The following is a 288,358-nucleotide window of genomic DNA, read 5'->3' on the forward strand; positions in this document are numbered from 1 at the left end:
GGAAGCTATGTGGAGGATGGATTGGAAAGAGGAAAACTAGAACCAAGGTTAATCAGGAGGTTAGGTGACAATCCAGGTGAAACATAAGGAAGGACTGTGTATTTTAATTGCCTGTCTCTTAGTTAAAATATAAGTTCCATGAAGGCAAGGTCTTTGCTGTGTAGACTGCTGGATCCCCAGCACTCAGAACAGGGCCTGGCATATAGTTCATTAAGTATTAGTTGAATAAATGAATAAATAAACCAGCGAAAGAATAAATGAATGAATGAATGAATGAAATGAAACAATGCAAGTGCAGAGAAGAGGTCAGAAAAGATGTTTGCCTCCGAGATGAATTCTCTTTTCCTATTGATGCATGCCATAACCAGGTCCTTTTCGAGTGTTGGCAACAGATGCAGTTTGTTGGAAAACCTCCCAGATTTGCCTGTCTGTGCTCTTTCCAGCGTCTGTGGCATCTGCTCCCTCAGCGCCCACCATCTTCCTATCATCTAGAGCAGAGGATGGCAAACTATGGCTCTGGATCAAATGGGTCCTGCCACCTGTTTTTGTGGGGGCTTGTGAACAAATAATGGTTTTTTCCATTTTCAAATGGTTGAGGGGAAAGCAAAAGAAGAAAAATGTTTTGTAAAATCCACGAAAATTACATGAAATTACAATTTCAGTGTCCATAAATAAAGTTTTATTGGAACACAGCCATGCTATGTTTATATATGGTCAGTGGCTGCTTTGGCCCTTACAAGGGCAGTTAAGTAGTTGAGACAGAGACTGTATGGGTTGCAAAGCCAAAAATATTTACTCTCTGGTCCTTTACAGGAAAAGTTTGCCAATTTCTGTTCTAGAAGAGCTCTCAGGAAAGGACTTGAAGTTTACTCACAATAAGGAATAAATTGTTCATCAGTGAAATCTCCTAAAATACATATTTTAAAATGTATTAAAGGTAAGACAAGGCATCAAATTAAAACAAAAAACCAACAAAAAAGGGGAAAAGATACAACTAATAGTATCGGCTGTGTATCATGTGCCGGGTTGTGAAAACAAACACTTCTTTACATAAAATTGAGTCTCTCCTTTCCTTCCAACAAAGCTGCAAGTCAGGCACCACTTTTCTCATTGTATAGATGAGGGAGCTAAAATTCAGAGGCTGGATCATTTTTCCTTGGGTCACAAAACAACACAAGACAAAGCCAGCATTAGAACCCACAATAATTTAGCTGCAAAACCACATCCCTAACTGTATGTAACTTTAGAATTTCAGATACAAATGAGCAACTAATGTTAGGCGCGCACACAGGGCAGAGGGGAAGTGGGATCTACCTTCTGTCCTTGAAATTGCAGTTCTGGGGCAGGAAGATGGAGAACTGTGGAACCATGAAGCTGGGTGGCTGTTTTAAGGGAAGAGCATCTCCTTTCCCAGCATAATGCAGCTATCGTGGCAGGAGAGGAGTTAGGGCTGATTGAACAAGGCTGGGCTGCTCCATTTAAACATTACAGCTGCAAAGCATCCCACTAGATTTGGCCCTAGGACATGAATGAGAAGGCCAAAAAAGATGGGCAGGTGAGGCTTTTATGAATCCAGAAGGTACCAACTTCATTATTGGCAATGAAGGCTGGAGTTTTTGGGAAAAAGGTGAAAGGGCCAAGAAAAGATGCCATAGGATGAAAAACGAAAACCAAACAAAACTAGAAACACCCTAAGGGATGTAGCAACAATAGTTGAACAGAGACGATCATTAGTAAAGGAAATATAAAGAGACCACAGATTGGAAAGAAGTCGGAAGTTTTAACTGTTAAGCAGGGAATCAGATCCAGTATAGAGTTTGGGTCTCTGGAGGATGAGGTTTGGGAGAGGGAAAAATGGGTCATTTAAAGCCAAACACCTGTGACACATTTCTACGTGTTGCTGGTTGGGTAGTGATGTGTGAACCTTTTGGTCAGGTAACACTGGGCTGGCTACAGGAGGTCCGCCGTGAATGGGGCCCCCCTTAGACGATGGCATCCAGTGGCCTCTGCTTCACAGGCAAGTGCCTGAGTCAGCTGTGTGGCCTGCACAGGATCTTCCCAGAAATCTCCTCTGCGATGTGAATTGCATCACTCTACTTCTAAAGCAAGATGAGGAAATGGGGGTTTAGAAAAGTCCAGAGATTTGACGAAACCACGGAGAACACTGATTGGAGCCCCCCCCCCCCCCCCCCCGCCAACACACACACTTTTGTGTCTTTTCCACAACACTGTCTAAAACTCGGTGGTTTTTTTTTTGTTTTTTTTTTTAATTGGGGAATACTGGAGAACAGTGTGTTTTTCCAGGGCCCATCAGCTCCAAGTCAAGTTGTTGTCCTTCAATCTAGTTGTGGAGGGCACAGCTCAGCTCCAAGTCCAGGCGCTGTTTTCAATCTTAGTTGCAGGGGACGCAGCCCACCATCCCATATGGGAATAGAACCGGCAACCTTGTTGTTAAGAGCTCACGCTCTAACCAACTGAGCCACCTGGCCGCCCCCTAAAACTAGATGCTTTTCATTCATCTGTCAAGTGATGGCTCTCTTTAAAAATGTATTGCACTGAACAGAGTGGAATTACTAAGGTGGTGATGGTAAAATTTTAACCATAATGGAAAACATGACACACAGGATCAATATTTCCCCAAATCTGTTGGTGAGTGCAGGATTCGTATACGTGACCCCGTGACCCAGTGGGGAAAAATGTTCCATGTTTGAATAAGTTTGCCAGATGCTGGGTTACATAATTGTAAACAGGTTTATTTACCATGAGACTTCTCAGAACTTTTAATATGCTTTCTTTCATGTGCTGTATCTTAGTGTAGCAAGCAGTGTTCCCAAATGTATTTGACTAGGGAGCACCCCCCGCCCCACCCCCACCCCCATGTCTTCGTGGTGCACTCATGGGAGCAGCATTTAATGAAACATTTGGAAAAATATTGGCCTAAACATACACTGAAATTCCAGCAAGACTAACACAGTTTTTCTATATTTCATCTTGTTTAGAAGAGGTTGCAAAAATGTCCTTATGACAGGAGTTTTGTAGGTGAGACCTCAATACCTGTCAACTTGGGAGAGAAAACAGATTTTCATGCTCTGGTCATTCTATCCTTTCCCCAAATAGTTAAATACCTAAGTGAAAACTGGAAGCGCATAAAACTGAAGCCATAATGTATTCATCATGGGAAATTAGCCACAGTGAACACTCAACGCATCACGGGCAGCCATGACGATTAGGAAGCTATGAAAACATCTGCCAAAATCACGTGTCTGAAGGGCGATTTCTCATGTTTTCCACTTCCCTGGGAAGCTTAGATTACTTTTCCGAGCACAGACTTGTCGCCACATTCACCATTCCCTCAGAGTAGCTGGTCAAAGCACTTGCCTATCTGTGCTCTCTGCAAATACTGAGCTCCCTGATCCAAGAGCAAAATGAAAGGAGCTACAGGACCCAGAAGGGCCCCAGGGGACGTCGTGACCACAGGTGGTTTCTGCCTCCAAGGTCTCTGGTCAACTTTTGGTAACAGGAATAAAGTTTTTGTTTGAGTCCCAAATCTGTCCATACAATCCTGCACCCATTTTGATCCTGGGACTTCCGAATCTCTTCCTGGGCCAGCATCTCATTGTTTATTTTCAGTAAGTGCAATTCTTCCCCAAAATCTTAGCGCCCCTTTATATTAGGTTGGTGCAAAAGTAATTGCGGTTTTTGCAATTATTTTTAACCTTTGAAACTGCAATTAGTTTTGCACCAACCTAAAACTGTTACACCATCAACTTTCAATACCAAGTTTACTTCAGTAATCTTTACCCAGACCTCCTCTCAGTTTTGCGTGTTTCATCCACTTTCACAATCTATTGATTTCTTCTTGTTCATTGTCTTCCATTTAAAACACCAATATGTATTAACACGTTGCGTCGGGATCACGGGAATCTTCACGAGGGATTTAAACCCCACGTACGCAGCGTGTTAAATACCCACGCTTTTGGCATGATCTCTTGTAAGCTGTCCTTCTTACCTGACAGTTTTCTCCATTTCCCAATTGCTTCTGATACATTTGGAGAATTTTCTAATTCTCATTTCAGATTTTATCTATCTAGATAAAACACCCCAACATCTGAAGGCCCACATTCTGCAAATGTGGCATAAGTGAGGATTTTTAATGTATAAAACATGTCTGTATTAAGCTGATTATCAACAAAGCAGTTTAGTGGGGGAAATTAAAGGCCCAACCTGTGAGACAGGCTGTTGGGGGAATAAACAGCTTGCCAGCTGTGACCCTGGACAAGTAACCCATCTTTCTGTGCCTCATTTTTCCCCACCTGCAAACTGGGGAAGATACACTACCTTTCTCATTTGGTTATTATAAGGATTAATTGAATTAGCATATATAAATGGGTTATAACAGCAACCAGAACATAGTAAATGCCACATAATTATTACCTATTATTATTTCTACCACTAAAAATAACAAAAGCGTCTCAGAATAAAGTGTGGAGATTTTTAAAGTGTTTTTTAAATTTCTTTTTAAGGCCCTGATTATAAGAAGGACCACCTACCTAAACTTCACCAGCACACTTACTATATTGGAGAAAAGCGTCCAGCATTAGAAAAAACCGGAGATCTTGGATACTTATGGCGGCCTGCCTCAAACAGAAGCTTACCAGCAAAATACAAACACGAGTATGTGGGTGAAATTGGCTGGGGAATACCAGAGTATGATTTTATGAACAAAACAAGGCTGGAGAGCGGCCTCCACATTAAGGTATTGCTCTTAAATTTATGTTCTTCATAGCATACTGTTTTCCGATTTGAATTCTTTCCGAGGTTGCTTCCGTAGGAAACACCACGCTCTTAGTCTGTCATAGAGAAATAACATTGTGGGGATTTGAGTTTTGCAGAAAAGCAAATGTGTGAATAAATGTACTTGCTGCCATCCTTCCTGTGTAGTCCCCTTAATACATGCGAGGAGAGGTGTGAAAAAAACGAAGCCGTCGGTAATCCGAAAGCATTGGTGTTTGGCTTGCGGAGGAATTCGGATTCACATTTATGCTGCGCCATTCCCACACGTCCCCCTGCCAGCCCGGCCTTATGAGTGGGTGGTGTGATGGGAGAAGGCTGTGCTGGACGCATCCGCAAGCAAACACATGAGTGTCGGATCTCTCAGACCCTCTGTGTTGATGATGCCTTTGAATCAGGTAACCCAGAGGAGGTGTAGGGACCTGGTCTTCTTTCCCCTTGGTATGTGGGTGCCAGCAGGAGCCCAGACAATCTCTACTGAAACAGGAGATGGCACAGAGGATTTTAGAAGTAATATCTGAGAATCCAGACTTTTTCCCAAGCAGGCCTTTGCATTATCTGAAAATGGAACATGTACCAATTATGCCATAACTGGATTTCCTCAAATGCTCAAGGCAGTCTAGTAGTACAGCCTCATAAGGTAAAGATGAAAAAAGAAAGAGCCTTTTTCTGGCCCAACCTGCACAGTAGAACTGGAAAGTGGTTGGGGGCTCAGTCTTTGACCTCAGACAGACCTGGGTTCAAATCCTCACGCTGAGGTTGGTCTGGCTCTGTGACCTTGAGCTGGTGAGTTCACCATCACCGCTCTCCTTGTCTTCCCCATGAGTGTGTAGAGTGCCCACTTCATAGAACCGCTGGATTCCTATCTTCTTCTGCCACCTACTACCTGTGAGTCGCCTTAGGCAAGGACCTTCACCTCTGTGCGTCAGTTTCTTCATTATGAATCTTAGTGTTTACTTTACCCGACTGTTGTAAACATTTAAACAAGTTCATATTTGCAAAGTGCTGGGAACAGTGCCTGGCACATATCAAGCACTCATGCGTTTAATATGATTGTTGTTATGTTGTGAGGAGTAAGTGTGAGAATACGAGGCAGGCACCAAGCTGGATGTGTCGCATGTGGGCTGACATCCCAACTTCAGCTCTTAGCACCGTGGTGGTTGCTGTGCATGTTCTCCGTGCCCGTGAAACCAAGTGAATGCTCAGATTCTTAAACTGAGTCCTGTTCCACTTAGGCAATAAAGATGAAGATCTGAAATTTGGTTAACTATCAAAACTGGCTACCAGCAAAAAGAGTACAGACCCAGAACAAGGCAGCTGGTTGGAGAGCGTCCAGAGCTTTCCTTGCCTTGTTGCTTGTCTTTGGGCGATGTCCTACTTTGGTACACAGCCCTCAATCTGTGTGCCCATCTTGAGTGTGTATAGTTTCTCTTCCTTCTTCGTCTTTAACTTCAGAACACATTTGTCTGCTCGAATGAAGCGCATTCAAGCATTCCTTGAGCTTTGAAGCAAGCTGGAAATCCAAAAGAGACGTCAGCCACGACTTAGCATTCCGGGAAGGTATTTATTCCATTTCCTTCGTTCGTATTTCACCAGTGGTTTTAAGTCACCGCTCTCCTTGGCAGCGCTGTCTTAACCCCTGTGGGATCGAGTGTCAGCCATACAATGATTCTTTCCCCCAACGCGTGGCACACTCAGGAGTTGGGCTGGTTTGACACAAGCTGTACGGGCCATTGATTCTCATGTGTGCAGTTGCTCGGCCCTGGCATTTTGACAGTAATTGTTTTCAAGGATTTGCCTATCTCAGGTAACAATCTTGAACAATATCTGAAAGGATTCCTTGGACTTAGAACTTCATAATGAGAGCAGAAAGAGTCTCTGAGCGTGACTATACATATGAGCAAAGAATCAAATATAATTTTCCCATCAGTTAAGGCTGAGGCTTGGTCATCAAGGCTGCCAATCTTCCCCTCAGCACCCAAGGCAGATGGCAATGTTCGTTTCTGAGTTTCGCCTCAGACTTGGATTCCTTATCAACCCAGTGACTTCCGGTCAATAAGACTTGGTATGAATTGATGTTTGAGCTGACACATACACACACACTCTATGCATTAAAACAAGCCCCTAGGTACAAATAATACGTGAGAGTCTGTGGCATTAACTCACACCCCTCCTTACTAGAGAGCTGGTAAACTCCCTAGCGTGAGGTAACGTAGGGAAACGTCTAAATCCGCGTCCTGTTCTTTCTCTGGATCCCTGTCATTAGTGGACCTCTATCATATCCCTCTGCCATCCTTGTCCAGAATAGTTCCAGCCAAGATGGCACGTTGTTTCAGTCTAACTTCAGAGGCTCCTCAGTGTCTCTGTCATTCCTCAGAACTTTCACTTTAAACACAAACCTTCATCTAGTGGATTTTTATAGCCTGAACAGCTGCTTTTCCTAATGTATTGCTCCCGGGTTCTATAGGCTGGCAGCTAAGGAAGCTCAGGCACCTCCAGGAGACTTGGGAAAATGCCTGAGCTAGCTGCTTCCTACCTGGGAATGGTCTCTCCTGTTTGTGGGCAACGGGAAGGGTTCTGCAGATCATCTGGATTTTGGTAGAAAGATAATAACTTCCAGGCTGAGTGACATGTGAAAAACTTTCTCACATTGCAGAGGTCAATAAAAATCACAATATCGAGTTTCTCTTCTGGATCTTTTTTTGTGTTTAGCTATTTCCTACTCACTCGTATGTGGGTTACAATGCCATAATAATACATGTGGATATAAGCCAGTAAAGATCACTGCTTTTGTTATTATCTCAGATTTAAGAGCAGTACATTCCTTTTTTTTTTTTAAATGGATTTGGTCTCTGCCAAACTATATGTGTTGTTTCTGGAAGAATATGTGGAGACCATTGAAACAATTCCTTTGGTTTCAACGTCATGCTAACCTGAGGACAATTTTGACTGCTTCTTAGCTCAGCATGTCTCCTCTCCCCTGGCTTTTCTTTAATCCAAACCTCAACAGTATCTGCTGGCTTCCTGAGGTCCCTTTTCTGCTCCTCCACTCTGACCTCATGACCAAATTATTTAAGTCATTTGATTTCCCCCCAGAAACAATGTTATACTGGAATTGATGACTAACTTCATAGGTGTGGACCCAAAGACAATATTGCATCAATTAATCAGAAGATATATTACAACCAATATTCCATACAGTATAACAACTTGTAAAATCTATAGAAGGTAATAAAGAGAACTGTGGGAACCCATTAATATATTTATATGTGATATAGTGTAAGATATAGTATAAGATAATAAAAAGTAAACTCTCCAAGGCTTTAAAACTTCTGCCCCATTTTTAACTGCCGCAAATTCCAGCGTTATGAAATACAGAGGGCTTCTTTGTGACAGTTTTATGGACATTTGAACAGATTTCTGATGAGATGTTGAGTTTCTTGATGGTTGTTGAATAAACCGACCCCAAGTTGGTTGTTTCGTTAGACATTTTTCTCATCGTGATTTATTCAGAGAAAAATAAACATAAAAAGAGCTACACTTGACGTAGTATTTACTATGTGAGGAAGGTGCTGCAATCATTTCCATTTTACAAACAAGCAAATGGTGGTATTGACAGGAGAGGTTACTTGTCTGAGGCCCACAGCTAGGAAATGGTGGAGCTGGGATTACAACCCAGGCCATGAATTTAAGGACTTAGTGGGGAGTAGAGTGTATATGAGACGAAGTGACAGAAAAGGAAGTCAGAACATTAGACTGAAGCCACTGTGCAAAGGGTGTGTTTTTGTTATCATTTTTCTTGAATGCAAGGTCTGGCTGGGGTCAATTCCAATCGCCTTCTCTTATAAAGTAGGGACCCTTTCTTCGTGGCTCTCTCAATTTTCTCCCAGCGTCCCACTCTGTGTTATTTGCAGCGCAGCATACTTCATTTATACAATTAAAATGAATTACTAGTAGATATTGCCCACTTATTTGATATAATATGATGTAGCTTAGTAATAGTTATTTTTGAATTTTTATTTAATAAGCACTGTGTAGTGTTTCAAAACATACCAGCAAATAAGAAAAGATAGATAAGACAGGCAGGTCCTACTAAACCACACCGTTTCGTGTTCCCAGTGTGACCCCATGCATTCTTCCAAATTGTCCATCTTCACACAACAGTGCCCAGGAAAAATTTCAACTTCACTTGGAAAAAAGCATTGTCAGTGCGGAGCTGATCAGTATGTAGACCACCAATCACATATTTCAGAATTTCTGGGTGTCTTTCACCCAAATTTCTCATTTACTTTTGGGTTCCTTTGGGCGAGTCACAGTCACCAATGTTGGGTCTCACACTCTTAATTTCCAGATGTTGTAATCAGTATAGAAGATTTTTAAAAAGACAATAAAGCTTCCTTTTTCAACCACATTATAGAAGCAAAATAGAAAATAGCTTTTCTAAAATTAGGCACGTCTGTGGATTGCTGCTGTTCCTCCCCAGATGGGAAGTTCTCACTTTATACTTCTTACAGTTATTTGCATCCTAATTGTTTGTGGTTTAATATAAAAATAATGTCATTAGCACCTTTTATCCTGAAGTGTTATATAAGTGATGCATTTTCTGATACCACAGGAAGCTTTCAGTGAGGGAGTGCCACATGCTGACCATCTGTGAGGGAGGAGAAATATCAGCTAAAGAGGCCCTCCTTTTTCTTGAAAAAAATATATTAACTCCATTAACCTCCTTGTACACAGATGTTATATTTTCCCCATTTTACAAAACTTGGCTTCATAAGATTCCTCAGATAAATGGAAGGAAGTAATGTCCTTTAAAATTTTTACTTGTTTCTGAACTTATGGAAATACATTTTATGTTTGATGCATCCTTTTTCTAATAGACCATGAAAACAACAGGGAGGCATGTATCGCTCCCTGTACTGTGTCCACAGCAGCTGCATGAAAAATAATGTGTTTGAAATGGAAGCACCTCAGTCGCCAGGGACACGCCACCTCCACATTCTCCTGGGCACCCCAGCCCCAGTGGCCTTGCTCCTCAGCAAAACACAGGGCTTTCTCTCTCTTGTGGAGATGACTTTAAAGATACTTATTGGAGAACTGGAAAAAAATACATACTGTGTTTCCCCCAAAATAAGATCTACCCCAAAAATAAGCCCCAGTTAAGATCTCAGCCAGACGGATGCATTTAATACATTATGACGATGTTCCAGAAGAAGACGACATGACTGTAATTGAATAAATGTAGATTGTTGTACATGAAAAAAATAAGACATCCCCTGAAAATAAGCCCTAATGGAGCAAAAATGAATATAAGACCCGGTCTTATTTTCTGGGAAACACGGTACTAATTTTCACACCTTTTGTTAGGATGTGTAAAAGGAAAGAGAAGGAACTCAGTGTAATTTAGAGCCTAGTGGGTGATCTTATTCTTTAGTTAAGGAGCATTAAAAATATGCCATGGTGGTTAAAAACTTTTGAAGGGCTTGACATAACAAAATCCCTTTACAGCAGTGCCTTGATCAGTATTTGGTTGAATATCTGGGAGAAGGTGTGTAGACTAAGGGATGAGAATCTTGGGGGTCATCTCAAAATTCTGCTTACCACCAGGACCATAATAATACTTTGGAAGATTGTTAAATGGATTAAGTGAGATGTGTGTGCAAAGCACTTAGTATAGTCTCTAGTGTAATAAGTCAATGGGATCTAGTATTATTAATGTCTATATACACTGTATTTTCTTGCCTACATAGATTCTTGAATTGCATTTTTATAAGTACATTAGAAACATGATGGCATATGTTGTTCATTATTTGGATACTCCACAGAAAACAGAGATACTGGGGCATTAACTGGCAACAAACTCATAAAACCCAATGTTTAGTCTACTTGCTGAAAGTAGATGTACATTTTCAAATTATTTAAAACCACTGCAGCTAAAAAAAACAACAACAAAAGGACCAGGACATAATTCATACTGGTACTCCAGCCCATATACAATGTGGCATGAGAAGTATGGGTCTCTGCATTGTTCTTTTTTTTTTTTTTTTTTTGGCTTTTTAATAAGAAAATTGCATCACAGGACCCATGCCTTAAACACTGACATTTTTCAGAAAGAATTGTTTTGTTTCTACTCATGCTGTGAATATAAAATGAATACTTCAAATGCCTGAGTCACACAAAGCCCTTTATGCCCCTTGCTCCCTTCAATAGTTCCAGACTAGAATAGGCAACACTATGCAATTTGGTGATCCAGCTACAACAATGAGAACACTTCTCACTGGCTGTGGGAAGAAAGACACCCGAAGGGGTTAACAGTAATATTTTGCAAATTGAGGCAAGTAAAGAAAAAAATCCATTAGCATAAGAAAAGGCAGCCTTAGGGGATTTTCCACTCAAATGTGTGGTACTGAGGGCTCTGTGTTACCAAGGAGAGGATGGAGAAGAGAAACCCTAGTGTCTGTGCATTCTTAACGCACATCTCATTGTATTCATTCTACTGGAGAGAAAGACCTCATGGTAATAGGGGTGGAAAGGGGTTCTATCTAGTAAGGAAAGTCAAAATTGGATATGTTAAAAAAAGCATCTGGAGTCACGTACAGCAACAAAGCAAAAGGATTCCTTAGTAATCAATCCCCAGAAGATTTCCTAAGTGTGTCAGGACGAGACCAGAGGGGTTTTGAGATTTCAAGTGAAAGTATTAAGCAATGATTGTATTTGGGCACCAAAGGTCTGCAGTTGATTTCAGTCAAATTGAACAGTTTTTCAACTCATTCAGAAATTGTGTGTAATTCACAGTATTTGAATGTAGTTAGCAGATATTTCCCTTTTATTAATACCTACATTTTTTGAAAGTTTGCTTAATAGGAAATATCCAATTTTGAGTTATGATTATTTTGGGTAGATGAAAAAATTCAAAATAATTTTAAGAGATTTTCACTGATTTCCTTCATATAAAGAATATACTAATTAGTTGTTATCTGTTTCTATGAATAAGTTTTTGAATCAGTTTTTTTCTTTACTCTTATGAACAACTACCAGTGAAAAATGATATTTTTGATTCTGAATTTCACTAAATTTAACACGACAGTGAGCATGACTGTCCAAATAAATCATGATGGATTTCATTAATGAATTACAATAGAGAAGGGCCAGCTTATTTTAAATAACAAAATTTTTATGACTTTATACACGGATATCTATAGAAGCAATAGTGGGGAGGGAAGAATCTGTCATTTTGTTTCTAAGTCTTTCCAGAGTAAGAAAATGCAATTCTTGGTTATAGAAAATGGGAATGAATATAAAAGAAGATTGCCCATGTCCTGGAAAATGTGTCCAGAAGCTGATAATAAAATTATTTATAGGTCAATCGATAAGGTAAATTTTCAGTGAATCAATGTGTCAGAAATCAACTGAAGACACAAAGCTACACTGTGATGTTTCCATTATATACAGTTGACTATTTTTCAGATTATCTGTGGAATAATGGGGCAACCTTCCATTAACATCTTGTTTATCTTGTCACTTTCTTTGTTTATTGGTCTGAAGCACTTGGTCAGGAAAGTCATTCTAAACTAAAACTGGTGGGAAAAGAAAGAAAAAAGAGAAGTTTTTTTTCTTTTTAAAGTAGTAGGTAATTCCTCTAATGTTGAAATTAGCATAATATGATTTTGCTATTTTTTATGACCATAGCATCACATATCAACGTAAGCAAAAATGCATTTCAAAACAGAAGGGACATTCTTTTAGTAATCCACATCATTGTTTCCCAACCCTTGTATGGAAAACTGAGAAATGATCATAGACTGAAACCCTTGTCAGTATGAATCTGACAACCCTATCCTCCATACTTATTCACAAGATGTGGCATCCATTTACTATTTTCGGAAAAGGAGCCAGTATTTATATAGAGGTCACTTACCGAGTGATAACAGATCATTTCAGTGTACATGAGAGGATGTGGGGATGTTTCTTTTCTCAATGTGGGAACTGGTTCTGAGCTGCTAAATATTTTATCAATATCCTAAATTATACTTTCCGAAAGGAGTTATCAGACCTACACTTTACCGCAGCTATCTATAACCCAGCTCTTTCCTACGTTATAACCACCACATTTTCTAATTCTGTGAAGGTAAGGTGAAAAGACCTAAACTGTTTGAGGCTAAATGGTAAGACACAGTCTAAATGCCTCTTTATTTAGACATGGAATCATAAAGCCAGAAAGTAGCTCAGAGATTACAGACTACACTCTTCTTGCTCCCCAACACCTGTCCTTTCACAGAAAAAGGAAAGGACATAGGGTCCTATTTATTGCACTTCTTGTACTTTTTTTCCTCTCAGTTCGAGAATCAAAAGACCATCTTTTTTTGACTGACGGTAATATTTCCTGTTTGATTTCCCACCCTGACTTTATTTTGTCTAGAAACATAGACCCTTAGACAGGTTGGTGCCTATTTACCTTGGAAGGAGGGTACATTAATTTTCTTCCCTTTACAGTGTAAAGAAATAAATCAAGCTGCTATTGATGAATTAAGCCACAGATACCAAAACCCATGGTAAGCACATATGTATACATTTTTAATTAACTAATTAGTTTTCTTACTAAATTAGTAAAAGGATTAAGTAAAAAAACTTTTAAGTAAATTAGCACCTTATTTCCTTTTATTTCAGGTAGGTTTCTTTGTAAAATTATGAATTTTTATTCCTAATAAACACACAGCATTTTCACTATCTGTAAGAGGAAGAAAGCAAGCATAGAGTAAGCAACTGTTAGAACATAGTGGAGAAAAAGAGAACCAGCCTCTGGCAATTAAGAATAGCAACTGGATGAATAGGATAACTTTATATAAATAATTCTTTATGTGGAAAAACAACAATCTGATTGTTTTTGGTTTAAAAAAAAAGAAAGCTCATTTCATGCTGTTGGCCTTGAAACCATCATAATGGGTAATCTTGGTTAATAAATGTAATCCTGCTGAAGTCACTCACACAATAGCTTGAATTCATGAATTCATGCTATTTTAAGGCAGCCTTTAACTTAAATTAAACATGCCTAGCTCAAGGTATGTTAAATTACAGGAAAAGAACATATCTAGGCTTGTCATCTAGATGTAACATATAATTCAGATTCCTAAGAGGGGAAGGATCAATCAGCATTGCTCTTATAAGACTGCAGATTCAATAATGCCTTTGTTATCCTTAGACGTTTGGAGGTGAGGGTTTCTGGAGCCTATTTCACATCATTTTTCATTGTTGAAGGATACAGCATTTGCATATGCAAAATCAATGGATTTTAGCCTCTTTCTGCTAGTGCACAACTATATAAACTGCACCCAAAAGAGACGAACCCTCAATCCCTATGTCAAAAGTCTATTAGTTACTACAACACAATCCCAGGAGGAAAAAAGATCACACTGGGCAATTCCTATAACTTATATATAAAGCATACCTTATGCTTATAGCCATAGAAAAATAGTTATAATTTATTGCATGCAAAGCACACGTTTTCATTAAAATATACCACTTCATTTGTTCAGATAACATTGCAGACATCTATCTACAAACATCCTATCAAATATTTCCAAGCAAAAAATGAGACAAAAAACATTAAAGGCCATTGAAAATCAAAGAAACTTCAACAAGCATTGGTGACGTAATTGTGAGAATTTGCTGCCTTTATTTAAATGTAAAAAACTTATTAGAAAGTATCTGAGAAATACTGAAGCTTGGAACATTTCCCTTGGATGAGAGAATGTTGGCTACATTCATTTCTAGGGAATATGTTATGGATTGTACCAGGTCATGAAGATGCAGGAAAAAAAGACCTTGCACTTAGGGGGCTGTGGATTCAATTGGAAGATTGGATATATATGAGAAGAAAAATAAACCCAATTTGCATAGGTTGAGTGACAAATTAATAATGAAGACAACTATAAATAGAAAAATTAAATTTTTTTAGTATATTGGTGAGCCCTTGGCCTCATCTGTAGCCTCGCTAGTCAGAAGTCAATAACCTAAATGCAGCCTGCCTCTAGAGCAGGAGTGTCCAAACTGCGGCCCGCGGCCCAACTGCAGCCCGCAATCCACTGTTAATTGGCCCGCAGCAAATTCCAAAAATATATTTAGTTTACTTAAAAAAACCAGGTGAGGCAATACGTACTTCACCTCGAGTGAGTGGCCCAGCTGTTTGTGTATTTTACCGCATATGGCCCTTGGTGAAAAACGTTGAAAAAAGTTTGGACACCCTGCTCTAGAGGCTTGAAGCACATCCAACTGCCCAGAAGGCTTCCTGCCCATTCTTAGGCTGGGACGATGCCCTTGAATAGGATGAAGACTAGTTCAGGCCCAGGTGTGCTCACTCCCTTGCATTTTCTACCAGTAAGTGCGACTGAGGGCCCGCTCTTGCCTGGGCAAGGTTAGTGCTTAGCCTCCCAATTAATTTTCATGTTCTGTCCTTCTCGGTCAATAGCATTTACTCAATAAATGCAGCACTTCCTGAGGTGGGAAACAGTCTATCATATTAGGTACAGTGCAGCTGGACTGCAGAAAGCAACGGGAAGAGAGCAAGATGAGGGTTAGATTTTTGTAGAACCTGGTGGCTAGGTTAGAGCATTTGGAATTTAATCCAGGAACGAAGAGAATTCATTCAAAGATTTAAAATAGGATGCAACGTGATCCACATTTTTTTGTAAGCTCAGTCTGGAATGTTGGAGTGGTGTGTGGAGAATGGATTGAAAGGTGACAGGAATAGTGGTAGGGAGATCAGCTGGGAGACTATTTCATTTTTAACAATCCCATCTTGAGTTTTCAGTGCGCTTTGCAAATGAGCCAAAATAAATTGTGATTCTGGAGGGCTGTGGGAAGGAGGAAGGATTTGACTTAAACTTTCAAAGGAACGTAGGCTTTAAATAAATGGAAAAAAAGAGGAGACGATATTTGCTGTAATGATGAGAAGTAAGCATGTATTCAGTGATGCAGTGAAGCCGATTTTAACATTATCTAAATTTTACAGGTGAAGAAATTGAATTTCAGAGGTCAAGTTACATGACCAAGGGCACAGAGCTAACATTTCCGTCCGAGTTGACTGATTCCATTGACCTGGGTTGGGAGCTGGGCTTGGACATTTTTAAAGGGATCACTTTCCAAGTGATTCTGCTGTGCAGGCAGGGATGAGTACCACCAGTGAGGACTGGGAAAAGATGGGGGGCTTGTGCCCACATTAAGGACAAAAAGAATGAGAGCTTCTATAGGGGAAAAGGAGCCGGAAGTTAGGGCCCTTAAGACAACAGAAAGCTATTAAAAGTCATTGGCAACTTTCAAACAGGAGGGTGTAATACGAGGAAATGGAAATCCAAGAAAACAATAACAGACACATCTTGGAAGTTATGAGTGGCCTTAGAAAAAGCATTCTAGGAAGAGTAGGGCGATTTGAGTCAATACAACCAATGCTAAAGAACTTTTGTCTGTTGACATAGTGGAGGCAGGAGTCCGCTGTGTTTTTGAGATTAGAAATCCAGTAAAGAACAATGACAGGATTTCCTCCATTCTGAGGAATACCTTTTAAAATTTAACTCTCTTGAAATCAGGATATGTTTTATAATAGTTGTTTACAAATGTTGTGTACAAATGTGGTACCTCATTTTTTTTCTCCCATGTAAAGCTGTTATTAAGTCAGTGGTGTGTTATACAATTTATTGAATCGTAAAGACCAATCAAGATATACTTCAACAAACATTAAATGCAGACCCGCTGTATGCCAAGTGCTCAGAATCTTAAAAATTAATAAGCAGAGTCCTTATTGTCAACTAGCTCACAGATTTCCAGGACAGATAGGTATAACTAGAAGATTTCAATACAACGTCCATTGATAAAGAATGATTGCAGTAACCGGGTGTGGGTTAACTTTTTTTTCTTCTGAATTGAAACGTTCTCTTGTTTTAAATATCTTAAGTTTCTCTAGATATGTGTCCTGCTGATTAACTCCTTTTCATATAGTCTCCTCTGTTTGCAATTGTTTTCCAATATACACATACAGTATGTCTAATTTCAACAAGAAGAATAAAGAACACAAATAGGAAATGGAAGAACAGTTTATGGTCAAATTAAACAGTCATAGCAGAACACACTGCGAACAGTGAATCGACAAGCCTTTTTGTTTCGTTTTAAGGAGTGAATTCTCTAGAAGCTACACACCATTACTGAAAATGGTGGGGGGGGGAGGGCATGGAAGTATCTTGTTTTGTTTTTCTTTTCCTTACATTTAACACAGTGCTTGGCATATATGGGGCATTCAATACACATTAGCACTCAACACATATTTGCAACTCCTATTTCGTGTGGTCGTAACAACACAAACTGTTATCGTTCAGGCTGGAGAAGCTGGAGGAATTCAAGTCATGAGGACTTGCTGAGGAAGATGAAATTTCAGCTGGTATTAGAAAGAACATTTTAGGAAAATCTCTGGCTGACTACTTGAATGAATGTTTTATCCATGCAAGTGAAAGGGTTGTTGAGATTATAAAATCAACAGAATTATTCACAGGCGAACATCATTATGTAAAGGAGCTCCTGACACACTTCTGACCTGATGTCACGACAAAGCTGCCTCTTTGCCAACTGGGGGCTTGAGATATTTCCCAATGTATAGATTTGTCTTAAGAATAATACCCGATGGAACACTTCACGTTTCTGTCGTCTGTCGTTGTCAGTAGATGGGGGGAGGGGTTGTCCAGAAAGCTGTAAACTACGGGCAAGGACAATCACACTGGTTGTCAACCATGGAAAAGAAGAGCAATGTGAGTTTCAAAGGATCAGAATTCATACAAACTCCCCTGACTTTTCATTTACTCGAGAGTCACAGAAACACAGCTCTTTTCAGAGCATCGGGCTCTCCCAGTCTGCTCTCTGGTCTGCCTTTTCATAATCACAGGACTTGTTAGTCAGCACCCACCCTCAAGACATGCACTGCCTGGCACAGTTGGAAGAGTGCTGAATCAGGAAAGCTGGTTTCCCTGGGAATTTCTCTTTCCCAAGGAAATAATACACGAGATGCACAAAGGTTTAGCTAAAAGGAAGCCCAACAGTGTTCACAGTAATACAAAGTCAGAGATAACCGAAGAGTCCCCCAAATAGGGGATAGTAAGCAGTTATAAAGCAGTATGAGTACAGTGATTAAGAGCAGGGCTCTGAGGACAGACTTCCTGAGTTCAAGTCCCAGCTTCTCTACCTATTAACTGTCATACCTTGGGCAAGTTATTTATGCCTCAGTTTTCCAATCTATAACATGATCTACTCCACTAGGTTGTTGTATAGATGTGCTGTTACATATATAGCACTTAGAACAGCACGTGGTACATACTAAGTACTCAGTTGTAAATTGTATTACCATATAATATATGATGCAACACAGGGCACTTTTGAGAATGAAACAGGAAGATGATTGAAACGGTCACAAGGACAACAGACTAAACTTAAACTATCCTGAACAAATCAGGGCATCCTACTAATAAATGTTATCTATTAGTTAAATAAATGAGGTATATTGAAATAATATAGCAAAATGCATCTATTAAAAGTCATATCATTAGCTAAAAACAATCAGTATGGAGAGTCAATACAGGTTAGAAATTTCATACTATATAGCTGAATTAATCTCCCAAAAGTAGAACAAAAAGTTCAAGAGATAGAAAAGAATAATGAGAAAAAAAAAATGAAAATGATATCTAACTAGTAGGAGATCAGAGAAAACAGAAGAAAATCAGTAATACAAGAACGTTTTTCAGAAGGGAATAATATGAATTTCCATATTGAAAGTCTCCATCAAATTAAATTGGAAAAAAAAAAAAAAAAAAAACACATCAAGGCATGTCACTGTGAAACTTCATTTTACCGGCATAAAGAGACAATGCTAAAGCCTTCTAGAGAAAAACTGGGATATTTTTAAAGGATCAGGAATCAGTGAAGTACCATACTTCTTGACAACAATACTAGACTCTAAAAGACAATGGGGCAAGGAGTTCCATGTCCGACAGAAAGTGACTTTCAACCTAGAATTCTATACCCACACAAACAAACAAGTGGGACAGTAGAAATTTTTCAGACATGTATGTGTTCAAAAACATGCACCTCAAAGCATCATTTCCTGGGAAGCAATTGGAGAATATTATCTAGCAAGATAAGAGGGATAAACCAAAGAAAGAGAAAGGAATATGATCTAAGAAACAAGTGACCCAACAAAGGTGACAGGCACAGGGAATTCCCAAGATGGCATTAAAGAGAATGCCATGTGGCCATGCAGGGGCTTAGAGAACTATCGATTCAGACAGGAGCAGGACAAATGGGGGATCCAGAGGGAGCCTTTACTATATACCAATTTTGGTTAAGTTCCAGAAGAACCAAATAAGCTAAAAAGTGGCTGCGTTTGGAAAAAAGAAAGTCGAGGCAGGGAACAGGGAGAGGAGGAGCGTTCTTTTTTTTTTTCTTAAGTGCTTTAGCACTATTTACATGTATTATACACATGGACCTAAATTATTTCATTAAAATTGAAAAAATTAGTACATTATGTACTATGTACAAGGTTTTTTGTTTTGATAAACCTAATAAGTACATTATGTACTATGTACAAGCTTTCTTGTTTTGATAAACCTAATAAGTAATTATAAAACGGGACAAATAACAGTCAACTATAATTTTAGTAGTTAAGGGCTCTGAAGTTGAAAAACTTTCTGTTTAAAACCAAGACTCTTAGTACTAACGAATTATTCATTGACCTGAATAAACAGGGTTTTCTGTTGATGCAGAAAGGGATAAGGTGTGCCTGTATTTGGCATTGGGTAGGTGGCGTGTAGAAAACTGCCTGTTTCATTTCATAATGAAATACTACTGCCAAAACCAGTTGTCACATTCTCACAGACTTAATGACAGCCACTATTTAAAATATATTGGTATACAAATGCATGCTTTTTACTTGGAGTTGTTTTCCTCAAAACATCCACAAACCTTGACAGCTTTCTATTTTTAAGGTTGTAGTTCCTGGCACATTAGAGTGATTTCCGCAAACATTAAGCAGCAAAGGTCTGCAATGTTCGAGAGCATCAGACCCATTCCCACTTTGGGCCTTCAGGACTGTTACTTAAAAACTCACTTCACATTTGCTTTCCCCCAGGGCAGGAGGGGTCTCAGGAAGCTGCAGGTGTAGTCAGGTCAGCACAGGGCCCCCACGTCACTGCTGCAGAGCCACATGGAGAGCTGGTGCCCATTTATTGATTCAATAAATACCCAGCTGCCACCTATGTGCCAAGCACCATGCTAGGCCTGCGGTTTCAGGAGTGAACAAGACAGATACAAAGCCTGCTTCTTATATCCTATCAGGGAAGGCACGGCAGAAACGGCCTGATGCAGGATGGATAATTTCATTGCAGGAGGTACCATAAGGGAGAAACGCAGGGTGCGTGTAAATGTTTGTTGTTGAATGAATATTGCTCATCTCAGGATGGAACACTCACAGTGAAAGGGTAAGATGCAATTATTTTAGAAAAGCTATTGTTTTTGAGAGAAACACTAGCTAAGGAACAGACAGTGCTGGTACTAGGAAGAGAAAACTTACTGGGTAGGCTATCACTTGTTGCCCAGGTCGGGGAAAGTTCAGTTCATTTCAGAATGTGGCCCTTCACTGCAAATCACTCTCCGTGCGATTTATTAAATGAATGGATGTCTAAAGTGTGTTAGAAACAGGCACTGTCGATCCATTGGCCTATCACCTCTATAATTTCTCAGCATTTCAGACACCAGGACTGTAGCTATTGCAACCTGTTTCAGGAGACTAGGGTTACGGACAGAGCAGCTGGTGGACCCAACAAAATGGTTTATGGCAGTGAAATTCAAGCGTGGACTGCACACTGAAAATAAACAGATGAGCTAAAACTTGAGGCTCAGGCAAATAAGTAGAGTTCATGTACTGAAAAGAATACCAAAAACATAAAAGTATTTGGATTATTTTTATTTCACTATTGTCTATTCAATTTTATAAAGCCACAAACAGGTAATCATGGTAATTTCAAACATTATATTACCAACATTTATGTAAGTGGCTCACAAAAGATCAATAATATCAGTTAGCTTAGATCTGGGTTACCAGATGAAACAACAAAATAATAATCATCCATTCCATTTAATGTGTGTTACTTACTATCATTTCTGCTTTTCCTCACTTCTTTTTCTTTTTCTTTTTAAGACTGCTGGTAATTTCAGGTTTCCATAACTGGAAAATCCTATGAGCAAGACTTTGGAATTGGACAGAGTTGGGTTAATTCCTTTATCTTATGAAATGTAGATGCTTTCTGAACCTCAGTTTCAAGGGTACAAAGAGAAGCGATAACAGCCACCACATGGGGTTGTCTTGAGAATGAAAAGTCAATGTATGGAAAGTACCAAGCCTGGATCTGACACACAGAAGGTCGAGGGGACAGGGTTTAGACTGTAGCAGTGAGCCACAGCTGAGAGTAGGTCATTACTTACTTTATCTTTAAATGTTGTTTCATACTTATAATATGCTTCTCAAGAGCATCTTGTGTTTTTCCTCTCTAATTCTAAATCAGTTTTCAATGGTATCACTTCTGTTCTTTATTCCTTCCAAACTATGGACAAGTGTAGAACCAAGGCACGAATACACAGTTCCTGCCTCAAAGAGCTTATTATATAGTGGGGGGAAGGGAAGAAACAAATAGATACTTATACTGTCATGCATTAGGACACAATGATATACTTGGTCAGCCAATATTTATAGATTACCTATTTGTGCCTGGAACTATGCTTGGTGCTGAGTTTAGATACCTAACAAAGCATAACCACTAAATGCCTGTTACAATACGGAGTATTTTAGAGCGGGCAATGGAAACATATATGTGGGAATCTAAACACTGAAGGTGGATTAGGAAAGCTCCATAATGTCACCCAAGCTCGAAGGATGGGTAGGAGTTAGCTTCTAGAATTCTAAATTTAGATTCTGAGATGCTGTCATTTTAGAGACGGGACTTCATATGTTTGGACGAATTACCGTGGAGAACAATTACCACATACTTGACTTTTCATTTCTAGCCTCTACAGCAATGCATAAAGATGGCAGGGTTTCTACAGAGTGCTGCAGCTTATTTTCTGCCTAGCAGCGTAAAGGCTAACTCATTACAATTCAAAGATGAATTACATGGCGGGTGGCAGAACAAATGTTTTCTTCATTGAGCAGAGCTAAGGCCTTCAAGGCAGTTTCTCCCAGAATCAAAGTCACTCTTTGCTGCTGTTACAGGAAGACATGATTCAGGCATCACCTTCTTCAAATCTACCGGGACAACACCCAACCCTTTCTCTGGGCTAGACACACACGGTAATGACAGCAAGAAAAGAATAGGAATGCAATACTGGTTCCACACCAGGTTTGTCATATCTTACCTATAAGATATACCTATGTCTTACTTCTTATGTATAAAACAAATACAAAGTGAAAAAAAATACTAACTGTATATCCCATTGATGACTTAACCCATAGAGAAGAATTATTCCAAGGGACTTTAAAGCACAGAAATTTGAGGATAAATCTCTAGTAGGGGACATTCTAAGAACAAAAAGTACTGCAAAAACTTGGTGGGAGCGTCGGTCGTGTTACTGTGACTCTGCTGTGGGTATATTGTGGGGTAAAGCAAATGACCAATGAAACGATAACTCAGTCAGTCCTGGTTTGGCTTAGTACCCAGGATTCTTGGAGTAGGAGAAAGAAAATACAGAGGTTAAGATAAAAGAGCTGAAAAAACACATCCTTGATTGGAAGATATGTATGTACACATAGGTTTGATTGTGTGTGTGTTTACATATATTTTTGCATAGCTCTATTCTCTATAAAGGTCTAGACATAGGAAGCAACTCAGTAGCTGTGAGCTCCCCTACTCAGATTCTACTCTTCAAATACCTTTTCCGCTAAAAGGAGTCGAGGCTTCTTGGAGAAATGGTTGAGTCTGGATTTGGAAAAGGAAAATGGAAAACGTGAGCCCAGTACATCCTGCCATACCAGACAAGCCAGCTATCCAAGACTACTACCGTCCTGTCTCAGGGACTTGGGAGCCAGCCTTGAAGAGACTCGCACTGGCCAAAAATAGGGCAACTTGCAGAAGAGGGTGGTAACTACAATAGATTAATAGACATCTACCTAAATATACATATGCATAAACATTCCTGAGTTCATAATGTCACTTAAAAAAACCACAGCAAACTGGTTACGTTGGAGGATTCCAATGAACCAACTTATTATTTTGAAAATGAGTAAGTAAAAGGAAAGAATGAAATATTAATTGTGCCTTTCCAATACAATTAACTATACCACTGCAAACCAAGTCGATGATGAGGTGACTTAAAAAAAAAAAAATCAAAGTAATCCAGCTAATACAGACAGAAGGAATAAAGGAATTAGGATATCACCATCTTGCAAATTCTAATTAATTAAGGAATTGAGGCACTAATCATAAATGGCTGCCAAAATCAGAAAAAAAGAGAAACAATCGGATATTATGTACCTCTTGATAAAAGAGTACACCACCTCCTGGAAAATAGTTATGGACTGAATTTTTTCCTCCCCAAATTCCTATGTTGAAGTACTAACCCCAGTACCTCAGAAAGTGACTGTATTGAAAGATAGGGTCTTCAAAGCAGTAATTATTAGGTTGGTGCAAAAGTAATTGTGGTTTGAAAGGTTAAAAATAACTGCAAACACTGTAGTACTTTCGCACCAACCTAATACACTAAAATGAGGTCATCAGGGTGGGCGCTAATCCAATATGACTGGTGTCCTTTTAAAGAGAGCCGATTGGAACACAGACGCTCACAGCAGAAGGACCTTATGAAGACACAGGGAGAAGATGGCCATCTACAAGCCAAGGAGAGAGATCTGAGAAGAAAGCAACCCTGCTGACACCTTGATCTTGAACTCTGGCCTCCAGCATTGTGAGGAAGTGCCTTTCTGTTGTGTAAGTCTGTGGTACGCAGTTATGGCAGCCATAGCAAACTAACATAGCAGTCTTGTGCAAAAAACCCAACCCAACTTAGATCAAGCCTCTAACTCCAACTGACCATGTATAGGCCATAAGATGGCAACAGGAACTGTTTAATGACAACATGGAGATGTCAGGAAAATGTACCGTGGGAAATTTTATAGGACACATGGAAGCAAAATATTTATGAAACAAAATGTGTTTCTTCAACAAATCGTGAAAAAGAAAAGGATGAGGAGGAAAAAGAGGAGGAGGAGGAGCGGGGAAGAGAAGAAGAAAAGAGGTGAAAGGGAACCTATGAATTGAAAGACTTCAAAGACTTACAAACCAGTTGCGAGATGTGGAAACTTATTTGGATGCTGTTTCTACAACACCGCTAAACATCCGTAACATTTATGAGATAATTAGAATTTTGAAGGTTGAATATTAGGTGAAGTTATCACATTTTTAGGAGAAAAACATGGCATTGTGATTATGTTAAGGAAAAATAGTTTTTATATATTTTTAGAGTTTTATCAGAAAGATAGGAAGTCTTGGCAGGGAGAGGATTAGTAAGTAGGATAAAAATGAAATAAGATTGGCTATAAGTTGATAATGTTTGAAATCGGGTGATGAGTCCTTGGAGATATTTAAATTATTTTGTCCATTTTTGTGTATATAACATTTCCAAAGTAACAAAAAATAAATTGTATGAACTTTATCCTTAGTTACTGGAGGTCAAGATTTACCATCTGGATAGGTAAACTTGTCCCCACACTAAACTGAATTAATAGTGTTGATGTCTCCCAACTAACCTTCACCAGCACTGCTGCCAAGCAGCTGAAATACGTGTAGCTGTCCTGTCTTCCTTTTGTTGTTTTCTGATTCACAAATAAGCAAGTTTTGCCCAGGAAGTGCCTGCATGAACAGAAACCTCGGACTTGGTGTTTCAGGAGCTCTGAGCTGCTGCAATTGACACAACTTCTCGGATAGAACGACTTCTACAAAGTCTCCCCTATCTCTGGCAACATCAGGAATCCTATTCAACATTCCTAATAGGTGACCCTAGACAATCTAATACGCTGCCTTTCTGGTAAGATTTTGGACAGCTGCCCCTGAGCTTATGTGTACGACAATCACTTCATATAAATCATTTAATAATACCGAATGAAAGTAAGTGCCTCTGTGTATTTCCACATCGTGGATAAACTCTTGGCAACAAGAACTTTTTGGAGTATGTTATTCTGCACAGGAAGACATGTTTGATTTAGATTACATAGCCCCGGTGACTGGAAGCCCAGCTGGCGCCCATTAGGGCAACCGGCAACGTGCTGATGACCTCACTGTGGCAAGGACGACATTTTTCACGTTCTGGAGCCGCGGAAGACAACCTGGCCAAGTAACAAAGGAGTGTTCACTTAGGGTAATGTGAGCTCGCGCTTGCTTCAATTAATTCTTTACTTCAACGCTGTGGTAGAGTATTTAACGAGCCTTTCAAATAAAAGCAATAAGTCAAACCCCAAATAATCACAATCTGAGGTCTGAAGCATATGGTGTGTGTAATTTTACAGAACTGCACAAGCCTTCCATGCTCTCCTTCCTTCTAGAAGAAAGCCCAACAGAACAGGCAACGGGCTTTTTCTACTTAAAGGAAAAATAGTCTTACAGTTAGTTATCTCTTTCTGTCTTTTAAAAAGTACATTCAAGCAACGTTCTTATGTCTATCGTAGTTACACTGGCAATTTGGGAAGACTTCGCTTGTGTTTTCCCAAACACTTCTTTGGGAAGCGATTTCATCTTTATCCTTGAAATAGTAGTGTTTCCTACTAATGTAAATTTCAGTTTTCTTGATACATTTAAATAATCTTATCTACTTCTGCAAAATAGTTTGTGCCTACAGATAATCCAGACCCATTTAATATATTTTACTGAATTGTTAATGACAGAAAACTGATCATTTTTTGCTCTTTTGGGAAGAAGGGAACTACTGAACAAGAATGAAAGATTCAAGCAGATATAAAATTGTATCTTCCAGATTTTATCACGAATGATTAACCTGGGAGGTTTATTGCAATCAAACAACCTCTTAGTAGCCATGTTCCTCATATATATGTACATCAGTAATGGAGCAGTTGTTTATTCACATACGAATATCTTGGTCCTCTGCCCTGGGACTATCTTATAGACTGTTGGCTTTCTGTGTGGTCTCCCAGCAGACTTGAGACACACTGTTCGATCCACCCTGGCTAAGACGCTTGTTGTCGAAAGACGAGATGAACAATACAGATGCCTCCTGGACCGTTGAGGCCAACAATTACCTCAAATATTGTCCTAATCTTTCAGTTGAACATGACTTGGGACCTTTACCTTAAACAGGTTAAGTTACAACTCAGAGGCAGAACCTCAATTTTCCCAGCATCCTGAACACTGAAAATTAAACAAGCAAGCACAACACATGCCCTCTAGATAAATCCCTAGAAACTCCTTTGGATAGGAATTACGAAAAATTAGCTTCTTTTGTAAGCCTCTCTTTCCACTGACCAAGAATCTCCTGGGCAAAAACTAACCTAGAATAAATTCCATTAGCATTAAAATTTTTCTTTACTGATAATTGCTACATTTAGTCGTGTACTCATCTTGTTGGTCCGAATATGAACTATCAAGATAATTGCATGTTTTACACATCTCCAGGACAGCTGTTGATTCAGCATCAAATAAATGTTATCCTACAGGATTAAGATGAAATCTTTTGGAAACAAGACACATCATCATGACATAGATTCTATCAGGGCAGAGAGGGAAGGAAGATCAATGTGTGAGATGTAAAGTTGGATTTAACTACATGACGATATGGCTAAAACTGACCTGCAGCAACCCAATTTCCTCAGGTCTTCCTTTGTGGCACTAGCCCTTCAAGATATGTTCTGTACAGAAGGGCCAGGTAATAATGCTTTCTAGTACTTCTCCCTGTCTGTGGGCACTAGAAGCCTGGTCTCTGGTTGTAGAATAAAAGGTAGCAGCAAGGGAGGGTAGAAGGCAGTATTTTCTTGGGCAGCCAGTGTCTCTGAAGTCATACCACATTGTGGCAGCCTGTGTCAGAGAAACGCCCACTCCATCTATGTAGAAGTTCCATTTCGAAAACAAAAAGTTGATGAAATCATCTTTAAAGCCCTAACTGGGGTTTCAATTCCTTGGCAGGTTCTGATTTCAGGTGTAGACTTCACCATAAACCCAGAAAGATCTTTGAAAAACAGGGGACTTGTTTTCCTCCACATGTTCCAAAGAGAAAATAACAGGGAGAGAAGGGCTGTTCTTTCAGAAAGCACAGATCCTGCCAAATGGTTTCTAAATGTGTTTCTCAAAAATTTCCATGTGCCATCAATGGCTTTTGAGTACTTCCGGAAATGGAAGGAGCAGAACTCAACGACCCTGTGAGAAAGCAAACATTGAAAGGAACTGGCTCGCTGAGAAAACAGGTAGTCATGCTTTTAAGTCACATTGTAGATAAGGTGCCACTCGTTGTCAGAAGCTAGAAGTACACAGTTACCTCACTTCACGATGCTGCAAAGAAAATGCTGAAACTCTACAGAAATTCAAGTGAATAACTGTTTCTGGGGTATATATTAGGCAACCAGACTGACTCACTGGAACTTACACAGTTAGTAATTTGTTTTCTTTAACTTTGGAATCAAAAAAAAAGAAAGAAAGAAAAACACCCAGTAATTTTACCACTTATTAGAACTATTTTTAGTCAACCAGAGGGAACCCAGGAGACATCCAAACAGTAGAAAAAGGTTTGCTCGTGGGCGAGACTGATGCTGGGTGGTCAATCTCCAGAATACTTTGATCGATTTAAGTAAACACATTAATTCAAGCTGGCTGTTTCATCAATTTACCGAGAGTTCATTGAACTGTTTGGTCATAAATCCAAGTGGCTGCCCCAGAGTCTCCCGTGGGCCCAGCTCGAGTCACAAAAAGACGGGAACCCAGAAGACCAAGCAGAGCACCACCTCCAGCAGGGCCCCTCTTCAGCTGTCCAGAATATTTTCTCTGGCACAAGTGTCAAAATGAAAGTCAAGTTCATCCCATTGGTTTTAGACAGTTATATAAGCAAGGTCCAGCCAGTCATATCCTAACTCAGTGCTGAAGTCGGTTTTATCTTCTTACCCCATTTTTCTACTGTCCAGGCTGCTAGGAAAATTTTGGTCATTTCCCAAATAACCAACTGTTTTTAAGGAAACTTTAGACATGTTTTATTATAAAAACAATACATGCGCACCATTTTAAAGACTCAAATAGCAAAAGAGTGCAAGTTAAAAATCAATTCCACTTCACTGCAAACCTGCTACCTTATACAGTCACAATCTCTCACGCTGGCGATAACTACAAGACATTGTTTTATATCTTTACAGAAGCAAGCCAAATGGACTGACCATGTGTTCTATGTTCAGGAACTCTGCTAGATACTGGGAAAAGCAGGGAATGGATCCTTCCCTTTACTCACAGAATTACTGAGGGGAAGTGTCAGTATGACACTGCCACATGTAATAGGCATGAACAATGTACTATGGGGGACACCCGAGGTCATGATTGTGGCCCACTGTTGAAGGCTGGGTAGCCATTCAGGAACGCTTTGTAAGAGGAGTAACATGAGTTGCATTTTTTAAGTCTGAGTGGGGAAATTCAAAAGAGAGCTTGGAGGTGAAGCCAGGAAAGGAGTTCCTGCCATAAGGAATCGCATAAGCAAAGGCATGGAGAAGTGAACCTTCATGAGGTGCTGAGGAGATGAGTGGTTGTGTGATGTGGCTAAAGTATCGGATATTGGTTTGGGGAGTATGATGGGAACTGCAGTAACGGGGCCAGATTGTGTAATGCTTTAAATTCCATACTAAAGACTTTGTGCTTCATTCTATAGGCAATGAACATTTGTTTTTAAAAATTGTAAGGAAGTGATATAATCAAACCTGTGTATTAGATAGAATACTTGGCATGCAATGGGTGTAGAACACTGTTTGCTGAATGGATAGAACAGAGAAAGGAGACATTGAAGGAAGGAAGACAAGTTAACTGACGTTGCAATAACTGCAATGAAGGGAGACTAACTTAGAGAGGTGGGGATGATGAGACAGTTTAGAGAAAGACGCAGTGAGACCTGGCAAACCGCTCTATGTGGAGGGATGGGCGAGATGTAAAAGGCACTGGCAATTCTGATATGCTTCTTGAGTGGCGGGGTATATGGTTATGTCACCGGCTGAAATAGGGAATCCAGGAAGGAGAGGGTATTTGGGGGAAAGTGGGGGAGGAAGTGGGGAGATGGGCAGATGAGTGGAGAGGCAGCATCCTATAATGGTAATATAAATAGCCAACATTTATTACATTTTTACTATGGGCCAGACACTGTTTTAAGGGCTTCATAAGTATTACGTCATTTAATCCTCATGAAGAGTAGGTATTACAGTGTAATGTCCCCATTTTATAGATGAGGTCATTGCATAAGTTTAGAACCAGACAACTGAGTTCAAATCCCAGCTCTACTGTTTTTTAACTGACCTTGGATACATGACCTAATTGATTTAATCTCATGTGAAAAGTAGGAAATGATACCTATTATATAGCATTATTATGAAGATGAGAGATAATATGTGTGAAGCAACTAGCATAGTGTCTGGAACCTCATCTAGCTCAATAAATGCTAAAATTATTATTATTATTATTATTATTATTTATGAGATATTCTGGCACTATGTTCACTAAGAAGCTGGAAACTTATGTTTAGATTGTAGAGCTGAAAGTAAACATTTTAAACATTAGTATGTTGATACCGGTTGAATGCTTGAATATCAAAGCTCTCTCGGCCTGGTTTGGAGGTGGGTGGTAGTGCACTAAGAGCTGAGAACGAAGGGTGGAATTCTGGGGAATACCAATGGTAAAGATGCAAAAATAAAAACTGAAAAAGATCCTTAAAAAGAAATGTAGATGAAGCGATATGAGAAATAAGAGGGGGTGGTGGTAGCCATGGGAGACTGGTTATAGACAGGAAGACTGGTTATAGACAGGAAGACTGGTTAAATAGGTAAATACTTAAAGAGATGGGAGCCAGGCTTCCCACTGTAGAAAAGAGTTACTAATATGAAAAGAGAGAAAATGAAAATGGCCCCTCTGATGAATCCTGTGTAACGATGGCTGAGATGGCTGTGTGACAGTGACAGAAACAAGCCATAGCACCCAGGTCTCGGTTCTAACTACCATTTTCCACTAAAAAAACTAGAACTAGGGTTTCTTCAAGAAATGGATTATTCCAGGGCTGGGGAAGGGAAAGATGAACCTGGGACATCTTTTGTGCTAAAAAGTAAGGAAATGCTCAAAGGATGACAGAGACATGTCCAAAGGACACAGAAGCCAGGTTGAAAGGGCCCCCAACAGCCAAATTTGGGAGAACCTGAGCATGAAAATGAATGGTATACATGGATTACAACCCACAGAATAAAGTAGGAAATCACAAGTCCCTGCGGATATAAATGAATACATTGAGAGTTAGACGTGAGATGAGATTTTTACATAATTTCAAAGTATTTTCTCACAAAATACTAATAACAAAAGGGAAAAGTAATCTTACAAAGGAGAGGCCTGGCAGACAGCACCTTAATCAAGTGACCGAAGTGAACCTCACCAGAAATGGGACAAGTCACACCATTGCCATTCTGTGTTATTCTTGCTCAAAGATGCATAACCTGAATCTAATCAAAAGGAACAAAATAAACCCAAAATGAGGGGCATTGACAAATAAATGGTCCATGTTCTTCAAAAGTACCAAGGCTATATGAAGGTCACAGGAAGACTGAGCAATGGTTCCAAGAGTGAAGGAGACGGAAGAGATGACAAAACTAAATGCAATGTGGGACTCGGAACGGGATCTTTTTGCAGCACAGGCATTTCCGGGACGACTGGCAAAAACCTGAATGGTGTCTGAGGATTAGGTGATGGATATACAAATGTGCGTTTTCTGAGTATCTCTGCTTTTGATGGTTATATTGAGGTTTTGTCCTTGTTTGTAGGAATGCACGCTGCAGTATTTGGGGATGATGGACAGCACATCAAGAACGTACCTTGAAATGGTTCAGGGAAAAAATAGTTTTTCTACTGTGCTTCCACTTTTCTATAAGCTTGAGATGATCTCAGAAGGAGATCATCTCTTTATCTCCTACTATTAACTCTTCCTATTAACTAGTTAATAGTAAGAATGTTATACTAAGAATGTTTGCTTGCTGTATTTGTTCTGGGCTGTGTGCATGCATGTGTACATGTGTGTGCACATGTGTGCACGTGTGTGTGTGCATGCTTCCTGATGTGCATTTGTCACTAACAGGAACTATTACCGATGGCCCACATTCACCTCCAAATAGAGCCCAACCTTCTGCTTCTTGGTTTAGGAAATCTTCTGATTTTTGTGACTCATTTGTAAGTTCAATATAGTGTGTGAAATTCCCCATAGTTTACGTCGCTAATATTTCTATAAGATCCTTAAAATCATTGATTTACAACTAATTTTTAACTTTCCATTGCTCCTCCTGGTGAGTTAAGATTCACGGACATACGACATTCTGATTTGAAAACATGTTAGCACTTAAATGAAGACTACATGCAAGGGTATTTCTAAACTATTCACTTCTATAATTACTTCTGTAACACATTATTTAAAAAATTGTGCCACATTTGCCAGAAATGGTTTTCCTATGAACCATTTATCAAGCTAATATGAACAAAACAATGCCTGCCCCATCCATTCTAACCATTAGCTATCTTGCCCTTTATACCGTTTTGAAATTATTCCCAGCTATTACTCTGTGCTTATAAATAACAAAACTCAGACAATCCAGACTGTGGCGATCCATTGCTGTTCACCTGCCATTGGTGGGAGGGGCGAGGAGCCTGCAGAAGCAGGTGAGCAGAGGGGAGTGGGTGGGAAAGTAAATAACCTTTAAAGCAATTCAGTTCTGATATTCTCCCTCCCTTCCTCCTTCCTCCATCCATCCCAGATTAGTTGAGTGTCAACTAGGTGTCAGGCGGGGTAATGGGTTCTGGGGGAGCTAAGGATGAATGAGACACACTCTGGGCTGTAGAAGGGGGAGAGAGCCTGCTGCACTAGAACTATAAGTATATTCTAATAGTTCCAACAAAAGAATTCACATATAATGTGCTGTGTGTGGAAGGAGAAAATTTGCTGCTTGACAGGAACAAGGGGAGTCTTCACAGAAATGCTGACATTTAAAGCCTTGGCTGCAGTTTGTCAGGAAAGGAGGCGGGAGGGCGTTCCAAGCAGAAGGAAAAGTTGCAGCACAAGGCTGAATGTCTGAGAGTGTGGTTCCTTCAGAGCTCACGGAGGGAGGCTGAGTGCACCATGAAGCTGTGTGTGTGTGTGTGTGTGGTGTGTGGTGTGTGTGTGTGTGTGTGTGTCTGAGAGCAGCGACTGGCTGGAGAGCAGACCAGAAAGACCCATGTGGGCAGCCCATTTAAAAAAAGAAAACCGACAAAAAGCAAACAGCAGCAACAAACAACCCTGCGTGTTAAGCTAAGGAGTTTGAACTTTATTCTAAAGGCCACTGGGGTACCCGGGGCGGGTTTGCTGGAGAGTAATGTGGTCAGCTCCCTCCCCACGCGGGGATTCTGTGATTGCGGGAGTGGGAAGGGATGTCTGACCCTGTACTGCTCAAAGGTTACCTCCTCCTCTTCTGCCTCCCCTCACAAAAACAGCATGCCTGGCATTTTCTGTTCCTTATCTGGATTGGCTTTTCTTCATGGTACTTCCCATCCATTTGACTTGTTTATCTGTTTATTGTCTGTCTCTACTACTAGCATATAAACTGTGATAACTAGGAATTTGTCCCATTATTGCTGTCTCCTGGCCCCCGGTACTGTGTGGTACATAGTACGTGTATGTACATTCTTGAAAGAGTGAAGAGTGATACAGACCTGCCACAAATCTTGGTCCAGAGAGCTTGGGAACCCACAACACTCAGATACTAGGAAGGGAACTTTAAAGTGGCCAAAGGGCTCTGAGTCCCCAGCTGGACGATGGTGAGGTCAGAAGCCCCAAGAGTCTCTGTAGATCAACACCGGCCCTCCAAATCACACTGCAAACCCTTATCCTACGGTCCTTTTCGTCTTTGCCCCCGAGCTGGCCCTTTGCGATGGGAAGGCAGTACTCAGATAATATTCTAATTTAGGGGTGTTGAAACCCAGACAAGGATGTCACTGGGGAAAAGAGAATGAAGCCTAGTTTTTTCCTCTAAAACACAATGTGCAAAACCAGAGTCTGGAAGCTGGTGTTTCCTGAATTCCCGAGATCTTGAAGCGGGCAGGCCATGTCCTGCCATGTGTGGGTCTCACGGAGCCTCAGCCTGAACACCTCCCCAGCATCGTGCATGCTACGGCCTGTAGGACACGGGGGTGGGGGGCAGGCATGATATAGGGGTGAATTCATCGGCAGGGTTCCTAGATAAGTGTCCATCTGGGAAGGTAGGTAGTTCCCCATCTCCTGCAGGTCATGTTCAGGGAAGCGGAGCAGACAGTCTGAAAAGCTTTCAGAACACAGGCTGATGGCTCAGGTCATTAGCTTTCCCACGTCGGGGAAGCCACATGGATAGAAACCACCTCGAATCACAAGCGAAAAAGACAAATGTCAACCATCTAAAAACTGGTGGCCTTGCTTCTAGGTCCTTCTAATTTGAGAACCAACCAATTTGTTCCTATTTCAGGCAACCCAAGCCCTGTATTATGGACATGCTAGGAAGGTTCAGTCGTGGCTCCATTGCCTGGCATATGGGTGATTATGAGGACACGGATCGAAGAAATTCCAAAGTGGCCGCCCTCATTAGGCAGAATAAGGCCGCACTTCCGGGAGCTTCCAGGCCACCTAAGCTGCCACCGAAAAAGGAGGAGGTATGAACATTTGCTTTTCTGAATCATCATAGATAACATCAAGCTCTTTCAACACATAAATCAGTGACTGCTACGTAACAGTACTTCTACTACTACTGTTTGATGACTCTTTTTAACCCATCACCACATTTTCGTAATTTATATGGGCTTTCCACAGAAATGCCTAGGCTGTGGGTAGGGGGGCATTAGTCCCATTTTATAGCTAAAGAAAATGAGGGGTTGTGGCGTTCGGTCTTTACGACTGCTTATTGATCAGATGGTTTAACCTGGAGACAATGGCCATGCCCTTGATTTCCCAAACTCCGGCAAGCTCTCAGCCTGTAAAACGGAGGTCAATCTTTAACCCCTCTTAAAACCCTTCCAGACTGGCTGGCAGAGTGAGAATACGAGTATACCAGTTCAAATTCAAGTTTTTTCCCCATTACAATCTATGAAATCTTGAGCAAGTTGTATAATTTCCCTATATGGGGTTTTGATCAGTAGAATGGGGATATGAGTATCTGTCCTGAATACTCTGTCAAGTTATCATGAGAATCAAGTAAAGAATGTGTAAGTGTATATTGAAATCAATGACTACTTCCCGAGGTCTTCTTGCATAATCCCACAGCTAAATGCACTTTGCAGTCATCCAGTATTTCGAGTATGACACCAAATGTCCACGAGAGAAAAGGAAATAGAATAGCTGGAAATAGAATAGAGCCTCCTGGTCCTTACATGAAGACAGTCTCCTTGTTCCACTGAAGAATCTGGCCAACTTCCTAGAATATGGCTTTCCCTTTGTCGCCAGGAATCCGATTCTTTAGCAATTAATTCCATCTTCGGAAACATTCTGTGAGGGAGCTGCACAAGTCCTCCTTAGTAGGTCCTGACCCCAGGGGTACTTTGTATTGAAAAAGGCAGCAGTTCAGCGCTAACATTCCTATGTAGTCTGACTGTTGGGCTGGGTCCAAATGAGATGATTTACTGCAGTGTGTGGAGGAGGCTTGGATTAGTTACTTTCCATCCCTGAGCTAATTTTCTGTAGGATTAAAGCGATCATGGGTTTAAATGATCCTGAATGCCTCCTTCTATCATCCACTAGATCCAACTGAGATATATTTGTGCATTAAAAAAAAAAATCTGTTAAAAGACTTCATTTTGAAATGATTTCAAACATGCAGAAGAGTTGCAAGAACAGTAGAAGGTGAACTCCTGATACATTCTTCACTCCATGCAATCAGTTGTTAATTTGCTTTAATGCTTTCTTTCTCTATGTGTGTGTGTGTATTATACACACAGGCACACACACACTTTGTTTTTTTCCAAACCTTCTGAGGCTATGTTGCAGACATAATGCTCCTTTACCCCTAAATATTTCAGGGAGTATAACCTCAGAACAAGGAGTTCTCTCACATAGCCACAGTACAGTTGTAAGATTCAGGAAATTTACAACTGATACAGTATTATCATCGAATCTATAGCTCATAATCCAATATTATTAAATGACCCAATAATATCCTTCGTATTTTCTCTGATCCAAGATCGCATCTGGGGTAATATGCGTATATTACATTTAGTCCTCATGTCTCTTTAGCATCCTTCAATTTGGAACAGTTTCTCACTTGTGGACTTTTATAACACTGACACATTTTGAAGAGTATCCAGTTATGTAGAATACCTCTTAATCTGGGTTTACCTGATATATCCTCATGAGTAAATTCAGGTTATGAATTTTTGGCAGGAATCCCAGGTAAGTGACGTTATGGCATTCTCAGTGCCATCCATCAAAGAGGCATCTGACATTGGTTTCACTCACTGTTGGTGACGGTAATTGATCACTTGGACACACCTCCTCCCTTCCAGAGATAAACAAAATACTGTATCATTCAAAATCATCTTTTTTATCAACTAGGCTTTCTTCTAAATTTTCAGAGATGCTTTAGAAACTTGTTCCCCAAGTCCAGTTTTTGCACCACCTCACGTGGTTCTTGTGGATGATACCTCAATAAGTGCTCAAGCCCCCACCCCTTTAATATAAATCCTCTTCAGTTAAAATAACTTGAAACAAGTGTCCTTATCAATTCAAAAGCAAATAATGAATACAATGTGTGTAAAGCCTCCAACACAATGTCTCACACTAGCCACCAATGAGTGGCTACCATTACTATACGCATCAGGAATGCCAGTACATTTTCCATTCTTATGCTAGAAGACTGAGAACCATGCACACTGAAAGAAGCCTCCAAAAAAGGAAATATCTGTTAATAGTATTGGATGATTTGGGGGAAATCCTAAAAGCATAAACCTACACACAATATCACGTTTTCTCATCAAGACAGATGGTTGATGATGGGAATATTTTACATATTCAGGTGCCTGAGTTTGGATTTTTACTGATAAACGTAAGTTTGGAGCTTAACTGCAATATTTCTGAAATGCAATTTATGATATTTAACAGTATGTATTATTCTTGTATACATTTACTAATTGAGCAAATGTCTAAACTGCTTCTACTGTATTCCCCTAAATTTCTTTTTTATCACAAAATGTCTCCCAAGTTCTATCTTCCAGTACATTTGCTATTTTCCCTTCTCGATTTTTGGCTAATGTATTTTTATCCACTTAAATAATAGCCACTTAAGTGTTATCAAATTTATGTGTACGCAACAGATACTTTCAACAACATCATCCATTTCTATTTCATTTCTTTGTTTATAAATATTCTCATGGCCCCCGTTCATTCCATACATGGACATAAGCTCAGTAATTGATACATTCTTTTCCTCACATTGAGAGCAAAAGCAGTAATTCTCAAATTTTAATGTGCGTGTGAATCACCTAGGGATCATGTTTAGACGCAGATTCTGATCCGAAGGTTTGGGACGTGGCTTGAGATTCTGCATTTCTCTCAGCTCCCAAGCAATGCATCTGTTACTAGCCCAGGGACCTTGAGGAGCAAGGGCTAGAGGATGTGACACTGAATTGCATTTCAAGCTTGGACTAGGAAGGACATGCCGAGCAAGGTGGGGAGGGAGACTAGGAAGAACAGATTGTCAGGGCAAAGATAACCTAGCACTTTGGGGGAAGTGCGTGTGGTCCAATGTGCCTGGATAAGAGTGCAAAGAGGGGTGTCTGGCGATGAGGATGGGGCAGAGGGACCAGCAGTGCCATCTGAGTGCATGTTGCTAAGGAACTTGGATTTTACTGGACTAACTTTTAAACAGAAATGACAGGATTAAATTTTATTTTGGAGACATTATTTAGATACCACCTGGAAGAAGATTGATTAGAACTGTTTGATATGACAAGGAGGTGAGTTCGGAGGACATTTTGGTAACTCAATTGAGAAATGAGAAGGGACTGAAAGAAGGTGGAGAAAAGGAGAAAAGATGATGCATTTGAGACCCAAAGAAAGTACTAGACTCAACAGCTCTCTGGGTGCTGAGTGGATGTGGGGAAAGCCTTCAGTTACCATGCGGATGGAGAGTGTGGGGGCTGAAGCTCAGACCTTGTAATCGGGTGAGAGGTGGGGGGAGGCAGGTGGCAGTTCATAGAGAATGAACAGGAAGTGAAGAAGTGAATGCTAAGTAAACCTTTCTCAAATACGCTTAGCTGTCAAAGGAAGGAGAAATTTAGGATAAGGGGGCGGGGGAGAGGGACATATGAGAAAAGGTTAATATTGGTGAAAATTTTTTTTTATACATTGAGTAGAAAAAGTCAGTAGATAGAGAACTTGAAAACGAAAGGAAGGGATAACTGCTGACTTGAGATGCCAAGAAAGCAGAAGGAAGTGCACAGTGACAGCAATTAAGGTCACGAGTCACTTACAGGAAGGAGGCTTATTCCTTCCACTGTGGTTCCCTCCTTCCTTGCCATTTCAGGTAGTTGTTTATAACTTACATGTTTCTTGTTCTCCAGCTCCTCCTTTGCAGCACACATTCAGAGACTATGTGACTTGTATCTCAACCCTTAAGGGATATCTCTGAAGTCTGCACTGTTCACTGGGTTCAGTATCTTTGCTTTCCAGTCTACTTCCTGTAACTCCGTATGACGATAGTCTGACCACCCAACTCCACTTTCGAGTGATCATATATAGCATTGGATGATGATATCTGAAGTACCTGTATTAGTCAGGGTTCTCCAGAGAAATAGAACCACTAGGACGGACAGATACACAGAAAGATCAATTTATTTTAAGGAACTATGGCTCACGTGACTGTGGAGGGTGGCAAATCCAAAATCTGTGGACTAGGCCGGCAGGCTGGAGACCCAGGCAAAAATGATCTTCTCGCCCAAGTTCGAAGGCAGTCTAGAGGCAGAATTCCCTCTTCCTTGGGGACCTCAGTCTGTTTTCTCCTAAGTCCTTCAACTGACTGGATGAGGCTCACCTACATGGGGAAGGGCAAGCTGCTTAATTCAAAGTGTACTGACTTAAATGTTGATCTCATCTGAACAAATACAACAGCAGCAACATCCGCACAGGTGTTTGACCAAATATCTGGGTACCAGAGTCTAATCAAATTGACACATAAAATTAACTATCACGGTACCCATCTCATCCAGGATTAAATGAAGTAACATACATAAAACGTCTGACCGAACAGTCCAGACACCAGGGAACAAAAAAGCAACACGGTGTGTTATGTGTTTAAATTCTTATCAATAGCACACTTTTAAAGCTGCATGAGGGAATATGGGAAACACTTGAAATTTTCATTTAATCCAAAAAGGATTTTGAAATACCTAATGCGACTTCTCTCTATAGTCTTCAAACACCATAATGCAGTATGGCATCGTATTGCTTCCAAAGTTACACTTAACAGCATATTTTTTCCTGAGACCATGGGTATCAACGATCTCATCCGTTTCATAGTAAATATTTTATAACGCCCTTTACTTTCCTAAAATAAAATTCATAAATAATATAACCTACTTACACGCATAATTTATAACAAACCAATACATCGCACTAGACCTACTATTTAAAAAGTAAGTTATATTAATACATTTTTAATACACAGATGTTGGGGCACTAGTAGGTAAGAAAATATAATGAAGTAGGCAGGTGCTTACGTCTCCATGGTCTCCATGAATGCAACAGCTACAAATGGAGACCGATACAGACATACTGCCTCGATGACGCCAATCCCATTGAGGACCACAGCTGTTGTAGCAATGCCGTTTTCCAAACCATGTCAACTCTTGTTAGAATTCTGACCCTTACAAGGTAAAATCTTCCCTCAGTTTATACACAACAGTTTATATACAACAGTGGCATTCCTGGAAAGTTCAGTATATATTAAAATCATGTGAAAAATACATATGCGTTTATGTAAAGCAGAATTCAATTCTCAGCTTAGATAATTATAGTGTGTGTTTTTTAAACTCACACGAATGTCCAGCAGGATATTTCAAAGTGATGCAAGAGGTCACAATTCATCCTTCTATGGGGTGTCACACATACTGCAAGGCATTTCTCTGACCATCCACCACCTGCACCCACCACGGCCCAGGAGCCCTCACCCAGCATTATGCTAACCAAAAATGTCCCTACATTTCCAAAACACCTCTGTTGAAAATCACTGACATAATGAAATTGTTTCAGCGACATGAGTTAATAACGGAAATGAAACCTCTAAGTTCTTAAATCCTAAGGTTTAATGTAACAAACAAATGTTCAAGATAAATTCAAAAGGTTTATTGCACAAAATGCCACAGAAAAACGGATCAAAATAATACATGAACAAGTTTTAAGAAAAATTTTCCATACATTGATATTGACATCTCTTTTAACTGATCAAAAATAGAAAGTCCTATCAACTTATCTTAATGGAGCTTCAATTATAACGAATCTCAAAACTTTCTCTGTTTCTAAACACCACTTAAATGTCAGTATATTGCAATCTTTTTCCAAGATATATGGTTCACCAAATTTTGACATTAAAAAATTGACATTCAGAGGGGGCTGTTTGATTTAGGCAAATTATTATATTAAAATATTCCCTCCCTTGAAGCACAATAAAAAAACAAATGGTTCACATTTACCAAGAGAAGCTAAAGACTCTTTTTTAATGGTGAAAGTATGCATGAACAAAATACTTTCAAATGTGCATGTGAGTGGAAAAAACCCAGACATTTAAAAGGATTTTGGGGTCACTTTATATTCTTTATTTTTATGTACAATCAACTCTAGTGAAGAACCTAAAAAGCTACAGACTAAATTTTTATAAAATCTCAGAACCTAATTATAAGAGCCTACACCACAGTTTAGTATCATTTCGCAAGCGGGGATTTTCCTCCCTCCAAAAAAGTTACTTTTGAAAAATATGGTAAGTTTAAAAAGTTGCAATGTGTAAACGGCAGTTCCATGAGATGTGAAAAGATTATAGTTACTTTCATTAAAAAACAGCACACTTCAGAAAAATGGATTGAAGCCTGTACAAAAAGCTATTTAACACTGATAAAAATAAAATACTTTGGAATTATGCACAGGTATGGAAGCTACATTTTACATTTTCATTGTCACGTTTAAACGTACACGGTTATCTTTACATTCATATCACTCGTCAGTCTATGAAAAATAAAACTGCGACATGCTAGGAAGAGGTCCATCACAGTAACATTACACACTTCTGCTCTGTCATGCCTCACTAGCTTGCTTATTAAAAAAGCAAGATGCTACAAAAGCTACACTCAACAGGGAAGACTTAAAAGTTGAAGACACCCTACAGGTGGAATCCTGTCAACTGAGGTAGTTTTCTCCATTTATTTTTATTTTTATTTTTTTTTCTCGAGGTGGGCATGGAGCGGGCGGGACCCCTTTCTTGCCTCTTCGACTAAGACAGAATGAAGCCAGTGGGTGGTGTTCGGGGAGCAAGTGGATGGATGACAACACAATTCCATGAGATTTCTTTCTTTCCCACTTTTGGGAAGAGGTTGAATTTAAGACAAACAAAACTTGAATGCTATTTAGAGGAGGATTCTAGAAGAGCAGCAACGTTCGCCGTCTGTTTTTGCAGGCGACAGACGTGAGGATGAGGTCCTGGCTGCAATCCTGAGCGTCACTGAGACGATCCCCACGTGTGACCCACCTGGAGTTTCCCAAGACATTTTCCATGAGAGAGTTTTGGAACAGGAGAGCAAGAGGCAAATTACATTTTCTCAGGCTTTGAGGGGGTTGGACTAAATCTTTTCTGTATGAAGTTTAGAATCAACCTTTTAAAGCTCCATTTCCCCTGATATGGGTCTAATTTTCAACATGCCACTATGTCCACGTTAAAACGGAACTGATTTTGTATCTAGTTATTTTCTATGAAACCCTGGAAGGTGGTGAATGAGGGAAAGTGCCCAAAATGTGTAAACAAGGAAACGGGAACTAGAGATGAGGGAATGCTTTAAACTGGTACAGATGGAAATAATGTAACATCAGCTATTACAATTTATTTGCATGTAATGAAAACCAAATGATGAGTGAGCTGAGCCACAGGTAAGATTCATTCTCTTTGTGTAACACAACAAGCAATGATGTCATGGAACTAGAGAATTTAAAAGACTAAACTCAGATGTTAGGCAAAAGGAAATAGAAAAATCTGAAAAAGAATGGAAAGCTTCAATTCTATGAAAGAAAGACATACAATAAAAAGTAAAGATCTTCAGAGTTTTAACGCACCCATCTACATTTCACATCCTAAAGAGAGAGAGAGGAGTGAAGGTAGCAGTTCTAATAATAATTCCTAAGAATTATTCCTAAGAAGTAATTCACCTGTTTTTCTCCACTGGTACTGCTACCATAGTCTTTCAAACAAAGAATTAACTTGCACTTGGAAAAGAAGAGACAAACTGATGTAACTTGCTGTTTAGGGTTTTAACAAATAGAAAATCTGAAGTCATTCTCACCCCTAGCAGGGAAGTTACTTCATATTCTTAGGTACAAAGGATACATGGGAAGATTGGAATTAATTCATAAAAGAGTGAAAGGAAATTGGAGCAGGGTTATCACTGGCTGTACTCAAAATCTTCAAGGTGCTAACAACATTCTGCTTTACGAGATTAGCTCATCTTTTAATGATCCATTTTTCAAAGTCGTTTCCTTTACCCCAGATGTCGGTACATCATCTGACATGGTCAGAGTCCACGGTCAGTAAACTCAGGAAAGTTTCTTTTATATTAACAGAAAATTAAGCTTTTTGTTTTTTTTAATGGAACTCTGCTAACACATAAACAATTCCTCATTTTGGTTTTATACTGTGGGTGAGTTAATTTCTGGAAAGGTGTTTTGGAAAGTATGTAGGGATCAGAAGGCACAGAGATGATGTAAAAATTTGGACCGTATATGAATTGTTTATAAATGCTCAAACTAATTACTTCCCTTAGTCATCTTGAACTGTTGCAGGTTTCATTTCCGACTAGGACAGCTGTGCCTTTTAAAGTATAAATAGTCATTTGTATTAACTATTATAGGAAAAAGTGGCTTTGGCTGGAAGAATTTAGCAACAGAAACACTCGTGAGCTTACAGAAATCACTTTGGTAAATGGCCTCTCTTAAAGAGGCTGCAGAAAGCTCTGAAGTCTAAGGTTAAACATATGGTATCAGACTGTGTACTTTGCTGCTACAAATTCCATCTTGATGGGATTAAGATGCTACATTGATTCTTGGGTTTATTGCACCAACAATCCATCTCTAACCTACCTGTGGCTGCTTCTGAGACACGGTAAACTCCGAGAAGACGTGAAAACAGTGGGTCCCTACAGAACTCTCTTCTCAACAGTCAATCCTCAGACAGTGTAACTCCTACAGCCACCACAGCTGAGGATGGCACAGTGTGGCTTTCTTTACTTCACCTTTTGTACAAAGCAAACTCTGACCTGGAATCTGCAGTCCTTTTTCTGACTGTCTGTTTGGAATAGCAAAACATGCTTTCTCCAGTGTGGAGAGCTCATGCTTCAGCTGGGAAGCATTTGCCGTCTGGAATGGTACGCGTATCGCTTACTCTCTGCTCCAAAGTCACGCGTCCTAATTCGGCCCAAACACACAAGGCGACCTGTACCATCAGCTTAGTGTTCAGTGTAGTGCTTACGCTGCTTCCTGCCAAAAAGGTCGTTCTCTCGGTTGATTCATGGGTAACAAAAGGCCTAGAGCATTCATAAAAAACACAAACGCCGTTATGTCAAGTAAACCTAAGTTCCAAGAAAGCATCCACTTGAAAACAATAAAACAAAATAAAGCGTTGGAATGACTGTTTCTGTTTGCTTCTGACGTGACAGAGAGCTTATTCCTTTCTCCTTCAGTTGAGAATGTTTTGTTTTTGTTTTTTCTTCCAAGGAAGAACTGTCCTGAGCTTTAGCTTATAAGAGTATTTGAGCGACGTAAGGAGAATGCGTACTGGCGATAGCAGTCAACAGAGGCAGGTCATTCGATTCAATCCTGATATAGGAAAAAGAAAAGATTATTACTTTAAAGTGGCATGATTTTATAGTTAAGTATGACTGCTAAGTATTAAGCTTACTAGATCATTGCTTACAACTACTGAGAAAGAAGAAAGGGAAAGATGATGATAAACTTGTTCTTTTCATCTGATCTCCTGGGGGACTGTGCCCTGGGGGCGAGGCGAGACGCAGGTGTGCTGTGCAGACCTGTGGACCCAAAGCCCTTCTCACAGCAGGGAGCACCCGATTTTAAGTCCCTCACTTTTCCGTATGCCCTGTAATGCATTACACTTTTATGTTTTCTCCAGGATCTCCCTCTTCCTCCTGTCAGCATCCTGAATGCACATGATTCTGTACCTCGGTTCAAATTAGTCTGAGGAACATGATAAAGGTGGCAATGTCTTCAAAAACCTTGGGGGTTTGCTCAACAGGTTATATCACGTACCCTCACTAGGTACGTGAGCTACACGATTCTGAGAGCAAAGTGACACTAACCGATACAGAATCAAGAGACATCGTGGCATCCAATGGATGCGGCTTTGGCTGTCTCTCTTAAAGCAGAGGTGGATACAACATGGTCACATGCTAAATGCTGCCAAGTGTCCTGAGGGGAAAAAATGAGGACTGCTCCAGTCTATGAAATATGTCTTAATCTTTCACTTGAATTCCAAAAACGAAAAATTAAAAATAAAATTTAAAAAAGGTAGCTGGCATTCCTCCATGGAGTTTTTTCTATCTTTCTGCAGTAATGCTTCCTGCAGACCTTAATTTCAGTGAGGACAAGAAGCTCTCCTGCCCCTTCCGGGCTGGCCCTGACTACGGAGGAGGAGGCTAAGGACAGGCTGACTATGATCCCCACTAATAATGGACTAGGAAGGACTAGAGGGGAGAAGGTACAATAACCCTATGGTCCTTCTAACGGTGCTGATGAGGGACACCTGCCAGAGTCAGGGACCAGGCAGAAGTCCTAGAGATGGAAGGTACCCATCTGGCCATGGGAAACCTAATGTAGCAAGACGAAAGTCTGAGGCTGGTAAAGAGATCTAAACCCAAACTAACAAAAAACACAACAAAAAGATACTCTTGTAAGTTAACTGGAAAAGCAAATGCCTCAGAAGGGGAAACATTTTAAAAATGAAGTGTGTAAGGGCAACGTATGCCAGGAAATGTGAAGAACCAAACAGCACAGTAAGTCATATCCTGGGTGTGAAAGATGAAAAGTCTGACAACAACGCAAAGGCCTGAGTCTTGAAATAATGCTTTGCGTAGCAGGCTTCATTGAGAATTTCAAGGTCGACAACACACACACACACACAACATTTTCTTGCCCAAATTAGGGGATTCATCATCATAGATACAGGAGACAGTTCCCCATATACACAGTGCCTTTTTGTTCTCTGTTGCAAAATTAAGCAGAGAGTAAAATAAAAGTCAGAATTTCTCCAAGAGAAGTTATGGCGAGGACCCTCAGGAAGACGTTATGCATTAGTAACATCTCCTATACATTAGCACCTCTCCTCTTCTGGGGGGCTTATCACCCAAGGGAGGAAAGCACAGCGACCCCACACACATGCGGCCAGGCCCCTAAAAGCCCAGAATGACCTTTCTTGCCTCCTGCAGGAAGCGAAATATAGGCACAAGCTACTGCTGTGTCTGACTGCTTGTGACTTCGACATCTTACTGAAATGACTAGAAATGGGCAGAGTGGGATTAGGGTTTTTACTTTCAAGCATAAAATAATCCCGGGAGAAGACTAACAAAGTACTGCTAGCTGAACATTCTGCATTTGTTTGTGGGCGTGCAACGCCGGTATCAGACCAAGGGACATGCGGTCTCCGGGGAGCAGCAGACACTTCAGTGGGGCAGCAGGGCCTGCAGTGCACGAGGCACAGGTTACATGCATCAGTGGGCACAACGGCCCCATCACAGGGAGAAATGGTGGCACGTCGCGGAACTCACCCCAGTACGACACCTAATTCTTTCACATGGACTCGGGTGTGTCCACGGAGATATTCAGACAGCATCTTACTTTTAAGGTACATCTCCTGTAGTCTATCTTCAAGATGCATGATGCACTGTGAAGCCAAAAACACGCACAATGAGGCTAGAATTCCAATCTCTGCCAATAGACGCTAAGAGCTAGAATTCTCTTACTCCATTTTGAAGTACACAACTATAACTGCATCTCTTTCAAATACACTTAAAAAAATTACAATCCATTTTAAACCCTATCATGACGAGTAGGTATAAGAATAGGTTTTCGTAAAAAAAAAAAAAAAGTTTATTTTTTCCAATGACTATTAAGATTTTTATATATACTATATTCTAGTCTTTCTAAAAAGCATTTGTTTTATACATATTGAAATCATTCGAAATGCAATTATGTCCTGCTTAAAAAAAAATTTATATTAATCCTTTCCCCCATGTAGTTAAAAAGTTAAAAATTCTTTATTAATGTAATTTTATAGCTAAATAATTCTCGAGAATGTGAATTGACCATTATTTAGTTAACCACATAGTAATTTGCATTTTTGCTATTATAAATAATTTTACAAAGAACATCTATATTGTTGTTTTTTTTTCCCCTATATCTCAGATTATTTTGGCACAATGTATTCCCAGAAGGAGAATGATGGGAACAAGGTTATTTTCAAATTCATTTTTTTCCTTTTTCTCTCAAGAGTGTATTTTAACTAGGTCTTTAATAACAATGAAGAAAGGGCAATTGTTTTCAGGACATCTCTACTCTTGGAATTGTGTCCAAATTCATTTTTTAGAGAATAGCAACCATCTGTGTCTTTCACCAGAGGCGAATGCTTTTGCATTTGGCAGGCAGAGCTAGCCAAGCAACTTCAGTAAGATACCTGATGGCTCTGGCAAGGGAAATTCCATCCAACATAATTTTCTTCTAGACCATTACGCCTATTATTTTCAAGGTAAAAAGATTAACAGATGCATTTGAAAATGTTGATCTTGACCATCTGGGCTGATCAATGACATAGAAAAAGTATCCATTAGAGATGCAATCTTTTTAATTTTTCATTGGCTTAAAATCTTAAATGCACTGTGCTGGGTGGATGGAACACAACTGGTAAGTGATTAAGATTAACAATCAAAGCAAAGAGGATTTCACCAATTCTCATGAAAATGTTGCCCCAAATTAAAGAGTTTAGTGGTGAAAGAATCTCCTGCTAAGTTTCAGTTCCTTATAAATACAAACTTTTTAGTAAGAGTGTTATAAAATATTAAAAAGAAGTCACATTACATTGAATCCTTTATGTTTTAAAAAAGGTAATTTGCAGTGTTTTCACAGTCTCCATGAAAACTGTACATTGCACTGTCAACATAAAGAGAACATTGGTTTATATGGAATGTATACTGTTCTTAAAATTGAAGCATCTAGAAATTTTTTTTTAAAAGACTTGATTATCAAATAGAATTGTGTGGGTTCTTCCTTCCCTTTTCTGGGATTTTATTCCTGAGATAGATTTCTTCCATTTTTAACTTCTGAAATTTTAAATAGCTGCTTTTTCTTTTCATACTGAGGGCTCTAATAGTTATTTAACCATGTATTCCATTCAGCTGACTTTTAAGGAGAATTTTAAACTGCAGATGAAATTTCCTTTGATCTTGGTTTTGTCAGGTTACCTAAGTCATACATATTATTAAGTGGTTAAACATCTGTCCAAATGAAGTAAAAAGAATCAGCTATAGTAATTTATTGCTTGGAAAACTAGGTTGTCAAAAGTAACAAGAGCTATGTATTATAGAATAAAATATAAAAGTTTGGTAAATACTTATAACAGTAAGAAACTATAAAATTTAATATATCTTCTTTGACTTACAGAAAAAGAGATTTCGGCCTCTAAATCAGCATGATGCACCTTGCTACTAGAAAGAACAACTGCCTATGGATGTCGAACAAGAGTCAGGTTGTAGTAACCCTAAATGCTTCTCATGTTACCCCTTGGGATGTCCTGCAAGAGTATGCTTCAGTTTCAAGTCCAAATAAAGATTTTAGTGAAAAGGTGTTGTCAGTCTTTACAGCCATTAATACTGTTTTTTTGTTTGTTTGTTTTTTAAGATTTTTTTTTTATTATTGGGGAAGGGGAACAGGACTTTATTGGGGAACAGTGTGGACTTCCAGGCCTTTTTTTCCAAGTCAAGTTGTCCTTTCAGTCTCAGTTGTGGAGAGTGCTGTTCAGCTTCAAGTTGTTGTCCTTTCAGTCTTAGTTGTGGACCTCAGCTCCAGGTCCAGTTGCCGTTGCTAGTTGCAGGGGGCACAGCCCACCATCCCTTGCGGGAGTCGAACCGGCAACCTTGTGGTTGAGAGGACGCGCTCCAACCAACTGAGCCATCTGGGAGCTCAGCGGCAGCTCAGCTCAAGGTGCCATGTTCAATTTTAGTTGCAGGGGGCGCTGCCCACCATCCCTTGCGGGACTCGAGGAGTTGAACTGGCAACCTTGTGGTTGAGAGGACACTGGCCCATGTGGGAATCGAACTGGCAGCCTTCGGAGTTAGGAGCATGGAGCTCTAACCGCCTGAGCCACCGGGCCGGCCCTTAATACTGTTTTTTGAAATGAATGATTAACAATCATACTAGTGGTAGCAGCCTCCTGAATGCTTATAACATCTAACCCCATTCCAAGAGTTTTACATGAATTATCTAATTTTATCTTCGTAACCATATGAGCCAGGTTCTATTATTTGCCCCGCTTCACAGATAAGGAAATTGAGACTCTGAGCAGTCACACAATGAGGGAGCCGGAGAGCTTGGATCTGACTCCAGGCTACTGGGCCCTAAGGACCAGACGTTGGGCACTACTTCACACTGGCTGTTTAAATATTGCTTGGTTTAGAAAGCAGGGCCTTAGCCCTAATTTTCAGAGGATTCTTACAACATGCTTGTTGAAAAAGTACTGTCTTCATTTTACAAATGAGAAAGCGGAAGTTCAGACTCGCGGGTTTGCCCACCATCACACGACCAATCAATGGCAAAGCCTAGACTTTAACTCAGGTAGTTGGTCTCCTGGTCGTGCCACCACACAGAGGAAAACCAGACAGTATTTCAAAGTACCTCCTTCAAGGCCTTCAAAGTCTTGACGACTTCTGAGGAATGTGGTGCCACCGTAGATTCAGTCATAAGAACTCAGGAAAATTAGCACTGCATTGGCAATTAGTGTAGGTAATTAATATTCAGATTCCTACCATCTTGCTGTTCAATAGCTCTCTATCTTTGTGGAGGCCAGAAGGGAGACAGCCATGTTTTGGTTTGGGGTTAGAGTGCAGAGGGGACGAAGGAGCAGAGAAGGGGGAGCTCTTCCATCTAAGGGCACGTCCCCAAGGTCGCCTCATCCACGCTTTTCCTAGCTAGGCGCCCTTAAGCCTCGCTTCCACTTTTGAAACCTTTCTCCCTCCCTCTCTTAACATACTTTCTCTCAATTTCCCTCTGCACACACGCGCGTACACACATATGAAAAAGATTTGTTTTGTATATTATTTCAGTGACCGAGGGAGAGCTGTTGATAATTTTCTAGGCGTTTATAGGCTCTGTTATTTATATTTAGTACAATGTCATGAAAGTGATTTTAAAATCCCATTTAACAAGGAATAACTGGCAGCATCTTCTATGGGTATGGTACTTCAAAATTTCAAGTGTTTACACAAACAATATTCTATTTTGTCTATAACAACTTTGTGAAGGTAGTCCCTGAACAAAAAGAACTCTAATCCCTTCACAAACTGGCTTGCTTGATATCGATCTAATAAAAGGACAATTACTGAGTTCTCCAAAGGAGGATTTAAAATTGCCTTTTATGCTTGATTCCTACTCCCATACCTTACTTCCTTTAACAAGTACCTTGTTCAAAAAGATTTATGTCACTGTGTATTACTTGTTTCATGCAAGGGCTATTGTTACTGAAATCTATCCAGTTTGCTGGTTTTATGTTGAATATTACATTCTTACTTACGCTAACATCTAATTATCCTAAAAACAGTACATGTGAACTTGTGATTTTATAATCAAAGTACTGTTAAAAATGTTGTTGTTTTTTTAACTCTATTTCTTTGGTGAAATAAGAACAAATACTTACAAAATCAGCAGGGAGGTGAAGCTTGTAAAGTTGTAAAATGGACTGAAGTAAACTGGACACCTGACTAGACACCAAGACATCTTGGCCCAGTTTCATGTTGTCCATCACTTTCCTCTGACTTGTGGCCACCTGCACACTCCACTTATCCGTGTCTGCGATAATACAGACAGCTTCAGCTATGGGCTCATCAAGCACCGGATGCTGGAAGAGAAACACAATAGGTCAACTTTTCACACTGCCTCCAAATAATACTCGACACGTCTAGAATGCTTCTGTTTAGCATTAGACTAACAGTTCAGAAGGTGATGGTAAAATCTATAGAAATTTAGAGCTTTACAGGGACCAAAATAGGAGTGTCATTAAATCATCATTGAAAAATTAATTTGATAGAAACTGCATTTAATCATTATTTTTTTCTTATACCCAGAAGGTATGCTATAAATGTTGTTAAATGTTCATAGGTAAGTGAAAAGATACATGCCCTCCCTACATTCCAGGATATTAAAATTCGTTTCCTCTTAAAAGACTTCACTCTCCTTTTAAAATGGAGAGTACCAGAAAAAGTTGTGGGATTCTTTCGCCTTTTCTCCAATAACAAGGTGCAAGCAGGATAACTTCATATTCCCTTAAAGTTATATATAGCTTTAATTATTAAGCAATATTTATTTAGTAACTGTGCACTACATACATAAATCAACTTCAACAACCAAATAATAAACTCTCAGAATTTATTTTTCTAGAGAGTCTAAAAGGTAAAAGTATAGCTACTGGTGAACATACTTAAAATACAAAATTCTCAATTATTGAACAGTTAGGGAGAGAGCAGTTTAACTAGTAAACTGTGCCACAGGGCAAATGGTAAACACTGAAGGAGTACAGGAACAGGACCTTAAAAAATTAAATGTCTTGAAATTGATCCAAGTATGACTGCTGCACCACCAGCACCTCTGACGTATACATGTAGTATCCCACACGTGCACAAATCAACATCACAACACGACTGCCTTTCTAGGGCCCAAATTAAAAGAAAGAGAAAGAAGGGGGTGGAGGTAGGGAGGGTATACAGACGGACAGAAACAGACACACCTCATAGCCCCTGTACATGAGCACATTTTCTCAACCTTCCCAACCTGGCCATCTGTTGCTTTTGGCTGCTTAGCGTAACTTCCAATAAGTTGATCCTAATTTCCTTTTAGAAAATGACCTTTCTTGGCTGAGACCTGGAGGGCCCCACCCTCCCTCTATCGAGGTGTGGTAACGTGACCCAAGTTAGGCCAATTAGATTCTCCTTCCCCGCGATTTCCCTCTGAGCTGGGGGACAGGAAGTTGGTGCCACCATTTTCCTGCCCAGATAGCAACTACTACAAACACCTTTAGGTGGTTCTTGGTTCCTTGACTTTCAGTGACCTCGTTTCCTGTCTTTCTGAAGCCTAGTTCTTTGGCCTCATCAGTTCTATGAATCCCTAATATCTTTCCAATAAAGTTCCTTCTGCTTAAGTTAACGAGAATTGGTTCCTGCTGCTTGAGATAAAGAACCCAAGCAGATACACAACCTTGCTTCAGATGACTACCTGAGAATTTTAAGACTTAATACTAGTAGTGGGAAGGCTGCAATAGAAACCGAAGACGTACGCTGTTATACTGTCATTTTAACAGGTAATTTGGCTCCCTGTTTAATAAAGAGGTCCAAGGCTTCTAAGTCTTGGGCTTCTCTGGAAGTCTATGCAGCTTTATATTCTTTCTCACAGATGGGAAAGAAGTGACTGCGTGGTAGGTTAAATGAAACCTTAGTTTGGACCAACATTTTTTCCTATACTATATCCAAGAGGAAACTTTCAGGGTTTAGAATATTTTTCTCATTGAAAAGAATAGCAAATTAGGCAAAATCTAATATTCCAACATTTATTTAAGCTTGTGGTCAAATAATCTTAAACATGAGAAATAAAGAACTTGACAAAGCAGATTCTTGAATTAACAAAGCCCAGTTTCCAAGGGATAGTTCTCATTTTCTAGACTCATTAACCAAATAGTACAAAGGTTATCTCACACACACTAATGACCCCGTATTTCCTCTCTCATCCAAGAGCTTTTGTGACCCCTCACTCCTACGCTTCTGACACACACACATACACACTCTCCAAAATGCAAAGTTAAAACAGGGCCTCAATGAGTTCCCTTTACAAATTCCTGCACATTCTTGCTCAGTCAGTATGTGATTAATTCATAGCAAGATGACGATGACTCGCCAGCAATATACCTGGTCCTTATGAACAAAGGAAATGGAAATATAAAAACTAAAAAGATTTGTATTTTGAGCTCAAACCCCTTCAATGCTTTGCATTTATCAGAGATTCACAGTGTGCTGGGTATAGCACAGAATAATCTATACTATGAACCTTTCCTTCAAGGAACTTATAGTCCGAGAGTATATATAATCTCTACTGATCAGATGCCCTCATATATACAATGAGCTGAAGGTATGCCAATCAGCTTTCACTTAGATGTCAATCACCTCCCTCTACCAAGGTGTGGTAATAACATGACCCGAGCTAGGCCAATTAGATACTCCTTCCCCACTTGTTCCTGTGAGCTAGAGGATAGAAGTCTGAGAATGGTTGGTGTAAGATCTAGCTTTACAAAATATATATATATATATATATTTGGAGTAGATAATTTGGGCTCAGTTTCCAATTGAACTCAATTTCCTAAAGGATTTCCCCACCACACTGGTAGGGAAGGGAAGTGTGTGTCAATCCAAGGAAAGCACATGGGCTATACATTATATGGTACCACCACCACCAACGCAGAGATATTTGTTTTAAGCAATAAACTGCTGGAATAAGAGCAATGAGGCTTCCTGGGGAGGTGATGGATGGAAGAGTCTCCAAGCATGAGTTACTTTAGAAGGTTGTAGACTCATACACGATTAACAAAAAGGGACAGAGAAGTTGGCACAATTATTTTAAAAGGAGGAAGTAAATGGGCATGAGAATGTTAAAAAAAAAATGTGAAAAATGAGCACAAGTCATTTTTAAATCACTGGAGCAAAAAGGCAGATTCTAACGGGAAACCTGAGGTGAGACTAAAGACAAATGGGTCCAAGGGCTGGGACAAACTGACAGGAATTTGGGAGCCCATTCCTTAAATGCGGGCTGAATCTTTTCTCCCTGCACTTGTAGCCCCTAGCACAGGACCTGGCATTTGACAAATGTTCCTAAATTACGACGAAGCAGGTTAAGCACAAGCAAATGACACCCGATGCATTCCCAAACCAGCAGGTTGACTGACTTTCATGGATGCAGGCTCCAGAAACTGAAAAGAACCAGCTGAACGTTTTCAAAAGACTACCTTACAACAAACAAACAAACAGGAAAAAACTCAAAGAATTACACATTCTTGGGCCAATATCCAACACACAATTTCCTAACACACAATTAGGAAATACCTAACACAATTTCCTGCATTCGTCCACAGGGCAACCCAACTGTCTCCATCTTACTACAACCCTTTCGTAGCTACTCACTTATTTACTGAAACAGAAACATGTTTTAAAAGTAGATGGAAATAAGGGGAAATGTAAATAGTCAAGGAAAAAGAAATGAATGCTGGACAGACATAAAAATCTCATCAGCAACTACTTCAGCTACAATTTACGGGGCACCGGCTGACTGGCTGCCCATTCCTAATCTGTTCTGAACTTATACAGGGTCGGAGAGTAGAAGCTTAAGTTCTGGCAATTCTGGACATTTCTGATATATATCTTTCCAAAGGAAACACAGCTCCATTAAAAAGCTTATTAGTCAATCTCTAAGCTTTTAGAATTTAAAGAACTCTAAGATCCAGAAGGCTATGTTTGGATTTATCACAGAAACACACACCCACACACACCCTGCGCCCTGGTCTTCAATTTAAAATTCCTCTTAGGAAAGGCTCTACTTTTAAGGCATATACAGACTCACAATAAACAAAGGAAACACTGAATTATAGCACACGTCTTAATACTTTTTCTTATTAGCCATATCTTAACTGTAGAAACAATTAATAGTGAGATCTGTCAGGGAGATTTTTTAGGTTCACATTTTATCAAGTTCACATGCACACCAGGGTGTACACACACACACACACACACACACATACACACACACACACACACACACACACACACATCAGCAGTAACATACATAGAGCAGTACTTTTGAGAAACTAAGTACTTTGAGAAATGCTATAAAATATAAGACGGAATGACTGAAACACCTATTAAATGCCTGATCCATCCTTCTGCTATTCCTAAGAGTTTGGGCTTGGGGACTAGAAAAACAGAAATAGGCAGGTGAGGCTTGGCTGCCTCTGGAAACTGACACATGAATCAAAGGAGTCTGGCCTCCTATGGATCTTCAGGGATACAGAATAAATGACTATACATCTTGGCAAGTAAGATTACTAAGATCTTTCTTCCTAATATTAAATACCCCCCCCCCTTTTAACAAAAAAGGGCTTTGTTATTTTGATTAAATATCATTAGAAAAACAAATAAGCCCAGGGCACATATTTACTCTTTCAAAAGTTCTCCTCCCAACCATTATTGGTCTCAGATTAAACAGGACCTCTGACATTTGAGTTCTGAACAAAAATCTGAAGGAAATGTTAACATTACATTCATTTCAACTTAAAATGCTTTTATTTGGTTAGTTGAAAACTTCACAAACCTTACAGACACATATATCAGTTTTCCTTTTCTCTCTCAAGCTGAAGGGAATCAATTTTAAAAGCAAGTTTCTTGCCCACAGAGTTTGTTGAATTCTCTTATCAGAATGAGTCTGCAGTATGTTTCTACTTCCTTCATAATCCTAGACTTCCAATAGCGCTGCCTTATCGCCACCCTCCCGAGTGCCCACAGCCCGCTGAGCACTCACCCATCCATAACCCAGGCAGCACCTCAGAGTCACCAGCCCTCAACAGTCCCTAATGCCTTCCTGCCACCTCTTCTGGATGGCTGCCAGCAGTTTCCACACCTCCCTCAGAAACTTAATTGGGCAACTCAGTAACTTCGGACAGAGCCTGGAGATGAAAGAACAGTGGCGGTCAATAAAAAGCTGTAGGCAAGTGTTAGGCTTAATGGGAATCTCCATCCGAGGAATGAAGTAGTGGCAACACGCCATTATCGTTTTCCGCCTTGTTCTACTCTGAGAGTCAGAAACATCATTTATTTAGCTCTACAGTGTCAATATCCAATTTATCCAAACTACTTTCCTGTAAAGATTTCTCAAGACAAATTAACAAATGAAAATATTTGCATTATAGATCTTTAAAGGTTTCTCAAGTACTCTTTGGCTATTATGTCTTGTGGAATCAACAGAGTAAGTAGTTAATCTCTAGCCTGAGGATTTGTGGGTCTGTTTCCTGGGAGTGTCAGATATCTCGGTCATTCCAACTCCGAGGTTCTAGATCAGATCTGAGAATACCAAACATGCTGCTTTGACTTATACACACATGACTTCTGCTTAACTTAAACTCAGAACAAGAAATTTCTACAAGGTTTGGGTAATCAGAAGAGCTGCAGTTCTGATATTTCAGCAAAAGGCAATGATGAGACAACAAACGGCAAAGGCTCTGAAGTCGGACAGGATTGGGTGTGAATACTACCTCTGTCGCTTACTAGCTGTGGGACGTTAGCAACTCATTCATCTGGGCCTCGGTTTCTATACCTGTATAATGTAACGGTACTTCCTTCACAGAGTTTCTATGAGGTTTAATTCACAGAGGCTGTGAGGCACACAAATGGCACTATATGGTTCTTTAGTACGAGCCATATAGCATAATGCCTAACACTTACTGGGTACGTTCCATTTACTTTCTTACACCGCCCTCTCTGTATTAATCATGTTCACTAAACCTTCAAACTTCCTAAAATACTACATTATCGTTTTGCTCACCAACTCAAAAACCTACTCCAGCGCATATATGTCCAAACGTTTCTCTTCCCATACTTAAAGCTCTTCACAGTCTGGGCCCAACTTCAGCCACACACATTCACCTCCCAGGGCTCTCAAAGAAGCCCATCTGCCAAGCAGGGAGGACCCCTGCCTCTTAACTCAGGCTGAGTCTGGAATGTTTTCCCTGCCATCTTCTAAAATTTCCAATACATTTTGGTGTTTCATCACACTGTCTTAATTTGTTCTCGATTTCACATCTGTTTGTCTACTCAGTGATTTCGTAAGTAACTCAAGGAGAGAAATTACATTTTATTTTTCTTCTTTAGCCACGGAAGTGAGCATAATGAAATGCTAGGCATATGCTAAATATCTAATGCATGCTGGCTCCATTGCAAAAGGCTCTATTCAGATTTCTTTATTTTTGTTTTCAATTCAGTTCTATTAGGTCATCCACACAATTATTAATATACTTATTTTCCACATACCACATTTAAATGACTAACATTTCATGTAATTACCTATTTTTAACTTAAGAGCAGGAAAATGCCATTCTCACATACGTATGCGTATATGCTTCCTGTTAACTATCCTTTGGTTTATCATGCATTTCCTGTGGAGTGGCCAGGAACACAGCCCTGCTCTACAGATAGGAACACTGAGGACAAAACATTTTGGCACTTATTAAGTATCCTGGCATGTCACAAGCAGAAGCTAGGAACTCATTCAAGCTTTTAGCTGGGTAAGTCTGCCAAGACCTCTCCTTTGAAATCCTAACCTTGCCTTGGTATAAATTTAGATCAGAAGGTTAGATCACAAGAAGTGTGAATGATGGTCTCAACTTAATGTCAACAGGAGAAAACACAGTTATCTCTATTATGACTTTGCTAAGAAACTTCTCCATCCTTACGCTGCTGGCACTGCCCAATACACACTCTAACGTAACCCCCTGTCAGTCCTCAAAGATGACCAGCCCACTGGTGTGTTATGCACAACTCATGTGCAGACAGATGCCTGTACTTATAACCAGCTCTACAATCTGCACATTAGTTAGAATAGTGCAGATTTAACTATGAGGGACGAGCCACTGGGCAGCCTCTTTCAAACACAAAGCGAGCAGGTGATTAAGGATTCAGGTAATTCATTGGATGCAACTCCCTGTATTTTTTCTCCGAAATACTCTGGATAATAAAAAATAAAATTCTTTGGCATCATTTGAGCGTCAGTTTGTTAATCATTCTATGTGAGATAATGCTGATAAGCTTAATATCTTCTCATTCTGGCCTCTATGTCTCTTACTTGCTCTGCCATATTTTTTTTAATGTATTTTTGTCTCTGCGCTACATTCAAAGAGATAGTTTCAAATGTGGCCCCCATTTCACAAACTTTTAATTCTCTCCAGCTGTATTTAATCTGCTCTGCTCTTTAGCCAATCCCATGAGTTTTAGTTTCAATAACCACATTTTTCAATTTTAAAAGATCTTTTTAGTTCTTTTACAGATCTAATCGATCATTTATCACATTATTTCACCTTTTTTCTAATGTTCCAAATCCTTCTTTTTACCACTGTGACCCTTTTAAACAGTTACTTACTCATATTTCAGATTTTTCTAGTAGTGTTAATTCTCCTGTTTGCATTTGCTCACTCTACCTTATCATAAGTTTCCTTATAGGTGGTTTGTACTTTCTGAACATGAGACCCTCTTGTCGGAGTTGTTTGTTTCATGTGCTCTTGGAAACAGTCAATGCCAGTGACTAAAGGCTTAAGAACTGTAACTGGAGTAAGGTGGGGAAGAGGAAAAGCAGCTATATGTGACTTATAAGCCGGTGGCTGTGAAAGGGCCCACGGTGCTTCTTCTGCCAGAGTCCTAGAGGTTTTGATGCTTCTGGCTTTCCCATTTATTTCTCCGTGGGGATTCCCAAGTCACTCAGGTGGAATAAATCTGAACCCCAAACATAGTCATAACACAGGCCTGGGATTTTGACTTCTCATGGGTGACTTTATTTTTCCCCACTCAAGTTTCCAACTTGTTTCTCTGCTGCTTCACTGTTTCAGGCTGGGGTTTTCTAGTACCTTTATTCATGGAAGGATAACTCTTGGAAGCCCTAGGCTGTAGGTAAGGGGATCACTTCCAGGTCCCAAGCCTTATGCGTATGTGAGACCACATCTCTTATCCTGAGTGGACCTTAGGAACCCAGCACTGAATTCCTAGGACCTGCATCCAGACTGAAATGCCAGAGGGCCACAGTTGCATCAGCCCAAACTTACTGTTCTGGCTTTCATTTCTATGTTTCTGGCACGACAATATTTCCAATTTCTTTTCATACACGAGCATTAGAGCAAGGGGCTGAGGTGGGGATGGTAATATTTTATCCATATTTTTTACAGTTTTAGAGAAGAGGATACCATCTGCATCCATACATGTTGCTGGAATCATTCCACGTCGTATCTTCTTCACTGTGGCTGTAAATACAATCCCTAGCACATACAAGGTACTTAGTAAATAAATTTCTAAGGCATGACTGCTCCTCCTCCTGCCCAAAAGCCAGTTCCAGTCTCCCTGTCCCCGTTGGTCAAACAAGTTGGCCAGATCACCTGAAACGCCACCATGAGAAATTTCTAGTGTATCAAGCAGACTGTTAACATATGAAAATACCAGACAGTATTTATTGATGTTACAAAAACTCTGTAAGCATTTGTTTATCGTAAGTTTTTTTTCTTATTGGAAACAGGTTCAAAGTCAGTCACTAAAAGCTTAAAAGTTGTAAAAAAGTGGAGAAGAAAAATAGTCACTCATTTTGGACTACGAAACATTGCTGAGGAATCCTGGTAGATACATCAGTGTGGGGACCCTGGGAAGCCCAGAGACAGCATGAGGACACAGGGACCCGGGGGCAGAGGCAGGGAGGTGGTCTGGGGAGCTGGGGGCCCCAAGGAGACATCTGACCCCTGTGTGTTGGTGCCTGTGGCTGTGATCACCAGGCTCGCTGGTCTGACACCCGAGTTCAGCCTGTGGCCTTGGGGACACAGTGTGCAACCTTGGGGATAGCTTAGCTGTCAGGTGGTCACTTGCTGAGAAAAGAAACAGTTTCAAGTAGAAGAAAGGTGTTCAAGGTAAAAAAGGGTCATCAGAATAAAGTTACGTGAGGATGTGCATAACTCCAAAATAAAATTTGAGAAGGTTGATAGATTTTTTTGTAGAGAATGGCATAGATGTCCAAATACTTTGTACACAGCGGGAACAAAATGGGGAAAACATCAAAATTAGCCATGTGTCTAATAGTTACAAAATGCAAGAGAAATGAAGCCTGAGAGACCTGTAACAAGTTTTTTATTCTCCGTTAGGTAAAGAAAATTAATACAAAGAGCCACAGGCATCATGTCTAAAACACGTTACTCTTTCCCTTTATTTTTTAAAGAAAGACGATCTGCCATTTCTCTTTACCTCAGAAGACACACTGATCATCATAGTTTTCTCCACAGTAATACACACTTGTTCTCTGGGGAAGTGTCAACTAACATCACTGAGCACTTTGTATGTGCCAGGTACCAGCTGAGGTGCTGGGGAAATGAAAGAAAAGCAGTCCCCCCTGCTTTCAGGTGGTGGCAGCCCTAGTGGGAGAAAGACGTGCAAAACAGAAAGAGAACAACCGTCCAGTGCAACATGCTAAGGAGCCTGGAGGTGCGAGCAGCAGAGTTCTACTTGGGGGTGCCTGGGATGGTTTCAAAGGAGAGGCAACATTTGAACTGGATCTTCAAAAATGAACAGAGGTTTGTTCAACGTGCCTCAGTCAGCAAATGTGCACAGGGAAAGAGGTGCGAGGAAAGGTGGACAACTAAAGAGGGGCAAACAGTGCAACTGGTACATAAAAGGAGATGTATGCGCGTGCGTGTGCTTGAGTGTGTGTGTGTGTGTGTGTGTGTGTGTGTGTGTGTGTGTATTTGAAAGACGTAAATGGGGCAATTCCACCTAAGGAGTTTATATTATATTCTCTCTAAAGAAAGGGAAACTTTTTGAGCAGAAGAATAAATGACTGTATTTATGTTTTAGAAAAAGCCCTCCTGTGGCACTATGCAACATGACTGTGAGGGGTGGAAAACTGGACACAGGGATTATTAGTTGGGAAGATTACGGGGAATTTAAGATTGCAGCCACAGTGAGAAGGGGAGGGAATCACGATTTCAGACTGGAGTTGGCCACACCCGGAGATCAGTATTTTTTCCACATATTTTAAAATCACAATTCACAATAAGCAATACCATCATAATTCAGTATGTATGCTTCCACATGTCCATGAATACATGTGCTACACACACACACACACACACACACACACACACACGCACACAGAGGTTTCACTCAACAGTATGATAGTGCTACAGGCCCACAACTGGGTGGTCAGGCTCGGTACCCTACACAGGGAAATGAAAGCAACAAGAGGTGTTCTAAAAGAGCGGATTTGTCCTCACAGATGCTTCTTTCGCCACACTATTGATTTTAAGGTTGTTGTTGACCTGCGGCGCTGAATGCTCTCTGTGTTACTTAAGCGATGATTTATCACTCGATGTGCCTTACTGTTCTTTTGTGGTCTTCCTGGTTGATTACACTGCTTGGCTTAATTAGGCATTCATGAGCATATATCACAGCCAGGCTTTCAGCAAAGCTCTTTATCTGTGCTACTGATTTCCACATGGTATTTCTGGAGTCAATCTGCTGTTCCTCTTAAAATTAAATGAAAGAGGCTGCCATATCCAACTGTTACTTCATTTCATAAATTATTCTGCAAAACGCCTGAAGCCCTGGAACACAGTCTTTTTAAAAAAAACATTAAAAAGTGATGTTAATTTTGGGACTGATGACCGTACCCTGCAGAGTTAGAACTGCCCGGCCTGCCCCTTGTCATAAATACCACAGGCAAAGGGAAAGGGGACAATTTCAGCCCTGAACAGATATGTGCATGGGTTCTGTTCTGCCATCTCCAACAGGAGTTTCCCGGGAAACTCATCTACAAAGCACTTTATCATATATTATTTTAATAGCTAACAGTTGTTGGGCATTTAGTAATGTGCCAGGCACTGTGCTAAACACTTGATATGCATTATCTCACAGAGTCTTCAAACCAGACCTATAAATACTGTTCATTTTATACAAGATGAAACTGACACTCAGAAAATCAAAGGAACTTGCCTAAGGCCACGAAGCCACTAAGGGGTGAGCCATGATTCAAACTCAGGTTTGTCGGTCTTCAGAAGCCAAACTCTTAACCACTGGGTTATATTTCATCTGTTCCTCTAAGTACATTTCTCTGAGGCTTAGCGATGCCAATTGATTTACTTGAGTATCAGCAAATGAGTATCAGTGCTAAGCCAGTGCTCCGCCACCACCCTCCACTGACCCATAATTTCACACTCTTGACACTGCCCGGTCAGCAGTATTCACGGGCAAACACACAGAGGAAAAAAGAAGAGAGAAAAAGCTACTTGAGGTCACAGGTACACAGCGAAGCTGGCTCTCTCTCTTACTTTACCATTGAAAGTCAGAAGGAAAACAGAGGAAAGAATGCACATTTAGATGTGGCAGGAAAAAAATGAAACTAAATATTACTTTAGCCTAATTTAAGGCAGCTGTGTAATCTATATGTTAGGAGGCAGAGAAACAGTTCAAATGACAGAAAAGAGGGAGTATATGGATTAAACAAGAACACATGTTTAAACATTTAAAGACCACATCTTAACATGCGAAAGCCAGTAATAAAAATGGAAATACATGAAATGAAGTTAATACATGTTTCTTTCATAAGAGACTAGAATAAGGAAATGTATAAAGAGAAATCCTTAGTATGGAAGCTCCAGGAAGCAATCCCTCAGTGAGGGAAGAAGCCCCACAAACAGGTCCACTGTGGTTATGAAAGTGCCCGTTTACGTAAGACAGAGTGTATCATCTAGAAAATAGATCAATAACTTAAGTCAAATGCTTTTAAACAGTTATCAAAAATCCTCCTCTAAATACAATTAGGAATAACAAAGCCCAATGAAGCATGAACACTAAAAAGTATTATCATCCCCAAAATAAAGGTTTTTGAAAGCAAGTTATGATAAAGCAATTCATCCAAATCTTCTCTTCCTGAAAAAGCTATTATTTCTGCTCTAACTCTGGCCATCTACTTCTTCTTGGATCTTTGCTTCTTTCGCTGGCAACCTACTCAAGAATTTAAATAATTACTAGGCTTTATAGAGCAGTAAATTCAATGTAATGTTAAAAAAATTATTTTTCAACAAATATTTGTAGATGGCCTTTTAAAAAAAATTATTATTTATTTAAACACTCCCATAGACCAGAGTCCCAGTCTGAGAGGCAGTTGAAATGCAACACTACTTCAAAAGCAAAATTCATTACGATGAATGTGCCAAGTGAAATTAGAAATCCACTAATGTTAATTGGATACATTCTAAATGTATTCAAGTTCTGAAGATATTTTTATGAACCCTTCATAATTCCCTATTAACACCCATGCATGGCTGCACTTGGATGTACCCACAATTTGACACAATATAGGTTATTATGCTTAATACATGTCGGTCTCTCAGGGTGATTGCATAGTCTAAAGAGAAAAGCTACAGTATGAAAACACTCCTTTTAAAAGGAAAGGAAAAATCTTTAAGAGTATAAACAGAGGAAACATCATTTTGTTTTTTCAAGTATATAAGAATTACAGAGCTAGATGGTCACCATGAAAACCTCACCCACAAAATTCAGAACTTGTCAGCCTACGGGAAAATATAAAAAATGTCATGAATGGTTTGGCAGATAAATTCAAGGAGAGCTATTAGTCAATTGATTACATTTCCACAGTGGTCAGTGAGCAAGTCTGGGCCATTTAGACAACACCCCCAAGTCGGTAGGATTCATGGCACTGAAGACAACCCCGTTAGTTCACACGCGCTCTCCTGGAACCTCTGTCAGAAGCAGAACACCGGGCTTCACGGAAGAAGGCTCAACAAGCAATACCAATGATCTCACAAATCAAACCGCCAGCAGAGCAGAGAGAAAAACTCCCAGCTTTTGCATCTATGGATATAAACATGAGGTGCTGACAGAAAAGGAAAGGAGAGCCTGTAATTTCCTGTCTTAATGCTGCAGATGGCCACAGATGTATGCGAGTCTCTCAAGTCATGGAAGCTCCATACATGGTTTCAGACAACCTAGAAAGAGAGTATCATACAGCGAGGGCATTGTTCTTATTCGAAAGTCACTGATGGATAGACCTCCGAAATGATAAAGTGTGCAGTGTTCATGACAACTATGAAAATAAAATGTTACGACATTCCTTATAGAGACAAGAGCAATTTCACAGCTTCATTCCAGGAATACCTTGGTGAGGGCTGGTGTCCAACCACAAAGTAGGGCCGGGTGAGGAATGTTGGGGACTAACGCGGCCACTGGGCTGGCTTTCCAGCTTCAGAGCACCTTCCCTCGAGTCTTCTCCCTCCCCGTCCAGGGGGGCTATGAGGCCATCTGCATCACTACTGAGCTTTTCTTCCCATTTCAGACAAATCTTCAGCCTGTTTAGCCTGAGTCTGATATATGTTTAGTCTTCACAGAGGAGATGCTCAAGGCCAAAGATAACATGCAATGCCGGTTTCACCTCCCAGAAAAACACTTGATGGGTGAGGAGGTAGACAACAAACCCAGTTTCAATTGTCTTAATGCCATGAGGACTTTCCCTATTGCACCAGATGCAATATGTTTCCAAAGCACATCTGCCCAATAGCAGCTCAATTAAAAACAGGCCCATCAGACTGACAGAGTTGCCTTCACTGCTCAGTTCCTGTCACGCTGCAGATAGCAGAAAAGCACTTAGCGGCAGCCACAAGGCAATTTTCCAGTAAGACTTGTTAATCTTTATACAGTCATCCTCATGCAGCCATCAAAGTGAACATAATGACAAATCAGTTAGAATAAATTACTTTTAGGAACTTGTAAAAGATCAGATAAAAAGCGAACCACATGTGACATCTCTTGGATCGTCCCTGTGATGCCATCTAAGAGCCACCATCTGTGCTGTTTATTTGGTTTGCCCAGCCTACGTGCTCGCTCCCACCCCCCCACCCCCAAGACCCACTCTTTGCCCTTCTCGGTCCTGCGCAGGTCCCAGGAGGTTGACCTCTGTGGGCAGCAGCACTGCATGTGCATCAGCTAGGACCCTGCTCTCTGGCTTCCAGCTGGGCCCAGTGGTGGGGGACAGAGACATCAGGGGGCTAGCCCCCCCAGCCTCCTCAGTGCTCTGGCAGCTCTTCCAGCTGCGGCTCTGCACAGCTCTGCTGTCGTGCTCACAGCTTCCAGCCTCCGCTAATCCCTGGGTGCTTCACCAGCCCTTGTCGGTTCCTGCAATCCTGCCCACGTCTCTGTAAACAATCCCTTCACCGCACTCTCTTCAGTGTAAAACAGTCTAAACACCTGTCGCCAGCCAGGATCCTGGTGACACGCTGTCAGCAGCTGGAGGCTCCAAGCGGGGATCACTTACCCGGACTGTGTGGACCAGGTCAGCCGGCAGACACTGCTTCAGCCTCTCATCACTGCTGGTCCCATGAAGCACCAGGTCAGGCATATATGTGGGGCAGTAACCTGCCAGAAGGGAGCGGCCAAAGTTTCTGACATTCGGGTTGCTGATGATCTGAGACCTAAAACAATATCGATCTGTTAGAATACACAGTCAAAAATGGGCTTCCTTTCTGTGTCACCCTTGGAACAAAAACGCCAACGACACAGGTAAGAAAAAGAGATTCTGGGTGGTCCGTTTCACCAGAGCTCTGGTAAGCAGATCATTGGTGTGGGAAAAGGGAGGGAGTTGGAAGAGGGGCAGGAGCTGTTGTTTGAAATGGAAGGGGAGGAAAAAATAGTATTTTAATGGTTGGTTACAAGTTTGTTTTGTGTCTCATATGGAACATCCTCCAGGCAGTGTGTGAAGTGAAGAGTGAAGAAAGAAAAAGTCTGCTGGGGGGGGGGGGGGGGGCGCACTTGCCAAACCCTGGCTATAGGAACTGACACATCTGCATGGCTGGCGCCCACGCCAGTGCAACAGGACAGAAGACGTCTCTAGTTTCTGCTTCCAGTCATCACAGACCAGATAATCGACCTGATGGAGCGCTAAGGAAGGTGTTGCTTCCCAGCCACTTCCCGCTGCTCCGACCGCAGGAGAGGAGCCGCCCAGCCAGCATAACCCACCGCCTTCAAGGCGAGGCATCTGTGCCAGCCACCAGCTTCCATCCAGATGACAGAAAATTAAACTCCCTGCTCCCACTACCCCCCATAGCTTCCCCCCAAATGTCACAGAAGTTGCAAAGGCCCTCAGTCACCTCCCTGCTCAGAAAGCCCAGATGCACTCAGCCAGTGGTCGTCCTTGGAGAAAAGGCAGGCTGGAAACCGTTTGTATCGGTTTGATAACACTTCTAATACGCGAGGAGGAAAAAAACAAACAAAACTGTGTGTGTAAAATAGCCAGCAACAGCTGACATGATCATGCTGTGAGGTGAGGAAAACAGTATTTGAACCTGGTTAGTTCCCTCTGCTTCCCAGCCTGCTAGTATTACCTTGGCAGAGGCAGCTCCACTTCCAAGGACCCGTCAGGCAGGTCGCCGCTGTGACCTAGATTCAACGAGGCTGAGGCACATGCTTCGTCGTCACTGTCCCCAAGAGCGCTGTCAGAACTTTCATTTCTGGGAATGTCTCCTTCAGTCCTGAAGTCGTCCTTCCGTTCGGCGTCCCCACAGGGGACATCTGCAGAGACTGAGACACCTGAGTCCTGCTGTACACACCTGCCCGGGGCAGGTTCTAGCAAAGGTCCTTCCTCGGCCTCCAGCGCTCTCTGTCCAGTCCCTGCCGCACGGGCATCAGGTACAAGTGAGTCGGCAGCTTGGTCGAGCTGCCCTGCCGCTTCCTGGGTTCTGATGCCTCTGTCCTCAGCGTAACCCCTGTCAAATTCACCCTCAACCCCCTCACATGATGGATCCTGAGGATGGCAAACACTCTTGTGGAAGCCAGGTGGGAAGGAGCACCTAGAAACCTGCTGGTCCTGGGCCACGTCAGCAGCCACTCTGGGCTCAGCTGAGGGACAACCACCTAACTCTGGATATTGTCTGCAGGCCGTCAGCCGCTCCTCCATTTTCCGGCTGCGGCTTTCAAAGTCCGACTCTGGAGATGCGGAGCTTCCAATCTGGAAAGTGACCTTCTCCTGGGAACGTCTGTCAGGGCAAGGCCAGGCTGCTGACCGGTCAGGCAGCTTCCTAGGCACCTCCCCTTTCAGTTCCTCGCTGACCTTCAGTCCTGCCCCCAAACTGTCACAACTGGCGAGCCTGGAACAGCCACCTCGGGGTAGCTCTTTTCGACTTTCTTCCTCCCCACAAAATGCGTCTTGAGGTTTCCACGAGCTGTCCAGTGCTGGCTCCTGGTGTCCCAGGCTGCAGGCCACAGAACTCTTGCTTCCTTCATCAGGTTTGGAACACGGGTCTCTACTATCAGCGCCCTCTCGGGTCCCAGCCGACCCCTCGGGCCCGGGGCTCCTCTCCTCAGCCAGCATGGGTGGGAGGAGAGCAGGCTCACTTCTCACGGTGACCACCACGTACTCGGACTCCTCCACCTCTCCCCTCTCCAAGGCTGTCGTGATGCTGCTCCCATTCAACACCTGGTCACCTTCTCCGTGGTTCCCACTCCAGGTCAGCTGGTTCTCTTGCAGCTCAGAGCAACGGAGAAAGTAGGTCAGGACATACAGAATGCGCTGGACCAAATCCTTCTGCTTCCCCACAACCACGGTGCGAGTGAGCCTCACGGGAGAGCCAATGGCTCCATAGAGGTCGCCTACAGAGCAAAGTGGACACAAAGACAAGGTCGTCTGCGGTGAGCATGGCTTGGATACGTCAGCCTTCACAAGAGAAAAACAGGTGACTTATATTCCCAAACTAGAATCACTTCTTCACACACCTGATTGAAGCAAAGAAGTAATTCCTGGGAATAACTGTTTTAGTTTTGCCCGTATACCGTGTTTCCCCGAAAACAAGACCTAGCCAGACAATCAGCTCTAATGCGTCTTTTGGAGCAAAAATTAATACAAGACCCAGTCTTATTTTGCTATAAGACCGGGTATAAGATAAGGTAAGATAAGATAAGATAAGATAATAATATTTTACTATAATATAAGACCCAGTCTTATATACGACCGGGTCTTATATTAATTTTTGCTCCAAAAGATGCATTAGAGCTGATTGTCTGGCTAGGTCTTACTTTCAGGGAAACATCGTAGTGGAAAGTCTGCCTGGAAAGGCCTGACACAGGCTTTGGCGCGCTGCTCTTGGCGCAGGGGCCAGCACTGGTGTACACTCCCCTCGCTGTGCTGCTTAGGTCTCCCCACAAAGCTCACTAGCTGGCCAACTCCTCCCTCCCCACAAGGAAAGCTAAAGCCAGAGACCTGAATATGTGATCAAATCAAATATTGTATCTTGGCAACTAGAATGATGCGACTTTTTTAGAAGCACCCCTGGACAATAGGCCTTGGGGTGAGATCCACATTCAGGGATCTCTGAACCAAAGTACAGTGAATCAGTTCAAAATACTTAATGAAATGGCCTGCTCAGAATTATACACACACACACACACACACACAGTAGAACCAATTTGATTAACAAGAAGAAAATCACTTAGTCATGAATAATATGATTCTGAATATGAATAAATCTGAATAGTTTTACTACTTTACATGAAAATTCTACCGTAAAAAATACGTCACGTAAGTTATATTCTGACAAGTTGATTAAAAACTGGCTAATGAACCATGAACGTTTGGCTTAAAGGTGGAAGATGAAGGGCAAATGTGTCAACAAACCCATCAGTACAAGCTTTTCATGAAACGTATTGGTCAAGTGCCTAACTATTAAAATTATTGCATTTGATGACCTTACTATTACATTTGATCAGTTATATATTTGATATTTTATAATAATAATGACAATTACAACAAAAAGCCAACGTTTATAGATTGTACAGGCACAGTGCTAAGTGTTTTACATGGATTTATCTCGTTTACATCTCTGCATAACCAACCCTGAGTTAGAAACCATTACGGAAATAAGCAAAATGTTAGAATAAATCAAAACGTGAAAAGACACTAACTAAAAGAGATGCATGGTAACAGTTGTAAATAAGAGCTCAGGAAGTTAGAACCCGTCTGGGGAACGCAGCTAGAGAAAGAAGGGAAGGCACGAATAAGGGCATGTAGTGGGTAAAACTAATGAAACTGACAGATGAAGATTAAGGAAAAAGTTTTGGGAGCCCCCAGGAAGTCCCTCCTCTGGAGTGTCCCCCAGAGTGAGGCGACTGCACCTGAGAATGTTTAAAGCGCAGGACAGAGATGACAGCAAACAATCCTCTCTCTAAACAGACTGGATTACAAGCTAATAGGGCCTCATCTTCAAGGCTTTTGCAACTAAGAAATCATCCAAGAATTCAAAAGAATAAGTCAGAATTGTAGTCTGCTGCTAGGACAAGTAGTTCTGTTTGAGAAAACGTTCTTGACTGAGAACTTGTCATTGCTCCTTCCCTACATCTGCCCACTGCTGCAGGGTATTACAGTTATGTCAGGACTTCATGGGACACTTTCAAAGTTATTGGGTTGATGCAAGAGTAACTGCAGTTTACAAGGTTAAAAATAACTGCAGAAACCGCAATTACTTTTGCACCAGCCTAATAATAAAGAAGATAAGCAGGACATATCAGAACTCCAGCATAAAGAAACCAAAGAAGAAAGGGCCGGTCAGAATGACAATGTTATTTTTGAGCAATGCATTTTGGTATTGTACATTTTAATAACTAAGGCATACACGGAAAAAGTAAAACAAAGGGAGGCTATTAAAATACAATCTATAATAATTTAAACTATAAAGTAACGAGAGCAGTGTGTGTGGAAACAATGCCTTTACGGTCCAACTTCTTAAAATAATAATAATGCATCATTAAAATAATAGACCTGTAATATTAAAGATTTACTGGAACTGGAACTTGAAGGCAAACTTTTGAGTCCCAGATTGATAAAGTGACTAATTTTAGAGTAGATGCTTTTGTTCTCCTGAGTATAACTTCATAAAGTGAAGGCAGGTTGCACAACAATATGAACAGACTTAACCATGGCTGAACTGCACACTTAGAAATGGTTAAGGTGATAAATGTTATGTTATGTGCCTTTTTTAAACCACAATTTAAAATAAAATACAAACTTAAATGTAAGAAAAAGAGAAAAAATAGGAGACAGGAAAAACAAGGGTGGTGGTGGTGGTAAAAAGAGAAAGGCTGGAGACAGAGCACGTGGGAGCAGGAAGGGGTGAGGGGACGTCAGGGTGAGAGGAGAGCTCAGGGGAAGGAAACCAGCAGAGAGACACAGAACGGACACTAGAGACGGGGGACAAGAGTGCGCAGAGGAACAGAAAGAGGGGACCAGAGAAGGAAGAGGGGAAGAACAGACAGAAGGATTAAGAGAGGAACGAAGAAAGCGATGGGAGCAGAGGTGCAAAACTACGGTAGAGAATCAGCGAGAAGCAGAGTGGGGAGGAGAGGTGAGGAAAGCAGAGAGAGGAAAACAGGAAGCGGGAAAGAAAGAAGATACTGGGGAACAGTGAAAAGATGGAACAGAAACTAGAAAAAGGACAGCGTAAGAAAGGGGGGCTAGAGAGTGAGGTGAGAAGCTGAGAGAATTCAGGATCATTGTAAAGAGGGGATGGTAAAGTGAGAGAGTGAGAGAGGTGGGGGGCTGTGGAGATGGAGAAACAAAGGCAGACAGAGGGAGAAACAGAGAAAATTAATAAGGAGAGAAACTAAGTGTCTTAAAGGACCACTTATTCATTGATTACATTCTAATAAATGTGTGTACGCTGTGAAATCTCCTTTCAACACTGTAATCCTAATCCTACACATTGGAATTCATTGTATGTTTATTATCATTTAGTTCAAACTCCTTGTACTGTCTCTTGTGAAGTACTGTTTGGCTTGTGGGTTATTTAAATGTGGTTGTTTAATTTCTTAGCAGGTGGGAACTTTTTCCTTATCATGTAGTTTATTGATTTGTAGTCTAATTCCACTGCATTCTGAAAAACACAATTTAAACTTTTGGAGGAAAAAAATGAAGAAATTGCAGGCTCTTTTACTTGTATTAATTTAAACCGGTGATCCTAAACTTTTATTTTTTGAGGTGAAAAACTACTTTTCATATCCATAAATCCTTGAGGTCGTTAGGGTCAAAAAGAAACCCATATATAACTCCTTCAATCAGTGATGAAAGGGGCTTTCAAACTTCATATATCCATCCCAACCTCACACTCCCTCTGAAACAAACATTTTACAAAACGTGTATGTGTTACTTCGATATTGTCTATTCTATTGTACCTTCTAAATGCCTTTTTTGACCCACTAAACATGGTTTCTTGAACCCACTAATGTGTGGTTATCCACACTTTGGAAAACCCATATGTAGACAGCATGTGTTAGGCAGAGGTGGGGATGGCTCAACTCCTGAAAGCAAGCCCGGGAGAGTGTGAAAGGGCTTGCTGCTTGCAGCTTCTCTTCTTTCTCTGGGATGCCGAGAAATCACGCCGAAGTGGGCACGACGTGGTACCTGTCCTGGCAAGCTCTCGGATATGCCTTTGAGGTAATTAAAGATAGAATCTTTTCTATTACTCAGGAACCTGGATTAAAATGACAGCTGCATCAGGGCACATTCCTAGCAATTGATATTTTACTGTTTACTGTGACTTGGTAAATAGTTCATGAAAATAGTAACTGGAAAACTGTCTTCCCCTGTCAAATTATTGAAGCCCTTCAATCTCCTGTAATAGGGGGAACTCACCACTTACACTTGGCTTTACAAAGTTATCACAGCACTCTGTGCCAGGCCTCATCCCCTCCTCACACCACTCTTGTCAACAGCAGGCACTGCTGGGTTGTTTGGGGGAGGGAGGATGGGAGACTCAATGACACACGATCTCCTTTGAAAAGGGACTGTCAGCCCACAGGAAGGGACTTTGCCTTGTTATGCTCAACACAGGGAATTAATGGCTCTCAATTAGTTAAATTTCAATGAGAAGCATGCCTAATTATAAATACATTTATCTAATTAAATGCACAGTGCTCAACTAGCATTGTTTTTAAGTGAGTGACCTGGCAGCATGAAACACAACGTTTTCTTAATATCCAGCCCCCTTACCTTCACCACTCAATGATCTACCTTTGTTCGAGACTATTGTTCCATAACAAGAACAGTAATGCTCTGTCCTCTCCAGGAAGAAGCGATGACCCAGAGTGAGCCAGGTACTCTGAGCTTAGTACTGATGGATTGTACTAAGTCCATGTTAACAGCCCTAAATTCTTTATTAAGTCATTTAACTTGCACCTGTTATCCCCCTGACAGTGAGAGAGGTGTTCTCTTTCTTACACATCTCAAGACCCTGGGAACAAGGGCAAGACACCTTTATTATCTATAAAATAAGGGCAATTGTAAGAGGCTTTGGAATGAAAATCTAATTAATAACATGTAAAAGCACTTAAAACAGTGCTTGGCTCACAGTGACAGCTTCCACTACTGTTATTATAACATGCTGTTTTCTAAGATTGGCGTGCTTTTCCTCAGTTTGTGATTCTTTTTCTGGAAAATGCCATTTGAACACTTCCTCAAGTATGCCTTCCCTGAAAAGCTCCTCCATCACCCTCACTCTATCTCTCGGTGCCCTTCCAATGTTAATATTCTCATTAGCTGCATCCGTAACAAAGGTGCTTTATGCAGAACTAATTCAATTCCCACAGCAACCCTGAACTATTTTCACCCCATTGTACAGATGAAGAAACTGAGGCCCAGAGAGATTAAATCATGTGCCCATGGAGACTAGATCTGATCGAGGCTGCCTGGCTCTGCTGCCCATGCTCTTAGCCTCCACACTATACAGTCTCTCTCCTATGTCCTTTTTGCATGCCCCCGTCAAAGGAGTAATCAGGGTATCCTGACATTTGAATACAAATCTGCCTCCTCATGAAGCAGATAGCTTTCTGAGGCTAAAGAGCGCATGTTATTCAACTCCATATCCCTGGCATCTAACACAGGGTCTGGGACAAAGCGAGTGTGCAAATTTCCATCTGTCACTTTAAACGTTTCGTAAGTGAGAGGTCCTAGTGTATACCTCTCCTCCACGTGAACCCAAATACACAAAATCGATCTCTTCAGTTCCAAACTCTGTACTCAACTATGCCAGAGCACTAGAGGCCTATACTGACACCTACACAGCTTTGAGGAAATAAATGCCATCCAACTAACCGCAAGGAAGCAGTGTAGATAAAGATAAGGTTTCTGACTTAAGCTAAAATGAAAAAGGTTGTGAAATTCTAGTGTGTTCCTTTCTTTTTTGTTTGATTTTTCTCCAATCCAGTCCATCTTCTAGGGCCGTGGTTCTCAGCCAGGAGGGCTCGTCCCCCACTGGACACTCAGCAGTGCTTGGAGAAATTGTGTTCGTCACAACGTCAGAGGGGGGTTTTCACTGGCAGCCAGTGAACGGAGGTCAGGGAGGCTGCTAACCATCCTGCCATCACAGCACTGCTCCCTCCACCGACCCCCAACTAAGCGTGACCTGATCTGGAGTCGCAAATGTCGAGGCTAAGAACCCCTGCCCCAGGGTGAACTGCTGCATGGGGTGGGAAGACGGATTACCTCCACAGCGTTCAAAGGAGGAGGACAAAGCTGCTGGCAGGGGAAGAAGAGGAAGGTGGTGGTGGCCTTACAATTAGAATCCGTGGGCCAATCTCCTCTGCCTACATTACCGGGTTGGATAGCTAATATCAACTGGAAATTCCAGCCTTTTTCCTTTTCCATCCCATATAGTCTCTGACTAGTCAACGCAGGTACTCACCCAGCTGTGCCCAGAGAGGATTGTACGGATGGGTTTTGGCCAGCGTGTTCACTGACTGAGAGGTACGTTTCTCTGCGAAGGCTCTAATGGGAGGGTGATCGACAGGCATGACTGTTGGTACCCAGGCCAGGTGGTAGGTTAACACTGCAGTCAGTAAGGCAGCAAAAAACCTGAGAGAAATGGGAGAAAACACAACTAGGTAAGTCAACGCAGCAAGAGGCATGCTGTAGACAGAACATACACTGGCTGCAGAATTTGCGTACCAGGCTCTGCAGAGTCAAAACTTACTGGTTTTTGTTGATCTGTTCTATCAGAAGTGTAAATTCCTTGAGAAAGCGCTGGCAGAGCTGGGTTTTTTCCAAAGTGCTGGACATCATGGTGAGCCATACGGGTTCTGCTATCCTTGGAACAGAATATAAGTTCCAGATAGTCCCTCTACGGAAAAGAGGAGGGACACACCAAACTGTCACAAACACTGTTCTGGATAATCTTTATATAAAGGAGTAAGACGATAAAAATCCGGATCTATGTTGGGCTCAAGGGATTCAAGCAGAATATAAAACAGGGGCCAGCAAACTGACCCACAGGCCAAATCCAACTGCCACCTTTTTTGTAAATAAAGTTTTACTAGAACACAGCTACGCTCGTTTGCTTACATATTATCTGTTGCTGCTTTTTCACAATGGTATAATCGAGTAGCTAGGACAGAGACCCTTTACAGAAAAGGTATACCAATACTTGATACACAATATTCATTTCCGAAACAATTTTCACAATGCCTTCTGTCAGAATTTATGCCCACTTTTACGGTAAATAAATAAAGGAAGAGATGAAGTATACGCTATACTGAAAATGTGAAGGGGCATCACAATTCTCCCAATTTCTGGTCAGTCATTATTTATTCAAAGCACCCTAATTCATTTGAGATGAAAAAAATACATAAATGGCTCTTCTCCACTATATATATATATATATATATATATATATATATATATATATATATATATATATATAGAGAGAGAGAGAGAGAGAGAGAGAGAGAGAGAGAGAGAGAGAGAGAGAGAGAGTTTTTATATGGACTAACAGAATCAAATTCGTAATATTGTAAGCTATTACAGAAACGGACTAGTCTCGTTCTATCACTTTACAGATTAAGAAAATGAAGCCTAGAGAAGTTGTGTTACTTGCGTAGGGCATACAAACACTGAATGACAAGGTCAGGATGAGAATGCAGGTCTCCCGACGCCTGGTGCCAAGGGCTCCACTCTAAGCTCTACGACTCACAAGTGTTCTTCCAAAGAGTACACTAACTTAGCTTGGGATCTCCACTGCTATTTCTGAATTTAAAACACATTCACTCTTCCAACTGAAGACAGATGGACATATTCTGACTTGACTTTCCAGCTGTATGCATGAAATAATTGAGACACAGCAGGATTTCACCTTGGCGACAAATAGAGCATTTGCTGAGTTAGGTAGCAATGGCGAGTATGGTCACATGCAACTGGGATCCACTGACTACAACTAAGGTCTTCAAGCGCTAACACTTTGTCACCATTTCTGGAGGGCTGGGCTGCTGAAGTAAGAACAAAACCTCTCTATGTACACAGTGAGTGAGGCCTTCTGTTTCTGTACCTTCGGATTCCTGGCCTCTGAGAAACTGGCTCTAAAATGGTGCAACAATCCCAGATCAGCCGGTGAGAGAATCCCACTGCTACCCAAAGTAGGTTACCTTTCCACCCAGACATTAGGGGCAAGAACGCTAGAAATTGCGTGTCCACAATACAAAGACCATCAGTTAGAAACTAACAATGAAGGCACGCTAGGGTGAGCATATACTGTCCGGGCCAGGACACTTACGGGAGGACGCTGAGCATAAACCAGGATGGTCCTGGCAAACGGGAAGGTGTATCTCTCCGACAGATATACTCTCTCCATCTATGCTCTGGACAAGTATCTTTGAACTTGTTTCCACATCTTTAGAATGGGGGCAATAGTGCTTCCTCTCAGGGCTTTTGTGAGGATGACATGAAATAATGAACAGGCTTATAAGAGACACCTGAATATTAGTTTTCTCCATTCACCCTGTTAAAAACAATCGCATCAAGGACCATCTGCCAGGCACTCGTGAGGACTACTCGGTACTGGGTGACTTAAGTTCTTCCTTCTTTGGTCTTAGTTTCCATCTTGAAGGAAGGAGTTGCCCCCTAATTCTTCCAAGTCATGGTCTTTATATGTCCTGAGATTCATGGCTGCCACCACTACTGCTGCTCATAAACTTCCCCCATTGGATCTGACAAACGATGTGAATGTACCTGAATTCTCCCAGGGCTTCCATCAGACGGCTGACATAAAACTGGACGCGGAGATTTGATTCTGCTATCTTCCTACAGGAGATCATGGCCTTCATTGAGGAGAAACGAGCCAAATTACTCTCTGAGAAGAAAGTGCTTTATAATTATCTACTGGGCTTTATTAATAAAAGACAATATTGTAATCAAAACATTCGAGGTGGGAATGACTAAAGCCATCAGGAAGCAGTAAGTGCCTTTCCTAAGCAATGCAGGATCTGATATCTGGTACCCATGTGCCCAAGGACTCACCACAGCTGCAGATGATTTATGTTCTCTAGGAACGTGATCTGATGCCTAGACAGAGCGATTCTACCATCTTTAAAGCCCCACTATCACATCGCTATGTGACACTGGATTACCTTCGCATTACCTTTTCGATTGCACTCTTCAGTCTGTTCATGTGCGACTCAAACAGGGGAAAATGGGAAAAAAAGAAGTCCTGGAAATCCCTCTGGGCTTCTTCTTTCTCACACAGGGAGAAGATGATGCTTATGGCGATTTTCTTTCTCCGGACTAGGGCAGGATTAGAACTGCAGGTTTCTTCAGCCAAGCTGAACGTCTCATCAGTTGATCTAGAGGAAAAGTAAGTTTGGAGAGAGAGCTGCATCAGTGTATCACACTGCAGGTAAACTAATGCTGGGAGTGGGGGTGGGGGGACGGCATGCAGACAGCCGATCCAAAACACTCGGAGTCTACACTAAGAAGACTTTCTCTACCTCTAGTTCTTTCTCTTCTGTAATTCTCTGTCATGAAAAATAAAACTATCAGCTTGTTACACAGTATTATCCTAACCTGAAAAGAAACAAATGAAAACTGAAAGTAATTTCAAATGACCCCTTGTTCTGTTCTTTGCCCCTTTTCCTTGGACTATTTTGCATCAGCTTGGTGGTCTTTAGGAAGGGCTGTGAGACATCTGCTCACTTAAAACATGGGCCCTTTGTTCTGGTTGATAGACACCGTTAGAACGCGGGAAGAGAAAGGATGCTGTGTGGTATTCCACTTCACCCAGGGCATGTTTGGACGCTTACTGATAGCTGAGGTTCACTTTCCCAAGACTATTCCCATCAGATGCAGTGATTCCTATAAATGCTCAGATTACATCCTGTGACTGATAAGCTCTCTGGGAAATACCCCTAGCAGAAAGCCCCACCTCTCTTCTGGAACAGTCAAATCCTCAAAACACTTAAGATTCTTTCAAGAGACTACTTCTATGATAAGAAAATCATGACACCAATAAATTCTAAATACATATTCAATTTATTTTCAGAGGTAAACCTCACAAACATGGCCCGACCATGTCTCTTATTTAACTATTCTGAAACACCAGCATAAGTTAACCACATAGCTATAAACAGCAAGAGTGAAAACTAAACAATTGTTTTTCTTCTACAAAGAAATCAAAGCAAAGGACATAATATTGCAAACGACAGTGCCTGGCCTGGCACATGATAGTTACACAATAAGCTTTCTCTTTCTCAAGCACTCTACCATCTAGTCTCATATCGCTGCCAAATACGGGAGGACACGACTGCCTCCATTTTTCTGTACTACAAATTACAACATGACAATCACTTATGCTTGGCAGAATTTGAGGCAGTTGGCCTCCTACTCTTGGTCTTAAATTTCTTATTTAGTGCTCTACTTACCGTCTATAATGGGCTTGTGATTTCAAACATATCCACATTTTAAAAAACATACATACATCAAAAGCTTTATGGTCAGGAAAGCTACTTTATTTTTGAGGGAAAGGAGACAGATGTCTTGTTCTAACCTCAGAGAGGTATGTTCTTGTTTCTCTTGACTTCAAGCGAGATCCCGGAGATGTGGGTATGGTTGATAAATCAGGAAAAGGCTCTCACTAACAGACATCCCACTGGAAAGACGCGATCTCCAGGTGTTCTTGTAAATGCTATGCATTAATAACCATCAACCGTTTTCTCTGAGAAATTCCTAGGTCCTAATCTTCTGCTTGCCAGAAAACAATTCTTGAGGCTCTCTTAGAATTTTCCTTCATTTCATACAGCGCTCCCTCCTCTTTTCCCAAGTAGCTGTACTATAACTTTGTTTTCCTGCACCAGTTCATTTCTATCTTGTATAGGAACTTCTGAGCTTATCTGATACCAGTACCTGTCTTGCAACACTTTCTTGTTATCGCCTCTTTCCCTTCTTTTCCAAAAAGTAAAATGACCATATAGGTCCATTCATCTTTGGCCAATGTGGTCTTTAATTTGAAATCAAACTGCAATAAAAAACTGAGCCCGACACAGATTTATGCATCATCTCCATCTCTACCCTTATAAACAACCACCAACTCCACTTTGACACAGCAGAGAGTGCCACCTACTGAATTTCTGAAAAACTTCCACAGCTAAAATAGCATGGGTAGCTCTTACGTCACTATATGTCTCTACCGAATTCTAAAACAACTGAGTTCCATCCTGTAATCTTGGGTCAATCATGCAAACTGCAATAAATCAGCTCATGTGGTACTGTAATCATACTTTTAAAATTATTACACAATGAAAGGAGGTTTCAGAGGTTTTTAAAAAGGAAAGTATAAACCCAAATACTTCATCTTATCTTTACCCTTAAGTCACCTACAGGTAAGGTACCATAGACTGTGTTGCAAATACAGGAACTGAGTCAGCGTGATTAATCAACTTGCTTCAGGAAGAGAAAACATCACAGTGACAATACTGGAGTTAGAACTCAGGGTTTCTGTCTTGTAATCCAGCCTCATTTCTTGGCTCCTGGAAGTGACCTGGGACTCGGTCCCTATGAGTCATCCATCGCCTGGTGTTCCTGCCATCAAAAGCATTGTGCCAGCTGGAGCACGGAGGGGAAGTAGGTGGGAACAAACACATCAGCTAACAGGCCTTCAAGTAGAGGAAAGACCATCCACCCATTTAATTTTTCTCCTTATTAAAAATCAAATAGAATTTTGTTGACACTGATGAACAGGCATTTACATACATTATGAGTCCTTCAAGATCATAAATAAAGTGAAAACTATGAGTACTGCAGTACATCTCAATGACCTATGCTGGATATCAGGAGCGCTTCGTCTAACTGTGTATGTCAGCTTTGAACTTATGTGGAATCTATCAATACACTGAAACATATGAAATCGCCATTTCAGAGACCACTCCATTGGCAACTTTATATGGTTGGTTCAATTTAATAATTCAAGTCGAAAGCTTTTCTGGGCCCCTGTACCTTGCTCCTTTCGGGTTTCAATGGCCTCATTTAGGGATGAAATCTCTGCAGCTTCTCTCCCACTACAGGCAGTACGTCTGTCCCAGCTAAGTGCCCGAGCCTGACTCCGTCCAGGGTTACCACCAAAGCTCACCACCTGGCACAGCGCGGAACCCTGTGGCATGGGTGCCAGTGTGGAACATTAACATTGCAAATAAAATCCTGTGAAGGACTGTGCCTATCTTCCCTGACTACCTTTAACTCTTAGGAAGAAAGTTTTTTTGACCCTTCGAATTTTCTCTCAAAGCCAGGGGAAATCATATTTTTGGTACCCACTGTTCTCCTGTCTAGCATAAGGCACTAATTTCTCAACGCACACACCTGCCAAAAGACAGAGATCGACTGCAACAACCTTTAAATGAAGGGGTCTTCACTGGCACAGGCATTAATTCAAAATGTCCTCTGCACTTCCATTCTCAGGATGGAACTGTGCTGAATCCAGGGCCAGCTCACACAGAGCCCTGCTCTCACAAGGGTCCCAGGTTTGGTGTAATGTTCTGGGGTTATTCTCTTGAATTCTTAATAATGTTGTCTTTGAAACTGTAAGTGAAGTCTGACGGGACAATGAAGCAGTGTGTGAGCAGTCAAGATACCAGGCAGCAGAGTGCCCAGTGGGCTCAGGCTCGAGAGCACACAACCCAGACACTGAACAACTGGCCTGGCGGTCAGGCATGCACCCCCATGTCTGAGCCATCCAGGGAGCCACAAGGCCCAGACTGGTGGGTGTGACAGTGGCAGCAGCAGAAGCAGCAGCGGTCACGGCCCTGGGAGAGAGGAAGGACTTGGGCAGGGCTGTGACCCATGGTGGAAGGACAGCTTGTCCATCTATCATCACAGCCCACCCCTGTGGAGTCTGCACAAATATTTAATTCTCCGACCTGAGCCCCAGCACAGTAAATAATCACAAAGGGAGAGCCTACACTGGACACCGCTATAAAGCATAACTGGGAGTTACTGAAATTCTTCAAAGAATTTATAATCTCTGGTTTGGAAAACTCCAACAACATTGTAAATCAACTCATAAAGACATTTCCCGTTTCTTGTAAAAGCTCCGTAAGTTACAAGAAATGTCAGGAAACATTAAAATAACCTTGCATAAATTTACATTTAAAATTAAATTCAGACTTACACTAAATGGATTTATGTGAAGACTTAAATCTTTTTTTAGAAAAACTGTTCCTCAAGAATCATCTAGATATACTAAAATTTACATTTTGAAAATTTATCAGAACTGTACCTCAATGTTGTCTTAACCTACAAAGCCCCAGTAACAGTTGCAACAGAAGAAAGATCTTTCTCAAAAGTAAACAAAATATCAAAAATATTTGCCACCTTGCATTTGTCAGGAGCTAGTAAAGCTGCTTTCAGTTACACTGATTAATGTATAAATTTGGATGACCTACACAGATGAATTTGCAGAGAAGCCAGAAAAATCTTAAGATGGTATCACAGGTATCACATGCATTATTATATTGCATAAAATCATGACAACAAAGTATTACTTTTTGCAATTTATAAATGTTATTATTCATGTACCACTATTATTCCTATTACATTCTGTAAGTAAAGTATTCTTTACATTTTACATTTAGTACCCTTTAATAAGGCTTTTTCCTGCTTTTTGAACAAGAGGCCCTGCATTTTCATTTTTGAGCCTACGATACTTATTTTAGGTATATGTTCACTAGCAATTCATCAGTTCCCAATGCCAGATCTCAATTCAAATTAGAGTTTTTGAACAATTTCGAAGGACTGGGTTGGGGAATGCTATTCAACTTTGGATTCAAACCTGAAGGGATGGAAAAGCATTTTTAGTAAAGGGAAGATGTCTAATGGGGAAGGCTTCTAAGGTCCATCTATTTCTTCCAATCACAGAAGCCACTGCAATGACAGTAAGGATGGCAGGACACCTTCTCCTGACAGCTGCAGTAATAACAATAACAGTAATTAAGTCACATTGGCCTATATTTTACTTATTGTATCTCATCCTGGCCTGACTTGACTTGCTATTACCTCATTTAACTCTCCCAACAATGCTGGGAAGCCAGCACTAGTACAATTATATTGCAGATAAGGAAGTGACGCTTCGAATCCAGATTAACTTTTCTCACATTCACCTAGTGAGTGGCAGAGCCAGGACTTGTCCCCACACCAAATCCCAAGCTCTTAACCATTGCACTTGAAGTTCACCAACCAAACAGTGGTTGCTCAGTGACGCAGCGATATTTTTTCTCTTATCTAGCTCCCTAGGGTTGTGAGAGCACAGGAGAAGAGGGGCAAGCAACGTGACATGTACTATATGCACACCTTGCTTGACCTCTCGTTTCTCAGCGTGTCCTTTCAGTACCATCTCTTCCCTGGAGGGCTCCCCAATTCTCCCCATGACCACCAGAAAGCGTTCTCTCCCGTCTCTGAGTCCCAAGGCACTTTATGCCTGTCTACAGTACTCATCAGTTAGCATCCTTATATCATTACTATGGAATGTATCTGTAAACTACTTCGTTGCAGGCAGGTAGCTGGATCATCTTTAAACCTGCACAGATCCCCACACATGGTTATTACTAGTCAATTTACTAAATCAACCAACGTGAAATTTTATAGGTACAACCTACCTTAATTCCCTTCAAGTTTTTTGCGTGTAGGAACAAATGGCTGCATGCTACTGATGTAACATCATCATAAGCCAAAAACGTACATTTTATGCACAACTGAGTTTTAGATCTAAAAACCAACTGAAATAAAGGCAGAAAACACCTCACTGCCATCTCATTTATAATCTGACTCATGACTGTTTAGTTTAAGAATTTAAGTTTTACAAAGAGAGCATGTCACAATCCTCGAGTTCATGTATTTTCAAAGACCATGCTGGGTCACTGTAAGCCAAGGAAGAGATTTATTTCACCCTTCTAACTTACGGGAGCCACATCTGGAAGGGAACCTGTTAAAAGAGAACGCTCACTACTCCTTTTAAATTAACACCAAATCTAGCTCATTCATGGAACAACTATCCAAATATTACCCAGTGTCTTCCAAACCAGACTTTTTTCCCCCCCCGTTTTTATTTATTGTTTCCAGAAAGCTTCTAACTTGTAAACTTTCAGGCTATACTGAAGCGAATCAAAATGCTTCAGCAGCTGTTTTCCCTTGATAATAGGTGAGTACAGTCCGCCAGTCTCATGGCGCTGCCGACACAAGTACCTTTTTCAGCAAGAGGAAACTTGCAGCTCACCTCCTAGGAATGATGCCATTCTCCAAACTTGTGGTCTGACTTCGAAGCCAGCGGCGCTGGTAACTGCTGGAAGAAGATGTAGAGGAGCTTGGAGATGGGAAAGGAGTGATCAAAAGGCTGCTTAGCGAAGCTGTGGGGAAGAAAATTTCAAAGTAAATTGAGTACTCCTGCCAAGCAACCTGAATTGTCAGGTTCTACCAGTCACTTCCAGCAGGGGGCGACTATAACTCCTCTCTTACTACCGTATGACCTCTGCACAGCAAAGAAAACATTCTTTAAAAAGGAAAACAAATGAAAAGAAACAGGGATTACAGACAACGCAAGTGCATCAATTATCATGCCCCATATTACAAATGCAAAATAATTGTTACTCACTCAATCAGAGTGTAGATTGCAGATATCTGGTAAAATGGCCCATATAACACAACTGTGTGTATTGCTACGTGGCAACAACGCCATAGACACAAAGTTTACTTACACACATTGCCTCCTCTCCACTACTTTGTCACTCTATATTTTGAGGTGAAATCCAGGCAAATAAGTAGTTGCTCTACGTAATATCCTCTTTCCTGCTGCCCATCTCCAAACACACAATATTTCTCCCTCCTTCCCCGCAGCCCTCCTGCCACTCCCTTTGCTATGAAAGAGCAACCTCTAGTCTTCAATTTACGTTTTCTGCTTGGATTACTCATTTGCCTCCAAGCCTCTCTGCTTCCTCCTGCTACATAACATTGGGTGCCTGCACTTGGGCTTGTAGTAAATGTGAGCTGACACGCCAGCCCAGACTTCTCTAACAGGCAGGAAGGAACTTGTCCCTCTTAGGTAGGCAAAGGGTTTCTTTCAAATCCCAGCTGCTTGGCAGACGTCTGCTTGGTTTGGAAGAATGGAAAAGGGGGTCAAGACTTTTTCTCCTTTTACTTCCTCAGGGCTACGGAATTAGGTACTGAAATGTCATTCCGTCCAGGAAAAGGACATGGGGTATTACAGATAGATGACTGGCCAACATTTTCACAAGCAAATCACAGGGCCAAGGAAACTGACTTCAGTAAACACGGTACTGCGCTCAGGGATATCACTTGGTAAGGCAGTTTCTCCAAGTGAACTATTCTATTTTTATTTACACTTTTATGGCCGATGTAAATAACCTGACTCTCTGACTTGAGTTCTTAAATACTACCAGAGTTACTTGGCTATCAGCCAATGACCAATAAACAAATGCTGAGTGTCTACGATGCACCAGGTGTTGTGCGAGGCAGCTGGGGCACAGTGGTGGGCAAGACACACACACACACCTGCCTTCATGGAGCTTCACGTCCACAAGCATATCAAGAACTTTCCAGGCTAACGCGTAATGACTTAAGCTTCTTCCCACAGCAAAGGTCTATGGGATGCTTTTCTCAAGTCAATATTCACAGAAAATGTGTTTGGTAGATCTTAATCATCTTTGTACGCCTGGTGCCCAGGATACTACCCTGAACACAACAGACAATAAACACCCACTGAATGCACGGCACTTCTTCACTGAAGTGCCACCCAGAGGTGGCTGGCCCCAGCAGGTAGCCTCTGCTCTGACCTGGTTTCAACCTTGAGGCTTGACTTAAACCTCCAAAATCAAATCCACATTTCAAATAACAGTGAGGAGGTAATTTTACTGAGAATTTTGAAAGAAGGTAAAAGAGAGTTTTTCCTCAAAATTACTTAATAAAAAAAATCCCAAACATTCCTGCCCCATCCTCCAAGTTCTTACAGTCCACTACAAGATCCAAAAGCTCCTTGTTCCCTATTCTCAAATCTCTAGGGTCCCCTGTCTCTCTCTCTCTCTCTCTCTCTCTCTCTCTCTCTGTCTTCAGCTGAGCAAGTCAACTTCTTTCTGGCATGTGGAGGACACAGTTGAGGGGATATATTTGCATTATAAACATTTTTTTCTCATCACAGAAGCAAGATGGAGCTGACCCTGAGGTCCAATCTATTCTGGAAATTATATGGCTGTATAATTCAGTTTCATAAACTGAGAGCCTAGGCTCCTTGTTCAAATCCCTGCTCTGTCACTCACCATCTGGGACACTTGTATAGTTTACTTCACCAATTAACTTTCTCATCTGTGAAATGGAGACAATAAAGTAGCACACCTCAGTATTTTTCACGACAGCTGATATCTGCTGGTGGGTTATGAATTATTTAATGGATCGAAACCAACATATAAAAAAATAAGAAAACAAAAATGAGTACAGTGCAGTGTTACTATTGAGGAAACTTTTGTTTATTAAAGAGGTCTGCTACTGGACATAAAATGCATTAGCATCTGTGCAAACAAAAGAAAGTTTGAAAAAAACTGATCTATTTCCTAAGGTTCCGATGAAGATTAAACAAATCAATACATGCAAAACGCTTAGCCCAGTGCACCATACAATAAATGTAAGTTTTCACTCTGTGGTAATTCTTAGAAAATGTGGGCTAAGTAAGACATTTCAGAGTACTAAAAGGTTTCTAATTCTGATTAGTTAAGTATGAAAAGAACCTAGGACTTGTAATGAAGACATGAAAAGGAAAGGCAAAAACTTAAAGTAACAAAAAAGAGAAGAGATTATTCCTTTTCTCCTCATTATAAAATGCTGAGTATTAATTTTTACGGCATACAAATGAAATATTAAGCTAAGGTGCTGGCTTAGTGCTACCTAGCATTTCCTCATCAAAAATATTTTAATATTATTTAATCAGACTTTTATGGAAAAGTACTGGGGCATATATTCGTAAATCAGGTACTCTAGAAAACAATACAGTTACAACTCTCCAATGCAAGACCAAGACTAATTTCAGCCCACAACCTTTTTCCATTTGCATGAAGAAAGGCTGGATTCACATTTATTGCACTGGACTGCCGGCTCGGCTCGTGGTGGGAAAGGCCGTGAGAGCGGCGTGATGTGACTGACGCTAGAGCTCTGTGCACCCCACTCACCCTGTATGAAACTAGAGCTGCATGGGCTCTGCCCAGTTGATTCACCCTCCCTTTGCTACAGGGCCTGGTGTCTACAGGCTACTCAAGAGTTCTCGCCTGAGACTTAAGGGGGATGCACGGCAGCCCCAGCTATGCCCCCAATTAGCTCTGTGAGCTGGGTAAAGAAATTCTCCAACTGGTGCCTCAGTTACAAAATGTGAGACTTTTAGGTAAAGTAGTCACAGGCTGAGTTTCAGCTTCAAAGTGTTATGTCTAATGCTCCTTAATATTTTTAGTATCAGTTTTCTTTTTAGAATCCTTCTACAATTTGAACAAAAAAGTGAATACATATATGGATTGCAAAGACTTATTAGCAGAGCTAATAAGAAAACTAAAATTAGCCCAAATCCCATCACTAGGAGATTACTGTTAACATTTTGCACCAGGTTAACTCCTAATTTAAAATGTGTATTTTCACCTCCACCCTCGTGCCTGAGGAAAACTGTTCAATTAGCATCCATCTATTCCTGTAGAATATACCATTCTGGGGAGTGATGCTGGGGACCTAAAACTTGAAATACGAGAAGTCTAAAGAAATGAAGAAATTGAGTTCTGCCCAAGCTACAGTACAGACTGCCAAGTTCACATACATAAAAGACAAGGCGAAGCCCAAGGGCGAGATCTGACAGTAAGAACACAAGGCAGCTTATTACTCACATTTGGGCAGCTCATCACTTGCACAGACGGGAAAAACAGACCCGGCCTCAGGGGCCACTCAGTCCCCAGTGGTCCTTGTCCCTCACGCCAGCAACCCAAGTTGGGGGAGCCCCTGTCGCTGGGGAGCCAGTTCTAGACTCCAGCTAAGCAGTTTTATGTTCTGCAGCTCTCGTCTGAGCGGGCAGGGTAGAAAGCTCCATGTCACCAGAACCCAGGAGGTGATGAGAAACTGCCTTGTGACCACTTCCCAGGACAGACAGAGAAGTGAGCGGCACATGACCTCCTGGCCGCTCCTTGGAGGCCTCGCATTCTCTCGTGTTCCCCGAGGAGCACGCGTTGTACCGCCAAGGCTCTGACAGGCGGTGGTTCCAGCATTTGCCTATATGGATACACACAAGGCCGCAGCCTTTCCCCTACACAGACCACAAACAAAAACAGTGCACTCCGTGACTCCTGCCCCACGCCACAAAGCACTGTGTCAGTTAAGTCTAGGAAGGGTTCAAATACAAATGGGATGGCATCTGACATCATCCAAAGGTGACCCATGTGGTAATAGGGTCCGACTCCAGTTTTTGAGATTTGACTGCTGATGGCTTTTAGCTTCACCCACCCCCCTCCCTTTTCTGCTCCGTATCTGGGCAAGCTGATGAGAAGGCCTTGGCGCTCCCTCCTTGTGGCCAGTGGGAAGTTCACACCACATGCCGGACCCCTCACCCTGGCTCTACCCTCAAAAACCAAGATAGTCTCCTTTCCCTCTCTCCCAAATCATCTTCTAGCCAGCGTGGGCAGCCCACTGCTCTCATCAGAAAGCTTCATTACGTGGGGAATAAACCTTTTCGTATCCTTTCGGTATATGTGTAATGTTATCAGTCTTGACATCCAAACCCGATCTTGAGCGTGGGGTCTATCCTGTACCTGCATAGTGGCCAAAACACATGTCCTATTTACAATCTATGATGTGTATTCTTGGCCTGATGGTTCCTTTTAAAACACTCAAATAAAAATGTCTGAAAGTAGATATTGGAAGTTGTCTTCATGCCGATCTTCTGCTTATTTTACTACTGTTAAGAACAGAGGAAATGCAGTTTTTCAGAGAATGATTTGGACATTTTGATAAGAAAGAGAATCTAAACCTCAGTGAGGGCAACAGATTCACAAGGCTCAAGGACTCTGGTCTCAGTCCCGACCCTCTGAACCTTACTCCACTCGTGCACCCCAGGTTTCCAAATTTTAGCTTCTGCTCCAATCCCTCTCTTTAAAGCCAGATTCCTCTTTCTGAATTACAGCTGACTACCCATAGCTGTAGAACTTATATATACTTCTATTAAAGAATTACCTCAACATCTGTCTTTACTGGTTGATGCCATCGTCCTCCGCCTGTTTTCCCAAGTTAGACTCGGGAGAGTCGCCCTTGGCTCCTGCCTCCTGCCCATGTCCCATCAGTCACCGAGCCCTGCCAGTACTGCCTCCTAGTAAGGCTGAATTCATCCCTCTTCTTTCCCAAGACTTTACTTGAAAATTCCTAATGGCAACCCCTCACAGACCCTCTTAAAAATAATTTATCTTTTTGGTTGATATATGCACAGAGGGCCCATTCAAAATACTCAAAAGAGAATACCACGCGAATGCATATTCCCCCCATACCTGTCCCAGCCTGTCTCCCTTCTGCAGACAGCCTATGAATATACGTATCTATCTTTATATGTAGAGGGAGATCTTGGCTATACCTTTCTTTGAAACATAAATGACAGTTCCCTGTAATACACTGTTGATACACCTTTGTGCTTTTTTTCTTAAAATATGTGTGTATCTAAGAGAATTCTTCTATTTCAAGGCATGCCAAGCTGCCTCAATCCTTTAACTGCCACGTGGTATTCCTTGACTGGGAAGTATGCAATTTATCCAGTCCCTAGAGGTGAACATTTGGGTTGCTTCCAATCTTTTGTTAAACAACAATATGTCATCTTGTCTCCTACTTATACCTCTCATCTTCCACAATGACACTGGAAAAATAGTTCTCAAACTTGTTATGAGTAAAAGCCTATGAATATGAATATTAAATTTTGAATAGTGTGTGTGTGTGTGTGTGTGTATATATATATATATATATATATATATATATATATATATTTCTCAGTTATGCTTCTTAATATATTCCAAAAATTCAGGGAGTAAGGCAAAGATCTTTGAGTAAACTGCTAATATTATAATGCAAATAACACTTTGAGCTGATTAGTTTATTTCTTTACTGAAGAAACTTCATTAAAAAAATAGTTTTTCTAACTAGTTAAGTCTTTTTATTGCTCTATTTCTTATTCTGTGTGTGTGTGTGTCTATGTTACAAACTATGCAAAGAGGCATTATAGTACTTATGATGAGGAGTAAAATGCATTAAGAACAGATCAGAATTAAGATTTTCTTTCCTCTGTTATTACAAAAAGCTACTGAATAACTCAGAAAAAATGTTGTATATTTTTCTAAGACACTATTCCAAAAAGGGAAGAGGAAAAAAAACAATGGACTATTTTTCAAAATTTCTGCTAAATCAGATAATCATTTTACACTAGTTTTATACACACACACACACACACACACGTGAGAAACTCCAAAAGTTTGGGGAAATAGTACTGAAATAAAATTAATGGGAAAAATCTATTGCCCAGTTCCCCTAACCCCTTCACCCTTCGTAAACTAGAAAGTATCACCGTTAATCTACTTTGGCAATGAATATATGAGTCTATTTTCTTCTGGAACAGAGTTTATGAAACACCGCATGCATCTAAAATATAGAGCCAATCAAGTTATGTCCCTTAGCTGCCCCACTAACAAGATTAAATCCAATTCCTTAGCATGGCACTGGCGCCATTCAAAATCAGCCTTTCCTAACCACCGTTACCCTTCTGACATGGCCTCACATTTCTAACCCAATAGACGTTCCAGTCCTGCCATTGTGCAAACATTCTAACAGTGTGCTCTCAAGGATCTACACCCTTGCACAAACTATTTTCAGAAATGCTCTTTTGCTAAACTCTGATGTAGTTCTTTTCTACCTACAAGGTGTCACTCAAATATCACCTCTTCTACAAGGCCATCATTCTGGCTTCCCAGGCAAAGGTATTTACTCTTCTTTGCTCCTACAGTATTTTATGGGGTAGTACTTATCACATCGGTTTTAACTCTTGGTTTACACGTAACTCTTCCCAAGGGCACATGCTATACTTTCGTCTTCTTCAAAAATACCCCAAATTCTGGTAGAGCCCAACAACACGGGGCTAGAAATTCGTTATTCAATAAATAAATGTGGCTTGATGGCTGGCTAATCAGGAAGCAGTACCACCCTTCTAACTCCTTCCCTCAATTTCAACTGTATCAAATTGGTCTTCCTGTGGAAACCACCAAAATAATTTAGTTCGGTAACAATTCTTAAACCCCTTTAAGAATTCAAAACCATGTGGCTCTTTTTAGCCCCAGAGAACACTATGCACAGAACAAGTCTGCTGCTGAATGTGAAATAAGCTCCTCCATCCATTCCTTCCTTTGAAGGCTGCCTGCAGAACGGATGCTTACAGAAGGGGCTGATGGCAGAGGACAGAGCATCAGGTTTCCTTTTGATGGAGAATTGCAAAATCTCCTTTAAAATTCCTTTTTTTTTAATTCTGGAACAGGTTTCTCTCTATAAACAATGATTTTAAAAACAAACAAACAGACAAAAAGCTTTTCTAAAATTACGTCTTTACTGGACTAATGGGGAAAAAAAAGAACCTTAAATTATTCTTCAGACCTAATTTGTGATAATCAGAATTTCTGGGAGCACTCATGAAGCCAGTTGCAAGATGACCTGGTGTCAGCTGTGATTTCAGAGATTCTACTGGCCTGGTATATATAACTGCCAAAATCCCCCCATCTCGAAAGATGCTGACCTAAGTAACTTTGGAAAAGAGTGGATGTGTGTAAGATTAAAGGTAAAAGGAATTACACTGTACTGTAGTTAATGAAGTCGTTTCCTATAGGGGTACAGGTTAACAATTCTGAAAAGTGATATTTTGTGTGTGTGTGTGTGTGTGTAAATAATTAAATGGTTGGCAAATAGTGAGAGCCAGGCTTCTCATGGCTGGAGTGAGAATTTACAGATAAGCAAGGGGACGAAGGTACAATGATCCATGTGGTAATGGGTTATGAATAATGGAGGTATCAGTACAAACTCATGTTTAACTTAATATACAGATGTTGCATATAGAAATATTTATATGTATAAGTACAGTAAGCATAAACTCATATTTTTTGCTGGTCAGTTGAGAGGTTATAAGAAATGACACTCCAGGAGCAGCAAGCACTTGTAGTATCCAGACTTTGGAATTTAATACCTTTCTCCAGTGAAAGGACAAGACCCCATGGAGAAATGGCTGATTCGGGGGGGGGGGGGGGCGCTAGGAAATATACAAGACAAGTCTGGAGCATCTGGTAATCTCAGAAAGGAAGGAAGTGTTCAACTAACACACACACACACACACACACACACTGAGGTGGATATGTTAAAACAACACAGGAGTCCATTGAAGGAGCTCCATGGCTTCCATGGCCAAGGCTGGAACAGTTTGAGCAACTAAATAAAAGTAGTACTGGGTTGCAACCCAAAGTATAAATTACGTATCTATGAATCCATGTTGCTATAAATGACTGACTGGCTCAATGAATGAATGAATGACTGCACAAGGGGGAAGAGACAAACCCTCCAAGCAGAAAAATTCCGAATAGTCTGAGTAAACCAAAACGTCTCCACTATTTTTATTTAACTATCAATAAAATGCTGCATACTTTACATTATGGGACATACGTAAACCAAACAGGGATTCAGTACCAAATTACATTTAATAATTTGGGAGCACAGTTGTACCAAGTAGGGAGACAGGCTCTGGTACTACACAGAAGGAATGCCAGGACTCCTTCAAGCTGTTTCTACAGGAAAGAGCTGGAAACAGGAAAGAGTGAAAGGTCAGAAGGAAAGGCCTGGAGGCCTGGATCCAGCCCTGGCACATCCGAGCCCTGACTGACTGGCCGCTTGGTGAAGGCGGCATGTATCACTGGTGAAACCGGCAGGGTGCCCCTAGTCTCCCGTGGAAGACAGAGGCTGTGTGTACGTGTTCATCAGGTGAAGCCCCTGTCCAATTCCACAGATTCTAGACATCCAGACATCTCCAAGTCCGCAGATTCCAGATCATTAGTTCACTGCCTTTCCTTCACAGCACAGAACCTACCTCAAATAGGGATCACAAATCAAAAATCTACGGCAGAATCATGTACTAAAGCAAAAACCAAAAGATGCTAAAAGCAGGATTAGAAAAGCTCAAGTCTTAAAATAAGGAGAGAAGGGGTACCTGAGATAAAATCTAGAATGGCGTGACTCTAGGACAGAAGAAAGGGTGACCAAGTCAACTGGCAGGCCCTTCATTAGTCGCGGACAGACTGACTTCCACAGACGCTTTCCTTCCTGGTTTTATACTCAACACCCAGCAAGCAAACCACCAAGTACAATTGGCTCAAGGAAGCTTCCCTTTAAAAAGAAATTTCTCCAAATACATTAGTCTCATTTGGGTTTAGGTATCAGAAAAAAAACTAGTCCGTCTGTGTCGTACAATTCCTCCTAGATACTGTACATCACATTTGTAGAGATTTAGACATATGACGCTATTTTAGAACATGGAGAAGGAAGCTGAGGCCTGTGTTACATTCTCCCAATTCCCTCACCATTATGAACAGTTCACTCTATTAGCCAAACCAATTCAAAGGAAGTACAAATACCTGATCGAGCGATGCCACTGTCCCTGTCTTCGTTTTGTCCTCTGCTTGGCATGTCAACTGGAGTGCTATGTGCTAAGAAAAGGCAAAAGGAGACCATGTTATTGGGCTCTTCAAACAAGGTGTTGTATAAAAAAAAAAAATGACTGCAATAATTTTTACATTTCAAGTAGGCTACTGCTACTGATGATTCGCGTAAGTTTATAGAGATTAAGTAGAAATCAAAATGAAATACATAAAAAGATGATGGGGAGAGTAAGAAGAAAACAGAATCAAGTAACTATCTGCCTTGACTACCCTACTGTGCATGTAAACTTTTGTGAGCGATGCTCATCTCTAAAAAACTGAATCAACTATTCATGCAGTTGATACAGTGCGCAAACATTTTCAGGAAGGTACTTTTAGCCATTTTCCTCGTTATTAGTAGAATTTAAATAGCACTGTATTTTCAAAATGCTTTATAATCAGTTTCAGAAGTAGCTAGAGGCAACTCAGTGAAGAGAAATACTTGAAAATCATTTCACAAATTTAAAAAATGCTTCTCTGAAAAAAAAAAAGATAAAAAATACTTCTCTGTTTATATAACCCACTCTCTTGGCAGATAGAAAACACTTATATTCATTTTCAAATATTTCTTCCTCCACTTCTTTTCCATATACACCCATACACAGTATTACTGTAGTTACTTAGAAAAACTCATGTCCTGGCATGAATCTGAGACAAAGCTCTAAAGTATTACAGACTTCTAGGAATGTTTCAGATTGATCTCAACTGGATACTTACTGCGCTAGAGGGGAGATGACATGCTGCTATAGTAAACTGGAAGCCCGGGGCCCTGCCTGACTATTATACTTGCCAGCTATTTCTTGAATCACGTTTATTCTCACAATTTTAAAGGGAGTATATAAACATTTTATCCTCACTCTAAGCAGGTGGGAGGGTGTCAGTTTCATTAGGGTGTCAGTTAGCCATGGTGCTTAGCATATTTTAGACTACAAAGAACAGAAAACCATTTGCCAGAAACACAGCCTTTAATGTTAGTAACGAAGGTTTCCACACTTGTTAATCGTGCCAGACTACAACAGACATTCAAGAGCCTTAGTCAGCAAGGCTGATTACATCCCAGACTTGACCTACCCAGAGAGACCAAAATGATTATACCTGTGAAGAACCTAGAAACTGTATTTAAACTACTTAAATGAGAGAGAGAGAGAGAGAGAGAGAGAGAGAGAGAGAGAGAGAGAGAGAGAGAGAGAGGTGTTTTCCATGCTCTTATTAGAGTGACTTTTGAAGAAACTCTGTGCAGATAAGGATGCAGGTGAATAAATTGATATAAGATACCATGGCAAAGGGAAAAAGGTCACAGCAGCAGAAGCGGCCTAGGAAAATCAGAAAACATAATCCTCTTAGAAACACTAAGGGCTCATTTCAGTCCAAAATCAGCTTACCCTGGGATATTATCAAAGACATTTACAATGGAGGTTCACTGGTGGAATTTTCAAAACACCATGAACTTGGCTGCATTTGACACTAATATCTCAAGAGCCCTTTGGATTTCTAGAGAGGCACCAAAGAGGCTTTTTTTAAAGAATCTGCACAGGAGTTATTAACGTGTGTGGGTCGCACTGTACTCAGCATTCCACACAAACCTGCAAAGAAAGAAGCACTCCGGGTGAGCCGGAGAGGTCCTCCTTCTGCCACCCCCTGTAGCAGCTTGCTGCTGCACGCCTGCAGCAGACCTGGGGACAGAAACACACAGAGGAGGACAAAGTACACGCACAAAATGAACACAGATTAAAGATAACGCGAACGCAAACACACACACACACACACACACACACAGACACCACAACGAATTCAAATAAAGCAAAACACACGCCCACAACGGTGGTATTCACAAAGAAAGAACCCATTCATGTGGCTGATTTTACCTAGGTTACTTCCGGTACGACAAGGACCCAAATTATTCTGATTTGTGTTCAGTTTTCCCGAATTGGGATCTTGATTGATGTATTCAAAGCTGTCTTGCAAGCTAAATCAGAGAGGGGAAGGAAGGGAGAGAGAGGAGAAAAATGTGAAGAGATGAATAAAGCTGTTTTCTAATGGACACTCTCAAATATAGACAAATTATCAGTTGCTCGGACTTTTCTTTATAAATGAATACAGTTTCACATCTACCATAGGGAATTAAACGTTAGGGGAATTTGCTGGAAGAAAATACAAGAAAAGCTTTTTGAGGAAGATCACCCTGTACAACTAAACAACGCATTCCTAACAGTTTTACATTACATAATGGGACACCAACCTCTACACATTTTGATTCAGTGACTGACACCTAAGACATTACTATTCATTTCTAAATTTTGCTTTTGTGACTGACAGCCAAGATGTTACTATTCATTTCAGAGATAATTTTACATAAACCTTGAAAATGAAATTAATATGAACTCTTAGTTAACATCTATGAACAACTTAGCAACCTTTTTCAGGAGGAGGATATAACAGAAATTGATAGGATTCCTCTATAGGAGTCTGAGTTTAAAACATCCAAAGTTAGAATTACTCATCAACACAAATGTGAGGGAAGCAGATTTTAATAATGTATTGCATTTATTAACAAGTAAACTAAGTATCAGGATTTTGAGAATAATGCAGAATGAGGCCAAAATGATTTTCGGTGCAATCTGAGCTCAATATTCTATTACAAGGAGTTAACTTAGTATATAAATGTTCAGGTAATATCAAGAGTCTAAAAAAGAATCTCTCACAATAAACGTCACTTCCCATACTGCCTTAAGTCATAACAGCCCAATGTTAAATGCTCAAACAAGTAAACTCATTATTTTGTTGAAGAGCAAGCAGACTTAACGGCACCCAAATCTACAAACAAGTATGTGTAATATATGTTTAATTTCTCAAGATTGTAAAAAATAACAAATTATTTGACCCCTAAGAATGCCCCTTTATTACAAACCTTTTTTTCAAATTACTGAAGTATAACAAAGGTTTTGCTATTCTACTCAAAAAAGAAACACGAAATATTACTGCTTGCAAAGTTCAAAATATATGAACAAATGTACCAGAATGGGAGTTAAATTAGACATTTCAGCATTCTTTGTCTCCACAAGTATAAAATTAGAAGAAGACAAAAAACTCGAGAGTGAAAACCAAGACATTGCAAGGCCAAAGTACCAACCACGCACAGGGGCAAAACTGACAGCTGAAGAGATGGCCAGCACAGGCAGCCCATCTTGCCACAAAGGTCCTCAGCAGCCTGGAAAAACTCACTATCTACTTCATTCCTTTAGAAAGAAATAAACGAACACACCAACAAGTTTCCAAGTTTTTTTTACAGGATAAAATAATATTGGTAAATACCATAAACTCATTCATATGGTCCCTCCTTTTTTCCCTTCTCTTTTCATTTTGCAAGGAATGAAAACTTGGTGATGGCATTAGGAACACAGTGGGTAACAGATGGAGACCCAAAAGAGGCAGGGAAACAGTCATTTGACTTTAAAGCTATCTGATAAAGTCACAGGCCTTTTCATACTCACTCTGTGTAGGAAAATCGCCACTTTTAAGATCGCTTTGTTAATGTGAACTCATCCTGCTTCCCATTTCAAACGAATTACAGCCCTCACAGAATTACTCTACCCAGAAATAGCCACTAAAAAAATGGGAGGGGGGGGGTGCAAAATCCCACACTTACTTATTTGTACTCCCACAGAAGCTGCCCATTCTGGCAGAGAAGACCTTACTGATCATCAGTTGTGGAGGAGAACTGGTGGGGGAAAAAGAGGGAGAAATGCACTTTTGAAGTAAGAAGTCGGTATCACATTCCACTTCTCACAACTAATAGAAAAAGAAGGCCAAACTCACCGTATATAGTGTATCTTTAAGGTGGAACCTTTGTAACTCATTGCAACTGAGCCAAACATCATTTCCCCCAGCATGTTGACGTCAGAAGCTGGTCTCGTGTACTACCACACGTGAAAAGAAACCGAAAGCAGAGTTAGCATGTGGGACAATAATGATGGGCAACGCAACAGGAAATAACGTTTATTAACCTCTGGGTCTCTTTAGTTTAGTGGGTAATTAAAACAATTTCTCAAAGCAACAATGGATCACTTTACCATCTTAATCTATAATGGTGATGTCCTACTTTTCCCCAAATTATTACTAACGTTCACCGTTTCTTCTTTATACACAGTATCTTTACACAGAATCCAAGTGTTTTATCAGAGTTCATTTTTAATCTTGTTACAAGATACACATATTTTCCTTATCTCCATTTATAAACTCTAAATAGAAAGACTAAGTTATGAAAGGAACGGGGTAACTCTTCTCGTGGTACGAAGAACACATCCTGAAAAGAAATATGTATGGTTCCGTATTATCAAACCACATGATGAACAGTGCTGAACAAAAGTGCCACTTAGTGGAGGCAGGGTTTTGTGAGGGTCCAAAAGATAACTGATGGTCTGGTACCTCTGAAGTTTTGCCAAAGTATTTTTTAAATATTTGACCCCTCTTACGTCCTGACCAGTCTTTCTTATTCCTTTCATCCCCCAAAGGGTGGCCTATGCTGCTGCCGCTTTCCTCGCTCTCAGCTGCTTGTTAGCCTGCAGCCTCCGCTATTCCAACCGCTCTAATGATGACCTCCGTCCACCTGTCCAGTGCAAAGGATGCTTCCCAGTTTGCTTTCTTAAACGTCTCTCACGGTATCTGATGCTCTTAACAACTGTCCTTTCGGAGCTCTTCTTTCCCAGACCAATTGAACAGGGCTGGTCCTCAGAGGGCCGCCCTCCTCAGTGTCTGCATTCTCAACTATTCGTGGAATTTCAGTGATTCTTTACACAGAAATAACTCCCACATCTTTGTCTCTCTGCCCAGACCTCTTCTAGAATCCTCTATCCTAGGCATCCATTCACATAGCATAACGTTTGGATCTTATGAACAGATGATATGTGAAAGGATGCATTGGATATAGGATTCTAAGCACCTATTCTAAGCACTGGTGACAAAGTGACGGACAGGATAAATATAATTCCAGCACCGGCTGACCAAAACAAAACCACCGTCTCTCTGTGACCCAGCTCACCAGCCAGATTCTCTGCTAATACCCTTTCCATTCAAGCAAAAACATGGGAATCATCCTTAACACTCTCTTTTCAATCTTTTGTTAACTCCAAATACATACATACATACACACAAGTACACACACACACATGTACGTACACACACACACACACACACACTCACACACACTCACACCCTATCTATACGTGTTTGTAGAGCAGGAAAGAAACATGAATCCATCAACCTCATTTAACCAGGGCCCTCTCTGGTTACAGCTCTCACTACCCTCCTCTCACTACGCGCAGACCGAAACCAACTGGCTTTCACATTCTTTATTAATAACTTCCACTCACCACTTCCACTTTATATTCTGGTTTTTCATGGGGTATACGGTCTACATACCAACCGTGATTCTCAACTACCTGAAAATTTCACTCTATACTTTTTTAACCACCAATTGCTTTGAGACCCAGGAGCACTGTGAAATAAGGGCAAACTCAAACATATGGCAAAAATTTGACCATGAGATTAACAAAGTTCTATAGACCTATGGCTGCTGGTAATTTTCCTGTCTTTGCTTTTCCAGCAACATGATAGACAAAATTCTACATGGTTCCAAAAAGAAAACCAAAAAGATATGTCCTCCACTAGCTAATACCTTTCTGTTACTCAATATTTATGAAACATTTCTTCTCTTTAGTCAGTATTTCTCAACAACCTAATCCCTACCCTCTACACACACACACACACACACACACACACACACACACACACACACACACACACAGCATAAAAATGCTACCAGCCCTCTATCCTTCACATTCAAGTTAGGTCTTGCCACTTATTTCTTCTCCTATACAAGGTTTTCTTCCTTCTACTGGCAAGTGCTATTTTCTTAGGATGCCCACATACATTCCTAGAATCCTTATAACGTTTATAGAGTTCTTATAACAAAACTGAAAAATACCTGTTTATTAATCTGCTTCTGACAACAAAGGAAGCAAAACAAGAGAGTTTACCTCATTTGCACTATTTCTTCCTCATTCGGTGTACATTATACTGGATCACCTCTGTTCGATTACAGTTTTTATCAAGACATAAAAGCCACAATGTGAAAATAGCATTGACGTGAAACATTTCAGAGCACATTTGGTAATACAGGTTCTCATATTCCTGGAGTAGAGCCCCCCAGCAGGCATTATTAACTGTGGAGAAATCATAGTAAATGACGTCAACTCCCTGCGTACCCCACACTTCCGTGGGTGGCTTACCTGGTACTTGGGAAGCTGCTCCTTAGCATGTTGTAAAGAACCCCCAGGAGAACCATGGGAAGAGCTGCTGCCACTGCTGCCACCGCTGCTGCTTCCTTGACAGCACTTGGCTGACATTTTAATAGGGACATCATCTGTTTTCTGGTTAAGAGACACAGGCAACATAAAGTATTGCTAAGCATACCAGGCTTTCTCCACATATTCCTCACTGGGAATTCCTGTGTTAAAACATTCTGTTATACTGTGCCTAGGTCGCATAGGAAACCAGAAGCTTCTATTTTTGAGGACAAAAATGTGGTAAATGAGAGTCTGCAACGTTTGGGAGGAGAAGGGTTTTGGACAGAGGGTAATGGGTTACGTGTTAAGACTTCATTTTCCTTAAATAATGCATTATTCACATTTCGATTCATATTTTTAAATCATCAATGAGCTCTGATCTCTGTTTTCATTACTAGAGGACTTTCAGTACTATATAGAGTCATACTACATAAAATCGATGAGAAAGACATGGCTTCAAATTTAAACTTTTACCAAGCAAATAGAACTAAGAAAGCAAAACTATGAATTTGAAAAGACTGGGCTTGCATTTTTAATGACACGCCTCTTTTAGGACTCCTTTGAAGGCAACAGGAAAGAAAATCATGAGGTTAAGTTTGTGAAAGATGAAGCTAAAACTCTGAATTATACAGCACGTGATGGAAATTCAGTCTTTAAAGGTTAGGGGTAATAGAAGATTGTCTACTGTATATTCCCTAAACAGAGCTCACTGCTAATTTTTATGACATCAAGGCAGACAGGTACACCTTTATTAATTTTTCCCTTCCTCCTACACCAAACATTGTTACTCCATACAGAAATAAACATCCTGTGCCTTCTATGGCACGTTGGTGCTATTCCAAGTCTTACTTGCTTTTTTTGTGCGCAGATTTGCTTGGAAAAACATGAATGCAACTGCAGCTTATCTAATCTCCAATGTGACAGTCACACTGGTAGTCTAATGCAAATGGCTGCAGTCATGTGCTGGACACAAACGCATGACATCTTGTGCTTGCCAAAGGGGTCGGGGACTGAAAATGGGACGAGTGTAAGGACATCACAAACCGCGCTGGTACCTCACAGTCGCTGCCGCAGTGATGGCATTCAGACTGGGCTTGGTTATTCCCGAGCATCTGGCACTCCCTCAACACCCTCTTCAGATCTAGCTGTTACTTAATACCACTTCAGCCAGAAACACAGCCCCTCAGAGGGCCTAAAGCGACACACAGGCCACACCTGCCTCACAGACTGTTAGCCCCTCTGGCTGGGGCAGCACGTTCTCCGCGGCCTATAATTGGAGATAGCACCTGGTACAGTGGAGAGAGCCCCAAGTGGATGGACTCCTTCTGGAGCCTTGGGCATGTTACAAAACTTCCTGGACTTAGATGCCATTTTGATTCAATGAGTGCTGCCAAGAAACGTATGTTCCTCACTGCTCCGCTATATTGAAGATTCCAGTTGCTGTTTGAAAACTGGTGAGAATTTTTTCCCTCCACCTGTTATCATCATTAGCTCTACTGATGGAGTGTGGGTGTGCAACTAAACCATCTGTGCAAGGCCTTCAGGGAAGGAAATGATGTGGGAAATCAAGGGAACCATGTCCTGCCCAAACAAAGGGTCAAGCGCTGGCTCACCTAAACTTTGATAAAAACCCACCATTAAAGCCTACAGGTGAATCACCTGAGAGATTTCAAGTCCCCCCCAGCCTCCCCCGCCCACACACACTCCGACCTACCCAACAAGCCCAACAACTACCACAATGATTAGCTACCTGGCAGACTTCCACTTTAAAGCACTATGGAATCCACCCAGCCAAACTGCCTTGAAGCAAACACTTCCTTCCTGCAGAAACGATCCTTATCAAAAGCAGGAAAACAGCCCCTTGGCCCTGATGAGACAAAGACTGTGACAGAAATGGTTCGTTTACTTAGCTACACATTCTGTAAACTGCCAGAATTCGGTCAGTATAGTTATTGAACATGAAAAGAATGAATACAAATGGATTTATTTATTTTGCAGACCGCTGAATAACTACTGAAAAGAGAATAAAAGGTCTAAAGGTGACATCTAGAAGTAGCCTGGACTGCTGTGCAGAGACTCAGGGAAGACACATAACTTGACGCATTGTGGCCCCAAGGTGTCAGGAGCGGCTCTGTCCTCACTTTACCATCTCCAGACCCCCTCACCTCACCCCCGCACCGCAGTCCACAACACCTCCACCACCCTGCCTTGCACTAAGCGAAGGAAATAAATAAAAGCTTCCGTGGTCAGAGAGGTTTCAGAAGCGCTCTCTTCTGAAGCTGACAATGCATGCTAGCATACTGAAGCCCTGCAGTGAGGACAGCTAGCTCGTTTTGTGTAACCCAGTCTCTGTAATGCCATCTATGAGACACACTAGACAGAATGCTCTATTAACTTCCCTTCAACCTAACACTTGACGATTTTCGGATTCTCAGATTTCCCATCACATGGCACCTATTTGGCATCAAAATCCTACTAGACTGCAACTCACCAGCAAATTCACCTCGAGTGATATTCACAGCACACTGTGCAGCAGCGGTCATGATTACTCGCTAACAGTTTCACTTGTGTATATTAATAAGAATACAAATGCAGCCCGGGTGGGGGAGTGTACAAGTGACGATTACGGATTAATAAATGACTGATCAGACAGGTGGTTAAAAAGCACACACAAACAAGATGAAAGCAAATCCGGATTTCATACCTGAGCTGCCGCCTCTTCAATCTTGTGAACAGCTTTAGAATCAAACAAGACTTGTCTGCCTCTCCTTTCACAATCCTGGTAAACTATCAGGCGAATCTCATTCAGGTCAAACTCCGAACATGCCCAGCTGTGGATTAGAAAGGGAGAAAGAAGTCAGGCTGCACTTGGAATAATCCTGGAGGAGACGTGTCCCAGGCGTGCGTCTGTGTGCTGCTTCAGAAGGCCACACGTGCCACACAGGCAGGGAGCCTTTCAGACCGGGGCACACAGCCTTGTCTCTGGACTCCACCGGGCCACACACGTTGCCAGTGTCCATGACAAAGGTTGGGAAGATGGCTTCAAATAATAAATCACTGGAGATTAGCTTCCTCTTCCAAAGCCACTTTGGGCAGGGATGATAGCCAGAAATCACAAGGACATGTGAAGAGAGCGACATTTGGATGCCTGGGTTCTGGGACGGGACATCTGAGGACCAGGAGCGGTCAAGCTTCCGTGGCACTGGGCAGGGAACCATTTGGAGCCAGTCAGTAGAGCCTTTTCTCTTCCTCTCCCACCCGCCCATGCTCAGGTTAAATTGAGAGGAATTACGTATCCGAAAAGTTAGCATTATGTTTTCCTCTATTACGGCTGGCTCTGATACAGAAGTTATAAAAACCAACTGTATCACTGAACAGCCTCTGAACTGCTGAAACAGAAATAAAGGAAGTATACCAAAAGCTACTGGGACAAAACTGCTCTAAACATAGGTTTGCTCCTGAGTAATACATGAAATCAGAATGCGAGAACTAGAGAAAGGGTAGTCATTTAAAACGCACTGCTTTGGGCATATCCCGTTATTAGGCTGTTAATCCCTGCAACACACATCTGAGCGCCTCCGTGCCAGGCACTGCGGTAGACGCCTGAGATCCAGCAGTTAATGAACTAAACAGACCTGGTCCCCGCAGGCCTCGTGGAGGACCCGGCTTAGTGGGGAACGCTGGTGGGCTGAGAATCATATACAAACGCATAACACAGACTTCAAGTGTGCAAAAAGGAAAAGTAAAGGATGTGATAAAAATCTCACATTTTCATAGTTAATGGGTGGGGGAGAAGGGCGGGGAAGTGCCTAAGGACTTAAGGAAGTGGCATTTAAATAGAACTTGAAGAAGTAAGAGTTAAAGAGATAAAGTGTGGAATGAAGAGCACAGCGGAAGAGGGAGGGACATGGTAAGATCCAAGATTGATGTGTTAGAGAAAGAAAGAAAAAAAACACTAAAAACCAAAAACCAGCCCGAGGGAGAAAGAGAGCTGCAGGTGGGCTGCGAGGCAGGCAGGGGCAAGCACCCTCCCTAAGTGCAGTGAGAAGCCACGGTAAACACAGGGTGATAAACCCAAGTCTACACTTTTTTAAAAGTCCAATCTGGCTGCTCTGAAGAACTCAGGGGTGGGACAGATTAAGACTAGAAAGAGGGAGGCCAAATGGAGTTTCTTCTGAGTTCAGGCCCTCCATACTGAAGGCCAGACTGACAGCAAAGGAAGGGGACCGATACTGGAGGGGTGTGCGGACGCAGACTGGGAACTGCGTAGGGAAGGCTGGAAGGGGACGTCCCGAAAGGTGGAGGATGGGTAATTCCACAGATAAGACTTACAAAAGCAAACTGTAAAACTAAGACATAGTATAGCTGGAGTGAAGTCAGACCCATCTGGGTTCAAATCCAAACTCTCTGAGCTTCCACGTCTTCATCAGCATAATGAGAATTGAGGCCCGTCCCACAAAACTGCTGTAGGAATTAAATGAAATACGTCAAGTGCTTCACACAGAGGCCGACACACAGTTAACTGCTGCCAAATGGTAATAATTACTTAAGAGAACTGTTAATGTTATGATTTTTTTTAAAAAACTGATACAGTGTGTGGTACCCAGTTATAAATTGTGCGTTATCGGTCCTTTCCTTTCTCAGGCAGTGGTAGTTAATATTGAATGTGCTCTTCCAGGGTACCAGATTCACTTTCTTAAATCTAAGCACCAAAAAACATGTCTGGCTGGACCTGCTTTTTTAACAACCTGTGTTCCAAGTTACCAGGCCCAGCAAATCTTCCTCCTCATTTTGATAAGAACCTGGCAAGTTGACTTTGGAAACCATTTTTCTTCTACTCTCAGTCCAGAGATAGGCCATGTTGCAGGCCTGGCCCATCAGATGTGACCGTATGACCCCAGCTGGGCCGTGACAGCCAGTCCCACACTTAGTTGCTCGGCTGGTAAATGCTAACCCTGGAGTTGCTGGTGACTATTTTTGGCCATTAGGAGGTGACAGCATTTCTGAAAATGAAGTCAACGTGGAGGAAAGCTGAGGTAAGCCATGGAATGAAACCGATTCCTGTTTGCAATTGAAGCCAGCTGCTGCTGAGCGAACACTATTCCTGGAGTTAGTTTTCTGTCACTTACAACCAAAACGTCCGGACGACTATGCCCTGAAGCACTACATTTTAAAATTATACAAGGTCACTAAAAACACCCTCTGAAATTATTAAAACAGAATACACAGGATGAAATTATTAAAAGTGAAAAACCAACAAAGATCTAAGTGCCTTGTTGTTTTCTTATTCAATCTGTTTTGCCCCAACAATTGCATTTTGCCAAAATAGCATTATAATTTACAGAGCAAGCTGTTCAATCCTTATTTTTGACTCAAATTATCAAACTGAGGATAACCTGTCTAGAAGAGCTAAAATTTAATAATGATTACCGCACTGTATTAAATGTTTAATGTTATTTTTCAATTTTAAAGAGATGGAAATAAAAGATATGGGAAGGGAAAAGTATATATAAGTCAGAGTGTCCCAAGTTTTTACCCAAATACTTTAAAAAGTACTTTATAAAATATGAGGAAAACTCTAATCTCTTTCTTCCATATAAATGTCTTTGGTTTAACACCTAATTATAATTTTACCATCACTAATATTAGTAGAGGAAATTACAGTTGAGTAATTTGGTAAAGGAAATACAGGCAGGACAGAAGGAGATTAAATGAGCGCTTCAGAATGAGAGAGGCCTGGGATGAAATCTCAGCTCTGCCTCCTGCTGCTGTTACAACCTAGAGAGTTCCCCCAAGCATCGCTGCAGGGCACGCTGGGAAGATGGAAGGAGATGCGTTAGGAAACTCGCCCAGCACTAGGAAACTCGCCCAGAACACTGCCAGCTCTTTTCCCTACCGCCCTCCACACACAGGGCTTGAGGTATTCATAATCACATGGCACATATATTCTCTTCATGTTCACATTCACCTTGACATTCTGTGGAGCTTCTAGAAGCACCAACCGTGGCTCCTGGTGGTTTATTCAGGGCCACTCTGCATGATTCAGAGAGGTATGTAAAATAGGCCTGAAGCTTTTGCCTTAAAGTATCTGCCTATTTTCTCCCAGGCATTTCTTCTAATCAGAACTACTTCATTTCTTTGCTTTTGTTGAAAGCAAGGAAAGAAACATCACGGTCCCTGGCATCAAGGGGTCCCTGGCATCTGCTTTATGGTCACAGCTGTACGACCTGAGGCACAAGATTTGTCTACCTTTTTTTTACTGTAAAATTTAAAACGAAATGACTTATATGGACCGTTTTAGGCTTTGACATTCTCTGATGGTAAGATCTGGTGGTTGGAACTAAAATCAGGTCTTATTACATCCAGAGCAGGAAGCAAGTGACCAAAGTCTACATTACTTACCTGAAAGGTGACAAGCAATAGTTCAAATGATTTTAAGTACAGAAAACAGAATTTTCTTTAAACTGTATATAACCATGTATTGAGGTTGACTTGTGGCCCCCAAAATGATACATTCAATTACTAATTCCTGGTACCTGTGAACATGACCTTGTTTGGAAACAGGGCCTTTGCAGGTGTAATCAAGTTGAGATGAGGTCATACTAGATTAGGATCAGCCCTAATGCAATGACTGGTGTCATCATAAGAAAGATCTGGACAGACACACGAGGGAAGATGGCTATGTGATGACAGAGACAGAGATTGGAATTAGGCGTCTACAAGCCAAGGAAAGCCAAGGAATGCTGGCACTCAGGGGGCTACAAAGACTAAGAAATATCTAAGTCCCTTTTCTCAAAGAACTTAAAATCTAGAAGAGACAATCATGTAGGTAACTACAGGAAAACAAGAGGGCAAGGCAGAATACAGAGGGCAAGAGAGGCAACAGGAACAATTCCTGGAGAAGCAATATCCCAACGAAGGAGGTGATCAAGGATAGCAAGGGTGAGACGTGATGGGAACAGCGCAGAGAGTTACTGCAGGCTGGGGCACGGCACACGCATAAGGAGTTAAGCGACACAAGGTCCAAGTGTTCGGTAGCTGGAACACGTCTACTGCAGAAGAATTCTGTACGAAATGAGGCTGGCAAGAGTCTGCAGGGCTACTCGTGGAGGACCTTGCCTGCTATGCCGAGGAGTATGTCTGTCCCACAAGCACTGGTGTGCCATTCCAACTTTCTAAGAAAGGGAATGACACGATCGGACCTGTGTTTCAGGAGGGAACCATATTCAGGGCACGTGGAGAGGTGGTGCTGACCTGCATCCCAGGGTTTGGAGGAGTCATGGCTAATAAGGACGAGAGTAGTATCGGTGTGACTTGTTGCAGGGTGATTTGCTATGTCCTCCAAGGCCAGTTCTAGTGTTGGTGCTTGATTCTTCCCTGACACTTGTGTAGGAATCAGGCTAGAGGCAGGCCCAAGTACACCCACGTCGAAGCATGATCAAAGAAGGCAACTTCAAAACTGTTTTCTCTCTTGCTAACTATCACACAGGAAACATCCCATCTACAGTCAAAATTAAGGTCACGTAAAGAGTCGAGAGCAGTCTTATGATCCAAGAATGTGAATGTTTAAAGAGTCAGGTATGATAGGGAACTTTCAATGGTCCAAGAAATGGTAAATGAAACAAAATAAAACTAACAATAATGATCACAACAAAAACTGGCAGATACTATTCATTTAACCAGCAGCTCCTGCATGCCTACTGTCTGCCAAGCATTCCTGCAGGCACGGGAATAAAACAGTGAACAAAGCATAACTCCTGCTCCCATGAAACTCACTGTATTTACGTGTATGTTGGTATTTTCCAGCCACTTTCAAATCCTGTTCTATGTTCTTTTTTCTGCCAACTCTCACTTCTCTTCTTCTTATCTTTCTCAAAAGAAGTTTCTAAATAGAAATAGCAACTCTCTCAAAAGGTTTGCTCAAGAACAAGGAGGAGGCCCTAATAACTATTACATGCAAATAAAGGAAGAGTAGGAGTGGAGGAAAAGACAGGATTATGATTGACATGGCACTCAGCATTCAGCCGGTCTGCACAAATGTACATTAGCTCCCACCCTGTAACAAGCTATTTATTTAAAGAAAAAAAAAATGTAAATAGGTGGCAATAAGAGATTTGAAAAAAAAAAATTTTTTTTTTTGGCTAGGTTAGGAAGATGGCTTACAGGAAAACTAATTTGCAAATTAGTTGACTTTCTTCTCTTCCCCTATTTTGTACTGACACAGCCCTCGCTGCACAAATGGCCTAGTTTAGTTTCAGAGGAACTACATAAAAATCCGCCACTGAATTGTCGTCCTGTGGTCAAGAGTATCGTCAGAAAGTGCTTAAGGATTCCAATTCTCATTAGAAACTTTAATACATAATGTTAACCTAAACATATCATTTCTAAATGATTCCAAAATAAATAAAACAAAAATAAGAATGATCCCAATTAAATGTATCCCTCTGTTAGTTTATCAAAAGAAATTGATATTCAATGTTGGCTGCCACTTTTTCTGTCTTCCAGAAAGCAGGGGATATGTAAATCCTTTACTCCTTTTGTAAAAGAAACGTGCGGAAAGGAAGAATAAATCCCAATGGTCCGCAGCACGGCATGGAAAGAGCATTGCAGCATGAACCCAAAGCGCATTCCTGCATCCACTCCTTCCGCACACCGTGACCCAGGGACCATGACAGATCCTAGGAATAGGAATTAACTAGAGCCAGTTCCCACCTCAAAATGCTTACAATCGGATATGGGAAAGCCAACCCATAAATAAATAAGTAAACTATACTGTTACGGTCACTGAGATGTAAGTGTCTACATGGCTTATGAGGAACTTGAAGGATAAAGAGGTCAAGTCCACATGGTGGGGGTGAAGGGCGAGTGCAAGTCACAGAGGACGTGATGCTTGGGCCATGGATGAGTGCTCTCCTGGGCAAACACTGCTTCTAACTCTGTCTCTGCCACTTGCAACCCAGATGGCTTTCGGAAAGCACTCACTCCGGGGCTCAGCTTTCCCAAAACGTATCAGCCTGATCTCTCTCACAAGGTTGTTGGAAAATATAGAGAATAAGTATGAAAGTACTTTTAAAACTGTAAAGCATAACTCAAAGATAAGTTCAGATATGCAATCCTTTAACTGAGATCCTTGAGGCCAGATGTTTCAGAATTCAGATTTTTTTTTTAGATTTTAGAAAGATGCTTATAACACATATTATGTAATGCCTCCTCCAGGGTCTGAGGTGTAGTCAAACCCCCAAATCAAATGAATTAGTATCTCACCAGCTCAAGTTATAAATATTTCTGCTAAGTGGATTAGATAGAGACTATAAATAGCCTCATATCAGTTTAGGTCAATTCCAAAAATATTTTTTATACAGTTCAGGATTTTGGAATTGTAGGATAAGAGACTGTTGACCAATGTAATGCCTACTAAGATTGAGACTGAAATAAGTAACTCTCAGGGCCCCACATTTTCCCGAATGTAACCGATCCCTAACAAAGATGACTATAAAGTTTATGTACAAGTAGGTTGTTGGTACCTCAGAACTTATTTCTCCTCCACAGAAACAATGCTATAAATGGTTGCGAGGGTCACATGCTCAAACTACATAAGTCTTTCTATAATGTGTTCACACAGCAATGACAAAACATCGAGTCACAATGCAGCCTGAGGTTCAGCTGCTATGAACAGAGTGATCTGAAGTACAGAAGAGGAAAAGATGGAATCCCTTCCTTTGGAGTTAAGAGTCATGTCGGTAAAGCTCTGAAATTGGTCAAGTTTGTGTGTGGCACTCGCAGCACCCCACCGTGCCCCACTGTCCCGGGGCCACCACAGCGTTGAGGGAGCAGCAGAGCCCCCCACTAAACGTCTTGGTCCAATGTTTCTTCCTCTATAAAACGATAGGTTGGGACTAAAATTATTCCTCAAGGTCCTCATTCTTCCAACTCTGACACACCACAATCCCAAATTATCTATTAAGCATGCACAGTATAATTCAGAATCGACGACCACAACCAGGTACTGAGAGGAAAGCAATCTTAATGAATGAATGTGCATTACTGCATGACACCCCTTTAACCTTCTAGGTGTATTCTATACTTTGATCATCATGCTACTTAATAGAAACACATCTCCCACTGAGAGAACCTTCAAAAGATGCTAACACAATTTCAAGAGAAAAAGTGCACATTCTTTTGAATCAAGAGGGACACTGAGTGGGCAGGTCTCTGTGCCAACCAAGACTCTGCCCCGGCTACCTTTCCTAGATTTTGTTGTTGTTATTAAGTTTCTCTCATTTCTCCCCTGTAAAAACCCACAGAATCTCTAAATATGGCTCCCATTTTCCAAAATGGTTCCTTTAATTCTTAAAAGAGCACTCGTCATTCTTTTTAACTAGAAACTACCTTTACTTAAAAAAAAAAAAAAAAAAGCTTTGCTGTTCATCTCCATGTATGCATGAATACAATACTCACTAAGCTAATTCTTTCATAGTGTTGTCAGCATAACCCAAACAGTCAACATTCTTTACTGTTTTCAGGATTACTGAATTGTATAATGGCTCCGCTGAAAGCTAACAAGCATCGACATGATTTCCTATCTTTTCCTGAAGGGTAAGGTTTCCGCATCCCCTCCCCCAGGGAAGGTATGTACTAATAACAGACAGATGAATTCATTTCAAACTAAATATTTAAGACATTGCCTTATATATCAATTCTAGATCCATTTAAATTATATACAAATAAGGTAATCATTCTATTTTCCTAGAGGTCTCCAGAGGTCAAAAGCATGATTCTCTCCATAAGGTCTTTTGTTTGCAAAATGGGAAAGCCAAAATACACAGAAACTGTACCTATTTTGGTTGTAAATCATTATCTCTAAAAGAGATGGGTGTCTCTTTTATCTGATAATGTAAAACATTATCTCTAAAAGAGGCAAGCACGTGGGAAGCGGTGGGGCAGAAGTGGAGCCAAACAAAACAAAAATAAAAAAATAAAAAAAGAGCGAGAGAGATGGGTACAAACACACACACACTGTTTGACCCAGCAGTTCTGCTTGTAGGAATTACTCCTAAAAGTCCACTTGCATAGGTCCAAAATGATTATGAACAAAGGTATTCGCTGCAGCATTGCTTGGAATAGCAAAGGACTGGAAACAACTGTCAACACGGAATATTTAAATTATGGTGCACCCATACAATGGAGTAGTCACAATTTTAACTGGAAAAAAGAAATACAAAACACTGTGTTAGAATGCTACCATACGTATTTTTTCAAAAAGGAAAAACTCTGGATTTTAGTATATATGCATAAAGTATCTCTAGAAAGACAGAGTATGATGAACTGGTAATACTGGTTGTGTCTGGAGTAGAGAACTGGGTTGTCGAGGAAGAGAAGTGAGCAGACTTTGTCACATGTTCTTCACAGAGCACAGAGAAAGGCTTTCCCTACACACTTAATACTCTTCTGTGCAGACTCTGGAGCCAGGCAGCCTGGGTTCAAGCCCTTGCTCTGCCTCTTTCCCCAGCTATGTGACTTGGGCAAGTTACCTAAACTCTTTGTTCCTTAGTATTCTCGCCTGGAAAACTGGGGTAATCGTCGCTACCTCTGAAGTGTTTTGAGGATTAAATGTATGTAAAGTGCGTAACACAGAGCCAAGCACACAGTAAGAGTGCTAGAAGTACTCTCTAAGATATTGTGTGTTTTGAATATTTAACCATATGACTGTCCTATCTCTCATTAAAAAATTGAAATATTAAAATTTAAATTAAAAAAATAAAAATAATGAAACAGGAACACAACAGGAACGCTCCCCCCCCCCCCCGCCTTTTTTTTAACCCATAAAGATTCCCTTATTGCCTTAAAACGAACAACCTTAATTACTGTTTGCTCTCAGAGGCTTCTTGGTAGCTGAAGCACAAGGCAGTGGGTGAACTCCTACAGGGAAACCACCTTAATGAATTCAAGGAATTCAGATTCAATTTCAAATATGTAGTTTGGCCTTAGACAACGACATTTATTGAGCTTTCTTCCCAGCGTGTATACACCACATTTTCCTGTCCTTCTTCATTCCCCGCCTCACCCAAAGACAGGACCAAGTTTCTAAAAAAGTAATCCCTCTTCTCATTTATTAGACCCATATATGGCTTTGGGTTTGTTATTGCTGTGCTAGTCCTGTATCAAAGTGACTTCCATCTATTAAGTAACTGCCTTTTTTTTCACTGCATAATCTCATAGACTAGTGACACTAGTTCCAGAAGGTTTGATGTTTAGATGTAGGAAGGGGCAGACGGTGATCACAGCTGCACGGCACACACACAAATAATTGCCTAACAGTTCAGAGTTTGCCAACACTTTCACAGAATTCACCTGGGCTGACCTTAAATGTCCTATGAGAGCCTGTATTACATAATCTGTTTCACACAGAAGCGAGGAGGCTTTAACAAGGTTATAACCAGTAAGTGGCAAAGCCAGGACTACAAACCATTGTCTCCTGACTCCAAATTCTGTGCGCTTCCAATTGCACTGCACTATCACCTTAACATCAGGGGCAAACAAGTGAGGGTCACATCCTCCACACTCCAGGACCTCCCTCTGCGCTTCCTTCTGAGGTGTAAAAGTAACTCTGGTGATATAATGTTAAGACTGAATGAAAGGCAGAACACCGAATTATAGGTACAGTATGACCTCAATTGGGTAAAAAAAAGTTATCAAGAGCTATTTAAAAAGCTCACCAAAAAATTAGCAGCTCATATCACACAGGACCAACATCCCTAACACATATAGAACGATCAGAAATCAATAAAGGAAAAGGCTTGCAAGGCAATGGAAAAGTGGACAATGGATTCAGATAGCTCACACACACAAAAAAATAGAGACAGTCTTTAAACATGAAAAGGTGCTAAATTCACTCTTATAAAGAGAAAAACAATTTAAAATCATACACCTACTAGAGCAGCAAAAATTCAAAAGTTAGATATCCCACACGAGAGAAATACAGGGAGAGGCACAAAATAGTAAGATTACATATGGATGGTTAAGTTACAGGTATCAGAATTATAAGTATTTTTAACTTTGAACCCACTAGTCCCACTTCTAGAACTAAACAGATTTAAAAAAACATGTGACTGAAGCTTGTTTGATAAGAGCAAACGATTGGAAACAACTGGAGAGGACAAATTCAATCATTCAACACAATACCAAGCAGCTCTTGGAGAGAAAGCAGGAGCGTGAGTGTAAGACCCCTAAGATTATACTGGGAAGTCCAAGCAGCAAAGACCAAAGTATAGAGCATGCTATCTTTTGTGTAAGAAGGAAGAACACATATTTCTATTTGCTTATTTATACACAAAAGAAATACACAAGGGATCTTTAGGAAACTACTAAAAGTGATTACCTAAAGGGGATGGGGAAGAATGAAGAGGTGGAGCAATATGTTTCAAATACATATTTTATTGTTGAACCGAGTGGATATATCGTATCTGAAGATATATAGATAAAATACTTTTCAAAAGGTTAAGAAAAAAACCCTCGTAATCATGTCCTACAAAAGCCATTAGAGTTGGGGGCCTCCTTACCTTTGCTTCCGGTTTCCTGCAAGTAGAACAATCTTTGTGAGTGGTAACACTCCTGACTGCTGTGCACCCCCCTGTGATCCTTCCCAAGGGGAGAAGAATGAGTTCTGATTGGTCAGTTTCCTTGTATTTGTGGGCATCTATCTGCCTACAGAGCACACACACTGGTCTGATCCTAACTCCCCAACATCACGCTTTATATGGATGAGACCCTATTGAGATCAGGCCTGTGGGTCCTAGGCTGCTATGCAGGGTGGGCGAACTGGTTTAATTTCGAGGTTACCAGGCAGCCCCTTGTTATTACACATGCTAGCCATTCTCCAAATACAGGTGTTTTGGTTTCCATCTACCTGACCAATTTCTATCTCTCAATTTTCAAATTCCACTGGGGAAGAAAAATGGGTCTCCTTCAAATTTCCTACAAGGAAAATTCCCACCCAAGAAGACTGTCAGAAATTTGAACAAAAATAGGGTTGTTCGCTGCATTGTAACTGGAAACCTAAATATCCATTAGCAGAACACACCCTAATTTTCGAAGCTATTTGAGAAAATACTACAAAGTCATTAAAAATTGTCCTCAAAAACATTTTAATGACACGGGGAAAACATTATGAAAAAGAAGATTATACAGCTTGATATACAGCCTGATTCAGTTAATACAATGCAGCTTACATCCATGTACCAAAAAGGACTACAAGGAAATCAACAAAAGTGTTAATTGTAGTAAAATTTTCTGGTAGCATTTTTGGTAATTTGGGTTTTTATTTTTATACTTGCTTTTATTTTCCAAATATTTTGTAATAAAATTGTATCATCTTGATAATCATAAAAAATGTTTAAGAAACTCTTAAGAGTTAATTTAGTAATGATATAAAAGAAAAAGATGGAGGCATTTAAAAAAGGGAAAATAGCTAGCATGACATGAATGCAGCCATGCTCTGAAAACACACCTCCTGTTAAGATATTTTTTAAGTATTTCATATACCAGCAATTAACAAGTGGAATGTAAAATTGAAAACAATACCATTTCTATTAGCACCCCTCCAAAAAATATTTATGGAATAAATCTAACAAAATACGTATAAGATCTATATGAAGAAAACTACAGAACTCTGATAGAAGAAACCAAAGAACTGAATAAATGGAAATATTCCATGTTTATGGATAGGAAGATGCAAGCTGTCAGTTCTTCCCAACTTGATCTATAGATTCAACGCAATTCCAATCAAAAGCCCAGTAAGTTATTTTGTGGATATAAACACAATGATTCTAAAGTTTATATGGAGAGCCAAAGGATCCAACTTCACGACTTACTATAAAGTTACAGTAATCAACAGTGTGGTATTGATGAAAGAATAGACAGATCAACAGAAAAGAAAGAGAGCCCAGATTCATATAAATATAGTCAACTGACAGTCTGTCAACAAATGGTGCTGCAACAAGTGGACATCCACATGAAAAAAAAAAAAAAGAATCTCAACACAGACCTTAAATCCTTCACAAAGACTTAACGCAAAATGGATCACATTCTTAAATGTAGATCAGTAGTCACCTGGGGATAGGGAGAGATGAATAAGCACACAGGAAAATTTTAAGGCAGTGAAACTACTCTGTGAGATACTATCCTGGTGGACACACGTCACTATACATTTGCCAAAACCCACAGAATGTACACCACCAAGAGTGAACCGTAATGTAAACTCCGGTTTTGGGTGACAGTGGTGTGTCCGTGCAGGTTCATCACTTGTAACAAATGTCCCACTCCGGTGGGGATGCTGACAGCAGGGGAGGCTGTGGGTGTGTGGGACAGGAAGTAGACAGGAGCTCTGTATTTTCTGCTCACTTGTGCTGCGGACCTAAAAGTGCTCTAAAAAATAAAGTCTATTTAAAAGGAAAAATATTTCAGTTGTCAAGGAACTTTTAAAATATAGGAACTTTTAGTAAGAGGCACTAGTTTTAAAGTTGGCAATAGGATTTTTCTCTGAAGATCATTTTGGTCAGCTATAGTTTGCTTGAGAATTCTCTGTGAAGATGAAAACCTAGGACACATGACCAGAGCTTTGGATGTAGCCATCAAAAGTCTGTGTCTCTGTTCAGCAGACTTACAGGCCACCTCCCGTCAGTCCTCACTGCTCTACAGAATGAGCCCAGTCCGCTCATGTGATCTTGTTCTTCCCAACAGAGGAACAAGTTCTATTTCAGTTCACACTAAGGTATCGGTTACTACCTAGAGAGAACAAAGCTTCAATACAAAAAAATGAGGTTCCGATAACAGGAATTTCTGTTATCAAGCGAGGGCCAATGGGAGAGCTACATCGAGGCAGGCAACCTCCACACCCCGCTCTGTCACACTGGGATAGCCCTCTCTACCAGCACACCTCAGCCCCATTCACACCCCCACAAGGGACCATTTATTCTCGGAATCCAAATCATCTCTGTCCTTAGCCAACATTTTTCTTTTTAGGGTCTGAAGGAGAACAGAGTCTGTCACCAAAAATTATGCCTCTATGAGATATTATTTTATGCTGGTTATTTTTAAGAAACAAAAGACTCAGAAAAAAACTTTGGCCTTCTTCCTGTCTGCCCTCAAGAACTGAGATAGAGGACCTACTCCGGGAAGGGAGTTATCACCTTAGATAATTATATTTTAGTATGAACTAGGTGTGATAGACAGGGAGGAACCAAGCAAAGCTCATGCGACCAAACTCCTCTCTCTGTCCCATCGTTTCAAGATGGCCGATATACATTTGCTTTTCTTCTCCCTGTGCATTGCCTTACTTCTCCCAATTCTGAATGATACACCTCATTTCCCCTCAATGTCTGGAATTTTTGTGCTTATGTGAATTCCCCATGCGCACATATTAAACTGTGATTTTCTCCTGGTAATCTGCTGTGTGTCATTTGAATTATTTGACCAGCCGGCATTTAGAAGGGTAGAAGGAACATTCTTTGTCCTCCCCAAAGGTGCAGACCAAGCATGTTCCTGCCTTAAGATCTCTGTACTTGCTCTTCTCTCTGTTGAGAACACACTTTCTCAAATATTCACATGGCTTGCTCCCTCACCTGGAAAAAGATTACTACTGTTAAAGAGAAAAACACAGGCTCAACATGGGGTCACTTGTGCTAAAGCCGATGACACCGTACCTAGAATACCTGACCTGAATGCAGTTTCAACCCTCTCCTGGAATATAACCTTAATTGTTCAGTCTGGAATTCCCTGGTAAGTACCAATGAGCAACAAGGTCACCTGTCACAGGGGCTCTCTCCCCCGCCCCCCAGAGGAAGCTGAGGCAATCAGTCTGACTGACAAGACACACCTCCCCCCGCAATGGGGGAGTTATTTTGCTAATAACTTTCATGTCCTGCCCAATTTCTGCCTATATAAAAGCCTTCCACATTGTATAGCCTTTCGGGTTCCTCTCTGGCTGCTAGATGGGACGCTGCCTGATTCATGAATCCCTTAATAAAGCCAATTAGATCCTCAAATTTGCTTAACTGAATTTAACACCACTGAGATGGTTTTGACTCTCTTGATTACCCAAGGTCTTCACATTTCTCTAACCTCTTTGGGTCTTATTGGTTACTGACAGACAATTATAATACTAGAGCTACAAGAGACCTCAGATACCACTTATCTGGAGGTTCCCAGACTTGACTCATCATTAGAATTATCCCAGAAGCTATTTGGGTTTGTTTATATTTGTAATCAACAAAGCTTCACAGGCTCTACTTCCAGGAATTTGGTCCAATGGATCTGAAGTGAAGCCTGGGAACCTACATTTTTAAAAACACCTCACATATTTAGGGACCACTGACCCAATCCACCACTTTATTATTATTATTTTTTTAGAAGAGAAAATAGAAACAGAGAGATGGGTAACATTTCCAAATACACAGTGAGTTCAAGACATAGATGAAACCTCAGATCATGAGAGGAAGATACAGATGAATCCCAAATAAAGGTGCTTCTACCGTATCTGTTATGTCTAGGTTCCTACTAGTGAGATTTGAACTAAGAAAAAAAAATTTAGTAAGTAGAAAAGCTAACCTAGTTCTACTAAGTTTTTCTTTCTTTTATGGCCTTTGGGCATGCTACGACACAAAAATGAAAGGAAATGGCACAGTGAGAAAAAAGACAGGATTTTAATCCACATCTGTTCTGTAACAAGACCTGAAAATTTAAAAACAAAAACAAAAACAAAAAAACTTTCTAATCTGATAAGGACGAAACCCTTCAAGATATAAACATTGATGGATGGATGGATGGATGCCTGATACCCAACATCCCATATAAAACTGGGATCCCATAAAAGGGGAAGAGAATTGCCAGGAACCCTGGTGTTCTCAGAGCCCACAGGCTGGATTCCCTTTGGTGAGTTTTGATTGGCAGTTTAATTATAATCTTAGGCGGGTCACAGTTTATTAGTGCTCTCACCAATTCTCACCAGGGCTTGCTACATCATTGTTCAGCAGTTAGTCAGCTTCTGTTACCATAACAACAAAAGGCTAAGGCTAAGCCATAGTCTCTGACTCACAACAGGAGAACCAGGAACCGTGGACTAGCTCAGTGAGTGTTCCCAGGGAGCAGACAGCTGAGCGGGAACTCCAGGGAAAGGGGCTTTAGATGCTGCTCAGTGACTGGCCCCGAGTCGGAGTCACCTTGTCAGCTGTCTGGAGCACTGTCATTCTGGACACAGAGATGGTGACTAATAGCAGGGGCTTCCCCCCGTATGTCATCAATACTTACCAAAATAAGGCCCAGACAAAAGTTTCTGTCACTTGTCAGCTTCTAGGAAGCAAGTTCACACTCCCTTCAAAACCCCTGTACTAAGACTGCTCTGATTCATTCCCAAGGAGAAAGGTGGCCCAGACGGAGAAGATAAAGGTTCTTTAAATCTAAATCAGACATGACTTTGCAGCCATACTAAGATACCATACTTTCTTTCCTTCACTCACTCATTCTCAAGTTATACCTCAAAATCCCAACCAGCAACTGGTGGCAATAAACTCTTTTAACTAGTCAAAGAAAATTCCTCAAGGCTTCTAAAATCAGTGAAAAGGGAAGGAATGCAGAAAGGGCAGAACTTGTGACAGCAATACCCAATGCATGGGCAAGAGCCACACCCAGCCACACAGAGCCTCCCTGGGAGGCTTGTCCTGCAGCGCAGGACCATCAGCTGACCAGGGTTTGTTTTCTGCTCTCGGCCTACTTCATTCAACCTGTCCAACAGCCACATTTTTCTCAGTATCAAAGCAGGAAGTTTTTCACACAAGTGTTTCTAAGTGAAGAACACAACGAGAAACACTCTTCCCACTCCTACAACCTGCATTAGACTTTCTTTTAATAGCCTTTTACTAAAATCTTTAGAATTCTGTGGTCTGTTGCCTTAGCACCTCTCTAAATCTTGTATTTCCTAGTCAGTAATCCCAAGTACTATAAATGAAGACTGGTAGTAAAATCATGGCCAGCTTGTCTCTGTGAAGTGCTTCAGCAGGGAAAAAACACACCGTGGTTTCTGTACTTATTTTCTTGTTCAGCAAGGACTGCAGACACCCTACAGCTCTATTTTAGTCGAGTTAGTTCATCCCAATTGTAGGTAAATCAGACATCTACATTTATTAATTCTCGTGCTCCTTCCACCCTGGGGATTCTAATGCAGTCCAAAGAATCTCTTCCAAATTTCAAGATATGAAACTTAAAGCACAATTGACTCTGAAGTGCTTTGTTTCAGTTCCTCTTCAGTGTGCAAACGGTATACTTTTTAAGACAAGGTTATGTTAAATTTCTCTTGCCATCAGAGAAACAATGATTCACAGATAAGCTTGGAAAATACTGCCCCATTCCTCATGTAAACAGCCCTGTGGACTTGCCTAACTTGCTGGCAAAGTTGGAAAAATCAAGTTACTAGTGCCTTTGTTACCCAGCATCATATTTCAGAGTTACGAGATTTGAATGGAGTTTTAGCAAGAAATTTTTTATAGACAAGCCATTTAAGATGCCTCATCAAATTCTGTAGGGTTTTGTTGGTTTTGGAATTTTGTGAAATAAATTGAACCCCAACATCTGTCATTTCTAGAGATTAAGGAAAACGGAAGTGAAGATACAGAGGACAAACTTCCACACTGCAAAGTTTCATTTCACATGAAGCATAACGGGAGGATTAAAATGTTTCTTTCTGCACTGAACTGTGTCAGGTTTACACTGCAGCCAATTGTTAGGTATCCAACACATCTCCACTGTTGTTTGTGGAGTCTTTCTCTTTTCAACTTTGAATAAATGGAAAGTTATAAAAAGGGAGAGAAAAAAAAAAACTACAGTTGATCCTTGAACAGCGCAAGGGTTGCGGGGACCCCCTGCCAGTGCAGTCGAAAATCCGCATCTAATTTAAGTCAGCCCTCCACATATGTGGATTCCCAACCGTGAATTGAAAATATACTCAGCGCTCTCAGTTAAGGAGACCATTTAAAACTATTCATCTAAGATACCCAAGAGCAAAGAGGGAGCTGAGTGAGGTCATGCCTAACCGACTGCCACCGGACTTGGACGGACTTGGACACATAACTCATGAGCACTTCGCAGCCACGTTCACAGTGCAAGCTCCTCTCAATTCACTCTGCCCTCGAGAGACTGGTCCACGTCCTAAAGAAATTCAGGAAACTAAACAACACTGCAAATCACCAATAAGGTTTCAAGATTGTAGGAAGGGGAAGAGAAAGTGGATGAGGTCTGCCAAGACAACTGGTCCAAATGGAGATGAATTCCAATTAATTGACAAGCATATGCCATCACTGGACAGAATTCTAAAAAAAAAAATAAAAATCTCAGCATCAAAGATGTAAATCTAAAGAAGTTAAAATAAGGAAAGGAGATAGATTAAAAGATTAAAATCCACCAAAGAATAGCAATTTCATGGGGAGTGAGAAGCAGAAGTGCATACCAAAAGCTAGAAGTTTTTTAAAAAATTGGTGTGGCCCTGCATATTATTTTTTGCGGCTGCTACCTCTCTCCCCAAGTACCTATTTGAGGTCTAAAATTGGGTTCAGAGGGCCTGATGCTACATCTTAGAATCTCAGAGGAGGAAAGGAGTTTTAAAATAGTGTGAATCAACCACATGGGTTAACAGTTGAGAGACACAGAAACGCCTGGTAACTACTCATGGTTACCAGGCTCCGAGCTGGGGATTTAGATCAGGAGCAGGATCAAGATTCAAATAGTGTCATTCCATTCCTCTTTCCCTTTTGTCAACAGTCCTTTCTTGATAAGAAACAGAGAAAAACAGTACAAAAGTGAAATTCTTATCTGGACGCTCAAATGTATTTTTCTAATGTACCACATCATTCATTACCTCTTCCTCTACAAATACACCTCTTTAATTGAGCGGAGAGCATGTGACCCAACACCCATAAAATGATTTCCACACTTCTCCCTAACCCTCCAATCCACTGGGCTCTTATACTGGAGTGGACATTTTATTACATTTCTACTAAAGAAAGAAAAGACTTTTATGACAGAAACTATATCCTGATTATTTTTCATCTGCCAAGAAATATATGTATGGGATAAGGAATTTATGAGGCACACTAATTTTCAGAAAATATCTATAAGGAAAAACGTAACATTTAAGTGGATTTAGAAACTTACTTTTGTACTAATTACAAAAATCAGAGCTTAACCTTTGGTTCTCCTTACTATCTACAAAGGATTTTGGAATGAAATGTAATTCTCAGGATTTTTCCTTTTCATTGACATGCAATAAAATTCTTTACAAAGAATATTTAAGAGCTACTACTAATAAAATTAATGGATTCTCCCAAAATGAATGCAATAATCAACCTAAAAGAATACAGCAAGTATGTTATCCTTTATAGATCAGCTCCATTATTAAAACCAGTTCATCAAAACACTGTCCTTCCCGTGAAAAGGATTTTCTAGAAGAGGAAGACCGGGCTCTCCCTCACCACCAGCCTTCCACCAGAAAAGCACACCCACCCACCCACCATTCAAACTAAGCGAGAACCCCCAATCTGGCGCTCATGTACCAATGGCGGTGGTACGTCAGGACTGCAACTCTTTCCTGATGACCACTGCACATAGCACCGAGTTCAAGCTGCAACACAGGGCAAGGTGGTAACTATTTCTTGCAAGCTGGCTCCAGGCAGAGGTCATGAAAAGTTAAGAAGAAAGCAGGGGGATGGTAGAATTGAAACAGTCACAAAAATATACCCATGCGGTATTTTTTCTACAAAGAAACCGGTCATGTGTCTGCACACCCACCAACCCTCCAGGTCTCCTACTTAGAGTACTCAATTTCATCTGCTTGGTACACAATGAATTAAATAAAAATGTTGCTTAGATTTTGAAATAGAACTAAAGTGCCAAACCTGTTGTGGAGCTCCGTGTGATCAGTGCCCCTTCCTACCCGGGCACGTTTTCGAAGCTTTGTGCATAAATTTGACTTGTAAGTCCTTCCGGCACCAGAAGCAGCATCACTCACACAACCGGCTGGATCCTGCAGGCCGCCGGGCCGGTTTGTGCTCTTCGCTGTGCCGCCACACATCTCCTGAGCCCTTTAACCGTCTTCCGGGTTATCCTGACTATCAACATGGACTTGGACACAAATGTTGAAGATCCTTTGTTGACTGAGGGATATTCTGACGGACCAGCTGCCTCAAATGATCACTGCATTCCCTGTACAGTAGGTGAGACAAGCTACTCCACAGCAGCCTATGAATTTCCTCTTTCAAAAGTATTATTTTTTTTAAAGAAAAAAAAAAAAGGAACATTCATTTGTTACGTAAATTAAGCTTGCGATGACTTAGGAAGTCAGATGCATCCATCACATTATAAAACATGTTCTCAGGAAACCCATTATAAACAGACAAGTCCAAATGCCACTTCCTACTTTTGTTCCTAAGCTTGTACTCCTGTTAGCAAAAGAAGAAGCAGTGAGCAGGTTGGGCAGCTTGGCTTGACTCACTCCATCTGAGCTCCTCTGTTGGAGATTACGCGGTAGTCAAACAACTGGTCACAAGACCTAGTCCTATGGCTCTGGGCAAAGGCAGTGACTTGCCTTTAGCTGCAAGGTTGTTCTGACATTGGCCACACCACCCTCTTAATGGCCCTCATGTGAGCAAGTGTCAGCTGACAGGTCTTACTCTGCAACCTTGCAAAATTCTGCCCATGGCAAATGGGAGAGCTGTTTACCCACAACAGACAGATGTAGGGCTCAGCATATAGGAGATGACATGGGGGAGGGAGAGTGGAGATGCATCCTTGCCTTAATACCAAACACACATATTAAACTAATATATAGAGATAAATTCGTAAGAAAAATAGCAATAAGTGAGAAGCTATAAACCCTCAAAACTCTTACACTGAATTCCTAACTCCTGGGCGCAGTCAAGCCGAGAATGCCCTGAACTAGCAGAACCCAAGAACAAAAGCAGTTCAATTTTGACTTCTGACATTAACATACTTCATCTGTAAAATGAGAATCACGTTATAGAATATGATTTTTCCATGGTATTGTGAGTTCACGGAAAAAAAAATATCTTTTCTTTAGAAGAAATAAAAAGCATAGGTCCCCTCTACAACGGATTGTCCCAATTCCTTTTCTTCTTCCTCCTCATCCTCAACTTTGGCTGAAGAAAATCTTAACAGATCCATAAAGTCTGATGAACCCTTGGCTGAGTCTTCAGTTTCACAAGGTTTTAAATGTACGTATCTTTATAGGTGGCCACCATTTATTTCACTCACAAGTGTGAGAAAATCCCATGATAGCAGAGCAGAGGTCTCCATGACCTTAAGACTTTACCATATATGTGACCCTCAAGTTCCTCTATAACAAACCCAACAAAGATTTCCAATATATCCTCCTGAGAAAAAGATCACAACACACCTACAACAGTGGCTAACTAGAAAGACTTCTCTGTGGCACAAGTTAAGTGGACAGTGGCGAGATAAAACCAGGTTAGGAGAAAATGAGTTCATTTTTCCAGGAAGGGGAACACATTTTAAACTGAGAGCTTAACTGTGCAGCCACAGTGCAATCACGGGTTCTCCTTTCCCCCCTCCTGAACTGTTTTTAAAATCACTTTCTCTTTTTGAAAGAGAATCCGAAGGTCTATGCGAGCGCTCAGACTTTTCCATTCGGGGCACAGGCGCTCAGTGAGCGGGCCGACCGTGAAGTCTCTCCCTGTCACCAGGTGCTCTGAACCCGGCCCAGGGGGGCCCAGACCAGCGTCTCCAACTCACCTAGGGTTTCCCTCGTCCACGATCAGAGGAGAAATGAAAGCAGAGCTCACCGCTGACAGGGTGGGATCTTTACAAATGCCAAAGTTACTGAATTTTATACAAATATGTAGAGGAAACAAACACTGGGGGAACACATCCCACTTCTGTGTATAAAAGTAAATTTTAGTTTTAAAACTCCAAACTCTAAAAGATATTATTCTAGGACTTGATGAGAGGACGTGAAACCCTCTTTTGAAATATGTATTCTGTATACATTTATGGAATAGCCGCAAATCTGTTCAATAATTCTGATATTTTACATTTTCCAAAGACTTCAAATACTGCTATAAAAATGAAATTTTTATATCCAGATGATGAAAACATTTTAAATGACCAGAATAGTAAGAGGTGAAAATGACAACTTGGTTACAAAGGACATCTAGATGAAATAAGGATAAAGATGCACTGGGGAAAAAGTCTGAAACAGAAAGTAATTGGCACAGGAATCTCTCACCCGCTTCCATGCACTGCTTCGTTCAGGCAGCCATCTTTAACTAAACACCCACTATGTGCCAGTCCGTTTCTCCCGACACTCAGTAGGCACACCTTGCAGCTACCATTTCCTTGGCAGAGAGACTAAAACTTGAGCGTGCTTATAAACACGACTCGCTGGGCCTACTCGCAGCGTTTCAGATTCAGCACTTCTGGGGTGGAGTCTGAGCCCTGACATGTCTAACAGGTCCCCAGGGAGCTACTGCTGCCGGCCTGGGAACCATACGTTTGGGAACTACTTCCTCAGTCATAATTCCATCTTCCCCATGAAGCCTCCTGTGGCTGGAAGATCTTTTTCTCTCTTGAATTCCTCTATAATTTTTTGGAAACCACACTTTTAACACTTAACACATAACTGTTTTGTAATAGAGTAGTGTACGTGTCTTATGATCTTAACTAGATCATAAATTCTTTGAGTATAAAAATTGGCTCTTGACATTCAGCTTTGTACTCATACAGGTCTTACACAGGCACCCAACAGATAACATTTGGATTGTGTTGATGCCTGTGAATATGTACATTAAAACTATGATATGAATCTACTGCCACCAACAGTGAGCTGCTTTGTGCATGGACTCTGGTCAGGAGGGTGTCTGTGCTCAAACACACACACTTCCTCTTTCCCTCATTTACTGTGAGGGGAAGCAGAGTTTGCCACCCCAACGTATGCCTTTTGGGGATACTGGTTATCTTAAGCTGTATATTTTTAAGAAATAAAAGACTCAAGAAGAGCCTTTTACCTCTCCCTTACCTGCTTAAAGGAAATCAGATAGAAAACTGTTTAAAGGAAGGGAGCTATCACCTTAACATACTATGAACCGTGTGGCACACCGGGAGGACGCCTAGCAAAGTCTAGTGACTCCCCTCCGTGTCCTACTCTTTCTGGGTGGCTGGGAAGAATTTGTTGACTGAATGTTTGCTCCTTCTTATCTACCTGTGAATTAATTGCCTGCCTTCCCTTTGAAGTCCAAACCACCACCTCCCGCCCCAACCCCCACTTTCTCCTTAGCTGAAGATGGTATATAAGTCTCAACTTTGCTTTATCCTCAGGTCCCATATTTTCATGGAACCCTCATATGTACATACATGATAAACTTGGTTATTTTCTTCTGTTGATCTGTGTCATGTCAATTTGATTATTAGATCAACCAAGAGAACTACAAATAGAAAAGAGTGGACATTTTCCCCTCCCTCATAACTATATCAAAAGATATCATGTTAACTCCAATCAATGTGACTCGTGTTATCTAAACAGAAAGGACTTAAGACTTTTAAATAAAAGTGAAAATGCCATTTCCCCTGTTCTTCCCCTTAATAACCCAAAATTCCACAGCCCAAAATCTGATAAGATGTAATCAAGTAGAGTACATCAAAACCACAACCATTGTACACTACATAGCTCCAACTTTTTTATATTTAAACTGAAAGCTTTAAATTTTCTTCAGTAAATGAAAAAACAAGTAATTCTGAGATATTAGAACAGCTCATGGAGTAACTAAGAAAAAGGTATATTTAGGTCTTTGGTGCCCCAAATTCTGTTCTCTATGTCAATCCAATCTACTATTACTCATTAGCATGGGGGGATATACCCTGCTCTAAAATATTAAATAATATACATACTAAAGTGTATCATCGGCCCTGCAAATAAACCTTCGCATGGCAAAGCTATTTCCTTCACACAGCTCAGCCGTGTTTACACATTTAGAAAAGTATCTGCCACCACTGACTGGACTCCCACACTCCACCTGCAGTTCAGCAAGCTGACTGGCACTGTTGCTGCTTCTACAGATACCTTCACAATACAGGTGAACTTTATCCAGTGTTGGAAATGAGGACCCGAGAAGTGCCGAAGTGGCATAAATCCATGTATGTAAGAAAGGGAGACTTTTTAAACTGCATTTGTACTGCTTCCAACCTCAGCCTAGGAACTGAGTGGTCCTAAAGAAGAGTGCTAAGTTTATGAGTCAAGAAATAGCGTAAGTATCATTCAGACCAGGGGTGTCAAAACTGCGGCCCACGGGCCAACTGCGGTCCGCAATCCATTGTTAATTGGCCCGCAGCAAATTCCAAAAATATATTTAGTTTACTTAAATAAACCAGGTGAGGCAATACGTACTTCACCTCGAGTGAGTGGCCCAGCTGTTTGTGCGTTTTACCGCATATGGCCCTTGGTAAAAAAACGTTGAGAAAAGTTTGGACACCCGTGACTCTAGGCCATACAAGACAAATACCTGGGACCCAGTCCAGTCTCCTTTGCCCACAGCCAAAATCTCTAATCAACCAGAACGCTGTTTCCTGTGGTGCCGACTCCTTCCAAATCCTTCCATTGCAGCATTCCAGGGACCCACCTCCAATGTAAGATATTTGGCATCTGAGAAAAAAATCCATTCCCATGACTGATTTAGAGTTGGCAGAATTAAAGTCAGGAAAATTTTAAGGTAAGTATTCATGCAATTCTGCATTCACTTGACTTCGCACTCTTCAGGTGATGAAAAACAGTGATCACTGTGTGTAAGGAAAAATTAACTCAAAAACAATGACTGAAAGAGATAGGTCTGAAGAGAAGAAGAACGAAGGCCTAACATGGTTCCCCAAACAGTCCAGTCTAATTATTCTCATCTAATGACTTTTTCTGCTTATTCACATCACCTTAATGAGAAAAAAGGAAGAATAAAAGGAAGGGAGGCAGTGGTGGGTCATGATCTGCAGCCACCACAAAGGACCCTCCTCTTATTGGGGGTACAGTAGTCCCCCCGTCATGGGGGATAAATTCCAAGACCCCCAGTGAATGCCTGTAACTGTGGATAGTACCAAACCCTATATATGCTATGCTTTTTCCTATGCAACATTTTCCTATGCAACGTTTCCTGTGATAACGTTGTATTTATAAATCAGGCACAGTAAAGGATTAACAATAACTAAAAATAAAACAGAACGATTATAATAATGTACTGTAATAAGTTATATGAATGTGGTCTCTCTTAAAATATCTTCTTACTGTACTCACCCTTCTACTTGTGATGATGTGAGGTGCTCCAATGCCTACAGGATGAGATGAAGTGAGCGAGTGACGCACGTGAGTGACATGGCATTAAGCCACTCATGACCATCGGACGAAACGTCAGAAAGAGGATCACTGAGCTATGACGATGTCATGTCTTCCATCCACAAATTTAATGCCTTTTCCACCTGAACTAAGCATGTATCACCCACTGTGGCTGTAACTTTTGCAGTCTGAGGTGCGACAGCAAAACTAGCACAAATTTCTTTTTCCTTCTTCACAATTTCACATTAGATTCATTCTTACTGTCGATCTTAGCAATCTCAGCACATGAGTTTTTTTCTTTGCTTATTAAGCTGAGAACTTTCACCTTTTCACTTAACAGAAGCACTTTACGGCTTCTCTTTGACACACTCAAATTGCCAGCATCACTCCTCCTGCACTTTGGGGCCACTGTTAAGTAAATTACGAGTTACTTGGACACAAGCACAGCAATACGATGACAGTTGATCTGATAACTGAGACGGCTAATAAGCAACTAACCGTTGGGGAGCGTCTACAGCATGGAGATGCTGGACAAAGTGACGGTTCCCATCACAGGTAGGGCAGAGCGGAATTTTCATCACGCTCCTCAGAACAGAGCACAATTTAAACTTACGTATTGTTTATTTCTGGAATTTTTCATTTAATATACTTGGACTGCTGTTGACTGCGGGAATTGAAACCACGGAAAGCAAGACTGTGCGTAGGGGTGACTACTGTGATACCTCTCTTCCATAATGCTTTTTCCATACACCCATGAGCAACTGATCACAAGCCTTTCTGCCAGTGGTTTTCAAAGCGTCATCCCCAGAAGGAGGCACAAAAAAGCATCCTCATGGGATGCTGGTAAACTACTGTTTCTTGATCTGGGCGCTGGTGCTGTAATGCACAGCAAGCAGGACAGGTATACTTTTCTGTCAATATATTTTAGTTTAATACAAAGTTTAAAAAAAAAGGCGCAATTGGACGAAGGTAAGGGAATGAGAAAGGTTTCTTGATGTGATTCAGAACAACGGGTTTTGGAGACAGATCCAGGTTTACACTCGAGTGTGTCAACACTCGACTCTTTTCAGAAACATGATCATGAACAGTTCCAAATACCTAAGCAGCGGCCCAGTCTTATACTAGCAGTCCAGTGTGCAATCAGAAAATAACATACCTGCCCCTAATGCCACCTAAACTTATCTGACAAGCTCAGCACCCAGGAAATTTGGCAATATGTACAAACTCAGGCATACAAAGTAGGTAATCACTAGCTAGATTTATCAAGTGCTTATTCTACATGCCAGGCATTGTTCTAATAGTGTTTCATTTAATCACAGGAAGTCGGTAGCACTAACATGTTCTTTTCACAGAGGAGAATGGAGCACAGAGAGGTTAAGGAACTAGTGCAAATAATGGAGCCTGTCAACGGCAGAAGCAGGCTTTACGTCCAGGCAGCTTTGCTCATGGCTGACCCACACCACTCGTCCTCAGTCTATTCTGCCGGGAGGTGCCCATCAGAGGACGGGTTTGGGGAGAGGTTGAGGAGGCAGTTGGATGTCACTGACTGATAAATTATGTCGATTCCTTTCTCCTACACCTTGAGCCCCACACCACTTACAATGCTTCGATTCTCACTCATTCAGTCCTGGCTGAGGACAAGGCCCCTGTCACGTGTACCGTGGGCGACTAAGACACCTTGCCATGAACCCCGCCCCACTCTCTGGTAAACAAGCCCTGTGCAGGAGCCAGGCATAGCGGCACCCCACAGGATGTCTGCTCTGCCCTCCTTGCTTGACCCTGCCCAGTCCAGCGCTGCAGCTGCAGGACAAACTCCTACGCAGACTGATTTTTTGATCGCAGAGTGATTTTTTGATCCGTACAAAGCTAGCTGAAATGTACAACAAAATCAACCAGCGTTACTGCTTTGACTTAAAATGAGGAACGCCTGGGAGATAATTTAGCTTTCAGATTCAGATAAAAGTTACATGAAAATTCAGGATAATCTGTAGTTCCTAATTATAATCCAAATTACTTTCCACTCTCATACGTCTATACTTTGAAGAGGACCACAGAATTTAGCACCTAGCACAGAAAGGGCACTCAGTAATTGAAAGAATGAATGAATGAGTGGCATGTCTTCATGAAATCTGTGAATCATAGAAAACAATTCTTATAAAGTTAAATAAAAAGAACAGGATACAAAATTGTATATGCACTTTGATAACAAGTGTGCTTTTTAAAACCTCAGTGTAGAAAAAAGAACTCAGAAAAAATATCAGAATGTCTGGGTAGGGAGACTAAGAATACTTTTCCTTTTAGTCTTCTGTTTTCCATTTTTTAACAATATGTATGTATTATTTACAAACAATTGGTAAAACCATTTTTAAAAATTCTTGTAGCCAAATCAGTAATGATCATTTGATTTCTTTACTGTATAACAATTCTGCAGGCTTTATTGTAAGGGAATTGTCACAGTCAAAACAATTTCAGACAGCTGAAAGGAAAAGCAAAGCACTCACCCTGTCAGAGTGCAATTCTACTCACACTGTTTTTCCTTCAACGGAATTGCTATAATTAATATTTATATAAGCCAGCAAAAGTATATAGCTGCAGCAACATTCTCTTTTAAAATAGCTAACTAAAAACAAAACTCCCCAATTTCCCTTTATTTGGAGACTTAGTTTAGTATCTAGCAGCAATAAATATACCTAACAATGAGGGGATTTTTAAGCCACACACATTACACTTTTATTGGGAAAGTGCTATTCCAAGGGTATCTAACCAAGTACCAACATGCTGACAACAAAGATAAGGAAAAGAAAGATGATACTCCAGGAGATCCCTAACCTCATAAGTGAAACAGTGGTCCTGATAAGGAGAGTTACAATAAAACTGTGGCTGTAACTATTTCATATCTAACCTTTAACAAGAAAAAAAGGTTGGCAGGTCCGGCCTGCTGAGTCAAGGTTGTAAGGCTCTACAGTGTAACTCTCCACCCACAAGAAGAGGTGCTGCTTATCTTTTTTCTCAGTAAAATGATTCACCCTTTCTGGAATCAGCTAGATAACCAGCAATGTAGATAAAAATTTTCTTTTTTTTTTTAAGGTCCAATATCAGACCTCATTCTACAATCTTTTTTCCCTATGTTTGATGTTTACAACCCATGCCCAAATTGCACTGCAATTAATAACAACCACATCGTTATTTTCAAGACGGCCAAAAGTTAGACACATGTTAGCGACAAAATATTCCACTACTTTTAAAGTGTAACTCTGATTTCAAACCAGGCTGTCACTAGCATTTGGACCTTAGCGAAAGTGTCAGCAGTCCAGATCTGCTGGAGACACTGGAAGCTGAGCTTCTGGGTTGGGGCCATCATCTTGGGAATCATTCGCAGTTCTCTCATTTTCTACAAAGCATGTGACCAGGCCACACAAAGTAAAGTAGAGGTTGCTTTGAAGAGCTGTTACAGAAATTCCTGTGGGACACACCTGTTCCCTTACACCTATTTGACCATAAACGGCTCTGCGGTATTGCCAGTTTTCGGTGCGCCCCTTCTCCTCATCAAAACTGTCACTATTCTCACCAAACTGTATAATTCATAAGGAGCATGTTTCAAAACTGACTTAGGGGAGAACTCTCAGCTATCTCCATCTCCCGTCTATTTGGATGTACGGCTATGACATAATCAAACTTTTCGTTGATGCCTTGGAACAGATGCAGCCTGGGTCACTCAGTGCACAGCAGAGCTGTACAGGCAAAATCACAACCTAAGATGCCGTCGGTATTCACACAGGAGCTCACATGCCAAGGCCACATGGACGCTTTCGCTCCCTTAGCTGAGCACTGAGACCCTCTGCAATAAGCTGTCTCATTGCTGCGTACAGTTCTCATATGCCTTGTTCCACTCAGGTAAAGTACACCCGTGTCCCACACCAGACTCGTCTCTGAGTCTTCCTGGAGAAAAGTTTTGTTGTCAAAAGGCCTTTCTCTCCCTCTCTCTCCCTCACATGTATAACAGTTTTAAAAACATTTGTAAGCATTTATCATTTTTTTTTTAACATTTATAACATGGGGATACAACTATTTATCTCACAGAGGAATAAATAATTCAAACGACTGTAAATGCATCACACAAACAATAACTATTATTACTGTAATTCTTATAGCCATGGGATAATTTTGGAACTACTGGGAGTTATTTATTAATCCGTGCTGTAATTAAGTAAGCCACCAGATGGGATTGAACAAAATAAAAAGCATTTGACACTTTTCTACAATTTATAAAGGTATCTCACTGGTTTTGCAGAATAATTTACAACCTGCCTTTAAAACACGCTGTCTAAAGACTTAGGACTCCATTCATTCACCCTTTCAAATATTTGATGCGCCAGGGCCTGTTCAGGATGCTGACGATGCAGAGAGAAATGGAATGTGTGCACTAAGCAAGCATCTTGGGGCAGATGCGGTGACGGTGCGATGGGCTGACAGTGTTGGGGGGGTGGGGGCCGGAGGGGCGAGGGAGTCTCTTACTAGAAGTACTCAGAGTACTAAGACAGTTTCTTCACTCACCACTGGTGATATGACAGCTGGAGAAAGGGAAGAACTTTTATCTGGAATGCGTGGCAGCCCAGGCACCCTCTCGACCCTGCCCATGGAAACATGACCGCTCCCACTGCTCCCACCCTAGTGAAAGCCCCGCCTTTCACCAGGACTCTGGCAGCAGCCGCTCACCAGTACCCCATTCATTCTTGGCCTACTGTGCATCCACGCAATGGACAGTCAGTGCTCACAGCAGAACAAAGGTATGAGAGCTTCTCAAATAAATCTGTGCAGAGGTTGGGATAGAGGTAGGTCAGTGATACCAGAAGACGCTTCTCTCCTGTCCTCCTTCAGTTTTGGTTTGACAGACACCAGTAGTGACACAATCCTAATCTCGCTAAAATGAAAAACTTCTCCTATAATATGTTTAACACTGGCCAATTAAGTAAGAAAGACTCTTAAAGTGCTTTAAGAGGTTTAAGAGCTACAAAGACAAAGAAAGCTGCTTGGGAGTGGACAGAAATTAATTTCTGAGAAAAGAAAGCTGGAAATGAGAGGCTGGGAAAAGGATATTCAGCTCTGAATCAGCAGGCTGTCGTTTCTCTGAGTCAGTTCCTCATGACAAGGCTGAGAACTAGGAACTCCGGAGACGCCGGCAAGCACACGAGCAGTGCCGTCAGCATGTCACACAGGGAAAAGAACCCTGGCTTGACGGCCAGCCTTTATCTGCGCTGGCCCAGTCCCTCACTAGCCACACGTCTCTAGGGAACGATGCTCCGTCTCTCTTAGCCTCAGTTTCCTCAGCTGCAAACACACGGGTGATCATGATACTTCACCCATCTTGGAAAGGAGTCAAACTGTTAAATGTGAGCCTGTGGAAGTCCCTCTGAAAAACTGCACAGGTCTAGACAAATGTGATGTGGCTTTTTAAAAATATGCATCCAAAAGTACTCACTGTGCTATTTGAGTTGCTAAGTTCATAGTTGACTGTACTGTATTTACACAATATGAAGCCAAGATAAATAACTTTGGCCACAGTCACATCTGGCAAATAATAATTTTATCCAAAAAAGTCAGTCGCCTCCCTAACCCCTACACCGAAACACAGCCAGTTCTCTGGAAGCCCCAGGCAATTAAGCTCTCTAAAATAAACTCATTGCGAAGTCCCTTGCAGACAATAAACTCGAGAACAAATTGGTGCAACAGCTAGAAAATTTTATCTATGAAATAGTTAGCTTTCAAATTAACATAAGGCATTCTGTCTTCCACGGATAAATTCCTCTTCCACCTCCTATGTAGCTTCAATCACACCAATGTCCCTTCTTAAAATACCCTTCATCTAACTCTCCAAGTCAAATCCTCTTAAGTTCTTTCAGGATCCAAACCAAGGCCATCTAACCTGTAAAAACCCCCCACAGGGACGCTTTTCTGAAGTTATTTCAAATCTACAATGGGAAGACAGAAGGGACAATGCCTGTGAAGGGTTCTCTATTTGTTTCTTATAGCTCAGAATCTTCCCAAAAGCCATGGCTCAACTTTTCCCCTTGGCTATACCTTAGAATGACAGTCCCTACGTCTTGTACCCTGGGACAGTCATAGTGTAGGCAAGGCCAGCTGCAGGCCACGCACAATTCCCATGTAAGAACACCATGGAAGTTGTGTTGATTCACAGTAAACTTGAACCTGCATTTTTTTAATAAATAATGAGTAGATTTGAATGCTTGAGCTACCAGTATAAGGTGTTACTCGCTCCTCACACCCCATCACAGACATCAGAGTGTTAGAATGTCCCTTACAAACTTAGAAACCAGATGATGGACTTCTTGAGGACATGGACACTGCCATCTTTCATTTCTTTAGTTCTTCGCTTGTGTAGTTAATTAAGCTAACAGTGGAGAGAGAGAAGGCACTTAGTAAATGGTTCTTAACTTAGAAATAACGTCTTTTCTCTCATTATTTACTCAGGCTGTCTCTGGCTCACAAACAACTCTCCACCTAAGTCCCTGTCACTCACAGGGACAACAAAACCTCATTATATCTTGGCTCAAGGTGACATAGATTCAAATGCTCCTTTGAAAAATAATTACATATTTAAAAATCTGACTGTTTGATTAGTCCAAAACACAAGCTAATGCTAACCTTGATATCAATTCCTAAAGGGATTCAGTTATATTTCATCCAGTAGAACTGTCATGAATGTTGCACTTTATTTACTACAGAAGGATTTCTAAAGAAAAAGAATACACGTCTTAGGGAGAAGTTTTCTTCTCAGAGAGTATTTTTACTATTCATAACAGTATTACTTTTGTTTACAAGTGCTCCATTCAGGGACACTAGCAACTTCAACAGCACGACAAATACAAGTGGACCCAGCAATTTGGTCTTTGGTGCCATCTGATAGTCATTTTCAAATTATTCCCCGGAAATTCAAAGGAAGCAATGAAACACCGTCTAACAGAAAATACTGTGAACTACATATATATGTTAAAATTTTCTAGTACTCAAACTTAAAAAAAAGCAAAAGAAAACAGGTGAAATCAATTGTAATGATTTATTTGATTAACACAACATATACAAAACCTTATTTCAACATATGATCAATATAAAAATTAAATATTTTCATTCATTTTTTTCATGCTGTCTTTAAAATCCAGTGTGAATTTTACAGAAAACACCCCTGTCCATTCAGACTGGTCCCATTTCAAGCACTCACCAGCCACTGGGCTAGTGGCTGCCAAACTGGGGGCACAGCTCTAGGAAGCTCTGAAGAAGAATTACAGGGGTAGAGGATGCGTATGATTTGCCTCTCCTCCATTTCCAAACCCCATCACCACGACCACCAATGAGAAAAGATGGAAAACCTAATCCCGCGGCCCGTGGGAAAGTTTGGAAGCCTTGAATCAGACTGTCCAGAGGTGTGAGTGAAACCTTAAAGAGAGTCAAGAGGAAGCTGGCTAACTCCCCAACCCCCACACAAACAGAACTGAGAGGAATCATTACCTCTATTTATCAAACCATATGCATACACATTCGCCAGTCCAAATGCCATAATGAAAATCACATGACAAGGGAACTGAAAATTGAAGAACTACGAGCATGAAGAGATAACAAAGAAAATTCTGGAAGTATAACATCAATCTAGCTCTCTGGAGAGGAAAAAGCATCTCATGACAATTAGTCAACATTAGGGTGCAACCCTTGACAACATTCACTGCTCTCCTCCCCTCCTCTCCCTAAATCAAATCTAATCGATAAACAATCTTGTTGATTCTTCCTCCATGTCCTTCCCATGGTACAAAGGGGGTAGGGCTTGTACACCAAAAAAGTACATTGTGTTCTGTGCAGTGAAGAACTTTACCACTCATTTGATATTTTGCTTTAGGCCTTTTATACCCACTTTTACACCCGGACTTTTAAGACTTCTGGACATGTTGGGGCTCCTGGACTCTGTGGAAAGATGCACGTAGCTGCACTCAGTGGGCGATGAAGTGGTCTTCGTTAGCTCGCTGGGCGCTTTGAGCTATCACTGTGCTGGCCCTCGGGGCCCCATGTTCCTGTGAATGGCTGATCCAACAACCAATGTGTTGCTGGCTCTTCTTTCACAGCCTTCATTTCTACCCGGACCCACTTCCCAGTATGACTCTGACTACAGCCTCCTGCCCTTACAGCTACCGTCTTCCCTCCTAGCCTGCCCTCTGCCTTTACGTAGTCTTCCTGTATCAAACCCATTCTGGCTTCACTGCTTTATCTTTCGAGTCCTACAGAGTCACTGCTTTGATTCCCCAGCCATCAGTCCTTCAGTTGGCATAGCCCTTAAAACTCACTCAGGTCAGCTGACCATTCACCTTCTCCACCTCAGGCTGCTGAGTGCCGCGCAGCACTTCCACGGTACGATTGAGCCTCGTTCTTCACAGTACTCATGTTCTATGAAGTCTCTGTGAAAACTGAATTAGCGAGTAATGCACCACTGCTTTTAGGGGAAATACAAGGGTAGGTTCCTGCAAGCCTCTGGCCACAACAATTTCATTAACTGATTAAGACTTACCCATGTTTTATGGGTGTTTCTGCTTAAAGACTGTTTATTTAATATATACATTGACTGTTGCATCAAAACACTGAAATCACAGCCAATAGCACTATAACTCTTGCCTGAGCAAAGCTTATCTAATACATATTTCTTCGTAAGGCACGTCACAGCATTCTTGCCTTAGAACACTAGACTTTCAGCACTATTGTGGAGGCCATTTTAAGCAGCAAAATCACCAACAAAAAGCATAAAAATGCAAAACAAACAAACAAACCCACCTCAACACCAAAGACTGTGAAACGGAAAATGTTTACAGTATAAGAGCTGATATAAGAAGGCAGAGTGTTGCCTTGTTTGACCTAAGCAGGGAACATGCACATCCAGGGACTTCAATATTTTGCCCTTCTGCCCATGTCCCTGAATGACCATAAAAGCGTCATAAGCACTGACCTTGGGGTTATAAACAAATTTTAGTGAGGAGGCTAATTCACAAACATGGAATCCACAAATAATGAGGACTGACTGTACTTAGTCCCTGATGGCATTCTGTGACCATTTCCTCTACTGAACTATTAGCCCCCTGAAAGCACATCATGTGTCAGTCCTCTGTGTGTTCCCGGAAACTATCACAGTGCTTGGCATATAGAAGGCGCTCAACAAATGTTTGTTAACCCACATCATCTTTGCCTCCTTCTATGGGCAAAAGTTCTGCTTCTTCTAATCTAAGAAAAAGACTAGATAGACCCTGATCTCTGGGTCTCATTGTCTCTCACCCGCGCGGGGACAGTGTTCCATCAGCTGCCCCACCACCTCCACCTTTACCTACTTTCAACCCTTCTATATGTGGCACGTAATGCACTCAGGATTACTAATTTATATAACCCTCATTTTTTATTCTACGCAATGCAGAGAACGTGTGGGGAATGAAACACACAGGGTCATTACCGGCGGTCCACACTGACAGTCGGGGCCGGGAGGCCATCCACCCTGTGAGCCTGTGGAAAACCATGACTTTCCAAAAGAGGACTTCCTGCATCTGAGCAGCGGCTGGTTTTAACTTGTAAAATTCCTAGTATCACAAACATACCAACGTGAGAAATCCTAAGGGTTCTCAATGTGGAAGGAACATATAAAAATGACACTAAAGTATTTGTGGACACTAAAAATAAAAATGATGCTATAGAAGGGACTGGACGCAATACTGCCTGAGAGTATTTAGGGAGAAACCACAAATTCTATCAGAAAATTCCACCTTCTCATTTACTGCCCCCTCCTCCATCCACCTCTCACCCTCAACCCTGTCCATTCCATTCGGTTAGGTTTTCAGAAAACCAGTAAACAAATTCTAATCATGATAAACTGATCTTTATTTTTAGAAAATCACCTGCAGATAAAATAAAAAGACAACAATAAAAACATTATGAGCTCAAATATGAAAACGACTTAACTACATATACTTAGTATCTAATTCTCCAAAAGGAACGATACATACTTAAATGAAAACTTAGAGACCTTAGTCATTTAACAAACGTTCACTGAGCTCTTCTGTAAGTCCTCCTTAGCTCTACCTTTTGGTGTGCTGTTAGCCCCTATAATTATTCTATCAGGGCAGATTAGATGTAGGAAGACAGGAGCAAGCTCAAGAAATGGAACTTGTTTTTCAACAGTTTGAGTTAGTTGTTGCTTTTCCCTACCGTCCCCTGAAAATCAGACAGATTCTACAGCAATTAGTTGCTAGTCTCACTCTTTGGTCCTCCAGTCCTTTAATGGCTTTAAGCAAAGGACTCCCGGCAGCACAGCAAACCCTGCCTCCTTCCCTGCCCCTCCCCTTAAGGAAGGCCGTGTTTTCACCGTGAACATCCCCAACACTTGAGGAACCGCCAGGATTAAGCCAGATCACCACCACTCCTAGAGCAGAAAAGAAATCCTCCTCACTTTCAAACAGAAGATATTCTCCTCTTGCATAAGCTTTTCCTTTTACATTGTTTTTGTTCTTGACTAACAATGGACCACATAAGGGGGAAAAGTCAAGTGGCTTGTACTGCGACATGACCACCACAGCACACCTGATGCCAACAAAAGCTGGATGCCGGGACATCCTGTGAGTGTGTTTAGAGAGCTGGGGCAGGGAGGCTGGGCAGGTACTAGGTTAAGTCCAGGCTGTGGTCAGCAATGACTGGTGACCTCTGGAGCCTTTTTTGGGAGGCCTGCCCATAGGTGCAGCCTCTTCTATGCTAAGCACTAATACGTTACAACGCCAAAGGCTTCCACACAGAAACCTAGGCTAAACTAGGAGATGATCTTTTCTATCTTCCTCTCCTAAAATCAGCGCCATCAAAAGCTCCAAACAAAAGCTGATCTTCACTACAGGAAAGGACAGCTGAGGTCAAAGACATTCAGCTTACAGAGTGAGCTAATGGGTCCTTTGCTTATTCATTTATTCAAACACTTCCCAAGTACCTGTATCCATGCCCCGTGCTCCATCCCAAAGGGAACAACACCGACATGGCTCAGCCATCCCTGTCCTCACAGTGACCTGGTCGAGTCATGCAGAGGTAATGCCAAACGGGCGGGATAGGGTGCTAAGTGCAAAGACGAGGAGGAGAAAGAGCAGAGCTATCTACTGGGGGGTGGGGGCGCTATCAGCACCGGCTTCCCGCTCTGAGCACTTACCATGTACCGGGCGCTGTTGTAACTTTCCAAGAACAAACCCACTGAAATCTCATAACCACACCAGGAGGCCGGAACTATTATTCCCAATGTGCCAAGAAGACGACAGCAGACCTGCTAGCACAGAGCAGCTCTGTAGATCACACAGACCGCACAGCCGCGAAGCGATGGCGCCGGGATGGAAACCTGAGGCCGGCTCCTGAGCCCACGCCCACGCCGAACCACCACGCTAGGTGGGAGTCAGGAGGTTAGGCGGAAGGGAGAGGGCGAGTTCCAGGCAAAGACATCTTTGTAAAGGGAAAGCTCAAAATTGTTTGAGGAACTGAGAAAAGTTCACTTTGACTCGTGTAAGGAGTGTTAGGGGAAGAGCGAAGAGAAATGAGACACGGCAAACCATGTGAAGGAGTCTAGAGTTGATTTTTACGTGCACTTCTGAGCACAGCAATGTCAGAAAAGGGCACCAATCGAATGAAAATAACACAAAGGTTCAACAGCACACGAAAGAATGCAGATTTATAAGCATTAAAAACAAAAAAATGCATTTTAGCTATGAATTCATAATAGCTTCTAACAAGGGCAAAACAAGGGAACTTGCCATACCCACTGGACTGAAAACTGGCTGAGGCCCAATGCAGGAATCAAGAGGTCTGTGTTCCAGAGCTGGCCCTACCCATACGGAAAACTCTCTGTGACCTTGGCCAGTGAGCCTGTTTCCTAGTCCATAACATACATATAACTGCTTTGGAAAATAAAAGCCATGTAAGAGCGAGTTATTACAGCTAAGTCCCTTATCAATTACGCTTTCTCTGAAATACTGGTCTTTAGCACACAACAGCCTATTTAACCCAATATGCACCCTTCTCTCACCATTATTTATAGAAAAGGAAACCATGGGGGAAAACTGGCTTGTGTAACGTGTAATTCGTAACTCCAGCATCCTAAACCTCCAGCATGGCTTGTTACTGCTTTGAAACCGTCACCACTACATTTCACAGGCTAAACAACTCTTTCTTTGTCTTTGATAAGGAACAGAAACGATTCAATTAAGAGAGCCTCTGGCTAACTGCACTCATGGGGGGGCGGGGGGGGGGTATATTCCTAACTTTCTCATCAACAGCTAAGTATAAGATCCTCCAATCCCTGATGTGCCACCTCCTAGACTACGGGGAGACGGCAGCAGCCACCTGGAGTCTCTGGAGCTTCTGTCTCAGATGTAAAATTCAAATCACAGGCTTGGGGACTAAAAGAAATCTTAGGCCCTTGAGACTCAAGATTCAGAAAGTAATCTCTCCTCCGTGTGTTTCCTATCCTCTGCCCACTAAGAAATTTGCTCATCTAAGTCAATCAAAATGGCAAAGTAAAGGTAGCCAGAGCATCATTAAGAGGAAATCAAAGAGTCACAGGGAGAAGGAAACCCTAGGAGGTCAAAATCGCAATACCTTTAACTCTGGTTAATTTGTCACTACTTTTTTAGGAAAAAAAAAAAATCTCACAGAATAAAGGTTGCAGAGGGTGACTACTGGCATAAAAACCACTGTCGATTCTCAACACCATTTGAGGACAGCCACAACTTATGAGTGAAATAAATATTTTCAAGGCCTTGTTGGTTCACTTAATTCAAAAAATTGATATGCATAAAGCTCAAATGGGAGGAACTAACTTCTGATAGTCCCTTGAAGCTGTAAGAGTATATGATTTATGTACTAATAAACTTACTAGTAAATTTAGGATGTATTTTTAAACTATGGCCATGAGAAACCAGAACAAGCATTCCTTTATTCATCTGAATCTCATCTGCCAAACATGTTTTACTATGTGAACTACATTAACCCACAGGTACCTGGTCACTTGTTTTTATGAGGCTAAAAGAGCATGAAGCCAGGAGAATATTTATCTTGGACAGAGAACTGGATTAGGACCAGAAAACAAAAGTAGGAATAAACAACCATTTCTATCGAAGGAGAAATATAAATAGAATGGTCTTTCAGTGATGGGTGTGAAGATTGAACTTAACATTTTCATAACTGAGTGACAGACTGGCCTAGGTTAGGGCCGTATTTACAAATGCCATCTTTCCTGGAAAATAAGACCTAACCAGAAAATAAGCCCCAGCATGATTTTTCAGGATAACATCCCCTGAACATAAGCCCTAACGCGTCTTTTGGAGCAAAACTTAGTATAAGACCCGGTCTTATTTTGGGGGAAACACAGTGGCACTAAATATTTTTACCAGGAAAATGCCCAACTAGAGGGAATACACAGTAAGATCTTTCAGGGTTCTTTGAACAGATAAGTGGCAAATGAGTTTCAGTTTGGGCAAAGGCATGGTCACTTTAGGGAAAGAGGTTGTTCAAGCTATTCTTACGACAGACCAAAACTCCAAAACAAGTATATTCTTATTAGAATAAGTCACACATTTCTTGGTGGGGAACCTCAGAAATTGAAAGTGGAACTTGCATAGAAAAAAATAAAATGATCTATAAAGAAGAGTCTCTTGAGGACATAACTCTGTAGCTGAAAAGAAAATACAAAAAGGGATAAACATAGAGGCAGAAACAGGATTAAAACATTAGTTAAATTCTGAAATACAAACACTGGGAGATGTTCTTAAAGATACAAAAAGGCAAATTTGTGCAAAAAATTTAAAGGAACTTTATATAATGGCTCATAATTTGTATTCCTCTAAACAGCGGTACTAGTTGAAAATAAACAGGGTCAAATAAATATATTTGAACATTTTCTAGCTCCTCTTAATGTAGTCAGTACTGCACTATACACTACAGAGACATAGGAGGTCTGACAAGTAAGTTTGCGAACTCATCCTGAAAAATGTGCTACATACCTCATTGCTGAGTATCACTACAGTCACCTTCAAAGTACTCCCCTTGGGAAGTTAATCCACCGACACCAGTGCTTAGTCCACCCTTCAAAGCAACTTTGGAACTCTTTTACTGGAATGGCCATCCGAGCTGTCGTCGTATTACACTTGATGTCCTGAATGTCATCAAAATGTCTTCCTTTCAATATTTCCTTTCTCTTCAGGTAAAGAAAGAAGTCACTGGTGGCCAGATCAAGTGAGTAGGAAGGGTGTTCGACTACAGTTATTTACTGGCTAAAAACTCCCTCACAGACAGCGCCATGTGAGCTGGTACCTTGTCGTGATGCAAGAGCCATGAATTGTTGGCAAAAAGTTCAGGTCGTCTGACTTTTACACACAGCCTTTTCAGCACTTCCGAATAGTACACTTGGTTAACTGTTTGTCCAGTTGGTACAAATTCATAATGAGTAATCCTTCTGATATCAAAAAAAGTTACCGTGTTTCCCCGAAAATGAGACCTAGCCAGACCACCAGCTCTAATGCATCTTTTGGAGCAAAAATTAATATAAGACCCGGTCTTATATTAAAATAAGAAAAATCTTATTTAAAATCTTATTTTAATATAAGACCGGGTCTTATATAATATGATATAATATAATAAATATAATACTGGGTACCGGGTCTTATATAAGATCGGGTCTTACATTAATTTTTGCTCCAAAAGACACATTAGAGCTGATGGTCCGGCTAGGTCTTATTTTCAGGGAAACACAGTAGCAACATCGTTGCAAGGTTTGCGAACTTGATTGTCAGACCTCTACATGCAACGTTCCTTACACTCAGCAAATAACCTGGTAGTGTTTGGATAATTAGGAAAACAGCTAGTAAAATGTTGCGCCCTAAAAAGGAAGAACACTAAGTTACGGGGTTCAGGAGGCACGCCCATTTGGGGCACTCAGCAAAGACAAATCAGAGGTGGCACGTGAACTGAGTTTGGAAGAACAAAGAGAATTCTGACAAAAGTAATTTTAGGTAAGAGAACAGAAAAAATCTTAGGAGCAAAATACGGCTTTGCCGGGCGCCCTGGCAAACACTGGCTTCACGTCTCCTCCGACAACCCCTGCCTCTTGAACATCACTGCATGGAGTGTCCATCCAACTGCATCTCAGATTCAGGATGTGCGAAAGCAAACATATATATTCCCTTTTTAAAGTCATTTCTCCTTATAGCTGTGTTATTTCCATTAATGATGATATAATTCTCCCAGGTTTCTCAGGCTCAAAAACCTTTAAACTATTTCATATATTACTACTTTTTTAAAATTACTTATGCATTTTGTTAACAATTGCTTCTCCTTCACTTTCACACCCCCGTGTCATTTTTTCCTCTGAAATATGCTTCATGTACATTCCTCCATGCATACCAGTTCAGTCCCCAAGGAAACGACATTCAGAGAAAGCAATGGAAGATAGCTAAACCCTTAATTACTTGCTAAGCTTTGATGCCAAAACTCAGCCTCAAATCCTAGTAAGCTAGCCTGGACCAGGCTCTGGACTGGATGGGACCAGCGGGGGAATTCCAGCTGTGAGGATTTTAGGCCACCCAGAGCCTAAACCCTTGTAGGTCAAATGACCTCTTCCTCTGCCACACAAAGGCCGCACAGGAATTAATCTGATGGATTGTCACTGAGAATGTCAGCCCGCAAAAATAAATAAATCAATAAATAAAAAAGAAAAGTAAAAATAGAAAAGAAAAATGAAGTCTGCTTGCCCCAATGCTTAGGGCAGAGTTGGTCAAGGTCCCATAGCCCAATATTTCTAGAATGGGAAGAAATGGGGAGTCTTTTGAACAGAGGGGCGATAACTGATAGATTAACAATACTTTGGGATTTGTTTTGAAAAAGAGGAGAGACCCCGTTATCTTCTCCTGGGAATAGCTGCCCTTCCCCCACTAAAGTATGTGGGGCACTACAGGCCCAGTGCCTTGCACATAATGGTCTCTAACATGAAGGGAGAGAGCACAACAGGTCTAACACGTCCTGGCAATACTTTAACCCCTGGGAAGTTACCTGCCATCTGATCTGCTGACTGGACCACAACAATTCTGACAATCAAGTGCTAATTTTGACAATCACTCTGAAAAGAACATTCCTCTTAAACAGCTACTTAGCATGCCACAGGGTCAAGGCAATCTCCAAACAGTCCCGTTGCTGCCACTGTGCTAAACACAATATTGACTTTAAGCGTCTGAGCTGTAAAACCCAATATTCACTGGAGTAACCTGAAGAGCAGCGCAGCTCAGCAATCAGCTCTCAGAGCAAAGTCCAATACAACCTGGGTTTGAAGGGAGGAAGACTGGAAGAAGGGAGACACAGTGATGAACAAACTGGGTTTGCACTTAATGGAACTAGACTGCTTTTCCCCAGCTTTATTTGGAGCAAGCAGGAGTTGCGTATTTCCCTTGGCACATTATCTAAACGAGCAGCCCCATGAATTAGGGGCAGTACTTAGCACTTCAGCAAGATAAGATTACTGGACAGCTGGAACTTTCCCCTTTTTCTGGCTTCTGAAACAAATGCCTTTCTCGTCCCACCCCCACCGGCCTTTTCTGTTTGTAAAAATCTATTGTGAGTAACTGAATTACTCAGTCTTTAAACACAAACTCCTCTCGTTGGCATAAGTATGGAATATTAGGAGACAGCCACAACTGGCTCTTCACACGTTTGGGAAATTACTCAATACGAGAAGCAGAACTGTTGGGAATTTACTTACAAAACAGGAGCTCCTGAGATAGAATAAGAGCTTCTGGGGGTACGGGGAAATGAACTGGCAGAGCATGAGGATTTTCAGGACAGTGAAAATACTCGGTATGATATTGTAATGATGTATATACACTGTTTCCCCGAAAATAAGATCTAGCCAGACAATCAGCTCTAATGCGTCTTTTGGAGCAAAAATTAATATAAGACGGTCTAATATAAGATCCGGTTTTATATTATATCATATAAGACCTGGTCTTACAGTAAAATAAGACCGAGTGTTATGTTAATTTTTGCTCCAAAAGACACATTAGAGCTGATTGTCCACCTGGGTCTTATTTTCGGGGGAAAATGGTAGGTCATCACACATTTGTCCAAACCCACAGAATGTACACCACCAACAGTGACCCCTCAGGTAAACTATGGACTTTGGGTGAGTATTGTGTTAATGTAGGTTCGTCCTTGGTAACAAATGTACCACCTTGGTGAGTGATGCTGATAATGAAGGGGGGAGGCTGTGTGTCGGGGGGAGGGGGGCAGAGGATGTACGGAAATCGGTACCTTCCTCTCAGTTTTCTTGTAAACCTAAAACTTCTCTAAACAAATGAAGTCTTTATTTTTAAAGAGAGGAAGAGAGAGACAAAGAGAAAGACAGAGATAGAGATGAAGATATATAGATAGATCTGATAGGTTTACCAAGTATGGATTTTGCCACAGGCTGGGAGCGAAACCATAAAGGCAGGAGCATGATGTCTCTGGCTTGTTATCACTTTTGTTTGTTTCCCTTTGGAGATAAGAGAGGTCTAAGATTGGGGGAGAGAGGGAAGACTACAAACAGAAATAGGTTCTGCTTGCTGATATTATAGATGGTAACACGGCACTAACTTGGAGCCCAGCCCCCAAATTTAAGTTAAGGTGCAGGTGCTGAGCAAGCTGCTTCAGCAATCCACCACTCCAAACTGCAGTGGCTCCCCAGTGCCGTGCCTTCAGAGAGGGGACCCCACCTTGTGATGGAGACAAGCTGCCTGCCACGGCCCTGCAATCCTGAGATGGGATTCACTTAGGGAAGTAGCTGCAGGAAGAGACAGATAATACTGAAGGCTCTGAGAGTTATAAGAGCCGCTATTATCAAATGCATAATAGGCACCAAGCACCGTGTAGTAGGTACGACTGACATACATTATCTCTAGTCTTCAGAACAACCTTACAAGAAAAACAATTTGACATCCATTTTACAGGTGAAAAATCTCAGAATGGATAATGTGCCCTATGTCGCCAAGTGCAAGAGCCAGGTTTGAAGTCAAGAATACAAATCCATAACAAAGTCCCCGCTCTTCCTATTAACCCTCAAAGTATAGATTGAAGACTCCTCTCCTTTGCCCCCCCCCCCCATCTACTCTTTGGAGTCACCTAGATTTAAAACTTCAAATAATGCTTGCAAGGCTCGGCCAACCTGGTCGCAGTGGATCTTGCCTCACAGGAACTCTCTTATTTCACAGAGCTGGTCCATTCATTAACCCAGGAACAATTCTAAGGCAAAAAGTCTTCCTGCTCCCTCCCTCTCTGAATCCTATTCATCAGGTCTGTCTCCTCCATAAAGCCTGCCCTAACCAGCCAGACTAAATAGCCCTCACTCCTTCCTTTCATCTCCACCTGACTTTAGAGACATGGTCCTGAACGGCTGTTTTGTATTACCAATTACTTTTTAAAACTTAACATCTATTATTTGCACAATTAAACAGGAAGTTTCCTAGAAATAATATTTAGCCTTTATACTTCCTTATAAACTGCACAGAATTTTAACCTCTTAGGTACGTCAGGTATTAATCTGCAGAGGACTACAGATGATGTATCAGGAAAGAATTCACTGACCCGGGTTTGCGTTCCCAGCATCACTAACCACTCGGTTGTCTCCAGCAGGCCTCAATTTTTCATCTATAAATTACTATAACCTTACAAATTAGCTAACGTCTACCCTCAAAGGATAACAATGGGACATGAGTGAGATGAGTAAGTAGAAGGAACTCAGCACAGTGCCCAGCACGATAGTTTCATTTTCTACAAATATTTTTGGGGTCTCTTTTAAAATTCTTGAAAGGTAGCTACAGACACCTTAAAAGATTTCAGAGAAACCATTTACATACATATACCATAATATATCCACTAATCAATATGAAAGTACATCTTTAAAACCATCAATGGCTATTTGCATTATAAAACCAATTTTTCTCCTAATTTTATTATTTGCCCACACAATTTTATAATAAAGGATTTTTTTAAAAGGATATTTACCTGCAATCATGCTATCACATCATATCAGCTGTTGTATTTTTGTTTTTCTTTGTAGTCCTTGGTCATACGTGTACATATTTTGCTATATAGTCATTTTGTACGCACCAATTTTGTTTTTTTTCATTTAACATATCAAACCTTTAATTGTAGTGACATTTTAAGTATTGACATGTTCATTATAATTGGTTGATAATTACATATAATTAATATATTCATTATAGTAAATTATACTTAATCATATGTCAATGCATTAAATATAAAATTTGGTTATATTAATACAATCCTCATAATCATTTCACCATCATATAACATCCCATGAAGCAAACATCACATTTTAGCCACTTTCTACTGTTAGACAACTGTTAGGATTCTTTTTAGATTTTTATCATTATAATGATAATATCTAAAGGACAGCTCCATGCATGAAATTTTATTTGTTTTTTTAAACAACTTTATGCAGAGAACTTTTTTGTTTAAATCACTGGGGTCAAAAAAGTACAAGCACGTTTATGTCTGGAAAGCGCTGCCATACTAAATTGCTCAAGAGCTTCAAACACGCGGCACAGACGGTGGACTACACAAGTGACTGAAAACTACCAACAGTGCACTGGGGACCGAGTTTCACTTGTTTCGTTAGGGTGCTTTAAATCATCGCCACTCAACAGCCACTATGCTGTTGGCAGGAATATAAATAGGTGCAGCATCTCTGAGGAGCAATGTGGCAGAAACTCCATCATGGGTCCTTATCCTAGAAATATACTTGAGCTTATGCATAGGGGTCTTCTGAGCTGGAATATCACTCTAGAACAAAAAAATCCTGAAAACAATCTAAATATCCATCAATGGGGGATTGGTTAAAATTAGTATGATTGGTTGTACATGAAAATTATCTGGGGAGGGTTTCAGAAAGACAGACATGTAGGCCCCAAGCCAGACCAATTAAATCAGGATCTGAGAGCACGGTCTGGGCATTTAAATCTTTCCAGGTAACTGTAATGTCCAGGCAGACTTGAGAACCTCTGGGTTAAATACAGTATTATACATGCATTTAGTCAATGGAATACTAGGCAACTATTAGCGAAACGCTGAACAGTGTGCACAGCAACTATCATTTTCTGTGACATGAGAGAGATTATTTTTTTTTCTTGTATTTGTGTGGAGTATTTCTGGAAGAATATAAAAGAAACTGGCATAAAGGTCAACTTTGGGAAGAATAAGAGTATGAAGCAAGAGGCTTATAGTTCAATGTACGTAATTTTAGATTGTTTGATTTTAATCAGGTGCATTTAAAAATGAATAATCTTGAGCAAAATAAAATAATAATTTAATTTGTAAACAATTTTTCAGGAACACACAGCACTGAGCAATGTACACTATCCCAGAACAGGCACCAGGCACCAGTGTTCATAGAGGTCCAGGGAGCCCTGCACACTTGGAAAGAACCAAGTGGCTGCCAAGGGTCCACCTCCCCCCTTTGGGCAGAGACAGTAGTTCCTACTATCGCCTTCTGCCCTAGCAACTAACTTACTCAATGTACCATTCTAAAGTAAACAGTCATTGCCTGATATGCTCAGGAAGAATGTTTACTAATGGTTTGCTTCCTCACACAGTGTAGGCCATCATTAATGGTGTGTTAGTCTGGGCTATACTCTTCTTAAACGGCAGGTCAGATGTATAAACGCATTTTTAAGTCAGTTTTTTCAAATGGAAAAATTGTACATTGAAAGCAGAGATGAGTCCATCTGTTTTCTAAAGCACTTACTTCATGTAACATGCAAACAAAGTCTCTACAGGGTTCAGATACTGCTTTTATAATTTAGCGTGCTATATCTTAAATTTGAAAGAACCAATTGGCTAATTTCATTCTATAATGTATTTCAGTTTTTCCAAGCCACACAAAAATTCAAATAGATCTAAAAAGTATAGAACAGAGTTTCACATTCATCAATATACAGTTAATAATTTCAGAGGTTTGCAGATATTTAAGTGAAATACTTTTTCAGTAGGTCACGTTTAATAGCTGTGGGATTTTAAAACTGGATCTCAGTGGATATATTAGTTAAGTGTCATTGTTAGTTTCAGGTTTTGTGTGTTTTTTGTTTGTTTGTTTGCTTGTTTTGAAGGGGGACAGGTCCCTTTGGAGTATTTATCCTCTGAATCTGATACCAGAAAAACAACTCATTAGTATTAATAGAAAGAAGGAAGTTGAGTTGTCTATAACAGATTCCCTTTAAAAAAATATCACAATGGATGCCAGAAACATCAGGAAAGGCAGTTCCCTACTATAAAGCATTAATATTTCAAGAGATCAGATTCTGGAATACCAGAGAATCTTTAAGAATCATCAGTTTGTAAAACTGTTACATTCATTCATTCAACAGGTATTTATTATAGGCAACTTCGTGCCAAGTACTGCATTAAGCACTACAGATACATAAGCAGGGCTAGGATTTAGAACTCGCATATCTGTGCTCTAACCATGACACGTACATTTCCTTGCTTCATTCAATTACTATCAAATGAATGCTTTAAAGTGGCAAAATGTAAAAATATTTCCAGTTTCTCAATCATATTTTATTAAAGACCTTGAGTAAACGAGGATGGTTAATTAAGAGCTGAATTTTTTTCCCATCACCCCAAACTTTTCAAGTGTAAGATAGAAAAAAGAAAATGTCCAATTTTCTGGATACACCAGGGAAAGAGAGTTGGCAATATGAAGTATTTATAGGTGTGTTAAAGGCTGAACTGATTAGGCTGTTGATTTTGTTGCTTCTTCCTAACACATCCTAAATCAACACCTGTTTCATCTCAAGGAATGTGCAGGATAACATCTAACTGGTCCTCAACTTGTGAAAGAGTAGAGTTGCCATGACAACTGAATGAAAAGTTTAGTGAGTAGAATTTATCCAACAAAATGCAAAAATCCACTCAATTCCGTTTAACTGATATATAGTATATTTGTATTTATAAGCAAATTCTAGGTTTCTGTTTGTAAAACTGTCAAAGCAAATATTAATGTGTTCTGTGAAAATATTTCATGAATGAAATATTAAAACACACACACATACCTTTTGGTCAGAATAGGCCACAAATAAATAAATTTAAACAAGTAACTGACCATTAAACCTTGGCAATGCTGCATTTAGCATCACAGGGGCTTCAGGATTCCTAAACCAAAGAAAAGCAGATACTTTTTTTTTTTTAAAGTTTCAGGTGTACAAAATAATCTAATAGTTAGACATTTACACCCCTCACAAAGTGATAATCCTCCTCCCCAAACAGACCTAAAGTTGGTTATATTTCTTAAGTTGTGTTAAATTGTCATGTAAATTCATGTACATGTTCAATTTCTGCTGATATCCACATATGCAATATAACCTCGGGTACATTCAAATAAGTAGACCATCAATTTTCCTAGAAAAATATTTCCATCAAAAATACACAGAATTAAGGTTGTCGACATATGCTGCATAAATTATTAACGTCCAACATGCAACTATCCTTTCTGGGAACTAGACTGAGGGCCTCACCAGATACATAGGTTCTCAGTCTGTCCCCCACAGCTTTTAGGGGATGAATTTCCCTGCCCCAATGACCACTCTGACTTAGACGTCCCTCATGAATTGGTGATCATTTTCAATTAGATATCAGGGGATAATCAAACACCAATGATCATTTATTGAAAGATGTAGTATATCAAATACAGAAATACTCTTATTTATGATTAAAAAGTTTTAGATGTGGTGATAAAATCATCTTCAGAAAGCAGTACATGTATCCCTTTATAATACTATGCTGAGCATTTATTCTAGAGCACAATCTACAAATTAAGCAAGATCCAGCGACATATAACTAGAAAAATATTCTTAATATGTAAAGCAATGGAAGGCATACAGTTAAAAGGAGAGGAATATGATAACCAGGGCTCCAGACTCCTGCTAATACTAAAATCTGATGTAACATACAGAGCACTCTGCTATGCAACACTTATCTGCAGCATTACAGCATTAATGGCTGCATTTATTGCACTTAATATACTGTATTATTTTCGCACTAACAGAAAATGCAATAAGAAAAAAAATATGTAGTATGATGTGTGAGAAGGCACATTGTCCTTTTCCAGAAGTCCATTATGAAGGCAGCTGGACAGATTCTGGCTGAACACAAGTGGGATGCCAGCCCATCTCCTTCCATCCCCATCCCACCCTCCCCTTCAAGCCCTGGTTACAAAAGTGCCTGTGTGGCCCTGAGAAGTGAGTCATGGATGTTCCATTTGCAGATGGGGTGGAGTTGAGGGAAATCACTATTTCATGCCCAGTTAGCTGGAAAAGTCCATCCTGGTTTTCCTCTTTGACATAATAATCATTTTTCACAAACCTGAGATAAAGAACGCTTGGAAAGTAGGATCTCACCTAGTATTTCAGGACTGTTATACACAAAGGAAAAGACTGACTTGTACAGCCAAGGACATGATCTCATAGTGCAAGCCTAACAATTCACACTAGGCAAGGGATTTGTACAGTCAGGATAACACATTTGTTCATTTTCACCCACACCAAGAAAAGCAGTGGCTGGAGAAATAAGCACAGGACCAGTTCCCAAATCCGATTCACCACCAGGAGTTCACACTGACAGCTGAAGACTTTCCTGAGTTGCAAAGACAATCTTTTACAACTTCCTTTGCCAAGGAAACACAACAGCAAAGTGGATTCCTTAAACTGACCTCACAAGCAAACCATGAGACACACAACCTAAAGCCACAACAAAAGCCAATGCTCTCTTTAGATCTACAATCTGTGCAGTACAAGACCACATGCCTGGACCATCTCTCAAGACCCCCTATGAAGTCAAATGACAATGTGTAAAATGACCAATTCAGACTTCAAAACGTAAAACTGTAACACATATCCTAGCTTTAAACACATCGAATCCAAACCCCTTAACTTATCCAAGTTTTCCCAAAATCTAAAAGGTGGTGTCGCTTTTCTCTAAACACATTTGAAATAAATCTTAATTAGATCTTTCTCCATCACCAGCTCAAGACCTGGTGAGGGTGAAGACCACAGGGCTCTGAGGCTCAGGAGAAGCAGCGACCTGCCCGACTAATAAACATTTTGCTCATGTATATTGCCTACAATTATCAACATGACCAATTACACTGGCCTCCTGAGGTTTATAATGAACTTGGTTTTAAGTACATTAAAATTCACAGCATATTACTTTTAATAACAGGAAATACCAGTTATTTTACCAAAGAGGGAAAATTCTATAGTTTTTATATCAGCTTTCTCCACAAATATTATGCTTACTCCCTCCCTCACAGTGTAAAATACCCCAAAGACTATTTAACATTTGAAATAATTTAAATTAAAAAAGTAACACCAATTCATTAGAGCAAAATCCAAAATACCAACAAAAAATAAAACACAAAAGAGTGAAAAAAAGTTTCACCTGCCCTTTGACAACCACTGTTAATATGCTGGTGCAGTGTTCCTAACCCTCCACACATGCATACTCAATCACACACTTCAAGTTTTAAAATATTGCTCACATCAGTTTATATCTCGTTTTTACTTTTTCTATTGAGACTGCATTTCTGTGTGTGTGCATATATACACATATACATGTGTGTGTATGTATATGTGCATGGGTATATGTGTATACGAGGTGTGATCACAAAATACGGTGAATGTTTAAGTTAATTAAAAAAAAGTATTAAAGACACATTGCCATTAATCCCCCTCAAAATGCTTCCCCCTCGCTTTGAACACACTTACTTATGCCATCGTCCTTGCCACTTTCTGAAGCAGTTCTAGAAGGCCTCTTTCGTGAGCATCTTTAGTTGGGCTGTCCCGGCTGCCTCAATGTCCTGAATTGATTCAAAACGTTTACCTTTCATGGTCATTTTGACTTTGGGGAAGAGCCAGAAGTCACACAGTGCCACATCATGGTCACTACAGCATCACCATAAACTAATTTTAACATTTTGTGTGTTTCTTTAGCACTTTTTTTGCAGTTTGAAACAAAATTTCATGGGTTGTACGTGATCCATGATTTACGGCACACTTTAAAACACACCTTCTCTCAACCGTAGCTCACACCCGACTGTCTGCACCGACCAAGCTGAAACCTGTTACACACTGTTACTAATGTTCAACGTGCCACTTCCTGTATTGAAGATCCTTCCCTTTCTGCTGGATGGCACTCAGCAGCAGCATTCACTGTATTTTTTTATCACACCTCATATATATGTATATTTATATATATGTACATATACATTTATATATACAATATACATTTACATATGTATATATAAAACTATATATAAAATAATGATTTGACTGCGGCAGAGTATCATCCTTTTTTTAAAATTTTAACAAATTTCCCCTTTGGCTAAATAAAACTGTATTCTTGATAAGAAAAACTTGCAAATAATTCTAAATACAAATACACCAGACTCCTAAGAATATTTCTGAACTCCCGGTGACCTCCATCCACATCTGAGTTACTGCCTGCTAAATGTCTTTAACACTCCTCTGAAAACTTGGGGTCTCTGTTTCATCGACAACATCAAGGTAAAAAAATAAGTAAATAAAAGCATGTCACTTCAGTTCTGTCTCAAGTCTCCCACCTACAGAAAGAAAACAGTCTCTGAAAAATGGTTCAATTCTAGTAAAGCCTCAATATGAATACTGAATTCCATGATTTAAAAGGCTCTTGGTAATACTTAAATCATTTTGTATTGCATTTTATTCTTTTCCAAGATTTCCAAACTCATCATATTACCTCCTCACCACAACCCTATTACATAGGTGCTATTACTTTACAAATGACTAAACAGAGGACGAGAGAAATGAAGAGACTTGTTTGCTCTCACATGATGCGTGAGGCCACACTACATCAATGGTCTCCTCAATTTGTCTCCCAAGTGCTTTTAACAGAACACACTGCATTAGATGGAACAATCCCTTTTGTACCTCTGCCAAAAATATCTAATAAACCCCCATGGTATACGGCTCATTTCAGGACAAGGAGATATGATGTAATGAGTGTGCCAGTAAAACCAAAACAACAGGCAAGGAAACTTCCAGGAAGACTTTTAGAAAGTAGTAAAAAGAAATCAAAACTGCTATTTATGTCTCATGCATCTTATGTTATAGGCATTAAAAATATGAGCCTAGTGCAACTAAACTGTATTTTTTCCAGAATATTCTCTACCCTACCTCAGAAAAATCTCATTAGAAATGCTTGTATCCTGGCAGCTGGAAGCGCTTGTGTAATTTCCCTCTGTGTGAGGGAAGAGTAAGTCCTGGTCCTGGCCTCAGTCACAGCAAGGATGAAAACTGTGAGTTCTTAATGCTGTACCTAATGTAAAGATTTACTTTTTCAGTGTTTGAATTATCTTCAGTGTTTGAATTATCTTCTTGTTATCGTTTCCAATGTGCTATTTGCTGTTTATTCATCTTGGTGTAAAATCTGTTTTCCTTTAGATTGTAAACTCCAGTAGGTGGGAACAAGGGTGTCCTACCTTGAATTGCACAACTGGAGGACAAAGCCACAAGAACACGGGCATCAGATGCTATTTGATAATGGCGATAAATGGATTAGATTATATTTATACTAACCTGGTAACAGATTACTTAAAGTTGTTCTAACAGAGCAATGCAGATTAGCACTAACTAGGCCATTCAGGACTGCAGGGGAGGAGGAGAGGGGTCTACTCTTTCCATCATTTACACAGCCAGCTGCCAAGCAGCTGAAATGCTTTCCTTTACTCCTCGTATCCCAGGTGATATATATGCTTACTCACTTCATCTAACTGGTCCAAAATAAAACGTTTGATAACTCATGATCTTTTTGACCTCCCTGTTGCATATACATTTTAGGTGGAAACAAGTATACTAATTTACCAGAGACACTGAAAAAAAAAAACAGCTTAAAATAAAACTTCAAACTTGAACCAAACATGCATTTCACTGGGCATATCTTGGCTTTTAAAAATTTCTAAATGAACATGCTGACTTTAAATCCAAGGTAACCAAGAACCCAACTCTACTTCTAACTTGAGCTACTAAACAAATTATTTTTGTTCTAATTTATCTTCGTGGAACAAAGAGTTATTCAAATATATATTTATGTATCACTTAATTAAAAGTGAAAGCATTCTGAAGACCAGCAAATAAGAGAATTCTCTCAAATTTCAAGACCACGATGCAATTTTATAATTTTACATACAGCTTACAATTCACAAATGCCATAATTATATAGTGTTCCTAACTACTTCTTCCAAACATGTAAATTCAATCTCTTTTGATTCCTTTTCTGTTTTCCTAGCAACCTCTCTCCTGAAAGCTATGAAAAGGGCTCTTTGTCAAGATCCTAAAAGAAATACACTTAAGAAGGAATCTTGACTGTGATGATTCTCTTTTTAGATGGAATGCCAGAAAACATGAAGATCTGAAAGTGATCTGTGATATAAGCTAGTTATACTGGACAACACATTTCGCCAATCAGCTATAGTATGTGAAACCTGGAGGAATGAGAGAACAGTAAGAAACCCGGGACAGTGACTAGGCCGTGCCCAAGAGCGAACAGAGGAACATCTCCGGCAAAACTTGATGAAGGGCAGAACTCCAGAGATGTGGAGAAAAGTTTAAAATAACTAGTCCAAGTTCATCACAGAAAGAACATATAAAAGGCTTCTATAAACTCTAAAAGACATATATGTATATATAATATATATAATACACACACACACACACACACACACAAAACACCACATTTATATGCACCTAAAGTTGGATCTTATGTTTACTTAGATTTCCCCCCAAAATATATGGCAATATATGCTACAAAACTGCCTAAAAAGTCCACCTGAACCTCTGAAACTTTAGGGCACCCTTCATTCTCACGATCTACAAGTTACATCCTGTATTTAAATGGCACTGAAGGATACAAATTCAAATTCATATTAGGAATACTAGATTTTTAATCTAAGGATTTTACCTTAACCTCTCAAAATCTACTCAACGACAGAGTGGGCTCCCAAGGGCAGCTAATGATCTATATGAGGCACCTACTTCTCCAAAAAGCATGTGCTAGCTCCTATTTGGTTGAATCTGGATAAGACAAAAATGAGGTCATTATTTTGTAAGGCAAGAAGGGGACATTTTCCAGGAGGCTTCCCCCAGGAGGGCTACGCAGCATCTAAGAGTTAAGTGAGGTGAAGACGGCAGGAGGAAAGACTGCTTGGGTGTCCTTGTTGATCTGGTGTGCCCTGGCTGATTTGTCCCCATCTTCCTGGGTCTTTACTGACGGAGCTACTTTACTTCTCTTTCCATGGGGACCCCTAGCAGGGACAAAGCTGATAGGCTGTCATCGCGTTGAGATGTTCAACTGAGGTCTCCAATTCTCCCAAAAACATTTACCTCAAAAACTTGTGGAAAATCCTAATCAGGTCAAATAAAAAACAACAACAAAAAAAAAACACCCCCAAAAAACCAGTCCTTGGCACAATTTTATGTTCTTCATCAGACACCAATGGAAAGTCAGAACACTATACTGAAAATGCTCCCACCACGCGGGAATCAATTTCCCTAATATGGGCAGGCCCTAAATATAGCCACGGGTTTTTTTGTTCAAAATACACTGAATTAAATTTGTGGATAGAGGAAATAGCGGTGGGCAACTGGGCAGAGAGCACAGGAAACAATGACAGTGTAACTCAACTATCTCCACTAGCATTAAAATGGCTTTAAATGCCCTTGACAAATGGCTGCCAAAGCAGACACCTGTAACACACATGCCCTTTTCTCTGCAGGCTTTGTTCCCTTGATCAAGTCTGGGTTACTGGGAGGGAAGAGAAGAAATTACACACCCTGGGTCTGAAGTAATTCTACCATTCTGAGAAGCAACACAGCCAGCCAGCATCACTTTTACTCAAAGCTGTAGGAGGAATAGAATTCTGTACTCAAATTCTAAAGATTCAGTTAGCCTAAAGGAAATAGGAGAATTTCACTAAGACAGTTTCAAGTCCTTATAAATTCACCTTCCAACCATCACGTACACACTGACCACCCTGCAAATATAGAATATTGGTTTTTAATGTTCACATAAATGCAGTGAGGAGTTGTGTGTGTGTTTTAAATGAATGGATTCGTGAAAGGCAAAATCTAGAACGTAAAACTTAGTCCAAAATTTATTCAAAGTTTCACTTGAAACTTTAAAAAGGTTTACTATACTGGGTCTACACCTGTTCCATACTAAACTGCTTTTGCAAGACACTTTGGCCAAAAAGCACCTAGCAGAGTTAGAGTTGGAAGTAGATGCTCAATAAAAAATTTGCTGGGGGGAAAAAAAAACTGTTAAAGGTAAATAAATGAACTTAACCTGTGTGCTGAAAGGCAGTATAAGTCATTTTAAGGCATCTTTTAAAAGTTAGTCCCTGATAGCAAAAGAACAAAGAGACTTTAAAGACTGGATTCTGTGGTCAGACTGCTTGGGTCAAAATGCAGGCTCTGCCACGTACAGCTGTGGATCTTGGGCAAACTGTTTAACTCTCTCTGTGACTTTAAGTTTTCTCACCTGTAAAATGGGAAACATAACACCAACTTCCCAGGGCTGTTAGTGTGAAATAAACGAGAAATCGACATAAGTCATTTAAGGTCTTAAACGCTCCATAAATGCTAGTAGGTATGATTATTCAGAGGTGTGTGTTCGGAGTGCGGGTCTATTAAATACACGCATCAGCTTTGTTAAACTGAAATCTCTGCCATTTCGTAAAAATCATTTTAGTCCCCCTTTGCACACATCATGCGGCATCAACCTTTCAAACGCTGTGGAAATTACACACTTTCATTCATCCGTTTGCGAGCTCGTCATGTAGAGCAAGAAGGAAGGAAGATGCCTTTTTCGTGACTGTTGCTCCTTCACAACTTCAAAATACTGTCACGTACACAATAGGTTGGAGCTGCCCTCAAAATGACAGCTACAGCTTTGCAGCGCCCGCAGAGGCGCCCAGGCAGCTCTGCCGGGAAGGGGATCACCCCTAATTCCCAGCGAATCCCCCCTCTTCATAGCCAAGGAAGCGTACGCCCGAGAACCCCAAGGAACAACTCTTTGAAACGAGGAAGGAACCCAGAGCAGTCCGGAAAGACAGAGGGAGGGAGAGGGAAAAGGAAGGAGCTTCCCGGTCACGGAGGTTTCGGGGCCACACTCGGATCCCGCGCGTCCACGACGCCAAGCCCCAGGACCCGGTGCCGGCGATGGGCTGCGATGTCCCGGGCGGCCCACTCCCCTCCTTCCCTGCCCTTCCCCGGCGGGCACCGCAGCCAAGTCGGGTCCCGCGCCAGACTCGTCCCCCGGCGCCCCCTCACCTAAAGGCGGGTCCTTCCTTGGGAGCCCTGCCCTGGGCAAACGCCGACGCGGAGCTGCCGCCGCTGCCGCTGCCCTTTTTGTTGAAGAGCTTCTGGAGCAGGGTCGGGGCCATGATGCTGCCGCCGCCGCTGCAGCTCCGGCCGTGGCGCTCGGGGGGCCGGCGGCTCAGCGCGCAGCCGGGGGCGACGGCCGCGGCGGCGGGGCCATCGCGGCGGCGGCGGCGGCACGGCCGCTCAGCCTTGCGGGAGCGCGGGCTGCGGCTGAGTAACTGCTGGGCGCCGGGGCCGCCGGCGGCCGGTCATATGACGGAGCCGGCCCGCCGCCGCCACTGCCTCGCGCGCTGACAGTTATCTCCTGCGGGAGGAGCCCGCAGCCCCACGGCGGCGGCCGCGGCGGCGGCGGCGGAGGCGGCGGCGCGGGAGGAGCGCGGCTACCCCAGCGGCGGCCATTGGCCCGGCGGCTGCCCGCCCCGGGCTCACGTAACCCGGGCGGAGGCGCGGCCGGGATCGGGCGGCCCCGTGCTCCTGGCACGCGGGGGGCGGGGGAGGATGAAGCTCTTAAAGGGACCGGAGGGGCGGGGGCGGGCGTCGAGCGGCGGGGGTGGGCTGCTCCAGGGGCGCCGTTCCCGAGGTGGCTTCGTACTTTGGAAACGAGGAGATCGCAGCTGGGCCGATCTTTGTTCTTTTGAGACAAAGCCCCTGAACTTGAGTCCTCGCTTTGTGCAGGTGCAAGGGCTCCTTTATAGAAAGCGTGTGTTGGGGAAAAGGGTGTAGAACACGAGGTTGCTGTTTCACTGGACTATTTGAATCTCACAACACCCAAGGTGTTGGCATGTTTTTACCAGATTGCATTAGATTTCTCCGTTTTTTGTTTTTAACTTTTTATTCGAACCTTTTGCTCTGTTTGGCATCTTAGGCCACCATACCATAGTTACACAAAAAGTTGCACGTGAAAGTGAACCCGTGGAATTCACTACATAGATTTAGAAACTTAAGCTATTTTATAACAAGGGAACGCGTTCCCAGTACAGACTTAACAATCAAGGCACATAATAACCTGTTATCAATGGCAGCTATTATTAGATTTGGGGTAGGGAGAAGTTATTGTATTTGAGTGTATTTGAGTTCACTTTAATTCCCAGTCCCATCCAATCGCCATAAGAACTTCAACCTCGGTGCAGAACTGTCCAAACAGCCTGTGATGGTCACGACCTTACCAGACTCAAAAGCAGCTTCTTAGCCTACGTTACAACCTTAGCTCTCCAGCTTTTCTGATTATAGATAATAAAGTTCGTAAGATTCCGGACCCTGACTCTCCTGGCTCCTTCTTCATGAGCAGTGAACAGTTTCCCACCTGGATTCTCTTAGACTTGTTCAGAGGAGGGCTCGTGGGACTCAAAGAGGCAAGTGTATTCCATAAGTACAAGTAATCAAAAACATCTCTTCTGGGCGCATTTTAATTTGCATTATCAATTTTTACTGTGTGGGTTTCCGGCTATGGTAGGAAACTAGCTATGAGTGATGACGTGCTGAAATTTCACAAAGGTAAGGGAAAGATGATAGAAATCGAAACTCACTTTTTTCCTTCAGATTTTTACTGTTAAAATAGTGGGTTAAGTACTCATGCTGGTGAGCAATCTTCCTTGTACACGATGGAGTGTACACAGAACCCTGATTTGCAACTTGGTTGTTTCTGTTTTCTGGGAGTGTCTACCTCACAGGGCTGCCAGTATTGGTCAGTATCCTGTAAAGATGCGATTGGCCTCATCTGTTGACTTGATTAAGACACAGTCCCAGGTTATATTATGGCCCAGCAACATGCTACCATCCCGTACCCCATCCGTGGAGTATACAAATAAAATCAATGTCCTTTATTTTTCAAATGAAAATCTGCATATTTTTGGTGTGCCTAGCAGCTGTTGTAGCTGCACACTGAGAAGATTTTGGCGTGGTGTCCCTTGTCCCTCACCTCCAAGGGCTGTTTCAGTTCCAGGTCAGCTCAACTGTGCAGGATCATCCAAAAGAGACAGTTGAAAAAGACAGCCTGCCCAGCCATCATCCTCAATTGTGGTCCTGACTGGGCAACAATAAAGGGAGAAATTATTTGAAATGATTAAGAACAGACTTCAGTTAGGGGAGAAAAAAGGAGCTCAAAGGGTCCCCCTCTCTCCCTTTTCTCCCTTTGCTTCCTCTCAGCACCACATTTTTTCTCATCCTGGTTCTGGCCACATCTCTCATTTGGGATTTTAAAAGTGTACAAAAATCCTAACTCGCAAGGTTCTGGGAGACAGCTCTAGACAGCTCTCCAATCCCTCATTCATTCTCATCATTTCTTTTCTTGGTGGTTCAAAGCCTCTTCAAACCCACATTTTTTGCCTGTCATCCATTGGTTACTGCCCTCATCTCTTAGGCTTGTCAGAGTCCCAAGTCTCCAGCACTGGGTGTGTGTGTGGTTCATCTCCCAGTGCCATCCATCTCATTCACCTCATCCCACTCACTATGTCTCAGAAAAAATTCAGCTGGCTGCTCCTGTATGCAGCTGTCAAGAGGGGGAGGGGATAAGCCAATATCCTGAATTCCTTGAGATGACAAAGGAACTCTAAGATGAGAGAGGGGGAATTGTAAAAGGGCTGACTTATCCGATTCCATTCTGAGTCCTGGTGACAGCTCTCTCCAATTAATTAGTGTGTGTTCTGTCAGTTACTTTAGGAGTTTTGCTTCTACAATTAGACTGCCATGGATACTGCAGCCTATCTAATATCTGTTACCCCCTTCTTCCTAACAGAACCTCAGTTTTGTTCCAATGTCCATCCCTCACTTAGGCCAAGGTCCCTCAGGGTAAACTGACATTATCCCCAATCTTAGTCTTAATGATCTAAGCATAATCCCATTCCTTTTGCAAGGTATTACTTCAGGAATGAGCATGTGAGATGATTCTAGCCAAGGAGGCAAGAGGAAAAGGAGCTGAAGGAGCAGTGATACTGGGGAAAGTTGCCTCACTTAGTAGAGACCTATAGAGAGAGACGTGGGGTTTGGGTTTGTTTTGGTTGTCTTTTTTTCCTTCCTTTGGAGGTTGTATGTCTACATGTAGTGCTACAACTATCTTGCTACTTACTAGCCTGAACATGAAACCAGGGCTGCAGATGGCAGAGCAAGAGAGGTGGAAGCAAGCTGTGTCCTCAATAACATTATTGAGCCACAACCCCTTTACCTTAAACTGACCTTCCCCGACTCGTTGAGATGATATTTCTGTTCATCTGTAGGTTTCTATTCATCTGTAGATGAACTTTGCTATCTGTAACCAAAAGCAGTCTATAAGAGAGGGTCCTCTTGTTTGCTATCCTTGATGGCTGGTATGTGAGATAAGCCCTGCCTGTTTAACCCTCAGTATACCACGGAGAACAGTCATGACCAACGGACCTGCTCTGTGGTTTCATATTTTTAAGTCATTTTGCAAATCATTTACAAGACGCAAGAATAAAGAAATAGTGAAAATAATTTTTAACAAATTTTAGCAAATATTTAAATGCAGCAAACTCAATTTTTTTGTTCTATATTTTCCTACATTTGAAGGAAAATAACCCTAATACGTCATATCCTTATAATACAACTATTGATCAATCAAATATACAAACCAGGAACACAATCATCCTATAAACACTGACCCGGATTTCACATACATTTCTAATGGTTCTAGCTTATTATCATTTTTGTTTTTCCTTGCACTTGAATCAAAAAAAGCAAAACTTGTGAAAACTTTGATGGCCTGTAATTTTGCTGAAGAGAGGATAAGCCATCTTCTTTACTCAGCCACAAAACAATTTCATTTTTAGATTTATAAACACCAATTAGAATTAGCAATTCAAACACATTGTACACCTTAAACTTACACAATGTTAAATGTCAATTATACATAAAAAAATCTGGGGGCGGGGGGATTAGCAATTCAGTGAAGTTTTCATCTCGACCTTATGCATTTCCCTCCAGTCCGCTTTGTATATATACATTGCCTTTAATCCTTGTTGATTTACAAGATATAGCAAGTACATTTGATGCAAAACATCCTAAGAAATGGCAGAATATATCACACTTTTTTTTTTGTTTTTGTTTTTTTTAAAGGAGGGCACAGCTCACAGTGGCCTATGCAGGGATGGAACGGGCAACCTTGGTGTTATGAGCACCACACTCTAACCAACAGAACTAACTGGTCACCCCCACACATCTTTGTAGGATAGTTCACATTCTTGTTGCAAAATATTGAATAATTAAGTCATTCTTGTTGAATGGCTAACTGGTTAAGAATGCCATATTTCCTTGTTATTTTTAGATATATATTGTTGAATCATTGATTCCTGAGTTTGAGAAAATTTATCCAGGATATCATCATCTAATGACTCATCGTCTGCAGTTTCACTTGTATGATAAATTTCATTGTCATCATTAATATCTGGAGTGCTTCTGTCTGTCTTTTTGCATTTATCTTCTGATGTTTCTATTACTTTTGAAGTGTTTTCCTCTATTAATTTTTTTCTTTGCCATTATGGGAAGAAAATGAAATTTCTGAATTCCCATCAGTAATTAATGAAAGCTTTAAAAAAAAAAAAAAAAAAAAACTACACGAAGATAATGTCTCCAGATTCTTTTATGCCTTCTTACAAGATGATACAGTGCTTTGGGCGATACAATACGGTAACAGAAGGATGATGCAATAGTGATGATTTATTTTACTATTGAAATCAACATTCCAGGCAATTCTGAATTCTTTTGGTTTCTTATGATTTTTGTCTTTTCTAGCATAGTTGGGAATAGTTTTTGAGTAATGTTGAAATGATTCCTAGGATGATAACATGGCAAAATGCTTAAAGCTAGAGGAAATTGTGACCACTAAGCTCATTAATTATGAAAGGGTCCAATGGGCCCATGTGGTAATTGTAAGATAGAATGAGTTTTATTACATGTGTTTTTAACGTGCATGTACTTTTTGTTCTTTGGAAAAAATAAAAGTCCAAGAAAGAATAAAAGTCATGAAACATTTACCTTTATAAATAGTTAGAACCTCTTAAACTCAAAATCTAAAATTGGATCCAATGGATTCTGATGATGGCACAAGGGTTAATCTACTATAAATTCATTCTCTGATATGTCAACCTAACTCAATCCACTTGATCATCTCACCATAGTAATCAGTGACCTCCATGGTGTTGAAATCAAGGGATATTTTTTTCTGTCTTTGCAATCACTACAATTAACCATTTCCTCCTTTTTGAAAGCCCCCTTCTTTGGTTATGAAGACCTCTTCTAGTTTTAACTTACTAGGTACTCCTTCAGTCTCCTCTAGAGGCTCTTCCTCTCCCCAGCCTTTAAAATATGGATTTTCTTAGGGTCTCTCTTCTCCTTGCTCCTCTCCTCTTCTCATCCATACTCTCCCACTCCCAGACAAACCCGTCCATTCCTGTGACTTTAAATGCCATCTACATGTTGATGACACTAGCCTTTTACCTCTGAACCAGATCTCTCTTCTAGATTTTTATAACCAGCTATCTGATGTGTCCAGTTGGATATCTTATAGGCATCCCACAATGAATTCTTGATCTTTGCTTTTTCCAAATCCTGCTTCTCTTGTCATCTTCCTCAACTCAGTGAAAAATGTCTCCCTCTACACATTCGTTTAAAACAAAAACAAACCTAGGAAGCATTCTGGACTCTTTGCTTCCTATCATCATTCAAAATATTTCTCACATCCATTTATCTCCCTATCCATTGCTACCACCTTAGTCCAGTCCACCATTATCTCCTGCCTGGATTTCTGCAATAGTCGTAATTGGTTACTTTCTTGCCCCATATCCAATCTATTCTATGTGCAGCTGCCACTGGAATCCTTTTTAAATGTAAATTGCTTCATGTCACTTCCTTGATTAAAACTTTTTAGTGGCTTCCCATTGTACTTAGTGAAATCCAAAACTCCTAGCATGGCTTACAAAGTTCTATATGATTAGATCCCTCGCTCCCTCTCCAAACTCATCTCATCTCATCCTCCCACTCACTTGCTATCCTCCAATCACGCTGTGTGCTTTCATTTCTTCTACATGGACTCCAAGGCAGGAATAGTCCCACCACACTCTACAACTCTTGGTCTGATTGACTCCTACTTATCTTTCAGTTTTCAATTTAATGTCACTTACACATTGACTGCCTGACTCTTTCAATCTCCATTCTTAATTAAGGACCCTCCCTCCCTCCAGTGTTTGTTATAGCACCATTTTCTATTCTTTTAAAGCACTTATTATAATTCACAATTAACCAAAAAATAAATACATAACACCTTTGTCTCCTACTGGACATATACACTCCTTTAGGTGAGGGACTATGTCTGTCTTGTTGATTGATATGCCTGGCACGTAGTACCTTCTTCAATGTGTATTTATTGAGTGAATGAGTCAATGAATAAATGAAGTGTTTACTGCATGTAAACTCTAGAGCCTCACAAAATAATTCTCTGTAGTAATCGCTAGATAAGGAAGACTTCCCAAAGTTTTCCCACTTATTTACTTTGGGAGAAAGAAGAAGTCGCTGATAGCCGGTTATAAGTCCCCGTTAGGAAACTGATCCTACATGGGGCTCAGACTTTTGTTCCTGAGTTCCTGGCTTACGCTTGAAACCCTTTTGCCTGAGCATCACCCAGCTAGTTCTGCAATCCTGCTCTAGGTATGAATTTTGTCTTTCTGAATCACCTCACATTGAATAGTGCCATCTGCTTTTTCTCTCAACCCCTTACACCAAACCCCTTCCTGAGACAAAGCCTACTGTATAAGTTAGGATGCCTCTTGCTGCAAGTGAGAAAAGCTCCAACCCAAATTGGCTTAATAAACAGGTATTTTCCCTCATCAAACAGAAGGTTGAAAGGTAGGACAGGGTCCAAGCATTATATGTCCGATCTGAGTCTACTTCTCTTGGTTTCTCCTGGCTCTGCTTTCCTCCACGCGTGGGATTCTTCAGGCTGGTAGCAAAATGGTGTCCATGGTTCCTGGGGATTATGTGCAGATGCAACAACGTCCAACAGAAGAGGGGGGTGGTCTCTTCTCACGTGTCTGACTTGCTTAGACGCGCTGCAGCTTTTAATCACTGGCAAGCAAACTATGGTGCTACTATGATTGCCTCTGACCAATGAAAATATTCCCGGAATCACATCGGGGAGGGGTCATCACCAGAACAAAAGTGAAGCTCTCACACACAGAAGAGGGGAGTGGGGCAAATGACTGTTGTGCAAACAACCAAGAAAATCTGCCACATATACTTTAATTTATAAATTATAAAACACCAACAGCTATATTTTCTGTACGTGTTTTTCAAGAACCCACTATACCATGACTCTGGATTCTATCTTACACTGGGATGTGACAGAGGATTATAGATTTTTGTATCTCCAACTCTATTCATGGATTCTCTGAGACAGTAAGTACTGGATACATGTTGTTTTTTTTAAAAAACAAATTAATGTAAAAATATTGATACGATACTGTTCCTTCTCATTTTAAAAAGTTGCCCATAAGACACTTCCTTCTTCCAAACTTTTAAAAATAGTTGCCTTTCAGATTATGATTCAGGAAATATTTTACCTGTTTATTAATGCCTCTGAAGTATGTAACTTTGGTCTAGTCACTCAATAAAAGCTTGTTCAATTAATGTTCGTATTTCAGACTCTATGGACTTTAGTTCACCTCTACAGGTAAGATATTGGGATAGACACAAAAACTCTCCCACACACTCATTCATATTCAGACAGTAATTATTCACTGTGCATAAAACTTAGAACATGCAGAGAAGTACAAAGATGAATATAATAATGTGTCCATTCTGCAACCTGGGTAGATAGAAGTAGCTACAGTTAACATGTTTGTGACCTTTCGTTCTTCCTCCCTTTTTCTTTCTTTTTTATTCATTTGTTTGTTTGACAGGGATTTTTATTTTGGGGTCTGATGAACCCCTAGGTCAATAGTTCAACAAACATCATAGCTTGTCGTTCTTAAATCATTAATTCTACATCAATTCAGCGTTCACACATTTAGTCAGCAGTGATGCAGTATTCCAATACCACTGTGTTCTAGCCAGTGACCCTTAAGTGTTTGTTGCACGAGAATTACTTTGGTATTTAAAATTGTGATTTGTCTACAAGAATTTTTGATCCTGCGCCCCACTCCTCCCAAGCCCACTAAAATGACAGCAAAGGAATGAAAAAGGCATTAACTTACAAGAAACAAAGTTAAAGAGAGGGTGAGACTTCTCTCCCCCTGATTAGAGGTTTCAACAAGTGTCTGGCCAAGGACAAGTGTTTGGAAGATGGAATGTGGATGAAGGAATAGTAATTAATTGAGCAAAGAGGAAGAGTTCAAAACCCAGGAATGAAGATTAAGACCCGTTCCCCTCAAAGACTCTTTAAAGCTTCAACAATTGGGGGGTGCCAGCACTGACAGGGAGGGCCGGTGCTGGCTTAAAACATGAGGAATTGGTGAAAGTCGACATGTGAAATAGACTCCAGGTTCCTTTCTGCACTCACCCAGCCCAGCCCGGCAACTATTGGTCAGTGGACTAAAAGAAGGGGCCGAATGAATGCTTGGCTCCCATAGAAACAGAATGGCCACTGAGGAAAGCTCTCCAGACATCTGCAGTTGGGAGAGCCCAGGAAAAAGCTGGTTCATTACTAGAGCATCTACTCGTGAATTTCACAAATCAGTACCCCACACAGAGAATGTCTAACAAAACATTAAAATGTTTAGAGTCTCATTCTTAAATATGAAGGGCAATCCAAGAATCACTAAACATTTGATGAACACCTTCTACATGGTAAGGAAAATATACCAAGAAGTAAAAGGCATGTGGAGGGAGCAGAGACAATGCAAGGAGAAAGGAACTTCAACAACCTAGAACTGAAAAATAGCACCGGAGACACTAAAGAAGCTGTAGCTATAAAACAAAAACGAGAAGCAACAAAAATGGACAACACAACAAGAAAGAGCTCCTGGAAATTAAATGTAAGGTGATATAAATTAAATATTCCAAAAAAAACCCTGAAGGATAAAGTTGGGAAAGATGGAAAATAGAAGAGGAATGATGAGAACATTAGAGAATCCATGCGGTGACTTAATGTTAGGAGTTTTAGGAAAGGAGATCAGAGAACACAGAGAGGAGAAAATCATGAAAGAAATAACAGAAGTTAAATTTCTAGAACTGCAGGACAGGATAGGACGCACATGATCCTATACATTAAAAAGAACAACAACAACAACACACCACCTCAAGACATATCATTGTTAAATTTCAGAACATCTTGAATAAGGAAAAAAAAATTCCCACACCTTTTAGAAGGAAAAAGCTGATCACCAAAAATGCAGAAGGACTCAGAAGAGCATCAGAGTTGTTAGCAGCCATTCTTGATGGCAGAAGACAATGAACACTATCGTGAAAGCTCAGAGAATCATTTTCAGCCTAGAATCCTTTACCGAACTAAATGATAACTCAAGTAATGTAGAACATACACATTTGCAGATATACGAGGTCTCAAACATTATACCTCCATTCTTTCTTAGGAAGCCGGAAGCCATCCTTTAGCTGAACAGGGGACTAAAACAAGAAAATGGAAGAGATAGGAGAGAAAATTCTGCAAAGAAAAGGAGCAAGGAAAATGGTAATGGGGCAGGGAGGGATGTCCCAGGACTTCTAGAAAACAGCGAGGCCAGAGAAGAGGAGAAGGAAGAAGTCTCCAGCCTCAGCTCAGTGAAATGGAAGACAAGTGTTTGAGCGTAAAGAATACATTATTCATAAGCATATGGCGCGAGACGTTGGGACGTTGGGGAAAAATTAACAATCCGTAGATGGAAAACCAAACGAGTGATACAATGAGGCAATTATTAACTTCAGAGAAAAAGAAAGTTTGGACAGGAGAAGAGATGTGGCTGTGATGCAGTACTTGGCTCGGTGAACAATATTTATATGGTCTCAGTAAGTAACACTGACTATTGATTTAACAAAAAGTTACATGTAACTGTTCTGGGGGATGGAAGAGTAAAGTAGAGTTTAGGTAGGGAAGCAATATTCTAGTAATTATTCATAATGGCAGGAAGTCAATAGACAAGGATGAATGAAGGCAAATCAAGAAATAGCAATATAAGCGCATCATTTTTAAAGATATGGAAGAAAATATCAGTGAAACCAGCTAGAGAAGTTGAGGGTGGTAACCTATTGGGCTAGGACGGAGTGTGGGGAAGGGAGTAAGAAACTGCTAGTTTTTAATTATAAACCTTTTAGTACCATTTTACTTTTTAAAATGATATGTATGTGTCTATATGGGTTTCCTTTGATAATAAAGTTTACCTTCAAATAGTCTCACCTGTGGACATTGTTAAAAGTCTTATTTCTGGGCCTGATCCTGTGAGATTGCAATCCAGTAAGCCTGCAGTGGGACTCAGGAATCTTAACTTTTCACTAGCACTTCCAGAAATTTGGGTGCTGATAGCTCATGGATGATATTTTGAGAAACATCACTCCGATGCCCTGAAATTAAATACAAAGTATTATAAGAGTGGGCATTTATTTGGAAGAGAGTGAATAATTTTCAGATTCTCTTTGATGCCCCAAACCCAAAGAAGTTTAAAAACTGTTATCTTATGTCTGCCTCCCTTCCTGCCTTCCTCCCTTCCTTCCAAGAATAACTGAGATTACATTAACTATTACATTAAAGGTCAAAAGCAGAGCTAATGAGTGTTGTAGTGGGTTAAACACTTTGGAAAACCCCTTAGTACTATAGACTAGGCAGCGCAGGCCAAATCTGCGGTCCATTGCTTAATATATTACCAAGGTGAATACCCGTGCATTACTATTACGATGTATCAACATAAACACAATGGCTTGAAAAAGTTAATGTGAATCCATTGGCATCTACCAGTGATGGTGACCTAGCCTATGGTTAAATTTTATTCAGTTATAAAAAACCCAAAACACTCGTATGTGGTCATTCAGCAATATCTTTAATAGTGTAAGAGTGTCACCGAAACAGGGCTAGAGTCCAGCTAGAAAATTTAATGCAGGTATTTTGACAGTCTCGTACTTTTATTCAACATTTTAGTAACTTTATGGGGCAAGCCAGCCTTTCTCACTTATTGAACCTTTTGACTTTTTAAAAATTGTGCTTGTAAAACATAAGAGGAGCTCATGAGTTGTGATTTGATTAAACTAGACAGCAAAATATGATTTCAGATTAATGGTTGGAAGAAATTCAATTTTGATTCATGTTTTTCTTTAAACCTTATGCATTAAGAAGCTAGAGAAATTACCTTTTATTTTAGTGACTATAAAAAGTATAAAACATTTTAAAAGATATATCAGATAGCCCAGTAGCTAACAAGTTAATATTTGTTGAATGAATACTAATATATAGATAGCATGGCGATTATTAGTTATTTAAGGTGAATGTGAACCAATTTGCGTATCAAATGTTCCTTACTCATATATCAAGTCATTTCTGATATTCTTAGGCTTGGCACACAATGTCTTAAAAATAATAGCAAGTCCATTCATAGCACATACTGTGGCCCAGACCTTGTTCTAAGACATTTTCTTCCTATTGTCTCACTTACCCCTGGCAATAATGCTATGAAGGGAGTGATATTATTATTCCCATTTTACAGATGAGAAAACTGATACACAAAGTTAACTACACAGCTAATAAACAGTTGAGCAGTGATCTGAATCCATCAATCTGGCACCAGAATCTGTCCTCTTACCTACTATGCTATACTCTCACAAGGCAAATTACTTCAGAAGAACAAGCACATAAACAATTACATCAATATATATGGTAATTTCTCATATAAAGATTTTTTAAAAATGCAGTTTCAAAGAAAAATATCACTGACAAAAAAATTGTTTTTCACAGAATGGCTATCAACCAAAACCTTTATGGAAAGTTTCCATTTCAGGGAACATATTTTCTGAAATGATGGCCTCAATAATGGTTTAAAATTTCCATTTCTGTTGTTCCTTTTTGGCTATGATTCCTTCTCTCAGCACTGTCTGAATTTACTTGCCTCCCCTGAGTTTCTTCTCTTTCAAAACGTATTGGTAGTAAAAAGACACCTTCGTGTGACCCTCAGGCTACCAAATTGCTTACTTAACAAAGACTGTGCTTCCTCTTTCTTCAGCTCCAATTAAATGCTTATTCATTATAATTTTACCCTTCCAAGTTATATTTTCAAAATCACTGTGTTCTTTCATCAGATATGACTGGTGTCCAGCATGTAAAAAACTTTCTATCAGAAGTTAGCATTAACTTCCAGCTGTTTTTTAATGGACTTTCTATTCTCTTGTATTTGTTTTTTTTTTCCAGTCAATTATCACACTAAGTATTATAGATTTAAACGGTGTTTTTATATCTGTTAGAGGGCAAGTCCCTTACTTTTATTGTCCCAAAACATTTTTTTGGCTCATATTTATCTTTCCTGATAGTTTTTATGATCAACTTGTCAAGTTTTAAAATTTGGGGTTGGGATATTTATTGAAATGCACTGAACTTAGATTAATTTGGGTATATTTTCTACTGTTCCAATACTGATTTTCTCATCCAGGAACTCAGCAAGTCTCTCCATTTATGCAAACTTTCATTTCCCACAATAACGTTTCATAGTTTTCTTTTCACGGGTTTCACGTTCCTTTCCGAATTTAAGATGAAAACATGTTTTGACCACTTTAAATACATTCTTTCTTTCCTTTTCCTCCCCACCCCCTCCTTTCTTTCTTTCCTTTCTCTTTCCATCCCAAATAGGCTGTAAACTCTCGCAGGATTGGGAATGAATTGCCCTTATACCTCCTAAGTGACTGAAATAAAGCTATGCTAGAATGGTTGCTAAGGAAAGAAATACTTGTACAATAAATAAATGAGTGAAAGGCTTGATTCATAAACTAGAAATGCAACAGGAAGAATCTGGAGGATATGCCAGAAAAAGATTCAAAAGAATTATAATTCCTTAAAAATGGATGATAAATTATGGCTTAGTTATACCATAGGGCAGGTTTCACAAGCTGTTTGATTTTTTTTTTTTTTTTTAACGATGACCTGGATATCAGACGAATTCTCCCAGTGCAGATTCACTCATAGGTCCGGAGGAGATAAATATATGCTTCTGATTTCCTCAGACAATGAGGAAAATGCCAACGTTTTCCTACTTGTGAGGGTTCCTGAAACACTATTTTCATTGAAAATCAAGGATGATTGAAACTTTTCTTTTAGAAAGGACGTCTGCTGCCTAAATGTCACAGATTTAATTGGTCTTTTAAATAAGAAACAAGTTAAACTCTAAGACTAACTCCTGTTAGGACAGAGGGTGGAGCCCTCTCTACACTTTGTCTATCACTTCATCCCCTCATATTCCATCTGTTGGCTAGAAAAATGTCATCGTTGCAGACTGCCGCCATCCTTCTGCCCCGACCTCCCACCGCTGTAGACAGGGACAAGATCAGCAGACATTGCTGTGGAGCCTCTACACTGTGTGTGTGTGGGGGGGAAATGGGGGGCCAGGAGGGGCACATTTTCGAGGCACTAGAGAGGTCGTACCAGCAGACGACAGACCCTCTCTGTTCTGGAGTCAGAGCCTGGAAGTGGAGGAAGACTTCTTAGGGAGCAGGAATTCATGCCGACAGGAATCTTCCCCCTCAGTGAGACTCCTGTTACAGCCTCATGAACAGAGCCTGGGGTGTGTGGGCAAAGGATTCATCTTGCTGCTGCTTGTCCTACAGACTTCCCTGTGGCGTGGTCCCCAAGTGAGGCCTGGAAGAAGCCACTAAAAACATCCGGAGCCTGAGGAGAGCCCCGGCCTTCCTCGAGAGGGGAAGTCCTTTACGAATGACAGCTGTGCTTCTTACTCTGTGCTGGAACTCAGACCACCGTTTCCCCACCTCTGTGCTCAGTAAGTAGCAGGAGCCAAGAGGTGGCCTCAGAATTCCTGGAAATACACTTTCCGCCTCCTCCACCACACTCACAGCCTTGCCAATGTAATCTACCCTGAAACCATCTGCATAATCACATTATCCCTTTATCCCTGTTTATACCAACACCACAAGAAGCCAGGAGACTCCCAAGTCCCTTGGGCGCTCCATCTCATTTACTCCATCCCCATAAGGCTCTGTGATCTCATTCTCTTCCCTTCTCTCACCCCTCCTCTACTCCCCAAACGCTTCCCCTGCACACACCATTATGCCTAGTCTGGCAGCAGCAGCAGAATCCCTACAGATGTTCAACCTGCTCTAGGAAGGTCCCTGTCACCTTCTTGCTGGAGCTGGAATCTGAATCTCCCCAAGGAGCTCTCTCTAGTGGTGGTGTTATCTCTGTCACATCCTGTAGGACATTCCGGCCTGGAGATGGAGAGAGGGTTCTCCTTGTTCCTCATCACCCCCATCAAACTGCTCCCCCTCCTCGAAAACCCCCAGCTTTGACTGTCTGTCAGGAGACTTACCACCTAGTACCCCTCACAGTCACTTGCCCGCATTTCTTAAAGATTCTAGCAGTTGGCTCACGGTCACTCTCTCCAACAGCACTCCTATCCTAATTCTAAGTAATTTCAAGACCCACTTGGGTCCGCCTTCAGGTAGCCTGGCCTCAGCTCTTTGACCTCTTCTCTTCCTATGATTTTGCCTTGCACCCTGTGTCAGTCACTCACGTGAAATCACACCCTAGACCATGACATTATCTGTATCAATAACTCCTTCAAATTCGCAATGTCAAGCATGCCTCTGGCCCCACCTCTACTCCCGCTAGTACCCCGACGCAAACAGTCCTTTCATGCCTGACATCTACAGCCCCTTGACTCTCCCCCCTTTTGGTTACGCCTCATCCTCGGGTCCTCTCATTCCTGGTTACTTAGCATGAATCCCTTGGTCGGTTACTATAAGTACTCGCTTGCAGGGAGCACTCATTGTCTCTAATATGCATCCTCCTTTTTACAACATGACAGAATCGCAGCCAAGCACGTCGTGGACCATACACTACATTTCCAGGGCTTCCTTACATGTAGCTGTAGCCATAGGACTACAGTTTTGCTACTGGAATATAAGCCTAAGTAATGTGTGGCACCTGCAGGCTGGGCCCTTAAAACCAGAGCGATGCTTTTTCCTCACATTTTCTTCCCCCTCCTGATGACCAGTAATAGATGTGCCTGCTATCCAGTTTCTATGATTTAGGTGAGAAGAAAGCCCCAGGTTTTCTCTTGAAAGAGAAGCAAAACAGAAGGTCCCTTTTAGTCCCTAAATTATCATTTGAAGCTGAGACCCAATAACCTGGAATGGTCACGTCTGCTTGTTGCTTAAAATTGAAATAAAATCTGCTTTACGTCATAGAACTATCATTGGGTTGCTTTGTTACCGCCATCTAGCTCTACTTTAAATGATACAACTCTCAACTCCTTGGCGCTCTCTCACTTCCTAATTCTCACCTAGCAAAACCACAACCCTGGTAAACTCACCTCTCTCTCTGTCTCCAGCACTCAGTCATGGAATGTGGCCAGAGGAAAAGCCTTGCTGATCAGGCTCACGTTCAGTGCTGCCTGGCACTCACACCCTCTCCCCACACACTCACTCTCCCACCCTCGGAGACAAACTATTCTACCCCTTTCTCACTCAAACCGCCAGCATTTTGCCCCCATCATCAATCTTACCTGATAACCCTTCATTCTGTTTCATTGAGGAAACTGAAGGTTTCAGAAGAGAATTTCAACAAGTTCTTATCTCCTCATCTCCTCACATCTGTGACCCCCTTTTTTGTCTTGCTTCGCTTCCTATTACTATGGGTAAGCCGTCCGTACTCCCATTTCACGTCTGCACTCGATCTCATCCCTTCTTGTTTATTCAAAGACTTTGCTCCAACAATTCTCCCTTCTCTGCATTGTCAAATTTTCTCTCTCTACTCCATCTTTCCCAGAACATACAAATATGCCTTTATTTCTGCCACCTCGAAAATGTTTAAAAACGCTTTCAAGCTGCCTTCCCTTCCAGCCGTCCTTTCATCTCTGTTCCCTGTTTACAGCAAAGAGCCTAAAAGATATATCTGTATTTCTTGAAACAAGCTTTTGTCTTATGTAAAAACTTTTGAAAAATTTCAAGCAGACACAAAAGTAGAGACACAGTACAGTGAACCTCCATATATCATTACCCAGTTTCAACAATGACAAACTTTTTAAATGGGGATGATCACTTCGTAAGGTAACAGTTACAAACATTTGGTCAATCGTATTTTATTGACCCTTTCCCCCTAAAGCTTCTGAGTATTTTAAGGCAAATCCCAGACATATCATTTCACTTGAAAATACTCCAGTATACATCTCTAACAGATAATGACTGTAAAAAATGACAACTACAACACCAATGTTCTACCCAACAAATCTAAATACATAACCTAGATTCCTAGATTAGCTCTGAAACATCTTTTTGTTATAGATTTGCTCAAATCAGGCTCTAAACACATTGTGTTTGGCTGGTATGCCCTTTAAGTCTTTTTTCATCTCTAACAGTTTCCCTCCCCATTTTTCTCATGCCATTTATGCGTGGTTGTTGTTTTAAGGTGATTTTTTTGAAGTTCCTGCATTCTGGGTTTGGCTGCTTGCATCCTCAAGGTTTGGTCTAGCATGTTCCTCTCTCCTACAGTTACTGTAAATTGGTAGTTATATCTTGAGGCTTGATTCTCTGCTTTCTTAAATCCATCCGAGTCATGAACTCACCCTACTCCAGCTCGAAAACTGTGTGTGTTCTCAAGTTCATCAATGCTAAATCTAATGGCCCATCCTCAGCCCGCTTCTTCCTCACTCGATCCATCAGCAGTATTTGATCACTTCATCCTTCGTGGTGCATTTGCTTTACTTAAAGGTGTCTAGAATACGATGCTCTTGTGGTTTTACTTTTACTTTACTGGTTGGCTCCTTCTTGGTCCCTTTTGTTTGTTCCCCTTTATCACTCCTGCCTCTAAATGATGGAGTGCTATAGGATAATTTCCTGGTTCTCTTCTCTATCTGCACTAACTCCACTGGTGATCTCATCCAGTTCACAGACTTTATAATTACCATCTTATACTTGCTGACTTCCTAATTTGTAGCTTCTGCCTGGCTCTCTCTCAAGAAATCCAAATTCATACAACCAACTGTCTATTTGATATATCCATTTGAGGGTCTAACAAGCATCTCAATTTGATCATGTCCATAATGTTGACACCTGAGGTCCTTCCAAATCTGCACCTCGTTTAGACCCTCAATCGATGACAACTCCATCTTTCCAGCTTTTCAGGTTAAAAAAAAAAATCTTACAATCATTCTAGACTTCTTTCTCCCACCCCAAATAGAATGTATCAGCAAATCCAGGTGACTCTGCCTTCAAAATATACCATAATCTGGTCACTTATCACCACCTCGACAGTTGTTACCTTGATTCAATCTACTGTCATCTCTTGCCTCACACCAAAGCCTTCTCACTGCTCTCTGACCCACTCCTTTGGTCTTATCACAGCAGATAAAGTGATCTTTTAAAAATGTAGGAATTGTCAGATCACTCCTTTGCTCAAAATATCCCAGTGATTCCCCAGTTTACCTGATAGTCAAAGCTGATGTCCTACGATGACCTACACGACCCTCCACGTCCTGCACCACCAATACTTTTCTGACATTATCTCCCAATATTCTCCCCCCTCACTTATTCCACTCTGGCCAAACTGACCCTCTTGCTGGTTCCATCACATGCCTGTGCTCTTCCCACTCCCCTTAGCACCTGCTGTTCTGCCTGAGACGTTCTTCCCACTGTATCCGCACGGCTCACTCCCCCTCCTTCAGGTCTTGCCTTTTTTCAGTGACTCCTTTCCTGACCACCCTCTTTAAAATTACATTCCCCTTGAAGTGGAATTGATGGGTCAAAGTGTAAAAGCATGTATTTTCGATAAAAATTTACAAATTACCAAATGATTTTCACCAAGAATATATGAATATACAATTTTCCCCCATAGCCCAGCAAATTGAGGCTAAGAATAACTTTTGAATTTTTGACAATCACAGTATATTTTTAATGTGCATGTCTTTTCTTTTGAGGGAGTCTGAACATCAGTTTCAGAGCCATTTGTATTTCCATTTCTGAAAACTTAAGTACACATCCTTTGTCCACTTTTCTAAAGAGGTGGGTCTTTTTATTATATATTTGTAGGAACTCTTTCTTCATTATGGAAATGAGTACTTGGTCTGTGATATGCATTGGAATAAAAATTTCCCTGTTTATCATTTGTCTGATTTTATTTATGGTGACTTTTTCTATAAAGAATTTTTAAAATTCGGAAGTCTGATTCATCAGTATTTTCTTTTATGGATTCTGACTATTGTGTCACGCTATGGAAGGCCTCTCTCACCTGAGGTAATTTTTTTAACTCACACTTTCTTTTTTGATAACATTTAAATCTTTTATCTGTCTGAAATTCATTTTGGTACACGATGTGAGACATACTCCCCACTTTATCGTTTTTCCAGACGGCCCCCCATTTGTCCCAACGCCGCTTATTGAATGCTCCACATTTTCTCCATTCATATGAAGCGCCACCCTGGAGATTCTCAGGCAGACTGGAATGGTGTGAGCTTAGGTTGAGGTAACAGTGTTTTCTTGTTGTGAAACCTCTCCTGACTGGCAGAGACCTCAAACATGCCACTGAGAGCTGCAAACGAGTCAAACCTGTAACATGCTGAAAGCCCACACCCAGTAAATGCATATATAATGCCTTCAAATTGTAGCTTGAAATGCTGTGAGCACATGATTCTCCTGTGGTTAGTTCCTCTACCCCACGCACGTTCTCTCCAATAATGTCAAAGGTGGCAGGGAACAGCCATGTGGTTTTCGGTTGTTTGTTTTGCAGACTTAGTCCATCGACATGTGAGGAAGACCAGAGCTGACTACTCACAAATCTTTTGACCTATGGAGAAGAAAAGTGCCTTTGTAATCCTCATGTTATCTTTTAGGTTTCTTTAGATTTCGAGCACATTTTTGTGACCTCTGCATTCCAGGCTTAGTGTAGTTTTATTTCAATTAGTATAAGTTCATCCCGTGGAGCTCAATTAGCTGGGAAACCAGGCCACTGGGTGTGGATTATGAGGGCCAAAGCTTTGGTGATGGGATGAAACTTTTCAGAACTGGTGATGTCATATGGACCATTAAAGCTGGTTCACCTGGCACTACCTACTAGGATGCTTTTTAAAGTAGGACACACATCTGTTGTTCAGTGAAATTATATTAATGCTGACACTAAAATACTGCAAAATCTGGCTATATGTTTTTAATTAAGTTCTGAATTGTCAAAAATAATTATAAGAAATATAATTTCAGTTTTAAGTCTATTTGTCTGTGTTCCTTAATGAAAATACTGTATGACACAATGGTTAGGGGTTTTATTCAAAATGCAGACAGGGTTGAGTTTAATCTGGATTCTTCCACCTTTTATCTGAGTAACTTTGAGCAAGTTAATCTAACTTCTAGAAGCCTTAACTTCCTCATATATAAAATGATAACAATAGCACTTACGGTTACAGGGATTAACAAAAAAAAGTCCATTTAAAGCATAAGTAAGGCATTTCCCCTTATCCGATTGGCAAAGATCAAAAAGTTTAACAATACATTTGGTGGTGAGCGTATGGTGGAGACAGTGTAAATTCATACAACCACCACATAAAACAGCTTGGCAATATCTACCAAAATTATAAATGCACATACCAGTATATGCCTTTGACTGGCAATTCCTCTAGCTGGAATTTATTGAACACATGTACTTGTAAATGAACAAATTGATAACTGTACGCAGATATTTATTGTAGTACCACCAGTAAGAAAATATTGGAAACAACCTAAATTTCCAGGTACAATGGGCTGGTTTGATGGACTCATGCAATCAAACACCATGCTGTAGTAAAGAACAAGGAAACATTTATATTATCAAATGGGATATTACCAAGATACATTGTTAATCAGAAGAAGCCAAGTGTAGAACAGTTTGTAAAAAGGGGGATGGAAAGTTACATAACACATATACATATTTGCTTGTATAATCACAGAAATGCTCAAACAAACAAACAAACAAACAAAAACCCACTCAAGAAAATGGTAACTGATTTCCTCTAAAGCTGGAACTGCCTGGTGGAAATTTTCTAAGAATTTCCTAAGTGGCCAGGAAACTTTTTACTATATATCCTTTTTGTCTTTGTATTATACTTTGTGAATGTATAACTTATTTTTCCAAAATAAATCCATATTAAGCTTACAGAGCACTCATGACACCTAGTAAGCATGCAATACATATTAGTACTTATTTAAAATTTCAACTTAATGATAATGGATTATTTGTCACTAAAATAAAGATATCCAGAAAATTTTTTTAAATTAGCTGTTTAAAAATCTAATTACTACAAATTTTATAACATAATTAATTTTAAACAATAAAATTGTTCTTACTATAAATTATAAAGGCATTTCTTTTGGCCCATGAAGACCTACAATCTGGGTCCATTACCATTTAATTTCTCATAAAGTATTAAAACATCTCATAATTTAAAAAATCTACTTATGCAAACAATATGACTAGAAGGAAAAGTTTTCCATATACACATGAAAATTTCTCATGAGTTAGCCTGTGAGTAATTGGAGTTTTTGGTAGATAACAGGTGTCATTTAAGCTTCTCTCAAACATGACTAGATTTTGAAGAAGGAATGAAAATACTGAACGCACTTCAGAATTATTTATTTATTTATAGCTGAGCTTTACTTGTAGTTCTGAGTTTTGAGTAAATTTGGATAAACTGACAATAAATGGGGAATTCTTTTTCTATTTGACATACATATTCAGACTATCAAGCTGTACAAGCATTTTTCTCAACAAACTGTGCATCTAGGTTTCTCACTCTTATCAGATAGTCTACTATTAACATTCCATCTTGTTCTCCCCCAGACTTTGGTAATGATAGCTTCTCCCCTTTCTCTAGTTTTTCATTTTAATTTCTTAGACATAAACAGTTTTTAGGCCATGCTCTGTGTGTGTGTGTGTGTGTGTGTGTGTGTGTGTGTGTGTATACACATATATATATACGTATATATATGACATTAATATGTGTTGTTCTAGACTCTAATCTCTTAGTTTAGTCAAGTAGTCTCTGGAATTTAAGAAGACTTCGATCAAACAGCATCTCCCGTGTAAAACTGTTAGAGCTCTCCAAAGTCGGATCTCCCCCTTTTTTCCCACAGTGTCTTGAGTCTACCTCCATATTTATACATATATCACAATGCAAATGATGAACTCCTTAAAAACAGCAACTCTATTTTTCATCCTTATAACTATGTGCCAGGCCTAGCATGTATTAGGTACTCAGTAATATCTACTGAATAAGGACCAGCTCTTCCCAGTAGATGTTATACTACTAATACAAGTACTTCAGCAAATAGTATCGCTGTATTATATGTGAACAGTTCATTAAATATAAAAGTAAATCAAATGAAAAGTCCATAGAGTCCATATCTGGCATGACTCAAGAATCTGAATACAGAGGAATTCTGTATTCAAATTCCAATTTAATTGTGTAATCAACCATTGCAATCTAAATTCCCCATTTTTAAGCTTAAAAGATTTGTTATTTTTTTATGACCTGGACACACAGCCAGCTTCCTTCAAACAGCATAGTCCAATGATCACTTTTAAGGGAATGTTCAAGAAGCAACTGAATCTGTTGGCTAATTTTTCTGAAAAGAAACAACTTACATCACTAATGACAAAAATAAAATTTTTATTATTGGCAGATGTTCCCAAACATCCGGGTAGACTAATAGAGTGGTACTGTTTGTGACCGGGGGGGCATATTTTACGGCCTGCAATAAAAGCAAGAACAGCTCTGACAACTTGGCTGTGGGGTACGTTCTTTAGCCTAAACCAGTTTCCTCCTCTGAAATGGGATCAAAACAGCAGCCTCACATTTTTATAGCCAACGTTGACTTTTTTGGATGATATTTTGCAGTACAGATTTCTGGAGCTCTCAACAGAATCCCAGGATTTAAATAGATCCATTGTTACAATTTGAGAAAAAGTCATAACCCTCTCTGAAACCTTCCTTCCTAGCAAGGTGAGATATTCCATTCTGTGGGCAAAAATACAAGCTCAAATTTCTTTACTGCCTCCTGGTGTGGTATCTAGGGCAATTAAATTAATCTTCAATCAACGGCACTGAAATCCTTCATTTCACATTGTCACTAGCTATCGCAATGATGTAGCTACAATACAGACCTAAAAGCTTAGTTGAGAACATATAAAAGTCAGCAGGAATTGCATAAGGAACATAATAACCATTAAGCCCCGTGGCTTCACTAAATATATCCATCCTTCAAATTTGAATTCTAGAAATCTAGACACCTAGATAGACACCATTCTGGCCACCTGTAAAAATTTATATATTTATTTTTGAGGGTTACTACAAGAAAAGATCTTGGGGAGTAATACATTCTGTGTTTTTGGAATTATCAGGAATGCCATCCATCATGCTATTTAACGTCCTTCTTATAAATTAGGGAAAAACCTAGAGATAGGAGACCCATTAGTGACCATTTAAGTGCAAAAGCTCCTGAACAGGAGAGAGGTGGATTTGAGAGGCTTCAGTGGAGGACAATTAACAAACTGTGACAATGAACATTACTGAGCACTTACTGCGTGCCAGATGCTTTCTGCAGAGTGAGACCTTAAATATTTCTAGTCCATGGTACCTTCAAAAAAAAATACAGAGAGTTAGAGGAGGATGTAAGTTGAGTGTGGGGACTTATAGACGAGAGTTAAGTTTTGGACATATCAACTTTGGTGGGATGTGACATAGGAAAGACAAGTGCTAAAACGTTTATGTGCCAACTCACCTTTTTGACCTTCAAACTGTCGCCACCAGTGATCAATATTTATTTAGAATAGTTGACACTGACATTAGGATACAGAAGATACTTACAAGATATATGAAAGCATCTGGCACATCGTAGGTATTCAGTAATGTTAGTTATTTTACTTTTAATTCCTACAAATCATTCTGCCAAAGGAATTCGATTTTGCCATGAAAATAAATTATTTTTCCCCAGAGACATTTGCATGTTTATAGGAACTCTATATTGTACTTATCATTTTTAGTAAGTTTAAGGACATTAAAATAATGTTAAGATTATTGGGAATAAACGTGAAAACTATGAATTTAAGACACTAATTATCCCAAATTATTCCCTTATAGATATAATACCATTGATTGTTAACATCTCAGCAAAGTCACCAAAGACCTTCATGTCACCAAACGCAGTGGATGTTTATCAGTCCTCTTTGTACTTAACCTCCAGGTTTAACAGTCAACTTATTTTTCATTCTCCTGGAAACATTCTTTCTTTCCCTGGATTCCTGAAACCATCTTCTCCTCCTGGTTTGACTTCCTACTTTTCTTCTCTGCCTCCATTAGCAGACACATCCTTCTCTGCTTGGCCTTGAAAGATTGCAGTTCCTCAAGGTTCTGTCGTAGGACCTCTGTTCTCCCCACCCTCTATGCTCCTCCCCCAGCAATCACATCATCTCCTGGTGACAGAGACTCTACTGTCCCCTGGTAGCCTCTGTTGTCCCCATTAAATTATCATGTGCATACTAATGACGCCTAAATTTCTATCTCGATCTTAGACTTCTATTATATATCCAATTAACTGTTCAACATCTCTACTTGAATGTCTCAAAGGTACCTCAAACTCAGTGTGTCCAAGACCACTTAGGGTATTCCGCTGAAATACCTTCTTCCCGTGTTCCCCACCTCAGTAAATAGCCTCACTATCCATCCAATTGTGTGTCCCAGAAAGCCAGGTGTCATCCCTCATCCATTCTTCTGACACATCCCATACCCAATCCACTGCTTGGAGCTGTTGGTTTCTCCATATGCCCTCTCTCCATATGCCTTTCTTATTCATCAATTTTTATCCATCTTTACTGTTACCATGTTAGCACAAGCTAGAGTCATCTGTTACCACCAGTAACTGGCTAACTGCCCTCCTTACATTCATTATGTCTCCGTTCAATTGTGTTCTCCATGCTAGAACCAGAGTAGTCTTTTTAAAATGCAAATCTTTTAACGTTAACCATGCTAAAAATCCTACATTGGTTTGTCCTCAACACGTCTCAAAGTCTCTGTCAATCACTGGGCCCTTGCAGACCCTGTCTATATATACTCCTCTTTTAATTCCTACAAATCATTCTGCCAAAGGAACTGGATTTTGCCATGAAAATAAATTATTTTTCTCCAAAGACATGTACATGTTTATAGGAACTCTATATTGTACTTACCAGTTTCAATAAACTTAAGGACATTAAAATAACATTAAGATTATTGGGAATAAATGTGAAAACTATGAATTTAAGACATTAATTATCCTGAATTATTCCCTTATAGATATAATATCATTGATTATTAACATTGCTGTGTAACCCTTCTGTCAGTCACCAGGGTTTGCTACTTACATATCTATTAGTTTCTTTTGCTTTCAATCTCTGCCCCATATTAGGGAAATTCATGGAGATGCCAGAAGATTGGCACCAACTCTCTAACCTCCAAACAAAGTGATTAGGAGAAAATTTTATTATGATTTTCATTTTCAATGGAAAAATTCTTTATTTACCTTGGTTCACATTCTATAGATAGAGACTATCTTACAAAAGACATAGAAGCCTAGTCCATGCTATGATGCCAGATCAAAGCCAAGTTATGTAAGGATAAGACAAATCCAGGGTTAATGTAATGTGCTCACAGGTCCTCTATATACCATGGTACTTTCTTACACAATATTTAAACCTTATAGTTTTAAAGATAGATTGTCAAGTTCTATCTTTTTAACAGTGAAATGGCTTTGGAATCATATCAGACAACTTTCTACACCTCTCTAGCATTTATTTATCTGATAAGTAAAATAGGGTAATAAGATTACCTATGTCAGTTACTTTGATGATTAAATAACAAAGTATATAAAGCACTTAGCACAGAGCCTGGCACGTAGCAATAATCAGTAAGTGCTTGTTGTTTTTGTTTGTGATAGTCATAAAATCTATTGAAGGAAGAAGCCCTTTTAGATTAATGCAAATGTTTTTCTTCGGAGGAAAGGAATACTAAGGATTTAAAAAACGTTTTTGTTGGTTCAAATCATTGTATTTTATTCTATCAGATAAAAACACCTTTTGCAACTAAACAGTTAAAATTAATCTTATGAGGACTGCTCAGAAAAGGAACACACACACAGATCCTCTTACCTGGTGTTAGTGTAAACTGATAATCAGTATCTTTTGTCACATCATTTCCAGCGCCTAGAAGAATCTTGTCATAGTGGGAGTGCTCAGGCACAAAGTCCACTGCGCCATTTCCATCTGTGAGATGACTTCTGCTGGTGACAGACTCTACTGTCCCCTGGTGGCCTCTGCTGTCTCCCATAGGTTCAATGCTCTAGATTAGCAAACCTACAATTATCCTTAGGTAGTCTTAAGTTTAGCAGGCAGAGCCTGAGAGTGGCTTTTCCATTCTCACGTGTTTGAGTTTTATTTTTTTCTGCCACTGGAAAGCTATGCTCTTACAAAAGATGTTTTGTGCAAATCTCTTGCTATGCTAGGAGTCTTTTTTGTTCTTGTAAAGCCAAGCCTTTTGCAACACCAAAGCTAGGAAGAGTCTCCTTTCTTCCTCTCTTGCTTTTTTTGTAGTCATATCTTTCTCTTAAAGCAATGAACACAGAATGCCTAGGTGCTTTTTGGGGTTGAGTGATGGGCAAACAGATTGAGAGAATATTGGGTGGCGGAGGCAATCTGTTAATATTATTCCACCACACTTAGGAGGAACAGACAAAAATCACAATGGGGCTCTCAGAGCAAATATTCCTTCCTCTATCCAGATGAAATTGTGTCCTTAGTCCTAAGAAATAGTGCAGGGTCTTGGCTCTGTTCTTTGCTACCCACAGGCAAGACTTCAGAACTCAGAAGCTTTGTTTTAAGTAAGCAGACTGACAATGGGATAGGTTGTCTTCTAGGAGAAGGATTTATCTTTTCACCAAAAATCAGTTCTAGAGTGGTTTTGAAAGGTATGATTGTGTTATTTGGGTTGGTTCTAGGAATATGACAGTTTATATAAAGCTGTTACATTACTGTGAAAAATCTAGACACAGTGAGAGTAACATTTAGTCTTTTACACCTAGAAACCTGTATAACAGGAAGAATCATGTTATATTTTCTGAGAATGCAGAGGCACCTTTCCAGTTTTAACTTTCATTTTGAAATATGTTGGTAGTAGTAACTATTATAATAAAGTATTAGCTATTTATGAACAACAATTGATTACGCTTATGTAGTACTTACTATGTCAGATACTAAAGCATCTAAATAATTCTTCATTTAATCCTTAAAAAACATTAAGATACACATAATATCCTAATTTACAAATGAGGTGACTGAGGCACAAAAAAGCTACGTAACTTGTCCAAAGTCACAAGTTGGTATGTTTTAGAGATTGAATTTGAAACTCAGAAGTCTTATGGCAGAGTGGAAGTGCTTAACTATGCTGCCTAGTTAATTATAATGATATTCATCAGGGTGATATGGTTAGGAGGTTATGATATAAAAGTGACAATTCTTGGAATAATAACCTAAAGGTTGATTTTTAAGCTAGTAGATTAGAATAAAAAAATTAACGTGAATTTATCATTTGATATTTGTGAGACAAAGTGTAAGTTACCAGTTTGCAGCCTGGAAATGAGACTAGGTTAGAGAAAGATTTATTTTGACTCGTATTTATCAAGAGACACAGAAGTTATGTGCTGAGCTGTCGTAGATCTGCAGGGAAACACAACAAATAGACACCAAAGAATCGAAGGACATCAAGTCATAAGAGACGAACATTATACATTAATTTTAATGTCGGACTTTGAGAGGATAAGCATGAAGAATTATTATAATCTTCTCAAATTATAAATAAAAGACCAAAAAAAATGAAATTTCTTAATAGTCTCATAAATATATTCTCAAGGCCTTTAGCATTCTGTATAACTCAATCATTCATTCAAAAATATTTATTGAGCACCTACTATGTGCCAGACAGAAGTGCTGGGATAGAGCAATGAAAAAAAGCAAAATTCTTGCCCTCATGGAGTTTAATTCTTACGGGAGGAGAGATGAAGTAAATAACTGAATAAACGATTAGACTATTACAAAGTGCTAAGGGATTTTTCTTCAAAATCAGGCTTTCTCAAGAGGTGAGACTTTAAAATAGGTTAAATATTGACACCAATTCCGTAAGGGAAAAGTGGACTACAATAATGCAGTTTTATCAGGAATCAAAACTGTGCTTCCTTCTGGTCTCGCAGCTTCAGCTGCCAGAGCCTTTAGCTTAACCTCCACCACGAATACTGTTAAGGGGAAGATCAAATTATGACAGCATGGCAACAACTGATTAGCTACCAGCAAGCTGTCACACAGTGTGCTAAGTGATTTACTCCTTTAAACCCTCAAACGACCTTCCGAGGTGAGCACTGGCATTCCCATTTTCCAGACAAGAAACTTGAGGTTCAGAGAAGCAGTCAAATACCAGTTAGTCGCCGACCTGAGGCTGGAACGGGGTGACTGTCTCCAAAGCCCTTCTACACAACGATGGTAGGAAAAGCGAAGACGCACAAGCGACAAGAATGAAAACAACTGAGGCTGCAACTTCAGTGAATGAGAAAACAGGGGAAACCTGCAGAGACCTCCCGACCGAGCATGCGGGACCCGGCGCGTGGAAACGCAGAGAGGAGGCGGTGCCGGAAGTCGGGCTGCGGCTCACGGACCTTACGCCGGAAGTGGCTCGTCAGCGCCCCCTCCAGGTCTTCGTGCAAAGAGCCGCTCTCGGGTTTCAGCTGCTGGGAAGCCACGAGGTGCTGTGAGTCCGCTTCCAGAGGCGTCTGCAAGTCACAATGTCGCATCCGTCACCCCAAGCTAAGCCCTCCAACCCCAGTAACCCCCGAGTCTTCTTTGACGTGGACATCGGAGGCGAGCGAGGTGAGCAGTCTGATATTCGCGGAGTGACCCCGACGAGGCTGGGCTTCCCCAGATTTGGGGGACTCCAAGGGTGGGGTGGGGTGCGGTTCGGGCCGGGGCTGCTCCGGGGCGCGGAGGGGATGGCTGCTCACACTGGACCGCTGGAAGAAACCCGCGCATTCAGGGTTGGGTCGAGCCAATGTCCTTGTCCATTGCCATCAATCGTGCGGAAGTTTCTGGAAATTTCTGGTTCGGGGATTGTGGTGGCCTTTAGGCTTGTCTCTCCTGATTTGGTTGCACCTGCCCGCCACCTTGCACCATTAGGCTGGCATAAAATAAGGTTATTCAATGTTTGCAGTGGGATATTCAGAAAACCTGTGGGCTATGCGTCAGTTGGGCTCCAGTCACGCCATGTCTTTTGCCACGCGACCTAGATCAGCAGTTGTTGGGTTATTTATAAATTAAAGCGACTTTTGCTTGTTGCTTTTTCCTTATTATTGATTCTCTTAATTTAGAGGTCCATTCAGATTGGTGAACGTTTTTGGCATTGGAGAAAATGAGTTCAGTGTAGCAACGTGGTTGCCTAGGCTACGTTAGCAGCTTAGAAGCTCCTAAAATCGTGTGGAATATTAGCATATTGCTTTGTAACTGAATTGCTCTTGTTCTGAATACGTTAGAATTGATGGCCAGGCAGTGTGTACACAAACGGAGACATCAAGATCCAGAGACCCCGTGGATCGTATGGAGAGAGAGAGACAACACATACACGTTTTGAAACTAGTGCCAGGTTTATTTTTACCTGCCTTAGGAGTTAATCTAGAATGGGAACTTTTCCAGCTTTTGCTTCAGAATCTGCAACCAGGCAGGTTCCACAGAGCACAAAGGCTACAGCAATACGTAAAACTCGACCCACCTGACCACTTAAAGGTTTTTTGATGTTCTCCTATTGGTTTTTTGGTGATTGATAATGCTGAGTACCTGTTCAAAAAATTACTCAGAATTTAAAACCATTTGTACTTCATGGTGTCCATTATATGCTAATTTTCTGGTTACTGTATCTATGATCCCTTGTAAGATGTTGAAAAATATTTGTTTCAAATTCATCTATATACATGATGCTTAACATTAGACTAAATCTGAATACTAGAAAAAAGACAAAAAAAGAACGTGGAAAAAAGAGAACTTAGTCACCATACTTTATCCTTTTATCATTTGCTTATTTTGTTTTGCATACTGACATTATTTCATTGTTTTTTCTTTTAGTTGGTCGAATTGTTTTAGAATTGTTTGCAGATATTGTACCCAAAACTGCCGAAAATTTTCGTGCATTGTGTACAGGAGAAAAAGGCATTGGACCCACCACTGGGAAACCTCTCCATTTCAAAGGATGCCCATTCCATCGAAGTATGTGCAAATTTTCTGAATCTGATTCTTCTTATAATCAAATCCTGTTTGATAGCAGTTTGGGAAGAAAACACTATGAGGGTGAAGGTTAAAAATTACTGTTAGTTTCCAACAGGACGCTTTGACATCTGAGGCAGTAGCTCAGTTTCATCAAGGTTGGGCTGTGAAAGATAGACTTAATTACAGGAGGGTACTAAGATTTATTTATAGAGAAATGGACTAAACTAACTTCACCAATCTTCTGAACTCTTCAGTGATTAGATTGAGAAAAAACGGTGTGGCCATGATACATAAGCACATATTAGATAGCTTGACGGCCTGGTGACAAAAAAGTTAGACATACTTCTTGGGCAAGATTGCTTGGGAAAACTGTAGCCAATTAAAAAATTCAGTGTCTTGGCTACCTGATGTGATATGTAATTAAAAGATGACATTTCAGACTGCTTATCACACTTTGTAATCATACTTTTGTTTAGTGATTACTTAATGGTTCCCCCAGTAGACTAGGCTCCATGAATTCAGGAACTGTATCTTCTCATCATTTTGTTCTCAGCGTCTAGTAGTTGAGTAGGCATTCAAATACTTGTTTACTAAACAAACTATAACCATATGAATAGTTACATTTTAAAAACTTGATTATTAACACTGATTTAAAGATATTTTAAGTGTTGATTTATTTTCATGTTTAATAAAATACCAAAATATGCTAATGAAGTGTATGCAGAAAAGTGTTAATGTAGCTGTCCTTGGAAAGGTCTGCTTGCAAGGGTGGCCATTGACTGGAGTCTGGGAACTCGGCACTTGAACCATTCCCTAAATCATCAAGGTGGTTTCCTACGCCTAGACTGTTTCTACGGATCATCTACTGTATGCTGAACATCTGCTTTCCTTTTGGGAGTCTGGAATTTTGGTACATGTTGGGCAGAATGCCTGCATGATCATCCCCTATAAAAACCTGGGTGCTGAGTCTCCAGGGGGCTTTCCTGGGCAGGAACATTGTATACATGTTGCTGCATTTTCTTTGCTGGGGGAAGAATGTGACCTTTCATGGGAGGGCAAGAGTGTAAGGAAGCACATGGATTCCTCCAGACTCTGCCTGTATCTTTTTCCTTTATCATCCAGCTGTAGCCTGACTGTGTCACTGTAATAACAACCAAATGCTGAGTCCTTTTGAGTCATAGGGAATCTCTGAACATGGGGCTGGTCTTGGGAACTCTGGACACCAAGTGATTTTATTTGCTGAAGTACTTCCATTACGGTATAACAAATCTACTGGGAATAATTGGTCTTTATTCAGTAGACATTATTGAGTGACTAATATGTGCCCTGCAATGCACATCTTAACAAGGATGAAAAACAGAGTTGCTGTACTTAAGGAGTTAACTGTTAGCTGAAAGAGACAGATCATTGCGATATATGTTATAAAATGGAGGTAGAGTACAGTTACTGAGGGAGAAAAATTAGGAGATCCAACTTTGGGGTGCCAGTGACAATTTTATTGGGGAGGTGCCATTTGAATGAGTTTGATGAGTGTAGTGGGGTGTCAGGCAGTAAAAGCTGTTTGGACTCAGATTGTGAAAAGTCTTTAAAGAGTAAAGTGGTGGGGAAAGACAGAGTTACATGACTAGCGTCATGTTTTAGGAAGTTGTCTTTATTACATATTCGTTAGTTAACATTGCTGAAGCCATCCATATCCTAGTTTCTCATAGCTATTTTCCTTTTTTGTAGTTATTAAGAAATTTATGATTCAGGGTGGAGACTTCTCAAATCATAATGGGACAGGTGGAGAAAGTATTTATGGTGAAAAATTTGAAGATGAAAATTTCCATTATAAGGTAAAGTAGACAAAAAATGCATGTTTATTATGGTATTAATAGTAAAGTGTGTTGTGTGTGGATACTTGTTGATACCAATAAATGTCTCAAGTAAGTGTGCTTAGATTCTTTTTTTGTAAAAGGTGTATTTGTAAATATGCATCTTTGAGATAGACAGACTTCATTCAGTAATGATTTTATTTGGCAAAAATACTATAGTTATATTAGTGTAGACCAGGTTTACATACTTCAGTAATGCCAATGAGTTTTTAAGTGTGGCCATCATATGGCAACATTGTTTCCAGGAAAAATGTTCTCATGTTGGAAGGATAGTAACTTGTGCATCTTTATGCTTGAATTTGAAGAGCAACAAAACCATTGCTAATACCCAGGATGTCAGGGGATTTGCAAACTAGAGGATATGGTTAGTGTCCAAGCTCCTAAAGGACAGTAGTGCTGCCTGTGCCTTCTTACCTTCATTGTCCCAGGATGTAATCGGGATGTATTGCATCATTCAAGTTATGAGAATGGACACGTAAGTACAAAAGTAAAGTGGTATCTTTGGAAATGAGGAATATGAGCAAGGTAATCAGGATAACTTGAAAAGAAAATGTCATCAGTCTTTTAGCAGTATTGACTAACTGCAACTATGTGTGTTTAGAATTGTCACTGGCACCAAAGGGTTTATAAAAATGAAAGGTCTTGATGACAAGGAATTTACAGCCTTACCAGGAAGACAAGATTAAAACACATGGAACAACTGGAGAATACTATATGCAAATAAATGCTAAACTGACTGAGTTTTTATATACTATAGGAGAAAGGTAGGATTTGTATGGTCCAAATTACTCGGGAAGACATTGAGGAGGAGTGGGTACTTAAGTTGGGCAAAGTGGGCCTTGCGAGGTGGCTGAGATTTGGTTAGACAGAAATTAAAATACAGATGCCAGTTTGAAGGAGGGATGTGAGTGAGGAAAGACACAGGCAATAGGAGGCTGAGGAAATAAAAAGCTAATATTCTATTTAATATCGTGGGAAAAGCACCAAACTTTTGCAAAGGAAAGAGGGAAGCTACCAGAAGGATGAAAACTAAGATTATGTGATGATAGTGTTGATCAAAAGAAAGGAGGCCTATTGAAAGGACACGTAGTTCTCGCCTTCTACAAACCTGGTGGCCTTGAAAGCTGAATTAGATTTAGATTGGAGGGAAAAGGGATTTTAGGTGGAAAGACTAAATTAAGAGTTGCAGTGCTTGGCCCAACAAGGAATAAATTTAGAAAGCCTGAAGATAAAGTGGAAAGATGAAGAAATTGGGTTTCACAGAGCCTTTGAACAGATGGATGCCACAGTAGAAATTTGATTTCAATGTGTACGCATGCAGTAGTTTCTTTTGGGAATCCCTGAAGAAGTGATTCACCTGGGATGGAAGCCATAATATTTAGATTCGAGATTGGGAAAGGACCTAATTTAATGTCCGGTCTAAAATGAGTAACCCATCACTGTTCCCAGTTTATTGATGGGTAAAGGAAGAATCATAATGTAGGCCCATTAAAGTGGGAAGACTGTTCAGTGCTTCTCAGAAAAAAGCATGCATCATAAAAAGGGGCAAAGTATAATAATTAGATTTCCTTAAAGCAGCACCTCCATCTTAAAGATGAAGTGGAAGCCTTTTCCTAATACGGCCAATTTAGAATACCTCCCCCCCGCCCCCCCCGCCCCCCGCCCCCGCTGTTGTTTCTGTTAACTTGATTTGGTTTCGTAAGCTTTTCTTAAAAGTTTAAAAAATGGTTAACCCCACATTTTGTGAATTAAAGGCTGCAGTTTATACAAAGTAAAATTACACTATACTGTTTGATCTAAATGGTATTACAGTCCAACACAGTTTTAGATGGTCAGTAATGTCAGTAAAAGAACAGTTCGGACTAGTACTTCTAACCCGGTTTTCTTTTAATGATTTTTCTACAGCATGACAAGGAGGGTGTACTGAGCATGGCAAATGCAGGCTCCAATACGAATGGTTCTCAGTTCTTTATCACCACAGTTCCAACTCCCCATCTGGATGGGAAGCATGTGGTATTTGGCCAAGTAATTAAAGGAATGGGTGTGGCAAGAATTCTGGAAAATATAGAAGTGAAAGGTGAAAAACCAGTCAAAGTAAGTAAAGTTATAATGAAATACATTTATCATCTTAGTTGCTATCTTAAAGAAATGTAAGTAAAAGGATCAGATGGTTATTAGCTGGAAGAATGTTAAGATGACTTTTGGGCTAGAAGCCTGGATCTGCCACTTTCTTTTAAACTGTTTCCTACAAGGAAAAGATTAGAACATTTAAAGGGAGATTTTTCTTATTTCAACTTCAATTTGGTGATTTCAGTCTTCCTATGCTTGAAAAACTTTGAGTCATAGTGTGTACATGAGTACACAATAGAAAGAGGACAGGAAATGAAGAATCCTGTTTAGACTGCCATTTAATTGGTGGTTCTGTCTTGATCTTATTTAACTTTTCTTGGCCTGTTTCCTCATCCTCTATAATTTACTTCAGGATCTTATGTTCTAAGTGCCTGTCAGTCAACATGCCCATATTACTACCTACCCAGTCGGCAGGGTTTTGAGTGGGAATGGGAAACTCCAATACCGGCAGGAGATAGGCTGCCACTCAGTGTATGAAGGAAACAGTAGTAAATTGAAAGCGATGCCCCACCTAAAGAAAATTTATGGAGAGAATGATAATATTTTCAACTTATTTTGTGTATACTGAGCTGCTGAATATCAATAAAATACTTTTACAAAACAGTGATGTTGTATTACTTAGAATGTACCGGACGTGCCAAAAATGTATATACATGACTTGTGTTTATCTCTCGTTATAGGTATATATTGAGTATTACAACGTTAATACAGTTTTTTCCTTTCCTAAAATGTGTATACATTATTTTGGCACCCTCTGTATATAAAGGCCATTCTTGTAATTAGAGCAGACAGATGAGCCTCCTAACATCAATCTCATTTCAAAAGGGACTTGGACAGTGTCACACACGACTTGCAGCTGTATAGCTTTTAAACCCAGAACTTTTTTTTAATACGATTAATATGGTAGTGCACTTCTACAATTTAGGATTATTTTTACAGTTGTGCGTTATTGCAGAATGCGGAGAATTGAAGGAAGGTGATGATTGGGGAATATTCCCAAAAGATGGTTCTGGTGACAGTTATCCAGATTTCCCGGAGGATGCAGATATAGATTTAAAAGATGTGAGTACTTTCAGATCAATCAAGCTTTCATTACTTAAATTACTAAAAATATTTGGTACTAAAATTTTGAGGTTTTTGTGTTAGTCTGTCTTCATGATAGAATCGAGTACTAAACCACATTACTTACTAAAATTCAATATATTTGTATTCTTTTATACAGGTAGATAAAATGTTATTAATAACAGAAGACTTAAAAAACATTGGAAATACTGTTTTCAAATCCCAGAACTGGGAGATGGCCATTAAAAAATATACGAAAGTTTTAAGGTAATAAAATATTTTTAATAAATTACTTTTAAGAACTTGCATGTTAAATTATAAACTGAAATTCAAAAGTTGTTTATTGTATTTTTGGCAAATTACTTGCAGAGTAACCAGGTGTGTTGAAATAGATGCATTTTTGTTGCCTCCAGCCTATTTTGAAAAATTTCAGAATACAGAAAAGTTGAATGAATAGTACATCAGTACTACTCATGTACGTTAACCTTCGTTCACTAGTTTTTAACTTTTGCTGTATTTGTTTTTATAGAATCATTTTGCAAGGATGTTACAGATACCATGACACTTCACCCCTAAATATTTTAGCAAGTACTTCCTAAGAAACGAGGACATTCTTCCACATAACTTCAGTGCCATTATAATCTTCCCAAAATAGTGTTCCTACATTATCTACTATGTAATCCATATTCAAATTTTCCCATTTGTTTCTTTTTACTTCAGAGTCTGTTGCAGCATTTGATCTTATGTCTCTACGGTAGTTTCCTCTCATCTTGAATAGTCCCTACTCTACAAGTTTTTTCAGTCATTTGCATTTTGTGAAGTCTGAGTAGGTTGTCTTATAGAATACCATCTGTATTTGTTTGCTTCTTCAAGATTAGGTTTAGGTTACATTATTTTGGCAAGAGGACTTAAGTAGGTGATATATATTTCCTACGAAATCACATATTGAAGGCATGTGTCAGTTTGGCCTATTTTGAGTTTTGGCACTTGGTTAAAGTGGTGTCAGCCAGATGTCTGTCTGTTATAAAGGTGCCTTTTCCCCTGTGTATATAATAAGTACTCTGTGAGGTGGTACTGTGAGATGTGTGCATATTCCAGTTTCTGACCTTTTATCCATTGGTTTTACATCATTGAAGATCCTTGCCTGAATCAGTTAATACATTGATGGTTGCAGAACTGTGATTTTCTAATTTTATCACTCATTCTACAGTTACTAGCTGGCATTCTACTGTTTGAAAGAGCCTCCCTTTTCTTACCCTTTTTTAAGTATCAGTATAGACGTGTGTTGTTGGTTTTTTTCCCTAAATTTATTATACTTACTATACTATTAACATTGTTCTTTTTGATGCTCAAAGGGTTCCACAATTTTCCAGCGAGCCCCCTTTTCTACATACTTTTGACATGTTCCTCTTAGTCTGGGATCACTTGGCTTGTTTCCTGGCACAAGATGTTCAAGGCTTGTCTTAACTAACCTTGTTTCCAGAACTAGTATTAGCAGTTTCTCCAAAGTGCCCCGATATTTTTCAGTGGGGATAGACAGGCTTTAGAAAACAAATTCCAGGCGCCAGGTATACTTACTGTTTCTGAGCCCTTTTCAGTGTATAGAGCTAGAATTATATTAAATTACATTTCAAAACGAGCATTACAGGTTCTTCACCTTTCCCCATTCTATTTCCTCTCTCACAATGGGAAGGCTGATCCTAAGCATAATTACCCTGGAAAGTACATAAGAGACCTGGTTTTTAAAAATAGAAAGTGTTAATAGTGTATAGTTATCTTTCGATTTGGGGATTATTCTTAAATCGGCCTGTTTGAACACTCTGGGAAAAAAGCTGAAACAAATAAAAATAAAGAAGTATTTAATAAAAGGATTGTTATCATTAAGAACATTAATATTAGTATTTGATGAGCTTTTTATATCAAATGACAACACTTTTTGACATAGTTGAAGCAGAGTAAGTCTTATGTGGCATTACTTGCTACTTTTATAAATGTGTTCTCTAGATACGTGGAAGGATCAAAGGCTGTTATTGAGAAAGCAGATAGATCAAAGCTGCAACCTATAGCTTTAAGCTGCATGCTGAATATTGGTGCTTGTAAACTGAAGATGTCAGATTGGCAGGGAGCAATCGACAGTTGTTTGGAGGTAAGTATGTTTGATATTGAACTTTTTGAAAGGATTTGATTGACTTATCAACTTAAACAAAAGCAATATTATTAATACATACATTAATATGTCTTACTGCATAGGACCTAATGAGACTCAATGAAACATAATTTATAAATCATTTTATCTTTAAATATTTTGGACCTTCAGTTTTTGCTCTCAATTCAATTATTTAGCTTATGTTACTTAATATCTATGAAGATACCTTTCCTTTTTTCCTCAAAGCACATGTATCATCAGCTCACTTATTCATTTAACGTACTGAACACCTATTATGTGCTAGGCATTAGAAAACAAAGCCAGGAATGATTAAGAATGAGGGTTGTGGAGTCAGTCAGGCATGGTTTTTTTATTAGACCTCTGTCACTTACTGTGATCTTGAATAAGTTCCTAATTCTAGAGTGTCTTAATTTCTTTATATGTTAAATGGAAATAATACTTCATGGGATTGCCATAAGGATTACATGACACATATGAAGCGTTTAGCAGTGTGGGGCACCTGTTAAGCACCCACCAGTCTAGATATTTTCAGAAAAACCCATACCCTCAAGGAACTTTTTATTTGGCTCTCTTTATGCAGACATCCAGAAATACTACTACAGCTAAAAAGGTGGCAGCATTACTTTCCTTAATTAAAGCAATTACGCCTTTCTCCCTTTTGTATAGTTTGTTTGAAAAGTTTTCCATACTAAACCATGTATTTTAGAAAGACCACCTCTACTAATTTTTGTTTATTGCACATTGAGCTATGTATATCGCTGGTCAGTTATGCCCAGAGCAAGTCGAAATAAACTGAGGTCCTAATTTGGTAGGGTAGGTGGAATAAAGGGTAAGACTATATTTAGAAGGCAGGATACAACACAGGGGAAACGTTATTAATGGAAAAGATTGGTCTTCACTCTGCATCTCTTTTTGACCTTTCTAAGGCAGATAGTACGCCCTTTTCAGTAAAATGTGAGAATTGAACTTTAAAAGATGTTAAGTAAACAAAGTATAGTATTTTTAAAACATTTATTTCAGAGGAGAGACCTATTAAAAGTTATTCATGCTCCTAAAAAAAAAAATACCATAGGTTTCAAATAAAGAAGAGTGTACACAAGTTTTTATTCAAAATGGCTTTCTATTAGAAGTTAGGGCCTAATAAGGAAATAGAAACCACACAGTAATTTGAACAGAGAAAGTTTAAAATAAAAGTATGGGGGGATTGGAATAATGAGGGATTGGCTAGTAAAGAAAATTCTAACATTATATATGTAAAATATAGGAGCAGCTGCTTCCCCTAGGCTGGGATGGAGGATGGCATCCCCTAGGAAGAGGCAACTCTGGACGCCCCTGGACTGAGACTCAGACCTCATTGGAGTGGGGGTGGCTGTGATTCACTGGGTGCAGAGACGTTCACTGGGCACCATACTTGTGGGACTTACTGGAGTGCTTGGGGACGCTGCCTGCAGGGAGTTGGCTGTGTGCTGTTGACTAAGCTCAGTGCAGCAACCTAATGAGAGGAACACAATGGAAGAGAAACAGCTTTCTCTTCCATGTAGCGCCCTCTACTGATAAAACTTAACACTGTGCCAGCTGGCAGAGAGATTTATAGGGTCCAGCTCCATTATCACAGAGCTGTGAAGGGTTGATTTGAAGCTGACAGGCAATACAATTCAAATGTAGCAGATATATTTAATATTTAATATTTAGATAAAAATACTAATTTTATAATTTTTGTAGGCTCTTGAAATAGACCCATCAAATACCAAAGCACTGTACCGTCGAGCTCAAGGATGGCAAGGATTAAAAGAATACAATGAAGCACTGGTAAAATTTTTTATACATTTTTAAAAAAATTTTTAATAGTTTTTTAAGACAGACAACCACTGTTATAAGTCACACACCTAATATTTTCTTAATTTTTTTTTCCTATTAAAGGCTGATCTTAAGAAAGCTCAGGAGATAGCACCAGAAGATAAAGGTAAGTTGGCAGTTTCTGTAATGAAAATTCATTTTGTCCTTCAAGAATTTATCCTCATGAACCATTGTACCCTTTGCCATTTCGATACTTACTTGTTCAGCAGGTGTTACAGAATGCCTGTCAGTGAACATAGTGCAGTGAACAAGTCAAGATCCCTGTCTCCACAGAGCTTCCATTCTAGTCTCTCACCAGAACTGATTTTCACATATCTGAACACTATTTGTTCTACCAGATCATTTGAAATCTGGTTCCTGTTACTTTAATTCCAGTTGAAAGTGCAACACTAAGCGTATTTAGGGTGAATTCAATGTTTGGGACCATTCCTTAAGCTGAATGTGGCCTTAAGTTTTCTATCTAATGTGTGTTTTAGGAAAGCTTTGGGAAGCTGTGACAAAAATAAGCTTGTCTTTCAAATAAACCAACTACAAATAGGGATACTAGAGTTATATATTAAAATAGACCTTTGGTCTCTTTAATTGCTAAAGTAAAACAAGGGGGGCACTTAACTGCCCTCTCTAATGGAGAGGGGGAAGGCAAAGCTGTATAATTCAATTCAAATTCTCTCAATTGAGTCTTCTAAAATTATGCTTCATGATTTTTGTGTTTGTGTGATTATTTTTTCAGAGTAAAATATTCTGTTAATAAGGTTCAGTTACTTTATGGAGGAGTTGTTTTATCAAGGGGGAGTTAACTATCATACTAAAAACATCAGTTTGTTGGTCAACCTAATTTTTTGGGTATTTTGAAAAATAACTCATATTACATATTTATTTTGCAGCTATCCAGGCAGAATTGCTGAAAGTCAAACAAAAGATAAAGGCACAGAAAGATAAAGAGAAGGCAGCGTATGCAAAAATGTTTGCTTAATAAGGAATTCAATTTGCTTAAATGTTATACACTGATTGTATGAAGGCAATAAGAAAATTAAAGGGGTTTTGTCTGTTATATATAATCCCTAATGTGCATCCTTTGATATTTCAGTTCCCCTTGTTTACAGTTTAGAAATTCTAATATAGGTTCTCTCTTAATAAAAGTGTTATAAAATACAACGAAGTTGATTTGTTTTTCATGGCTATCTGCATTACTCAAAGAATGGTACCCAACATATTTTTAAACTCCTAAAGACACATCTTGTTGGATAAACAGATGAACGCTTAAGTTTGTATACTGTTTCCCTCAATTCTTTGATGCAGCTCTGTGTAACCTGGTTGGTTTGTGCTGGGTCAGCAAACTAAAGGGCCAGAAAGTCAATGTTAGGCTCTGTGGACCATCCCAGGCTGCCACAAACTATGCATTCCTGCAGCTGTCACCAGACAGTGTGTAAACCGACAGGTACAGCACTGCTCAGGTGTTCCAATAAAATGGTAAGTGGTGGGCTGGATGCCAAGCTCTAGTCTAGAATATACATTTATTTTCATACTTGCAGTCTTGGATTTAACAAGTCAAATATATTTTAAAGGCCAATAGTGTATTGCTATTGATACTGAATTTTTGAAGAATTGAAGAGGTAAGTGGATACTACATCATTTATAAAGTTTTATTTAAGATAAATATTAATTTTTTATGGGACAATTTTAGGTACAGTATAAAATTTCTATTTCCCAGGTAATTATTTTATGAACATTCTGATTAGGTACATGATGTAAGATATTTTGACACTTGTTAACTTCTAAATATTTTAAAATGAGCTTACCATACATTTTAAAGAAAGTGGTTATCAAACTTGCCTGCAAATGAAATCAGTTGCAGTTTACATTCCATTGTAAGCAGGTCCTCCACCACCTTCGGGTACCACCCAGTTAATATTCTGACTTGGATCTTTAATATCACATGTTTTACAGTGCACACAGTTCTGAGCATTTATCTGTAACCGAAATCCATCACCTTGTTCCAAAGGTACAAATTCATAAACTCCTGTAGGGAGAAATCAATAATAATATGAAGTACCTAACTTTAACTTGTAAAATTAAAAAAAACCCAGGAAGTTCTGGAAACTAGCTACAGAAACCTTGAAGGTTTGTTTTCTGAACGTTTACCCATAGAGAATATTACAAAGATCTTGTGTGCTATTGCTGTTAGTATAAATCAAATATAGATAAAAGCAAAAGGTACAGCAGTATTTGAGTTAGTCTTACTAACAGGAGAACTCAATGTTTAGCAGTTTGAGGGGGGGGGGTGTGTGTGTGTGTACGTGCTATAGCTGAAAAGACAAATTAGGTCTAGTCCTTCACATCAGAGTTTATAACTCAGTGTGATGACAGAAATTATTAAGAAACAAAGTCAAAAAAGACAAGAGTCTCTGCCCTCGAGCTTAAATTTTAGTCCCTTTCCAGAATGTACTAGTTTTTACGTATCTGAATACTATTCTCATTTGAGACCCAGTTACTCTTTTATAATTCTAGTTGGAAACTCAGCACTAGAAGTATTCATGATGAATTTAAAGTTTGGGACCATTTCCTTGAGCTCAATGTGGCTATTGTACTTTAGCATCTGTATACATATATGTTTGTAAGCAGCCATGACGATTTTTTTAAAAAGTCATGTGAACATGGAAAGAGGTGTTTTTGTTTGATGTGCCAAAATGCTTATCTTGGTCTGAAGGTAGACACACAAAAGCTTTTTTTTTTTGAGAAATGTCATATGAATTGGGCTTAACAAAAAAGTTCCTATTTTAACTTTGTAAGCGGGCATTTTCCCGCCAAATCGCGTTGTAACATGGGGCTTTTTTGACATTTTCTCGCCAAAAGTAGACTTTCCGTAAAATATTCATATCTTTCGATCTATTTGATATTTTTCTATGAAACTTTCAGTGTTTTAGTTTAAAAAGAGGTGCAAAATATGTGTTATTCTCGTCTCCCGTGCTTTGGTATAAAAAGCAATAGGATGAGTTTACTCGTTTCCTGCAAAAAATGTGTTAACATTGCTGATTAGCCCAAGAACCATAAAAATAATGGTTTCTAAAGGAAGCTGGATGTAGGAGTCATTTACAATTTCCAAGCAATGGAAGAAGTTTCTCAATGGAAGCATGTTTCTAACATGTTTAAAGCAAGTACCTGTATTTTAGGTACGGGTGGAAATCTCGTTACTGACCTGCAGGGCAGAAGCGCTGCTCGGGCCCATCGTATATCGACAGATTTCTATTTACAGGTATACTGTCGTCCTTCAAAGTTAAATGTGCTGGCTGGTCATGTTCATGGTTAGTGCCACTCAGAGCCACAGATGACAAAAGGTCAAAACTGATCTGTCCGTCAGGTTTGGGATACTCGATAGGTGTGCAATCCTTGGCTGCCTTGAGCTGATCAGAGTCAGAACCTGCAAACGTTTTCAGGAAGATGAATAAAAATACAACACTAACTTAAAAGTACTTTTAAAAACACCAATGAAATAAGACTACCCCCCTCATAACAATACACTGTTATCTTAAAGATACTGAATTTGCCATTTCTTTAACAAAGCAAGTTTTAAAACTAACCAAAAAAAAAGTTCCCTTTCTCCACTACTTAATGGGTCCCATTCATGAGTTTTTAATGATTATAACATCCATAGTCTCAAAATATGTTGGAATTACCTTTATGTTTTAGAGTCCATGGCTCCATTCCTCTAAATATCCAGTAAAAGATTCCAGTGTAGATCATCCCTCCATAAACCCCCAGGATCCCATGGCAGGATGGTCTTATGTTTCTCACACTATACAGTTCTTTCCACACCCAGGATTTCTTCACATTGTCCTCATACTCAGGTACATGGAGTCCTTTTAGTAAAAACATGAAATGTTAAGTGAAATTGTCTCAAGGAGTATAAAATACTTTATCAAGCAAGGTATTTTGCTACTGAAATATGTGATAAATGAACCTTAAGTAATTCTAAAAAACAAGTGGTCATATGCCTGATTGCCACGCCCACTAAGCAATGGTGCCGCTTGATCCTGCAGTTTGCAAATGTTTCAGATGGAAATACACCAGTATTTGTGAGGTATCTTCGCATGTATATGTTCCATATATGTAACGTAATACAGTACTGTCCAGCTTGAAATCTCTTCTAAGTAGGTGGGATACCAGTGGTACTATCCTTTTGATGTGAATAAAACAGAATATTGCTGTAAAAATCTAGAGTGTAGGTCATGTAGTTTTCTTTACACAGCATACATCTTAATGCTTTGTGTAAAGGGACAGATACAATGTATGTATGTAATTAAAATATACATACAAAACACCTCCGTATTTTTCCTTGTATTTATTTTTATTTTCTATCTATATACTGACTATATGTTTAACTTCTTTTTAAAACTCTCAATGAAGAACCTGACAATTTTCTGTATGTGAATAGGAAGTTCTTACCTATCGTCTTTGATTGGAGATTTTCATTAGTTAGTTGATTAAAAATAGATTCTGCTGCCAAAGCTCCACTTTTCATTGCTGTGTGGGTACCTTTGATCTTGGGAACATTCATGAAACCAGGGCTACAACCAATTAGCAAACCACCAGGGAAGGTGAGTTTTGGTATAGACTGAGGAAAGAAACATTTAAAGTGCATTTGTTAGCTCAAATTAAACAAGGAAAACTGACCACTTGAAATTACAGCCTCTTCGAGTCTAAGCTCTATGGAAAAAATTTTTTCTAAATACAAGAAAATGAATATACTGAAGGGAAAAAATAGAGCAAAGGCAGTTGTTTCCCCTCCCCTAATAAGGATTAGAACTATTTGCTATTTTTCTATGAAGACTTTTTCCTTCTCGTCATGACTAACCTACAAGAGACAGACAGATTAAGACCAGAAGATTAACATATTTAAATGTTTTTATTTATACTTAGCATGTCATAGTTAAAAATATTCTCTAAACCCAAATGGCTATTATCTAAATTGTGATTGGCTGTTACATGCATTCTGGGTAATATGTAAGTTACAAAGGATGTTATCTTTAGATATGCTTTTTATTTTACTTTGGTATCTAGGGATGGAAACCTACGTTTTAATCATGGAATCACCACAACCTACTACCTTAAATAACATATTGTGATTAATTTAAGAATAAGCTGAATGTCCAAAATAAATTTTAAGACAGTTTGGGCCTCAATATACATTTCTAATGGAAAAAAGCCAATAAAAGCCTATATATGCCCCAAAATGTAGCACTAAATTATAGAATGTTTACATGGGAAAATGTACTCCGATCTATAGTTTGAAGAGGAAAGAGAGCCAATGCAGAGTAATTCTTTCCTCCTTCTGTATTTTTTCTTCTCTAAGCACTTCCTACATTAAGTGACAGTCTTTGCTGAGAAAGCGATGTGGGGTAAAAGTTTGGCTGAAGATGCTGAAAGGGACTTGCGAGAGGAGGTTAACAGGAAAACTACTGCCATCAGCTACAAGAGACACTATGAGACATCTATGGGCACAGCTACCTTCAATTAGAGAATTCTAACTGTGGAGGAGAAAGGTGGTGAGGAGCAGAATGGGGAGGTGCAGGGTGAGGGGGGAAGGAATGCTGGTAAAAGAAGGATCGGGGTCCCATCCATTCACAGTTCATGTGGGAAATGAATTTACGATTGGGGTTCTCAGACCAAATTCAAGATCAGAACAACCTAGATAAAAGCATCATATCAGGATTGCAGAGTAGCTAACAGGGAAAGGACTTTCTGGACTGCTACTAGCTGAGAACAGAGATAATGGTTAGGAACTTGTATGACACTGCTTTTCTCAAATAATCCCGTGGCCCTGCTAACTAAGTTTTATTCAAGAAGCGGAAGACAGGACGTGGATTGTCAGTGCAAGTTCTTCCAAATTGGTGCTTAAGTCCTAAGAATAAAGATTTGTAGCCCAAAGAAAAGGTGTGTTCTTAAGTTCTGGGAGGATCCTACCCTGTGTGGGCAGTGGCACTGGGCATTTTGTTAAGGAACTAGGGATCAAGGGAAAGTTGCACTGAAAAATGGTGTATTCTGGGACATGCATCAAACTAGGGCTACAAATAATTAGAAACCCACCAGGAAAGGTGAATTTTTGGTATAGACTGGAGAGAGAGCGAGAGGGAGGGAGGGAGAAAGAGAGAGAGAGAGAGAGAGATATGCAATTTAATATTTGTTGCAAACAAATTACTACTCTAGGAACAAAACCAACTTCATGAGAACTAATTCCACAGCAAATGAATTTAAGATTCTAGAGAGTTATAATTTAGCTATGATTTTACTTGACTTTATGAATTATTGTTACAGTAATAAAGTATTTAGAACATCATTTTAAAGGTTCAATCAACTTCCCGCCCTCCCAATTTTCTATTATGATACCGTTACAACAAATTTATTTTTTTAAGTGATACCCAATTTCTAAAACAGTTCTAGATTCCTCGAATATTAGAGACAGAAGGGACTGTCTTTATTGTACAGCTGATCCCTTAAGGCCAGAGAAGAAACTTGCTCCAAATAATCTGGTATGAGTTTTAGGGCTGATTTTTAAGATCATCTTACCTGTCTAATACTATTTCCACACCAGTACTAACAGCGTTTATCATACTTAGCTACCTAGGTTTTATTTCATTGTTCATTAGTACATATTTAATACATTAATTGTAATTGATAAAGTTCATTTTGAACATATACTAAAATTGGACAGTTAAGGGCAAAAGCCTAACAGTCCACCTCAAAGGCAAGGGTGTCACTAGGTAGTTGGGATGAATTAATTACCTTTGCTGAAAACTAAGTTTGTCTTTGAGTTTCCTGCCACTGAAGGAATAAAGGGACATATCTTAGATCACACAGTTTTAATTTTCTGATTAAAAACAAACTGAAAAAAAAAAAAAAAGCCTGTGAATTTATGTCTAGAAATCAATATATTCTTAAAATTAAATTCATGGTGTGATTTATTTAACTACGATGTGACAGTTTATAAACACTAGGTTCTTTGCTTAATTATTTTTTTTCCTATGAGGTAACTTTTTACTCTTTACTTAAATTTGTAACATTATATTTTCAATGTTGAATTTATAATACAGAAATAAGGAATATAAAAGTTAGGCGAGTTACCTGTAAGCCACCTTCATTGAGAGCTCTGGCTCCATATGCAATCCTTTTTCCACCCTCCAACGTTGGCTGAATGCTGGGATGGTGTTTCCATCTCTGGAACTCTCTAAATGGGCTCAGGTATGGATTTTGATAATCCAGACCAACCTTAAAATTTTTATATTTAAATTTATTATATTTACACAATTAGAAGTTTTTATTTCAAATTTTATCAAGCTAAACAATGTGAGCAGTATTTTTCAGAAAACATGTACATTAACTTTCTTGTACTCAAAGTACATGAAAAAATTTAAATAAATAACTAAATAAAATCTGTTTGGAAAAGGACTCAACGAAAAGATACCATGTGTTTATAATCAGCAAAACTTTAAAAATTTGGAACATTTTAACAAATTATTGTGCTCTGAAAATCAAAGTCCGAATTAAAAAAAAATATATGTAGGTGTCTCATGTGTTTCTACAAAAGGAACTGTAATTATTTATTATTCATTTATTAATACCGACTCTAGAAATAAATAAGCTACATGCAGTATGACTGAGGCAAAAATGAAGAAACAGGATGTAATCACACTTAGGAAAAAAGAGGACAAAAAATATTGAAGATTACATTTTATAAGATATTACCAAAATGCTGAAATTAATAACCAAACCTTTTTGCTTTGAAAAGATTAAGTCACTAGAACACCCATGCAAAGGCGATGCATTGAACACTTGGGTAGGTGTCAAAACACACCAATAAGGCATAAATTTAACAATGGTTCATAGCAGAGTTAATCGTGACACTGAACTATATATAACTGCCACCAATTCCAAGGTGCAGAAACTCTTATGTAATTTTTGCATTCCTTATATTATTCAAGATGTAACTGACTACAAAGATGTAAGTGGCCAAAAAGGGAGAAAATGCCCATGTTTTAAAAAAGTTATAGGTTCAAACCCAGTGCTGATTTCGTTTTCAGTGGCAGCACGCCATAATGGAAATGGGCTTTGAAATCAGACAGGTTTGGATGTGAATCTTACCTCTGTCATTTAAGGCATATTTGGGAAGGTTATGTAACTTAAATTTGGACTGCAGTTTTCCCATCAGTAAAATAAGGATATACCTACTTCACAGGATGTTTGTGAAACTTAGAATTCTCAGTGAAGCATCTAGCACAGTGCCTGGCATGTAGTAAGTAGCTCCTATTACGAAAGCTACGTGTGTTTCAGCCATAAGCATTTTATATTCTCTGGATTCAAAACCCTCATTTTGTAACACTGATGATTCAGTGATTCTAACAGCAGAAATTTCGATAATGGGTATCTAACTTACCACAAAACCAAGAGCTACCAGGGGTTCACCTTCATTTAAATGATAAAGGAAAGAGCCTCCATAAGTGTGTTTGTCCAAGGGCCACCCAACGGTGTGATCTACTCTCCCAGGTTTCCACTTCTTTTCATCAATAATCCATAGCTTAAAAAAAAAAAAAAAAAAAGTTTTAGTATTATTTAAATTTTTAATGTCACCACAATGTATAAAACTTGCCAAGTTTATGTCTTATTTATGAAAATTACAAGTGAAAAACTGTAACAAGAGAAACACAAAAAAAGTACTTCAAATATCAAAGAAAATTATACTAAACTGCAGCACGATGAATCAAGAGTAAGGAAACAGGTCAGAAAAGTTATTAAGACATTAATTAGATTCTCAAATGGGTAAGACTTTCCTGTGATTATAGAAAATACCACTGACGAGATGAGGGAAACTTCTGGGGTGTTGGTCAGGCTCTATGTCTTGATCTTGGTAGAGGTTACACGAGCATGTTCACTTTATAAAAATTAACTGAACTGTACACTTAAGATCTGTTACTTTCAAGTACACAGGTTATTCTTCAATATAATATTTTACTCTCACTTGCACTTTCTCCTCCTTAATTGAAGTAAATTGTTTATCCTATTTTCAGAATGGTAAGTTTTAAATTTTAAATAATTTCCATTTGAAATATTGTCTAAAATCAGATAATATTATGTGCAATCTACCAAAATAATTAAGTCCTTATTTACAATTTAATGACTCTAGTTATATACAGAATTTGAAACTTTCTGAGCTTTACACTAAAAATAAATTTAAACAAAAGGATTATAACGAAACTTTTACACTCTAATAAGCCTAAGGTTTGGAAAAATATACTAGAGAATGGACAAACTGAGAAAATATACAACACTTAATCTAACTAAATTTTACGTTACAGATCAGTATACTATGGCTGAGTGTATGTTTCATAAACTAAAGTATCTTCATACTACAATTTTGAATAAACAATTCTTGTAGGATGTGGTCATCCTACAAACAGCATATGAATAACAGGTCAAATCCTATAAAGGCAGACGACATTACAATGAAAAAGAAATCAATGTTACAAATATTTCCAAGTTCCAGACTTTTGAAAAAAGCAACATTTGACAAAACAATTACAACATGCAGATTCAATTTGGATAGTAATGGAATTTGATTAGTAATATTTTCTCCCCTTGAAAAATATCCCAAATATTTTCAGTCATAACGAACGTTTCAAGTCAATAAAAAATATAACTGTAAAACTAAATCAACATTATAATTACATACTATAATAGAAGTGAACTGAAGCTCCATATTTTGAAATTAACATTACAAGAAAACCCCGGATACCTCCTTCAGTCCAATTCCGTAAGTTTGGGGTTGACAACTGGCCCTCAAATCAAACTTCTTATATAGTTGCTTGGCTAGATGTCCATGGCAACCCTCTGCAAAAATTGTAACTTTGGCATGTAGTTCTAGTCCTCTCTCAAATGTTGTCTAGAAAAATAAAAACATGTTAAATTGCACCATTTGACAATTTAAAAAATATTCACATACTGGTCAGCTTTGAATTGAACTATGATTCAGGTATAGAAGAGAGTACAGATATTAAATCAGAAATAAAACTAAGTACTGTTTATGAGTAGAATCTAATTTAAATTTTATACAGCTTGTCTGTTACATTTTTCTTTTTTACTTCGAAAGTACTTAATTGAGTGGTTAAGTTTGTATGAATTTAAAAAGCAAATAAAGCATGCTCATGCTGAAAAATTCTCTACAAATAAATATAAAGTGAAAAATGAAAGGCCATTTCCCCATTGTACCTGGTTTTTTCAGTCCCATCATTTGAAGCACAAAACACTATTAATAGCTTTCTTGTATATCATGCCAGAAAATGTCCATGAATATAAAACTATACAGAGTTTATTTTATATCCTTCTAACACAAACAGGACCATACTAAACATATTCTTCAGCTACTTTCCTTTTTCACTTTAGTTTTACTTGTTCTCTATTGCTGAATATATATTGTAAAACTGAAATGTTTTTTCCAAAGGGGAAAAAAAAAGCTACAATTAAAGTCTTACCTCTCTCTTTTGTTCTCTATATTTTGCACTTATGTCTGGCACATGGCAGGTACTCAATAAAGTTACTGAATAAAGAAATATAGAATAATCAGGAAAGTCTCATGAAATGTATCTTTCCCGATATTTCTCTATTCGCGTATTTGCATATATGTGTGCATATAGACACATTCATACAAAAAAATAATTTATACTGACAAATGGTTTTGTAACTATTTTCATATTATAAAATGATTTGCCTACTGCAATATACACCAAAAATCATTCATTTTTAATGCCTAAATAGATTCCCCTAATTTTTCAACCAATTCTCAACAGTTGGACATTTAGGTTGTTCCAATGTTTCACTATTATAAGCATTCAAGCTGAATATCCTTGGTGCCAAATATTTTCAATCTAAATGGTGAGAATTATTTCATTATTAATCTACTATCTTTGGTTACTAGAGAGTTTGATCATCTTTCACGTTTACTGGTAACTTCTATTTTTTCTTGTGTGGTGCTTATACCTGTCATATATATGTATACATGTATATCGCACAGACATCCCACATGTAACTTTACTCAGTACTTTTTTATTTTCTTGTCTCCATCCTCTCTCATCTATAAACTATATTAACAACCTAGTTGTATGGTTTTATCAAAATATATATTCACATACATATATAAATATACATATACACTTACACTTTTTTGGGTCCTGGTTTATTTTATGAACATAGGATATAATACAAACTTTTCTGTATCTTACCTTTCTCGCTTAATAATACTTCATGGGAATCTTTTCAAGTGACTCTATAGCTCAAATCTTTCTCTTTATTGGCTGGGTAGTAGTTCATGTGGAAATACCATAGGTTAATCAGCTATTCTGTTAATGGGTAATGGCCATTCACTGTTTCCATTTTATTTGCAACAATAAATAATGTTAAAAAATACACGTGTGTGTGTGTGTGTGTGTATGTGTGTGTGTGTGTGTGTGTGTGTGTATACATCTCCTTACAATACTGGTGCTTTTATTCCCTGTAACATAGATTCCCAGGAGTGGCACTGTTAGATTAAAGGGCACACCTATTTTTATTTTACCAGATATTACCAGATTGTCTTCTAAGAAGCCTAAAACAATATTTCCACCAGCAGTACATAAGACACTTTTCCCTATAGTCCAGCTAGTGACAGATATAACTGTTTCTTTTACATTTTTGTTAAGTGTAGTGATAACTCACTGCTATTTTAATTTGCATTTACCTGATGACTATTTTCAGCATCTCTTTTTATTTCAAGAAATATTATTATTATTTTTTTAAGAAATATTAAATGAACACCTATAATGTGCTAGGTTCTATGCTAGGCACTGGGACCACAGAGACAAATAAAAAAAGACAGACCCCTTTTCATCAGGCTTGTCAGAGGCAAACATTAAATAAATATCTGAGTATATAATTACAAATTGTGATTAAGTGCTATGAAAGAAAGCACCAGGTGCTATGAGAGAACAGAAGGGAACTATTCTGAAAAGTGTGAACAGGAAAGGCCTTTTGGAAGAAATGACATTTAAGCTATGGGTCTGAAGAAAAGGTATATACGAATCTTTCCGTATGATTTGTGATCATCTGGATTTGCCGTTCTGTGAATTTTTCAATATTTTAGATTTTGCTCATTTTTCTACTGTTATTTTTCTTATCAATGTATAAATGCTTTGATATTACGTCAAATTTCGCCCCCAATCTACTGTTTATCCACAGACTTTATAGTATTTTTAAAAAATTTATTGGGGTGATAATTGTTAGTAAAATTACATAGATTTCAGGTGTACAATTCTGTATTACATCATCTATAAATCCCATTGTGTTCACCACCCAGAGTCAGTTCTCCTTCCATCACCATATATTTGATTCCCCTTACCCTCATCTCCCACTCCCCACCCCCCTTACCCTCTGGTAACCACTAAACTAGTCTGTGTCTATGAGTTTTTGTTTCTCGTTTGTCTTGTTCTTTTGTTGTTTTTGGTTTATATACCACATATCAGTGAAATCACATGGTTCTCTGCTTTTTCTGTCTGACTTATTTCGCTCAGCATTACACTCTCAAGATCCATCCATGTTGTCACAAATGTTCCTATATCATCTTTTCTTACCACCGAATAGTATTCCATTGTGTATATATACCACAACTTCTTTATCCATTCATCTATCGAAGGACATTTTGGTTGTTTCCATGTCTTGGTCACCGTAAACAAAGCTGCAATGAACATTGGAGCACACGTGTCTTTATGTATAAATGTTTTCAGATTTTTTGGGTAGATACCCAGGAGAGGGACTGCTGGGTCATATGGTAATTCTATTCATAATTTTTTGAGGAACCTCCACACTGCCTTCCATAATGGCTGCACCAGTCTGCATTCCCACCAAAAGTGTATGAGGGTTCCTTTTTCTCCACAGCCTCTCCAACACTTGTTACTATTTGTCTTGTTGATGAGAGCCATTCTGACTGGGGTGAGGTGATATCTCATTGTGGTTTGTATTTGCATTTCTCTGATGATTAGTGATGTTGAGCATTTTTTCATATGTCTATTTGCCATTTGTATGTCCTCTTTGGAGAAATGTCTCTTCAGGTTGTCTGCCCATTTTTCAATTGGGTTGTTTGTTTTTTTGTTGTTGAGTTGCATGAGTTCCTTGTATATTTGGGATATTAGCCCCTTATCGGAGGCACTCTTTGCAAAAATCTTCTCTCATTCAGTTGGTGGCCTCTTTATTTTGTCGATGGTTTCTTTTGCTGTGCAGAAGCTTTTAAGTTTCATATAGTCCCATTCGTTTATTTTAGCTTTTACTTCCCTTGCCTTTGGAGTCAAATTCATAAAATGCTCTTTGAACCCAAGGTCCACAAGTTTAGTACCTACGTGTTCTTCTATGCAGTTTATTGTGTCAGTTCTTATGCTTAAGTCTTTGATCCATTTTGAATTAAGTTTGGTACATGGTGACAGATAGCAGTCCGGTTTCATTCTTTTGCACGTGGCTATCCAATCTCCCAGCACCATTTATTGAAGAGGCTGTCTTTTCTCCATTGTATGTTTTTTGCTTCTTTGTCAAAATCATCTGTCCATATTTATGTGGTTTTATTTCTGGGTTCTCAATTCTATTCCATTGGTCTATGTGTCTGTTTTCTGCCAATACCATGCTGTTTCGATTATTGTAGCCCTGTAGTACAAGCTAAAGTCAGGGAGTGTGATACCTCCAGTATTGTTCTTTTTTCTTAGGATTGCTTTGGCTATTTGGGGTCTTTTGTGGTTCCAAACAAATCTGATGATTTTTTGTTCTATTTCTTTAAAAAATGCCATTGGGATTTTGATGGGGATTGCATTAAATCTGTATATTGCTTTGGGTAATATGGCCATTTTAATTATGTTGATTCTTCCAATCCATGAGTATGGAATGTCTTTCCATTTCTTTGTGTCTTCTTCAATTTCTTTTAAAAATGTCTTATACTTTTCAGCATATAGGTCTTTCACATCCTTGGTTAAGTTTATTCCTAGGTATTTTATTCTTTTTGCTGCAACTGCAAAAGGAATTGTTTTTTGTATTTCTTTTTCTGAGATTTCATTGTTAGTATATAGGAATGCAATGGACTTTTGTATGTTGATTTTGTAGTCTGCAACTTTACTGTATTCGTTGATTGTTTCTAATAGCTTTTTGGTGGAGTCTTTAGGGTTTTCTCTATATAGCATCATGTCATCTGCAAAGAGTGACAATTTAACTTCTTTATTCCCAATTTGGATGCCTCTTATTTCTTTCTCTTGCCTGATTGCTCTGGCAAGGACTTCCAACACTATGTTGAAAAGCAGAGGTGATAGGGGACAGCCCTGTCGTGTTCCTGAACATAGACCAAAGGGCTTCAGTTTTTCACCATTAATTATCAGATTAGCTGAGGGTTTGTCATATATGGCCTTTATTATGTTAAGGTATTTTCCTTCTATACCTATTTTATTAAGTGTTTTAATCATAAATGGATGTTGTATCTTCTCAAATGTTTTTTCTGCATCAATTGATATAATCAATATAGTATTTTTTTGATATCCAGAAGTGTTTTTGTATAGTTAAATAAATGTCAGTCTCTTATAGGTTTTTAATTTTCTTATCTCTATAGGATGGCTTATCCTCCCCCTCGCTTATAATTGCAATCTACATTTCTTTCCGATTTTTTTTAATTGTTTGAAAAATAATCAAAATTAAAAAAAAATGAAGGTCAACTCTATTTGCTTCCAGATAGACATACAATTTTCCCAGCACCAATTATAAAACAATTCAGTCTTAATGAACTAAAATATCGCTTAGCATATTTCTGCTTCCTTTTCGAGGCAACATGCCCTTTAGTGTTCAAAGGACAGGTCCTGGAGCCACACTGACTATATTCAAGTCCTAATCTGAAGAGTTAACAGCTGTCTGACCTTGGGTAAGTGACTTACCCTCCGAAACTTAAAAATGTCCAAGTCAGAATCTTTACAATAAGATGCCTATTAGACATGGGAGTAGTGCTATTGAATAAGGAGGACAGATGACTGTGGGAGTTAGAAAAGGTATTTAAAACCATGGGACTGGATGAAGTCACTACGGAGAAAATGTAGACCGAGGACTCAATACGGAGCCCTAGAGCCTCAATATTTATTTAGAGGACAGGAAGAAGAGGACAAACACGCAAGGCCACAGGAGGAGGGGCCAGTGAAACACACTGAAAACCAGAAGCGGTGGTGTGATGTGAAGAGCTAGTGAATACAGGTTGCAACAAGGAAGAAGTTACTCAGTTGTGTCAGCGCCGCCTTGTAGGAGGTCAAGAAAGAGAAGACAGAGAACTAACTGCTGAGGTGACAAGATGGTGTATCTGGGACTCTGACAAGAGCTGTTTCAGTGAAACGGCAGGTAGGAAAGCTTAACCATGCAGGGTGAAACAGAGAATGGAACAACAGAGTAAAGCAAATCCTTGGTTCTTCCCACTCCAAACCTGTGGTACTAAAACAATTATTTTAAACACTGATATTTTAGAGCTCAAATTATTAAAACTCTACTGTACTCATCTATGTTTTTATATCTATATAAATACAATAAATAAAATATAAATAATTTTATAAATACAAAGCACCGAACACAAAAATATATTTGAACAAATATCATGAGAATACACAAGAAATGAAATATCAGAATGACAAAATTTGCATGCTTCAATTTTGTTGTAATATTAAATGTAAACATTTTAAATAATAATCACATTATGACAGTATAAAAATAATCATAACATACAAAAGAATATAAGAAAAATGGTATTATTTCATCATTACGAAAAGCAGCATGAGATAATCATTGTTTATAAACCTGGCTACGCATCAGAATCCCCGAGGGGTTGTTAGAAAACAGCTTCTTGGGCCCTAACTAAGTCCCAAGACTTCACATGATTCTGACATAGCCAGTCAACCCACTAGAAGGAACAATGACAAGGGTAACGCTGGAGAGCTTTGTCACTTGCTCTCTAAGCAAAACGCTAGTGAGAAGTAGGAAGATTTGCGGGAGGAGACTCTAGACTAGATTCTCAATTCTGTTCAAGAATGGCAGAGAGAAGGATAAACTACGAATTAACAAATATTTTCTGAAGACCTAACATTAACTGGCACCATGCTAGGCATTGGAACAACGCTCTATGACCTCTGTCCTCATGAAGTCTATTAATCTAGTTGAGAGATTAGGACAATAAACAACTGAAAATTAATAGATTAATTTATTAAGATGTTAATTTGTGTTTTGTTCTTGTTGTTAGAGGAAAGCAAGGCATTTTTTCCTTGTCCTTTTCAAGGAATCTTATAGACTGTGAGATCTATATCCCTGCAGTTTTTATTTTGCAAATTTAAAAATACAAGTTGTGAAAACCTGAAAACCACCCAGGCTTATATTTGAATGAGAGGAGGGCAATTAGTGTTATATGTACCAAAAGATATTGAAATCAAGCCGAAGATTATCAGTATTACTGATAGTAATGCAAATGATTCTCATTCATAGAAATAAAAACCATAGAAGTAGCAATGCAGCTAATGACCATATATGCATGTTTTTTTAATTCTCCTTGAACTATTTGTGACATCTTACCGATTAATTAATGAGTGAAGTAAAACTTTTGACACACGTTTGTTTTGTATTTTTGAGTTACGTTTTTACCTTTTAAAAAATTCTTAAACATGTTATATTTATTTGCCTAAATGATGTTGACTTCAAAGATGCTTCCATATTTTTAATAGAGAAAAATTCCACATTAATAATATTTTAATATACACTTAACATGCAGTATACATATAGCAAGACAAAATTACTGAGTTTAAATTGATTCTTTTTGTGTCAGCTTGTTACGCACATAACTACGAGAACATTTACCTTTGGTGCACCATCTTTTTGTATTCCTACATCGTTAGTGGCAATTCCTTTTACGCTACCATCTTCATGAAAAAGGACCTAAAATGAAAACATTTCATTATCACCTTAGGATTCATAACTACCTTGAAAAGAAACAATAAACAGCCCCATATTTTTTTTAGAAAGTGAACACGTTCTCTAGATTATAGAAATATAGACTTTAAAGTGTTCAGGCAAAGACACATGTTTTTAATAAACTCCCTTCTAGAGTATGAAAGAACACAGCTCAAATAGTTGGAAATGAAAGAAATGCCATAACCTTGATTAGGAAGAAAATGGGGAAGCCACTTAAGCGATCACAAAAAAACCCAGTAAGATTAAACTGACAGCTCTTTGAAGAGTTCAGATACCAAAAAAGTGTACAGAACCTGAATTCAGGGCCTATAACAAATGAAGAACAGGTGAGTGGAAAGAGAAGAACAGTGCTGGGAAAGCCTCTGTCCCAAATGACCTGAGATCCAAAAAATAAAAAAGTCAAAATAAAGAAAATAAAACAACAAAACAGAGAGGCTGACAACGGCCCAAAGGTGATTAAAGTTTATTTCTGGAGCAAGAAGGAAGGGGGAAAACTGGTCAAAACAATAAGTCTGAAGATGAGAAGTAATACTCTGTAACCTTTTCTTGGTTTCTGTTTCCTCTCTGATCCAAAATGCCCTTTGGATAGGAAAGTACAAAATGTACAATAGAATCACACAACAGAAAGCACAGGAGTGGAAAGGTGAAATAAGGATTAGCAGCCATGAATATGAAAAAAAAAGATATAAACGTTTTACTTGATACCTTGAAAATGAATCAACAGTAGCATGTGGCTATGAACTTTAACTGAAGTCTGGCCCAAGTACCAAAACCTATTGATGATGACCTGATAACGTTTACGGAAATGAGGCTAACAGGAGAGGTACAAGAGACTATGAGTGTGAGTGTGTGTGTGTGCGCGCACACACACAGTCAAGGCATTTTAACTAGGAGAAGTGTAAAACCCCACACTTGGGTCAAAAAAACCAATGCATACCCATGGGCTGGGAAAACAGAAATCAGTGGTAGCAAGTATAATACAGGGCCTGGGTGTTTTATTTGACTTACATACTGTAGGGGTAAAACAAAATAAAATATGTATTTTTAAATTTTCCCTGGCGCCAAAATAAGAGAACTCCCCTTCCCATCAAGACTGTTTTAGCATTTTCTTTAGAAAACTTAACAGTAAATTCTTTCTCTGAGATATATGGGAATCTTTTTAAAAGCTAAATAAACCTGTCAGATCTGCATCTCAGGATGTGTTTCCTAGGGGCCTTGGGGACATGCTTGAAATGTGAACATCAAGGAGGATGGCATCCTGTCTCTGGGAGTCTGGGCTAGATGCCGGGGTCCAAGTTATAACTTCCTGCTTGTCAAAAGATACAAGAAGTTTTATTTTTTCTTTTGAAACAGACAATATGTATGTAGTAGGTTGGATCTGCCTGGTTATATAAAAGGGTGAGATTTCCGTCTTGGCAATCTCCCTAGCAGGCTGCCGGTGCCATGCACTGCAATCTTGGTTTAATGTTCATTCAATAATAAAACTGTCTTTATTCTATTTTATAATTTGTAGAGGTGATTTTTCTGGGTTGGCAGGAGATTTTATTTGTAATAATTTCTTCAATAATACTTAGTGAAAATCAACAGTATGATATGGTTGCCAAAGGAGTTATTTTGAGGGAATTAATGGAAGAACCGTTTCTAGAATGAAGAACGTAATAGCCCTGGTCTACACTTGGCTCGAAGTATTCATTCTTGGTGCCACCTTATAAAGGGGATAAAAAGGGAATGCATTCTGAGGAGGGCAATGAGAATAATGAAGGAACTCAAACCACACAACATGAAATTTCAAAGAATTGAGAATATTTAACCTGGGGAAGAAGAGAAAGCAGGGCATACTTATAATTGGAAAGTTGTCCTTGCAAGAGGGCATAGATTTGTCCTATATACTATAAAAGAGTAAATAAATTTCTATTAAATATAAGTAAGAGTATTACCAATAATCCAACCATCAGATAGAGAACTAACTTTTCCTTCCTGATGGAATTCAACTGTAAGTTTGACAATCACTTGATGTGGGTACAATATGAGGAAATTAAGTACTTCTTTGGATTAGATCCTTCTGAGATTCTAATTTAATTTTTTAAGATTCTTTCTAATCTTGCAATTCTAAAATCCTGTGGCTTTTCTCAAATATTTACTTCTTAACCTCTGTACCATTCTCGGTTTATACTCAAAAGAAAAAGAGATTACTTCCTATGAATATTAAAAACAAAACCAAACTACACAAACCTCGGCAGCAGCGTAACCAGGGTATACTTCAACGCCAAGGGCTTCTGCTTGCTCCCCCATCCAGCTCACTAAATGTCCCAAGCGCACAATGTAATTGCCATGGTTGTTCATTGGCAGACCTACAAATATATGCTTCAGTTATAAATCCGACTTTTCATTGATAAAACATCTCAAAAACATACTTAATTTATAAATTCTAATCAATGTACAATTTCTGCATAAATATATTCATATTATCATATAGTCACAATTTCAGTTTATATTTTATAGTTTTGGTCTAGAGTTCTAATTATTAAATGAAAAACAACATTACAGCTTTAAATTAAAAATTCCTATTGGCTTACAAGGCTATCTCAATCCTTCTAGATTGGGAGACAAAAGAACTGGGTTCTAGTCCTGCCTTCCCACAAGCAGCTGTGTAACTCTGGACAAGTCCTCCAAATCTCTGGGCCTCAGCTTTCTCATCCGTAAAAGGAAGGGATTTCACCTGATGAACTGTAGTTTCTCCCAGCTGTGGAATTCTATGAATCTATGAATATTTATCATATCTTACCTGGAAGAATTGGCACAGGAATTCTGTATTTCTCTGTTAAAATTCCAAATCTGTCTTCTGTTACAGGAGTGTTAAGTGGAGCCTAGAAAAGAATAAAGGAAAGAAAAGGAAGTTTTTAGGTAGTTCATATTTGGAAGGGCAAATACAAATAACAATGAAACTGTATCAAAAAGTAAAAGGAACTACCCTCTTCATTTTTCTTTCATCACTTTCTTTAGAAAACTTGGATTGTAAATTCTTTGTCTCTTTGAGATGTATGAGAATCTTTTAAAAACCTAAATAGCCAGTTTCCCAACTCAGGAATGTCTTTCTTGGGGACCTTGGCGACATCTCTGAAATGTGAACATCAAGGAGGATGGCTTCCTGTCTCCCTGTCTCCGTGGGAGTTTAGTCTAGCTACTTGCCCCAAGTTGTAATTTCCTGCTTGATGAAAACGTAAGACAAGTCTCGTTTTTCCTCTGAATAAAGACCGTTAACATATATGTGACGGATTGTATCTGTCTAGCTATATAGGGTTTTGATGTGAAGAACTTTCTTTTAGAATTGATATTATGTCAATAATCATTCAATGATACCTATTTCTGATACAATATTGAAAAAAGAAAGTTAATTGGGCATAATTAAAGTATTTCTAGTTTAAAGGAGCTTGATATTTTAGAAAGAACAGTAGAGATGAATATTTTGGAATTTAACTTACTCAAATGGAAAACATACAGAAATATTTACCATATTTTTTTTAACTTTACAAAGTATATTCACTGATACTAAATATTCTAACCTTAAAGGTAGGATAGATATAAACCATCTTATGTAAGAAAAAACTGAGATATATAGAGTGTAAGATTTTAAACACGGTCATACAAATTATGAGAACAGTAAAACTAGCATTTATACTAGTAGTGACATTTCTGCTTAGGTTATGGGAGGCCAAATTGACTTATTTCTTCAGAAAATTAGATTAGATTATCCTCTTTGGCTTTAAATACTACAATGTCCCAGGAAATTTATGTAACACTTCCTTAAGAATAATGATATTAAACACCTATGGAAAAAGTAGTAGGAAATACCCGCAAAATCAAAATGCTGTGTTCTATTCGGTACAAATGTTCAAAGATCTTCTCAAGATAATGCCTTCTCATAAACCTCCAGTACATAAATACAACATGTAGAAGGCATTATATAAAAATGAGTTACTATCTTAAAATTCTAACTATATTTGATACAATTCAATCTCTTTTTGCCCTTTTTAAATGAAAAAAAGATCAGTAATTATCCTCTAAAAGATAGAATTATATGAAACGGGTTTCCCATATTCCAGTAATTTGGAACTAGAGATACAATCAAGATTGGACTTGGTATAAAAAAAAAGTTTTTTTTACTCCCTTCTCCTTCCAGTCTGGAAACAGTTCTTCAAAAGCACACGGATCGAGGCAAGCTCCTGAGAGAGTGTGCGCGCCTATCTGAGCAGCCTTCTCCACCAGACACACACGGATGTCCTTTCCATGGTCAGCAGCCAGCTGCTTCAGACGAACAGCGGCAGAGAGCCCCGCAGGACCTGCACCCACTATCACTACATCCGCTTCTTCTGCAAACCTCTCCATGCTCACTCCTGGGAGGAACACAATAATTTAAAAAACTCCTTTAAAGTCCAGGATGAATAAGACATGATAAAATCACACACTGGCTCACAAATACTTCCACTGTGCTTCAGAGCGTCATTTATAGAAATTGTCCCTCTACTTCGCATGAGAATTATATTAAGTATATTACTGTATTCGTGGGTGTTCGCTCAGGTTCTGTTCAGGGCATATCTTATTTTAGTTTCCATAAACCAACTTTTGGCTTCAGATTATTATAAATTGAGCAAATGTTTGCTTTCCCAAATGTTAATATGTAACACATTTCGTAAACCTGTATTAGATGATTTCATACTTTCATGAAAAACGTATTTCCCTCTACAAAATGATACAAAGTATCTAGAAAGTCTCAACAATTGTACACAAATTATTTACCTTCCCATCGCTTGTCCTTATCCCGGGGATAAATAGTATAATGGGTAGTAATTCGAGGTACAGCAGAAGTTGAAGACCATCTTGTAGCACGCAGAGGTAGATAATTTTTCTTAATTTTTAAGGCATGAAAGCACTGATACGCTGCACAAAAATTATGAACATTATTATTCTTTCAATTAGTTTTCCTCAGGAGTAGACTGAAAAAAGTACTTCAAAAAAAATCTAAGATAGGGGATCAGAATTGGTTTCTGGTTAGTTTTCTGTTAATTAGCTCCAAAACCTTAAACAAATCACTTAACCTCTCTTGATTTGTTTCCTCATCCAAAAAAGTAAAGGGTCACTAGATGATGGCTAATGTACCTTCCTGGTTTGAAATTGTATGATTCCATGTGTGATGCCTTATATTTGGAAACTTGTTTATATTCTGACCACATCAAAACTGCAGACATTAAGTGAACAGTTAGATCTATTGCTGTAGAGCCGTTAGTTGTGATATGAATGGAAATAGAGTGTACATTTTCCTAAATGAACAATTCAGTTAGCTTTTCTCATAAAGCAATGTTTTCAAATTATAATATTTTTGCAGGATCTAATAAACTAATTTATTCAATTTAGCTCATGTCAAGCTTAAGCTATAAATAGGATGACCATGTAATTTCTCAACCAAACTGGATACTTTTGAGAAAAATAAGAGGCAGTGTTAATGATTATGTTGGCACAATGCGGGCAAAATGAGTTTTATGGTCAGTTTCTGTTTAAATTAAGTTGACTCTCCCATATGGCAATATTTTCCTTTAAGTTAGCAAATAGAATTTTATGGAAATAAACAGAAGGTTGCAAAGATTTATTGGCAAGGTTCATTCAGCCTCTGTTGGCCTTAACCCTTCAACTCTATCTCCTCCCTCCCTTTACCTGGAACAGACATCCTACAGATCAAACCTCACAGAAAGAAGCAATTAGGTGGGAACTTTCTCAGTTCCTTGGCAATGACCTCTAATGTAATCTGTATTTGTGTTCATCCATTTCCTCATTCTCTCCAGTTATAAGAGATGTCTTTTCTCCTCACTTAGATTAATCTGTTCACTTGGATGAGGAGGCTTCTCTCTCTCATCTACCGAGGGACATTCCTCTGTCTGATACCCTCCCCTCCGTCCATATCTTCAAGTTTTGACTCCCTTCTCTGATATTCTCTTTGATAATCCTTTTCATCATTAAAAAAAAAAAAAAAAAGAGAGACAGAAACTCCACCCTGACAGACATAAAAACTCATATTTGGAGCTATAATAATTAAGAGTTTGTTATTGGAGAAGAAATAGAATAATCAAAGGAACAGAATAAAGAGTTCAGAAATGGAATAACGTAAGGATTTGGTGTATGATAAAAATGCAATTTCAAATCAGGGAGAAGAGATGGTTATTCATTAAGTGGTACAGTCATAAGTAGACAGTCATTTGGGAAAAAAAGCATATTTCTCTCTATATATCAAAATGAATTCCATTTGGTTAATGATTTTAACAGAGAAAGTCAAAGTATAAAAGATATGGTGATATGTCCACAAATTATTCTCCTGCTTTTGAGAGAGTGGGCTGGACTAAGTGGCTAACTTTCACCAAGTAGAGTATGGAAAGGGAAAACTATTACCTTTACAGTGGAGAAACATGGCATACACTTTAATCCAGTGACCAAGCTTAACACTACTGGCAATGAGACATATCGGTATCACCACTCCCTGACATGATGTGAAGAGAAGGGCTCTTCCCCTCTGTGGGATATGTGCCCCAAATCTATATCCTCAGTGTAATCATGAGAAATCAGCCAACAAACTCAAATGCAGGGACATTTCACAAAACGCCTGGCCAGTCCACAGCAAAGTGTCAAGGTCATGAGAGACAAGAAAAGACAGAGGAACTGTCACACTGAAGGAGACTAGGAGAAATGACAACTATAAGCAATGTGGTGCCCTGGGATGGATCCTGAAACAGAAAAAAATCTGAATAAAGTCTGTAGTTTAATTAATACTATTGCATTGATGTTAATTTCTTAGTTTTGATAATGATACTACAGCTATGTAAGAAATTAATCTGGGTGAAGGCAATATGGCAACTCTGTGATATCTTTGTAACTCTTCTGTTAAGTCTAACATTATTTCAAAATAAAAAGTTAAAAAATAAAGATCATGGTGATACAAAAGTTAACTCAAAAAGGATCAAAGACCTAAATATAAGAGCTAAAAGTATAATATTTAAAAAAAAAAAATAGAGTGTGAATCTGTGTGATCTGGGAACAATGGTTTCTTAGCTATGACACCAGAAGCAGAAGCAACAAAACAGAAAACAGATAAGCTGTACTTCGTCAAAATTAAAGCCTTTTGTGTTTCAAAGGATACGATACCCTCAAGAAAGTGAAAAGAGAACCCATGGAATGGGGGAATATATTTGCAAATCATATATCTGAAAATAAATTTGTATCTAGCATATATAAAGAACTCATTTCTAATAATAATAAAAGACAAATAACCCAAATAAAATCAGGTAAAGGAGCTAAACAGACATTTCTCCAAAGAGGACATACAAATGGCCAATCAGCACATGAAAAGATGCTCAGCATCATTAACCATCAGGAAAACGCAAATTAAAACCACAGTGAGATACCACTTTACATCCACTAGGATGGCTAGAATCAATAAGGCAAATAATAACAAGTGATGATGAGCATATGGGCAGTTGGAACCCTCATATACTGCTGGTGGGAATGGTAAATGGGGCAGCCACTTCGGAAAACAGTCTGGCAGTTCTTCAAAATGTTAACGATAAGAGTTACCATGACTCACTCCTAGGTATTTACTTAAGATAAAAATACATGTCCACACAAAAACTTGTATACAAATAAATGTCCATAGCTGCATTATTCATAACAGTCAAAAAGTGGAAACCCAAATGTCCATTAATGAATTAACCAATGAAAAGTGATATATCCATACAATGAAACAGCACTCAGCAATAAAATAGTCATATATGCTACAACATAGATGATCCTTAAAAACCTAAGTGAAAGAAGCCAACCATAAAACACACACATATTACATGATTCCATGTATACTGTATATGAAACATCCAGAACAAACTAATCTATAGCGACAGAAAGTAGACTAGTTGTTACCTAGGGCTGGAGGGGTTGGGGAGTCACTGCTAATGGGGTTTCTTTTCGGGGTGATGAAAATGTTCTAAAATAGACTGGGGTGATGGTTGCACAACTCTGTGACTATACTAAAAACCACTGAACTGTACACTTCACCTGGTGTAAAACGTATGGTATGTAACTTAAATCTCAATAAAACTGTTATTTTAAAAAGCATTTAGTCACACACACAAACGGTTATGGGGAAAACACTGGTAATTTTTTTTTTATACTCTTGGATTTGGAAAGGTTTTTTCTAAGTATGGTAAAAATCTCAAAAATCATTTGACCAAAATTTTTAAACAGCTATGAACAATAAAAGATGTAAACATAAATTGCTTAGTTTTCTGTATTCCCCAGTACACAACATAGTCCTATAGTATTTTTCTTTTCCTTGTTTATGCTAAATCCCAGTGTTAGCCTATATATAGGTATAAATATTTGGTGACTGAATATTATATAGTCCTTTTTATACTTTCCTTCATTATAGTACTCATTTATGAGTCACTGTGGTATTATAAAATACGTTAGTGCTTTTTTAGTGTCATTCTCTGTGAAAAGGCAAGCCAGAGTTATAAAACAGAAGAATTAAAAGGTCAACATGAGGGAATAAAAAGATAAGCCAGACTGGGAGAAAATATCACAAAACACAAAGCTGATAAAGAGCTGGTATCCAAAATACACAAAGAACTCATAAACTCAAGTAAAAAATAAACTCAATTGAAAAATGGGCGAAAGATCTTAATAGATACCTAACCAAAGAAATACAGATATACAGGTGGAAAATAAGCATATGAAAAGATACTGAACATCTTATATTATTAGGGAATAGCAAATCAGAGACACCACCATACAGCTATTAGAATGGCCAAAATTCAAAACACAGACAAGGCCAAACGCTGATGAGAATGTGGAGTAAGAGACTCCCATATATTGCTGGCGGGAACGCAAAATGGTACAGCTGTTCTGGAAGACAGTGTGGCGGTGTCTTATAAAGCTAAACATGCTCTTAACATATGATCCAGCAATTGCTCTACTTGGTATTTACCCAAATGAGTGGAAAATTAATCCACCCAAAAACCTGCTGTCAAACAAGATGAATAAGCTCTGGAAATCTGCTACACAACATTGGATTTATGGTCAATAAGGTATCATATCCATTTAAAAAAATTTCAAGAGGGTATATCTCATGTTAAGTGTTCATATTATAATAAAAGATAGAAAATATAGGATTAAAAAAACTTCATGTGAATGTTTACAGCAGCTTTATCCATAATTGTCAAAACCTGGAAGATGGCCTTCAACAGACGAATGGATAAAAAGGCTGTGGTGCATCCATACAATGGAATATTCTTTATTACTAAAAAGAAACGAGCTGGTTGCCAGGAAAAGATATGGAGGAAACTTAAATTCATATGGAAAGAAGTCAATCTGAAAAGGCTACATACTATACTATATGATTCCAACTACATGACTTTCTGGAACAAGCAAAATTATAGAGACAGTAAAAAGATCAGTGGTTGCCAGGGGTTCAGGAAGAGAGAGGAAGGGATGAATAAATCAAACATAGGAATCTGTGGGCAGGAAACAATTCTGTATGACAATGTAATTAATGGTAGATACATGTCTTTATACATTTGTCAAAACCCTTAGACTGTACAACACAAGCAGTGAACTCTAATATAAACTATTATTAATAATAATGCATCAATATGGACTCACCAGTTGTAACAAATGTTCATTATATATTTATATTTTTATTAAAATACTTTAGGATGTACGATGCATTGTAGTTTAAGTGTATAGAAGGTATCATTTGCTTCTGAAAACTGATGATTTGGTATCAGACAAATCTGTAATTCTATTGCTTATACAGCTAGTGATTTTTTTTTGAGAATATTTGGAACTGAGTAGTCTGATTTCCTCTAGGGGGTAAAAAAAAAAAAAAAAGTCACAACCTTTAACCTTTTCTGAAAACAAATCTGACATTTCACTTTTAAGATTTGAACACTTAACACACCTTGGCTGAATTTTGATAGAGAAGTGAGGTCAAAGTCCATTGAACTCATCACATCACCAAATCAAAGTCGCACTGACAGCACATTTATGTCTATCTCATCCTTGCCAGTAGTACTAACACTAAGCTATGAAAATGGCAATGATCTAAGCATCCAAGTAAAATGGAAATGGTAATTTTGGTGGAATTTTGTTAGCACTTGGCCCAAGAATGGCTTCAATTAAATTAGGCAGTAGGGCAGATGGCATCTGTCTACTCTGACAGTGCAAAAACAAACAAACAAACAAACAAACAAACAAACAAACAAAGGCATTTCTATACATTAGTAATACATGCACAAGTTAACAAGAACTTTAAACAAAATTCTATTTATTTAATATACGGTGACCAAATCTGACAAAATTCTACTTTAATGAAATTTACATAATGATATCCTTAAATCTGCCATATATATACTTGTTTATTCCATAACCAAAAACTAAATTAAACTAAAGATAAAAAATAAAGCCAGTTGTGAGAGAATTCAAGATTCCGTAGTGAACTTCTTTTCGAATTTAAGAGCTTTGTTTTGTTTTCAAGCAAAACAAAACACCATCTAACTGCATCATTCTACCTTTTTTTAAAAAGTGAAAGGAGAGTTAATGTGTTATTTCCACAAGTCATCGTGATGGCTCTAGGAGCACCCATAACACGATTAAGCCCGTAGAATTAATTTTAGACAACGTAGAAAAATCTCTGGCTCCAGATATAATCTGGTGACTTGGGAAGCATATGAATGTTAATTATGATGTGACAGATCAGACTTCAAATTCTTAAGAACGGGCTAGCACGGCTGCAAAGACGCAACTCAGGTCAGGACCACGGAGAAAAACCGTGCAAAGATTATTTTATCCATTTCTAACAATGTAACAGACAATACCTGAGCTTTGGGATAAGCGTCAGGACCAGGATTTGGGACCATTCAGCTCAGGAGTCCACCCGGAGACCGTGTTGATTAACTTTCCTCCGCTCATGACCTTTAGCCTAGTTGTCAATTTTTCCCTTTGGGACAACGAATCCCATGGGAAGGAATCTAGGGTCCACCACCAGGCGCAGACAGTATGACCTGTGTCCTAGTTTAGCCTGAGAAAGCCGACGAAATGAGAGATGAAAGGAGAAAGGTGCCCACAGCCCCCAGGTGTGACCCTGTCCGTTTCTCCCTACTCACTCGACCTTCCTCCACTTATCCCTCCCCGACGTCCCCGCTCACCCGGGCAGGACAGCTTGGCCAGCGGCACCAACATGTTCACTGTAACCAGGACTCCCGGTCGGACACAGCTGAAAGAAGACAGCCTGCGGCTCGCCCCGGGCGCGGGACCTCTATGCCTCCGGGGGCACCATCACCCGCCAGTCAGCACCAGCCCTTCTGCTGAAGTTTACCTCCCAGTTCACCCTACCACTTTGGCTCACAGCGTGCCCGCCTCTTTCTCGCTCTGCGCCGGCGCCGCGCATGACGCAATGACCAGCAGAAGCTTCCGGGTCATGTACCCAAAGAGGAAAAGGAAAGGGACTCCAAGTTCCAGAACGGCCCGCGGCTTCAGGTTGCGGATTGGGTTCTCGGCCTCCGTCTCGCCCACACGTGCTGAAGACGACAGAGTGGGGTGGGAGGAACCCTCAAATCCCATAGTACAACGCGCACGACCGGGAAACGGTGGGAGACGGAGTGACACGTACGGCATCCTGGGAGTTGTAGTCTTCTGCTGAAGTGCCTTCTAAGCAAGGCATGGAGCTTTGCGCAGGAGCAGTGAGCTGCCCAAGGTAAATTAACCGACATCTGATTGGCTGTCCCGGAAAAATGAACCGTTTTAGCGGCATTGGGCAGACATCCACAAGGAGACGGGGCGGGACTTCGGGTGGGAGGAGGCAGGGCCTCTGGGCTTTGGGCGCCAGCGGTTGAAAGGCAGTTGGTGTCGGTTCGGCAACTAAGTTCGGATTCCACCGTCCCTACTCTTCTCCATGGCCGACCCTGAGGAGGTGCAGGTTTCTTCGCAGCCCCCGCCGCCTCCCCTCTCTCCCTCGTATTCAGATGCCGCTGCAGCATCTTCCCCTGGTGTCCCAGTACGTTTAGACTGGCCAGTTCCGAGCAGGAGCATCGGCCCAACGGTGGACCTGCTGGAGGAAGTGGAGCTGCAGATCGGAGACGTGAGTATCGCCCGACAGGTCCCGGGCCCGCGTCCCCACTCGGTGCTTGTCGGCAGACAGACTGCGGTGGGGCCGGGGAGGGACGGACAAGGTGTCCGCTCACCCGACCTGGCGCGTCTGGCGCTTCTCTCCCCTGCGGGTGTGGGCTGGGGAGTGGGGTGGGGGAAGCCTGCGACCGGAGGCCCCGTCCGGCAGGATTCTGTCTTTATATTTAGTGTTGCGGAATTAGGGGTTATGCCTCTACCCGCCCCATCCCTCACTGTTTTCTTTTTGCCTGGCCTTCTGGTTTCAGTCAGCGGCTGTAACCCGAGACCACTCAGCTTTACAGGCGGACTTGTGCTGGCTCTGTCTGCCCTCTCATCCTTCGCCCTTGCTGTCTGGGGGGTGTTTCAAATCAGGCTGATTTCTCTCGGTGGGACGCAAGAGCTCGCGGTTCTAGTTGGTCACCTGCCCAGAGCCAGTCTCAGGCGTGTTGCCAGTTTCAGGCCTGCTTTGGCGCTGCACCCAATTTGGAGGGGTTGGTCGCTGCCCCTGTAGCCCAGATCGGTTTCATTAACCGTATAGTCACATATCCTTTCCTATGGTTGCTAGAACGCCTGGTCTGGTTGCTTTCTGTTGAATCTAGGAGTCCCAGAAACTGGCGCGCACGCGCGTGTACACACACACACTCACTCATCTGCAAGGCTAACACACACACCACCGGAGGGGGTCACAGTATTTAAAGTCTCTTGAGTGGGTCAAGTGGTAAGACGTAGGGTGTAATCTTCCTGGGAGAACTTTGTGGAATAGACCCCTCCTGTGCAAATTGGAAAGTCGGGAAAGAGCTCGATGATGTCATGGCTCAACAAGTATTCGTTTTTTTTTAGTTTTTTTTTTTAAGATGAATAAAGTGCTGATACAGCTTCTAATTTTGCTGAACAAGACAAGACTGGTCTTAAGTGAATATGTAGAATGGAGTGCTGATGTATTACCTAGGAACAATTATTTTTATATCGTAGGTGAAGAAAACATTTGATTAAGAAGTGAGTTTTCCATCAAGAGTTGGATATTTTCAGCATGTGTTTTGATTTTGTTGTTATTTGTCAGCTCAGAGTATCTGTTCTTTGGTCTATACATTTTCCTGGTCCAAAGTATTCACAGGTAGAAATAGTGAACAATGCCCTTGTTACCCAAATATCAAGAGTTGCTTCTGATGAAGCCTTTCAGATACTTCTGGTACTTAGTGTCAAGGGGTCCAAGTCATCTTTTTGAACTACATGAGATTCCAGTGTATTTTCAATTGAAAACAAAACCAAAACCCTGACTTGTCATGTTTCATACGTGACGTACGTAATGGATATCTTTCAAGCAGACTTATTTCCTCAAAGCTTACTTCATATTAAAGAATTTCTTGGGTACCCTGAAAGAGCTGGTGTTTTAGTTTGAAGATTTTTAACTTTTAAAGAACTTTAAAATAACTTGGGCATTGGGTTTGAGGTTTTAAGCTATTTTTAGACTACTTATAAAATGAGAATTAAAAAAATAGACTTCTACTGTTTGACATTTTTTTTTTTTTTAATTTCAGGCAGCATTTTCATTAACCAAACTTCTTGAAGCCACATCTGCTGTATCGGCTCAAGTGGAAGAGCTTGCCTTCAAATGTACAGAAAATGCACGTTTCCTTAAAACATGGCGGGACCTCTTGAAAGAAGGCTATGATTCTTTGAAGACTGACAACTGATTAGGCTGTGTAATAACTCATACTTCCTCATTTATATTTGGACACGTACCATATGTATAGTAGGATAATCTCCAGTAGTTCTGTATACTCAAAATGAAATTTTTCTTGATTTCACTTTTGTATACTGATGTATACTGATGTTATTTTTGAAGTTGGCCGGTATTTATCTTAATACTTTCTGTCCTCTAAACTTTCATAGAATCTTTTATGAAAGTTAATTGTATCAGTAGATATAATACCACAGTGTTACTACCAGTAGCAGACTTGGGAAACCATGATTCTATTTGATTTGCAGGAAGATACCAAGAATGGCAGAGTTTGAAGTTAAGCTTCATTTTCCAGACCAAGAAAGGGAACTTTAAGGTTAGCAATGTCAGATCCAGCTCCATTAGGCTAAGTTCACTGGAACCAATCATTGTATCTTAGTTACTTCCATATCCCCAGCTCCTAGAATGGTATCACACAACAAGAAGTTACTTTGTTTTTAATGCATCAGATTTAAATGATGTGATTTTTTCATGTTATTTGACCTCATTGACAATGTTCTCTTTTACTTGTCCTGTATCTAATTGTTGCTTGCTTTTTTTGGTGGCTTATGTCACTGTCACCGATTAAGCCAACTAATTCTCTACTATGTAACTTTAGACATTTTTGATGTGGCATCTTAATTCTTTGTAGATATGGAGGTGTGTACAGAACTGTATTCTAAGGCTCTACAATTGGGCTATGAAAGGGGACAAATGGATGGGTAAAGAATAATTTCGTTTAGCATATTAGCTCATAGTTCTTGATTAATTTTTTTTGTAAGTTAAAGATAATGCATATAGTATGTTCCTGTAACAAAGAGATGTGTATTTTGACATTAGAAAAATATTTTTATATGTTTTTAAAAATGTACAGTTTTTTTAAATGTACAAAAATAAACTCTTGTTAAAAGCAAATTTTATTTCTATTTCTTCGGGTTTAGATATTCTTTTTAAGAAAAATAATTTTCTATCCTATTATTTAATATTAGTAGTAAGACTTATTAAAATAATCTTAAAATAATCTTATAAAATAATTTAAATGTATTTTCATTTTTGTAAGCTTTTTAAAAATTATAGTCTAAGTAGAGAATTGAATAATATAAGCAGAATTATAGCTTTCTATTTTCTGATTTTTTTTGAATACTTTTTAAATTAGTGTCAGGTATACAAAACAACATAATGATTAGACATTTACACCCCTCACAAAGTGATAACTCCAAGTCTACTAATTTCTGATTTTTATAGAAAGTGTACCATATTCCTCGTGTAGAAAACTTATTGGAATCATTCCAAGTAAGAACAAATGACTCGAAGCAATCCATATTTTTAATAGAATTAAATTTCAGGTAATTTATTTTCGAAAGACATCTATACAATTATATACTTAATAAATATGTTTTTGATTCCAGTATTTTCATGTTTCAAACATTTTTGGTGTATTTAAAACTACTTGAAAATATTTTATTCCTGTTTAAAGGTTTCAAATTATGAAAGCAAAAAAATTCTTATAGCTCAGTTAGAGACCAGAAGAATAGCTAAAATGTTAGTATCTTACGATCTGGTTGTCCAGGCAAACAGAAGGTAAATCCATCTCTTGATGACAACTACTTTATCTTTAGAGTAAAACATGTACGTATAGACCTTTCCTTCTGAAGTTAAGTTCCCGAATGTGTGCATTCTAGCTCTTTTTCCTTTCAACTGCTTTATTGAGATATATTAATACTTCACATACCATAATTCACCAATCTAAAGTGTACGAATTCAATGGCTTTAGTATAATCGCATAGTTGTTTATCACAATCAATTTCAGAACTTTGTTTTTTTTGCCCAAGATACTTTCCACTTCTCAGGCGTTACTATCCCAACCCTCCCACATACAGTAAACTCTGTCCCTGAATTTGCTTATTCTAGTATTGTCCTTTTGTGTCTAGCTTATTTCACATTCATCACATTGTAGCATGTGTCAGACCTTCATTCTTTTTCATGTCTATTCCATTGTATGCATATGCCACATTTTATTTATCTGTTCATCAGTTGACGGGTACTTGGGTTGTTTCCATCTTCTGGCTACTGTGAATAATGCTGCAATGAGCATGTGCATACAAGTATCGCTTTGAGTCCTGTTTTCATATCTTTTGGATTTATAGCCAGGACTGAAATTGCTGGATTATATGGTAATTCTATAAAGTTTTTGAGGAACCACCAAACTTTTCTACAGTGGCTACACCATTTCACATTAAAACCAGCAACGTGGAAGGGGTTTCAATCTCCACATCCTTGTCAACACATTATTTATTTTTTCATTACAGCCCTGTTAGGAGGTATGAAGTGTTACTGTGATTTTAATTTGCATTTTCCTAATGATTAGTGATGTTAGGCATCTTTTCATGGGCTTTATTGGCCATTCGTATATCTTGGGAGAAATGTCTGATCAAGTACTTTGCCCATTTTTTAATTGAGTTGCTTGTCTTTGTTGAGTCGTAGGAGTTCTTTAAATATTTTGGTTATTAAATCCTCCTCACATATATGATTTCCAAATATTTTCTTTCATTCTGTAGTTTGTCTTCACTTTTTTGATAATGTGCTTTGATGCACAAAAGTTTTTAATTTAGATGAATTGCAATTTATTCTTTTTTGTTGCTCATGCTTTTGTTGTCATATCTAAGAATCCATTGCCAAATCCAAGGTCTTGAAGATTTACCCATGTTTTCTTCCATGACTTTTATGTCTTATATTTAGGTTTTTGATTCATGTTGAATTAATCTTTTGAATATGATGTAAGGTAGGAGTCCTACTTCATTCTTTTACACGTGAATATCCACTTGTCCCAGGATCATTTGTTGAAAAGATTGTTCTTTCTTAATTTGATTATCTTGGCATCTTTGTTGAAAATCAATTGACTGTAAATGTGTTTTATTTCTGGACTCTCAAATTCTGTTCCATTGATGGAAATGTCTATCCTCATCCTAGCTTTCTGATTCAACCCTTTGCAATACTTCTCCTCTTTTTCCAATACCATTTGGTGGTTCCCATTTAAAGCACAAAGACAACTGGGCAGGAAATGACAGAGAAGTGCTGCTTTGAGTTTATATCAGCATCTTTTTCATAATAATAAATGTATGAAGATTTGAAGAGCATTAAGATGAATTCTTAAAACAGAATACCTGTACTTTGCAAACATATTTTCTCTGACGCTATTATAGCTGAATATTCCTAAACCCTAAATCTTCATTTAAAAGTGTCCGTAATTCTTATTGATACGCATGACAGACAAAGCTCTACCTTAAACTAGGAGCTGTAGATGAACTTTGTATATTCTGTTGTAGTTAAACACAATTGAAAACTGAAAAGGTTCTATGCTGTCTACTTCCAAGACTTTACTGCAGTGCCATGTACTTAGTGGGTATTCAATAAATGCAAAAAAAAAAAAAAAAAAAAAAATTCTGAAATAAATCTAATTTCCTATGCAAAATATGTGCTAGTATATCCACATTACCAATATAATTTATTTCCTTTTATATGGGCATCAGTTACTTTGATTTTCCTCAAATAACCTCATGTCTTTGAGAGCTAATTTATTTTAGCCATTATTATAAATTATTAATTTTGTGACATTCATTTTATACTAATAAATCCATCAAGAAGCATCCCACAGCATTCTCTGTGTAGAAATGGGGTTCCAAGTCAGTTATGAATAGGAATTGAGTCTGGTTGATTGAGAAATTAGTGACAAATCATAGGGGTCTGTGAAAAAAGCTGGCTTCATTAACTTAGGTGGCATCTCCTGCAGTGGCCACATTTCCACCCAGATGAATGATGATGGAGCATATGTTTTCTGACTTCCTTTGCTGTCAATAGGTCTTTGTCTGTACTTATACCAAAGCTTATGGATCATTTCTTTGAATGGTCTTGTGGTCAGAGTATAGAGAATTGGGTTCAAAGCACTGTTGATAGGCAGAATAAAAATCACGACCCAAGAGGTTATGGTACCTGCAAGAAAAAATTGAAATAGTTTTAGTGTTTATGGATGTCTGCAAGGTATAGAACCCCCCTTTCCTTGTTTCTATCCCAGCCCCCTTTTGAGTCTTTATTTTTTCCCTTTCATGTCATATAATTGAATACCAAGTATATATGTTTTTCCAGGATGACTTTCCAGGGTGCCAGTGTTTGAACGAAGTGCTGGTGCTGCAAAAAAACAGGGTTTGTTGCTAGATAGCTTTTATGAACATGTCAACAAAAGTATTTCATTAGGTAGGAATATTTTCTACCAAGTGATTACATATCATAATATGATTCCATTTTAGGAAAAACAATATTGTTTAGTATTAAATCATACTTTTTTCCAAATGTTTTAATTACTAGATAGTACTAGATAATTACTAGATAGTATTGCTTAGAATATATAGACTTATCTTTAATAAATTTCTTTTTGGTTATTTGGTTTTAAAAATAGGTATGCACTTTTAGGCTTTTGACTAGATACTTATTTCAGTAAAAACATCTTTGGTAAACCTATCTTTAAAAAATCACTGTGGTATGTACGAAACTACCAAATACTCAGATTTCTATTATAATTTAATTAAAGCTATCTTCCTTTGTTGCTTATAAAATGTAAGATATTATCATTGCTAACCATGGGATAAAACAAAATTAAAATTATCAGTTTTTTATATGTGAATATATACTGCACTATGCATACAGTGAACAGGATTTTGCACATTTTAAAATTGTGGTAAAATATACATAACATAAATTTACCATTTAGCCATTTTTAAGTATATAGTTCAGCGGCATTAAGTACATTCACACTTGTGCAACCATCACCACAACCCATCTCCAGAACTTTCTCATCTTGTCAAACCGAAACTCTGTATCTATTAAACAATAACTCCCCATCCCATCTTTCTCCCAACCCCTGAGAACACCAATTACAAACTTTCTGTCTTTATGAATTTGGCTACTCTAGTTACCTCCTAGACATGGAATCATACAATGTTTGTCCTTGTGTGATTGGCTTATTTCACCTTGCGTAATGTCTTCGAGGTCCATCCATGCTGGAGTATGTATCAGAATTTCTTCCCTTTATAATATTAAATTTTGTGAACACATTTTGTTCACGCACCCATCCATTGTTGACACTGGGTTGTTTCCACATTTTGGCGATTGTAAACGATGCTGCTATGAACATGTATGAATGCCTGTGTGATTTACTGCTTTCAGTTCTTTTGGGTGTATGCCCAGTAGTGGAATTGCTGGCCCATACGGTAATTCGGTTTAATTTTCTGAGGAGCCACCATACTGTTTTCTACAGCATCGGTGCTATTTTACATTCCTATCAGCAATGCACAAGAGTACCATTTTCTCCACATCCTCATCAATACTTATTTTCTGTGTTTTTGATAATAGGCATCCTAATCAGTATGATGCACATTATTTTTAAATATCAAGAGTGTTTCCTTCTATCATCTCTCATACTCTGGGGTAATGTTATTTGAATTGCTTTGGGCTATGCAATTGCATTCTGGGAAGAAAATGTTCTTACCTTCTGAAATCAATAAAATAATTATTTGATAATCGTTTTGACCTGTTTTCTTTTCTGGTCATCTTAAGCATGGGATTACCAGAATTTCAACACATTGAGTGTAATTTATTTGAGTTATTGTTCCTTTGCTCTAATTGTAATTATGCTTTTAGGCATTGTGGAAAGAACTCAACAGCATCCTTGCAGTAAACATTTTACTGATGAACAGACTGAAGTACATACAACTCTGACTTATAATTCTTGAAATGAGTTAATGTTAAGGACCTTAATTTTCTTTCTTAGAAGAACACTGCAGAAAGAGATATTATTTCTTTATAGAAAGAAAAAAAAAGTACCTGGTATTTCTACCTGAAGCAGTGAAAGAAATTTCAGTACAAAAATGGGTATCCAGCATAATGCATCAGTAAATACAATAAAGAAGAACCGTTTGGCAAGAATCATCTCTTTTTTAATTTGATTCTGTATTTCAGTTGCTGTTATGGCACTTTGATGAACACTATAAAACATGCTTCCATAGGAAAAAACTATGATGATAAATGCTGCCAAGTTAACACCTATTGAGAACACAAAGATTATTATTCATGTATATAAACATTCTTTCAAAACAAATAAAACACATCATACGGTTAGGTGTTATTATTAAGGAGAAAACACAAAGACCATAAGGCATATTAAAATTAGATTATAATGATTCAGTGAATATCCTGGGCCTATTAACTTGATCTTTCTAGTTTTTTTTTCCTTATAATTCAGTTTCTTTAAGTTACATGTAAAATTTTTTTTTACAAGAGAAAATACTTGTATGTCTGCTCAAGCCAAAGACTGACATTGCTACTTTGAATTTGTTCATATTATAAAGGCAGAGTTAAAACAGATTTTGCTTAATATTATTAGGATGAATGCATGAAATAAAAGTGTTTAGTGTCTTGTCTTTTATTAAGGTGCATCATGTTGGAATTTATATGATAAAGAGAAATTTAGAAAAAAATTCCCTTTGGGGGATTTTAATAGATTCTACATCCAATGTCATTGAGGAAAACTGATTAAAAGATCTGAAATAAAAATTTGTAAATATTAAAAGGTATAATGAGATTCATATTGTGATTTACTATAACAATTGAATGAAAAAGTTTATAATACATAATACATAATTTCTTACCAAGAAAAATTGCCACTGAATAAATCTGGGCTCCAATACTTTCTGTGTCTTCTGAATGAAGAGGAAAACATACTCCATTGGTGCCATAGTAGTTTTTGAAAATTTCCTTATTGCTCAATGGAACAAAAGCTACTATAAACCCAATAATCCAAATGAGAATCAGAACTGTGATTGTTCTGCACTTTCTAGGTCTTAAACATCTAAAAGGATACACAATGCAGATATATTTTTCCAATGTCAGAAATGTTAAAAGTAATACTGATACTTCGGTGGACAAAATGGCCAAAGACCCCACAAGCTGACAATGAACACTCTCCATCCACAGCTGTGCATGCTTATTGTATTCTCCACGAAACTTTAGGTCAAAGGCTCCAATCACAAATAAATATATTCCCATTAGGCAGTCGGCACCTATAGGGAACAGGAAATTTCACACATTTAGAGAAATAAATAGGCATAATGGAATTATCAATAAGCAGTAATACTTTTAGTATTAGCAAAAGAAATTGCTGAGTTTCTTCTATCTTGGGGGGATCTAATTTTTTATTCTAAGAATTCATTTATGAGTAAGGACTTCTTCAACTGTCTTTGAGAACCACTCTTATAGCTCCCTCCACAGCTAAAATGTAATAATTTCTCTGTTTTCCTCTAATATACCTACAAGTCTGTGAGAGCAGAGATATTGTCTGTTCTGTGATCCATTCAAGTCCCATCACCTAGAAGTACTGAATAAATGAATAAAATACAATTATGTTGAGCATTTGATTAGGGATAAAGATGGGGATGCTACTATTTGGTTCACCTCTTCCACTGAAATTCTCCCAGTTTAACAAGCTAAGGGCATCATACAAAATCCCAGAGGAAAGAATTTAGCAGTTGCTGTGATAGAGTAATGACTCTGAATTTTGAGGCCCATAATTTAGAAGATATGAATAATTATGAAGTGCTTCGCATTCAGTACAATTTAGGGGGGCTTACATTATTCAAGATCTGGCCTAAACAAACCTGTTTGCTGTGATTGTCACTTTGCATTTTTATATCTTTCTCGGTCTCATTTTAGGTTCTCAAGATTCTACGCAAAGTTCCTAAAATCACATCACTGTATAAATCATAAGGCTGATCCTGATCCTTAAACACTGCAGTTATATTCAAGCTTTCACCAGGGAAGTTGAGCATACTCAAAATTTTGTAACTAACAATACAAAGTAGTAAACAATTTCTGAGTTCTGTTTCTTACACAGTTTGCAATGGAAAAAAATCCAGCTAGACATTAGGCTTTGCATGGGATTGGGGTGAGACATGGGGCAGCACACATAAAAAAGGAGAACATTATGTAGATTGACGCTTGCTTGAGAAATACGGATAAATTATAGGCCACTATAAACACCCTGAAGACTGATTTCTTGCTTATTTTTTTTGTAGTCTTCACTAACATAATACCTTGAAATCACATTTCAAAAACTTTACACGACCTAAAAACATTTTCTTACTTAAATACTTCAAATTATGAATGGAAAAGATTCTAGTAGCTCAGAGACTAGAAAAACAACTATCTGTTAACTGAATATCTATGAACTGGACATGCAAACAAAAAAGTAAATACAGCTCTTTATGAAAAAAATGTGACCATAAAAGGTTTTATTTATAATAAAACATTTTATACATTTGCTTTCATACTTCTTTATGCGACAAAACTAATGAATGAAAGCTTCTTTAATCTATGTAAAGTGATTGAGTTTTCTTGCTTTAAAAACTTATTTTCTTTCTTATCACTAATTTTATTTTCATTGTAGTGAATGTGAAAGCAACATATGAGCAAAAAGGAGACAAATTTAAAAATCGCATAGTTCTACTTTGTTTCCTTATTGTCTAATAGCAATGCTTTTCTATATTTCACAACTATAATTCCTCTTTAACCAGGAAATACTCACAGCAGAGGGACATGATTGACAGGGCATGCAGCTTGTTCTCAGACCTGATATAAGGTCGCATGCAAATGACAAAGATGTTTCCAAAGCATGTAACTGAAGACACAACCCAGACGAACACTCGCTGAATGACGTTTGCCAAGAGATTCTCTAGAGACGAGATTCCATCAGTGTTTGGTTTACAGCTGCGGACATGGGGTGCATATCCACAGTACTGGAATTTCTTAAAATAGCTAATGGACAGAAAGAAGGTAAAATGAGATTTTAAATGGAATCCGATGTCATTATCCATTAATATTTATTTTCTGCATTTTCTCAGTAGAAGGAACATGTCTGAATACGAGACTCAGAGGAATGTAAAACATTATGGCATCTGAGGCTTTAAACTTCAGTTTACTTCTCATTAACTTGATTTTAGTTTGTATAATAAAAGAATGTGTGGGTGAGAGCAGCAAATAGGCATAATGAACACCCAAGTGTTAGACATGTCTGAGAATATAAATATCCTGTTCGCATGTGATCAAGAGAATCAGACAAGGAAACTTTCTCTGTGTGTTTTTAGTGTTTAGTCCATGTAAATGCACTGGTTACATCACTCCTCCTGTTGCTGCAACTGATCTTGCTTTTTGAGACAGTTCAGTAAGTGCTTTCTCCTCTGCGCTTTCATGGCTTTTCTATTATAGAAGTTGTGTGATCTGTGACTACTTGCTAGGATGCCTAGCTCTCACACTAGATTTTGGTACATAATAAGGTGTTCAATAATACTTGTTGAGTGAATTCTTTCATCAATAGAGACTTCCCTGTTGATAAAGACACCACCTGGATAATCAGCAATTACTATTGTGTCCCCACCAACACCAACATTGTTTATTGAGCATTTTCTCTGTTTCAGGAATAAATTCTGCTATCAACTCCATGAGGTAGGTATTAGTATCACCAGGAGGAGATGGATCTTCAATGAAGGCAAATTATTTGTTAGGCAATTTTCAAATAAACATCGAAATTGGGATTCAAATTAGATCTAATTGCCTCTAAAGCCATGTACCCTGGCAAAAAATGTAAATGATCTTTAGAGTATACAGCGTTTCAGTAATACCAGATAAAAGCTCGACAATTGTAGTATACCGTCCTGTGGTTTAACTCTTGCTGCCTGGGTCCCTAGATCTACCATGGTTTCTGCTCAATTCAAGTCTGTTTTTTGAGTTGTTTCTTGAATTTTGTGAGCTACACCATTTTCTTCCAATAAACTCTGCTTTGCTTAATTTAGTCAAGAGTGTTTTATGTTGTGTTTAATCAAGGAAGCTTGTATAAGCATTCCCTCTGAGGAATTTGGAAGACAAAAACAGAGTGTGCTGTGTTAGATTTAAAATATAAGCAAGATTATAGAGTGGTGGTGGCTGACATGACACTTGCTAAATTATTGAGAATTAGTTACCCAGGCAAAGAGATCGTTTCAATACCTGCTATATAAGATTACACCGAATTAAAGAAAATGTTTCTAAGTCATGGAATCCATGGTATAATGAGATATACTATTGGAATAAAAGATTTTTTCAAAGTTTACCACCGTATCCGTACACACTTGCTCCAATCATGCCCTGACATTGCAGGCATGTTCTCCTTAGGAGAACTTCTCCCTACCCTCCTCCATTTACAGAAATTCTTTATTTATAATTATTTTATGTTGCTTTTATAAATTCCTACTTCTTCATCTGGTGGTGCTTATACCAGATGAAGCAAATTACTAGCTCTTAGGCAAACATTAATAGCTATGGTAACAGAGCTGTGGAGAACTTAACAAGACTGAGATGGTTCCCTCCACACTAACATGCAAAACTCTCCTTTGATTCTACCACACCGTGGAAAACTAAATATCACCCCACTCAATAACAACACTTTAAGAGTTAATTACTGTTTAGGCAAATTCGTCAGTAGACATGTTACTAGATTGGGTGCACTGGGTACGGATGTATTAGTGCAAACACATGGAAACATAAAAGATCAAAATCAAGGGGAAGAGCAAGAAACACATCTGCTTACATGTGAGAGAGATTCAGAAGAGGTCTGAACATCCTCTGTTGGATATTTGAAATTTCAATTCCTTCTAGGCTGCTAAAAATATCAAATTAATCATCAGAATAATATATGTTACACAAGGTATATAATAAAATGACTATGTGAAAGACAATTTAATAAAATGCTGTTAGTTAACACTTACTCTGAGCCAAACAATTCATATTCAGCCCGCCCTAGACACTTCCCAACTCCTCTTTGTTTCTATTTGTACACATATGTCTCCCTTATTTGAATTGTTTGGATCCACACAGATCATGGCACAATGCTTTGTGCACTGGAACTACTCCAGTAACTATTTGTGGAATAAATGAACAATTATTACCTTTTAAACAATATTACAATAGCAGAGGAGTTTTACATTTTTTGAAATTTTTCTAATAATTTTTAAATAAAATTTTTCCAATAAAATGTCATTTTACTGAGGGAACACTTAAATGAAATGCAATTCTTAGCCCCTGGAATATTTTTTTTTTTTTGCGGGGGTGGGGGGGAGGTACCAGTAATGATTTATATAATCTAGAATAGTCCATTTTGGGATAAAGATGGCTATATAAATTCTTAGAAACTCAGAGCTAATGGAGGAATGAATATGCACAGATGCCTTCAGAGGATCAAAGCAAACAATCCAATATAAGCTCCTGGTGATTACAGAAAAATATAAAAATGATTCTTCATTACCTAATTTTTAGTTTATAAATACATAAGATAAAAATAATAGCTTATCTGTTTGTTCACAGTCCAGCAAGCATTCATCTTATATGGTTTGGTGGAGCTTAACTAATATCCTGGAAATAGAGCTTCTCATTTGAAAAATTCTGTAAATCTTATTTTATAGAATTTATTAGCTATTAGTATATAAATAACAATTTCATCATAAAACTATCTGCATAAGTGTATACTTACAGGGAGTTGAGTTTAATAAGATAATCAAATTGATTTGCTTGAATTTTCTGGATTGGGTTATAGGAAAGATTCCTGTATTTTTTTAAAAAACAAAGCAACAATAGGTCATTTCTAGAAACTGCTTGAGTAAAGAGAAAATGTATCTGTTGACTTTGGGTTACTTTTAAACATTAACAAAAAAAGTACAGTAATATCACTTCCCTCATCGGGTTCATTGAACATTTAAATGAATTAATGGAGATAAGAAAAACACTTAGAACAGTGCCTGGCTCTTAGTAAGTACTCTACGATTGTGTTAGTGATAAAGAGTTAAGACAACTTGAGCATAAAGGTGAAATTGTTAAGAAATGGCTCCTAGCAGACAAGAGGTAGGGAACCCAGAGATAAACCACACGCACTTCACATTTTACCTAGGATAAGCTGTGCTTTAAATAAAAATAACCTTATTTCGTCAAAAGTGGAATGAATAGAATCACATTTAATATTTTTTACATAAATCGTACATCAAAGAGTGGCATATTATAGTAGCAATTTGTGAGACATAAAACGATAAATAAAAGGCTATATAGCTAGGAACAAAGAGGTAGTCTAGCGTGACAGTATAGCCAAATTTAAAGGTAGAAAATTTCAGAATTTTTGTGAAACACCACCTTGAAACAAGAATCATTGATTAAAGAGAGCTTCTCAGGGCAAGTTCTCCTTTTAAGAAATTTATTCTAGATTAGACCATTAGTTAGGTGGGGGAGGGGGATGCTGCTGGGAGATGGTGATTACAAAGAAAAGGAAAGAGAGGAAGAATGACAATGAAAAATGAGTTGCATAAAAGAAACAAATCTAGGAATAGAAGGAAACTATATTAACATAGTAAAGGCCATACATGAGAGCAGAGCCGTTCAGTGGTGAAAGTCTGAAAGATTTTTCTCTAAAGTCAGAAACAAGGATTCGGCTTTCACCACCTCTGTTCTACTGGAAGTCATAGCCACATAATTAGGCAAGAAAAAGAAATAAAAGACATCCAAATTGGAAAGGGAGAACTAAAATTACTTCTGTTTATAGATGACATGATCTAATACGTAGAAAACCCTAAAGATTTGATACACACACAAAATAAAACTGTTAGAACTAATAAATTCAACAAAGTTCCCTAATACAAAACCAATGTACAAAAATCAAATGCATTTGTATACATTAACAATGAATAATCCAAAAATTAAATTAGGAAAGCAATTTCTTTTATAATACTATCAAAAGGATAAACTACTCAGGAATAAACTGAATAAAGGTGAAAGACTTGTACTTTGAAAACAAAATGTTGCTGAAAGAAATTAAAGAGGACACCAATAAATGGAAAGACATGCTATATGATCCAGCAGCTGTACTTCTGAGGCTATACACTAAAAAGAATTGAAAGCCAGATTTTGAATTGATGTTTGTACACCCATGTTCATAGAAGCATTAGTCACAATAGCTAAAAGTTGGAAAAAACCCACATTTCCATCTGTGGATGAATGGAAAAACACAATATAGTATATAGATGCAATGGATTTTATTCTGAACAATAATATTAATTTATTAATTATAAAATTAAATATAATTAACAATTTGATATTATTGTTCAGAATAATAATACTAAGAAATTTTAACACATGCTACAACATGGATGAACCTTGAAGACATTATGCTAAGTGAAATCAGCCAGTCACAAAAGGACAAATATTGTATGATTCCACCTATATGGGGTACCTAGGGTCGTCAAATTCATAGAGACAGAATATAGAGTGGTGCATGTTAGTATGTGTGTGGGGGTGAGGGAGAAGTATTGTTTAATAGGTATGGAGTTTCAATTTGGAAAGATAAAAATATTCTAGAGATAGATGGTGATGATAGATGCACAACAACGTGAATGTACTTAATGCCACTGAACTGTACACTTAAAAAGAGTTAAAATGGTAAATTTTATTTGCGTATATTTTACCACAATTTAAAACATAAAAAAAATTTTAAAATAAAGAAATGAAGTGAAAAAATTCTTACAATTTTGAGAGCTCCTTCAGATTCTTAAATACATGCGGTGAAAGATTTTCAATCTTATTACTTCCTAAATCCCTAGGGAAATAATTGCAAACATGTCATATTAGTTTCTTAAGACTTTATTTATTGTTCTACAATTTACTAGGAAACCATTACACCACTTCAACAATGCTATTAATGAGTTATATTAATTACCAGAAGTCTAAAATTTTTTAAAAAGGGAGTGAAAATGGGAAAAGATAAAAATATCCCATTTCATTACTCCCTCAGAGACAAATATGAATACTTGATGGTGTTTGATCTGGTTCACATAGGTACAATTTTCTAATTCAATTAATATATGTATTGTCCTCTTTCCTTCCTTTTTCTTCCCTCCCTCCCTCCCTCCCTCCCTCCCTCCCTCCCTCCCTCCCTCCCTCCCTCCTTTCTTTCCTTCTTTCCTTCCTGCCATATTAGAGTAGGAATATGGTTTAGAAATTTAAGTTTTCTTTTGCTTGGATTTATTATGATTTTAAAATTCAAGTGCATTATTTCAGGAGCAGGTTTCTTTCACAGCTGATATCTACTGGATCATGCATACTCCTAGGGCAGGATATTTTGTGTGTTAGCTTATGTATGTATAGAGGTTGGATTGCCTGATATGGTATGACCTTGTAGCTTAGGTGTGAGAAGATTTTTGACCATAGTTGCTCTTGTGGTTGCTTTGACAGTGGCAGCTCTCATGAGAAAGGCTTCAGATTCTACTGAACAAAATAATGTTTCAATAGGCTTGAATTCTCCATAGTGATCAAGAGATGCCAACAGAAAGTCTACCCATTTTCCCAGTCCATCTCCAAATCCTATTAGTTGCCACAGGGAGAGGCAGCATAGATATTTTTGTTATGTAAATTGGTTCTTATAAGTCAAGAGTTAGGTTATTCAACTTGGAAGAGAAGGATAGTTTTAGATTGAGTTTTTAAAAATTAAAAATAAATATCTAATATAATCTAATAAATATCCTAAATGTCTTTGCTGTAAATGTCTTATTTTCACACTGTCACCTGAACCTCGAGACTATCCATTATTTACATATTTGTGGGTGAATGACTTATGAAGATAAGTTGTTCTGATGTGATAGTCAAAGGAATCTTTCCAAAATTCCATCCCTTTCTTTAAATTCTTTGATAACTCACTGTTGCCTAAAAGATAAAATAGAAACTGCTTAAAAAGTCTTTAAATATTGAAATGCTTTGCCACTGTCTATCTTTCCAGCTTAATTTTCTACCACTTTCTATTCAGCCAAAATGACTTTCACCACGGCCGGAGAGCACTTCAGTGTTCTAACTGCCATGTTTCTTTGCGTGGGTGCTTCCTTCTGCCTGTGATAAGCTTTCCTTCTTGTCCTGCTGGTGAACTCCTCATCATTCTTCCAAATGCTGCTCAAACCACTCCTCTGTGAGGAGGGAGGTTAGGCATTCTCTCCTCTGTTCTCCCACATACTCCGCGTGCACACTTCCATCATAGCATGTCACATGTCACATTATATTTCTGTACACACGTGCTCCGCTTCTGAAGGATGTGAGTTCTCTGAGTGTAAGAACTACACCTATTCATCTTGGGCTATCCAGTATCTAGCTTAGTTTTGGACTAGCTGTTCTTTTCTTTTTCTTTTTTTAAATTTATTAGTGTATAGTTGTCATACCATGTTATATTGGTTTCAGGTATACAACACAGTCGGCCTAGCCGTTCTTTCTATCCCCAACTAGGAGACTATTAATAGACTGAATCTGTCTGCTTCATATTTAGGTAAAAGTGGCGGCAGTTCCAGTTCCTTGGATGGGAAGCCAAGAAAAACATCGATCATGTTAGTGAGACGATGTGAAAAACAGATTTAGAGTAGTCCACTAGGATACGTAAACTTCAATATCGTGCGACAGTTCCTGGTGGGAGTGCTGGTTTTGGCTACAGAGCAAATTCTGACATATAGTTCTTACATCAGGAATCAAGCAATGGGATACTGTGGGCCCAGATCTTAAGTGACATATGAAAGGACCATTTTTTTTTCAGTTTCAGCTCAGGAAAGTTAGTCTTAACTTAATTGGACTCAAGAGCCATATCTGAATGGGCTCGGGAAACACATTATCACCTAGAATTGTTAACTATAAAAGCACAAATGAATTCAAGCACATGGCAAAGCTTTTCTGCCACTAGAACAAAAGTCTACTGTGACAAGTGAATCCTGATTATTGCCAGTTTATTTGTCCTCCTTAACTCTGTTGATGAGATCAGACCTGGAGGGGCACAGAGTGTAGTCCCACCTTTTCTCAAAATGAAAGTCATGTTCTTATTTTCGATCTAGGCCCATCCATTTAAGACTACTGCCTCTTAGAAAACATTCCATTGCCATCCCTGTAAATCTGACTTTTCAGGCCAGAGTTTAATATAGGATTTGGCGGGCTTTAGGCAGAACTAATTATTGGCCTTGGTTATCCTCGCTGTTGCTCTTTCCTTTACCTCTGAACCTGAAATAGCACTGGTTATGGACTAAGGTGTTTGTGTTCCATGTTCATCGATGGCTACTGGTACCCACATAAACCTGCACCATACTGCCACCATGAGGGTAAGGATTTAGAGGAATTGCCATCTTATAGTCAGATAGTGGTTTCAAGTAGGATAAAATGAGGGGAAGTATGGATCCTTTGACTAACTTGTATTTTAATGGCTAGATAATGCCTTTGTATCACCTACAGGACTCTCTCCCTACTATTGAGAATAAAATAATTTCCTATGTGCTGAAGATAGGGTTCGATTGCCAGATACCAGGAGTTGTTACAACAGAGGCTTGGTTCTAAGATCTATGCATTGAGATTTTCTTGCACATTTTATGAATGATTGGCATTGTATGCCAAAAAATGTTACAGGCTAATGGTTACAGGAAAAACATTGGGGTTTCTATGGCTTGTTTCTATGTCTTGGAGCAGAATGCAGGATTGTTTCCTGAGGCATATTCCTGCTTAAGGCATATGTATTCCTTCCACCTGTCTCAGTATGCAGGTAAGGTGTCCAGAGAAACACTCTAGATATGTTCTTTAACTTTTATGAAAATGTTTTAATAAATCAACGTTCTGCCCAGCTAATGGTCAAAACTGTCCACACTCCCGATTCTTTCCAGAAAACACAAAATCAAATTAGTTGTAAGCCCACACATTAGCAAAAACCCAACTGAAAAAATTATTTAAAAAAAAAAATTGTCTGAAAGAAATGAACTTCATCCATTGTTCAACATATACTTTATTCTGACAATCAGCTCCTATGTGCTTGAACCACAATGCTTTGGCTTCTCACAGATTTTTTTAATGCCCTTTGGAATTGTGTCATTGATTTTTTAAAAGGGACATTATAAATAGCTGATTTAACTAATCTCTCTCTTCCATCCTTATAGCTTGGGATGTTACCCATGGCGGTGTCTAATTTCTTTATGGATCTAAGAATATCCTTTGGTTTCAGAATCGACAAAGTGGAGTCTTTTTAGTTTATAGTCTCTGAATCCTAACTATTTAAGAAACTTAAAAGACAAATGTGCTGTCCCTCTAACAGTGGAACAGAGTTGTTGGTGTAGGATGCATTCTATTTGTTAAATTTACCCTAACTTTATTCTTTTTCTGCATCTATGTTTCCTTTACCTCACTTCCTTCAAGTATTTATTTCACATTTTTCTTTAATGTACACTTTTTATAAGCTATCAGAATTCCTTTGTGTTTTGAGGTGTCTATAAATCACGCTAGGAAAAGAGATAATAAGTATTTCTTAATGTATAAAAGTATATATGTGTAATAAGTATGAACTGAAACAGTAGAAAGAAAATTTTTATCAATATGTGTTTAATAAAACTTACAATTCATGTAGTTTCTGGAGAGATGCAAAAGCATTTTCCTTTATGTGATTAATTTTGTTTCTCTTCATTCTCCTGAAAAAAAAAAAAATACACTGTAGCTTCTTGAGGTAACTGATAAATGAGTTGTTAGAAAGGAGATTAATAGCCTGCAAAACCAAAGGTAATTACATATAGTGCATTTTTCACATCAAAATATTTTGAAGTGGTATGATAAATTACCCAATCTAATTTTGATCTTAAATTTCCCAAATCTTTTAATGATGATAAAAATGAAGTATTATTCAAATTTTAAAGTGAAATAAGGAAGAGCTTTGCAAGGGAACTAGTAAAATCTCAACTGTTGAGAACACAGACTGAGTATCATACACACAGGTAGCTGTTTTAGAGTTTGTTCTTCAGTTGGCGTAGCATGTCTGTCTAACAAAATACCCCCACATGATATTTATCACTCATACACATTTGTAATTTAGGGTAGAGTTGCCTAAGGAAGTCTAATTTAAGCTGGACCAATTTAGGTCTCTAGTTTGGGATGTTGAATCCGACTGTAACTTTTGACAGGTACTTTCTGCACAGTTTTCATGTATACGAGGTCTGACAATTAAGTTCGCGAATTTGTTGCAATGATGATGCTAAACTTTTTTGATACCAGAGGGATTATTCATTATGAATTTGTGCCAACTGGACAAACAGTTAACCAGGTTTACTATTTGGAAGTACTGAAAAGGCTGCGTGAAAAAGTTAGATGACCTGAACTTTTCACCACAATTCATGGCTCTTGCATCATGACAATGTACCAGCTCACACAGCACTGTCTGTGAGGGAGTTTTTAGCCAGTAAACAAATAACTGTATTGGAACACCCTCCCTACTCACCTGATCTGGTCCCCAATGACTTCTTTCTTTACCCGAAGATAAAGGAAATATTGAAAGGAAGACATTTTGATGATATTCAGGACATCAAGGGTAATATGAGGACAGCTCTGATGGCCATTCCAGAAAAAGAGTTCCAGAATTGCTTTGAAGGGTGTTGTAGGTACTGGTGTCCGTGCATAGCTTCCCAAGGGGAGTATTTTGAAGGTGACTGTAGTGATATTCAGCAATGAGGTATGTAGCACTTTTTTCATGATGAGTTCGCGAACTTAATTGTCTGACCTTGTATGAGCTAGCATAAAGAACAACCTCATAGAAAAAAGATTTCCAATTCTTTAAACATTGTGTGACATGCTTGGAAATTGTCCCATCCTTAAGTATTTATTTCCTCCCAGCACTCCAAACCATTACTACCTTATCCTAGTATCCCTGGACCAGAAAAGCACAAGCACCTGCCAAGAGGATACTTGTAAATGATTGCTTCATTTAGAGGTTTCTTTAAAAATCAGCATAAGTAGAACAAAAAAAGAGGATTTAAGTTATTTTCTTCAAGTGTAAATTGGTTTTCTTTGGACAATTAACATGAACTATTTTTTTTTTTTTTTTAAGGTGGGCACAGCTCACGTGGCCATGCGGGGATCGAACCAGCAACTTTGGTGTTATTAGCACAACACTCTAACCAACTGAGCTAACTGGCCACCCAAAATGAACTATTTTGCATGACTAATATAGAGCATCTTGCATTTGAAGACTGCTGAACGCACTGCAGAAGAGTTCAGAAAGAGTTTGAAAAACACTATTCTGGAAAAATAAACTGCAAATGAGGCAGCTGTATTTTTATATTGAAGGAAGCCCCAGCATCCTTCACTTTCATGGAAGAGACAATGTGAATTTAAAACAGGCCCAAGAGGCATAAGGAGAAATTATACTCAACAACTTTCTAAGGTTTACTCTCGTGTCCACAATTACGAGTATATATACTCAGTGGTGTAAACATTCTGCAGTATTTTTTTCATTTTGATTGTAATTAATCCCCCACTCACCCCCACGATCTTTGCAGTAATGACTTGCAAAGGGCAAACACTGTCGTAGATTAAGACTTTAACTTAGTGTTTCACAAACTGAGATCCAAGGACAGATTCTAGGTCATCTATGTGAATCTCTTTCCATTAAAATGGGTATTACTTAAGTTGAGAAAAACATGTCTCAGATAATAGTGTCATTGTGATGATTTATGTATGTTGTGAATCTGGGGCTACCCTTAGCTTGTACTTTCATAACTTTGCCCATGTGCTTCAGTTTCAAAAAACTTCAAGTCAAGAAGAAACATTTGCCATAATTACTATGCATGTTTACGTTAGCTTCTGTTTACATAAATGATTCATTTTGTTTGTAAAGAGATATAACATTATTTGAAAGGATGAAACATTACTTACAAAGTAGTTAAACCACTGCAGGAAATAAAAGTCAAATTTCTTAAATTATGGATATGGTTGCCTTCAAAGTCCCTGAAACATAAAAATAAAAGATAGTAAAGCTAAATTTTAATCATAGACAGCAATAAATTGGTTGAGGATTATCTGCTTCCTAATAAAATCTTTTTTCATGTACTGTTTATATAGAGTCTTACATGGAACCACTTACATAATAGCTGAAATAATATATATATACATATGTAATGTTCCTTTTTCTGTGTTAATAGTGAAAATTGGTTGAGTCACATCTGTGTCACATGTTCATATGGGCCCGTATGTCATCCTGAGAAATGTGAAGAGAATGAGAAGTTAAATTGAAAACCTCTGTTATGGTAAATAACGATTTTATTAACAGAGATTTAATAGTGAACGATATTATACATCTGTCCAGAGTTACCAATGGCATTTGTCTAAGTGGTCTGTCTATTTTGCTGCAGCCTACAGAAGATCCTATTATTGTTCAGAAGCTGCTACTGCCAAAACAATGTTTAGCCTCTACCTCCCTTGCCTAAACACTCCCCAGAAAAATTTCTCAATAGCCTTTACCACTGAGAATACCCTTGTTTGCTGTATTCCATTGTCACACAGGCTAGTGCAGAGGGAGGCCCACAGGCTGCCCTTGGCCGTCCACTCCGAGTTCAGGGAGCTGAGTGTAGACCCTACTTGAGCTCCTCTCCGATGTGATGCTGTATCACCATCGGGAGCCTAGTCTGAGCAGCAACATGTGTCAGAAACTTTGTTTTATCTGTCTCTTTTTCATGGTTATATTTTATGGCATCTCTTTTATCTTATCAGTAGGTTTACAGTGCAAGTTTGTAGAACAGAGTTAGCTGAGGTTAGGGATATACTTTCAAAAGTAAATGCTGGTCCTTAATCTACTCAGTGTACCCCAACATACACCATATAACATACGCATAGAGCTATAGAAATAATAGCGAATCAAATATATGAACAGAAGTGTTCATATAAGGGGGACAATGGGTGGCATTAATAGAAGTATATTCTGCTACTATGCCACATCTGTGATAGCTTTATTTTGGGCACTGCAATAAAAAACTGACATTGACAAATCGAAGTATATTAGAAAGATCTGGAGGTAAGGGGTCTAGAAATTAAGTCAATCAAGGAAAAGGGTGTATTTATACCAGAGAGGAGCAAAACAAGAGAGATATATTTGAAGTCAGGCCATAGAAGATATAGAATGTTTCTATGTTGCATCAGATTGCAAAATTTACTGGGCGAAGGACACAAACCATTTTAAATTTAAGCTAGCAATCGATGGTGTCCAGAGAATAAGCTTCTTATCACTATAGATATTTAACAGAGGTGATAAACCATAACTCAAACATTTTGTATACAGGATTTCTGCACTACGTGGAATATCATATTAAAATCTTAAATCTTGATTCTAGATCACCTTTGTAAGGACACATTTCTATTATTCTATTAAATTGGAAAACTAAGCACTTATAGTACTACTCTTTTTTGGTCGTTAGGTTTGGCCAAGGGTCTTGGCCTCTCATAATGTACGTTGTCAGCGACAGAGACGGCTTCCTTTCCCTGTTTTATTGCTGTTACCACAAATCTTCCACCAGGTGGGGATGCTCTCTTAAACCTCACAAAATATCTTTAGGTGAGTTGATGTTAGCTACTTACATAACCTTTTTTTTTCTGTTAAGCTAGCAAAAATATTTAAGTTAGTATTAATTTATTAATTTGTAAACATAAAGTAGGAGGCACACATGAGGCATACATGAGGGACTTTTGATTAACTTGTTAGTTTTAATTCATTTTCAGTTTATTTTAACCTTAAGTTGTAAATTTGCTCTGGCTTTCTTACTAAAATTAGAGGTTTTAGGCCTTGTTACTGAGGGATCTGGTTTGCAACAAACGTAGTAGCTGAGGCATACAAACTGCTTCTTGTTTCCTAGCTCCAAACCTAAGGTAGCTGATAAGGGGTGTTTTTCTTATCTTTTGTCTAGATCTTTTTTTCAACTTATAAGTCTTTGAACCTAATCGTTTTGTTTTTCCCTTTATACATGGCACAACTTGTTTTTCCCTTTATACATGGCACAACTAGCTGAAAATGAAAATTTGGTTCTCCCATCTGAAGAGCAACAATAATAAAAACCAAAACCACCAATAATCTTGCCTGTTTCTTTTCAACTGTCTCTCATATCCCCTAGTGGCATTTTAAATATGTAAATCTCCTTAACCTCTACAGCCTCCCCTACCTTTTAAACATTTCTGGCTTCTATTTCACAGAGAAAATTGAGGTCATCAAGGAGGGAAAAGCCCTTGACTTTCTACCCCACAACTACAAACTTACCTGTAAATGTACCTGGTCTCCTTCTAGTCTCAGAGGAAGAGATGACCCTTCTCCTGCTTTAGGCTAATCCCTCCATCTGTTTCCTTGAGTTTGGTTTGTGTATGTGTATGTCCTAAAATATATGGTGAATTTTGGTGAATGTTCTTTGGGCATTCTTTGTTTGCAGGTTTATATCTGTTAGGATTAGGTGCAGATACACATAACAGAGATCCAACTATAACAGCATGACTACACAAGGAATTTTTTTTCAAGGAAAAGAATCTAGAGTTAGGCAGTCCAGGGCTAGTACGGTGGTTTTACAAGGTTGTTAGAAACCCAAGCCCTTTCACATTCACCGTTCTGATGTCCATGTCTTCATGGTCCAAGATGGTGCTAAAGCTCAGCCATCATATCCATTTGTTTTCTGGATAAGGAAGGAAAGGAAGGGTCTGCCTTTTCCTCTGTAAGGCAATTTCCCAGAAGTTCCATACTATATTTCTTCTACATCATTGGTTAGAGATTAGTCACATGGCTATATCTAGATGCAGGGAAGTCTGGGAATATAATATTTCAGGTGGGCACATTGCTGTCCCAAATAAACCAGTTCTGTTATTGAGAAGGGATACTGCAGTTTGATATACAGCAATTAGCATTAACTCATTAATTACGTTATTTAGTTCTCCATATCCTTTTATGGTTTTACTTGATCTTTCATGAACTGGAGAGGTGGATTATCTCTTACTGCTACGTATGCCTATTTTTCTTTATTGTTTTGGTTGTTATATGAATTAATTTGGTGCATATAAACTCAAAATATAATTTTTTTATTGAAAATTGCACACTATTGCATTAAATGTCCTCCTTAGCATTAATGCAAATTGGCCAGAATTCTGTTTAGACAAAACATATGATGCCTGCTTTTTTTTTTTTTTTTTTTTGGTTTGCATTGACATGCTTACTTTTGACTACTTTTTCAGTTTTAATATTTCTCAATCACTTATTTGTAGTTGTATTTTTTTGTAAATAGTACTGAGTTAGGTTTTGCTTTGTGAGCCAATTTGAAATTTGTTTTCTTTTTAATAGGTATGTTTAACCCATCTATGTTTATTGCTATATCTAATACTGATCTTAATCTGCTATTTGAAAATATTATTATATGGTTTTATAGGTTAAAAAACATTCAACACACAGATTGGTTAAAAAATTTTTTTTCTTTTAATATTTAAAAAGATGTGTATACTCTATCAGTTACCTTAATAACTAGAACTTTACCCAGTACACTGTATTTTCTCTCTTAGGGAATAACAATACTTACTAATTTCCCATTATAAGAAATGATGAAATTAGTATAAACTGTCTTCCTTTCTGCTCTTCTACCTCTCTCCAACCATACGATTTTGATCAATTATATGCTTTTTATTAATGTTCACATTGGGAATGTCAAATATCCACATATTGGTGGATTTTTTGGTTTTAAGTGATATCTTTTGACTCCTAAGTATTTTTCTTTATAGCTTTATGCTTGTCACTTTATTCATTTTGAAACTGCTTATTCACTTAAGATTATTATGTCTTCTTACTGAATTGACCCTTTTATCATTATGTGATATTCCCTTTCTATCTCTGGTGATAGTCCTTGTTCTGAAGTCTATTTTTTCCAAAATTAACTTAACCCCGCTCCAGTTTTTTCTTTTTTTTTAATTAGTGTTGCCTGTCTTATCTTTATTTTATACTATGTAATAGCCCTGTTTTATCTGGCTGCCTTAAGTTTTCTTCTTTATCTTTGGTTTTCAGCAGTTTGACTATAATTCGTCTAGTTCATTTGTTTGCTTATTTTTTCTACTTCTGCTTGGGTGTTTTTGAGGTTCTTAGATTTATGGTTTGCTGTATTATATTAATTTTGGAAAATTCTTGGCCATTATCTCTTCAGATATTTCCTCTGTACTGTCCTCCCTCTCTTCTTTTTCTGCAACTTTATTTACACATTTGTTAAACAACTTTATATTATCCTGCAACTTTTGGATTCTCTGTTCCATCTTTACTCTCCTTCCTCTTTTTGATTAAGAATTGAAAGCTTTCTATTGACCTATCTTCAAGATCATTGATTCTTCCCTCAGCTGTGTTCAGTCTGCTGTTAAACCTGTTGAAGTAATTCTTGATTCTCGTTAATAGCTTCCCATTCTTTGCTGACGTATCCACGTGTTCATGCATATTGTCCACCTTTTCCACGATATCATTTAATTATTAATATAAGTATTTTAATTTCCCTTTTAGGTGGTTTTAACATCTGAGTTATCTCTGGGTCTGGTTCTGCTGATTGCTTTATAATTTGACAGTGGATTTGTTTTCTTGTTCTTTTAGGCAGGAGGCTTTCTCAGCATTGCTGTTCCCCCTGCCCAAGAAGCCCCATCCCAGGTGAGCACTACCCACTGCTCTGTAGCAGTGCAATCCTGGGCTGGACAGGTTTTTCCGCCCCTTCCCCTGGAGCAGAGTGCTTTTGCTTCCACCTCTCCTTTAGAAGCAGCGGATCTATGCCTGTCCCTGGCTGTGGGAGATTTTCGGTTCCTCTCCCAGTGGCTTAAAACTTTTGCTTTGTAAAAGGGAAGTCTAGAGAAGAAGGTGGGGCTTTGTACCTGTGCTCCACCAAGGAGGACTCTCTTTTGTTTTCCTTACTTGCTCCTAATTTTTCTTGTGAGCTGGTGGAGATGAGTGGAAAACAGACTGTTGGGAAGAGCTGACTCCTCTGAGTGTTGGGTTCCCAGTTATTCTAAAATATTATAGTAACCCACATTTAACCTTTTTAAGTTCATTAAAATTTTAGCAGTTTTCTTTGCACCTGCTCTATCACAGCCAAGTCTTTAACCTGTGCTCTGCCAAAGGTGAGATAGTGTATGTATTCCATCTTTCCTGGTCACTTTTTAGAACTCTGATAGGCTTGAGAAAATTATGATTTTTCTAGGTTACAAAGTTCTTTCTCACCGGTAGAGAGGGAGCAATATTGTCTTGTGGCTTTCTGTAGTCTAAGCACAATATTGTTGGAATGGAATATATATATATATATATATATATATATATATATATATATATATGTATATGTATATATATACACATACATACATATATATATACATACACACAGAAGATAGGTATATATCCTCTGTGACTTTTTCTTTATAATTCATATTATGTTCTTGCAATTGAGCCATGTTGATTGAAGTAAGGCTAGTTCATTCATTTCCATAGCTCTGTGTGTGTATCCCATTTCATTTTTCCATCCTTTTCTATGTCTTCTAGTACTTTGCTCCATAACATATCCTCATTGTTTTCTATATTTTCAAATTCTTCTACTAGCTTCTTCTGCCCATATATATATAAACTTGCTTAGTCTCATCTCAAATTAAGCATTACTTTACTCTCGTAATATTTAGTTCACCTTTGGCTATTGCCCCATCTGTTCATATGCTTATTTATTACTTACAGTTTTTCTTTTTAAAATTTACCAACTTTTATTGAGGCATTTATAAATTTTTATTGCTTTGAAAGAACTATATTAAATGTTTTAATCTGTTGTCTGTCATATATCTTGCAAACATATTACCCTGGGCTGTCATGTCTTTTCATTTTATATGTATTTTTCCATAAATCAGAGTTAATTTTTTTTTTTTTGGCCAACACATGTATCAGACTTTGTAGTTTATACTTTGCTAAATAGAAGTCCATGTGCCATGTAAAGATATTGTAATTAGTTTTAAAAGAAATGAGTGCTTATAAAGCAAAATGTGTTATAACTAGCATTAAAATTGGGTAACAGTCCTTGTCAGGAATGCAGATGGAATGAGTTGTTTTGGGTAGATAAAATATATTTTTTTTATTATTATTTATTTATTTATTTTTATTTTTTTATTTTTTAAATTTATTGGGGTGACAATTGTTAGTAAAATTACATAGATTTCAGGTGTACTATTCTGTATTACATCATCTATAAATCCCATTGTGTGTGATAAAATTTAAAGATGGTAATTTTAGTAATGAAATTAAAAAGGTCATGTCTTAGTAATACTCGTAAATCTCAATCATTTTTAGTTTTACCTAAAATGTATATATGGCTGTCTTTTTATAAGCAAGGGAAAAGTTTATTATTATACATGCATAGTACCTCCCACACTTGTTTCAGGTCTCAATGCATGAATTTTTACTTGCTAATTTATTTATGTAAATATTAATCAATTCTGCCTTATTACTAAGTTTGGATTACTGAGCACATAATAAGTGTTAATGTATTCATGTGAACCAAAATTTAATTACAACAAAGTATATTAAACTTAATTTGCCCTGTCCTTAATGACTTTAGCTTGTCACCAGTAACCACACTGTACTGTCACAACAAAATGCCCTCTGGACTAAGTAGTGATTTGGGGATGTTTGTCTTCCCCTAAATTGTTCCAAAACTAGTATATTTTGAATTACTATATCTGCTTTTTATATCATTTCTTACTCCTGCTTTATTCAGGTTGATAGTTGTCACTTCTTACTAAAAGAAATGTTCCTTTCTAAGCACTGTGAGTTTAGAAATTAAACAAAAAAACTTTTGAGAATTTCTTACAAAATGAGAAATACGGAGTTTTCATATAATACTGCATATGCTATTTACTGATTGCACTTTTTAACAGTTATTTTGGTTATTTATTTCTTCATTTTTACTTGTATTTTTAAATAGACTGATTTACTTGGTAATTGAGTTCTGAATAGGTAGAGTGATAATTATCACCACATGCAAAACTACTGTGTAACAAATTCCATGGAACATATTCTATTATGATTAGACTTCAAAAATAAATTCTAAATATATTCTCATTATGTAAAATTTAGGAACTTCAGTCTTTTTGTACCAAATTAATAGATGACTAGATCGACAGGGGGAAGGGGGGCAGATATCATGACAACCCTTCTGTCTTCCTTTTTCTTACTTACAAGTATATATATATATATATATATATATATATATATATATATATATATATATATATAGAGAGAGAGAGAGAGAGAGAGAGAGAGAGAGAGAGATGTTTTATTGAAGTTTAGAAGAATTAGGTTAGATAATGGGGATGTTTAATAACAAAATCATGCTAAAGTAATTTGAGGAAATGTGATATGATATTAACAACTTATCATTAAAAAAACAATTTCATATCCAAATGAACTAGGCATAACTAGAAAAGATAGTTAACTTCTTTAAGAAAAGATACAGCAACTTACAGCCAATGCAGTCTTGGCATGTGCTGACAGAGGGGTTTATCAGGCAAACGGGTGAGGACGTTATTCATCAGTGCTCTGAAAAAGAAAAGAAATTTTAAAAGTTATGTTTTTCTAGTTCTTTTTTTTAAGTCAAACATGGTATTATCATTATTCTTATGAAACCTTGAAAATCTATTAAGTTAGTTGTCTTCTCTAATGTTTTTTCTGTAAGTGTTGTTATATGTAAGTGCTTGTTAGTGACAAAATTAGACAAATGATAGTTGTCACATGGAGGAAGCAGTAATATTAGTAACTGGAAAAAAGTCTGTGCCCTTCAATAGGGCGTAGTGGGGAAAAAAAGGTGATTTTTAAAATGAATGTTATTTTTCTTTACCAAAATTGATATAGGGTAGGAATGGTGTGCTTAAGATTATTTCAATAAGATATAACAGTGAGGTCGTATTCAATTTTGATGGGCTGACATTGTAGAAGACAGAAGATCTTATAAAAATTGTTAGAACTACAAAATAGCCTCATAAAATATAATTAAGAGATGGTTTTTAGTTGAAAAGCCTTTTTAGAGTTTTAACAATATCAAATTTAATGCTGCTAAAGCCGTAATTTTTATTCATGTCTTTTTTTTCAATTAAAACATTTGCTTTCATTTCAGTACTTACAAGAGAATAAGAGAATTTAGTCCATAAAACGTTAATGGGGAAATTCGACTGAGATGATTATCTTCAATTATCCTGTCAGCAGGAAAAAAAATTGATTCACTTATATATATTTTAGAACATAAAAGCTAATAGTATAAAATGCCACATAAATTAAACATACAGCCATTCTAATTTGTGGAGATCTTCAAAAACACCCGGTTTCAAGAATGTTATTCTGTTATCACTGAGATACCTGAAAAAAGAGAAATGATGACAATGAATTTGTACCTTCCTGATATTTTACCATAAGGAAAGGAAAAACAATAATCACCCTTGCTAAATTTTCTTATCTACGCTTCTCATAATGCCATTCCCCAGCCTCTGGATCTCCAAAAGTTCTTCATCATTTATATTTTTATGTCTAGCTTTTAATTCTCTCATAATCAATCAATCAATCAATTATTCATTCATCTATTTATTTGTTCATCAAATTGATTTTAGTTCCCACTCTATGGCTATGTATATTGACATTAGGTACATCATCGTTTTCTTTGAGGGGCTTTGAGTCTAGAGGGAACACAGCATGTGAACAGGTTATTATAGCATCATAGGGAAAAGAGACAAGTATAACGTATGGTTGCTCAGACACTGCAGAGGAGAAAGTACCTGGCTTTGCTTGGCTGGGGACTGCAGAGCATGGAGGAGTGAGGAAATAGGAAGTGTTTACTAAAGGAGGCACAACTGAGGAGCATCTTGGATGCAGACATATCATTCACAAAGCAAAGAATGGGTAGGAGTTATTCTAGGCAGGGGAATTGCTTATGCGAAAGCAAAAGGTATAAAGAGAGAGTGATGGGATCACCAGGTAATTCAGTGTGGCCCCACCATGAAGGGGCTGTGAGGGGAGACAAGAGAGAAACCTGGGAGGCAGGCAAGTGCCTGTGCTGGAAAAAAGGACACTGCATGCCTTGATAAAGAGTTCAACCCCGCCTTACCTACCCAACTTTATTTCTCACTCTTCTGCACAGTGAACCAACTTTCTCTTCTACTATATTGATCATCTCCTCTTGTCATATTTATTTCTATCTCAATATCTTTAGTGCAGCAATTCACTGCTCTGAATCTGCTGCCAGACAGTTTGATTCCTAGCTTTGTTAATTATTTGTAGTGTGACCATAAGCAAGCAATTAACTTCCGAAAGCCTGGGTTTCCCCAACTCTAAAATGGAGATAATTGTACCTGCTTCTTTCGGTTGTAGTAACAGTTGAGGCAATGCATGTCATAAGCACTCAGACATCATAAGCACTCAGTACATATTATTTATTATAACAATGTTTCTGTTCACGCTTCTCACTCCAATTTCTTTCCTCTTCGTTTTCCTCTCTATGATTCCTATACAAGTATTAGTTCAAATTTCACTTCCACAGACATGTGGACCACACTTACTTCTCTCTTTTCTCCACTCTGACAGATCCTAGAGTAAATTGACATCCTGTAAAATTTCTCCTGCCAGAATTCTTCCCCTCCCGCTCTCAAGGGTAACTTTTGCTTAGGGGTAGGAAGAGATGACACCCTGTAATAGAACCACTCCCTTCCCTCCCTTGCAAACCTGGAGCCCCAGCTGGCACAGGAAGAGGTGAAGAATAGCTTCACCACTTCCCTTGAATACCTCAGGGAGCTCCCTTAAAAGCCAACAGAAATCCCCCAGGAAAAGACAGTTGATCAACCCCTGCACCCTATGCCCATCTGTTTACGCCCAGCCCTCTTCAGAGCCATTCTTCACTGCTCTGGATCCCAAATGGTGACTCCTCTCAGTGAATCATAATAGCAGTTTTGGTCTGAACAACACAGGTTCAGGACTTAACTAAGTAACCTCGTTTATCAGTCTCTCTTGTTGGGTGTGTGTTGGTATTTTCCTCGCTCTAGACGACAAGCTTCTAGAGAGCGAGGGGTATGCCTTCCCCACTGGTAGCACAGTGCTCTGCCCGAAACACTGAGGTGTGAGCTGCTGGAGGACAGCACGTTTGACTTATTTTTCTGTGCCTCCCCCTAATCCATGGTGTTTAGCTGAAGACTTTGCACACTGTAAGGGCTAATGAGTATTTATTGATGAATGAGAAGCAAGTATCTAACAATTACCTATGAAAAACTGGAAGTCTGTTACATCTTTAGCACTCAAACAATATTCCAGTTCTATGAAAAAATAAAACAAAACATGGAAAGAGACGGAGGATCCTTAAATTGACTCTCCAGGTCTGTACTACCTTTCACATCCATAGAACAGTAAACAAGCAGATGCTGTGTAGGAAGTTTTGAACAGTCGTGGAGGGGCGGGTTGCATTGGAGAGAAAGCTAGTCCGGAGTCTGATGAGAATGAGTCCGATTTTGACTTTGGCTAGTTTGCTAAGATACAAAAGAGAAGGGATGGGATAGAAAGGACGAGAACATGGGTAATTTGTGTGTCTCCAGTGGCCTTCTTTCATTTTGCTAGTAAAATGATCAGGTGAACTTCTTGACTCAATCCCAGACTCTGATACTACAGGCTAGAAATCTGACGAGAATGAGTTTCTTGGCTTAGGATAGAAAGCAAGAGGGCAGAAATGGAAATACAAGGAGTTGTTTATTTATGTGAATTTTTGGTTATCTTTTCATTCAATCACTTCTTCCAGGATGTTAGGTTCAGCTGCTTGGTAAAAACTCAATGAAATGGAAATTTGAGAAAGCCTATTGAAAAAGCTTTGCTTTTAACCATGGGATGGATACCAGTTCACGTCCATTAGAATGACTGTTATAAAAACAACAACAACAAAACCCCAGAAAATAACAAGTTGATGAAGGTGTGGAGTAATTGATACCTTTGTGCGTCAAATGGTTCACATGACATTCCCACCAGTGATGCCCAAGGGTTTTGTTATGGAAAACAGTATGGGAGTTCCTCAAAAAGTCAAACATAGAATGACCTTATGACCCAGCAGTTTCACTTGGGATCTTTGGGTAAAGATCCCAAAACGTTGAAAGCAAGGACTCAAACAGATATGTGTGTACCCATGTTCACAGCAGCATTATTCACAATAGCCAAAAGGTAGAAACAACCCTAATATCTATTGATGAATGAATGGATAAACAAAATGTGGTATATACATACAATGAAATATTGTTTAGCTTTGTAAAGGGAGGAGATTCTGACACACGCCGCAAGACATTGTGCTATGTGAAATAAGCTTGACAGAAAAGAACAAATATTATGCAATTCCATCTACATGGGATACCTAGAGTAGTCAAATTCATAGAGACAGAAAGTAGAATAGTGGTTGTCAGAGGTTGGGGGCAAGGTGAGTTATTGTTTAATGGGTACTGAGTTTTAGTTGAGGAAGAGATGGAAAAGTTCTAGAAATAGATGGTGGTGATGGTTGCAAAAAAATGAGAATGTACTTAATGCCATTGAACTGTACACTTAAAATGATTAAAATGGTAAATTTTACATTATGTGTATTTAGCACAATTTTTAAAAAAGTTTTTACTCTTTTAACCATACAGTGCTTTATATATTTATATATTCACAAAAGCAGGATTAGTAGAAAAAGAATAACTGGGAAAGACTTTGGTTTTTCTCCTTCATACATGTTAATCACCACTAGGTTTTCTTATTTTGATTAAGTTCATTCAATCATCATTCCTGTCGCCATGGCTCATGCATACTGAGTTCTTACTCTGTGCCAGGCACAGTGGGCCTACTTCTTCCCATGGATTATCTCATTTGTTCCTTACAACAACACTGAGGTGGGTACTGTGATAATTTGTGTTTTACAGTAGAGGAAATCCATGCTTAGAAAGGAAAATAAATCACTCGAGTTTATACAGCTAAGTGAGTGATGACGTCGGGGCTTGGCAGCTTGTGTGACTCAGCATCCCATGCTCGCTTCTGCAGTGTGACCTATGAGCCCCCTCAGCATCTCCAAAGCATTGCTGTCGGCAGGAGGAGCTGGTGTGGAGGGGGATGGGTCGGGCTGCCAGACCACTGTGGATGGACAAAGTAATTGGCACTGGTACTTACAGTTTAGTAAGATTGTACAGTCCTCGGAAAGCATAGATGGATATGGATCTAATCTTATTGTTTTGCAGGCACCTGTGAAAATGATTATTAAAAGGAAAACATAATAAAACAGACTTCCAGTTTTACACGATGAAAAGAGTTCTGTGGCTGGATGGTGGTGATGACAATACAACAATGGATGTACTTAATGCCTCTCTGAATGTACACTTAAAAATGGTTAAGATGGAATATTTATGTCACATGTATTTTACAACAATTAACTTTTTTTATTAACAAAAGGTAAACATAATGAAATAATTTAATGAAAATCGATATCGTGTAACTTTATACAACTATTATATATAACTTTTCATATAACTTTTATGGAACTTTAGGTAACTTTTATAAAGATGAACAGGTAACAGCTAAAATTTAATAGTTGACTTTTCTATGAATTAAACTTTAATGCACAGTAAGGCACTCACTAGTAAAACAGGCCCAGCAGTCAGACTTTTTAGCATTTCCTGCTACAATTCCTCTAACTTGTTGGTGGTCAGCACAGTGCTGGCAGAAGTACAAGTATGTGACATCTTTAAGTCCCCCAAACATATTCCATGTTAATAAAAAATCTGCCAAGCAATTCGACTTTAATTTTATTAATTTGACACCCTAAGTCTTGCCCCCAAAAGTGTTTGAGGAAATTTATAAGGATTATATATGACAAAGAGTAAAATAACAAGAACCAGGACTAGAAGAGTAAAAATTCGATAACCATGTTGAGAGAAGAATGCAGGTTTGCATAGGTAAGTCAAGTCATACTAGAAGTTTGGCCCTGAGTCAGCTGGAGGTCAAAGGGAACAGACACCAGAGCACAAGTAACTGCATCATATTTCCCCAGGGAAGCATTGCACTTTTATGTGCACTGGCACCAGGGGGAGGGAAGGGCCACCAAGGGCTCCAAGCCTTGCTCTCAGTGCTGGTCACCATTGGCCTTTAGGGTGTTCTGAGTTTATATATAATTCTTTTTATACATTTGAGGAATGATAACGGAGAAGCCAATAAGAACGAACTCTCCATTAATTAGAAATTTTGACTAAAAGAGATTCCCTATTTCTCCAACATGAAAAACCTAACTTTGATTATAAAAAGTTATTAAATTATTCTGCATTTAGCAATTTCACAGAACATGCCTTGGTCCAATCACACAGTAGGTCATGTATCTTTCTCACTAATGCATAGAAAGACTTGAATATGTATTGATTTGTTTTTTAACTGTTGTAATGAGCAAGCAATAGACTGTATAGTTCCTGGAGGCTTAGCCAAGCTACACATCTAATAACCAATTAGAATTTTTTTTAATTAGGCTATTTTGATCTTTTATTACTTAGAACAAATTGGCTGTTCATGAATTACTTTAATGTTCATTGTTTAAAAAAGCTAAACTACTATGTTCTATAAACCTGAATTTTGATATTTAGATTTAAAGTCCTAACCCCTTTTAAACATGTGAACATAAGGTGGTGCTACAGATCAGAAAAATTCTTCATATTACAGAAATCTTATGATAGCATAGGAAGTATCATCTTGAAGTTTTTGTGTTGGGCCTAATTTTGAAAAGTTCTTTTCTGTTGATTGATAGATATCTAGAATAAAGTTCTAAAAAGTCATTTTTATTTTCAAATATGAAATATAGTTTTTGCAGATTATCTGGGTTTTGAAAACATTTCACTGAAGTGGATTAATTTTCTTCTTCTGATTCGGCTTTACTTTTGTTATTTTAAAGAAAAATGTACAGATATATATGTATCTATGAACCAGGTTTCTCAAGCGCAAAACTCAAATTAAAACCAATACTACTATGAGAATGAAACTAGGAATTCTGAGATGACTTCTAGATAGTGTGATTCAGGTACAAAATATTTAAACCTAACAGTTCAAGCATATGACAATAACCTAAATGTTACGTAAACATCACTTGGGCCATTATGGATTTTGAGAGTACATACATCACGCTAAACTGAAGAGAAGCTAGCATGTCAGATACGACTTAAGGCCAAAATAAAACTCAACCTGCAAGGCAGATGCAAAAATGGCATCGAATCTCCAAAAGAACATGCTCCGGGGGTTTTAAACCACAAAAACTTGCTATCTTAAGTGGAGACTGAGTTTGTAAATGTATGGAAGAAAACTCATCATTATCTAATCTTGACGGCAGATCTGGTAAAAGGCCTTCACGTCTTTCTCTAAAGCGGTTGTTAAAGTGATCCACTGTAGAACAGTGCAGAGTAAAACCTCGGGAGGCTCCTCTTGGCAGAGTACGGCAGGAGTCCCAGCACACATGCTTTAGTTTCTTTGGCTATCTAAGATTTTTCTAGAATGGCTTCTAGAACTACTCAAAAAAAAAAAAAATTACCTAGTAGTCTTCAGCTAGCAGCTAAATATTTCCCAAGAGAGGGATCAGATTTAGGCAGTGGTATAGTGTTGGTTTCCGAAGAAATGGGAAGAAACAGCTGTGCAAAAAAAATGTTAGTTAATTTTAATATCAGGAGTTAAATTTTTTCTTACAGTTTCTGTAGATCATGGTACTTCTCAAAGCCATTAGGAGGAAGTTTTCTTAGTAAGTTCCACTGAAGTGACCTGAAATAAAGGCAAATTTTGGTTCTTAAAGGTTTTTTTTCCTTTTTTTTTTTTTAAGAAACTGTAACAAATGGGTCATTATAAACTTTATTTAGTTTAGTAGCAGCTTTCAGGGAATATTTTGTTTCACGGTGTCATGGTCATATTCATAGTATCAGTTGAAATAGGTCTGTTGATTTGGTATTATTAAAGATACTTTCTTTTCTTAAACTAGGTTACAACATTGTAATTCTGACAAGAAAATTTAAAAATAGTAAAACTGGGAAAAACTTTTTAGTTATGTTCTCCTTTTCTTTTTTTTTTTTTTTGTTTCCCAACATTAGAAAGCATCTTAGTTTTGAATGACAATAAAAATAGTGTTTTCTGTTTCAAACACATTCAAGAATTTAAATAGCTTTATATTCCTCAGTATTTCATTGCTAACATTCCACTACCTTTGCTTCCTTTTGAAGTTATTTATGAAGGAAACTGTCAATTGGTACATACAATTGAACTATCTTTATTCAATAAGTGATCCCATTTTAATTTTTAATAAACGACATAGAAAGATTTTCCTTTGTGTCACAATTTGAAAAGCAGCTTAACACCGACCAGGTCCACCTCATTGTGGTTGTATTGAAACGAACTTAACTTAAAAATTTTTTTAAATAAAAGCAATGTAATATAGTAGGAACAAAATAAAACAAGCAGAAAACCCCCAAACTGTTGCAGCTGGGGTCCCTTTCACGAATTAGAAATACGCATATTCTTTCCATGTCAGTTTCTTTTTTGTTAATTGTGAAAGAATGGATTTGGACTAGATTGCCTCTCATAATATGATGCTAATATTATTACTATCATATAAGATGATGTAACAGATGCTTATTGATAAATGAGCAATAGACTGCATTGTCTGGAGGTTGACGACCGTGGGATAAACATTTGGAAATACTTGATTGATATAAAGAACTCAAGTTAAGACAGTGTAATACAATAGGCACTAACAATGTTAGATGTGAAGTTGGTTTGTACCAGTGTTGCTTAAACTTAGTAATGAATCCTTCTTAAAGAAAAACATTTCTCAGACTACCCAGAACACATTTTTGGAATCTAGTTCGAGAAACAATATTCGAGAGTCTAGAAGACCATACATTCTCAACAAGGGTGTTATAGATCAAAGGTGGTGAAAATTGGTTCTTAGAGAGTGAAAATTTTCTTTTCCAATGAATAAAGAACTGGTATATAGAAATATAATATATCTGTAGTATTAAAATTTCACAGGAAGGGACAAATAGGAAAAAATGCCTAAAAAGGCTTTGGGGGGCGGTGGGGCAATATTTGAAAGAAAAAAGTTCAGAAACACTGTTCTAGACTATACATATCCATCACTTAATGATTTTTTTTTTTTTAAATGAATGAATACCAAAAGTTGATTAACTCCATAGTAACTCTCTCTTGAAATCACTCTTAGTTGTCAGGTTGTCACCAAATGTTCCTTCCTTTCTTATATTAGCTAACTGAGAATCCTTTTTCTCCTAATAATTCTCACTTGGCTTAGATCCTCAGTTCTGCTTTATATCGTGTTTAAATATTTGTGTTGTATAAAGATAAATTGTTAAATATCTGAGTTTGATTTAAGGATATTGATGAAAGTTTAGTGTGTTCATTCTCAAAAACGGGCTCATTCATTTTCTCAATGAACATGTATGGATGCGTCCTTTTGCATTTTGGGAAGAAAAGATAATATCCCTGCTCTTAACAAGCTAATATTCTATTTGGATGACAACATATTTTATCTATAAACAGATTTTTTTCTTTGGATAATAACTTTAGTCTTATAGCCCAGGCTAAAAAACAATCAACTTGTTTTATTTTTTTATTGTATTTACTTGTAAATTCAATTTAAAAACATTGTTTAGAGCTTGTTATATGTTGTTAGGGACATTGGAGGATATATAGAAAAACCATGTTTTAAGTTCCCATGGAATTTATGGCATTTCCTTTTTTCCTGTAGAGAAGATTAGGACCCCAATCTCTATAGTACAAGGAAGAATGTTTCATATAATTAAAAGAGACATAAATGAGTTCCTATGAGAGAACCCCAGAGGACGAGGTTAATTGCACCTGAGTGGGAGGGTTACTCTACAGGGAAGGAAGGATCATTTAAGGTCTCCTAAACAACATTTCTTATTAATGGGTTTTTATTAATTGTACCTAGGATTCATAGGTTTCTTTTTCCTAAATGATGCCAAATATTTTCACAAATAGCATTATCCATAGTTTCATAATACCCCATTGAAATGGAAAGAGGTAGGTATTATTATTCTCACTTAACAGGACAAACCAAAATACTTTTTATTATAATACCATAGGTCCTTGTATTTTAAAATTTAATATCCCAAGTTTGACTCTTCACAAAGTGAGGTGTGTGAGCAACTGCTAGTTTTATTATTATTGTCAAAGCTAGCTCTAATTTTTATAAAGCTCTTATTAGATCATATAGTTTTAATGATTAAATTCTAGGACCTTAAAGTCAGCTCTCACACAAAGTTAACGTTTAGCAAGCTGGAACAATGCATAAATAACCATATTTATCTGTTTGTCTCTTTTGTTTATCAGCATTTATGTGACACATATTAAAAAAAAAACACCCGACTTCAATAAATATTACTTGCATTATTGGCTTCTTTGATACTTTACTTATTTTTGACTTAGTCCATTTCTGATATTTCCCTGATAGTTCCAACTCAAAATAAGGAATGAGCTCAGTAATACAATTTGGTATTTCTTCTTCTAATGTTTGCCGTAAAGCCTAGAGTTCCTTTTCTCTCTGGAACTGACCATAGACTGGGAGAAGGTGTGATGCTGAGTCAGTGTTCTGCAGAGAAAAGTAAGAATGGGCAACATGAATCAAGCTGCTCAACACAAAGTGCAAGAAAATGCTATTTTTCAACACAAAATAAAATAATGTGTCATAGACATAAACTGAGCTTCATTCTCACATCCCCAAAAGTCTGTTGGAAATTTCCACTGAGTGACCTCTTAACCTCAAATTGAAAAAAGCATCTAAAATTGGAGTCCTAATCTTCCCCACTTACTGTCACCAGTCTCCCCACTCCTGGATCACTCTATTACTAAGAAGAGAAACCTTGCAGTCCTCTGGGACCCCTTCTTCTCCCTCACCTTTCTGAGTCAATCATAACTGAGGATATGATCCCAGTTATTTTCCTTATATCAAGCATTCAAAAGAGGTGGCTCACATATGTGCACACATCTCTTTATGAATGTATGTATGAATGAATGTATATATGTACATATGTATGTACGTAGGTATGTATTGAGCCAGAAGAACTTAAAAAAACAACACTGAATCAGAGTGCCTTTAGGTGAGACATGTACTTTCTCGTTAGGCATTGCCTTCTCCTCCTCCATCCCTTCAGCTCTCTCCTTCCGTTCCTCTTTTACAAAGGTTGGCTGAATTGTTTAAGAATGAAATTAAATGTTATTTGTGGAAAACTGAAAAATGATATTGGTGGCATCAGGTATTTTTTTGGTTTGGGTTTTCTAGTAATTTTATCCAAGCAATGAGGGTAATTTTTTTTCTTTGAAAATAGAATGAAATCACAAATTTTTATATCCAGGAGTTCTAGTAAGAATTTAAATCATGGAAACTGTCCACAGGACCTCAGATTTGGGGGATGGAATATTATTTTTCTCTAGTAAGACTCATTACTACACAAAAGAGCTATGGTGAGTTGAGGCTAGAATACTATGCTTAGTTTAGGTGCGAATATTACCTCCTTTGGAAAAGTCTCCGTTGCTTAACGTGTCTAATGTTATCAGTTCATTATCAATTTGGATAAACTCCCCAGATTCTGTTAATTTTATCCCCATAGCTATTCCCCATCCCTTATATATGCCAAGCATATATGTGGTTTGGGTTGAAAAAGGCAGGACTTGTCAACATTTATAAATTTAAGAATTACTCCTGGGGCGGCCGGATGGCTTAGTTGGTTAGAGCATGAGCTCTGAACAACAGGGTTGCCGGTTCGATTCCCACATGGGCCAGTGAGCTGCGCCCTCCACAACTAGATTGAAGACAACGAGCTTCCGGAAGGGGCAGCCGTATGGCTCCGTTGGTTAGAGCGCAAGTTCTCAACAACAAGGTTGCCAGTTTAATTCCCACATGGGATGGTGGGCTGTGCCCCCTGCAACTAAGATTGAAAACAGTGATGGACTTGGAGTTGAGCTGCGCCCTCCACAACTAGACTGAAGGACAAGTACTTAGAGCTGATGGGCCTGGAGAAACACACTGTTCCCCATTTAAAAAAAAAAAAAAAGAATTACTTCTATTTTATCCACATATACTCAAAAGTCAGAGCCATCAAGCACTGAAACATCTGGATGAAAACAAAAAACCTCAGCAAAAATATAGGATTAAAATATCTATTCTCCACTGATTTCTTTTGAAAGTTTCAGCCAAATATGTGTTTGTGTTGCTGAAGTTTATTGAACTCAAATTAGTACTGGATCAACAAACTGCCTATTATGAGGATAACTTTTTTTTTACATATATAAGTTTGAGTTACTTAGGAAAAATCCAACATCAACATCTCTGAGTCAAATGTGATTCAGAGAGTTAGATTTTAAGTGTGAAGTTCTGGGAATATTTTATCCAATTTATTTTACTTGTTTTCTCTTTTATTCATACATGAATGGATTGAAATTTATGTGCAAAGAGCTTTTCCAGTATGTGTCAAGTGAAAACTCTATGAAAAAAGAAAGCTCTATATAACAGCTTAATTGACAGCCTTTTTTCTGTAGTAGCAAATACAACTGATGGCATATTTTGTTTAGATAAAATATGGTGATACTAACTGCTTCATAAGGTTGTTATGAAGGACTCAATAAGTTAATATATGGAATAATTTAAATAGGGGCTAGCATTTCATAAATGCAAAATAAATATCAGTAATCATCATAATTGACCATGGAACAATGACATCATCTTTGAATAAAAATGCATTATTAATAATTACAAGGCCTTAATTATGATACAAGTTTACAGGTGCTATTCTAGCCATCAGGATGAAGCCATTCTTTTCTACTTACATTACAGTCACATTTGAAGAAACTGATGGAACAGCTCGTAATTTGGTCTCATCACAGCCAAGCTCTAAGCCTCGGCAAAGACATTGCATGGGCACAGAACCGACCACTGAATAAAGAGGAGGTAGTAAGAAATGAGGACAGTCGGGGACCAGGAAGAGGAGGGTAATGAAAAGAAAGAAATGAAAAGCTATGAAAATTATTTAGCACAAAAGTATGTCATGTCTTACCTAAGCAATTTGGGCAGTGCTTTCAATTAAGGTTCCAAAGTTTGCTTGTAACATTAAAATGGTGCTAGAACATTAAGATATGAAAATATACAGATTTACCAGCCCATGCATTTTCCTTTTTTTTTAAAATAGCAGATGGTTCTTCTCCATTTTTTGCAAATGAAAGAAATCATCTGCTTTTACTCACCTTAGGAGAGAAGCCAGGTCTGCGGGGGCATGAGCGTGTGTAGTGGGCTTTGATGTCCATATTAAAGCTGCTACTTAAGAATAAAATATTTATCGATCGCATAATCAAATCTTTAATGGAGGACTAAGTCATTTTGAAATATCATGAAAGAGGAGAACTAAACACTGAACTGTAGTGTTGGTAGATATTTTTTCTGGAAAATTCAGGAGTTTTTCAAAGGATTTTTATGTGATCTTACTTTGGCTTATGCAGGGATGTGACGATATAGAAAACTTCATTTACGGGAGTGAACATTTTTTACATATAGCTATTCTATTCTTATTCTTGAGTGTTGGAAAGAGGAAGATGAGGATGGATGCCTTTGGCCATCACGTGGGGCTGTAGTGACAGTCTTAAACATGGGCTCTAATATTTTTAAAGTCTATGAGAGATTTGCAGTAATGTGTTCATATAGCTAAACAGTAAAATGGGATTATTAGTCAGCATAGTAAATATAGTCTGATTCCTGCATCTATGAGCAATGGATGATTCCTGGGACAAAGTGGAGTGCTTCCCCTCTACATTTACTTTGAAGGCCTGAACTGTATAGCAGAGGTTACAAACAAATGTCTATAGGGGAACAGGCAAAGTAGTTGCGGACTGTGTCCAGATGTCCCAGTGGAACAACTTTTCCTACCTGTTGCCATACTAGGATAGGAAGACGTGTAGCTATGTCAACCAACTTCCTCAAAGATGCCAGAAATACAATGTTTTACATATAATTGCCTATTTTTAAAACGATAATAGCTAACTTAACATTTTCAGACATCATAGGACAAATCAAACTTTCTATGAGAATGTCCTGCTTGCAGACTTCCAGTTTTGACTTTTCTAGTAAGGCTCCCAGAGCGTAGAAATGTGTCTAAATGGCAACGTAGAGATTCCTGGGGTGGAGCTGGTGGATGACTGCTCATGAGCACAGTTGGCCACAGCCTCTGCTCAGATATGGGTGACAGGTGTTCTTCCTCTCCTCCCAAATAACTCTGCAGACACCTTTACAAGATCAGGAGATAACAAGATCGTAACTTAGGCTTTGTGTTTTTTTGTAAACAGAGTCTCTGCCAAGAACTTTTAAACAGTTTTATAGTGGTATGTAACCGGTTGGGCTATAAACCTCTGAAAACTGACTCTGTCTCTTTACGTAAAAGCCATGTTGAACGTGAGTGTGTGTTTCTGTTGTGGGGACGGGATGGTGAGGGTTGGGAAGATGAAGGTCCAGAGAGTGAGAGTAAGAAGGGTAAAACTGGAGGGCAGGGAGATTGGCATTAATTCCAGTATGTTTTTTTCCTACTTATAGAGGCTGAGTTAAGATAATCCATACATGTTAATTATAGGGTTACCTACAATAGGGAAAAATGGAAAACAAAACAAAACAAAAACTCCTAAATATCTAACAACAAAAGAATGATTAAGCAAATTATGTCACTTAATATGTATGTTATAGTATATTTCAAAGGGTTTATGATAACATAATAACATATATGCTTATAATAATATAAGCATAACATTATGCTTTTAGATTATGCTAAAATGGTAATTGAAAATATGAGAAGATGGTTTGTACAGGACATTTCAGCTGTGTTAAAATAAAAAAGGATGAGTAATGCACCAGCTAGTTAATGCTGGTAGCCTCTGTGTGGTGAAATTATGGTTGAGAAAATAATTCTTTCCAACTCTGTACTTTCCAAATCCTCAAATTTAAACTTTATTAATAATATTAGTTAATGGCAGATAGAATATTTTCTGTGATACTGTTCTTGAGAAGAGTCTTTATAAATGTGAATTTTTCACATTCTTTCATTTAGCCAAAAATGATTGTAAGCCATTCTCAGCTTAATTTCTAATAAATGTTTATAATAATCTGATTTAGATAAAGTGGCACATTAGGAACCTTAATTCAAGTATCACTCCCAAATTTTACACTATACTTTCTATTCCATTTTCACACTGCTTTTAAGTTTCAAAAAGATATTTCATTATTACCACCCCTCCTCAAATTGTCGTTAAAAAATTCTAATTAAAAATTATATATTTGTTCTTTCCTAAGTACTGATAAAAACATTACCTCTATGTCTTTTGATACATCATTTATTGTGCAGCTGCATTCCTCTTGTGTAATTATACTTGTGACAAATTTCTCTCAGAGTGCAGGATCAGGCAAATATTTACTTTTCCTGCTGACTTGATCTGTTCCTCTTCCCCCCGTTTGTTAGTTTTTACTTTACAAACCACACTATGAGAGTTACGGAGCCCATCATCTTCCCTCTTTAACCTAATGACTACAAAATTCAGAACTAAGCTTTGGCTGCAGCTACTGAACTTTTCTCAGTGGAGATTTCCTTGTTTTTCTTCTTTATTCTCTTTCTCATTAATTTTTTTTGGGTCTTTTATATTATATTAATGGTTTGAGTCGGTTAGTAGCCATATTTTTATTTTAAACTGCCTAAATTCCATTTGGGAATAAGGTAAGATATAAAAAGATTCCATTAAAATTGAAGAAATGAGAAGGATACACCATAAAACAAAAAGAAACGAAAAGCTATGCTTTGAGATAAGGTGGCTTAATCCATTAATTTCTGTTTCATTATATTAGCAGTTAAATTATACCTGTTAACTTTTTTCTTTCCCCAAAGCTTTTAGCTTTTCAATGATCAAGTAATTTGGTCTTCATATTCTGGGAGACAACGTGAGGCTGAGTAACCTGTGAGATTTACAGGAGGAGTGTGCACCCCCTTAAACTGGGGACCGTTAGTAGTTTTTCTTAATCTCATTTGAGTACTGAAGACAAAAAATATTAAAAATTAAAACAAAAGCTATCATTTACAATTTATGGTAGAACACAAAAGAAAAATTATTGTAAAGGAGATCTCCTCTCAACCCCTGCATTTTAAGTAAGGTTTTGAAAAGCTAGGATCAAAATACAACTCCAAGGCACAAATTGACAGTGGCACAATTTATTAGAATAAACTGAACTTATGTAAAATAAGTTATTTATGTAGCTCTTCCTGATCTAAAATATCATAGCCTTAATTCTTGAGGTTATACCCTCCCACACTCTCTCCTGTGCTTTTGGAGGTTTTTGGTATATCATTAGACATAGCAGGTTATAATCAATAAGGCTTTTTTTCTTTTTGTAGCTCTATAGTTTAGACCTCAGAAGATTTTTCACCTACAAACATTAAAATCCAAACAGTTTTTCTGCTCTTCTACTTCCATAGTTTCCATTATATCAGTTTATAGTGACTGTAAAAAGGGGACATAAAATAACAACCCTGACTGACTGCAATGTTTGTTCACAATGCCTGACATTATTACTTTTACACTAAGATCACTGAATCATTTTTAAATAAAATACTCAAATTAAGACTGTATGTCTGATAGAGTTTGCAATAAGAAAACTACAACTAACCTTTTTTTAAAAAAAACAAAACAAAACAACAAGTATGTTGGATTCAACTTTTAAAGATATGATGCCTTACCATGGATTCACGGAAAAGGAGACTCAACAACTCTGATTACTTACGGCATTCTGAAGTTTCTGCATCAAAGGAATATGGGAAAGTCATTGTGTAGTTATAGGCCAAGTATTTGTCAAGTTGCAAAGACCATCCATTGTTGTCTCCTAAAATAAAAATCAGAGAGCAGAAAAGTTCAAGAAAACAGAAATATTCTTGTTTGTTGGGGGAAATGTTCCTCACTTTAAAATAAATGAGTGATTCTCAAACTCAGTGAGATACATTTTATCTGGGAGCTTGGTACAAGGTGAATTTCGGGTCCCAGTTCTACAGATCCTGATTTCATAAGTCTGAGTTGGGTCCCGTAGTCTCCATTTTTAACAGGCACTCTAGGTGATTCTTCGGCCAAGCAGTATTTGGACTACACTTTAAGAAACAGTACTTTAGATGTACTGAAACGCAGCCGTGTTCTTGGCATGTGTTAGGATGGAAAGACCATCAGGACAGGTAAATTAAAAAAGAAAGAAAACAACTTGAGTTGTTGAGAGGCAAATGCACTTGGATGTTGAGTCACTGAAGGGACAGATCACGGGGAACATGGCCATCTTATTGTACAGCTGCAACAAGCCCTGAGTGGCTACTGTAGATTGACTCACTCAGCCTCCATTCTGCTCCCCCTTCACTGGTGTGTTCCTGTGTAGCAGAGACTGAAAAGCTTACAAAGACCTTTCACATCTCCTTTATAGCTAGGACTTGGGGTGCACTCACATGCATTTTGGTTATGGGAAGAGAGGCAGAGGTCATTTTCCTGCAGCAGTGTCTAACACAGAGACATTGTGTGAAGAGGCAGCGTGGCAGTGGCTGGGCATTTCACGTGTTACCCGCTTGGTGAGTATTAAGACGCAGTGGTGTTGGTGGAAGGGGCAGCAGGGTCAGCTGCTGTCTCAGATTCTGGATTGCAGTGATGGGGGTGTGCCCTTGGCTTTAATGGCACCAGTGGGGATCTTGCTGACTCCCACTCTTCGAGCCCTTCTGAAAATTTTGTAATTATCTAATTTCTGTTTGACATACGTAGAGTGGGTTCTGTTTCTTACATTAAACCCTGATAGATACAGAGACCGAATGAATTATTGGATTAAAATATGGTTTAAATATGGTTGGGCATTTAGCTCATTTAGGGAGCGCAAGTGGAATCTCACGAATGAGAACAAAATAGTGCACTTTTTCTGAACCCATGAGTTTCAGTGTAGCTTAATTTTGGGGTCTCACTACAGGGAATGTTGGTGACACTTTTCAGCATTCTCTGGCCTCTCCCATATGGGTTCTGAGGTCAGGATCCTTATAATGTGTTCTGCTTTACTGGGCTCCAGAATCGTCTATGTGTTTCCTTGGCTGCCAGGTTTAGAATTTTATGGCATTAAATTGTCTTTCCTGGTTTAGCTGAGTTTGTTGACTTTTTGGCTGGTTTTCACTTTTAAAAACTTGGTTCATGTCTTTAGGTATGAAAAAGAAGAATTCTGTGAGAGATTTTAATCCCCCCATGTTAACAGAGAAATTCAATATTGGCACTTAGCATCTGGGAGAACTAATATTTAGCAAGTACCTAAAACATTGTACTGGGTAATTTATTTCAGCCTCACAATTGCTCTACGTGGTCATTATTGTCATCTGCATTTACACATGAAGAAACTGATTCTGAGGAGTTTAAGTGAGTTACTAAGAAACATAATTATTTAAAATAACTAAATAATTAAAACAACACTATTTAAATTTTTCTTTTCTAGGCCAATAAATTATTCAATCAGTTTATATTCTACCTGTAGAATTCCAACTTTTTGTGACATCAGCTTTAAATATTTAGCTATTACTATTTGTTACCTATTTTTCTGTTATCTGTTTCATTTCCATTATTGAGCCTCTTATATCCTATTTGTGTGACTTATACAAACATTTATTTAAATAACAAACAGAAGTCATTATTAGCTGGGATTTAAGTTCATCATTATTGTTATGCATGGAATCAATGAAAGCATTGCAAATCATCAAGATATTATGAAAAATTTTTTAAAAAATTAATTTTTACATTAATGTTATGAATATTTATCCATTGATAAATGTTATACATAAAATATGGAAGATAAATCATTTGGCTCTGGATATGTTGAGGCATTGATTCTCTTTATAAATGATTTTTTTGTGTAGTGTCTGAAGGACTTAACCTGTAGGCAGCCAGGGCCGGTTGCACTTTGTGGGAAGAGGAGGTACACACTCATGTTCGCGTGTATGTTCCTAACACATCCCCTTGGACCTCAGGAAAGAACAATGGAAATTAGCTGAGGTGACAGCATTCCAGAGCACAGGCCTATTTCTGTGTTTCTTTGCTACTGTGAAATTCATCTGATCATGGGGCTGCGTGACCGCCAGAAGGTGTTGATTTTCTCTTTAGTAAGCCCTACACTTTACTGAACTTTTACAAATGAACTATTTCAATTTGCTACATTTTTATCATTAATAGTGTAGGGCTCTTTCCTCATCTTTTGTTCCCCACCATCACTCTCTTGCCCTTGTTCATACCAGAGGTTCACTAGATATGGCCTTAGTTGCAACATTTTAGTCCAACAAATCCAAACTAGGTAGTTATTTATGTTGTTTCTCTTCTCTGTGCCTTTCTTAATCTTACTCTTCTTTTTTTTCTTCTTTTCTACCTCATTGCACCTCATCCCATCCCCACCAGTTGGAAAAAAAGAGGGAAAGGAAGAGAATTAAGAGGTGATGTCAGAAGGGAAGTGGGGAATTTTAGAAGGCAGAAAGAAACAGGACAAATCTGCTTCTACTTCCCCAAGTCACAGCATGTATTATGTGGGAGAGATCCCTTTTTAAACAGCAACATCTTCAAACAAACGAGCTTTTTAGTAATTAGTTATTACCTTCCATTCTGCCTTCCCAAAGCATTTTTTTCTTATATAATTTAGGGCTATATAACTTAGGAAATGTAGCCAAAATTGCAAAGTGGAAAGTAAGCATTTTTAAGAAAACAGCTTTTAGTATATGTGTTTCTATATTTTAAATCCTGTATCCTTTATATTTTAAGGATGTATTGGGGCAGTGAGTAGAATGGTTTTTCATACTTTATTAATGATCTCACTGAAATTTGATTCTTTGATTTTTTTTTGAGACATCATAGGGTAGTGTAAAAAGCACTGTACTAAGAGAGTATTGTTAGGAGATTTGCTTTCCTGTATGTTTTGGTAATGCTGTATGAACAACACTGAGATTTATATATCTATATCTATATATATCTATATATATCTATATATATCTATATCTATCTATATCTATCTATCTATCTATCTATCTATCTATCTATCTATATATACCCATATACATATTATATATACACGTACACACATATATATTATACATAAATTATATATAATACATATATATTATATATTATACATATATTATACATTATATATTTATATATATATATTTATTAACCAAGATTTTTTTTAGCTAAAAAAATGAATGTAATGAATGTAATGGTGCTGTGACATAGATCAAGAGAAATCTGGGTTTGCATGCTGCATGAACTCAACAGATATTTGCTAATTGAATGACTGAATGGATGAATGATGAGGTGATGTCCTCAAAGACACTTAGAGAAAACCCAGTCTCTCTTACGCTACAAGAAAAATTGGGAACCGGGGTACTTATCAAAAATACAAGTTTCTAGGCTCCTCTACTGGAGATTCTGATTTATTTGGTTGGTATTGGGCCTGAGGATCTATATTTTCCATTAATGCCTTAGGTGACTCTTAGAATGAGTGTTGGGATAACTGCATCATGAGATTCACCCCAGTCAGCCCAGTCACATTGCAGCAGACAGCTAGCTTCAGTAACAGAAAAACCCTGTCAGCCAGAAAGAGCATATTTCTTTTCTTTAGCGAGGTTGCTGATTGTCAATAATCAGGTATCCAAAACACTCAAATGAGATTAATGTAAGAAATTTATAATTTAAGGGCACTTTGCTTATATCTCTCTTGTTACAATTAATATATATATAAAATCTCTTTATGAAAGTATAGTAGGAAATAACCTTCCTAATCTATGTATTTTTTATATACTTCAGTGACTACTAAGGTACTTTTTTAATGTAGTTAAAATGTTGTTCTTACTAGCTGTCATGAAGTGCATAAAGTATATAAAGTACTAAAATATTATTTCATTTGCACCAAATACTAGTTACAATTTAGTTTTGTGGATAAGTGGTTGAGACACACCACTGTGACTTCTGGACAATGCATCTCCCTCTCCTATGCTGACAGATTCCCCTGTCATTGGCTTGGAGGGGGCAGGGAGGCTGGGTTTCAAGGCAGGAGATCTGGATGGGAATGAGAAAGGTCTAAGTTTCCGGCATGCACTTATTTGTCATGGTGCTGTATTAGGCTTGTCTCCTAGTTTCCCAGGATTCTCCTTGAGAAGAGAGTTCTGGGGTAAAATATGTTTGGGAAATGCTGCATGCTATACCCCTACTTGGAATTAATAATACATGCTAGTGTGATGAAAGGAGAACTCAGGCATTCATGAAATATCTTTAATTTTGCTTAACCCTTTTTATCAGATACCATATAAAGCAAATGCTTTTGGAAAGTATTTGCTTTTGCATTTGCAGAAGAAAGAGTATATGCAGAGTAGTGATTTTTGAAGTGCAGATCCAGGAGCATCAGCATCAGCATCACTTGGGAACTTCAAAGTAAAGCAAATTCTTGGGCCCTAGAGACACTGAATCAGAAACTCTGTAGATGGGGCCCAGCAAACTGCATTTTAACAAGCCCTCCAGCTGATCGGATGCCTGCTAAAGTTTGAAAACCACGGCTCTAGACTAATTAATCACTTTCTAGGTGCTCTGAATTGGGTAATAAAATTGTTTGCATTGGGAAGTGAATCATTTCAAAACTTTAACAGGTGTGATATTCACCTGCAGTGTTTGGTAAAAATGCAAATTTCTGGGCTCTGCTTCTAGATTTGCAGAAGCCACCCCCAGGTTCCCTTGATGTCTGGATTTTGAATAATCAAAAGTTGAAGGGCTTGGGTCTCTGTCAGAGACAGGAACGATACTGGGTGTGCAATGATCTCTTTTATTTAAACGAAGGCCTAAAGCCTACAGCTTACAAAGTATCCGTGTTTATTGATGAATGAATGAATGAATATGTGGTTAACCTATAAAGCTGGGATTTATGCAAAGCAGTGCATTCCTGATTCTAAGATATTTACTCAGTTCTCAGCACCCATTCTTGGGACACAGTGGAGCATCTTTTTTTTCAGACGGTAATGATCCCTAGAGACCCTGGGCTATTAGAATAAACCTTGAGATGCAGCCTGACCTGGCAGAGGAATTTATCCAACTAGTTGGGTGGAATGTCCTTAAATAGGAATGACAATAGCAGTTTGCTGGATAGAATGAATTTGACTCTTTTTGGGCTGTTAGTATCTTTGGAGCCAACTCTTTGAAGAAATTAAGGGGTGTAACATTATCCTGGGTATATTTTAAAGAAAATTGGAACCATTAAAGAAACTGTATTTTGTGTCCTATTGAGTAGGAAGTGTCCTAAAATGGAAAGTCTTTGTGGAGTTAATCCAAACACATTTAAACATTGTTGGATAAACAGATAAACATATTGAGGTAAAAAACATGGTTTTTGTTTATAGAAAAGTCAAGGGTTCAGCTACTAGGTATTTCCAATGCTACTTTGGGAATAACAGAAAACCAATCTTTTTTAACATATAATGCATGGTTGTATATTAATAAACATATTTATGACCCATGTCACTTTTCCTCCTGTGTTTTTAATCTTAGAAAAGGCAAATGGCCAACTTTGATGGAATATTCTAAAACGAGAAGAGCTAAGTTCTATATCAAACTGCCTGGTATTGTCTCATTTTGACAGCAGTATAAAAAGCTGTATTTAGAAAATGAAGGAGTATTTAGTGTTTCAGAATTTTAAATGCAGGCCCAATTAAAAATTATGAGTCCTTAAACACACTTCAAACATTTTTATAACCCTATTAAAAACCATACATCACCATCACCACAATTACAAATAAATACTGTTTATCTAGTTCTCATAGATTAGCAGTGCCAAGCCAGGGACAGGAAAATATTCTGGGGTATTAACAAAGTTTTTCTTCTTTTGAATTCCTTGCACTCTATGTATGCCCTTTTTCCTATAGTAGGCAGTCGAAGTTTTCTGCTTTCATTGCCTTGGGGAATGGATGACGCAGAAATTTGCAGATAACAAAGGAGTCAAATACTATGTGATTTTCAAAGGTCTAGGTTTAGGCATTGATAATAGATTTGGAAAAACAAAAAAGAAAACTGGGCTTTGCTGTTCCTAGGCTAGATAAGAGACATGGTCCAGAGAGGGGGAGGGGAAGGGTCTTCTTCCCCCCTCCTCCTCCCTGGGCTAAATCTTGCGGAAACCAGAAAGTCCTTACCTTCGTTACATCTGTAAGACCCTAGTTCCATATCAGGTCACATTCTGAGGTACTGGGTAGACATGAATTTTTAGTGGATACTAACCTATTATACAAAAGGTATCAGAAGAGGTTTCCATTTTCCCTATGGATTATGGAAATACTAACATGGAATCAGAATGACCAACATCTTCATCCTTTGCCTGCAGACAAGGTTGCCACAGTGTAGAGCAGGTGAGGGATGTTCAAAGAAAGTCTATAGAGGGGAGGGAGGCATCAGAGTTTGGGTCTTCGTGGTGTAATGATTCAACCTGCCTCTAGCAAGGGGCTGAAGTTGGGGTTGTGTAATCGTACCTGGGAGCCCTCTTTGTACAGCCATCTGTTTATAATACAGAAGAAGAAATGCTAGCAAATTTTAATCTGGAAATGCAAAAAGTTCCTTTTAAATAAACATCTCAATGTAGTGAATTCAATTGAAAACTTTAAATCTATTGCTTTTGCTTATATTGTGTACACGAAAAATGCTCAGTGATTTGATGTCTTTCTTATGCATTTTGTACTAACTTTTTAAAACATTCAGTAAAGTGTTTTGTTATAGAGAAACGGGTTTTCTAAGAAAACCAGGAACTTAAAATACCCAACTAAGAGTAATTGTTCAAGATGCCTGTGATAATACAAAAGTAACAGTTCTTTCTAAATATGATTAGTTCATATTACAGTTCAACATATGGGGAATCAATTTAATTTATTTGATGGTATTTCACTTTTTAAACTAACTCCCCTAAATTTTATTATCACTATTTCCATTTGACTTATTTCTCAATTTTAATAATTATTATTGGTGTCAGTGTTTAAATAGCTTAAGAGAACAAGGGAGAGGTTTTTGAAGGTATGTTTTAGGACACATTTTAAAAGGTTTATTAAGGAAAAAGGCCTCCTATCCATTAGAAAAATAATTTTTACTTGACAATATACTATTAAGTTATAAATGATCATTCTAAAAGTGATTTTTTAGCTGTGGGGTTTTCTTTTATTTATATGTTAAGATAGTGCATTTTATGTGATTGCAAATATATTTAATGCTGCTTATTCAAATAAGCCAAGATTTCCATGTTCTAAAAAGAACCAACTTTCTGACTTAATTTAATTAGACTTTAAATATAGATGCCTTAAAATTGAGTAGCCTGGGGAACTTAAATTATCCAAAAACTATAAAGTGAAGGAAAAAATAAACCTACAGCTGGTGAAGAAAATTAAAGCAATAAGAAGCAAGAAGAAATAACTACATCTCGTAATTTTTATTACCTGGACTCTAAAGACAGTGGTGCGATTCTGCCATTCTTCCTGGGAAGTTTCAGCCTCCCCATGGATGGAAACAGCTGCATGTGCACTGCTCAGCTATGCAGTTTTGATCAGAATTCTTGTGTGGTTTTTTTTTTTTTTTGTATTTTCAGATGACTACAACTAGTAAAGTGTCAGTTTTTCTTATAGAGACAAAATGTTTTAGATAATTGATAATAATGGGGTTTGTTAGCAAGCTAAAACACTTGCATGCCATATTAAAAACTTGATTCTAGTTTATTTCTGCTGTGGCTACCATTTTGCATGCATGCCTAATTTGCTCACTGGGGCTTAGGTCATTGGTTCTCAGAATCTGCTGTGCATCAAAATGACACGAATAGCTTATCTCTGGCAGAGTTTCTGAGTCAATAGGTCTGGGATAGGGCCTGAGAATCTTTATTTCTCACAAATTTGTGGATGATGCTGATGGGTTTGGTCCAGAACTGCATTTGGAGATTTGCTGGTTTAGGTGAACTTCAAGAGAGCTATACAATTCTTGCAGAAGAAGACCGGGAACAGTTTAACATCGCATTTGTTACATAGACAAGTCTTCATAAGAGTGGTGGACTTGGTTTGATGGAGAAAAGGATAGAGAAAAAGACAAGTATGAAACAGAAAGGAAAATTGATAAGAGTAAAAAACGGGATGGGGGACAGTTAAAGAGTCAAAATGGAAGCCAAGAGATGGGGAAAACCATGAGACAGAAAGAGAGAGCATGGCTCATAAAACCTACAGAGAGTAGGATAAAAACACTGGGAGAAAGAAAGTCAAAGAGGTGGGGAAACAAAGAAACCATTATGGATAGATTCACTGGCCAGATTTCTGTTCTGATTAAGTGTTGTTTTCACAAAAGGTAAGCCCATGCTTGTCATCAGAATTTAACTCTAACTATAAAGAAATAGGTCTATTATATTCTCTCTATTAATATTCACCAGGATTCAGTGTAATGAATATAATTAAGGGCCAAATATACAAATCTACATAATTCATCTCTATGAATGTAACTATAGTTACATCTTCAGGAGATGAGGCCCTGCAGACTTCCGCTTCACTGCCGGGTGCCATGTCTCTCCCATGAGAATAAGCCTGGCTTTGCCTGCTGGAGGACCAGAGCCAATCACCCGGTTGCCTCACACAAGGTCCCAGGTATGACAGCACAGCTGGTGCACAGATTACTAAGATGCATGAGAGATTCCAACACGGCTGATTTTGGACAAACCTAGCCTGAGCTGTTGATCCACAGAATTGCTAGTAGTTAAATAAGAGGTTTCTACGTTAAGTCACTAAGTTTGTAATATAGTTACCGCTGACTGATGCACCAGCTAACATTTATTGAGTGCTAATTATATGTTAGATACTCCTCTAAGCATCTTAGAAACATTCTCTCACTGAATCCTCTTAACACTCCCTAGATATACTCCTGTCCTTCCCATGTCCCGTAAAGAAAACAGCCAGGATTTATGCCCAGGCCTCCCCAGCTTGATCTCTACGCTCCAATGCTGTACGGCTTCCATCTGAATTTGCTGGTTGGTGAAACCTGAGAAACTTATACAACTTTAAGGATTATTACTTTACAGATTGCTAATGTTTGTTACTTGGTCTCTTTAAATTTAGCACTAAGGCAAGAGTTTCCAAATCTGTTTCACTGAGAGACTACTTTTGGAGGTGAATTTGCTGCTCCTACCAGGTTCCTTTTCCTGCTTCCTGCCAACATTTCAATTGGTGGGGAGCTCTCAGGTCGCTCTCCCTACCTGAATTGCTAGCAGGTTGAAGGGGAAATGGTCGGCAGGGGGCAGTTTAAAAAAAAAAATCTTGTGTACGTAGTAGTGAGTTACTTTAAGATGCTATATCTATATCTATATCTATTTTATATATTTATATGTTATATATATTATATATATTATATTATATATGTATTATATATATTATATATATATATATATTTAAAGAAGAGAACACACATACACACATATTTAAGGATAAAAACACATATGTATAGCCATTTAAATCAAAGGTAATTGTAGCTTAAGCTCACCATTTTAGATAGTGTGCTTATTCTTACTGCCACCACCTAGAGACAGTGTTCTGAAGTTTAATTTCTTCAAGGTGGTGACTTTAAAAGTCTATAATACTTGAGGGAGTGGGAACAGCAAGGCCTCTTCAGTGTATCAGTTATTTTACAGCACTTAGAATTGTGTATGTCCTTGTCTTCCAAAAATAGTACCTTATTTCCCCATGATTGAGAAATCTCATTATTTTACATTAATAACCAAAGCTCATTTTTTCCAGTGAGTCAGATCTGGCCAATTAAAGTTCTTTTATAAATATGTGTTTTTGAGGCTTCAGATATTTGAACAAAATCCTAACTGAAAAGTTACTATGACTCCCAGCATGCACTGGATGCCATGACAGTTTCCGAGGAGCCAAATAGGGAGGACAGAGCAGGAAACTGAGGATCCCACCTCCTGGGAGGAAACCGAAGAGCCATGTCAATGGGATGTCATCAACTTCAGCTTTCGGGAGGCATAAATACCCCTGCGGGAGGGACTTCTTCCATGCAACTCATTCTCTGAGTTTGCCCGCACTTCCCTCTCTAGTGTGTACTTTCATCTCAATGAACTTCCTGTGCTTTTTTGCATCGGCCTTGCTCTTGAATTCTTTCTCGTGTGTAGACAAGAACCTGGTCGCTGCTCCGGGTTGAGTCCTCTCCTGGTCATCCCCGTGAGCCAGCAGTAACACTTAAACAGTGCCTGCTGTATGCCTGCACTATTCTGACTCTCTACATTTAATCTTCCCCAATTCCCTTAGCATAGCTACAAGTTTTGAACCCTTTTACAACATGAGGAAAGTGAGACAAAGAAAGGGTAAAAAATATTCATAAGTTTACACAATCGCCTACTGTTTGTACTCACGCTCAAACCAGGCACTTTGGCTCAGAACTCACATTCTCCATTTCTACACCATTCTGCCTCTTCAGACATTAACTGGGCAGATTTGCAGGTTAGTACACGTAGTATGTGCAGAATCACTTTCCTAAAATACTGGCTGTGATACTAATACATAGAAAAGAACGGATATTTTAAGCTAATGAAATCAATGTAAGATTTCCTTAAGTGACACATATTTTGTATTGCAATGTCGGTTTCTCTTTTTCATTTCTCTTTGTTATGAGAGGTCTTGGTGACGTCCCCTTCAGCCCTTTATCTCTGGTTCCTGCTGTGACTACGGGCGCTTCACTCACCACAGTTGTTCTCATCGGCTTGGTTCCCACAGTCGTCCACACCATTACAATGGAGAAGCTGAGGCAAGCACTTGGTGATATTCCCACAGGGGAAATAGCCAAGGGAGCAATTGACATCCTGTCCACTCCCATGAGAAACTGGGATGAGAAAGGGAAAGAAAGGTTAATATGAAAGCACTGCAAAAAGTGGTTCCCTCCCCGCACCCCAATATCCTCCCAGCATGTACAACCCTCACCTTGCTTACTAGCCTGACACCAAGTATTTTCCAAGAACCTCCATTGTAACAGAATATTCTTTTCCGTATCCTCAGAAGATGCCAGGATTTTCCTCTCTTTCCTTTTTCACATACTGGTTCCCTCCTGGAATGTCCTTCCCACCCTTGTTTGCTACGAAATGCCTGCCTATACTTTACAGGTTAGCTCCCTTCTTTCCTTTCAAATTTTTTTTCAGCCAATCATTCTAAAAATCACGAATTTACTGCATTAGCTCAGATTCAAGGCTGGTCTGGTACTAGAAGACGAAGAAGACATAGAGGATATCAGGCATGCAGATGCCATGTGCTCATTCTTACGAGTATATTGGACAGTTTCTAAGTGTGAGGCCCTGGGCATACAGCATTGAGGGAAAAAGAGAGTTCCTGCTCTTTTCAGATTGACTTCTTTCATTTTACTAACATGCATTTAAGGTTCCTCCATATCTTTTGTGGCTTAATGGCTCCTTTCTTTTTGGTCCTGAATAATATTCCATTGTCTGGATGTACCATAGTTTATCCATTCACCTACTGAAGAACAGCTTGGTTGTGTGCAAATTTTGGCAATTATGAATAAAGCTGCTATAAGCATCCATGTGCAGGTTTTTGCATGGACATAAGTTAACTATGCCATTGTAAAACTTCAGATTTATATAATTTCAAAGGTTATTGTAGACGCCAAGTATAATTCTGTTGCTTATTAGCCTTACCAAGTTTGTAAATCTTTGACACTTTCCAGAATAACTGTCAATTATGAAGAAATAAAAACAGAATAGTTTGAACAGTCAATAAAGTTATTATGTAAAAAACATACTTGTAGTCTATCATGAAAACATGAAAAGAATAAAAGTGTCTATTTCCTTTGTAAGATACAGTGAATCATTTTAATAACGGGGCAAGTGGTATTCTCATAGAGAAGCAATTAATTTAAGTCAGGTTTTGACTGTACTTAGTGGCTTTAGAGCACATAATGTGAGGAATTAAATAGTCGAATCTATGAAATAATGAGCTGTGTTGAAAATAGTGTTCCCACTTGTGAAATTATTTTTAAATTATTTATCAGTTTTTTTCCAACAAATTGATCAAAACAAAGGATCTGTATTCCACAGGACGTCACTGGTAGAACATCATACATTTCAGAGACCTCAAGTGTACATATAAATAAATTGATCTGCATTGAGACTACTTTCATATATTTATTAAGATAAAAGATAATCAGAAAATTCTTTGATAAATTGTCAATCTTCAGACAATTACTGTTTGAAGATGTTTTAACTAGACATAACTGCCTGTGTTTTCATGCTGTTTTCAAAACTCTTTTCAGAGTAACTTATTTTCATGAATATTGTGTCCTGTCTTTAAAATTTATATTTAGAAGCAGAACTAGCTCTTCAATAATTCTGCATGAAATTAGTCCCACATTTTAATAGCATAATTCAACAGATATAATCTAAATCTTAAATAGTAAGTGATATTTTAAAATAACTTTTTAATTTTCAAATGATATCAAACTTAAATAGAAGCTGTAAATGCAGTGTAAAGAATGATTCCCTCCCACCCCGAACCATTTGAGAGTAAAGTCTTGACCTAAGCTCCATCACCCCTAAAATTTTGGTGTGTATAAGCAAGAACATTCACCTAAATAATCACACTAGTACCATCAAAATCAGGAAATTAGTATTGATAGCTTACTACCATTGAAACCTTAGAACCCATTCAAGTTTCACATATTGCCCCCAAAATGTCCTTCATAGTAAAATAATCTAGTTCACAACCATTCCTTGCATTTAATTGTCACATTTCTTTAGTTTCCTTTGATCTGGAATAGTTTCTCAGTCTTTCCTTCTCTTCTATGACCTTTTACACTTTTGAAAATTGCAGGTTATTTTGTAGAATGTTCCTGAAGTTTGGCTATCTGATGTTGCATCATAATTAGATTTAGGTCTAGTCACTTCACAATTTGTCACCCTTTGTTAAAATGGCAGATAAGCCATCAAGTCTAACAGCTTCGAGTTTTCACTTTTTTTCTGTGGAGCCCCACTTATACAAAATGCCCCTGCGTACTGTTTTTGTCGTGTGCTAACCTAAATATTTTAATGGTTTGAAAATTTTAAAGGGGTGAGAATAAGAGTGTATTTCAATAAGAATTATTTTAACTATCCTCTTTAGACTGATACTTCTTATACAGTCTTTGTGGCTTGGGTCCTAATGGGGATTCACCTTTTCCAGCCTCTCTGGCTGCTGCCTTCTCTGGGTATGGATTTCTTGCAAACTCCGTATCTCTTAGATGATGCTCATGCAGAGTAACCTAACCTTCTTCCAAACATATGTGTAGCCAGAGCAGTCAGGAAGCAGGAATTATAAAGAACAACTAAAAAAATTCCCCCCCATAAGCTTTTCCAAAGGATCACTATGTGTGACACTATTAGGTTACGGGATGGAATATAAAACAATATTGGAATTGAAATTGATTTTCTTACTGTGGCAAAATGTACATAACATAAAATTTATCATTTTAATACATTGTGAGTGTACACTTTAGTGACATTACGCACATTCACATTGTTGTGCATCTATCACTACTATCTATCTCCAGAATTTTCCATCATCCCAAACTGGATAAAAAAAAAAAAGGCTAAATGCCACGAAATTGGTGACAATGCCTTAATCATATATGTGTTGTGTAGGCCGGAGTGCCTCTTCCATCCTTGTCAAGGGGAGTGCTTGTTTTCCCCCTTTCTTTTAATACTTGAAAAATTTCTTGAATAACATAATCCCCTAATTATCTCTCTGGATCCAAAGCTGCCATGGTTATTACTACTTCACTTAAAAAGATGGATTCATACATTAAAGAAACAGGAGAATAGCTGTTCTCACAGAAGTACCTTACTGAGCAAGTCCTGTTTTATTGAGTTTTTATAGTTCTTCCATTTTATATATAAAAAAATATAATTGTGGTAAGAACACTTAACATGGTATCTACGCTCAATAAATTTTTAAGTGCACAATACAGTATTGTTAACTAAAGGCACAATGTTGTACAGTAGATCTCTAAAACTTAGTCATTCTGTGTAACTAAAACTTATTTATACCTGTTAATTAGCAACTCCCTATGACCCCCTGCCTCCAGCCCCTGGCCACCACCATTCTACTCTGTGCTTTTATGAGTTTGACTACAATATTTTAAATGCCTCTTGTAAGTAGAATCATGAGGTATTGTCCTTCTGTGATTGGCTTACTTCATTTAGCATAATGTCCTCAAGGTTCATCCATGTTCTCACATAGGGCAGAATTTCTTTCACAAAAGGTATTGTTATTTGAATGTGAGAAATCACCGACTACATTGGCTATGATCCTGTAATATATGGTGATGGAAAGAGAACTGACTCTGGGTGGTGAACACACAATGTGAGATATAGATGATGTATTACAGAATTGTGCACCTGAAATCTATGTAAATTTACTAACAATTGTCACCCCAATAAACTTTAATTAAAAAAATAAAGTAATCCAGAAAAGTTGGGTTCTGAATATATAAAAAAGTTTTAGGCTTAACCAATTTGTTTCACTTATATATTCTTTCTTTTTATATATGACAAAGATAATATTTAAAAAAATCTTTCCAAGTAAGTCTAAAGGCACTTGCAAGAGTATAAAATAAAATTTTACATGATAATAATAAAAAAAAGAGTGGTTGAAATGCCACCTTTGAATAGTTGAATAGTTTTGTATTTGAATTGGCATCCATATGGGCCTATAAAGGCTGCAAGTTGGATACACCAATAAAAAATTGGTAAGAACAGACGCCAGTTTACTCAGAGCATTGAATCTTGGTCATTTAGTAACTGCATTTGATAACTAAAGTTGGAACAGAGTGTGCAGTGAAGAGAATGTGCCATTGTTCACTGACCAGTCAGTGTCCAGGAAGTAACTAAGCCCATGAAGTTTCTGTTTTGTTCTCTGCATATGTCCTTAGTATGTCTCCAGTGTCGTCAGTGCAGGCAGAGTCAGAGAAAAATCAGAAGATACTCAAAATTTATTACCCATTACAATATTTATAAGGATCGTGGCCCTGTCAGGTGGAAGGAATAAGAAAATAATAAAACTTTAATGTGATAGTGAAGACATTTGTGAAGGAAGTTGGCTGCTATTTACTTGGGGCACAGAACTCTGCCTACTTGAATTAGATCATAAATGAAAGAAGTTACAGATAAAAGAGGTATGATTTCACAGGAAATACTGTAAAAGACTTTGAAATGGGCAAACAAGATAAGTCTTACTGGGCTAGATTATTTCTACCTTACATTGTCTTTGAATTTAAAACCACAGCAAGTTGTAGAAAATGTATAGTAATGCAAATGATTTTGTCTATAGAAATGTAGATTGTGTTTGACAGAAACAAACTGTGAGATACATTGATGATTAGATCTTGGTGATTTTTGCATGTATTATGCAAATTTATTTCAGCATTTCTATTGATCTGTGTGTGTGTGTGTGTTTTGTATTCTCCTTTGACTTGGTTGTAACATCTTACTGGTTTTCTCACTAGCAAATGAGTTAAATAAAGTCTTTGAGACATTTTATTTTTATATGTGCATGAGAATTATAATTGTATCCCCTCCTCCCACCATTCCTCTTCCTCCACCTTCTTCTACTTTTTAAAATATTGTTTAACAGGTGTGGGAACCCATTTGGAACCCCAAAGTTGGTATGAAGGTTATTTTAAGCTAAAGACATTTGAAAATCAACAGATGCAGAAGGAAGTCTTCTGGGATCTTCCCTTATCTGACTAAAAACAGAAACTTCTGGGAAATGAGGCTGCCATAAATTCCCTTTTTGGGAAGGTTCTACTCCCAGGAAAGAGACCAAGAGTAAACCTACCATAAATTTCCTCTGTGGGGGAATTTCATGGCCACGGAGAAGAGGGAAAGATTCTACTTACATCTACATAAACAAAGGTTATCACAAATTTTCTTATCTTACCTTTGCTCTCTTAAAAAACCATTTGTCTTTCCTAGAAACCAATTTGCTATTTTGCCCTAGAAGCCTTTCCTTCCCTTTCTCCTTTTCCCTAGTCAGTCATATAAGTCCCTAACTTTAACCATTTAGTAGGTTAGATTCCCATTTAGCTCCTGTTGTGATGCATACAAATACACTTTTTCTCTTGTTAATCTGCCTTTTGTCATTTTAACTTGCAGGCCCCAGGCACTGAACCTAAGAGAGCAGAGGAAAAGTTTCCCCTCCCCTATACAGATCTAACTCAAACTTCAGGAATGTAGACTTTCAGACTAACTGCCACTGAAGGGTGTGCACTTGGAGTTTCTTCCTTACTGTTAGAGCTTCAGGTGGTCATCCTGGACATAAGAAACTTCACATACTGTGTCCTGGTAAAAAACTGTTGGCCCCAAAATAACCTCAGCTTGTTTGAGACGAAACCTCTGTTCATGTGGTATGGTAAAATTGTCCCTTTAATGGCTGTGGGTATTTTCAATGGTGATAAATTTTAGAATTAACATAGAGATAATGAAATTAATAAAATGTACAGTATTGGTAATGTATTTTAATATAGGAATAATCTGTGCTTATTGGGACTATAAAGTGTTTTTTTGTTTAAATGTTAGAGAGAATTAGGCAATTAACTTACTAATTTTAATTTAAATAAACATAATTGAATTTAAAATTGATTTTATGTTATCAGAAAATTTGACTCAGTCAATAAATAATATTGAAATATTTAAGAGACTAACATTTACTATACTTAAAATCTGTTTTATTGGATTTTCTAGCATTTTTAAGCAAACATTTAAATATTTAAAACAAAATCAATCATTACATATAAAATGCTATTTAAAATAACTCAACCTATTTAACTTACTTAGTCTTGAGTGGAACTAATTGTTAAAAGGAGTTCAGTTTATTCATCTTCAGTTAAATATTAATAAAGTACAGGAGTGAAGGTGGTTTATTTTTTAAGATTCATAAATAGAACAATAAGGTTTGTAAAGTGAAGTTAGAAACTTAAGGAAACTAGGTTTTTTAATTTGTTGGTAAAATAAACTTGCAATCATTTAAAACCCAAGCATGGTAGACATTGCTGGTTTGATGATTCCATAGTAATTCCCAAACTCTTCTCTTGCTGCCCTTCAATTATAGAGACTGGAAGAGCAAAATACATTCCTTGCTAGTTCCTTTGCTTCTGGGTGGCTAAGAGGCACAGTTCTGGTGAAGAGACATGGGAAGCCGACAGCTGACAATGTCCTGGAGGTGTCAGCTTTCCTGATACAAGAAACAGATGGCGCTGCGTGCATCAATATTTGTCTGATCCTGAACACAAATTTTGTTGAGGCTAATGTTACTACAGTTGTAACATTACAGTTATAACAACTAGTTTAACATTTTTGTGTTCATCAGCTTGACCTCATTATTCTTATTGATTTCTATAATAAATGTATTTTATAAGTGTATTAAGAAGTTTTAAAACCACTGATCGTTGGGTTTGTTTCTTCAATTACACGCTTATATGCCTATGGTTTTTCTGCACCCCCAAAACTCATTTTTGTATACATGACTTACAGCAGCCTGTTGTCGAATTTATATAAATCCAAGATTTCTCAAACTTTAAAAATCTACACCCTGTTGTAATGATCAAACATATTTCATATACCTTTCCTGAGATGCTGATATTTCTCATAGAGGTAAATATATACTTTGCTTCACAGTATATGAGGTTGGTGCAAAAGTAATCGCGGTTTTTGCAAATATTTTTAACCTTTTAAATCGCAATTACTTTTGTACCAACTAATATATATTTAGGGGCTCCCCACCAACGAAGATAATTTGGTCCAGCACTATTTTTTGTAGCTATTAAGAAAGGACTATTTTTCCAAATATAAACTTACATTAAAATATTGGCAATTGTATGTTAAACCATGCATACCTTACTCTATCCATTTCTCTATTCTGGTAGGCTACTCTTCACTGAGAATCTCTGTTTAGATGGCTGTATGTAGTTTGCCTATAAATAAGGGAGGTTCAGTGATTTTTGGATGTGAAGCGTAATGGAGACAGCAATACTTTTAACTTAATCTCTGTGTGTGTGTTTTGTGTGTGTGCGTGTGTGTGTGTGCGTGTGTGTGTGTGTTTGCAGACACAAAACCAAGCATTAAAGCACAAAGGATGAGGATAGGAGGAAGAAAATGGTTTCATCTGAATCACTTTTTGCTTATTTTAAAATTAAATTTATTTAGTCCTAAGATGGTAGCAAGCTCTTTTCAGATAAGGAGTGGATAGATGAGATAGAAAAGTTTAAGGAAATGAGATTTAGTGCAAATGTTGCTAGGCTTATTTCACAGGGAAAGTATGTAGCTTAGAAGTAGATATATTTCTAAATAAGTTTTTGAAGGCTTTCTGACCACAATAAATGATATATTAAATATATATGACTACATTTATACACTGAGAATTTATAAGGCACTGAGATAAGAAAATTAAGAATTTCAACAGAGATCGGGGAGCAAAATAGACTCAGACCTGAATGAAAACACTTAGCAGAGCTCTAGTGATGCAGCGGACAGTTGAAGAATGTGACAGCATGACAATGACGAGGTTATGTGGCTCTACTAGTGTTGCCAGAAAAGGGTTCTTGGTATTCATCAGAGGAAAGCATTCAAGGATGCACTGCGTGAGTCAAGCAAGAGATAGATGTATTAAAAGGATAGTACACTCTAAAGATGGTGAAAGCAGTCAGGCCTGCACAGGAGCAGCTGCCCAGAGGAACAGTGAGACTTGGGAATTTCACTAAAAATGAAGGCATAAAATAGTCAAGACTTAGGGGTGGGGGGTTCCTAGGTATGTCCTCACTGACCACTCCTTCCCATTGGAGGATGGATTTTTGTTCTTATTTGGCTCTATCGGAACTGCCAAGGCAACACAAGGGGTGGAGCTTTTCCCTGACTGCAATGCTAATAATATTATCATCCATTGCAATTAGCTAAAGTTCACCTTGAGGGGCAAAATGGCGTCCTGGATCTGTTCTCGGCCACCGAAATCTAGTTCTGGCCAGTCTGGTAGCTGCACTTTTTCTTGAGGATGATCTCATCTCTTCCCCCTTTTGTCTCCCCTTACCTCCTCTTTCCCTTCCTCCCCCTCTCTCCCCATAGTCCTAGTCTTTCCGCTTATGGTAACATTAGCATGGTGTAAGTTAATGCTTAATGTTGACATAAATGCATCTTGCTTTAAGTGGTACTTGAAATTAAATTTTTGTGATGACAGTTTTTGAATCGAATATTCTCATCTCATACAAACATCACTCATAATTTAAGAAATGTATCACTTAACTTTCTAAAAACTCACCCTAATTGAAAAATTACTCCAATGCATGAGAACTCAAATAACTATTCAAGTCATGCTTAAAGCAACTTGGAAAAAAATGCTTAACAATTTTAATAGCAACAGCAGAAACATTTTTGATGAAGCTCTTAAATCTCTTCCTTCTCCTAGAAATCCTTCGAGATTAGTGGATGGAGAAACAGAGGAACAGTCACCTATGCTGATTGCCAAGTGAGACACAAGCATTGAGTGAATATCAGTGACTTCCTTTTTTTCTGCCAGAGAATGAATTACTGTCATCCCTCAAAGACTAAAACAATGTGTATGTGGTGTGCATGAGTTTTAGGGGTCTGTGTGAACTGTAGTGCACAGAGAAGGAAAAAATGGTCTAGACTTTGTGCAGCTATTGTAACTTTTTCTTTGGCTTAATTGGGTTCCAATGTTATTCGAGGGCCAAAGCCAGAGAGCAAGTACAGTGAAACATTTTTATAATGTGGTTTTGAGGAAATTGTACCAGTTTCCATACAGTAAGGTGATTATGCTGTGGCTGGCTATCATTTTTTTTTTTTTTTTTGGTTGGGGGGAGACGTGATTTGACCTGGGTTACATCCAAATCTTGAATCCTTCTCTGAGAACTAAATCCTTAAGTGTTTCAATAAACATTTCTTAGAAGCTAAGTACCTAGTGATTTATCATTAATGGAATAAAACTTAGCTTTTACTTGTTGACAGATCTTGACAGAAATGCATAAGCACTTACAATTGTGTCTAGGGAACTCATGAAAATCAACTCAGTGAAATTATAAACCTATTCTGTAACA

The 288,358-nt window shown here is 38.8% G+C and overlaps 6 protein-coding genes, 1 long non-coding RNA gene and 1 other non-coding gene across 18 annotated transcripts in view; 3 read left to right on the plus strand and 5 right to left on the minus strand.

Moving 5' to 3' along the window:
• The first annotated feature begins 1,989 nt into the window (after nt 1-1,989).
• Nucleotides 1,990-34,712, plus strand: SPMIP2 (sperm microtubule inner protein 2). The gene is made up of 4 exons (XM_088792675.1): nt 1,990-2,017; nt 4,524-4,756; nt 13,285-13,343; nt 33,554-34,712. The coding sequence occupies exons 1-4, from the start codon at nt 1,990-1,992 to the stop codon at nt 33,741-33,743; spliced, it is 510 nt and encodes a 169-aa protein (XP_088648801.1). The 3' UTR covers nt 33,744-34,712.
• A 3,216-nt stretch (nt 34,713-37,928) lies between these two features.
• On the minus strand, nt 37,929-155,049 carry FNIP2 (folliculin interacting protein 2). Of its 7 annotated transcripts, none has more exons than XR_012498164.2 (18): nt 154,649-155,049; nt 99,501-99,627; nt 96,740-96,880; nt 94,269-94,369; nt 94,099-94,170; nt 92,318-92,418; nt 90,390-90,461; nt 80,939-81,068; nt 74,825-75,026; nt 74,416-74,504; nt 72,389-72,535; nt 72,101-72,270; nt 64,760-66,023; nt 63,694-63,850; nt 49,238-49,438; nt 45,102-45,217; nt 42,406-43,140; nt 37,929-38,104 (listed from the first exon to the last, which is right to left on the minus strand). XR_012498164.2 is itself a non-coding variant. In XM_019733168.3 (18 exons), the coding sequence occupies exons 1-18, from the start codon at nt 154,759-154,761 to the stop codon at nt 43,062-43,064; spliced, it is 3,372 nt and encodes a 1,123-aa protein (XP_019588727.3). In that variant the 5' UTR covers nt 154,762-154,947; the 3' UTR covers nt 39,393-43,061. The 7 variants fall into 7 exon arrangements, 6 of the variants coding, with proteins under 6 accessions (XP_019588727.3, XP_074194488.2, XP_074194487.2 ...); XM_019733168.3 differs by lacking the exon at nt 37,929-38,104 and adding an exon at nt 92,036-92,125 and having other exon boundaries at nt 39,393-43,140; nt 154,649-154,947; XM_074338387.2 differs by lacking the exons at nt 37,929-38,104; nt 154,649-155,049 and adding exons at nt 92,036-92,125; nt 138,248-138,384 and having other exon boundaries at nt 39,393-43,140.
• Nucleotides 155,050-165,650: 10,601 nt separating this feature from the next.
• On the minus strand, nt 165,651-182,645 carry LOC141572730 (uncharacterized). 4 transcript variants are annotated; one of them, XR_012498168.2, is made up of 5 exons: nt 182,314-182,641; nt 181,450-181,547; nt 179,985-180,174; nt 177,384-177,439; nt 165,651-173,621 (listed from the first exon to the last, which is right to left on the minus strand). It is a non-coding gene; the product is annotated as an uncharacterized LOC141572730 (long non-coding RNA). The 4 variants fall into 4 exon arrangements; XR_016019063.1 differs by having other exon boundaries at nt 179,985-181,547; nt 182,314-182,645; XR_012498167.2 differs by lacking the exon at nt 181,450-181,547 and having other exon boundaries at nt 182,299-182,590.
• On the plus strand, nt 182,561-194,375 carry PPID (peptidylprolyl isomerase D). The gene is made up of 10 exons (XM_019733136.3): nt 182,561-182,747; nt 183,990-184,130; nt 185,859-185,965; nt 187,910-188,098; nt 189,074-189,196; nt 189,357-189,463; nt 191,201-191,342; nt 193,086-193,172; nt 193,284-193,326; nt 194,105-194,375. The coding sequence occupies exons 1-10, from the start codon at nt 182,663-182,665 to the stop codon at nt 194,191-194,193; spliced, it is 1,113 nt and encodes a 370-aa protein (XP_019588695.1). The 5' UTR covers nt 182,561-182,662; the 3' UTR covers nt 194,194-194,375.
• A 474-nt stretch (nt 194,376-194,849) lies between these two features.
• ETFDH (electron transfer flavoprotein dehydrogenase) lies at nt 194,850-221,871 on the minus strand. The gene is made up of 13 exons (XM_019733134.3): nt 221,498-221,871; nt 215,055-215,195; nt 214,422-214,651; nt 213,043-213,124; nt 212,490-212,608; nt 210,144-210,221; nt 203,005-203,151; nt 201,649-201,789; nt 200,340-200,483; nt 197,664-197,832; nt 196,895-197,077; nt 196,417-196,638; nt 194,850-195,240 (listed from the first exon to the last, which is right to left on the minus strand). The coding sequence occupies exons 1-13, from the start codon at nt 221,529-221,531 to the stop codon at nt 195,077-195,079; spliced, it is 1,854 nt and encodes a 617-aa protein (XP_019588693.2). The 5' UTR covers nt 221,532-221,871; the 3' UTR covers nt 194,850-195,076.
• Nucleotides 221,872-221,907: 36 nt separating this feature from the next.
• Nucleotides 221,908-225,090, plus strand: C15H4orf46 (chromosome 15 C4orf46 homolog). Its single transcript, XM_019733139.3, has 2 exons — nt 221,908-222,429; nt 223,994-225,090. The coding sequence occupies exons 1-2, from the start codon at nt 222,244-222,246 to the stop codon at nt 224,147-224,149; spliced, it is 342 nt and encodes a 113-aa protein (XP_019588698.2). The 5' UTR covers nt 221,908-222,243; the 3' UTR covers nt 224,150-225,090.
• Nucleotides 225,091-227,534: 2,444 nt separating this feature from the next.
• The window catches only part of RXFP1 (relaxin family peptide receptor 1), an 86,264-nt gene continuing 25,440 nt past the window's right edge, over nt 227,535-288,358 (minus strand). Inside the window, exons 2-18 of one of the 2 annotated variants that reach the window (XM_074338389.2) lie at nt 278,960-279,097; nt 267,969-268,067; nt 263,993-264,098; nt 258,830-258,901; nt 256,286-256,357; nt 252,413-252,484; nt 252,253-252,324; nt 251,597-251,671; nt 243,994-244,065; nt 241,689-241,760; nt 237,818-237,889; nt 235,784-235,855; nt 234,845-234,916; nt 232,808-233,037; nt 230,877-231,287; nt 230,053-230,271; nt 227,535-228,165 (exon numbers count right to left, since the gene is read on the minus strand). In XM_074338389.2, coding sequence (XP_074194490.1) covers nt 227,864-228,165; nt 230,053-230,271; nt 230,877-231,287; nt 232,808-233,037; nt 234,845-234,916; nt 235,784-235,855; nt 237,818-237,889; nt 241,689-241,760; nt 243,994-244,065; nt 251,597-251,671; nt 252,253-252,324; nt 252,413-252,484; nt 256,286-256,357; nt 258,830-258,901; nt 263,993-264,098; nt 267,969-268,067; nt 278,960-279,097 — 2,228 coding nt within the window. In that variant the 3' untranslated portion in view covers nt 227,535-227,863. Of the gene's footprint in view, nt 228,166-230,052; nt 230,272-230,876; nt 231,288-232,807; nt 233,038-234,844; nt 234,917-235,783; nt 235,856-237,817; nt 237,890-241,688; nt 241,761-243,993; nt 244,066-251,596; nt 251,672-252,252; nt 252,325-252,412; nt 252,485-256,285; nt 256,358-258,829; nt 258,902-263,992; nt 264,099-267,968; nt 268,068-278,959; nt 279,098-288,358 lie in introns of those variants that run through there. The other variant, XM_074338390.2, reaches the window with a different exon arrangement.
• Nucleotides 281,834-281,959, minus strand: LOC141572979 (U6atac minor spliceosomal RNA). Its single transcript, XR_012498568.1, has one exon. It is a non-coding gene; the product is annotated as a U6atac minor spliceosomal RNA (small nuclear RNA).

Source organism: Rhinolophus sinicus, chromosome 15 (assembly GCF_057876585.1).
Source record: "Rhinolophus sinicus isolate RSI-liver-muscle chromosome 15, RSI-T2T, whole genome shotgun sequence".
Lineage (NCBI taxonomy): Eukaryota > Metazoa > Chordata > Mammalia > Chiroptera > Rhinolophidae > Rhinolophus > Rhinolophus sinicus.

Excerpts from the sequence above, each read along its gene's own strand:
- SPMIP2 (XM_088792675.1), top strand. The coding sequence starts at position 1,990 with ATGGCATCCAGTGGCCTCTGCTTCACAG. Across the intron at positions 2,018-4,523 it reads CAGTGGCCTCTGCTTCACAG|GCCCTGATTATAAGAAGGAC; the intron begins GCAAGTGCCTGA and ends TTTCTTTTTAAG. Across the intron at positions 13,344-33,553 it reads CACAGATACCAAAACCCATG|GCAACCCAAGCCCTGTATTA; the intron begins GTAAGCACATAT and ends TTCCTATTTCAG.
- C15H4orf46 (XM_019733139.3), top strand. The coding sequence starts at position 222,244 with ATGGCCGACCCTGAGGAGGTGCAGGTTTCTTCGCAGCCCCCGCCGCCT. Across the intron at positions 222,430-223,993 it reads TGGAGCTGCAGATCGGAGAC|GCAGCATTTTCATTAACCAA; the intron begins GTGAGTATCGCC and ends TTTTAATTTCAG.
- PPID (XM_019733136.3), top strand. The coding sequence starts at position 182,663 with ATGTCGCATCCGTCACCCCAAGCTAAGCCCTCCAACCCCAGTAACCCC. Across the intron at positions 185,966-187,909 it reads ATGAAAATTTCCATTATAAG|CATGACAAGGAGGGTGTACT; the intron begins GTAAAGTAGACA and ends ATTTTTCTACAG. Across the intron at positions 191,343-193,085 it reads CAATCGACAGTTGTTTGGAG|GCTCTTGAAATAGACCCATC; the intron begins GTAAGTATGTTT and ends TAATTTTTGTAG.
- ETFDH (XM_019733134.3), bottom strand. The coding sequence starts at position 221,531 with ATGTTGGTGCCGCTGGCCAAGCTGTCCTGCCCGG. Across the intron at positions 200,484-201,648 it reads TGGTAGCTCTTGGTTTTGTG|GTTGGTCTGGATTATCAAAA; the intron begins GTAAGTTAGATA and ends AAAAATTTTAAG. Across the intron at positions 197,078-197,663 it reads TCTCCAATCAAAGACGATAG|GACTCCATGTACCTGAGTAT; the intron begins GTAAGAACTTCC and ends TTTTACTAAAAG.
- FNIP2 (XM_019733167.3), bottom strand. The coding sequence starts at position 118,910 with ATGTGTGGCGGCACAGCGAAGAGCACAAACCGGCCCGGCGGCCTGCAG. Across the intron at positions 92,126-92,317 it reads TCGTACCGGAAGTAACCTAG|GTCTGCTGCAGGCGTGCAGC; the intron begins GTAAAATCAGCC and ends TTCTGTCCCCAG. Across the intron at positions 45,218-49,237 it reads TTCACCTCCCTGCTGATTTT|TGCATCATGCATCTTGAAGA; the intron begins GTAAGTATTTGT and ends TTGGCTTCACAG.